We start from the raw sequence: 243,793 nt of genomic DNA, 5'->3' as shown, positions 1-243,793 counted from the left end.
AAGATGCTCAGCTTTAGTTGGGGGGTGCTCTTTGTGGATGCTGGGGGGGTGAACTTTTTGCTAACAATGAAAGTTTACACTCTTGTTCCCTCAGTATCCTTTTTAATGCAGTAGTGTAGCATCTGTTCACACATTAAAATGTTACAGATCTACAGGTCGTGATAAAAGTAGATTAATACCTAACTGGAAATAGTTCTTGACAGGTCAAATCATGTGTTTACATATAATTTACTTCCAACTTTGGCTGTGAAGATTTGGGCATTGCAGCATCTCAAGTCAAAGTGAATTCGGGGGTTGAGGGATGGGTGTTCGAGCGCCTCAACTCAGTTTCGGTTAGGTTAGTCAAGGTTATGGTCGTTGCCTATGTCAGCACCTGGATATGTCCTTGTTAATGCTGGATTTGAAGCACCTAAGCAACAGGTTATCGACCCATCCTCCTGGTGCTTGTCAAAGCTGTTGTCGTTTTCTTGAGAGGTAGGAGAGAGAATTTTGCAAACTCTATATTCTGAAGAATTATTCATGACTGAATGAAGTTGACAAGTTTCGAAGGTAGTGACGAATTCAAAATCTGAAATTTCTGAATATCAGTTTATACAGATTTTTTTTCTCAGGCTGCTACCCTTTATTTTTCTGTCAGCATTATTTTTTTGGTTGCTCACCATTGTCTCCCTTTTCGGTTTCTTCATGTACTACACATAGAACTAGTTTTTGTACCAAGCACCAAATAAATGCTTTTACATGAGTATGATAATGTGCTTTATAAACATTCCTTTATCTTTAAGCAGCAAACTTAAATTTACTTCGTAAGGTGAGATTTTGTCAGCCTCTTTTAAGTTTTTCTTCCCCCCTTTTTGGGGGGGGAGGAAAAAGCTCTCATAAGCAGGTAGCTTACATTTGTAGTCTCTTGTTTGTAGTCTCTCTTCATTCACATTAAAATACTTGATTACTCACCAAAAATATTACAAAGCATCCTGCTTTCCTTATTGTTTACTTAATGTAGTCTATTTTTTTTTCTTCTTCATATTAACACGCAGGCCAGCCTGCCTTCAATAAGTGCGGAGCATTTTGCAAGTTCAGTACAAAAGGGTCCTTACAGCGAGATCTACAAATACAGCTTTCACAATGCAAATCCCACACTGACAAACAAGCAAGCCTTTGTAAGTAATGGTGTTCACATTTATTGCTCAACTTATTTCTTGGTGGCCTCCTGTGCTTTAAGCACCCTGACAACAATCTTCTGTTCTTCAATAAGGAAAGCACGCACAATTCTGAAACACACCAACAGGTCATCCTACTTTGTAATCACAGTAAATGTAAAAATGCAATTTGTGGAGAAACAAGTATCATCCCATCTTATAACTGGTTTAAATTAAGACTAATACTAAGAAAATACAAACTGAGCAGGCTAAAACAGCTTTCTTTGCCTGGTACATCTCCCTGAAAATAGGCCATAGGTCACTTTGCCAGAAGCCCAAAAAAGGCAATTAATCACTGATATACATTGTTCGAACTATCGATACGCAAGCTCAGCTGCCTATTTTAAACAGAGCCATGTGAATAAATTTAGCGACAATTTCACTTAATTAGTTTCACAACTGACGACACTGGTTTCGGTGCACTAATATAGCATTATGTGCTTTGAGTTAAATGCGTACCCGATCAGCGAAGCTCTGCATATAATAATAATAAGCAAAACAAAAAAAAAGTCAAAATACAAGTTCACAACAAAATCTTTAATTTAAAAAACTGTTTAAATAGGAATCAGTTTATTTGCCATTGTTAAAAATACATTTTCTGCATGCGTCTTGCCAAGTGGCCATTTTTGTTTAGCAGGATGGTGGCTAAACATTTCGCATTTTTCTGCTTAAAATAAGCAACTGAGCTTGCATATCTAGAATGTTTGAACATGTCTCTTTTGGAAATATTTGATGTTGATAGCTACTTGTTTTATCGATTGCCTTTTGGGCTTGGGACGAACTGGACCTTTGGTGGGATGAAATGACCGCCCCCCCCCCCCCCCCCCAAGCTATAATACCTTGTTTGGAGCAAAAATCAATTGAAGACTATAATTTACTTAAGGGAAACATGGGAGTTATGCAGCAGTAAAACAAAATATTTACACCAGAGCACTAATTTCGGCATGCCATGACTTTCTACAATATTTATTTTGTTGTAACTTGATCAACAGTTTACAAGACAGTAAATTTTTCCAGAAGCTGAAGATAGATTTCAAAAAAAAAAGCACAATAGATGTGTCATTAGACATAAAAAAGAGCCACATACCTGCTTCGTACACATGTATGGCAAAGTGATCCACCATAAGTTCTTGTGACATGCTTGTGGCGTTTTGACATGGCAGAAAGCTCCAGGGGGCGTGCTGCAGTCAGCTAAAGTCAAAACAGCAACCAAAATTATCAACCATTTACAGTCAAAAGCTAACTGCAACAATTAAGTGGTTATCAGCACCGAAATGCCCAACTAATCAACAAGATGGCAGACTTTGAAGCCCGCTTCGAGTTATGTACATTCATCAACATGTGTGGTAGTAATAACTGGGTGGTGAACTAACCGTTGCGTCACCGGACCGCTATAGGTTTGGGCGGGAGGAGAGTTTGACAAGTAAAAGAAAACAAAAAAACCAAAAAAAACAGCTACTACAAAAATGGCAACTCCTTGCTTCATTGTGTCTCGTGAGACATGCATTTTAGGATTTTGACAATTCCCAGTTAATCAAATCTCATTGCTAAGCATGTTTTAAACACGGACTGAATAATTCATCCAGTTATATCAAATTAATCCTTACGCAGTGGTTATATTTTTCACACTTTACGAGCTAGAACTAAAACAACCAAAAACCCATGTAAGACACTAAAACAGAAATACTCATACGAAGTAAATATGCACATTAGGCACGCTTATGGTCAGGAGAGGGTCTCAGTAAAGTCATTAGGTATTTATCTGAGCCGGATTCTAGTTTTTAAAAACCCTTCTGTCTTCACTAATTAAAAGTGGCTTTAAAATCATTAGTCAATGCTTATGGACCTGTAACCACAACCATGGCCTAATTTCTAATGTGTAATTTGGAGCAATTCTAGTCAAACAATGTACTGAACTAAACTGATAAAGGTTTCCATAAGGTGACATCAGACCAATGATTTTGTATGAATTATGGTTGCCACCTCATAGAACACCAGGAACCCCTGCTACCACCCTGCTCTTTCCCCATTAAATGAGGCATTCTTTTATTTGACCAAATCTTATTGACTCTACTAACATTTTAATGACAGAAAATCCCATCTCTATTAAACTCATGCTGGTTTGCAAAAACTATGATAAAAAAAGGGGGGGAGAGAGGTAGTTTTACTTACACCTCGTAACTTCAACTTGCAGTCTCCACATCTAGGTGTATTACCCAACTTCTTAGTATACAGGTACACAAGTTTACCTCCTGAAACACAAAGTTATCATGTATAAACTCATGTGTAATGCCAAAATTTACATCTTTAACGAACTTTAATCACATTTTCAATTTATAAAATTCTAAGTTCTGCAATAAAGAATCTCCCTAGCTATATATACTTTTTAAAAGCTCTCATGGGTTTTGCTATACAGCATCCATAAGAAGAAATTTATGGCAACTTTCTAACAATAACGTTGCTCACAATAAGATTAAAAATATTGTACCTGGAGTCTTTGACCTGAATCCCAGGAATCACCAATGAAACAGAAAACAAGATTTTATCATTTCGAGTGGCAGATTTATAAACTTTCTATATGAAATTTATATCAGGTAATAAAGAGCAATGTAATAAGAAACAATATATGATCTGGATATTTTATATTTTAATGGGGTTGTAACTCAATAGCCATTGTCAACATCTATGATGTGACCATAGGTACAAATCACTCTGGATAGTCTTTCAGTAAAGGCCAATGCAAATGAAAACACGGGTCTCCCACTACCAACTTCCGTGTGTTTGATGAGTACTAACTTTAAAGTGAACTGACAAAACTTATCCTTTCTCTTTTAAAAAAAAAAAAAAGTAACAAATTTTCTTTTAATCCAGATCCTTGATATGACTTTATTACTATAACTAGATAAGATATAGATAGTACTGCAATTTCTTCACTAAAAAGCATTTAATATATATTGATAGCATGATTGATCAGTGTAGTATTTAAAGCTTAATATACCAACTTACACTCGTCTGCGGTTTGACTTTGTGTTGTAAGAAAGGCGTCTACGAAGCGTCAACCGTTGTGCCATCTGAAAGTAGAAACAGAACACACTTCATGAAGTGCAAAAATACATGCGATTTCACGACCATGTAAACACTAGTGTACTATAACATTTTGCCAAAATATATACTTTGTTGAACTTACCATATATCTAAATGCTATCTAATTCAATAAAAGCATAAAGATGAAGAAATTTAACGTGATTAAACGTGATTAGAGAATATTCTAAGACAGCCCTGAGCTTACCTTCTTAGTTTACCGGAAACGAAAAGACTGCCCGGAAGTCAACGCGCTGAGTTTGCGCAGATCAATACACGATGGCAAGTCTGCTACAAAATTTTGAACAACAGTATTCCACTGTTACCGCCGATATAACATTTCATATCGGAAAAATATCAAATTCAAGTGGTGGTGAGCGATATTTATTTTATAAGAGTACTGTTCTAAGATATGTGTTATTTCGATCTTGACCGAGAACAACCACCCAACGAATTATCCATGTACAAACTAATGAACTTCGCTTGAGATGAATACTCCGGTAATAGTACTATTAGCACTCGATTGATAGACTTTGTTGTGTTAATCCTAATGAGTTCGAACTCTTATGATTAGTTGCCGTTTGCCTTTGACTGGATGTGCGAATGCAGCCTGTTTTATTGAGCAGATTTGCAGCTCTACACACTCAAGTATTTATCACTATTAGTTGTGACTAAAATAGTGAATAAACAACATAATGCAAGGAATTGTAGAGCGAAGATGTAGAAATGTCTCATTACAGTTCTCGATTATCATTGTAATAATCTATATCCTAGTTTAAATACTAACTGCTAGTTACTAGTTATACTAGTAGTTACAAATTCAATAATACAGTTTTGTTTTCACTTGTTTCGACTGGTACTAAATAATAGTGGATAGTAGCAGGGACTGGCAATCATCGCCTAAGCCTCGCGGCCTGTTTAATGCCCTAATAAATTCACTTTAATTTGCATATTTCATTATCTATCAAAACTGTAAAATAGATCTATCAATTTTGGAATGTTAACCTAGAAAGCATTTATAACTATTCTGATTTTGTGCATGCTTAATGTTAGCCAGAAGTAAGTTCCAATTAGTAGCAACTCTTTGCAAAAAATAATATCTGTGGTAAATAGTAATACGTATGATAAAAACTTTTTCCTTCTGAATTTGTCATAACGATAGTTTGTGGCAATTAAAGGTCTCCCCTTCCCTGTTCAGTGAGTGGAGTCTTAAGTTCTATTGGAATAAGACAGTGATGCCCAACCTTTTTCGGCCTGCGGGCCATACACTTTTCCGACATGTGCGTCACGGGCCGCTTCACCGCAAAAATACAAAAAAAAAAAAAGAAACAAAATAGAGCAGATACCATTTTTATTAGAAACAAGTGGTACTTACCATTAATTATGTAGTAATTAGTGGGATATTTGAAGTTGTTTACCCGAAACCAACCTCTGAATGTCCGGCTGCATCGTAGAGACGGAGTCGGAGCACTGAATCGAAATGTTCGTCCATTGAAAAAAAGATTGAGAGACGCCACTACGTAGGCATAAATACTTCTTCTTCCCTTTTTTTCGTTTTTTTTAGGTCTTTTTTTATTACTAACATGCTGGTTTCCTGCACTGTGGGCAGAAGTTTTGCAGGCCGGATATGGCCTGCAGGCCGTAGGTTGGGCATCATTGGAATAAGACATTCTACTGGTAGCATGTCTTTGTACACTTTCCACAGATATTGATTATCTTTTTAGGAACAGACACCAGATCATATTGGCCTATGCCAAATGTGGACATGCAAGTGCTTTGTACAAATGTTAAAATGTTTCCCTATCAAAATATTTAAATGTCCTCTTTAAATGCCACCCACTTGACTTGTCTTGGCTGCCAGTCTTTGGAAGTGCAAGTCAATACCCAGGTCTTTCTCTTCAGTACACGTTTCTATTACTGGAACATTTTCATTAATTTTTATTTTGTACATGCATCTTGAATTGTTTTTACTTACATGCATAAATCTGCTCTTTGATATATTAAATTATAATTTCCATTTTTCACACCACTTGCAGTTTATTAGTATAACTTTGAATCATTGTACTCTTTAAATTTGTATCATATATTTTTCTATCATCTGCAAAGAACTTACAAGCATTGAACAATGTATCTTCTAAATCATTGATAAACACAGTGAACAATACTGGACCTAAAATACTTCCCTTAGAAGTTCCACTCACAATTTTGTTTTACCTAATTTTACAGATCCTACCCTAACATGAAAATACCAGAAATACAACTATCATCCATGTTTTTAGCACTAAACAATATTTTGAATTTAAAAATTAAACCTTATTTTATGCACCTTTTTTTGTTTTAAGCCGAAAAGCAAAACCATGTCCGGCAGGCAGAAAAGTTGTTTGAAGAGGCGTCAGAGCTGGTAAGTAAAGAAAAAGTATTGCACATTAAAAAGTAATTAGTTAAGTTCTAACATGTCTTATAAATTATTTTACACAGCTTTATTTACTGCAATCAATACATTTTACTTGTTATTCAAAATCACCTCTTATTCTTGACACACAGGCATTCAACACGTGGGAAGAGGCACGAGTGGACAAAAGAAATAGCAGGTGGGAGAAAAGAGAGTAAAAGGGAGATAAAAATAGTGAGCATCCCAACTTTTACTATTTGCCAGAAGTTTACATTATTGCTTGTCATGCTATGACATCTTTTTAAATTGGGGACTAACAAACTGATAATGCCATAACAAATGAATTATCATCTACTTCAATATGAAACATTTGGGAAACTAACACTCTTTTTTATAACTGTTAGATGGTAAAGTCCTAAAAAAAGAATTCTTAATTGAAACCATTTTAATTGTTTGTTGTTGTCTTTGGAATTTGTTAAATACAAGTTTCCATAGTATCATAGTATTTTTTAAAAACTAGAAATCCGCTTAGTAATCCTTAAAAAGCCAGAGAATCAAGTCTTCAAGCGTTAATTGTACAAATTTATTCCTCTTACAGTTTATCTTTATGATTTTAATTTGTTTTTTATTTTGATACTGTTTGACTGCGTTTAAGTCCTCCAAAGTGTAGAAACTTAGTGACAAGTTGGGAAAGTTTAGCTGAAATTTTTGGTATATGAAGTGATCACCAGTATCTGTCAATCTATTTTGATAAATACCTTCTATCAGCCAATCACTTAATCATATGGTTCCCAATTACAATATTTGTGTTGTAGAAGAGATATTCTTTAAATTCATCAATAGTACACATTTTATGAATAATCCTTCAAAATGTTTCAAAGCATCATACTTGAAAGGGTTATAGATTCTTTCAATCAATGAATTTATGACTTAGAAAATATAACATGTAACAAGAATTACTACACTCTTTTTTTAGTATTATCAGCAACTTAGAAACATAGTCATAACTCCAGCATTTATTTATTTATGAAGTTCTCAGAACTGTTTGTCTCTTGCATATATGAAACTTCTGTTTTCAAGAATAATCAAATACATCTTTGCATTTCGTGTGATTCCAAAGAGTAAAACTTTTCAAACTACTGCACTGGCTTGCACATTAGTTGGCTGAATGTTTCTATATTATTTTTGCAGCTGGAGCAAATGGAACTGGAAATTAAGGAGCAAGACCAAAAAGAAAGACAAAAATATCAAACTCGCATTCGTAGCTACAAAGTTGAACTCAATAAGCAACAGACAGATATGGTAGATATTTGCATAGCTTTACATATTTTAAATAGTTTGTTATTTAAAGGCTAATATTGATTCACATACTACATATACTATGTGTATATGTACATTTTATAGAAGCACTGCACTCTCATCATGATTGTGTTAAAGAAAATTCATGTCACTTTTTTACTTGAAAAACCTTTTAATGTATTTTAATATGTAATTTTTACAAAAGATACATTGAAAATTGCTATCATATTTTGCAGAAACGGGCGCGCTTGGGTATTGATGCAAACCGTGATGAGTTACTGGGAGATGATACTCATGATTCAGAAGACCAGGTGTGTTTAGTCCTTTCAAAAACTGCCTAATGTTTAGTACAATACATCTTTTCTTCTAAATCTCATAGTTAGCATGTCTTTAACAGGTTGCACCTTATGAAAAGTGCTTTTTTTATCAAAAGCATTGTAACAGTTATAACAGAACGTGCCATTTGTGTTTTTATATATCTTAAGGTTTTGGTCATTTGCTGTTCTAGGGAACTTAAAAAGTGATTTTAAAATTCTCAGTTAGGTAGCAGGACTCGGTGGCTTAGCCTAGAATCCACACATGAGCGGTTACTGTTTGCAAATGCCTTTTCTGTGAGATTTGTGAAGTTGGGTGAGTTGGTGATTTAGTTTATTCTATCAATGAAGCGTACAAGGCTGCTTGACAACACTGAAAGATTAGACAGGAGTACACGCAAGTTGGAGCAAGGATATCGTATTGCTGTAGAAACGGGTATGTTCCTATTATGTGGTTTTGTGTGTGTGTGTGTGTTTTTGTTGGGTTTTTTTTGTTTCTTTTTTGTACCACTGATAGTAATGTTGGGTTATTAGTCACAAAAGAGCTGATTCTTCCTGTTGTAGGTAAACTTTCAACTTGATTCTTATAGAAAGCTGAAAGTTGAGGTCACTTAGCAGAGTTAAGAAAATTCTGCTACACGAGAGAAGCAAAGATCAGTGTACAGATAGAAGTAGATTAAGTGTATGTCTCCTTTTCTTTTTATAAAATTATGTGTAAATTTTCAGTTTAGTCCAAAATTTAAAAGGATAATTACTAACAAATGAAGTCAAGCATAGACTAGTGAAGTCAAGCCTGGCGATCTACCAAAATATTTCATAACAATATTTTTGCATGCATATTTTTGTGATTTTTGTCAGCATTTCATTTCTGTCAATATGCACCATGGCCTTAAATGAATTTATTGCTTCCTTTTTTTCATCCCCTTTCTCAGAACAAATAGGAGGTCAGATCATGGAGGACCTTCATAACCAGAGGCAGACAATCCAAAGATCAAGAGGCAGGGTGAGAAATATTTCAGTTGTGGAGCTGTATGATAGTCATAAGTAGTACAGTGTTTAATGTTGATATGCTTTTAATATAGGCCTTTTTCTTGGTACTGCATGTAGTTGCATGCATATTTTCAAGATGCTATGCATAGATCTCTTGGGTGGATGCATTAAAACTGATTCCCAATGGTCTCAGTGTTAAATGCTGTTTGGCTAGGCTGAAATGATGAGCTGAAGATAGCATCTATGCTGATGGTATACCTCTCCTTTTCAGCCCGACTAGCCCCACTAACCAGGCTTTCAGTGCAAGCTTTGCTCTAATAACCAGCTCTGTGTGTGTGTTTTTTGTAAAGCACTTTGAGTCTGCCTTTGATTGTGGGTTAAAGTGCTGTATAAATCAACTTTATTCTTATTATTAATGTGTATGTTTGTCTGCATCTTTTATTCTGACCTATTTCTGTCTCTTGATAATAATATCTGCTGTTATGTTTTATCTGTTTAAATGTGAGCTATAAGCTTTTTAAATCTGTAATAAAAAAATATTTGTAAAGCGCATTGAATCTACTGTACATGCCTTCAAATCTGAAATTAAAACATCTTTTGGAAACACCTACTTTAACTTGTCCATCCTGTTGTCCTCCCCCCCCCCACTCTCCTATCTCTGCATTCCTTCATGTTCTGTATGGGGAAAAGAGCTATACCAGTGGTACCCAACCTTTTCTCGCCTGAGGGCCACACTCGACATGATATAAAATCTCACGGGCCAGAACATAGGAGTTTTGCCAGAATCACGACATAAAAAATGAAATTATGTTGTGTCTGCTTAAAATGAGCGGGCCACATGAGACACCTTCGCGGGCAGGATGTGGTCGATGGGCCTTAGGTTGGGCACCCCTGGTCTGTACAAATCCTATTATCATTAACTGTACAGTAGAGAAATGCACTATATAAATTCTCACAATTATTATTATTAAAAGTTGCCTATGGTTACCCTAATGATTGTATTGTACAGTTTGTAGAGTGAGAGTGTGATCAGTTATTTGTTGTCTGATGAGCCTACAAGTTACTGGTCTGTTATCACTCGTGGTTTTGAGTGGCTGAATCATTAGAGACATTTATATGGGTTCTATTAATGAGTATTAGTGGTGTATAATTTCCACTGAGATGAATGAAGTATTGTCACTGCATGGTCCATTGGTGCTCATTTTATGTAAAATGTCCATCACTGATGTCCAGAACAATGTTATGTCTATTGACTGTTTCCTTCTTATCAGCATGATACTTTGTTCCTGTGCTCTTCATTTTTCTGCTCCCTTATTTTCAGTTACATGATATGGACACAACTCTTGGCAAAAGTTCACGAGTATTATCAGGCATGATGAAGAGGTTAGTTCTCATTACTTTTTACAACTGTTGCTATTAGTAAAAACTAAAGCTACTTACACTGAGCTTAAATTTATTTCTATCTATTCCTCTTCGTGCATCAGGTTGCACATAAGGCCTCAACCAGAGTCCGCCACTGGCTGAAACCCGCTCTAGGTGACCCCATGTCCAGCCCTATCCTTTCATCTCCCTTTCCACTGTTTTAAATTTATTTAAATATTCAATAATAGTGAACTTAATAAATTAAATATTTGTATTATAAATTGAAATTCTTTAAATATATAGACATTATTGTCCATAATATGGTTTCTGACATTTTACAGTATATTGTTTGTTAAGTTTGTTTAGAAAAGTAGTTTGTAGGGAGTTTGGGTTAGTCAACATCAACATGTCATTAAAGGCAAAATTGATTCAGTTTATAATTTAAATTCTTTTAAATTTTTTCACAGTTTTACTTTTAGTTAAATAGTTCTTTTTTTTTTTATCATGAGTACATTGTGCCATTGTAGTGTTTTTATACGTCAGTACTTGAATTACATATGTGTGTGTGTATATATATAATTGAATGCTTCTGTATTATGGTATTTGTTTCAGGATAATACAGAACCGCATAATGCTGTTAGGAATTGGTGTCATCATTATCATAACCGTCTGTGTTGCTGTTTATTTTATGGTTCGCCGGAGCTGACCTAAACAGTATATAATGAAAGATTATAAGATAAAAAATCTTTAAAAAGAATAGGAAAGGGCTTTGAGACACTAAAGTCTGTGCTGAAAGGAAAAGAACAAAATCCAGCATAAACAACTCTGGATAAGTGTCTAAAAAAAAAATCAGCTGAGATGACTGTCATTTCTGTTTTGGTTTTCAAGTTCAAAAGATTAGATGACAATACAGAGTTTTGTAATAATGAAGAAGAGGGACGGCTGTGATTGAGGTTGAGAGGGAAATGGGGCTTGTTTGGGTTTAAATCATTTTTCTAGGTGGAGAGAAAACATTGTTTTTAAAAGATATGATCACTGCTTTTTTTTTCCCCGATATCAAAATTAAAAAAGAACATTCCATAAATGTGCAATATTTTGTAAATGTGCATGACTTTAGCGCTTATACTTAACTGTTATTTAAATTCATTACAAATATATTATTGGTATTAGCAGGTGATTGCTTTGTGGCATACAGTGTCAGCTCATCGTTGACATTTTTTTGTCAATGTTTTTGCTGTACTGTGTCTTTGAAAATGCATCAGAATAAGAATGTCTTGTTTAAAAGCTCTTAAATGCATTATATAGAGATCTTTCAACAATTAGCTGCTTCTTCCCACACATCAGATCACCCTGAAAGTCAAAGCACTACACACACTGAAAAGGAAAAAATGGATGTCATCATTTCATTCAGCATCGTATGTGTGTGATTTGCAATTTATATGCCACAGATGCTTCCCAAAAGGACCTCAACTAATTTATAGATCTGCATGAAGTGATAACATCCTTTGCCAGCATTCTTCTTGTTCCTAGTCACCCTCAGTGGAGCATAGGGCCACAGTTGTATTTGTGGTTTCTGTAGCAGGGGTTCTTTTACAGGGATTCTTTTGCTAACCCCACGCATAACCCTCCTTCATCCAGGCTTGGGACTGGCAGGTTACCGGGGGAAGGGGGTTTCCAGGTGGAGTTTCTTTGACAGCATAAACACTTCATTTTTCAGCACTATCATGCTCAAACCAAGTTTTTCTTCTCCGTATTGACTGTTGACTCACTGTTCTCATATGGAGTAAGCACATCCAGTCTTTGTTTTGTATAGACTTTAGAGTGTGTTTTTGGGTTAGCTGAACCACTTGCATCTCTGGTTACTTTAACATGGGTGCAGGGTGTAGCAAACACTTAAAACTCATTAGTGAGGACAAAAGCAGACCGACAAACAATTACAAGTAGATGTCCACTTCTTTTTAGAGCTTATTTTGTTAGCTTGACCTTAGTGCTGAGATATTGCCAGAAATCACTTGTGACTACAAATACTAAGATAGCATGAACCACGCTTCTTCCAGAATAAGGAAAAATGATAAAATCAATCAATATCTTGTTCTTTGATTGCTTGTTTTTAGAAATTATTCTTTATGAATCTGAAAATATGTTTGGCAGTAATACCCTGTATCAGATCGCCCATCATTCATGATTTTCCCAGATATTACATTCTTGTACGATACTAAAGAATTTTCTTCTTTGTTTGAAGTGGAGGATTGTATTGCATGCTCAATTTTTCCACTGATGATTGTCCTACATTTGAATGTACTATTTAATCATGTTCATCTTTTGTCTGTGATACTGGCATTAATAGTCTTAGTTTTCAGGATTGTAATGCTGTGAACTTAATGTTGGCAGTTATTTGTGTGTTTGATATATTGCTGATGGGTGTAAATTGGAAAAGACATTGAAGTTATATCAATCAAAAGTTAACCAAAACTATATTCTTTGTTGATATTTATTGAAAAAATGACTACTTGGGGTAGGTTGAGCCGCAGAAGTGATGTGGGAATGGAATGTAGTATTAATGCTAACATTTTAGAATTTCTGTTGCTGCATTATGGTAACATAATGGTGATTTTGTTTTTTTTGTGTGCATTATTATTGCATAACAAATTGAAGGAAGGGCTTCATAGCTGGTTAGTATTTTTTTTTTACTTTTGAGGAGGTCACTGGCTTAAGGCCTGCTTGGGCTTGTGGCTGGAGAAATTTCCTTTGCCCACCCAAACAGCTGTACAGTAGAAATGGGTACATACCACATCCTCAGTGTGGTGAACCACCTGCTTTCACTGCCCTACATACACTAGCCTGTGGGATTCTTTACCTGTACTTTAACAACTCTACCTGACTGTAACCTGCAGAAAGTTGACAGCATCCACATTAGTAAGTTGGTAGTAGGCTTCTTTTGTGTTTTGTCTTCCCACTGTTTTTGTCTGAGTAATTAATAAGGAGGATGACATTATTTCTGTTTCTATTTTTATGATCTGATTATCGTCAAGCTAGAAAGGTATACTTGTAAGTGTATGTGTGCATGTACAAATACAAAGTTATGTAATTATCAGGTGAATGTCTAAACATTGTAGTGAATTGTATAGTAGCTGATTCGGAACACTGTCTTGTAATGCATGTAGTCTATGTAAACAGAAGGTGTATTTAAATGTTACTCTTTTTTCTGGAGAGTTGTGACACTTGAGCACACCTGGCTTTTATGCTTAGGTTGTTTATTCTAAAGAGGGAAAGTGAACAATAGGCGTCAGACTGGGTCCGTGTCTGAAATTCATGGTGTGTCTGATGATAATGCCTAGGGATGAGAAAAAATTTTACTTCAATCTGTTGGTGCATGCTTTTAATGGTGTAATAAAGCAAAATGAAAAAAAACAGATTTATTACTAGTGATACACCAGTATTGCATTTTCATAATCTAGATCTTACTGAAAAGGCATATAGCTGAAATTTTTAGTGAAATGTTAGATTGTATTGCATCACACAATTTAGGAGATGCCTTGAAAGTATCTGTTCATTGCTTGACAGGGAGACCTTGAGAAGTTTCCCATCTCTGTGAATTAATCATGTCAGAAGTTCCAAAAGTCTTTGAAGCAAGCTGAGTACACCACTTTGTTGACACGGCACCTCATGGTAACCCAGGCATTATATAGCAGAACTGTTATGCTCCCTGTTTTCAATCATTTCAGATTTCAACTTCCATCTGCACAATTTACAGTCAAATAGGTTTGTGATTAAGAAACGTAAACACTTTTTACTGTTGCATGATGCCATCATAAGTCATGCATGTGTGCACACACAAACACAATCCCAGAGACAAAAACAGTTGAAGTTTTGTGTGGGTGATGCTTCCACAAGTCATTCATCTATTAAAGACCAACCTGAACTGTTTGTATTTTTTTTTTTCAGACGTCAGTAGATAAAGGTGATGTAAAACTAACTGTAAATTTCAGCCTCCAAAATCCATCCATTAAATATCCACTACGATTCCAAACTGACTGTTGCTCATTCTCTGTTTGGTGTTGACTGCTGGCAACTTTGTGAATGGAGCACTAGCGTAACATAATACACTGTTACCGCGCAGGTGTGAATCACATACTTTGCTAGCAAATAATTAATGAATGGGTTTTGGAAGGTGAGATTTATAGGTTAGGTTTATATTACCTATAGCTACCGATATCTGCAAAAAATGCAAACCATTCAGGTTGATCTTTAAATGTCAATATTGGAATAAATTTTCCCCTCCTCCACCTAGTTCTATAGTTAAGGATTCTCTTATGCAGGGAGAGAGGGAAAACATTAACAAAACAGACTAATCTTTGCCGACTGGCAGATACAACAAAATACAGATCAATTTGAATGCAAGCCCTTAGGATTAACGCATTCGCTTTTAAGCAGTCCAACAAAAAGATGATGTTTTAGTTGTTGGTTGAATGAAATACACTGCAGTTTTACTTCTTAAATGACCTCTCCTTAAAAGCAGACAATGCAGAACCAAATACAGTCATGTGCCACACGTAAAATTGCAGTCTATAGATATTTGTAGTGAAAGGTTTGTGGGCCGGTCCTGTAAAGAAGGAAGCTGGTTTATAGGGATGAAAAAAAAAACCCTTGAACCTCACTGTAGCTTAGATTGATTCTTCAACAATTGGATTTTCAATCCTGGGTTTGTTTGGGTTGTTTGTCAACAGCCAGTCTGCTAGCCAAATCTGAAAAAAAAATATGTTTCATTACGTATTTAAGTGCGGCCCTATGCTCCTCAAGGGAGCATCAAAGAATAAACTAAATTAAACTAATGTATTTAAGGCTGCAAACCACAATAAAAGATCTAAATATGTTGCAGATATGGGCATTATTAAGGAAAGGGAATATACATTGTATAATTTTAATTTTGCTATTCTTTCAGGTAATTATTTTATCTTATAATTCTCTGCCTAGGCTCACCACAGCATCCTTAGGTTTCTGTTTGCACAGTTCTGTAAGGCCTTTGAGCAATGTGGGATTCACAGCTCTACACAGATAATCTTTGGCTGCCTGACCTGTTGTAATCGGCTCAACAATGCCTGAGAGAAAATTCAAAACGTCTGTGACAAGTGCTACAGTAAAATATTTTCTGAAAATCTGAAGCTTGGAACAGTCTCCATGTGCATTATATTTTTTTTTCCATGCCTGTTTAACATATAAACATAGTCATGTCTTATGCACAAAAAATAACATTGACGTTGCATAGAAAGTCCATTAAAGACTTAATAATATGAAATGCCTACTGTCTGGGAAAAAGAAGCGAATTTCTCTTTGGGCACTAGCCAATCCGTCACTTCCATGAAGGGCATTTCTTTGGTCATCAGTTCCATAGATCGCTCTCAAGCTGTTGAAAAAATTCTTTCCATTACTGAAAACTTGGTTTATCTTAGAGTTTTGATACAGCAGCAGAAAGTATCTGAAATGAACACTACATAAGACTGGAAAATTTTTGGAAGAATTATAAGGTTGTAGAAATTCAAATAGTGTGATGATAGTGAGTTAAAACAAGCTATTTCACACTATGTAGATTTAGAAATATTATATTCATGTGTAATAAATACACATTAATATTTAGCATCAAGTTTTTATCTTTCAAATCATGACAGACATTAAAATTTCTCACCAGTCAGGGTGCGTTTGGCGAGCCTTAATGGTATTTGTAGGCCCAATAAGTTCTCGCCAGTATGTAATGGCTTGATGACGAGCAATGACCATTGGTATGATTGGCCCACTGCTCATGTAAGCCACAAGGCTAGGGAAGAAAAGCTTGCCATAGTGCTCTGCATAAAAGTCGCTAGCTTGCTCAGGAGTAAGGTGCACTCGTCTCCTCTGTAACACATTTAGCCAGTCCAACTCATTTCTCTAAAATCCAGACCAGTAATTCATGTACAATGTTTGAATGTTACAGCTACTGATCAATAAACTACAATATTTAAGTCACATAGCTTTTGCACAAAAAAATCTCTAACATATGGAAAGGTGGCATATATTACCTGTATGATACAATTAAATCATGGATTATGTGCTGCTGAAAAAAAATTCATGAGACAGTAATGAGCGCATTTATACAAACTATTGAACCTACTGTGAATGATTGGAACAGTAAATTTAGTTTAAGTTAAATTTTTTTTCAATCTCAAAAGGCGTATCGGTCTAAGTGAAGCAAAACAGCGTTTGGTGCAGGAAAATATACGTTTATTTATATAATTGCGAAAAAAAAGTCCACATTAATGCGCTGCACACCGAAAGGTCAGCTCTGACAATTTAAACAGTTCTGATTGTTGTATAATTTTCTGTCTCAAATCTCTGAAAAAAAAGTATTAATATAACCTAACGATGAAAACTTCTGACAAACATTGAAACAGACCTGTAAGATGGCAAATCCTGATCTCAGTATAATATCTTCAATTTCCTCTGCTTTGTGTACAGCATCTGGTTTTATAATTGCTAGAGTTCTTTCTACGTAGATATGTGGAGGTGGCATACTATCCGGTATTTCTGAGTCACCCGTCATTTTTAACAGTTATGGAGAGAACTTCGGCTTACGAAAATCTCTAGGCGCAATGGAGCCTGTTACCAAGATACGATATTTACATCTCGCTGAACTCTCGCCGGAAGTTTTCAACGAGATTTTGTTTAAAATATGGCGGCGTTTGCCAAACATCTCTAGACACGATTTAAATGTCAGAATTTGTGACTTTGTGATGGAGTCAGTTATATCTTAATTCAGTTCCAACTTATGAAGGCCAGACATGTCTATGGTATTTATTTATTAATGTTTTAATATTAAGAATATATTGATAAAGTCAGTTAATATACTTGATAACAACTCAAACGTGTTATTGAAAACGGCTGCTAAAGCGTCTATGGAAACGGCGTGATGAATCACTATATCTGAAAAAAAAAACGCTATTCCGGAAGATCGTCTAAACAGAGAATATTTGGTTAGTGTTTCTTACCCTACCTCTTTCACCTCTTTTCACCATTGCTCAGTCCTGCATGTCTAAAGCTGCTCCTGACTATTTGCAAGAGATAGTTCCTCCTTACCAGCCGTCACGTAGCCTGCGCTCAGGCTCCCAGTCACGCTTCTGTCTCCCTGCAGTGGAAGACACCAACAAGAAGCGCACTGGAGTCAGGGCCTTCAAAAATGCGGCACCTAAGCTGTGGAATGCTCTGCCATCGTCACTCTCCACCATCACCTCACCAACCACGTTTCGAAAAAGACTGAAGACCCATCTGTTTATTTAAGACAGACTTAAACAACCAAGCAACACTTCTGTCTTTATTTTTTACTTTTCTGGTGTTTTATATATTTGTTCACTTTATCTTTTTCTTCTTTTTTATTTTTTTGTTTTTTGCTGCGCAATGAGCATTCTTCTGAATGGATACCTGCGCATTACAAATAGACATCATCATCACCTGAACCTTTTAGATATATATATATACGCTATTATAAAATCTGCACAGCGATGTCAATGCCATACAAAATACAGTAACCACTGATTATGATAAGATCACATTGCTCACCAGCGGGAAGGACATGGGCAGATGCAAAAGGTGCAGTCACTATGCTAGGATCATAGGGGAACTTTCCTCCAAACAAAAGCATCATGTGCCTGATGGGATAAGTACCATAGTTGCCACACTTTCTGCCTTAATTTGTCGATTTTACCGTTACTCTTATGCATGGAGATCTGGCACGCAAAATGATGCCATTTAGACTGCCATACATCCATAAGTACACAAAAAGTCATTCAGTTTGTTGGCTATTACCATATTTGTTTGCATTATTTGCTAAAGAAAACAAAGTGGCCTGAAATAACAGATTAGGATCTTTAAAAAAAAAATACTGCACTTTATAACAAGAAATCAGATAGCATGGGTGTAGGAAAAGAGGTTCTACTGCGCATTTGTTTCACAAGTGTGTGTGAAGCCACACAACTTACTACTTAATTAAATTGTTCAGATTAAATTTAAGGTCATAATTTAAGCTATAAGTTACAAATGGCATGGTAATTATTAAAAATTATGGTAGTTCTTTTAGTGAAATTAGTCTATATCAGCTCTTATTTAATACTAATGTAGGTTATGATGACAAAAATATCAACAATTGTTTTTATTCATGTCTCGCTGATTTGTATTCAAGTATAATTTTGAGTGCCATAAGAATGACTCTGTAGCAGTTGAGCTGAAGGAATAAGTGTAAGAGTAAAATCTGAGAATTAAATTAATAATGTCTTTGTATCAGTTTCTGAATGTATTAACCTGTTTCAGCTAAGCACAAGCAAGAAAAAATCAAACAGTGAGTATATTCAGTGATTATTTTTTTTACCCTTTATCTACAATTGCATAGTCACCTTCATTCAGCTACTGAAATAATTAAATATACACATAATATAAGACGATAGGAAGGCTTCCTAGCTTAAAGGTTAATGGGCCTGGCTGTGAAACAGAAGTTTGCCAATGCAAGGTCTGCTGGAAAATTCACTCATACCACCATGCAGCTGTCTAGCAAAGATTGGATACCTGCTTTATAAGGTATTAAGGAGAGGAGTGAGTTCCTCTTTCCACATTATACCCAAGACACAATGTTTTATGGTAACCTTTGTAGCATTCTGAGTACAGTATACACCATCTGGTGAACAACAAATGTTGACCACCATCTGGTGAACAATATATGTTGACACTGCCTACATCCCCAAGCATAAAATGAGTTCCTTTTATATGGATATTATAAAATCTCTTGGTAGCTCTTTTTTCTCTCTCAGTTTTGATTACTGAAATTCATTTCTCCTTAATTAAGTATAATATCTTGACAGTTCACTTTCAGAAATCACAATGACATAATTCAAAAATCAACTGTGTCTTTACTATTTACTATATTATTACTATTTCTAACCTCAATTTATAATTGAAGATTGTAAAAGTGATGAACTGATACTGTATTATGCACAAAACCATTTGTCCATATGGTCTCTGTTTTTTTATGTTTGACAGTTTCACCCACTGAAATGCTATCATGTGCATTTAAATTTTTCAGCTCATCTGGTTATTTAGATAGTGGCTAATGTTTGTCATCAAAACTAATTTAAGTCCTTTACATCATACAGACTATGCTTCAAATTTCACAACATGATTCATGATTTAATTGACATCAAGATGAATTAAAAAATTTGTAACATAAATTGTGTGTGCATCCTGTGCAAGTGCAAACATTTCACATGTGGGACAAAGGTACACCTATACACTAGTAGTAGTGTTGTTTAGAAATACAATGGCAGTAGATTGCACATTATATATTAATATATACACTTGATAGACAAACCAAAGTAATTTGTTTTGAAACATTTTTTTCTTTTTTGCTGCTTTATAAAATACTATATATATATACACACACAATAAGGTATATTCATATCATGTAAATGTATTTGCTTGAAACTGATGCAATGTTAACTTATATGGTTAAAAATCAGTCGGTCTTTCTACACTGACACGCAAACATCTGTAAAGGTTGTAATCCCCACCTGTTGTAGGAGAAAATTCACACCTGCACCATATATCATCCTTGTTTGTTTGCTGTAACGACTAATCTTGGCAAGCTGTTGCTTTTTTGTACAACAATGGATAAGAAGGTAGTAGAAGCCCCACAAATATTGATTTCTTGCTGCACTTTTTCCCCCCTTATCCCTTTCATGTCTATCATGGTTTCATGAGAAACAATGTTATCTCTGCTCAAGCAATTCACCATTATCAGTTAGGCATTTTTTTATGTATGCCTAAAATTGTTCATAAAATATTGTTTCTTTAGTATTATTTCTGAAATCTTTTGCTATTTTGTCATAATTAAATTTTCTAGTGAAGAAAACAGAAACACTCAAGAGTGGTAGTAAAATTCTTGCATTATAGCAATTAATGAACATGATTTTTAATGCTGATGAATTAAGTAACTTAAGCCAGATGGATTCTTTCATAAATTACACAATTCTAGCGGAGATTTTTTTATCACAGTTTGTTCATTGTGTGGAATGTTATTATGGTGTTTAAAATTGTTCTGGGATTTTTTTTTTTTTTGGCAGAAAAAGATCAAGATAACTTGGATGATCTTCTTGGAGATCTTCTAGAAGCAGGTGACAATGGCTAGTCTGTTGCAGCAAAGTTACACCTTCTACAATTATGATGCCTAAAAACTGCCTAAAATATCTTTCCCTTAAACTGCGAAAAAAAAATTCTTCTGCTTGATTCTCTCCAGAATTGCACAGACATTTATTCTTCCTTTTGTTATAAGTTTCTCCTTTTGTCATGTTCTATTTTCTGTTTTCAGTTACCTGGAAATAGCTATTCTTGATGCTGTGGAATATAGCTAAAGGTAGCATTTTTCTGTCTGTTTTCAGATAAAACTCCTAAGAAGACGACAGGAAAGGTTCAGTAATCACATTTAAATTTAGCAACTAAATGTATCATATGTCCTTTAATGGGATGCTGCACGTTTTCAGTTCATACTCACATTAACTATAAGATGCTGCATATTGCTAGTTCATGGTCCCATCAACTAGGAAATTGCTGAGCTGTTTATTTGTCCTTACTGCTTTGATCGAATTGGTGACATCTTATCAACTCAGTTTTATTTATAAATAATAGCTTCACTTAAGCATGTTGCATGCTTAAAATACGTTTAAAATTATTCATAGTTCAATGTTATGATGTGATTGTTTTTACCATCATTACTGACATGAGAAACTAGTTGTTTTCTTTCACATTGTGTTATAAATGGTTGTGAGAGCAAGAGTGTGTGAGATGAGTGACAGTGACCATGACAGATCTTAAAATAGCTAAACTGAACAGACTGTAAACAGATGAAATTTTAATATTCTTCTTGTTTGTATACTTCAGAATCAAACTCATGCAGCATTCAGAAGCGGGTATGTTGCAAGTTAACATTTTTTTTTTAATAAGAAGTGAACCTTCAAATATTTGAACAAAGGAAAAATAAATTTTGTCTGTGTTTTGTGGGAGAAAATCATTGCAATTCATTGCTTGATTAACTTTTGAGAAAAGATATTTTAATCTTGGAAGAGTTATTCATCTATGACTGCTCTACGTGTATGGAGCTGATTCTACAATCTTTTTTTAAAAAAAGGAAATTAGAAATGGATTAGCTATCAGCAAACATTCAGTTTTAGAAAATCATTAGCAACAGCACAACCTTTTACCCAAATCTTGATCCTTCAATTTTTTTTTTTATTTCTGGCAGTGGAAAGGATGATGATTTCTACAGCAGTTTGGCAGCTATGGCAGAGAATGGTGAAGATTCAGATGTGTCAGAGGCAGATGTTAACACTTTGGCTAAATCTATTGCTGTGAGTTAAAGGGTGGGCATGCGTATGCGTCTGTGGGCATGCATGTGAAAGAGAGAGAGAACAGGAGTAATATAGAAGTGTTCATATAAAAGATCTTCCTAGATTGATAAACTGAATGTCTTTTCATCTGTTCAAAATTTCAGGGTCTAGATGACATGGATGCTGATCTGTTTGGCAGTGGCCTGAAGAAAAGAGGCAGCCCTTAAAAGCAGTGGCAGCAAACAGAACAGACAGGGAGGTAATGTTCCCCTTTCACAAAGTACCCCACCACCTCTTGCTGCTACCAACAATGGCTCACCACAAAGAGTAGCTTCTCCTAATCAAGCTCTAAGTCCTCCAAACAGTGCTCGGGGAATGGGGCTCAAAAAGAAGCCAGTCAAACCTTCAGCTACCACTCAGTCTCCACCACCACATGTCCAAGCAGAGCACAAGCCCGGTACAGCACCAGGAAAAATGTCTGGCAAGTTTCTCATTTGAAACACTTTTTAGTGAATATCTCTTTGGCAGGGCAACCTTGCTTGAAAGCTTTATAGTTTGTTAGCAAGTTTATTCCAGCTTAGACAAATACTGATGAAGGCTTGAATGTCATGGATATATTAATATTCTATCCCAAACATGGGAGATTTCAGCTAGATGCATTAATTAGTACAGATGCCTTTTGCCATTAAATTCAAAGACATTTATTCACTTCTCTCATTTATTCAAATCAAGAGGCTGTAGACACTGGTCAGTCTGTCAGTCTGTCAGTCTATATCATATTGTGTCGCATTTAAAAGGTCATTCCTATGGTTCGTCATCAGATAACTCAGATAAATGACATGGACATGATAATTTAGATGGAACAGAGTAATAATCAAGAATGTGTGCCTTTTGTATCCTAAAATAATAGATATCAGGGGAACTGGTGCAAATCTAAAACCAGGCCAACCTAAGGAAGAACAGCGACCCAGCACAACCCCAAAAGCCAAACAGAAATATGATTTTGGAGGTAAGTGATAGGCTGATGAAAACAGATGGACTTTTTATCTGTAACAGTACCTGATATATATATATATATAAAATACCTGTACATATCTGCTCAAAGTTAAACGGTCATGTAACACATTGCAAGAAGTGATTTCCAGTTTATTGTATAGTGTGAGGAATAAATGAAAAAATTTGACCAGTGCAGAATGTTTTGATCCAAGGAGATTGGTTGTAAGGTGAGATATTCTAATGTATTTTGATTTGACATATTTTGTTGACCAGACTTTGATGAGGATGACCCACTAGCAGGTTTATTGCTGGATGAAGACAGTGTGTCAGAAGCAGCCAGAAAGCCCATAGACAGCAGTGGTGCGAGGAAGAAGACTGTGGTTGGCCAGCAAGCGCCACAAGAGGAAGAGCCAAAATCACTACAGCCACGTACGGTTTTTAACTGATGTGACTTTCCTTAGAGGCATTTATGAAAGACTGTAAAGTAGATTTTGTACCAAGGGTAAATTCAATACCCAGCATGAAAAAAGTATGGTTCCCATACATTCAGTCTTACAGAGTCTGAAATACTGATTGTAAAATCAAAACGTCTAGTTAAATATGTCAAAGTTTACAATGCCATGCTATTTGTCTCCATGGATTTGAAGCTTCTTTAGAAGTTCGACTATTTTTTTTTTGGAATTGACAGAATCTCCTCGGAAGCCTAGTCTTCTCGAAAGACCTCCTACTCGTAGTGGCAGTGGAAATTTAAAGTCCCCAGATGCTCCTAAGACACAACGTATGTTGCTCATGAAAAAAATGTCATAAATATCAATAATTCTGGTTATAGTTATTTTAGATAATGTTATTTTTCCAGTTTTTTGAAGTTTAGCTCACATCAAGTTTTTTTTAAGATAAATCCTTATGGTTATTTTATTTAAGCTTAATAACGCCTTGGACAGCACTATAGATTTCCCTATTTTTGACACACGAGAATGTGTGGTTTAAAAATAATTCTGAGTAAAATCAATCTTTGTATTAAAGAACATGCATCAGGAAGTGACCCATATTTCAGTAAAGAAAGTGGTCTTAAAGTACACAGATGAAGTCAGAAAAGTATTTCTCTGTAGCGTCTCCACCAGTTACCAAGCATAAGGAAGAAATGGTGTTCAGTGATGACGATCAATTTTTGGATGGATTGGGGCTGGATGTTGGTGAATCAGTGCCTTCCACTGCCAGATCCAGATTGAGTCAGTCTGTAGATGAAGAGAGCAGACCAGCTCGCTCCATGCTGGACAGTCTTCTGGGTCGCGGAGAAAGTTCTGCTGCTAGTCATCTAGAGACCAAAGAAAGACCAAAGCAGTTTGTACTGGATAAGAAATACACACAGTCAAAAGGAGGTGGGTTTCATGAATGTTCTTAGTCTAGCCTATTAGAGACATTTTGTTTATTCATACTTTCTGAACTATTTGAAACACATAAAGCAGTAGTTTCATGTAGAATCATGTCTGATGGTAAAGTTTGTATCTGTTGTGGCATTTCTGAGATGTTATTTCTTAAAGGTTTAGGCAGGAGAAGTGGTACCGAGTTTCTTCCTGGTAGTAGACTTGTTATAAAGATGCCCATTGGACAGAAAACACTAGTCATCATAAAAGGACTTCATGCATATTTGGGTTTTCTTTTCTTTTTTTAGTCACTGTTTTGAAACTTTGGTATGTATTTATAAAAGACTGTACTTATGTCGTTTATATTACATTTATATATTACTAGAGCTTCTGGTAATTTTGTAAAGGATTAATAACTGTCCTATGGTTACTGTGAAGAAAAAGCAGAGCAAGATGAGGATGACCTTCTTTTTGGCAACTACCAGCCCTCAGCTGCATCTGGCTCTCGACCCAGCTCTAGGCGCTCTGTCAGGTCTGTAATAGGGATTTTTATAGTCTCTGTTCTGTGCGTGCGTGCGTGCATGCATGCATAAAGTAAATCCAACCATAGGAAAAAGAATACTCAGTGGGGTAAGCCTTTAAGAATGTTGAGAGTACGAGAGATCAGTTTAGCATCTCTGCTTCTTCTTCTTTGTTTCTCTAAGCCGTTGCTGTCTTTTATGTGCAGGTTTCAGGATGATGATGATATATTTGGCAAAGACCCACCAAGTAGCATTCAGCGGCAGCATAGTGGAGGTCATTTTCCAGGTGACATGGGATGGTTAGAGGAATTAAGTAGGGAAGAAAAGTCAGCACAACCTTCTAGAGTTGTACCCCCATCAACATCCTCAACTGGCACACCTACATCAGCAGCTGCAAAACCTTCACAAGCTCAGTCTTCAGGAACCAAAGCAGCTCAGATAGTTTCTAAGACTCTTAGCAGTTTATTAAAAGCTGAGGAGGCAGTGCCTCAAGCTTTTCCAACTGCTAATGAGGATCATCCCAAACAGAATGCAGAGCCACCTTCTGTAGAGCAGGTAACTGACAAAGGGTTGAAGAAACCAAATCCAAAAGACTGGCTTGGGTTGGGGAGTTCAGATTCAGACGAGGAGTATTTCAAGCCAAAGCGAGTGCCTTCACGATCACCAGGCATTGTTCAGATCCAACCTAAAATACTGTCTCCCAGTCACATCGCAAGAAATGTTACAAAGCCTGAAGCCTTGGCACAGCCCAGAGATGATGATGATAATGATGAAGAAGACTCCTTAATGGAACGAGTTCGAGCAAGACGTGAGCAATCCAAAGCCAATCAAGCCACACTCCCTTCAGCAGTTTCCTTGTATGGTGCAGTGGACCCTAAGGCATTGGCGTCAGTACACCTCTACTGCATTTCTCAACCATGTTTTTATGTTCATTTGTGACATTGATCTTGTGATTTCCTTTCCATATTTTATGCTGAACAAATTTTTGCAATTTCACAACATGTTGTGTTAAGTAATGTCAGTATAAATATGTTTTTGCTAGAGTGAGATGACTTTTCATGTAAATCGTGTAAGTTCCTGCAGTTAGGAGAGGGTAAAAGAGAGAGTGTGGGGGGGTGAAGAGACTTGACTCTCATAAAGTGACAATGTTGATTTACCAAGTCATCCTAAAAAGGCAATTCTAAGTGACATGGACTTTCCAAGGCATGCAGCTAAGACAGACAACTCCATTTTTCAGCACTTGCAAAAATTGCAGTTCCTCCAATGCTTAGAATTTTTTTGCTTGGCTATAATAACTTTTTATCCAAAGAAAGTCATTTTGCTACGAGAAATGATTTATCTATGTACTTTACAGAAAGCCACCTGTGCAAGCATCAGTAACTCAGACAAACTCAAATGGCTTTCTTCCAGGTGTAGGAGAATCTTACGATGAAGGTAACTTACATTAGATTTAGAAAGACTTCTTACAGATATGGTGATTTGCATGATGATAATATTAAGTAGTATTAGCAACTTTAGCAACATGTATAGAATAGTCTTAGTCAACATTTACAGTCTAGCGTCTATCTCATTTAGTTATATAATAATAATAAGAGACCGTCTTTAGTTTAGGTGAAGAAGAGAGTGAGAGAAGAAGATTTTGATACAGATTTAGCATTGCTATTATCACATATAAAGACTCCTTTTCCACCACACATCAAATTTGAGGCAAATTATCTAGGAATATTTTTGGGCTTTCTGTTACGTGTTGCATGAGTAAGATGCAGCAGTCATGATGCAATGGGCTGAGAGACCAATATTTATAATACATGACATTATTACCTGGAAAACATTGCAATATATCACAGTAAGAGCTTTGAGACTTAAAAGGCATTAATGCTGAGTGATGTGAAGCAGTACATTGTGACATGGTGGCCATGGAAACAATGCTGAGCATGAAAGTATAGCAGAGCTTAATTCTTCAAGTGTACTTGAACATGTATAGTCAAAAACAAAATTATCAAGAAACTATAAACTGTAAAGAGTTAATACCAACAGGAGACAATGCAATTATTAAATAGTGTAGGGTAGCACTGCGCCATTAAACAATGTTTTATGATATTTGTGCAGTCTATACAAGAGGGCCATCTGCATTAGTTTCTCTGCCTGATGCAGATTTAATGCCAGCCACCACCATTGGCACAGCTCCCCTTTATTTGTCTGCACCTGCCAGTTTAGAATTAAATGTGAGTTGTTGCTGCATTATTATTCTTGCTATTAAATCTCTGACTGTCTTTTATCTCATATCACTCACTTAAGTCTGTCTCCCTGCATCTATCTCTATATCCTAGCCTGTCTCTCTTTCTCTCCTCATCCACTTGTCTGTCCTTCCTCCCTTGTTCTTTTCCCTCTTTGTTCATATATGTGTGTGCGTGCGCATATGTTTGCATGAGTAGATGCCTATGTGGTTTTGTATGTGCTTGTACTTGAGTACAGTTGAATTTCATTTTGATATTTTGCAGGAAAATGATGCTTCATCAAAACAACAGCAACACCAACAGCAACAAAAACTGTTACCAAACCAGAAACAACAAATACAACTGACTTCACATGTTTCGCCACCATTACCACAGACATTTAAAGCAGACATACCTGGACGTAGCTACTTGCCTGTGGTTAGTTTACTTTTAGTTTTTCTCTTCTCTCTCTTTTACAAGCACACACACACATATACAGCACACACATACACACATAGAGCACACATGCACACACACACACACACAAATACACACATACTTTCATGTGCTTTTTAGGAAGGAATAACATACTGTCATGACACTTAAACTCAAATTTTTTTTATTGTGATTTATACTCAGTAAATCAACACTAAAAAATAAAGGCCAATTAAGCAGACTGAAGTCTACGGGCAAAAAAGCAGTGAATTGTAGTATGGGGCAGATAGTCTTTTCCCTTCACTGCCTTATATCTTTCGTGATAAATCAGTAGCCTTCTGCATGCTGCATAGAGAGGGTAGTTTTCCAGTCATGTGTGTACAAGTGTTGAATTGGCAGCATTTTTTATTACAAGTCCAGCACACTAAGTGCCTGACACCGTGACTGACACCTTTAGTGTGTTAAGATAACAGTTTTATCATTAATAAAACAATTTCATAAAATGCATTTATTTGTAGAGTGGTCTTAACTTGGATGCTCAAACTTTGCCCTCAAGTCTTCCCAGCACTGGTACTACCAATGGCTGGCTGCCAAGCACCCTGGAAGAAGCTGCAGCAAGGGTGAGTGAATATATGGTATCTTTTTAAGAAGGTCAGTCGAATTATTTAAGAAAATATAGTTTCATATGTATCCCTGGCTAATGGTTTAATTAAATGACTGTTTAATAACACAAAATCTCTCATAGATCTGTTCAGTCATTTCTTGCCTTCAGTTACTAGAAATTATTTTCTGCATTTTGTCCAGATCTGTAAACTTGAAATAGAAAAACAATACTTAGATTCTACCCTGGAAAGTGCAAGACGCAGATATGAAGAGGAAGTAGTTGCCGTAGAAAAATCATACAAGTAAGTGTATGTATGGTTGGAAATGCTGGAGGCTACATTTTGTCATGTCATGCTTGCTGTAACAGCTTCAGATAAACCTGAACCAGACAGTAGTACACTATAAGTTAAGCATTTTCTAGCTGTTATTTATCACACATTCAAAATACTTACATTCTGTGCTAATGTTTATTTTTAGACTTATGTTAATGCATGTTTCAAGTCTTGTTTTATCTGTTAAAGAATTTATCCCCCAAAATTTTTAGCTTCAGTGAAAGATCTTGCAGATAATGCACGTTTCAAAAAAGATTCAGATAGCAGTGATCGCAGAAGTAATTCCTATTTTTCCTAGTGTGTTTGAATCAACTAATGGTGTCGTTATGGATCAAAATCTGGTTGCTAGTTTTTTCCTTTATTTACAGAAACAGAATACAGATTCTAGAGGATGCCAACCAGAAAATAGAAGCAAGGTGAACTATTACATGTAGAAACATATCTGCTTTTGATAAGGGATTTATCTTTTTGATAAGGAATTAAACACAGAGGTTTAACTACAGGTGAAAAAAAGAGTGGAACAGCGTAGTGAACAATTTGCTTTGTAGACATAGTTCCAATACTTTTCAGGTTTTATAGGAATTTGAATTGATTGTACTTTTTTTCCATCTTACATATTCTGGCTAACATTGGGGTCTGAGGACAGAGCTTCCCTCTTTCTTACCAATCAGAGATAAAATAGCCTTGTTGATATATATAGGAAATTATTTTTGATGAAAGGTGTTATTTTTGTATTCTATGTGTAGACTTCGAGGGGAAATAGAACAGCTCATGGGACAGCACCTCATACGTGTCAAGAAAATGGAACAAGAAAAGGCTGACCTGGTAGCAGAAAATTATCGACGTCTTGAGGAACAGGAGCGAAACTCAGCACAAGAAACCGAAAAACTGAAAGAGAAACATAGGTACTTTTTTTGTAAAAATGATATCACATACTTTTACATAATGACATATTATGCTTTTTAGCACTGTCAGAAGTCAAAGGTCACATACTTGATGCACATGCTGGTCCACCTTCCTGTGATTAATTAAATCAGCCAAATTAAAGATAATTTTTCATGTATAGTATGCTTTAAACACAGTGTTCTCACATCTGATAACAGCAAATGGTTTTATGTATGAACCTAAGCCATTTTGTAGGTGGTTTGGTGCCTTTTTAGAGGGTTTAAATAAGTGTGGTTGACTATCTGTGTATTTGTTTGGTCTGAGGTGTACTTTCTGCATTTGCTTTTTAAAAGTTGTTTGCTTTTGAGGTTTCTGTGGTCAGTTGTTGTTGGAGCTTGTTTGGGGTTAGGATGTTAATGTTGTTGTGCATAGTAGTCTTATGAGTGAAGCAAGTGTTCAAAGTAATCACTATGCTGTGTGTGGGATGGTTACAAGTGAAGCAAATGCTTGAAGTAATCACTACGCAGCTTAACGTTGATTTGAGGGTTTGCAACTATATCAGGTCCAACTCATCAGTACACTACTCTTACATGCACTGACTTAATTTGTGTAATAGTTTTCACACATCACTGTAAAAAACTCCACAAAAAAAGCAGATCAAAAGTTGTTAAATCTGAGCTGTTATTCAGTTCATCCTCACAGTGCAAGTGTAAATAGGTACTGACAATATTAAGAATAAATTTATCAAAATGAATTTTGTACAATGTAAAAATACCATATAACAGGCAGGTTCTGGCGAGCCTAAAACAAGAACATGAGGAAACAATTAAACTCCTGGCTGACGCAAAGAACAAAGAAATTGAAAAAGTAGCATCAGCCCATGACACATCCAGGTAAGCATATTAAAGTTTGTTCTAAAAGAATGTTTAAAGAGATGAAATTTACTGCACTCAGAAAACACCATCTTTCTCCATTCTGTTAATTTCCCTCTTTTTTTAGCGTTTTGTCTCCAGTTTAGAAAAGAATGGATTGGATAAGTAGATGTGTCATATGGTGTTTTTAAACTTGGCATCTTTCATGATAAAGTATTGTTGTCTTAGGAGCCTGTCAGTGGTTGTGGAGCAAATTCAAAACAATGCGAGGGATCTGGGACATCTGCAGCTGAAGATGGACAGCTGGAGTCGAGCTGGGCTAGATGAGCGAGAGATTGGACTGCGTGCCAAAGATGAGCAGCTAAAAAGTGAGTTTTGCTATACAAGATCAATATGAGATGAAATGTCTACCAAAGAAACAGGTGAAAAGTGAAGAATCCTTTAAAGTTTCTACATTTTCATACAGTTTTTGTGTAATGTGGCTGCTTCTGTGTAGTTTTGTTCAGTTATGTTTTAATGTTTATTTATATGCTGCCTTACATACTCCAGCAGCAAACACAGACTAAAGATGCTTTACTTACAAATAAAGAATCACACATGAAGGTTGACAAAAACACACTGCCAGGCATCAACTGCATATTACAGTCACTATTATTCAGACAGGTATGCACACACCTGTTTCACCTCCTGAACATACCAGATAGCTAACAACACATTACAGCACAAAGACCTGGGAATTGTTCTGACATGTGAACAGAATATCAGAATAACTGTTTTCAATAAAGTCAAAACTTCACCATTTTCACAATTCAAGATTTTATGAGCTATGGCTTAGGTATGTAGCTCATACAGTCCATTATTTGGTCTATGGGAATAAAAAATAATAAATATTTAGGATAATCCTTAGATCAGATTTCTATAATCCCCATGGTCACCAGGCAGAGTGAAAAAACCACAATGCATTAAAATGCAAATCATATGATTGGTGCTGATTTTGAAAGTGACTTGCACGAGTGAGGGAAAGGGATAACTGAGGAGATCATCAATTAATGGGAAAGTTGAAAGCTATAAAGAAAGCAAATCACAGATAAGGAAAAAAATTTACATGTTCATGGCTCCTCTAAAGGTGTCCCAGTCCCATCCACTGTCTGTACTTATGTACTATATGGTGCTACTATCAGCCATCCACATTCACATGCACACAACATCCACTTAACTCTTGCTGTCATCATTGCCATCTTTGTGCTGCAAGTTCATTCTTCCTTAAAGTCTCAACCATGACATGGATCTTACATGTGCCCATCTCTGTTTGTTTTTTTTTTTTTGTTTTTTTTTTTTGTGGTTGGTGTTGCGGGGACTGACAAGCCCCAGTCCACAGGGATGGACAGCAAGTTTCAGTGGGGAACAGTCATGACACATGGGTGCGAACTTCGCACAACTGTTTGTGTGCGAGACCTCAGTGACAAAATACCCTCAGATGCATCAGTCTGACAACTTCATCAAACAATTAAAAGTTTTGCCCAACTGTTTTGTTACATGCCACTGCCATCTACCTTATATCACACATTCGTGAAGTGATTCTTCAGTTACACAAGTCTGACCCTAGCTGTAAATGTCCGGTCATTTAGCCTATTTCCTACGTGTGGGAGATTTCCCATTTCTTATTTGCATAGCCAATACATAACAACATAGAGAGCTCATATTATTTGTGCATGTTGAAGCAAATTTCTTGTTTTATTATGTGGGGTTTTTGTGTGTGTCTGCTTGCCAGTCTTGCAAGAACGGCTTACCAAGCAAGAACAAGACAATGAAAAAGAGAGGCGTCGTCTGGAAGACCTTATAGCTCGTATGGAGATGCAAAATCGTGAACAGCTGCGGCAGCTGGAGGAGGCAAGTTGGGTTTTTTCCAAGTTGGGGAAAAGTTGAGTTGATGGTAATGAAGCACCATGCAATCATTAATCATGAGAATATAATATCCCAAACATTTTTTTACCCATTCTGTCCTTCATACAGATATCAACAGAATTATAAATCTTTTTAATTAAATTTCTAAAACATTAAAATAATTCAGTGAATTTATAATTCAGGAATAGTAATGCACATGTTGATCACCTGGAGTGGGTTTCAGCCGATCGACATCAGTGGCGGACTCTGGTTGAGGCCTCATGTGCAACCTAATGCACAAAGAGGAATAGCTAGAATGCACATGTTAATTATTCATAATTATAGTTATGTTAATTGTTAGTATGCTAATTATGGTGTTAATTATGTAATTAATAATTATTCTATTACTGTTTTATGCCAGGAACGTTGGAAGGTCAAGCAGGAACAGAGTCGGTTGGAAGCCCAGCAGACAGCGCTTGACAACGATCGGCGGGCCTGGTCAGAGCAGCAGGCCAGGGAGCGCCTGACTTTAGAGAAGGCGAGGGTGAGCAAGGGCTGGGGGCTTGTGCAGGACCAGCAGCATCAACCTGCACTACTTGGCACTAGCTTTTTTTCACAGAAGATTTCTGGTTTTGTTTTATTTCATTGAGTACACTCCATGATAAGAATGATAGGAGTATATTGATGACAACAGTTAGTGTTCTTCTGCCTTTCCCAGAAGTGGTCTTTCAGAACATCAAGCTGTTCTGTCTAAAATCATTAGGTGCAAGGAAGATACCATTGTAAGGATTGTCAAAATTGTCATTAGTTGTCATTGTTACCACATCCTCCTCATCTTAGCAGCTGTTCACACAAGGAAAATGTAGACATTTTCTATCAAGACATTATAAGTGAGCGTGATTGGTATATTTTTGCTCAAGATGTATTGGCTAGATGAAAAAGGGCTATTCTTGACTTTATAAAATTATTTTCAGGAAATCTTCCTGGAAGAACAGAGGTCTGGTTTGTCTCACTTGACTGATGAACGACGCAGCCTAGCTGAGGAACGAAGTAAGCTTAACATGGAGCAGAAGCTGTACCGAGAAAAACTCCAGCAAGATGCCATCCGTAATGCTCAGGTTGTTTCTTTAATTTCTGTAATCAAACCTTTCCCAAAATCAAAATCTATCTTGTTTAGGATACTACAGTGAGATACCAGCAGTTAAACTTTTAAGAAAATGTGAAACTGTACTTCATGTAATGAAAAGTTTTAGAATTGATAACTTTACAGGGAGGAGTTTCACTGCTTTTCATCATGGTTCTCTTAAATTATTAACCCTGAAGATTTTTATTCAGGCAGAGACAGAGTATCAAGTTTTGATGAAAACAATTGAAGAGGAGAGAAAGAGGGCTGCAGAAAGAATGCGCAACCTTCAAAAAGAAGAAGATCGTGTTCTTGCTGAGCGGGACAATCTTAATCAAAGCATGGCAGGCTTGGAACATGAAAAACGACAGCTAGAACAACTGGCTCTCAATCTGAAACAGCGATCAACAGAACTTGAGGCCATGAGTGAAGTAAAATGACTAGCATTTCATTTGATGATCTCAAATTAAAAAGTAAGACTGAAAAGACAAAATTTACTGCACCCTGTGAGGAAAGATTTGAGTTATATTGAGAATATGAAATTGCTCCTAATAAGCAAAATTCTGAGTCTCTGAGTGTAATCTGATTATCACAGCTTATGCTGCTATTCATGCATAGTTTTTAACAGATGGTTAGTGTTAGCGTAAAACCTCAGTAGGCCCAAGGCTTTATAAAAGGAAATATCTGTTTACCTATCATATACAGGAGGCAAATTATCGACACATGGAAGGTGAGAAAGCTCTAGCTGAGGCACGGAAACTTCATTCAGCATACAGCCAACAGAATCATGAGGTTGAAGCACAGTTGTCTCGTGTCAAAGTCATGGAAGAACACATTACTCAGGTGAGCAGGCAACTATTTTCCATGTTTGTGAGTCCAGATAATAATGGCCAGAACATATTAGCCTGTGATAAACTTTGTTTTAAGACATCTGAGTTGGCTATTAATGTGCATTAAGGATTTTATTTGTTTGTTTGTAATTTGGGAGGCAAAAGTTAGCTATATTTTTCCCAAGCTCATCTCAGCCTTCACTGCACAGACTACAACAAATTTGAACATTTGGTACCTTTGAAACTTTGCCAGAGGATGCAGAAATGTTGTATTTCACAAAAATATCTTACATACTGCTCAATTCATATAACAGTGAAAAAAATATGGTTTGTGAAATCATGGAGTCAAGCAAACAGTATATGTTGTTAATTTTGGATTTATAAAAATTAAATCTTCATCCTTTCTTACCACCAAATTTCATCACCTCACCAGGATTACAAAGCTTGCCTCAAACTTGTCCATCAACTTTTGCCAGCTCTTCATAGATCAAGAGATTGTAAAAAGCTAATAAGAAGTGAAGCAAATCTTTATGCACGAGAAACTATAGATGAGGCAGAGAAATTTAGAAATCTGCTGCTGCCTAATTCCAAACTGAACAGATGGAAGATCTGTGACCAAACAATAAATGATGTCTTTTGGTGTATGAGTTAAAAAATGAAATTTAGGAAAGTAACTTTTTTTTTTTTTTGGATGAGAGACAATGACAGGAACTGTTAGTTTCTGCCTAGCTTGAACTACAGTTATAGCTTTTGATTTGTTTCACTATTTTTTTTTAATGCTTGAATTTTGTCTATACCTGGGTATATCTAAATGACAAAGATGGTGACAATGTGCTGTTCATAGGAGAAGCTGAGAGTAGCTAAGGAGAAGAAGGAGCTGGAGAGCCTGAAGCAAGCAGTGCTGTGTGCCAGCTGCAGGAACAGCCTCCAAGCAAGCAGTGTTCCGGTTGCCAGATACAGTGAGTGGGAAAAGAATGGGCACAAGCTTTATCACCTGCTGTCACTGTCACTTTTCATATCATAATATTGTATTGAGTATCGTGGAGTTGATAAGAACATTTTCTGGTACCTAAGTGTACAGTTCATCGTGATGGTTTATCTCTTGAAGATGGTAGAGGAATTTTTCCTTGGTTTTATCTTTCAGTAGCCATTTGATTTTCAGCAAAATAGTTGCTGACTTGGTGACTTCTTACTTATCATTTTGAGAATTTGTTGGCCTTGTGATGCCCATTTTAAGGCATTTTTTCCATTTCTCTTAAAGCAGGTGGAAATGCTTTTATAGGAAGTGCCTCAACAGACAACATTCTGGCAGGGTTCACACCTTCTCAAGTGATTGGGCAAGCAAATTATTTACCGTCACTTGCCAGGTCAATGTTAGGAATGATGCCTCCACAGATTGAGACTATAGCTTCATCCATTGCTAATGACAGGGCTGTTCGCTTGTGGAAAATACAGGGTTTAAAGGTAAGCATCAGAATTAAATGTTAAGTATGTGCATTTGGATAGGTGCAGTTTTAAACACTTCATTTGTAAAGCTGAAATTACTCAAATTTTATGTATTCATTTACTTTTTAACAATTTTTTTCGAAGCATAAATAGGCTGATATAACTAAAGTGATTCTTTAGATGAAGTTTTCCACAGGTGTCATGATATTTAATATTTTGTAAATAAACAAACAAAAAAGGTCTCTTTCAGGATCAAGAGTATTTGGAAGATGAGAGCTTGTTTCTAGAAGGACTTCGACATTCTCCCTATCACTCAGTATCCAAAGCTTAGTTTTATTTTAATGCAGGAGCATAGTAACCAGATGGCATGCTGCATTGATACTCAAGATCTAAAAGACACCATGAAAAACTGATATGTTATGAGCAAACAAATGTAGAGATGACTTTTCATAATTCTTTGCTGACTTATTTTGTGTTTCTCTGAGACTTTGAGGGACAATTCGGTTGAAATTCTTTTCAATGCTGGTTTTAATTCTTTTGCAGCAGTATTTTAGTTAGATCATACTCATCATAGCTTCTATAAAGCAGTTGTTTTCTTTTTAACAATAACCACATGAATCAGGATATTAACATCTGTAGTTTTAGGAATATGGGCTTCTTCCTGTTAAGCAATGACAGCTGGCTTGGAAATCCCAAAATTTATCTGCATAATTATTTTGATCTTACATCTATTTTCATATGGTTTACCTTTATTGACTTGCTGATAGTCTTACTTTGATGGGAGAATCAAATGCAGGATGGCATTAAAAAGAGAATGAGGTGAAAAATTAACCTGGGGCCATTGTTAGGAAGCATGAATAAGACATTTCCCCAGGGCAAAAGGGGGGGGGGCTCAAGGAAAAGTGGTTATAAAATGGGATCCAGACCCCATGGACACTACCATGTTTCAGAGCACCTTTGCCATTGCTTTATAACTATGGCTTCAGGGGTAAAACATCTTTGGGATCTGGACACTGCTTTATAATTTTGGAGAGGAGTTCTTGTCCTTGAGTTCCACATGTTGCAAATATGTACCCTGATTTTATCACTATGTCTTGCTTCTATTGCTACAATATTTTTATCACAAGGTCCATTATCATAACAGTGTACAAATATCCTTTCCTCATTCTCTACCCCAACCACCACCAATTCTGCCACCATCCAAAATGTTAATGCATTATCTTCACTGCCTCACACACTCCTACTTGCATACAATGAATTACAAAAACAAGACCTTGACAAGCTCTTGCAGACAAAGAAGGAAAGTGAAGGCGGTTGACGTTTGACAGCAGTCAGAATGGTGGAAGTCAGGTGAAAGTACACTGTTAAAGATGAAAGAAGACAATGATGACACAGCTCGTACACCAGATGGTAGAAACATAATTTTGTTATTTGTAGGTGGTTGTCCACAGCTCAACACGGACATAATCCAGCTACCTCTCTGTGATTTTTTTTAAAAATGACATCCAAATGATGTTAGCACTCAAAAGACACGAAACATTAACATTAACGAAACAATACAAGACTTACCACAGCTCATCACAATGTAAACACATATTTTCTCTTAGCATAAATTGTGAAAGTTTTTCATCTCTTCAATATAATATTAGGCACATAATGCTATTGTGCATTTTCACATCACAAATGATCAAAGCTGCTAATTCATTCCAAGTACTTCATTACTGTGGGACTTCTCGACAGAGCTTATTAAGGAGCAAGGTGGTAGTCAGCTATCTATGAAATGTGTGTATAGACATTATAGCCAAGGTGTTAGTGGTCACGCTGTAATTAAACAGTAGTCATGTGTACTCCCCATTCCAGTACGGTAGATATCTTTACTGTATGATGAGTAGTTCTTGAAACCATGGTTTTCATTTTCAAGGTCACATTAAATTGCATGCCAAACAAAGGATTCATATTAAAAGTGCTTTAGCATGGATAATTTCTGAAGTTCTTTATGAAAATCTGCATTCATAATAAACTGCACAGCATGCTTTCTTATTGACAAAGACATTTTCTGGATTCTTTGTACTTTGGGTGAAGCCAATGTTGAAAGTGCATGAGTGCATGAGATGATGATCAATTGGAGAAAAACTGTTAGAATTTGTGGTTCAAGATCTAACAATTGTGCTAATGGTGTCATATCACTTAGCTTGTGAGCACACACAGAGGTGTATATGCTGTATCCTTTCACTATGATTAGAACCCACTTTTTCTCATCCGAATCTAGTAGACCTATGACAAGAAGTTGGTTTTGATTAGTTAAGGGCTGGGAAAAAAGAGATGAGTAACAGTAGGGAAGATCGTGATGCCAAAGTTCATAACTAGCTTACACTCATCAGTGTTGATTCATTTTCTCTGTAGAAGCAATCCACTACAAGACTCTATAGCAGTCAAAATATCTTGAAGGCACAGTTTGCATGACTCATGGATGTTATATTTGTTTACCATTACAGTTAGTGTGGTTTCTCTCACCAACTATACAATTTTAAAAAATCCACACTGCACAGCAATCTGCTTGTCAAGCTTCAATGTTTAGTGATACACCAGTTAAGGCTGTTTATGCAAATTAAAAATACCACATCATAAGACTACCTGTTTTGGGCCACACTGGTGTCTGCTGTTCTTTCTGAACATAATACTTTTATTTGCAAACACAATATCAAACATGTCAAAGACCTTTATTGTTCGAAAAACGCAAAATAATTAAAGAAATTTTTTAATTGATCTACATGCAACTGTTCACATACTGTTTGTATGCAGTTATACAAAATGCAATGTTCTTGAGAGCAATTTAGTTTACATATAAAAGGTCTCCAAACCCTTCTCTCCAAAGGCAATAGAATTGTATAGATTTTCAAAACTTTACAGATATTGTTTCCCCCAAAATCAAGAAATTGGAACTCTGGAAGTGGGTGCATTGGCAAATTTCACAGAGTAAAGCTTTTTACAGTAATCTTTTCTAGTCTCACAGACAACCAGTTTTTCTTTACCATACCACTCAGAGGAACCTTGCAGGGTTTTGGGAAGATGGCCAAAATGGGAGTGTATCAACAGTCCTTTATTCCTGTGGTTTTAGTTTTGCTGTTTGACATGTCAGTACAATCCGAGTCATCGTTGAATTTCAGTAGCCAAACTCAGAATTCGAGTGTATCACCCAGCAGTGTGCGAAACTAGCTGAAAAAACAGCTTGGGAAAACCAGCATTCAAAAGGAAAAGAAAAAAAAAGGTAGCTGTCATAGCATCTTCGAGAAGCGTCAAATTTCATAATTAAGAATAATCACAATCTCTCCTCTATGCTTGATAAATGTAACAAGACTTAAGATATTGAATAAAGAACTCTTCAGACAATGTACTTTCAATTTGAGAGGCAACTGTGTTGCAAACACTTTATTAACTGTGATATGTTTCTTTCCAACTACCAAAATTCAGCTTTTTAAAGCATGTTCAACTGTCACATAGTACACACAAGCTGCATAAGACATGGCTATAAAACAGGTTCAAGTTAATTTGTAAAAAAAAGGTTGGTGGTCCTACCTGTATATGTATGCTTAAAAAAGCCCACAATTTTATTTCTGATAAGCAGCTACCAACAACTGTTATTCTATCTTGCAACAGTAAACAGCAAATAAAGCAGGGAGATCAACATAACACTAGGTGTTAAATGTGCTAACAGCAGTTTACAAATTTAAGGTGGGTATGCATCTTTCACTGAACATAGCTTCACTCACATCCAACTGTTAAACAGCTCAATTTAGCTTCACATAATCTTTCTACTACTACAATTAATATGACAGGCGATGGCATGGGAATGTTGGGCAGTTGTATTTTTTTTTTTAACTTATGACATGCCTGTGGTGCAGGCTTAAATATCTGAAAGGAGCTATGGAATGCCTGTCTCTTATATTTGAATAAATAAAAATACAACATTTAACTTAAGGTTCTAAGGCCTATGCTTGATAATTAAATGCTGATTACTTTAACTGTCATTTTAAATCAATACCTTAAAATGAATATCAAACGCCTCGAAATAAGAAACAATACACACATTTTACAATGAGAATAAATCAGTCTTGAAAAAAAAAGTCTTTTTAGCTTCAAAAAGAGTTTGAACATAAGAAGACAAAAACATGCCCCAGTTGTCTTTCCATCAACATCAAAGAGCAGTTATTTCCCTAGGGTGCATAAAGACAATCATGCACTCTGTTGAAAGAGGCACAAGTGGACAAAGCAAACTGCAATGAATCAAAGACACCTTCCTCGTGTCTCTTCAAATGATATAACAGAAAAGACGCATCAAATATCAAAATATCTAAATAGAATGAGTCAAAAAAGACAACAAAGATGTGCTTCCACAACAGGGATGGGATAAATTTAAAACAATAAAACATTTAGAATGAGAAATACCTGATTCAAAGATCAGGTCTAGACCATAAAGCACCCTTAAGATAAACTTTTACAAACTGCAAATTTTCAATGTATCTATTCTTGGATCATGGTAAAATTTATTTAAATTAATAATAATAAAAAAAACTATATATGTAACCTCTTTTATCTCAATTTCACAAATCATTCTTCACATATATTTTTAAATGGGCAAGAAGAGAATAAAATAATATAAACAATCAAGAATATGTATCATCAATCTCTTAGCATATTAATGTGCTGTTTAGCAAACATTAACTACACATTCATAACCAAATCATTTAAGGCTTGAAAACAATGCATCCACTGTTCATCTACCTTTTTTTGGTTTAGAAATATTTTGGTTTTTTTTTTTTTGCCTCCACACTTTCAAACTGGATTATAATCCCGACAATAACTATACAAAAAATTTTTTCTAATTCTACAATGCCAGTCATTTGACCAAACAATGGCATTTCGCCACTTAATTTTTATGATACCAGCATTCAATTGTTTTGGTGAACATTTCTTAATACTGAAATGGTGGTATAGGATGTAGTACAGACCATTCATTCCCTTTTACAACTGCACTACAGTAGCATCAACATAATCTACAAACTCATAGTTGATCTTTAAGATAATCTCTGGTATTAATCTTGAAACTGGTTCCTTTTGCCTCATCACCAGCTCCCACAAGATGGAATTTAAAAAAATGTTGAGACATAATGTGGATGTACAGCTCTCAAAGCACTGCAGAGCTTATATTAGCTCATGGAAATTTTGTGCCTTAACAATGATCACTAAACATGGACATTAAAGAGTTATTTTCTGAAAGTTCATGCCTACTGAAACAACCTGCACTTGCAAGACTCATATGAACTGAAAAAAACTTTCTGGTTGAGTAAATCTTCCACAACTTAGCTTATAAAATGCTCTTATATAAATGATCATTTGTAATATGCAATAAGCAGCCATCTAAAGCACTTTTTTAAATTGTGTATTAAATTCTATACTATACAAGGCTTGTTGAAAGAGGTGAAGCAGCTAATGACATTTACAATTTCAAATTTTTTAAAACAATATTTGATTAAGATCAAGTAGTTCAGCGTTTCAATTTACTTTTTTTTTTTTTTGTGGAGACATGCCTAAAGCTTTCCCTACTCACCGATTCATCGATGGGCAAGCTCTTTCATACATGTCCTAAACATATCCACTAGTCCTCAGAATGCAGACATTTATAATCCATGGGTAAACAATGAACAATTTATAAATCCAGAGGGGATGGGAGGTGTCAAAGATTTGAATGAATTAAGTTCCTACCACAAAGATGTAAGTGCCATCATTTTTATTGAAATTGCACGTGTCTTTAAAAATACTCAAATTTACTTACCATGAGCTTGAGTATTAATGGTAGAACCATTTAAGTGTTCTCTTCTAAATTTCTGGGCATTTTGTTCCATTTTTTCATGATTTAAATGAGAGATTTTGCATTTGTAAAGTGGCCACCCTTTAATATCAAAATGTTTGTGCAATAGAAATAAATTATTACACCTGCAAGAAGCAAGGATGTGAAAAAATGTAGCTTTAAACAAGCTAAGTACAGCTTTGCAACACTGTTGTTGTCCACTATTGACTTTTACATGAAACAAAACAAATACTAAATCTAAAGCATGCTGTTAAGATAGAATAGAAAGATTCTGAATTGTTGCACATCATTCACAAACTTATCTTGTACCAAAACAATCTTTAATCACTTCTTAAATATTTTTCAAACTCTTACTTTGGACATTGTTTTAAAATACCCAAAAAGAATACCCATCCAGATTAGTCCTGCACAATGCATCAGACCGAAAATACAAATTTTAATTAGTACCATCACCTGTGCGGGCTTTGCGCTGTACCACAACTTTGGTGGGAATACGGCGACGATCATATGCCTGACCAAATAATGACATAAAGTCAATAAACATTGTTGTGATGTTGAAATGCCATCCATACTCACTGGTAGAATAATCGTGTGGGAAGACATGATGATAGTTGTGGAAGCCTTCACCCACAGCGCTGAATGCAACCATTAGGTTCTGAGCTGGATTGATATTCTTATCATATGGCTTATTCCCCCACATGTGTGCAGCACTGTTTACGAGCCAGGTTGCATTCAGGACAAGGGCATAGCGCAGAACAGCCGGCAGGTAGAATGCAACGGACAAGCTCTCTCCCCAGAAGTAGACAGGTACAAATGTAGGCAATATAAAGCAGCACAAAAGCACCGACGTCTTGTAGTACCTGTAAATATGAGTTAGGTAAGTTCTTTTCTATAAATATTAATTTTTTTAAATCTTAATTTCGAAATGAGTGTTCAAAATAATTTAACTTTTTAAAGAAAATGCAAGGGTGACGGTGAATGATATTTTAAAGAGATTTTTCAATCGCTTTAAGTTATCTTTTCAAGCAGCTTTTAGGCATAAGAAGTAAAATACTTGAGCTCCCACACATTTTTGCTTATAGCAGAAATCAACACAGTAGATAATAATAAAACCCATAATAAAAGAGTTACTTTGAAAAATATACTTACTATATTTACTATATCTTCAAATCAGTATATTGTTTGCCATTTTACTGTCTGTGAAATAATCTTTCACCAAGTAAGAAGTTCAAAGATTATAATGAAAAGCTAGTTACCTTGGACTTCTATTATATAGTGCTACATATGCAGTAAAATTACCGTGGACAATGAAAATCATAATTTTGTCTTGTGCTCATAACACAATCTATATGCCTAATGCTACAAAATTGTCCTTTAAAAACACATCCTGGCCTTTTGTGTTGGACACAACACAGATTTTAAAATCATAATTCAAAAAAAAGACATGCAGCTTATAGTTTACATTTAAGCTCCAGTTTGCTTTCAGGAATAAAATGATAAAATGTGCTTACTTCCGCTGAAACATGACCACGGGGTCAGCATACAAATCTGAAAGATCAAGGCTTCTTCCTTTTTCTCTAACGTCAGGATGCTTTCGAAGAAGCAGCCACCCCATGTGGGCAAAGAAAAATCCTCGTTTTGCATTATGTGGATCAGCATCCGTCTCAGAATACTTGTGGTGAGCTCGGTGGTCTCTCGCCCATTCAAAGACATCATTCTGAGAAAAACACATATACATGATGCCGTAAGTTGCTATATTTCAGTTTAAGAATCCCACTAAACATGTAATCTTTGCATCATATTTTGTTGAGATAAATGTGTATATAATTCTTAATAATTTAAATACTTACTCTTAACAAACAACCCCAAAAAACCCCAAAGAAATATAAAGAGTTTTTCACCTGAAAAGCCATAGAGTTAAAAATGGCCAAAATCATTCTCATGGGAAGCTTGGCTTTGTAGGAACGATGTGACCATAGCCTGTGAGCTCCAGCTGTAATGCCCAGTCCTGACATTACATACATCACACAAGCTGCAAGCAACCAAATGTGATCATATGCAATCAAAGAGCTGAGTTGAATCAATGGCTGAATAGTCAGATAACAAATTTGGTTACTCAGCACAAGACAGATTTTATAATGTTGTTTGCTTTATTCCCTCCTTACTGAAAAAAAAATCCATCTGTTTAAAGCAGTTGCATCTTGAAATGAGACAAATCACTGCTTTTGTTTAAAACAACTTAAGGCATAACAGAATTTATTTGCAATGGTCTTCAGTCTGTAAGGACTGAGAAATAATAACTGAATTTGTAGGGCCCCTTTCTCTTGTGTGAAGACAAAAAATATTTTAATCTTTACAGCATATTTTAAGTGAATGTTTATAGAATAGTTCTGCTTCCAAGAGTTACACATATCCCACCATAAATCTCACAGAGATCATTACCTTAAAACAAGCACTGTACCACTCACAAAAATAAAACAATGAGCTGTTTAATATTGCATAAAACCAAGAATACCTATTTTGCTCTTCTTTTTGTAGGCCAGGGTCACAGTTTACATAGATGGCAATTTTTAAATTTACAATACCAAAAAGGGAAAAAGGCAAACTAATTAAAATGTCTCCACTGTTATTGACTCTCCTTAAATGATAAGCAAATGTCAAATCATAGCAAAAATTTCTGGTACCAATGTGAACTTACTCCACAGCCATGTAAGTGGATGCGCCTGGGGAATAACATAAATCCCATAAAGAGCACCTAGATGAAGAAACATAAACAGAATGACATTGCGCCAAACAATGACACGAGGAGGGCGTTTCTGAGTCTGTGTTTCTTCAGTGATGACTGGTTCTACCTCATCTTCCAACCCTTCTGGTGATGCCACATCCACAACTGGCGTCTTTGGTGCCATAATTATTCAGTTCTTTGTCCACCTGCCATTAAACAAATATAATTTTTTGCCATTTAAACAATTTTGACAAATTCCTTTTTACCTAATATCATATTCAACCACTTTATTATCCACTTACCTATCGTAATTAGAGCTACAGTCACACTGGTTTGTAGAAGGAAGTATACCCTACAATAACTAGTAAAATTTAAACCTGTCATAAAAGCTGGTATGGTGACTGCTAATTTCAAAAGGCAATCAATACTATTTTATATATATATGGATACCTGCGCATTACAAATAGACATCATCATCATCATATACTGGAGCTGCATTCCTCAACTCAATAGGCCTCTTAAAGTGGTTGGTAGAACAAAGACTTCTACATCAGACTCTTATCTGCAGATGACCTGATTCGCACTGACAAATTTGTAATATTTTTCATGCCTTGATAAGCCATTCACCCGGTCTGTTTTATTTAAGCTGAACTCTTTCTAGTGCCTTTATCTTTCCAAAACAAAACCGCATTGTTTGTTTGAAGCTGTACTCATGCTATGTTCTTCATTTTTAATTATGCAAAGTGCGTTGTACTGGTGAAACATAATTTATCCCCTTTAAGTAATGTATGTAGGGTCTTTTCTTACCAACTTCTTTTTATTTGTGATCATTGTCTCTACATCGAAGTCGATAAAAAAATCAAACTCAAACTGTTTAGTTCGTGGACTTCTGGCATATTGTCACGCATCATTAAAAAAATCGATGTCTGGATTTTGGATGTGTTATGTTCATAAGCAAAAGCTCTTAACATTAACAATGAATTTACAATGGATTAACGGATATGAAAATATGCGGACATGCCACCAAATGCTTCAATTGCCTGTTTAAACAGAATATCTTCACACGAAGCCAGTGGCGGTCTGGTAATGTGTGACAGGTCGTCTGTATTTAATAACCTTGAACCACAACTTAAAAACTACACCATTCAGTAATATTTAAATTATTAATTACTCAGTGTAATGTTACAATCTGAAGCCATTAAATTTGCTTTTGCCAAAACTACAAAAACAAATAATATTTTTTTAAAAACACGTCTTCAAGGATAATTGACGAGAATTATTAGTATCAGAAGATGCTGATTAGATCAGCTTCCCACATTCTCGAAATAGGCACACATGCACAACAAAACATGCTTCACGGTGTTACCTTTCTCTAGCCGAAATGCTTATAATCCAGACGTGTCCTTTCGCGAACTGAATAATGCCGGTAAACACGTACCCTTCAGAGCAGACGACGCTGAGCTGATGAGTGAAGCAGGCTATTTGCTGATTTGCTGGTGGCGTGATAACTGGGCCATATGACGTGTTTGCGCTGGAGCCCCGAATGGAAGAGGCGGGCTGTGTACGTGACATACATTAACATAATTTCTATCATCAACAAAATCACGTATATTTATTATAACTGATGTTATAAATAACATTTTAATACTCTTATTTTACTGTTTTATAGAAAAGAACATTTAAAACTTTATTTTATAATGATAGCAGACCACCAAACGTAAACCCTTTCGAACCCCAGCCATACCGGTAAACCCTACCACGTGGTAAATGCAAAGTCGGGGGAAGAACGCGACTGAAAGTTGAAAAGCTGTCATTGTTTCATTTAAATTGACTTTATTAGGTCACGTGAAATGTTCGCGAACTTAGCGCTACGGATAACTTTATTTTAAAACAAATCAGTCAAAATATTTCTTGTGACCACGGTATGTCCTTGAGATTCTCCGCACTGACTGAACAGAGAAATTATATAAATTGTTAAAAATGCGTACTTTCGGATGGCGATACATAGATGCATATTTTTTTTTATTTTGACGCGTTTTGAATATATAAGAATAAAACTGTAGAGAACTGCTCAGAAAAAAACCTTTTTTTAAAATTTGGGTGCAGTCCTAAAATCTTACGGTCAGTGCTCTACGACCTTATGACCTCTAGCCATCCACTCTGTCCAAAACAATGGTGCACATAACGCTTCAACTAGCTAGCAAGCTCTAAGAGTTTTACATGATTACTTTAAAGATAAAAAAGCAAAACGGTTGCAGAAGTAACGAAATCGACTCACACCCGACCTTATAAGCATGAAGACATTTGCTGTACTCTTAGTAAGGTCCGTTTTGTCTCACCGGCACAAACACGTACAAACATAAAATACACATTTTTACTGTTGTTTTATCACTAATATATGCTGCAGCATGTCTTATTTGACACGGCAAGCCACACACGAGTAAAAAAATGTTTTTGAAACACCAAAATAAACGCAGTTTGGATCTGTGGAACACGTAGACAACAAAAAATTGAGTTGTCAAGATGTTCAGGAAGAATATATTAATTGAGTTAAAGTGTGAAAAAAGCTGACACTTATTAGGAGAGAAAAAGACCGAAGAAGTGTATAGGTTTTCTTACCTCGAAAACCAATCTTGATACTTTCTGTTATTTATCTAAAATACGAATCGAACTGTGAAATATGACTTATACCCAGGGTTGTCCGTGGGACATATTTTTCTATCCCATCCCATCCCATGGCAATTTATGCCTGTCCCATCGCATCCCATTCGATGGGACGTTTCCCATGGTAATAACATTCCTATGGACAACACTGCGCATTGCACACATGTTAACAAAGTCATGGCATAATGAAACTGGAATAAAAAAAAGTATTTTTCCTGTGCTTAAAAAGTCCGACAATGCAAATTTCATCGTAAATTTATTTTACAATATCAAGTATCAACTACCATGGGAAATACAAATGTGTGCTGTCCCATCTCATCCCATCCCATGGGACGTTTCCCATGGGATTCCCATGGGATTCCCATTCCTATGGACAACACTGCTTATACCAGACTACCCATGGTACAGTTTTTTTCAGGTTGCTTTCTGTCACTTAATCCAGCTGTACTTTTATTTTCAAGACGAATTGATAACCGATGACACAAGTAGCTATTAATGTCAGATATTACCAAAGAAGCCGTACGTTGTTCGAACACTATAGAAATGCGAGCTCAGCTGCCTATTTCAAACAGAGCCATGGTCATCCAGAGAACATATATATGAATATCACATGGCAATTAATACACATCCAGAGAATATGTCATAACGGTGCGAGCACGTGATTTTCACTTTAAGCAATTTTTTTTCAAACAACAGTTTTATTTCATTATTTATTCTTTAGTTTGGAGGTTCATATTAAATGTAGTACTTTTTTGCTTCTGTTTCTGTCTGTTGCTATGTGTTATAATATATTTAGTCTGTGTTTGAGGATGTGCTATATTTAATTTGTATTTTGACTTTTTCTGCGCATTGAGTCTACTCGGAAGCTTTACAAATCCTCTTTATTATTATTATATGCAGAGATGTTGATGTTCGAATATTCATTTAGCATGTTGCACATCTCACTACAGCAGTGTACACAGTGGTCGGGCATTAGACATTATATAGACATTAATTTTATTCATTCACCCCTTGGGTGTAATCCCCAAGTGTAAAGAATCATGATGTTTAGTATTCACAACGTGGGTGATTTACCTGCGTACAGACCTCTCCTCAGCCGTATATATATATATGTTCGTCAGTGTTTGGCCTGGAGCGATTCGTGTTTTGGTGTTTGGACGATGCATCGTGGTCTTACTTGGGACGATTTGATCATGCTGGGTCGATTTGACTTACGCTGTGGGGCGAAATGACTACCCACCCTTCTACTTCGCGTAATCAAAACGAATATTCCTGCCAATTTTTGTAGGGATCGGATAAACAATTGGGCGTGATCAAAGGTCAAACACCACATCAACCTCCATATATATATATAGTCTCGTTATTTAAATACTACTTTACTCATCAAAACTGGTGCAAAACAGCATGATTATCAATAAACGGACAAACTGGTCTAATGGTTCTGATTATATATTCCAGCAGTTGTGGTTCAAGAGTGAATCTCCAAAGAGAGACACTCCGATGGAATTAGGGCTGAAGAATTAAATAGAACTGTTTTGCTAACAACGTAACAAATGGTCGTGTAACATGGAGCTCTAGTGTAAACTTGTTCCAAAGCTAGCAAGATCCAGAGTACACAGTTAGTGGATGTGGCGTTGACAGAATGGTCAGCTAGGACGGTCTTAGGGTCACAGACTATCAAAGTTTAGTAACAACTTTATTTATACCCCAAACTCTCGCTTCTAGCAAGGAAGAAAATTTCTTCTGCTGCTTTTAACTCTCAGCGATGAATCGGGTGCCCACTTCTGCTGGACAGCTACTGGGTGAGGGGAAGGAGTTTGGTGCGGAAAACAATGAAGAAGAGGCTCCCGTTATCGCAATCGAACGAGTTTCTGGAACTTGCTACATTCCAACTTGAGGCTCAACTTACAATATGACTTATTGAAGTACTTGTACGGACAGAGATCTGTTTTCCCTTCCATGCCCGGTCAACTTGGAACAAAACATCCGCCAGCTTTTGTCACTCAGACTATTTGACCTTTGAATCGAAACAAAACTTATGTCTTCAAAACCGATGACTTCCTCCTACCACGTCCGGACTGCTTGTGTAACGTGTGTGTGCGTTTCTCCTATTTCCGAAACGTCCTGATGATCTATTTCGGAAATATGCTACATAAATAATAAATATTATTATTGTGATGTTTAAGAGTGTATGAAAGACTTGCCACATAAAGCCGCAAAGCAATTATCAGCATCATTATCGATATTGTTGTTATTTTCTTCTGCTGCCACTAAACATTTCCCCCCTCTTCAATCCTGATGTTATCTGACTCTGTAGTGTAGGACTGTAGGAGACATACAGCGAGCTAAGGGTCAGATCCCATGACAGCTGTTCTGTACTTTGTTCTCGTGCAGTGCCATGAGTCACTTCATGTCTAGGTCCACACGAGTTAAAATTCAGAACTGTTGCCATATAGTATCGCACAGGCAGACAAGTAAAATACACTACAATATTATATGGGCAAAGCTTTTGTCATCCATCAGATTGTGCGTACTATAGACTCTGGACTCTGGGGTCATTAGTCAGGCACAAACAAGAAACATATTGCAGTAAACAATTTTTACGCAGTCAAATGCGCACGTGCACTAGTCTTTGGGGCTATGAGAGTTGGAGTAAAGGGAAGGAAAGTAGTGGGGGAAAGAGAGGAGGGGGAAGAGGAGAGAATGCTCAGAAGGTAAATCCAAATGGTGGTGAGCCCCTTGTACCGTCCTCTTATATCATGCTTTGTCACTTTCATGAAGTGCAATGTTCATAAGATTTCGCAATGGAAGTACGTTAGGCCAGCTAGATCATGCCAAGTTTTTTGTTTGTTGTTGATTTTGTTTTGTAGTTTTATTTTTAAACTTTTGCATCGTTGCTGTCATCCTCGGTGAACCTTTACTCCCTTCATCCGGTTTCCCAGGACACGCTTAAAGGTCATATCTATATAGCTTGTGTGTAGTGCTTGCCAAATTTCCTCTGCCCCATCGTTATCTGTCACGTGAAGGCATTTAACAAATAAAAATAATAATAAAAAATGTGAAGTGATTTCGTCGGGTCTTCCGACGGCAACATGATGCAGATGTGCAGTGCGGTCATAAGCAGTCGACTAACGCAGATGAAATACTGTTCTCACGGCCTTGCAACATCAGCGACCTGTCACAATGACAGGCGCAATAGCGCTTTCCACAGATGACGTCACGATCTAGCCGCGCAAGGGCTTCTGGGAATGCAAAGCGGACAACTATATTCCCCGCATGTACTACACTAGCGTTTGCAGCGAGTGCGTTGCTGTGCAGTTTATTGTTCCAAAACAAAAACAAAAACGTGAGCGTGTAAAAAATACAGTTTCAAATTGGAAAAATGCAAATGGAGGCGGTGGTTTTAACGGAGAAAGATGTACCTGGAGCCTTCCTTGTCGGCGATCCCTCTGCATTGGTGTGCTGTTCAACTGGGTGGAGTGTTTCAACACCTCTTTCAACACTCTCTTGACTCAGAGCACATTCCTCTGGAAATTCTGTGATGTGATGTTAGTGTGCATGGAATGATTTTTTTTTATTGGAAAGAGAGCACACCTCCCATTTAAATTGCATTGGGACTAATAAAGTTGGTTGTTATATTATGTGTTATTTTTATTTTGAAATATCGGTTACAATTCAAGACCCTTTGCAAATCAGATGCAGTTTTATTTTTTATTTTTCACTTTGTTTCCTATGAAGCAGAACAGTACTTGTAACCTATAATATTAATTACTATACAGATTATTTACAATGCTTTTCTGTCATATGCCCCTGAATGAATTGATAGGTTGACCATCATTTAACACCAAAATTCTTTCAGTCTGTTTTTGGTAAAAATACTCCCACATTTCTGTCTTGACCAATACATGTGGTACATTAGCATTTCACTTGCTTTAAATACATAAGCTACTCTGAAAATTTACCAAACAGCATCCAACAAAACCATTTGGGAGGCAACACAACTGAGACTTTAGGGGGATAGTTCTACTGAGAAGCATGAAACTTTTTCAGTCTTTCAATTAAAGCGTTCTACATGAATTCTTGCTTGGCTACCCTCCTTGTATCCATCTCCTCTCTGCAGACAGGCTAGCTCGCTTACCTAGAAACGCAGGGATTTTTATAGTAGCCTGTCTTGACAAAAGCAAATCCTGCACTTTAAACCCTTTGTCCACAAGCAAAACATCTCCTGGTTCAATGTGTTGTAGAATGCCACATTTCTCAAATATATCAACATCACTAACACTTCCCTCATACAGATCTGAGACAAAACATGCAGCACCTTTAGGGTGACTGCAATCAGTCCTTTCATTGTGGTGTGGTGCTTGTAAGAGGAATACACATTGCCTTGCTGCCCATAATCCCTGGGTGTTTGACAAAAGAATTCTGTGCAGTCTACAGAGCATCTGACATTTTTAAACTGTCTAAACACTCTTGGCAAAGATGTTTTAACTATATCTTTTTGGGAACATAGGACATTCATAGACTTGAAGTGTAGGAACAGAAACTGAATCCATGTGATAAAAATTTTGCTTACTAACGATTTAGATGTGTCAAACATGTAGCAATCATTTTCAGTGAAAGTCCTCTTCGCAGTCTCAGAAGTGTAATGAAAAGTTCCTCTTTTGGGGTAAAACGCCTAGATGGACCAGTTTTCTTCTCATTTGTCCCACTGGTTTCTCTGGTATTTCCCTTGGAGTCCCAGTATTGAAGGTTGTATTTTGCTGGACCAAGAAATGTGTACAAAACGTCAAACTGCTCTGGAAATAGTCCAACTAAAAACTTTGTATTCTTCCTGTCTTTCAAAAAAAGCTTGGGTCCATCCTGTTGGTAACTTCAGGTTCACTTCGATCATTTTTCACTGCAGCAGCGTTTCTCATGATCATAGTTTCGATTTTAGCTCCAAGCATGTACTGATCATAAGATGTTTGTGTAGCTTTGTGGTTTGGGCTAGCCGACTTACATTCAGCAGATGCACTCTCAGCCACGGCTTCGCCTGTGTCTTCAAATGTTATGTTGTCACTTTGTTCTGTGGATTCTGGAAATGATGAGTTTTCTTTGCGAAGCTTTTTTCTCCTACGTTCACGTTGACAATGTGCAGTTTGGTCGCCACGTTGCGCTGGAGCCTTCCTTTTACGTCTCTGTCGCTTTTGTGTTTCCTCGTCTGTAAGCGTCGCTAATATTGGTTCGTCGCTCTCAGATGTTGGGCCTTTTCCACCAAGAAAATGCAGAGAGCAGATATATGTGTTCCTGGTTATTTTCTCCACATTTTGGAAATCAGATCGCCCACATAAAAACTGCCAGCGCTTTGCTTTCTCAGTCTTTAACTTGGCCTGTTCTCTTTCCCACTGGGTCATTTTGTCACTGGTCTTACCAGGCTTTGGAAATGGAATAAAAACGTCCCCTCCGTAATCGCTCTGGATATCTGGAGTCCGATTTACATAAACCCAACAGCAGTGCTTGGTTCCTCCAGTTTTCAGCATTGTTTCAGAGATTAATAGCATAAATGTCGCTTTTCGTCAGTCGCCGTAGCGTAGAATAAACAGAACAACGTGCAGCGTTTGTCCGGGAAGCAATCCCATGAAGCTCTGCTGCGTGACGTCACAATCTATTTTTAGTAACCCGAGACAACGCTATTGAGGGTGATGATGTAAATGCACCCACATTTGTACAACTCCCAGATGAGGTCAGGATGAGTGTAAGGAAAGCGACTTTCACTTTGTTTTAGGCCTTGTTACGTTGTGTAGAAATTCCATCAAGGACATTATTATTGGTTCTTATCCTTTCCCTCTGGTTGTATAAGTTAACACTAACAATTCAGATGATTATCACACGGAAACTGACAATCACGTTTATCAGAATATTATTAAAACATTTTCAAAGATTTATATGAACAAGGGATTAAAACTGTAGAGCAGCGTAGCTATATAACGTTATGTCTATCATCTTCACCGATTCCATGATTTTATTTTTTACAAATGACAGCGCAACTTCTCAAGACTCGTGTGAAAGAAACTGCAGTAAAACTACATGTATATTGGAAATATTGTTACAACTTTTCTCTCTTTTTTGACATGATCAGGCCCCGGACTTGGACTAGACATTATGTTATAGGAGTGGAGAAGAAATATGTGTACGTGTGGAAAGGGAGAGGGGTACACTCACAGCTTTTTTCGAGAAGCTATAGTTTTGTTGAATGTGTACTGTACACAGTTAAATAATTCCTAACACATTTATATTTATTGCAGCTTACCCCTTATTTCTTTTATCACAATCTCAACCCAGGTAGCTGTTTGTGATGTATTTACTAAAATAAGCAGATTGCGCGTTCATGTTTAAATACTTTCCAACTATAATACTATCTAGAATTCATTAGTGAACGAATTTTCGTCATTATTGTTATTATTTTTTGCCTTCAAAATGGTTATAAAAGCATACAGATATAAGCATATATAGTTACAGAGAAAGTTTCGTTTTTCGTCTGTTTTTCGTCCCACGAAGCTATCATATTCCGTGTTTATTACCACAATTATAAGCTCACGTCCTTTACTGAAAAATGTGGTATAAAAATTATAAAACTTATAAGCAAGGAAGTAATAAAGTCTATATACATTCGCACTTTCGATATTGATTCGACGTTCCCACTCTTCTGAATGTGAAACTGCTTTTCAACACCCCTTCTAATTCTAAAGCTTCTGGAAAATCAAGCCAAAGCCATCTATTCTGTATGCAGTGCAGAAGTATACTGGATAAAGACAGCTCGGCCCACATAACTCAATCACGTACTAACAACTTTTTTGGGTGCCAAATCAGGTCACGGTATCAAAGCATGCTGACAGCACGTACGAAGGGTCGCTGAACGCCGACAAGCAAAACTGTCAACACGCGGTCAAGGTAAGATAACGCGGGGGTGAGGTCACAGCGTACATTCCGCAAGCGTTATCGGCAGGGTACTCGATCCACGTCTCTGATAGTGGCGATAAGAAGAAACTGACCTTGCTTCCTTACCACGTGCACGTGTTGGCCCCCTTTCCACATCATACATGGGATGACTGAAAAATGGCCGGGTTAGCTCGCAACAAGGTCAAGTCAATGATAGCTATAGGTGTTGTTATATCAGCAAGTTCAGATTATTATCATTTTTCTGACCTTGATTGTTTTCATGTTTCTGCATTTTTCTTGTCATCGCTTCGCGTGTTCAAAGCCCGTGATTCAACTGTCTGCCCTTTCTATAATACGTATCTGTGTACTTCTCACTTTGTTTATCTCCGTGGGCACGCACGTGCGGACCTGCGTCGTATTTGCGGACTGAAGGTGAAGGTCAGAGGATTCATAAATACCCAACAGCCAAAACTTGCAACTACGAAAGAAGAGTGCGTATTTGAGAGAGGAGGGATGGCAGAACACAATAAAAATCTTCTTCCTCTCCTTTTCGCTTCTCTGGGATTAAAAACAGTCCTTTTATTGTTTGCTTCCATCCCTTTTCTGGAGCCTGACCTCACCTTGACCATGGAAGTGAACGGAGGATGGGGTGTCACGAGGCACGTGCATGGAAGGCGTGTGGGTGGTCACGTACAATCTGATGTACAGTTTACTCATTCGAAGGCGACATTCACGTTAAAAGATCGAATTTGCACGCTCACTGTGGATTAAACGGTACGAACCGCACGAAAGCCGATCAAGTGACGACTGAATCACTTTAAAAAACGAAGTAAAAAAAATTAAGCAGTTACTCGGTACGTCATAAAAAAAAGTCTAAAATCTGAATGGCCCACCGGCGTGAGGCCACATATCGCCCGATACACCATAGCAGTGAACCCACAATTTGTTGACAAAATAACGACGACATTGAGAGATTGCGTCAGGAACGATCACGCGACTCTAAATGGGGCATATACATATATCTGGCTCGGACGTGTATATAGGTGGACTGCTGTGACCAGAACAAATTCTGCCGAGACCAACGCTTAGCCTCGTGCGAAGTTCTTCGCTAGTCTCGGCGAGCCTAAACAATGAACGTGACTAAACCGGAAGCTTTTTATAACGCTGCCACGTCTGCAAGTAGTCCAGTAATACATATTACCTAGCAACTACGCAGTAAATAAACAACGTGTCCCTCATTCTAGCAAGTCAGAAAGGTGATTTAACATGTAGCACAACAATATACATAAACGCTATGTATTGTTGCAGGTCTAAAAAAAAGGAAAAGAACTTACATCGACAAAGAATGAAAATCCGCAAATTGAAACAAAGCACATAAAACATAAAGACAACAAAATCAGTAGTAAAATAAGTTTAATCAGCGAGTGTGAATTACTGAACGTACACAGAGACTCCTGCACGTACAAGTGAAATATGATGTAGGATGAGATTATCATTCCCCGCTACCCCACACCCACAAAGAAAATCGAAATCTCGAAGACATTGAAGATGTAGATACAGATTTTTCTTGTTACTGAAATGACATTGTATTCCTCATTATCAATCACCATCAGCAGTTTTAACTTGGTGTCTAAAGGTAAATTTACCAGCCCATTTATGGTACAGTTTCATTCCACTCTTCTTCGACTAACAAGCTATTTGTGAAATCCATTCTGAAATGTTTTAACTTAAGCTTGATGCGCAAATCATTATTACCTCTCAACCTCTTGTATTTATATGTGTTGTTTTACATCATAGGGATGTAGAGATTGTCCGCTGGTATATATAGCTAAGTATCTTAAAATGTCGTTAAGGGATGAGGTAGTAGAAGGGGGAATACTCTTGTTTGGTCGGTAGAACTTCCAAACGTTTACCGACCCTGATCCTGACATTCTCCATTCATTTATTTTCTTAGGCGGATTTTTTTTTCTTTCAAAAAGCGGAACTCTGCCGAAAAGCGGATGCTAACGATCCCTACAATTAAGAATAGTGACTGAAAAGGTGATATCAGTGTTAAACAATTAAGAAAGTTAACGTCGAATCAGCATAAGAACACACGTTGTTCTGACCCTGTATTTATCATAGGGGTTCTGAAGGCAAAGTCCGCCACTCCGGTGCGATGATGCCTTGATAAAGGCCAGTAACTACCCAACGAGTTCCACAGTTTAGTAGTTTCATAAATGAAATAGTGCCATTGTCTCACAGATCTATCTTGCCTGAATCGCCACAATCACAGGCCTGTTTCTGCGAGTCCCTGTACGGCTTGCATCCCAAGGCCATCACTCCCGCGTACATGCCATCTGCGAATGACTTGCAGGCTGACAAAAGGAAAAGAAAAACACCAATACGACATTATTTAGCAGAAAATACATTTCTATGAATAAAATGCGAGTTCTTATTTTAGTGTGCTTAAAATTTTGTTTTCTGCTCCCACGGGCTAAACGTAGACTAAACCGCTCAATTCCATGGACTCCGATACGAGAGAGATTTAGCGAATTACTGGGGTATGCGGAAACTTAAAAAAAAAAAGATTGCGATCTTCGAGTTTGTGCTGTGATCGATAAAGCATCCGTTTGTTCTAAAATATTTAATGAAATTGAAAGTAATGTGAAGTGAATGCTTCGTTATGGGTGTAAACGGAGGGAGGGGTTTGGAAGATATATACATATATAGTAGGTATCTTACTCAATTTATAAGTTCAAATAGTTTGACTAAAAATATTACTCTTTACTTTAGGGAGACAAAAAAATCTTATTTCCAGAAACTGGCTTATTGGGATTACTTTCCTGTGTGTTTTTTTTTTAAAGGCAGACAAGTTATTACCAATATGATAACTGTACAATAATTTAGTTATAGTTTGATAGACAAGACCGGTGCTGGGCTATATTACGCCCTCAGCAAATGACAAGTAATCTCTTCAAAGCGTCCGTCAACACAAGAATTTCTACCTTCTGGTAATCAAAAACAGACTTAAAACATCACTTTCTTGCATTTTTCCGTGAAGCTGCCAAGTCATGCTCAATGGATATGTTGGACAGACGAATTAATTTTTCTTGCAACAATGTTGACGTCTGATAATTTTAAAAGGACATTCAACTTCAGGAAACTTCGTCCTCCACTGGCAAAGTCAGTACAATTCCTGAATAACACTACATGTGGTACAGCATGCCTAATAATTTATACTGGACAATTACAATGAAAACTTCGTTACAATTTATTTTAAGGAAGCCTTTAATTCCTCTTTGTTTGTGTGCTCACTAAACAAACCACGACAATCAACACTGCTATTATGTAAGCCTAGAAACAGTATTATATCTTCAGTTGGGAAAAGACAGCAAAGTATCTTATTTTAAAATTATGCATGAAAGAGAAGCAGATGTATGTACATAACATTGTTCAAAAGTCGAGCTAGATTCGAGGATTTCAGGCAAGAAAGAATGTGTGATTGTAAACTGCGCCATTCAATGGTCTCAGTTTTGTCATGCTGAACTACATATGCAGTCAAAAGACTTTAGAAATGCAGCTTTTTTGTTCCAAGGATCCGTCCAATCAGAAACTTCATAATATTCCGCAACATGGCAAACCACTTTAGCAGACGGTGGTAAGTGTTGTGTCAAGTAATTATAACCAGTTCATATATACTGATCGTCTTCCCTCAACCTCAACTCAAGCCACTTACCATAAATAGAAAAATAAATAGAACACAGACCAGCTGCGTGTTCACATCTGAAATGCACAAGCGCCCCATTGTGGCTCCTGGTTCACTTACCGTCATTAGCTTCTTTTAATACATTCGAGTTCCTCTTACAGATCCTCCTCAGGCAGGACCGGAAATCGTCGTCGCAGGACTCTTTCATCTTGTTGCAGGTGTCGTAACACTTATCGTGCTTATCACAGCATCCCTCAACAGCAGGCAGATACTGCATATCCAGCTAAAAATATGTACAGAACAAATTGTCTGGCTTGTAAATAATAAATTTTAAAACTAAACATTCTTATTATAGCAAAAGAAGTCTGACCCAAGTAACGGCAGCTTTACATGAAGCTGTAACGTGTAATTATATACTGCATTTCCACACTTTAAAAATTGGCTCAGTGAATTTAACAAAAAACAAATGTCTGTATAATTTTTACAGACACAAAAGGCAGACAGAACGGAGAAAGCAGGCACATATACAAATAAATTTCAACAGCCAGAAATTAATTATGCAGATAAAGCTTGCCACAACATAGTACAGGGCGTGAGTGAGCATAGTGGGCAAATGTCAATAGTTGCGACATTTCTACTGTTGAGTTAACCGTTTGAAAACTAAGAATGTTCTGCATCGATCGTTAGATACAGTAAATGCAACAGGTAAGAAATGGTATGCCTAACTCCTGCTCTCTTATTCTGTCTAGAAAACTCAATTTTTATCCACACTCATGGACTGCTAAACACACACACACACGTCTCTAAAACATACACATGCATATAAATGAACCAAAATAAAGAGAGATTAGAAATATTTATGAGGAAGGAGGGAAACTATAGAAGTTAAAAGAAAGAGGGCGAGGGAGAAATGACATCAAGCTGGCACTGACATCAACGTCACATAAGTCATTTACTTTGTATCCAAATGATCCGCATCCATTGGATGATGGTATGTGGAATTCCTTTGGTTTTGGTTTTTTACCTGAGAAAAGACCGTATAAAAAAAGAAATACATGTATATAATAAATGTCAAACGAAGTCAAAGTTTCGGACACCATGATTCATAAAAAATAGCATAATGAAAGTGTAGGGCTAACAGTGTGCCACGACACCTCCACAGGGAGAGGGGATTGGTGTTTTACGCCGTGCCAGCAACTAAGGCTATATCACGGCAAGGCAGCCAGCCGTGTAAACAGATGCCAAGTGCAGAGAAAGAACAGCATGCCTGAGACGAGAGCTGAGCCCAGGACAGCCAACCCCCACTGTATCGGTGGCAGGCGCTAAGGCGTTTCGTTCTTGTTCTGAAGCGTTAAGAGCATACTCCTTAGGAGTGCGAGTATGCCCTGTACAAACTTTGCACTTATTAACCGTTTGCACACCCGGGATGCCCTCTAGTTGTAGGGGAGACAACACTGGGACGCAGCAAAGGGCCAGTCTTGCACCCGCGTGAGTTCCCCCAGTGGACAGCCTGTCCACTCTTACAGTTAAAAACAACATAGTCTACCAATTAGTATGAAGTGTTCAAATAAAAATGTATACACAAAACAGACTACAAAAAGAGCCAACTTGATCTGGGTGTGTTACTGCAGTTAGGCAGGTGCATGGAAAGCACGTGATCTAGTTAGCCAATGAGCGCTGGCCGATAATTCCACTAGTTCATCACTTGTTGCATGCTTCACAGGTGTGTTGCCAGTATTGGAACATCAAATAGCGAACAAGAACAATTTTTTTTTTTAATGAACTCACCATTTCGACACTCGTATTTACATCCATTTTTGTCTCCCATGTATTCAAATACGGTATCAAATGTAGTTTTTAATGGAGGATATGAGATCGTCGGTGTCCCATTCAGAGCCTACTGCAGTTACAGCTGAGGCCGCTAACAGCAACGAAAATAAAACAGGTGTCATGGGTTCCTCTAGCGACGCAAGTGTGCACAACATCGAACGTCCACGCGCAGTTAGTTTTTCGAATAGTGTAAAACAAACATTAAAACTGACGACGATACGGGGAAACGACGAAGCTGTACGGTCTCATCAGTCCAGAGTTGCACGCGTGTCGATAGGTGATTGGAAGGTCAGTCGGGGAGGATATATAAGTTGATTTGTAGTCGTTCGACGTTTGCAACAAATTGACCATTTTTGTTTCAAAAAAAAAAGTGTGGATTTGGCGGACTGTGTTTCAACAATCATTCCCAACTGCGCAAAGTATATCGTGTCGCATAATGCTACTTTAGGCGCATTACAGCATATGCACTTAAAATCGTAAAAAATTACCTATAGGCTATATACATCTTATAATAATTATCTACTAACAGAGCGACACTTCTGGTTAGATTCTACCATCTAGAAAACATCCGCCTGTGCAACAAACTGACATTAACTGCGAAGATATAAGTCTAAACATTGTTTTCAATGTATGTAAAGCATCAGAAGATATAGTAAACACCCAAAAATGAGGAAACAATTCAATTTTGTTCACATGATACGTTATATATGCCCGTGGGCCGTATGGATAGCCCGCGAAGCTATATTTGATCCGGCAAAGGCAACTATATGTGCCCCTTGGACAAAATATGGTTCCCCACCCCTGCTTTAAACATTGTTGGTGATTTCCTACAAAGATAGGCTCATTGACTTGACATGAAGATAGTTGGGTTTATCTGACATTAGGGGCATGGGCCTGCATGCAGTTGTGAATTGATAGTGAAGAGGAAGGCATAGGCCTGATGTATAGGCAACTAAGTGAACAGATAGAAAGTGCTGCACCCTGTGAGCGGGATGTTTAATTTTTGTTTTTAGTAGACAGACTTTTTCTGCTTCCACTTCTCCATCATTCTCAACCGCACAGGTCTACACAAAAGCTCATGCTTCTTCTGTTTTATTAAATAACATTTGACAAGCATCTCAGATTTAAAAGAAAATAATTTGTGTGAATGCGCGTGTCAGGGGAAAGAAGGAAACATGGGGAAGATGATAAACTCCTCAACCCTAATGCTGCCAATTATTCTCATTAGATTTTAGCCTTTTTGGTGAAAAGGCTTGCTTGCCTAAATATAGAGTAAAACATAGCTGGTGCAGTTTCCCTCTTCTACACTCATGACTAACATGGCTACTGCCTTTGTTCTGGTGATGTCTGTTTGCCTGATAGTCCTCTGTCAAAACTTGGTTAAAATAAGACAAAATATTTATATTTATGTACATATCCAATACCAAGTGGTTGCAATCACATTCCTTGCTCCTGTAACACACACATTGTCACTGATTTAATACAGTATAGGATCATGTTTTAAAAGTATGTAGGACATACATTTCTTATGTTTATTGTATATTATATACAGATATACTTATTTTTGCTCATCCCAGTGACTTCCTAGTTCTTACTCATATACCATCACAAGCCTTGATTGCCAAAATAAAAAGAAAAGGCGATGAGAGAAAAAGAAACAAAGATAGACTTTAAAGAATGCCACAAAGTATACTAGAGATACTGCCACCTTCAATAATTGAAGCCAAATCTATGAGAACTGCGACATCCCATATGCAGTAGGGTGAAGAATATAAATCTTGCATTATCTTTAATTTTTGTTTCTTTAATCTGTCAAGTTTTTGATGTCAACTAGTGACATTTTTCCTATAAAAGAGGTATGGCAAAATTAATCCTTTTAAGCCATTTGGCCTCAGTTACTGACCACTCACGTGTATACAACTCTGAAATCTTCATAACATGCAGTGGTGTAGATCCTAGTTTGCAGCTTTTCCTTAAGTTTTCTGCCTATATTATATTACTAAATGAAATGTATATATAAATGATAACTTGTAAGCACACTGTTATATACAGAAAAATAAATTATTACAGAGCCCATGGTGGCTTTTTGCGGCACTGCTAAAAACTTTAAGCCTAATTACTTGTTTGACAGAATGACTTTAAAAATCGTTTAAAGTGAACAATTCATGTTTACAGTTACACAACAGAGCTTAAAAAAGATGCTTTTGTCAAGAATTAGCACTGTCTGTTTTTGTGATCTCTTAAAATGTATAAGGCATTTTTTTAAAAGCTAAGAATCAAACTCTTCCAATAGTTTGTTTATAGTTTGGAAAAATAATGATCTGTTGATCCTTGACATGCCTTCTTTAGTGATAAAGTGATGCATTTGATTTTACAGTCAGTAAAGTGCCTAGCTCAATAAATAAGATGCAACAAGCAAGTGCTGCATTAGGAACTTTCTGTTAACCAAAGCTGATTTAAAAAAAAATTAGCACATGGTCAATTTATATTTATCCCAAAGTGACACTTATCTTGCTGAGACAACCAACTATGTGTTAAAATCTAGCCATGAAAGCAGCTTTTGGGTGTCTGTTGAATCTTCAGTACTAAGAAGCTTAAAAATTTACACAACCATTTTTATTTTTCTTGTAGGTATTCAGACAATGCTTCCAAGTTCACCGCTCAACACTGGCATTTAACAACAATTAAACAAAAATATAGCTATTCTTTACAATGCAACTTATTAGTACTTACGTAGAGTAGATCCTTTCACTGCAATGTGAAATGGATCTCTATTTCTGATTGAAAATATCAAGCAAATGATGATATGCGAGACATAATTCAATTCAATGCACTTCTTGCAAAGACATGATGGATTTTGAACACTGTTTTACTTGATATTTGAACTGTCAGTGACAGTCACTGCATTGTTGTAAATGTCTGCGGAATTTCATTTCACTCTCAAAGTCTGCAATGTGACAGTATGGGCACTGCCACTCCCTGCTGTAGTCTTTTTTCTTGTCATGTCTAACATTTTCCACTAGCACACCAGAAGCCTGCAATGCAGCTGCTGAACTATCTCCTCTGTTATCAAGCTTTATCTGTCTGAAAAGTGATCTGTGTTGACTTTTTTGTGGAGGCAATAGTGCACCATGCAGTCCTGGAGGAGCACATGCAGACTTTACCACAGATGCGTCAGACAGGTTTTCATGCATATCTGGTGTGCTCTTGCTCAGAGAAATTTCGAAAGGTCTTTTGTCCACAAGTGTGCCTGTACCAGAAGATTTTCCACTCTGACTACTAACTGGACTTGGCGGGGAAGACCTAGTGGAAGAGTGGACATTTGTATTGGAGGGTATTACTCTGCATGGGCTGGATTCTCTTTTCAGGTTTGCTAGTTCTCTGGCTTGTTCACTTGTAAGGTTAAGATTCTCTTTCAGTTCACTGCCTTCCAGTCTTCTTTCAAAAATCAGCACTAGGCCTTTTAAAACAGCGTTCTGAAATAAAGAAATAAGATAACCACCAATAAGTGTACTGCTCCATTTAGATATTGATTAGTTTTTAAAGTTAAAAAAGTCTTGCTTATGAATAACTTTCAACGAGAATAACTGAATCTCAGATTTATAATTGGTGCTGCAAGGAAAGCACATGAAGCTTGCTTTCCACTGTTGACTTTAAAGCATACAGTAACTATTCTCATCTCCCTCTTGCATCCCTTTAATAAAGTTAGGTGGAGTGAATTCCTTTTTAACACTAGGTTTGGCAGCTGCTACCAGTAACCTTTATAGCAACGTGTACAGTATTTCACATCGATGGGCTTTTTCTTGAAATCTGACACCAATCACCATTTGTATTGCAAAAATTCCTTTTGTATAAAAGCAATAACGATGTCAGAAGATTTAAAGATGACTAAATGGAGGTCCTGGTTGTTGTCTGCCATTGGTACTGACCGACACAAATGGAGACTACTCATTGGTTGAAAATGTAAATGTTGCAGGCTCACTAGCCCATGACATAGAAACAACATTAATTTCTGTCAACACTTGCATCAGAAAACTAACAGTAGTATCACCTTGCTGTCAAGCTTCCCGGCATGGTCTGTACTAGAATTCCTAAAAAGTTATACTTGGACAATCTGCTGGGAGGAAGTGTGATAGATTTTTTTAAAGAATTTTTTAAAGACTCTAATATAAATAATCTAAAATAGACATCACAGCTCTCCATTTTAGGCACAGGTCTGAGCAACAGAAAGCATTAACAACTACTCCCCATATTTCTGAAACATCCCATTTGTTAGTGTAACATTTTTTCGAGTACTTTACCAGATGATATGACTATGGTACAGTACAAAGGAGAAACATACTTTGGCAACACTTGCAAAATCATTGTCAACTTTACACATTTTATGTAAACATGCCTGGAAAAAAACTGCAGGGAAGCTTTGAAGGTTTATGCAATCATCACAGGCATTTTGTTTGATGATATTTTGAAAAACTGACTAAAGAATTAAGCAGAAAGTACCAGCTATAATTACTGCCATCTTTCCAAATATTTCCTCGTCTCATACACATAATAAGACTGGTACTACAATGCAACAGCACCAACTAAGCTCCGAAATGGAGAAATATAATACAATGCATATTTATTAAATAATGGAGAAGAATTATGAATTATTTTTTAATTACAACCTGCCTAAGTTGATGATCCAAGCCCTATTAATGTATATTTTCAAAGACCATTTAGAGTTCTCCAGTGAGTTCCCCATTTGTCCAGGTCATTTCAGACTAAGAACTCTCCAGATAAGGGGAGTGAAGTCTGACAAATGTTTGATATCAGCATAGAACCTCAACAGACCTAAGGGCTTTTAAGATGGCATACCTATATACCTAAACAAATAAGATAAAAAAAATGTGTCAAGATATTGCAATGTTCAATAAAATAATTTAATAAATAAAAGAGAAGAAAAAGTCTGCCAGTGGCAGACTATAAGTGTACACTTTTGTCCAATTGATCACATCGTTCAAGAAGGAGTTTCTCATCTCGAGTAAAGCGCCTGCGCTCATCTTCCATGATTCCCTCAAGACGCCGATATCTTTCTTCTGCGATTAAAGACTTCTTCTTTTCCTTATCAATCTGCAATATAAATGTAAACCAAGCAAATAAAAATGTCTGAAACCCACGGAGGTCGATTAGGTCTATATTTATTCTAAAGCACATTACAACTATCACAGAATAATCATCTGGTTTTACTAAAGAAACTGAAAAACATCTTTTAAATTACACTCTTATATTAATATATTCTATTATCATCATGTTTTATTTGAAACAGCTTTTAATATTTCTTCTTTATCTTCATTTCAAATTGGAAATTCAAACTCAGCACTGACTTTGTAGCGAACAGGATGTTGCTAAAGAATAGTCACTCACCTGATTATAATTTGTATTATTTATAATCCTATGACAAAGATGTTATTTCCCCTACCTATTCACGCCCCAAGAAAAGCAACAGTAAAATTAATATTAGACCTCATCATAACTGCCAGTTATTTCATCAGCAAGCTCTCTGCGATGATCTTCAGATTCTTTTAGTTTTTTCTGATATTGCAAAAGTTCTTCCTTGATAGATTTTAGCTGTTTCTCCAAGGCTTTCTTTTGCTCTACCTCACCATAGCTTATCTACAATACATAAAAAGGAAAAAGGAAAATTAAAAACTATCTACAATTTGTTCAATGATTTATAATGCAAATGTAACAATGCAACAAAAATAAGAAATCCAAACGTTAAAATAATAAGTTAATTATGTTAAGCTGATTGAAAATTTGTCAATTATGGCACATCATTACAAAGCTGATGACATTATTTATTAACTATTACAGTATCTGGAAGCCAAAATACATATTCTGACAACTGATCAAAACAATCTAAACACCTTGATAATTTTGAACCAGTGTTATGACCTTTACTTTTGGGGTTTTCTTGGTTAAGCTACATTACTGCAGATAATGAAAAGATGATTGTACAAAACCGAATAGTAATTAAGATTGTTTTATGCTATATAAAACAGTGTTGTATCAGGTGAGCAGCAGTGGCACAACTCAATGAGGAAAACATAAATGACAGATCTCCCTTACTAATATAAAAACAAAGACTAAACAGGAAGCAGCAGCAAAAAACAACAATATCCCCCCCCCAAAAAAAAAAAGAAAACAACAACAAAAAAGTCTTGCTGTTTATACAAAGAACTGATGTCCACAGTAAATCAACAAGATAAACTTCTCTGCTAACACAATTACTAAAATGCCTTAAATAGTGAATAATATAATTTTCAGACTACATTCATGTTTATGAGCATATTTCCATACATCCAAAGGTATGTTTCTATGAAATTAAAAGTGTCAAAAGTAATCAAACATCATCTAAGGACACTTAAACAAACCTGGCTATGGGTGTGTTTCAGATGGTCAATTTGTTTTTGCATATTCTTATTTTCTGCTCTGACATTTTCTAACTCCGCAAGCAGCATTGGTACATTCTTTTCATCTTGCTGCAAGCTTGTCTGTGTTTCTTGTGTTACACAGCGTATGCAAGGCTCCATGATAGGGGGCAAGGCCGAATAGCCAGTGTCAGAAGGTGGCTGTTGAAAATGATGATAAATAACTTTAGTGTGCCATGCAAAGGCTTTAATTTTTTTTTCCAAACACCAAAGTAATTTTTATCTTGATATTTGGTATTTGAATAAATAAAACTGCTCTAATTCTTTTGAGAATTTTGAAACATAAAAACTTAATAAACCTAATTACGCAGACTAACACTACTAAAGAATACTGAAAAAAATGAAGGCAAACAATTACATATTTGCAATACTCTAAAATATATCCTACTTCTTACACACAATCTCTCTTTTTTTCCTTCTTTCTCTCCCTCTCAGTGCTGTTGATGACATACCTGGGACTGAGGTCCTGCCTTGTTAACTAGTGAGCCAGAATGAACCTGATCCTTTAAAATCTTGTTTTCATTTTGGACAATTGCAATTTTAGTGTTGAGGATTGCCATAGCATGATCTTTCAGCTCTATATTTTTTTCCATTTTCTTAACCTGCCAAAGAAAAAGTGAATTTCAGTGGGTCTGTTTATAAAATCTTTCCCCACCTTTCCTGACAAGTTTAGTAATGTGCTATTGCAAGATGACAGATATTTTCTCAGAACTGAATGGTGTCAAGTCTGTCATCTGCAGTCAGATTTATCTGGAAAAGGCCATATGGTTGCTGGTATTCAACAAAGCAATGATCTGTGTGTTGATAAGCACATAGCACTATGGTTGAATTTATCTAAATAATGAATAAGCCTTAAGGACAATTTATAAAACAATAACAGGAACTGCTAACTCAAAGCAGTGTTGAATTCAATCTAGGTTGTTAACTGATATATACCAAACTATATACCCAATTTCCTAGCTATGTGACTGAAGCTGGTGTCATGGTTGAGATTGGGGACTATTTTTTTTTTCTTTGCTGTATTGTTAAATGGCATAAATTTCACTTTTTTCTCAAAAAGCATAAAAGTTTGTATCTTAAAATGTATTTTCCACAAAGAAGACTTTCTATAGATAATATCATATAAATGTGAAAGACCTCAATCTTACTTTTTCAACCAAAACAGCCAAATGATGTTCATGTGGTTTAACTTGTTCCATATTTGCCCCAATGAATCTGCTTTCTCTCTCTTTAAGTGCAGTATTTGCTTCCTCCAATGTTCTCACTGTCTCCTTGAGATGTTTCTAAAGGACAAAACAAAACCTATCAAGAATTTCAAAACCAATAGGAGGCATATTTAGATAGAAAGTATAAAATTACATTTCTTTTATGCAGTCAGGTACCCACCCCACAGATATATGAAGTGGAGGTAAGTATGCTACATCAGCTGGCTACTGAACTGGTGAGTAAGTATGCCTTTGGGTTTGAGAGTTACTGCTCTGATCATTAGGCTATCCATTCCCTTCAATGGTCAACGCAACCATTTACCAACTTAAAATAACCAAAATAACTTTACCACATGCAAGCTGACTAAATTACTGTCATGAGTCAATTCAACTGCCAGTGACAAAAGTTGCTAGACAAGTAAGTCATTAATTATATTACTTATACAGTCATGCTTTGCTTGAGTAAAAAGCTTAAAAAAACATTTAAAAATATTTTTATAAAAAAGAAAATGTGAATTTTGAACATGAACTAGCTTAGATTTGCTTCCTCATACTCTATATCTTTCCTGTATGGAGCTGCATGCATGAGTGTGCATGTATTGAGAAAATCAATTTTCTAGTCTTTTTTGTTTTGGCTTGCTTATCACATCTTTATCACATTAATGGTCAAGCTCTCTCAAGGTTGAATCAACTTGTACAATTTGGCAGATGGTCAAGTAAACAAATGGTTGAGTTAATAGGTGACATGTTCTTTGGCTATATAGCAGCTTGAATTAAGATTGTATGTACCACGGCTCAGTTTATAAATCACAGATTCAACCTGCTCTTTTAAGGACAAAGCTTCATCTTTTATCTCAATTGTGCTAAACACTTCTACAAGCTAGGGGATGGATCATATACTACTTCTAAGCATGTAAATAATAATGTGTAAGAAAAGCTTACATTTTCATGTAGCAGAACATGCATATATCTCTTGGACTTACAAAGTTCGTCCTGCATCAGTTCAAACTCCTCAAATGATATACCAACATTATCAACATAATCTCTTGGTCCATTTGAGGAATGCTGGAAACACTCCTGTGATCCTTCAATGAGATCCAAATCTGGAATATTAAACTGTTGTTCTGGTGATGTTGCAATCTCTGTGTTTCCACTCAAAGTCACTTTGTTATTCTCACCCTTGCCAAGTGGGTTTTCACTCTCTGGATGATCACCATCCAAGTTGAGCTGACTTGGAAGTTGCAAACTCATGCTTGTGGTGGATTCTCCATCTGTTTCAAAAGTCCCCACTTTGTAACTAGAATCTGCTGTATTATGACTTACATCTGCGTTTTGAATAATGATGGGCTTACTTTGGTCTGAAAGATCAGTTAAAGGATTATCAAATCTAAAAATTTGCCTTTCTGAGACTGTGTCTTGTATCTGCATCAATAGAGGATTTTTTGCCTCATTCATTTCTTCTTTAAACATAAAGTTTCTTTGTTTTGGCCACTTCTCTTGTACCAGCCCTTGCATGAAGTTGTATAAAGTTTGCATATAGAGAGTCTGCCTTACGATCATAGCAAGCTGTGAACGAGGTAGTTTTATTACTTCTTCCTCAGTTGATGATTTATTAATATTGAGACTTGAAATTAAACTTTCCAAAAAATGTGTATGAGGCATACTTTTGTTAGAATCACAATCTTTATCACTGGGTACAGAAACCTTTCTACCAGGTTCTAGTTCTGAGTGTGCAGGCTCCACAGAGGTTTCTAATCGATCCTGGTTGTCTTTTGTCATATTTGGCCTTGCAGACTGAGAAATGATTCCTGAGTTAAGACTTGGTAACATTTCACCAGCAGTTTCTGGGTTAGGTGTGACTTGTGAAAAAAGGTCCTCACAACTTGCATTTACTTCTGGTGAATTTACAAAACTTGGGCAAGTTTCAGACATGACAAATTAATTGCAACCTGAAAAATCAGTAAGAAAACTAATATATACTGTTATATTTAATGACATTTGACAAAGAATAACATATGATACATAAGTATATATGTTGGCAACAGCAAACAAAATCAACAAAGAAATGAATATCTCTTGTCTGATGATAATTCTGTACCGCATTGGTCCGTGGAATCAAGGATATTATACTTTTCTTTCAACGTTATCATTAACATTTACTAAAGTATAAAGAAAAGCGTAAGTAATGAAAGTAACCATCTCAACACGATTTTCGCGACACTCTAATGTGTTCAAGAGTATATGTATTTATGCATCGGAAACGTTCAAAATGAGGTAAAAACAGTCACAATTAGATATTTAAGCATATTTTTATGAATAAACAAAGTTGTGAATAGAACGAACAGGGTTTTCAATTGTGGTTATCACCTCCGGTCGCTGGTCTGTTTCTCGTAATTTAGTACAAGTGTTTTGCTCTCTCAATGGGCTTTACCGTTTCCGATTCCCAGGTCTTACTTTCACTTTAAAGTGATTTTTTTTTTTATTTTTTTATGCCAGGTATTGGATAAAGCGATTTATGAAAGTACTAAACTCAGCATGATCCCTCAGAATTTTACCAGCTGACTTTAGAGAATCGGAACGAAATGTAGTAAAATGTGATTTCCATTGATTTTAAATCTGTACGAAATCTTCGTATTCTCTTTCCTTTCGCCACGGCATCCCACCATGCACCTCTCAACAAAGCTAATACTCTTGAAACTACTGAATTAACTACTAACCCTATTAACAGTGTTTCTTTCTTATCAGACCATAACTGAAATTACGGCATCAAATAAGACATCAGCTATTTCATGTCTACACTGCTCATAGTAAAGCAGGATGGTCTTTACAACAAAACACATTTCGCTTCCTGCTCCTATGCTTAGAAAACGTAACTCTTTAACGACTGGAGGAGCAAGGGACGTAATGCTTTCTCACCATGGAGCAATGTTCCGACCAACAACATGCATTTTCAGTTTGAACAATATCACTACCAAAACAAGACTTAGAAAGGTCTGATTTTCTAAATTGCTGATAGCCATGTCAATGCCATTATTGCTGTTGTGTCTGCTTGTCGCGTGAGTCAATTTTTTGTTTAAACGCAGCATTTCAGAAATTATTTCACAGCTTGCGCAAGCTACTACTAGTGCTGTTATTATTAGTATTCGCTATTATTACCGACTCTATTAAATTACCCACTGATACCGAGTATTGATAAAATTGCAAAAGCTATTGTTACCATGACTATTAAGTAATAAGAACAGTCATGTCCAAAAAAAAAAAAAAAAGCATGACCGACAAGTTTCTTAACTTTTATTTTGAATTCCTCATCTTTATTTCGGTGTGCCGTGATTATAGTCTGAAGAGCCTGCACTCACTTTCACTTTAACAACTGCTTATTGTTTTATTTACTCATTCACACACGCACAGAGACACACACAAATTTGACAGATGTAGCTGCATACACAAACCCTTACTGTCTATGAACATGGACGCCCCATACATAAACATGGGCATTAAGAAGTAACATATTTCATTCAAATATATTTTCTCTCACGATCACTGGTACAAACATCCTTTTACATAGCTGCTAAAATTCAGAAAATATACAGCAAACGTTGTTCTATTTATGAGTAAAAAAAAAAAGTATTATATCTGTCATATTTTTTGGAGGGGGGGGGGGTGTTTTAAATTAAGAAAATAATTTGAAAAAATGACAGAGGTGGATAGGATATAAGTTTGCTTGTGTTTAACATTAATAATCTAGAGTGTAATTTTATGGCTGCCTGTTTTGTTGTTTTCTTTTTTCTCAGTTAGCCAAAATAGGAGGATCAATAACCCTGATTACCAGCAAATCCTCTGATGTTTGAAAAGGAAGAAATTTAAAATGTCAGGTGTGTTGGGTTGGGGTAAAGCTATCAGTGGACAGCTGGGACTAAAAGGCGAAGAAGTGGATAAAGTGTTAAATCCAGTCCAGATACCAAACTTACGTGGCAGTGAAGTGTTGGACATAGCCTGTGGTGAAAATCACACACTGGTCTGTCTCAAAGATGGCAGTGTCTACAGCTGTGGAAACAACGATCATGGTCAGCTGGGTCACACAAAATCTTCAAAACGCTTTGGTAAGAAGAGTAACTAAGATACATTTTTTTTGGACAATATATATAGATACACATAAAAGAATAAAGCTACACAGAAGATGCTATCTGTTTACCTGAAAGAGAGATGGCAAACATTTTCAGACCTGCCTATTATACTCTCATGCAGCTAACTGAAGATCCACAGTCTTATGTAGAAAGAAGTCTACTGATTTGCATGTAATAGAATAAAATACTATGTATTGTGTAACCTTTTTGTATTAAAAAATGTATACAAATTATGCCATTTTACTTCAGTGAGACTGTTGATATTACAATGACAGAAATCAGCTAGGTGTGGTGAAAAATAATAAAAGCAATCTCAGCAAATAATCATTTATAGAGCCATTATATATAAGACTAGCTTAACCAAATTAGTTCTTTTTTGGGTGTCGATGGGGGAATGAGGTACTTAGATTTTATATATGTGACAAGCAAAAACATGACCTAAAGAATTTCATTATTTGTGCCAGTATCTTAACAGAAGCTATAAGACAAAGACTATGTCTCATGATAAAATAGATAATGCTATAGAAGAAAAGATGGACCTGTACTGGTTAAATTTTAAATACAGATGCATTTAGTTATGAAGCTTATTGTCAGAATATTTATAAATAAATGCATTTTTATCATTAAAAGTTCCTCAGATTTTGTGACCTGCAAAAAGAAAAATTTTCTCAAATTGCTTTATCTAGGTTTTTCTAGGAAAAGTGATGAAACCTTCCCATGATTAATTGATGTTTCAACTGAAAAAAATAAAACTTGTTTGCCAGCATGAATATTGGAGCTCAAAGAGTCAAATAAATGTAACACTAAGTATTCACACATTGTATTGTCATTTTTGATAATAGACTGAAAACTGTTAGCAGTGGCTGTAGTAGTTGAGAAAATGTTTTGATTTGTGTTGCTACTGAAAAGGACTAAATGCTGCTAAAAAGCAGCATTTTGAGTGGGAATGCTACTAATGCAGAATTCTGGGATAGGCACGTCTGCTTTTTGTTAATTCTGTGAAAATGTGGACATAGTCTTTAGTGTTCAGTAGCATAAGTGGTTATTATAGCATATAATATATGTTATACAAAATTTGTTGATATTGTGATGACAATATTGTGTAAGATAATTCCAGCAATTTTTATTTAAAAATAAATATCTACCTAAAACTTGATACTGTAGTTGAGACTGGCAAATAAGCTAGGGAATGAAATATGTAAGACATGTTTGGTTAGGTGCATCTGTTAATAGGCAACAGGTTTAATTTGAAGACATTTGTATGACACTGCAGCTTTCTATTTAATTAATTCTTTTTTTTAATCTTCAATGCAAACATCTATGTCTCACAACACTGTCACCTTAGACTGCTGAGTCTTTGTTTTACTTTGTCTTTTGCAGAGTGTGTTGATAGCCTGAAATCGCAGCGTGCGCGCAAAGTATGTGCAGGAAGTGCTCACAGTGTTGTATTAACAGACGCTTATGAGGTATTCACATGGGGGAGCAATGACTCTGGGCAGCTTGGGCGCAGCAAAGTCACCGATGAAATGAGGCAAACTCCAAAGTAATATTCATTATTCAGCTTGCCTATTATAGTGCAGGCAGTTTTTCTTCTTAACAATTGATAATCAGTTTAATTTACTTACCATTCAACATTGAACGTCATAGAATGCTATAATTTTCCTTGCACTTTTTATTCTTTTGGAATAACCTTAAGCTTGAAGTGCTTGTTTGAGAAAAAAAGTGTAAATATTTCATCAAATAAGAGATGTAGAAATATTGAATATTAATGTCTTTATATTAGGTTTGTTCTCACTTTTGATATCATGAATAGCTTTAATTGAACTGTAAATGCTTAGCTTTTTATCTAAAAGTTGTTGGTATTTGCCCAGGTTGGTCAAGTCACTTGCAGTCCACAGTATTGTACAAGTCAGCTGTGGTAGCAGGCATTGCATAGTTCTTACTAATGGTATGTTTTATAACAATCCTTGCATGATAAAAAAACAGTTTTAGGAATCTGCTTTTTATCTGATTATTTTCATCAATAGCTTTTAAAACCTTGTATGTAAAGCAATTTAAGTTTGGCATGTATGTGCTTTTCCAAGTAATAAAGAATCTTCCCAAGCATTCTCAAGTTGTCACTTGCAGACTTTTTAAAGGTCCTTAACTTTTTCCTTTAGCTAAAAGAATTATGCCTCTTTTTATGTTCACTATAAATAAAATAATTGGGCTTGAACCATGAGTGTTTTGTGAGGGATAGCTTGCCATATATGAAAATAAGCCAGCAGTAATGGAAATATTTGTCTAACAAAGTGGGGTTTTATTATCCCATGTACGATAAAGTAATTGTAGATACTTTGTATGTTTTATTTAGAATCTGAATAATTAGCTGGAAATGTTCCATCATTTTAAAAAGTCTAACACTAAAATAATGGCTGATGTAAAAATATGGTGAACACATCTTACACATGAGAACTGATGGACTAAATGATGTAAGTTGCTCTGAACAAATTTTGTTATTTTTATTCTGCTTGTACTTCTTACAGCCATCAATAAGGAGTCACCTTTTTCTTGACGATATCAGAAATAACTTAAAGAAGTCCATTCTCTTTTGTTAGAAACTTGTATATTTTATGTTAAATTGCTTTCGTGTAAATTCTAGGTTTTCGAAAAGTTTATTTTCCAGTTTACTTCTGAAATAGTCACTTCCATACAGTAGTCCTAAACACAGTCATTTCATTTATTTTACCAGAGGGCCTTATAGCTACATGGGGAGCTAATGACTGTGGGCAGCTGGGAGCTGGCAATAAAGGAGGTTTTCGTGACTCACCTGAGTTTCTGTCCTGTTTAAATGGAATTCCTATTGCCCAGGTAGTGGCAGGTGGTTGCCACAACTTCACTTTGTCAATGTCAGGTGCCATTTATGGCTGGGGAAAGAACAGGTTGGTAGGTGCTTGTGGTTATAAATGTAGCATTATATAGCATACAATTAAAGTCTTTAATTTCTTCACTATTTTTTTAAGAACTTTATTTTTAACAGCTGTGGCCTTTGCTTTCTTAGTAATTTGTCATCCCATATGATGCACAGAAACAACAACAACAACAGCAACAACAACAACAACATTATTATTATTATTCAGAAGTGTTTCTAGCAAACATATGATCCTGCTTGTATAAGTTTGTCACAGAACCTCAAGGTGGCCTTCTCAGCAAAAACGGTCATAAACATTATCAGAAATTGCTTTCCATTTACACAGATAGATTACCCACACAGGAATTTTTTCTTGTTTTCAGTGCAGAGAATGCAGCCCACCAATGGATGTAGCATGTATGCTATCTGTGATTGTGTGTCTTGAGTTTTTGCATTCAAATCCTTGTGTTCATCACTTGAATTATTGATTAGGCTCAAATGTAATAGACACAAGTCTAAAAGGATCATGTTTTTGTCCTTCATAAGCATGCTTTTGTTTATAATTGGAAACTGTCCTTGACATAAAAGTCTAGCCAAATGATATATTGAGAACATAAATGGTGACTGCTAAAAACCGTGACTGCACTTTAAAAAAAAATGCAGTTACTTCATTTTGATGGCAAAGCAGCTTATGTTTTTGCTAAATATGAACAAAATAACTCTGCTGACTGTGTTACTTCACTGGAGATACTGGAGAGTAGTAAACTGATTTTTATCATCTTCATCCTGGCATTTCACACAAAATGAAGTAATCAGAGTAATTTATCTATTTTTAAAGTATTGGGCATATTTCTTTTATTGCAAATTTTACAGATTAAATTGATAGAAACATGTCTTTAAAAAATTTCAAAAACTGGAAAGCTGAGCAAAATAGGCTTTCTGAAGGGCATTCTGAACCAATGATGTCAAATATTAGACTGTGACATTAATTGACAGTCATTGGAGGAAAAAGGTTTTGGGTGAATGTGTGAAGATGTGGATGTGTTGTAGAAATACACGTCTGGTGAAAAGTCGTTTTCAGAAAACAGTAACAGCTGATTCATAATGCTTATCCTTGTAAGGTTATGTGCTACATAATATTCCAGAGTATGCTACCTTAACTATTCATCATGTTTGTATGGTGCAGGAAATCCATTGATCGATGCAATGTGTAACTTGATTTATGTTGAGTACATCAGTCTATCTCTTTTCACAGTTTTGGACAGCTTGGATTAAGTGACCAGACTCGTAAGTTGTAAATCCTTTTTTCTCTGCTGCTAGAACTAAGGAGGCCAAATAGTTACACTAAATTTTGAGAATGGGGCTATATTATTAAGTGGACTGTGGATTAAGCTATTGGTTATGGTGCTATCATATTCAGTACCCATCTCCCAAATCATGATTTGACAGTCCATACACCAAGAGACAGTCTTGGTATCATTTTAGAAATAAATTCTCTTGTCTTTTGGATCTAAAAATTTGTGTCCATAATTCAGAGCGCCTAGTACCTCATCAGTGCCGATCTCTACGCAGTCAGAAAATCAAGTATCTCTCTTGTGGAGAGGACCACACTGCTGCTTTGACCATAGTAAGTGACTTTTGGAGATGTTAGTTCAAAACATCTGTCTTAAGGAAGAACAATCATGTGCTTTGTTTTAGACTCTAAATATGTCGCCTTTTCAAAGACAATCATGCATAAAGGTACAGCCTACGGTCCAGATTGTGTTAAGCATGAGACTGAAGAGCAACATTTAGATTGAGTGGTGTGCAGGCCACATACTGTGTATGTATGTTGTGTATCCACTGCTTTTTACAAATTATTCTAGAAGTGGGGAGGGGGGGGAGGAGGAGACTTGCTGAACACCAGCCAAAGTTAGGTGCACTGCTCTTTAAAAACAAGACAAATTAAAAATTAGGTAAAAGTAATAGCAACATAAAATCCACAAAACACACGTGCACATGCATACGTGCACACGCACACACAGAGTAATATATATAAAAATTATATAAATTATATTTAATGCCAACTGAAACAGAATGATGTACATAGGTTAAGTCCCAAAAAAACTTAACACACACACGTGTACCAAACTGGTGTGTAGACAATCAAATGCCATTGAGAAAAGCTCCACCACATTAAAGAAAAAACAAAGTGTAGAATGTAATTATATGCCCTCATGATGCTTGATTTATTAAACAATGTTTCTGTGAGGAGCATGTGCAAGTGTCTACACCACACAGACAAAACACTGAGTCACTGGTTCCTTGCTCTTTCTTTCAACAAACAACTCAACATCTGCACGTGGCCTTCCCATCTGTGTTTTTGCCCTAAGCTCCCCCTTCCCGACTTGTTGTTATTCTGACTTAGGTAATTTTCTTTTCTCTGTTTTTACGTAATTTCTTTTTTTTTTTTTCATGCATGACAAAAAAATATTAATAACCAAATAATAACACATCTCCCTCTGCTCAACATGAACTTATTTCAACCTACTACAATAAATAATCCAATCTCATACAGTCACTCCTTAAACTCTAAAGAACATTCAGCACTTTGATGTCTCTCATCTATCAGGCCCGTGAACTAGGCCAAAAGCCTTGGTCTGTTATATATATATATCAATGAACTTACAGTTTGATAGTGCATTGATCACCCAGGGCACATGTCCTCTCCCCAGGGAAGGATTAGCTCACTTTAGTCAACATTCTGACCAACCAGAATGCCACTAGCCAAGATATCAAAAAATGGCAAATGGGGCTGGATAAGACAAACCAGCTGACACCATTGCCCACCAAGGCAGGCACTTGACTGGAACTCTCAGGGGAAGAGGAGAATTGGGAGACCAAAGCAGACTTTGAAAAGAACAGTAGAGAGTGAGGCAAAGGACATTGGAACAACATGGGCCCAACTGAGAGGTGCTGCCCAAAACCAGGTCCATGGGCAAGGTGTTGTTGCAGAACTATGCTCTTCAAGGAGTAATAAGGAATAAACAAAAACAGTCAACATTCTGTTTACTCAGTGCCTTTGTTGAAAAAGAGGGGAAACGCTCTTCTTCCTGAACTTGCTCTGAATAGAATAATCCTTGCAAAAGAAAACCACTTTTTACTTTTTGCACTTTCACATATGATTGCAAGCAGATTCCCAGGACTTGGCTGGGTAGTTGTTCAGCATATACAGTTTTCAAAACTGACTCCTATTTCTTGGCCAGGTAGTTGTCACAGGTGGGGAAACACACTCCTCCCTTCCTCATTCCATGCTGATGTCATGGTGTCTGCGCCCCTTACTATCCTTTCATAATTTGGCACTAGGATAGTGCTTCCAAAATAATTCCTGAAAATTCTTTTTACGTTTAGTCTCTTTCATGCATCTTACATACTGGTTTACTATCAAGTTAATTACTGAGCATTAATTTTTCTGCTTCAGGTAAACCACGAATGTGCTTTCCATTATTAGATTTACAAATTCTCACTAGTTATTAGACCTGTAAAAAGGATACCTTGTCTGGGCAAGGAATTGCTGATTGCTGAACGCACGCTTAATCCATGTATCTGTTTCTTTCAACAGTTTTGGCAGGAATGCCAAACTATCGTTCGCTCACTAACAAACTTGATCAGGGGACAGTGGGAAGCTCCCTTGAACACTACTCGCACACGTACTCATGCTTTCTCTCTCTCGTACACTCTGCTACATGCTCTTTGACAGGCTAAAACGCCTTCCTAACAATTTCAAATACTTACATCAGAATTACAGTTACTAGTGAAAAATAAGGTAATATGCTGTTCCTCAAGTTTTCCTTTGAATGTGTATGATAGTTGGATATCTTAAACTATTCACACTTTTAAACAATTTTGTTTTAATCCTTTAACTATGTTTCAACCAGAAGTTTTTTTTGTGTTGTTTTTTAGGATGGCCGTGTGTTCACCTTTGGAGCTGGATCATATGGACAGTTGGGACATGGGTCAACAAATAACGAAATAGTTCCTCGACAGGTTTTGGAATTGTCTGGCAATGAGGTTACACAGATAGCTTGTGGAAGGTAAAGGTTTTGCAGATCTTGTCATTTATTGATAACTAGACAGTTGTAGGAATTTACAGCTTTAAAATTGTTATGAGCATGCCTAGTTAAAATTTTTGGGGGGGCTGTTGCACTTTCAATCACTTTGGATTTTATTATGTCATTGTATCAACAGTGTTCCATGCTAAGTCATCTGCCAATGTTGCCATGCTTTTCACATACGACTTGCTTTTCATGGTGCATGTGTGCAGTTGACTGTCATTCATGAAAGAATTGCAAACAAAGTTTATATGCAAAATTATATCATAATAATATCTGCAGTAACAGCATTTACTTTTTCAGGCGTCACACCTTAGCCCATGTTACAAAGACAGGTAAATTATACTCATTTGGTCTGGGAGGCAGTGGACAACTGGGCATTGGTGATGCTTCCAACAGAACCTCACCTTCCAGAGTGCAAGGTCCATTTTTGCCTGATACATTGTCGAGTGACAATCCTCTTCCAATGCAGGTAGATAATGAAGGAATGGCCATGGTGGTACAGAAAATTTTCACAGGAGGTGATCACTCCTTTCTTCTTTACAAGTACCTTGAGGTGAGCTATGTGGACATGCATATAGTTGCTACAACAGTAGACTCTTTGACATAATGTCTTGTTTGATGTGACATCTTCATTGAACAGGACATCTTGATTGACATGATGTCTTGTGTCACATGGTGTCTCTCTTGTTTGATGTGGTGCTTGACATGATGTTTGATATGGTATCTTTTTTGATGTGATATTTGATGTCTTGTTTAATATGATATCTTTGCTGTTTTTAAAGCTGCCTTACATCATTTCCATCATGGCTGTTGGCCAAGTCAAGCAACTTGAAAATCTTTTCTATTTGTAACCATAGACCTAGAAACTAATAACTCTTTATTCTTAAAAGTAATATTATAAATTTACAATTTAACTGATTACATACAGTTTTCTTTTAATTATAAATACCAATTTTCATTTTTACAGATGCAGGGAGATGTTGCAGATAACAGAGTACATGATCCTAGCACACAGATACTTACTCTGAGTGAACACCATCTGGCACATATAGAAAGATTGAAATCAGATGAAATACCATCTACAGACCTGTCAGAGTAAGTTTGTATTCTTTCAACTCAAGGTTTAAGTTTAACTACAGTTTATCATATGTTATGACTTGTAACAGTTGTAAAAAATTTAAAACAATTATTTTATGTAAAATAAATTGTTCACTTGGTCACTTTATTTGTAAAACTAGTTAGACATTTTGTTTGAACATTCTAACTTTTGTTTTCAGTGAAATCACAAAAATCTTCAGTCATGCTTCCTGCATCAATGGGTCTTTCCTTCTGCTGTAAGTATAAATCCCTCCTCTCACTGTAGGTATATCACCCCTTAGTGTTCAACCTCATTGCAGGAAAGAATAATTCAACCTGGGAAAGGATAGTGAGGAGCATACACAGTGCAGGCTTTGCTAATTGCTTCCACCTGACCGGACAAATACCCTCACCTTCCTCTTACAGGTCAAGCCATTCTTTTCTGCCAGATGGTGAAAGTTCACAGTTATCAATAGCAATAGTTCATCAAAATTTATGATGCAGTAACAGATATCAAAAACTGCTTGAAAAGCAGTTGTCTGTTCTGCATATCACAAGATACATTTTTCCTTTTCAAATTAGAAATGATGAACACTATGGCAGCAGCAGTAAAAACCATGGGGTAGATCTTGATCAAGTGAGAGATGCATTTGTCAGACTGGAGAAGTCTTCCAACATCATCATAAAACAAAAGGTTGGCAGCTTTTAGTTTGTTGCACTTATTGCTGAAACCACCAGCTTTTGTGTTTACTTGTAGGTCAAGATACATAGCACAGTTCAGAGAATGATAATAAACATATGACTTTGTCTTTACAGTTTTTAGAGGAAATGTTTTACTACCATCTGCACAAGTCTAGTACAAGATTTATATCTAGAAATATGGAACTTTCTGAAGACACTATCATCATCAGTCTCCTAAACTTCTCCTAATGTGATATAAGCTCAGTGTCTGATACTTGTATAGCAGCATCTATCATACAGCAAAATAAGAACTCAATGTATGAAACACAACATTGTGTTATTGTGCTAGGGGGTTAAACACTTATTGCTTTAAACAGTCAGTAGTCTGTTTCTCTTAAAACTGGGATATTTTACTGGGCCAGTCTCCTCCCCCTTTTATCTGTTTCTCTGTTTTGTCTGTTATCACCCCATCCTTAAAGAGATTGTCTCTAGTGAGTTTGTTAAGAGGATTGCCTATACATACAACTTGTATTTACCACTCCTTCCAGATTTGCAATAGTTTGGAGACATTAGTAAGAAGACTTCCCCATGCACCTCCTGATGTTGAGGCCATGCGGGTATACCTGGTGTTAGGGGAGTGCCACTTGTTCCATCAGCCAAAAAACTATGCATCCCTCCTGGACCCTTTTGGCCAGGCCATTATTAGACTTGACAAGACAGCTGCCAAGTTTTTAGGTCAGAAAGAATTTTCCGTTGTTTAACTCACCTCAAGGCACACACATAAATACATGAATTTAGCTAGTTATAGGAAAACTTTAAAGTTTCTTTGTTTACCAAATCAAATTTGGAGATTTGTTCATTACTGTCCTAGAGAATCTGTAAAGACAAGAGGTGCTACATGTCCCAGTTTCTCTGAGAAACTAGAAACTGGGGTGGATTTGTTTTGTCAGAAGCATCAGTCCATCCAAAATCTCTTCAACATTTGGAATTTGTTTTATTATCAAACACACCATTTATTGTGGATTAAATAAAATCCAAGGCATATATATGTATATGCATTTTCTTTGGGTTAGCGAAAAAATTAGTTAATGCAAGATCTATGCATCTCTTTTATACAGGGCAGTGGTGGGCAAAACTACAGCCATCATATTTCAATCATCTGGTTATGGTATGTTTCCACATATTTACACCACCTGCTAAGTGAGAGCAAGAAGCTGCATAAATATAGTGGCATGATTTTAATATATGTTGCTAAGTTCTATCACTGACAGCTTAAAATTTAGCAAATGTTTAGTATTTTTTTAAAATATATTATGTGCTTCTCCTTGTAACCTGGAATTCTTCATGCTGTCAGTAATTATGTTTATATAAATTAAATAATTATCCCATGGATAACCTTCCTGTCCCAAGCCCGGATGAAGGAGGAGGGTCTGGCGTGGGTCTATCAACCCCATCCTGTAAAACAACCCTACTACAGAAACCACAAATGCAACACAAGTGTGGCGTAGTTGTGACCCTATGATCTGCTGGAGATGAATAGGAACAAGAAGAAAAAAAAATTAAATAAACAGCAATTTAGAAGTAATGTGCTTGGTGAAGATTTATGGTTTAGTTCTAGTTATATGAATGTTCTTATGAAGAATGGAAGATAAAATATCCTTTTTTATCTTGAATTTCTTCAGATGTACAAACAGTGTATAGAATTCTTGCTGCAGTTGCCAGATACAGATAATGACATGGAGGTGAGAGTTGAAACTGATTGACATGGTCTGCATGACTTTTTTTAATGTTAAAAATTTTGTGAATACTTTTTTCTTAGGACTGAGTATCTTTTTATATGCTCAATCAAGGATCTAGTTGGACTTAGAATTGGTTTTATAGCATGTGGATATAACCGAATGGACATTTGGGGAATTTCTTTCATCCAATTGTCAAATGATGCAATAAATGTATTATGTGAGGCTCGTTCTGTTTTTAATTTTGTGTTGGCTATGCCTTTTCTTCCCAGGTAATGAAACGCCAGCAGGCATTGTTTGTAGCTCTGGAGGTGCTGAAGAATCTGAACACAGTGAGTGTTATTGATTCTTCATGTTATAGCATGTGACATAAAAACTAACCAGCTATGGGGTGTAATCATTGAAGAAATAGGGAAACAAGTGCAGGCTTGGAAGAGAGGGGGGTCTCTTTGGCTTCACTTGCTTGTACATTGCAGCAGCTTCAGAAAAAAGTTCTCAGAAACATGTCTATTTTCTGTCTAAATTAATAAGCAGTAATAGTAGATGTCGTCATGTGCTTGTGGAAATTATACTTTTTCTCTGACAAAGAGTTCCTTCCTTCTCATTGTTGTTAAAGGATTTCTCTGGGAGGATGTCTAAGGCATATTATTAAAAATGTTTGCAGTTTGATATTTCTTTAAAGGGATTGTAAAGGCAAAATAAAACTGCTTAGAATCTCTTAAAGAGTAGGATCAGTTAGAATCTCGTCTGTTTTCATGTCTGTTCATATGGAAAAAGTTGAGTGTTTTATAGGATGTTGTGTTTATTAAGAGAAATTACACGGGACTCTTTCATCTCTTTTGACCTCCAATGACGTCAACTTGATCCCAGTGTGAGCTGATGCAATTATATGGTTGGACATTGCTCATAGCCATTTTGATTGTTATCACTAATATATATCACTAATCCAACAAACGACACACCGCTGATCACTTGAGTTCAAATCCTAACAATGACCGACACTTCCTCTCGCTGACATCAGACTGCATGCCACAGCCTTATCACCTCTGTCATAGCCTTTACTATACCTTTAAGAAGAATCGGTCAAATAATAGCAATATTGTTGCCTGTCCTTGATAGGAACAGTTTGAACAGTATTGTCCATTTTTGTTTTAAGATAATAGATGTGAACCAGAGGGATTAGGTTTCTTTTTGTGATCATCAAGTTGTTGACGAAGCTTCAAGCATTTTGTCTATACCAGAACATGTACTCACAAGAGGATTTCCTTTGTTGAATTCTGGTAAATATTATGCTATGCCTGTATGCAGAGGTAATAACTGCTTGAAATCATTTGTACCCTTAGCATTCCAGTTGCTTGACCATAGATGAACTGTCAGTTGTGTGTGTGTGTAAGATATTACAGGAATGTCTTAGGAATGGTTTTGGACATAAGATTGCATGCTTTTATGTTTTTCTATGATGCACCACTTGCCTTATCCTTATCGCCTACATAGCACTTGCTCTTTGTTGTGGGGTGTTTTTTCTTCAGTAACTGAGCACACTTCTCTTATTATAATTGCTCACTGGGATTAATAAAGTTAGTAATTTGTCATTTTGTCTTACATTATGTTATACAAACAGGTTAATGAAGACAATAATCAGGTGATCCCATACCACAAGTTCTATGTGCCAGAACTCAAAGACAGGATCAACTTACGCAAAGATTATTTAAAGTGGTTGGAACATACGCAACTGCAAAATCAATCTGGGGTAACAGTGAAAGTTAGCATCTTAAAAATATTATTGCCTTTAAATTAGGCATGTTCATATTCCTGAACTAAGGTGATACAGAATGATATAAACAATAAAAAAAGGACTTAAAATTTTGCTCTTAAAGGACTTGTAGGGCACTCATTTTTTCAAATGATTGGGTAAAGATTTGGTAAAGATTTTACTTGCACAAATCTAGAGAATTTGCCCTTTAGTTCTCAAAATACAAGCTTTCAAACTCCACCACGCACAGAAAGAGGTCAAAATTGTTAGGTCACATTTATACACAGATACATCTCATTAACATATGGTCCCAGCTCTGTCACTGGGTGAGGCCATCGCATTGTAAACATATACAGGTGTAGTCAGGTCTGTGATGTTGACTTCTTTCTGTGCTTGATACTGGCATGTATTCTGAAAACCAAACAAAGGGTGGCGGATTCACCCAGATTTGGGGAAGTAGTATTTTGAACTAAGTTTTCCTAATTATCAGAAGAAAATTGCATCCCATTGGCCCTTTTAAATTAATTTTATGCTGTTTTAATATCTGGATGCATCTAGAGTTAAAATCATTATAAAATAATGAAATACTTTAAGATTGATGTTTTCACAAGAAATGATTCAGAAGACCATTTTAAAAAAAAAAAAATACAGGTACTCAAACTAAACTTGTGGAGATCTTTGCAGGGTTTTCAGTTCTGTAGCTACCCATTCCTATTTGATGCAGCAGCAAAAAGCATTTTGCTGCAGACAGATGCAACACTTCAGATGCAGGTGAGAAATTCCTTGAAATGGTCTACTTGTGGTGTGCAAAAAAACTCATATGGAAATGCTTCAAAAATTAATTCAGAATATTGCTTGCATTTGCTTTGGTTAAAAACTAACTTATTCAATGTTTAGATGACTGTTCAGGATTGGAAAAATGTGAAGGAAACAAATTATTTCTTAAAATCATTGGCTTTTTGTACCCTTTATCTGCGTCATCCATTAAGCATGACAAAGCAACTCTGACTATTTTGATGACCTTTCTTTTCTATCCCCTCTAACCTATATGTATTTAATTTATTGCTTACATCTGCAGTCAGCAGTAGAAGCAGCAGCAAGGCAAAACTTGATGGGTCTTCTAATGCCGATTGAGCCAACAAGTGCCATGTTAGTGCTGATGGTGAGCCGCAGCAATCTGGTTAAAGACACCATCAATCAGCTAGAGAAACACAAGCCTACAGATTTGAAAAAACCTTTAAAGGTAACTGTTTTGATAAGAAGAAGAGCAACAATAATAATAGAGTTTATGTGGAGGTGAGCTTTGCTCTCAGGGCTACAGAGGAACAGTTTTCACATTTATTAAAGACTCCAGTTTTGAAAAGAACAAAAGAGTTAAAGGTAGATGCAAGATGTTCAGCTTTTCTCAGGGTCATTTGAGAGTGCCTATACTCTCTGCTTTGCTGCCTTGCCTTCCCTAGACCTGTAAGGAACCAGGTTTTCACTGCACAGCTCAGTTAACTGGGAAAATATGACTTGTAACATGGATATTAACTGGACTGATGTGTATTCTTTCAGTTCACTGGAGAAATACGACACATAACAAGGACATCAACTGGACTAATGTGTATTCCTTCTGGCTTAAAGGCCATTGCCATAACCATTCAGCTATCCACTTCCATGCATAACTGTACATTTATTATAATAATAATGTGATTTTTATAGCGCCTCTCCCTTCCATCAAAGTGGGCTCCAAGCGCTTTGCAAAATAACGTACATTTGTTTCTTTTTGGTGCACACATAACTGTTAACAATGGCAGTGAAGAAAATGAATGAAGCAGGAGGCAGGATTGTAGGCAAAAGATCAGAGGATAAAGTCCAGGCTTGTTGACTCATGTCAATCTAGAATCTGAAGCAGCTGGGGGAGAAGAGGAAATGTTGCAAGGAAAATGGACCTTAGTGCAGAAAGTGTTGAACAAATGCAGGGAAAATCCAGTAAACAAAAAACTGGAGTCGAGATGGTATTGATATGGCGTCTGAGAGTGTAAATAATGAAAATGACAGCAGTGGGGCACAGACTCAGGAAAACATCAAAACACTGGCAGGCGAGCTAAGCTATTGGCACAAATCAACAGCATCCAGCAGACACCAAACATGAAAACCCAAGGGCACAGAAACAAAAAGCAAAAGAACAAGAAGAGCAGCCCTCCAGCCGGCAAAGCTATGAGACATCACTCTCTCCATTTAAGCAATGGCATTTGCAGCACCTTGGTGAACTTGATAGATCATAGGTAAAGATAAGGAATCAAGGAATGAGTGGAAAAGTTGGTAGTGATACAACGATTTTCTGAAAAAGGTGCATTTTGAGGCTGGACTTTAAAGCAACAAACATTATGATATTTTGAGAAGAAAAAGGCACATAATGCTAAACAAGGCTGGAGAAGAAGGAATGTCAAAGGAATTTCTTTTGTTAAACTGGTGGCATAGGTAGAAGGTCAGCACTAGGAAACCAAAAAAACAAATTCTGTTCAGGTGATCGAACTAGTAGGTGATAACACAACCAGTATTGTAAGAGGCTGTGGTAATATTGTAAATACCATGAGCATATTTATAGCAATTTTTCTCCTTAAAGAAATTGTTATTTTTCTATGGTTTTTTTTTTTTTTTGAGCCTCTTACACCAGGGTTTTTTTCCCCGGTGTTTGTGCACTTCTGTAATTGATATTTCTGTAATCTGTTTCCTTTTTTCTCATGGTATCACTGATGATTATGATGAAATATTGACCTCATAAACTAAAACTGGATAGTACCATGATCTGGGTTGGTTAATTGGGTGTGTCATATTAGGTGTGATTGCCTGTTTACTATATTAAGGTATTTTAATGGTTTGTCAAGAGATATAGTTAACTTTTTAATGAGGTTTTACAAATTATTGGTGAGTAATTATGAGAACAGAGAGCAGTGACTACAAAAAAAACTAACTTATGCTTGATTTTTAATGCAAAATCTCTTGGAGACACAATGATACGCTTTGATCAGAAGCTATTTGTTTTGGAAATGTTTCACTTTTGAGTTCCCACTGTGGCAAACTACTTTGGCAGTTAAGCTGGCTTGACAGACATCTTATTTGTATAAAGTAATGAGATATTTACATGCACAATTGGCTGTGACAATTTTCTTGATAGGTGGTGTTCTTGGGAGAGGAAGCAGTGGATGAAGGTGGTGTCAGAAAGGTCAGCAATTTTTTTAACGTAGCTTATTTTGTTTTAATATTCAATAATAATAACAATAATAAATGCATTTAAATAGCGCCTTTTCCTGCCATCGGCAAGCTTTATGCATGTTACACAGATATCTGGATTAATAATATCACTATCACACACGCACAGATGCATTTTGCATGCAAGAGTCAGTTAAGTCTGTTAAGTATTTCTGAATCAGATGAGCTTTAAGGTTTTTTTAAATTATTGTTTTGAAAGTTCCATGTGCATTGGCAAGAATTCCAAAGTGGGAAATACTACAGAAGTTTGCTTTCCAGAGGTGAAAAGAGAGAACTTTAATTTTGGGGCAGATCCTGAGATCTCAGCACCCATGATGATTTATATTAGAATTATTTGTGAATAAGATAGACAGGTAGTCAGGAAAACCATGACAGTGCAGTAATGTTTACACGATGTCTATGTGTGTACATATACATGTGTGGATATATACATGTCCCTGAACTTACAGGAGTTTTTTATGTTGCTGCTGAGGGATGTCATGGACCCCAAGTATGGAATGTTTCTCTACTATGAAGAGTCTCGACTCCAGTGGTTTAATGCACAGGTCTGAATTTTGAATCTTTTTATGTTCATTTTAATATTACGGAGTTTTTAACTTATTTAATACAGCTGAATCGATGCAGTTTAGCTATAACCATGAAGACGTTTGAATCTGTAAGTGTGAACTGGATAGGAAGATCAGCCTGCTATAAAATTTTCAGGTTTAAGTAATTTGAGAGTAATGAAATGTTCTGATATCGATCATATGGTCGCAGAGTATTGACAAATGTTTATTTTCAATCACCTGAGAGTAATGTTTTATATTTTAGTCGTTTGAGGGCAATGAAATGTTTCATCTGATTGGTACCCTGTGTGGTCTTGCCATCTACAACTTCACCATCATTGATCTTCACTTTCCCCTTGCTCTCTTTAAAAAACTACTCAAAAGGTAGGGCAGATTATTCAAAGTTTTTCTTTGCAGTTTTAGTGTGCTTAAAGATGAACATTAAACTTGCAAGATTAAAATTTTTCAAAAGTAATTTCAGATCTTAAAAAGGAAATTTGATATTAGAAGAACAAAGCTAAAAGTACATTGACACATAATTCAGAGAACAGTTTTTTGTGAAACATTACATAGGATGAAAAAAAACATGACTTTACGGTAATGTGAGTTTTCATTTGCTATTCCACAGACCTGTAACACTGGATGATTTGAAAGAATTAATGCCAACTGTTGGAAGGTAAATGAATAATTAACAATAGGGTAAAACTGACAAGGGATGAAGAGGAGAAAATATAGTTGACAAGCTGCATGCTATGTGTACAAGAGTTGAGCTTATTGACAGTTATGTGTTGTGTGTACAGTAGTCCAATGTCAGGACAGTTAACATTGTGCAAGTGTTGAGCTTCATGACAATTACATGTGTGTACAGAAGTTGAGCTTAATGACATGTACATGTGTGTACAGGAGTCTGCAGGATTTACTGGATCATGAGGGAGGGGATGAGGAGGATGTTTTTTGTCTCAACTTTGTGGTAAGCTGACTTTGTGGTCAAGAATGTCATTAATTCTTTTAGGTCTTTGCGGTTTAGTTTTTGTTGTTGTTGAGAAACCTTTTTTTATACTCCACACTTTTCTGGCACTGTTGTGGCCGTTCAGTACGGTGCAACAGGCCACCTCCTGCTTCTCAGGTAGTTGTTTTTTTTTCTTTCCACTTGATCTTTATTCTCCTATGGTCATGTCATCTGGTACAGTCAAAGGAGAAATTAAATTTTGAGAGTAAATTCTCTTTCTCCAAGACTTGTCAAGACCCTCCCAACCTCCCCTGTTTGAGTAAAGTGTTGTTTAAAAAAAACCCCAAAAAACAAAGCTGGTGTATTGTCCTTGTGTTTGGCCTTTTACGCTGTTATAGGGCAGTTGCCCATAGGACTAGTGGAGTTGTCTGTATGTCAGGCATGTACTAGCTCACTGTCGGGGAGACAACTTTTTGATGCTTAAAAAACTAGTGTAATCCTTTACCTCCTATGGTCATGTCATCTGGTAAGTCTCGAAGAAAGAGAATTTACTCTCAAAATTTCATTCCTTGTCTGTCTACAAATCCAGATATCTTGAGTTGTAGCATCTAGGCCACCCTAACTGCAGAATGCCAAGCTTTCCAATCTCCTTCCCATGCTGCATGGGCAGTGTAATGGTTAGCGTCTGTCACCAATACAGTGAAAGTTGGCTGTCCTGGTTCAGCTGTTCTTTCTCTGCATAAGGCATCTTTTTCGTGGCTGGTTGCTTTGCCATGATTTAATTGCTGCCTCAGCGTAAAACACCAATTTTCCCCCTTCCCATACTGCATGATAGTTTGCTGCAACAGACACTAACTTTGACAATGCTTTATGTTATCACTATCCATGCTCTTTCAGACACAAAGCCCATCCAGATAGCATTGACCATTATGGTACTGTTATCTTTCCCCTGTGTGGTTCTTGTGCCTAGGCCTTCCCATATAAGAAGTAGCCTCCAATTTGTGATTGTCAGTTTTCAGATAACTTGATAGTAAATGATATATGAATCTGAACAAAGCTAGTAGTTATAATGTAGAGCTCTTCTAAAATTTGTTTTTAAGGCACATAAGCATAATGCACTAGTCAATTTCAAATATTTTGTCAAGATATATATATATAATATAATAATAAATAATGTGTTCATAAACATATAAACACTTTTAGATAGTACAAAATAAAAAAAAGAGTCAGTGGAAGAACACTGGTCAACACTCAAGAGCATTTGGAAGACAACCTGCACAAGTGTTCTAGGGAAGAGGGAAAGAAAACACAAGGAATGGATGACTCCAGAGACCTGAGCAAAGATTGAATTAAGAAAGGGACTGAAACAGAAGCTTAACCAGTGCCAAGATCAACAAGAGAAGGAAGGTCTCAGAGCTGAATATTGTGAAGCTAACCGCCAAGTGAATAGATATGTCAGAGAGGAAAAAATATGCTTCACCCATGAGGAAGCGGAGACAGCAACTATACAGGGAAACATGAAGCGACTATATGAAATAACACAAACCCTGTCAGGCAGGAACATTAACCCAAACAAGCAGTGAAAGACAAAGATGGCAAGACCATAACAAACAATGCAGGACAAAGAGACCGCTGGATGGAACACTTTGACAACTTGACGTCAACACCAGCCCTCCTACTAAGACAGAAATCATCAAAGCTATCAAAAGCATGAAAAGTGGCAAAACATCAGGCCTGGATGGCATACCCCCAGAAACATTAAAGGCAGACCCAAAAACAACAGCAACAATTTTACAGCCCTTCTACACAAGATCTAGGAACAAGAGCTTGTACTAACAGACTGAAAGCTAAGCCACTTGGTCAAGTGACTGAAGAAATGAGACCTCGCTGAGTGCAACAGTTGGCGGGGGATCATGCTATTGTCCATCCCCAGTAAAGTCCAATCAAGGATAATTCTAGAGAGACTGAAGAAGGCCTCAAGAGACTGAGACCAGAATAAGCAGGGTTTTGCAAGGAACGGTCATGCACTGACCACATTGCCACCGTATGTATCATCATTGAACAGTCTATTGAGTGCCAGTCCTCCCTCTATATGACTTTTGTGAACTTTGAGAAGGCATTCAACAGTGTAGACAGGAACATCATCTGGAGGCTAATGATCCACTGCGGCATTCCACCTAAGCTCATAAACATTATTCACAGGTTGTACGAAGACTCATCCTGCCAAGCTGTTCACAACAGCAAACTCACTAAACCTTTCATAATGAAGGCCGGCATGAGACAGGGTTGCATGCTATCTCCAACAATCTTCCTGATGGTCATAGGCTGGATTATGTGCAAGTAAACCCAAGACAACAACACCTTCACCAAACTGCTAGACTAGAGGACCTGGACTTTGCAGATGATATTAGTCTCCTATCTCATGGGCAGCAACATGCACAAACCGAACTGAGTAAGCTAGCAGAGAAGACTGGCTTAAAGGTCAACAGAGAGAAGACCTAAGTGATGAGAACAACAAGCAAGAACTCCCAATCCAACTTCAAGGAGAGAACATCCTGGAAACAGACTGCTTCATGTATCTGGGGAGCATTGTCAACAAGGATGGTGGAGCAGACAATGACATCAAAAGCCACATCAACTAGGCCAGGCATGCTTTCAAAATCTGGAACTCCTGAACATTATCCTTCGGCAGTAAGACCTGCATCTTCAACACCAATGTAGCTAAGACATCAAAAAGTGCAAATGGGGCTGGATAGGACAAACCCTGTGCAAACTAGCTGACACAATTGCCAGGCAGGCACTTGACTGGAACCTTCAGGGGAAGACGAGAGTTGGGAGACCAAAGCAGACTTTGAAAAGAACAGTTGAGAGTGAGGCAAAGGATGATGGAACCACATGGGCCCAACTGAGGGGTGCTGCCCAAAACCTGGTCTGCTGGCAAGGTGTTGTTTCCTCGAGGAGTAACAAAGACTAAACTAAACTATCTCAGTATTTGTCTCATAAATGCTTTAATTATTAACTGTATTATTAACTAATTATTAAATGATAAAGTGTTTGTGATGTTAGCTTAGTGTCCTCTGGCTCAAAGTTTCTAATTTAAAAGAAAAATTGAGTTTGAAACTGCCTACTTAATGGCAGAACCAGGCTTGGGTCTATATTTAGGTGATAAGAATTAACTCCATGATTGTGACAAGAATGCAAGTTCACTTTGAATTGAAGTGATTCATTGGGCATCATCATTATCATCATAACTATTCTAATAAGTTTTTAAAATTAACATACTGATTTAGTGAACTGCAACATTTCAGATCAATCAGGAGATGTTTGGAGAAATTAAAACAGTTGCACTGTGTCCAGATGGAGAGACAAAGACAGTCACTCATGAAAATAAGTAGGTACCTTTAGCAAAATTCTCATGGTTGAGTATTGTGTTGAAAATTCTTTCAAATTTTCATGTAACAGTCCATGTTTTAAAGCATATGGTTTTGAGTTTTCAGATATTTCGTTTCTGTACTTTTAACTGTGTATATATCATTTTGGGTTTAGAGGATCTGGTTGTTAAGGTATTTAAATAAGGAGGACTAGATATATATATTTGTTTGTGATATGATCTCCATGAATTGTCTGTAAAAGTTAAAAATGAAAGAATTTTGATGCACTGTCTTCTGTTGGCAATGAGTCATTTTTTCCTGTTGTATTCATGTCACAGGAATGAATATGTGGACTTGTACGTTGACTGCATATTGAATCGCTCAGTTCACTCCCAGTTCACTGCTTTTAATGATGGCTTTCACAAAGTCTGTGGAGGGCATATTCTGGTATGTGTGATAGTTTCTCATTTCTTCATAAATATCAATTGCCGCTTATGCAATGTGCTTTTTGTTTGTGTTTTGTGTGTGCATGCATTTATTTACATGTGCCTACATCTCAATCGGCATGCATACACCAGTGACAAAATTTATTCAGTTTGCAGCTGAGTAGTAATAAAAACATTTTATTTGCTACACTGTGAAAGAACTAAAAATTTAGATGGTTTATGCTTGCTTGACCATTCTGAGATCCACACCAAATTTGCACTGTTTCAGGAACTCTTTCATCCCCAGGAGCTACAGGCATTGGTTATTGGCAATGAAGATTATGACTTCCATGAGTTGGAAAAGGTAGCCTACGTATAGCTGCTTTTTATAAATCAGTAGTTTATAGGAAGCATTAGACTTATTATTTTTACTGTTTTTATTTTTATAATAATAACAATATGTATACTTGTATTGCGCAGCATCACGACCAAGATGAGTCACACTCTCTGCACTGACCAGTAATGATAAATGAACGCTAGATAGCAATAGGAATTTAAGATAGTAATTTAGAGATAATATTTAATGAACAGATATGTTTTCAGAGAACATTTGAACGTAGCCTTTAAGTCAGAGTGGCGGATGTGATGTGGAAGAGAGTTCCAGTGCTTAGAAGTGCAGAAAGTGAATGTCTGTTGTCTGTATGTGACTGTCTTTGTGGGAAGGATGGATAAAATTTTTGTTGTGGTGAAGATTATCAGAACAATATCACAGGCACTTTTATAATGGTGTTGATAAATACTAAATGTTCTAGTCAGCAGAAGAGATTTAGCAATGTGTTTGTGTATGTGTGAGATATGATCAAGCAAAGGAAATGTATCCTTTAACATATTTGCATTTTGCAGAATGCAGAGTACAAAGGAGAATATCATCGCTACCATCCAACTATCAAGCTGTTCTGGGAAGTGTTTTATGATCTTAGCATACAGAACAAAAAGAAGTTCTTGCGTAAGTCATCTGCTGTTGAATGTGATTTGCATGTTTTATGTAATGTACAAAGTGCAAAGAACATATTCTTGCATAAGAATAATCTTAGATTAAAATAATACGATGTAAGCAGCACTACAGTAAAACCTCCCTGTGAAGACTCGCTAAAATCCACTAAAATAAGATTGTAGTAGGAAGATCATCCAGTCAGCTTTCATTCCAGGAACCATGTCTTCAGGCATCATATGCTTTTCTTTCATAATGCATTCGTTTTCACTTTTGTGTGGTCATGCTTATTCTGCCATTGTGCTTGACTGAATATTTATAGGGGAACTAACTCTCCAGGTAAGAGCTGCAAATCAATACACATGTGCCATGGTAGACAAATGAACTTTTAATATTTTGAACGTCATTTCTGTAAAATGTTGTAATAAGGCACAAACAGCGGTCACAAGAATTTTATTTTTATAAACACCTGACCTCATTGTCTCAACACCAAAAGTCAAATTGACCCCGGCTAAGGCTGTTTTATATTAACTGAACATCTGCATGTACATTTAATAAGAACATCTAAAGAATAATGACGACAAAGGCTTTTTTTTTTTTAAAAAAGATTGATTTAAGAGAAAATCATGTTTATGCGTCATTGTGAGATTTAACTGGATGTCTGCATATGGACTCGAAATGAAAGAGTAACAAAGATAAAGTTGTTAGTAGTAAGTCTGTAAACCATAACATTGAGGATGTAGACAATGATAGAGATAACGCTTATATAGCGAAATACATCAGTGAAAAATATTTGGGTCATAACTAAGAAGGGGTTGTAATAGGGAAGATATTTATAAGGAGGCTTTATGGTAGAATACCAAAATCAAACAGTATGAAACAACAGAATTTACTGTTGGTAACCAAAATGTGTACATATTCTACCTATGTCAAATTGTCATAAATTTGATTTTGATTTAATGTTTTTATGCCATCTGTGAGAAGAGGTATTTTGGATCCATGCATGAGAGGAAGTTTGTCAAATGTGGATGAGATAAAATATAAATATAAAGTGTCCCCATTAATGTTATGATTTTATATTGTCTTTGATGACCTGTTATAAATCTGTTTAAGGTTAATAAACTTGACATTTTCCTTTTTTCCAGTGTTTTTGACAGGCAGTGATAGAATACCTGTACTTGGGATGAAATATGTGAAGGTCAGTGAATGACAGCATGAAATGATCTACACATATGAAAGCATGCAGTCATCTTACACACACACACACATGCACGCATACAACATTTTCACACATTTACTCAGAGGTGTACTCACACACGCAGTCTTTTTCTTTACTTTAAAGACAAATGTGATGGTTGGAGGTTTCTTTTTAAATTATATGTTCACAAACATTTTTAGTCCTATGCACTGTATAAAATTTTGAAGTAATTTTGTTGTGCAGATTGTAATACAGCCCACAGGGGGAGGTGAGAATTTTCTGCCTGTCGCTCACACCTGTTTTAACCTGCTAGACCTGCCAAAATATGCATCACGTCAGAGTCTTGAAGAAAAACTTCTCCTAGCTATTCAACATACAGAGGGTTTCGGCATCGTCTAGTGACAGAGTATCTTAGTTTGTGCCGCATCAGAACCAAATGCAACAAAAACTGCATCTTGTTCAATAGTGATCTGTCAAGTTACATCATGTTCAGTTTATGGCTAAATGTCTTTTCAGTACAGACCCAAATTGTGGACTCAGTGGGGCAAGTCCCTGTCATCTTTGTAAATGAAAGAAAATGTTTATATGAAATGAAGCAACAAGGTTATCACTCTTTTGGGAGATTATCTTTGGTGCTTCACAGCCAGCCATTTCTGATGGAGTTTGATTTGTCAGTATTCAGAGTGTGTGATTAGCAGTGTGCCGTGTGAACCAGCTGATGTGGAACATTTAATCTAAAAACTTAGCTTACAAAAATTTAAAAACCTATTTTTATTTTAACTTGGACTTTACCAGGCCTAGATGACATTGCAAGCTGATTTTACGATGGTAAAGGTATTCATGGGAAAGCCTGTTTTTAAAGTGTGAAAATTATGCTGATTGTTTGATGTGTGAATACAAGTGTTTTATAACAAATTCTTACTGACTAAATTTTTGCTCCTAAGTCATGCTTGTGGGTTTTGCTTTATTTGCAGAACATTGAGTGATGTACTTTGGAAGAATTTTTTTTTTTTTGGTTAGGGGTGGTCTAAAACATTATTGCTGATTGCCTATGTTGAAGTTTCTGAATTTTTTTTTTTTTTTGGTCTGCTTTATTGTATACAGACTCTGTGTGTGGGAGAGAGATTCACATTTATATGTGTGTAAGCATGCTTTTCCTATAATTGTGTTTTTAAAGAAGTTACATCCTTTGATTCTTTACAGTTAATTTTCAGAAATATGCAGTGACTTGGGAAATCTCCATGCTGGAGATTGACTATGGAGATTTAGTTGTGAATTTGCTATAGGCTGGTGATAGACATGTCATTGAGTATTAGACAAGACATTTGATATGGTGAGACACAATCTTGATGCTACTGGGAATAAAATAAAAAGCACAGCTGATAGGAGATCCATCAGGGGATGTTTGGAGAAAAAAAAGCATATAGAAGTTAACAGAGGACTTTTCTTTTAACATGAAGCTTTTTTTAAAAAAAAAAAACATGCGTATTTAGATGAAAAAACTGTAACAAACTGTTTGTGTGGCTATCACCTGGCTGCTTGCTTATGACTTGTTTTTTTAATCATCAGCATGATAATAATCATCAATGACAGTTCCCAGTCTTTATATTCTCAGACCACTAGAATTATTGCCATGAGTTTTCTTGTGCACAACCATGTTTTTTTGTGAATTGTGCACATTGCTGTTTAGAGAACCCCACCTGGTGATACTAAGATATACAAATACTGGATTACAGATTTCAAATAAGGCAGTGGACTGTTCTGGATTTTTTAAAACTATTCCACAAATGGATAAGTGTTATTAATGTGACTTTGTAGAGTATGCTTCATCTTATGATCCATGAATAAAGAGCTTGTGATATGTGGGTTGTGAGAACATTGTGGTCACAAACTTAAAGCTACTTTTGATCATGTTTCATTTTGCACACACTCCTGTAGTGGTAATGCTTGAATAAAAATCACTGGCAATAAGGTGATGGTGGTGTCTAAAGCCAGCTACCAAAATTCTTTACATCTGTTTTTCAGTCTTATGTCCATGGTGGAATCGGGTTCACCTTGGTCTGTGGTTGCTTAGCAGATTGTTTTGTTATTCAACAATCCAAGTATGAACGCATTGTTTCAGAGGTGGGTTGCATATTTTCTTCTACCTTTTCCATTATTGACTCCCTTACAAAATGCCTGCTTGTGCTACCAAATTTTTGAGTGCTTGATTCACTGCTTACGGTACTGAACACAAACTTCTGCAACAAGTCATCAAGATTTAGTCCTTGCTCATCTTTTGTGGAGTCGGACTGGAGAGACCCAAGTCTTAACAGACACTTTGTTGATTTGTTTTCGTGCTTCTGCCGTTTTGTGGAGACCCATGTGCACATTTTGGGTTTGCCCATTTTGCTGTTCATTGAAGATTAAATGGATAAAACTTAAGATTACTCTCACTCTTGTGGCTTTAGTTTTTGTCAAGGAGATTTAGTGTTGTATTATTTTTCTGATCAGAAAATCTGCACTTGGAGATAACATGTAGTGTCCATTCTCTCGGCATTTTACAAGCTCAAACTACAAAGCCACTATTTTTTTTTTTTTAAAAAAAGCTTTGTGCTTTTGACAAGGAAAGTAATGTTACATGACAGAAAGTATTTGCTCATAATACTCCTATTTTCTGTCAGCAGCTATTTACTTCAGTATATTTCTTACCTTCACTATTAACATTGAAAATGATGAAAGTAGGTTGAAATTTGAGATAAAGATGCACATCACTTTAGCCATATTTTTGTTATTTTGAGAATGGAACTTATAATATCTTCATGCAAGTAAAGTTTTTGTCCAGATGTGCTTTATTTATAGGATGTATCAAGTGAATGTAATCAGGTGGAGTATTTTATAGAATAAACCTCTCATACTGTCACCAACTGATGCATGGTGTCTAATGATCTATCTTGTGGAGTGGAATGTTTTTTATGTGGCATACAACAAAAATGTATGTTAATGCTGAATTATCAAATTATTTGAAATAACGCACTTCCAGTAGTTTTTATTTTCAATGATTAACTTTGAAATTTCACCTTGAGTACAAACGATTGATTTGCTACCAAGCCTTTCTGGCATGCATTAAAAAAACAGGCTTGCACTGCTGGAAATGTACATGTCAGAATAATCTGACCATCTCCCACTTTTCATAAATGCAGTCTACAGTTCAAAGTTACATTAAAAGATAGCTTTTAGGAGAGTGAATTGTGTAATATTCAATTTTTCTATATAACAGTTTATCTTTAGGCTGTGTGCAACGTTTGCATTTATCTGGGTATTGATGTGCTACTCCTAGCATTTCTAATACTAGCACTGTACTTGAGTGTATATCCTTCATATCAACATTGTTCTCCATGTCAGACAGGCAATCACCAATACTTTGCATCATTTATAGTTTCTGGTGATTAAATCAGACATTGTCATCTTTCTTTGATGCTTATGTTGATCAGCAGACAAAATGTAAACTGATTTTAAGAGTGCACCTGAATACTCCTGATTCATGATGGTCCCTTTGATGAAGACAGTTATGAGTTTTACGTCTGCTGAAGTAGACGTAAGTAGAGTGTTAATATTATTGATCTACTTGGGACATCCCTTTTAATTTTTATTAATTTTTGAGATTAAATTATTTATACATTACAATTTTTTCCATTAATTCCACAAATCCCAGTGATTTATGAGGGCTCTTTGCTTGGATTTGGCAGCTTTGCTTGCTGTGATAAAAACCAGGTTTTTCATCTTTACTTCAAAAATAACTGACATGCTAGCATACATAGCTTTATGGTTTAGTATCACTTCATTGTAAAATTTGTTTTAAATGTGTTCACTAGAATTAATATATCTGATGTCTCTAGTGTATTTAAAGATAGCAGAGTATCTTTTATCATTCAATAAAATATGGAATGCACATGAGAAATATATAAAATTATGGAGAGTGACCTACACACACCCAAAAGCCCTAGCTCTCCATGGTGTACAGCCAGCACTGGGCTAATGTGATGGTTTGTGCTGCCAAATCTTGCTGACATGACTGCACTAATGCTGAAATTAAGGCTTTTTTAGGGGAAAGCGGGGTGATTACATTATTAGAATACATAAAATGCACCAATATCAGCAGCATGTTACCTTCAAACTTTATAATGCTTTTGAGTTCAAAACACATCTTAGTACTTGTACATAAAATCCACAAAATTATCAAAGCATGTGATTTTGTTTGGGGGGTGGGTGGGTTTGGGAGAGCCTCTCTAATTCCCAGGTTATGGCTTTAAATGCATTGCCAGTCAATGAAGACAACTTACAACTGCTAACTAGTGCACTACATAATATGTGCATAACTTGTGCACTGCACAGATGACTCTCCTCATTAAATGGAGGAAAAAGCTAAAAGCCAAACGTAATTATGATAAACTATTGATACAAATAATTTTTTTTAAAAAAGCACTCAATTTATTTCAAGATAAACAGAAAATTGTCACATGATTTCACTGGTATAAGCTTGATTGGTTGGAAATTAAAATATCTTTTTTCTCTCCCCCCTCCCTTCCATTCTGAGTGAATGCATGTGTCATATTCTTAACATACTTCAGTGGCTAACCATGTCACAAAAAAATTAACTTGACACGACAAAGATGCATAGCCTGAATAGAACTAATACCTCTACATAGATTCATGTTAAACATGGATATATAAGTCTTTTACTGTTAATGCCCATCCATAGTTTACAATTATTGCAAAGAAGGGATAAATGTAACATTTCTAGCTATTCACATTCTGCTACAGAATTAACCCTGTAGAAAAATATGTTGGTTGCCATAAACAATGATTTACAAAAGCCAGAGCTGAATAAGAACACAAGTCATATCAAGAAACCCCCACTGCCATTAAAAAAAAAAAAAAAAAAGCCAGCAGCTTTCATTTCTCATAAATGCTCAGTTAAAAATGTCCCTCAGGTATAGCTTTAAAAAAAAGTAACCTTTTTAAAAAACATTTAGGGCAGATTGAAAAGTAGATCAGCAGGTGGTGTTGCATCATTGCTGCAAGCTGCAACAGATTCTGGATGCTTTTGGTTTAAACTTAACAATGGTAGGTCAACAGGTCTTGTTCTTCTCCTGTGACCTATGAAAAGCTGCTTTGGCCTATAGGTGTCACATTTTCTAGATATGGCACTGTTCGAAATCTAAAAAAAAAATGACCTTGTAATATATTATTCTGCATAAAAATTCATTTTCATAGCAAGATTTAGAATTGTTCACACAAAAGTTTTATTTAGGGACTTTAACAATGAGTTCATTCTATACTCAACAGTCTAATTTACAGTAACCTGAAAAGTTTTGGGGAAAAAAAAGATAGCTACTGACTTCAATTTTTCCAAAAAAAAAATGTTTTTCATCTCTTAACACTTGATTGCACTTCTTGGTAACTTAATTATCAAGAGGAGACAACAAATTGGATGAAACCGTATTATGCTTGGACACTTTAAGAACTTTAGTTTGCAAATGCAATACAAAAAAAAAAAGTCTTGGTCTGTTTTACACTTTAGGATTTACGTTTTGTGCTAAACACAGACTTGTGATTACCACAAAAAAGGAGGGAGGGGAGGACAAGGAAAACGTGTAATAAAATGCACCATAGAAAAGAATGCTAAATAGAAACAAGCTGTTTGATTATCACGCAACATCTACCAATGAAAGCTTCGCTCCCACGGAAGTGTTGTAAATAGCATTGGCTAAGGAAAATGCATATTGGCTATGGGTTGTTAAGAACACCATAATGTACACACTTGTGTAGCAACAAAAACATGAATTGCACAATAATATTTATTCCCATCTATCAAAATACTTTTTTCATATTTATACTTTCCTCGTGGCCACTCCCATGAACAAAATGACAAACGCCACTTTATAAACAAGTGTTTGCCCACAAAAATCACTTAACCAATTTGCATAGGCATGTTAGTTAATATTTTGGATCTTTCACGTTGAATCACCAAGACCTTAAAATGAAAGCATAACTGAGAACTCCACCCATCTATCCCCACCCTCTCAAGTGAAAAACGACATAAAAGTCTAAGCACACTTAAGTCCTCTAGACTTCCCCCCCATGCACTTCAAAGCTCTTAATCAAGTGGCATAAAACAGCTCCCATGTGAACTATATTTCATTACAATGTTACAAGAGTTTCTTTAAAATGTTAAATGTAACATTTCAAAATTACCAGACTCAGTGCTAAATGCAAGTACCTATTGCAAATATGACAAATGCTATGGCAAGTACAGATTGTAAACTTGCCCTTTTGCTATGTGACAAGCAACTGTCATATTTGCAACAGGTACTTCCAGCCCTCCTTGAAAGGAGGTGCAGTCTTGCAACAATTTTCTTCCCATGCCATCTTCATACCGAATGCATTTTAATATTTTACATTATGCAGTTTCCCCTTCTCAGCACTAAGGACAGAGATGAAGAATGGCAATAAAAGTTGCCATTAACTTTTTAAAAAAAAAATCCCTACAAACATCACAGTTGTCCAATGGCAGCAGCTGTTTTAACTCTGTGGACCCAGACTATCTATAGCATAATTTTGACTGCTATTGTGGAGTGACCAGAGGCTGCATGGAAACCATAGTCTCAATCTGGACCTTAACAGTCAACAGACGTCTGAGTACCAATGTATGGACATTTCACAACAGAAAACAAGACTTTTGACTGATCAGATTATAAATTTGTATACTTCATTAAACTTCTGGACAATGACTTTTTCTGAATGCTCATCACCCTCCCATCAGCAACACAATAGTTTGTTTACAGACACCAGACACATTACTGTTACAAGAACCCAATCTGCAACATCTCCATCTGCAGCCACAAACAAAAAAATTATCCATCAACAGGGATTTCTTCAACTTATTCAAGGATTCAAAACTCATCTGCTAAACCTCAAATTAAAAAAAAATAAATTTAAACCTATTTGTACATATAGGCATAACAGCTGCTGCTTGCATTTTTATGAAACTGCTTTCTAAAAGTTGCTTAATAAAACAATTTCATCAAGGTTTTAGCACCGTAAAAATCATAAAAGAAAACAGGCACTCAGGAGCACAATTTGAGCAATGCCAGTAGTGAAGTTTTAATCAATCTGCTGAGAAATTAGCAAAAACAAATACAGTTCGGAAAAAAATAACCATCACCAATGTTTATTTAATCTCCCTTCATGAGTTAAACATTCCTTTTTAATAATTTCAATGATAAAATATTCAAAAGCCAAAGACCACAACTAAAAATGTTGGCACTAAATAGTTTTAAAAAGAAAAACTGCCACCACTGCTAACATCGTTCTTTGGTGTGTAGTCCACAGACAAGTGTTACAGCTAGTTTAAAACAGTGTGCAATGCAACTGTGGAGGCCAATCTATAAGACTGTTCAGCATATGTACATGGAAATACAAATACTCTTTACTAAATAGTCTAAGATTATCAGTATCACTGTCAGTTACTTCAATTTCACTGGAGGTCACAGAGCACAAACAGCAGCAGAAGTCAGCCACAGATCAGTATTATTAACCAATTTGCATGGATCTGACAACTGCAAAACAAAATCCACTGTTACTGATCTCTGTGCTGTCATTGCTTTGAACATCCTGAGATATATGGCAAAATAATTCACACAATAAAACCTTGAGCCATTAAACACAGCAGTTCCAACAAGTGACTGGCTACCACCACACCAAAGTCTTGGGAGTCCAGAAAGGTCAAATGTCCATCTGGAACTGTGCATCTTCTGCAGACACTTTCTCTGAAAGCAGATGTAATAAAAGTCTTCATATTATTAATTATGCCTGTTAATTCAGCTTACTAACCCACAAACTATTCTACACATATTTATGTGCATAAACAGTTCAAATATAAATGTAAAAAATTATAAGACAATATAAATAAAATAATTGAATTTATAATAAATAATAGGTAGCAGCAGTTGAAATTTTGTTTCCTGTATATAATAATAAAAAATGCAAAATTTGTACATCACTTTGAAATGTGTGATGCTATGATGTAAAGGAAAATATAAGAAGAAGAAAAAAAATCACCTCTAATTCTTAGATTCTTGCTGTTACAATCTTATAATTATAATAACCACCCTCCTCTGAAAGATGGGTATTGGTTCAAGTTGATGTTCAAATGTAAAAGTTTCTTCAGAACTTTCAGTATTAATCATCCTTTCTTCTCAGAAGTTCACAACAATATTAATTATGAATAAAAAGCTATTCTCTGTTCATGTTTTTTTTTAAAAAAAAAAAAATTAAGTTAGTTTGAAAAAACATGGAATGCATTTTACATGATAAAATTGCTTTTCTGTGATGTTTCTGGCACTGAACAGTAAGATAAAACACACTACTTGAACACGACAGCGAGAATCCAAACCTTATTTAACTGACTAGCAAACTTCCACTGCTTTTGTTTCTATGACCACATGTTTACGTATAACTAAAACAATGCTAGAATGAAGACTAGCACTATAGCCTATACCTGCAACAGTCATTAAAACAATTTAGTTTCTTTCAAAGAAATTGATGTTACCATCTTTATCACGCTCTTCATGAATGTGTATGGCATCACCATTTTCCCGCACCAGCTCTGAGAGTACTGGGCTTGTCACACCAGGAATACGTAACATATTGGCAGGGGGGCTCTTTGCAAGTGGAGAATTGCGACATTGCATTAAGAATGCTCGCTCATAAACAATACGAGTACCTGCAGAAAGAAGTATTCTTAGTATATTATGTAATATGGTATAATATTGGTAAATAAATCTCAGTCTGGCACTGCTTAGTGTTTTATTTGAAGTGCAACAGTTAGTGATGATGCTGTGCTCAAATATCTTGTTATCTAACATAAAGAAATGTCTGCCATATGATTGCAAACTTTCGTCATGGAGTAAAAATTAATTATAGTAGACATCCACTAGCATAATCTGCCCATCACCCAGACCTTGCTCTACTTCTGGTTTAGGCAACATCAACCAAGATCCATTACAATTGTTTCTTACATTTATTGTAAATGCATTTGGAAAATTCTGCTTTACACCACTGTACACTGGTTTATGTCTGCTAGAATACTGCAAACAGTTTGTACACAGTTTGTACCACCGTTTAAGCGGAAGTCTATTTTTGTTGGGGAAAAGAGAGAAAGAAACTGAGTCAGTACTCAAATCATGACCGTGTGACCCTTCTTCTGTTGGGTCAAGGCCACAACAATAAACAGAGTAAGATTGTGCTGACGTCAGCGACATCAAACTCGTTTTTTCTGCTCAACCTCCCCTCTTATTTTCGTCGGTTAAACTTATTGCTCTAAGCAATAACTTACAACCGTTTAAGTCTACTGACAACATAGATTGTTCAAACACTGGAACTAGGTTAATCGGTAATCGCCGATTCAGTACTATTAACTGCTGACTGTTCCACGTTCAAGATATCTCGCAAATATTGTGAAGATTTAAAAACCTTAAATTAGGCAGAAGAAAGTAAAGTATTTGATAATATATTCAAAGTTAAATATATGAGATGCATGATGCAAACATGCAGCCGACAAAGTTCCCGCTTGAAATGTTGCCAAACAGAAGTCACATGGTTGGAGATGCGCCATATTGAAAAATCCACAAAGGTATCCCGTCTTTTGAACGCACCTTATGCAAGCACCATACAATAGTAAAGAAGTATAATATCCACATGTGACAGCTGTATAAGAAAAGTATAAAATGCACAGAACGACATGCATCATACCTCCTGGGGTTGTGGAGAAAAATGTTCCTCCGGGAGTTGAAGAATAATCTGTTGGTAGTTGCGAAATATCATTCAGTACCATTCGTCTTGTTGGAATATCTTTGCCAGTGATAAGCTTTTTTTCAGACTCGGGTTTCGACATGATGAAAACAAAATATCGAATGTACAATTATCACACCTCAATATCACCTTTAAAGCTAACTTGAAACCACGTTTTCACACACAACCACTTACACTCCACATACATAAACACACCAACTAGGACTAGTCATGCCATTTCAGGATTTGAACCGTTCGCAAACTGCTGAGACAACACGGGATCGAGTCAAATCCACCAGACACTATAAATAACATATATTTTTATATATTATTATCTGATTCGACAACAGCCCAAAGTCGAGTCAACCACTGACAAATGTCCGTCGCGCAGCTGTGTACGGTTATCGACTAGATAACTAGATAACAAAGAACAAAAAGAAGCAGGCTTTCAGAGGCGAGGATAGGGAGACACCAAAAGCAATGCAGATAAAGAACTCAAGATCGAGGGCCATCAAGGAGGGAAAGGATAAATAAAAGCAGAAGATAGAGGAAATTTTTCAAAAGCACAATGTGAAGAAAGTCTGGGACAGATTAAGGTAATTAATGAGTCGGCACCAGGGTAAACGGTGATAAAAGTCGGGTCATAAAACAGACTACGCTAAGCTGAAAACTTTCTTTTGTCGCTTTGACTGCCATGATTTTACAGAGAATATAAATAAGCCGAGAGACTGAAAGAAGCTCTTAATGATGTTTTGAAAGTGGAGAAGAGGATGATAATAATGTCTTTACAGAAGAGGAAGTGCGCTGACAATTTCTTAAAGTGCACATTCAAAAGGCAGCCGGACTTGATAAAGTTATAGACCTACTATCGTAATTGTGCTGACCAATTTGCTTGCCAAATCTTATTTATATTTAACTTGTCTCTTTCGAGTAGTTCAGTTCCGTTATGTTGGAAAACTTTTTCGTGTCAGTACCAAAGAAAAGCCCATGTAGTTTACTAGATCTTGTTCTGGACTCATTAGACCTACTGCAGTTCCCATTCAGAAACAAAAGGAGTATAGAAGATGCTGTTTTATATGTCCTAAATAGAATTAACGCGCATCTGGAGTGCATTAAATTCGTCTTTTTTTACTTCTCTATACACAATATATCATTTAATTGCTTAATTTGTTCAAAAACTAATTTGGATGAATGTAATTGATACCAGAACCTCCGTGGATCTTGACTATCTGACCAACATACATCGGTTTATAAGAATTTCTAGTGATATTATTTCTGATACTCTGTACACCCACTTGGTACACCAATACTCTCTCATTGTTTGCCCTGTACACAGAGTGTAGACACAGGAACGATAGTTACAGGACTGATTTCCAACGATGATGAATCCTGCTACACACAGGAGGTGGAACATTTTGTTACATGGTGTGTCAATTATCAATTTATTTAGAGTTAAACGTCAAGAAAGCAAAAGAAATGATTGCAGATTTCAGGAAAGAGAAGGCTGATTTCGATGACATATACTCATTAAAAGTACGTAAGGTCTTAACAAGAGTAGACAGTTACAAATATTTAGGAATATAACTATCGACGATAAACTCGCATGGAAAGCTCGTGTAAGACGTGTTGATAGCGTTGTCAAGAAAATGCATTATTCGCCTTTACTGTTTGAAAAAAATTATGTGTTTTAACGTGCGCCCTGAACTCTTGCAACTCTATTTTACACTTCTGTAATATGCAGCACCGACGTGACCTTTGGCATATACGTGTGCTAGGGAGGGAGCATAACACAGCAGGATAGGGACAAGCTGAACAGAAACAGTAAAAAAGCAGGAGGGGTGATTGGGAGGGAGCAGAATTACTAAGAGACACTATATATCGCAAAAACTCCGCCTGGAAACCACTCGGGTAACCTGCCGGTCCCAAGCCCGGATGAAGAGGAGGGTTGGGCGTGGGGCTAGCAACCATCCTGTAAAGAATAAAACGCTACAGAGACCGCAAACAATCGTACAACGAGAGCCTCGACGGGAAGATCCCTCATCAAAAGGGCTTATGACACGTGCTGGTGAAAGCCCTAGAGAAGACGTGGAGGAGATCAGTCCACAGAGAGGCGGAGACAGCTGGTATGACATGGTCCCAACTGGAAAAGGACGTCTAGAAGCGGGTCCGATGGTGGGGTGCTGTTGCGGCCCTATGCTCCACTGGGGGCGAATAGGAACAAGAAGAAACTATATCGCAAACTTAAATTCTGTATAACTGACTACTCTTATCTACTTTGACAAAAATTTGACAACAGACGCATAGACAGAAGTGGTAGGTTTTAGAGTTCCCGGCGAACTTCTTGATCCGAGCCCGAACCGAACAATATCTGCACACTTTTATTCATAATACAACCAAATCATGGCTTTGACAAGTCTTTGAGTGAAGGTTCTCACGCAGAAATGATTAAAGAGAACGGTCACTGTATAGGCTTTGATTAACCTAACATTTATTTGCCTACCCTTCTCTTGATTTTCGCACTTCATTTTGGTTTAGTCAAGATAGGTATTGGATCAAGACTAGTTAACTGGGCTCGCACCAGTCTAAAACAAAGAACTGAGCGGTGTGAAGGTTTTCATTAATACATATGAAGCAAATATATTTCTCACGTTTAAAATATTTTAGTTGAGATATTGCTCACAGTTAAACGTCATCATAGTTTCCATATATTCTCGTGTCATTAGAAAACGGTAATTGGTTGTTGTGACCGTTCGTGTTTTGACGGGAAAGTGCTCCAACCGAGAGTACGTGATTTAGGAGGAGGAAACCAGAGTACCTGTAGAAAACCCCCGACATCAAGCCCTCCGAACAGGTGTCACAGAGAAGTGTTCCTGGACGAGATCTGAGCCCAGAGCCTCTCACTGCAGCGGTGACAAGCAAGTCTTTCTTTTACCAACTTACTACTGGATTACAAAATTTGTGTTAACAGCATATATAACTATATAGGTTGTCCCAAAGCATACAAATTAACTTTAATTAGAATTACAAGCAACTGTTGGCTCTTTTCTGTGGGAGAGTGCTGTTCTATATGTAAATGTTTTATTTAATGCTTTTTTTGTGTGAAATAATTGGGAACCTACTGCTTTGCTATATAAAATGTCCGCCACAGACCTTCAGTAAATGAAGGTCCGTGATGTCTGCTTACGGTGATTCACGTGACTCCATCGTTTGGGGTCATTCAAGGTGCACATCAGCAGACTGTTCCCAAAACAAAAACAGCCAACAGGAGAACTCATTTACTTCATGCCAAATGCACAACATAACATGCAGTTTCTAGTGCAGTTGAGATATGTTTCCAATAAACAATTATTATTTCAGTATTTACACAAAGATATCTACAGTAAGCAAACCTTCTTATACATTCACTCAGCCCAAAGCAGTACAAGTCAAGAAACTAATTAAAATTATATTTTATTAGATTTACATGTATCTGAAACTAATGTAAGTGGAATGAATATAATCATTCTGGTCTCAATATTTACAGGAATGATCCATGTTAAATAAAAAATAAACTGTTGTCTTTGTACAAGTGCATAGCCCAAGTGATAAAGTTAGACTGTCAGTAGCAACAAGGAATCCACAGTGATGCTTCTCCCTGTGAGTTTGCTTACTGAACAGTCAGCTTGAATGTAATGCTACCTATTATTAAGCTTTACAAATAACCTTTGCTGAAACTACACGACGATTTTATACAAACAGGTGGTAACAATTTAAACAAATATTTTTAGTATACTTGGTGGAATTTAGTGTGCTTAAAAATAAGAGTAACAAGAAAAACATTTTTAAGGCCACCCTGGATGTAGTTATAGCAAAGGCTGCTGTCGACTTGAAATAGATCTGATCTAAACATTGTCAAAGACTTTAATGGAGTCAAAGATTCTTAATAAACTATGCAGTTCTTTGTATCTGAGTTGAAGATATGCAGTTTATATTACTAGTCCAATTAATAAATAAAGAATTAATACTAAACATCAGCATTTGCAAACCATGAAGCCAGCCTGCAAGGATCAGAATATAAACCTCAACACCAAGTACTTTAGAAGATCAAATTCATGGTCTCCACAAGTCCTAAACAAAACAGTAAAAGAGAGAAAGAGAGAGAGTGCGTGAATGCATGTGTGTGTATTTTTAACTATTATTTTCGGCATTTAACAAAAACAATCGCTCTTATAATCCTTTTCATAACATACTTTTTTTACTCCAAAAAAGTGTAAAATGTGGAATGTAAAAGGCAGTTAAAAATTAACACATTACAAAAATGTCATTAAATATTTGAAGGTATTTTGTCAAGAGTATTTCATGTCAAGAGAATATTTTTTTCATTTATATATATACTGTAGGTTTAAACAGTAACAGCCTTATTTTAAAGTCTCATGTTATCTATATAGGCAATCATAGAGATTTGCTTAGATCACTGTGACTTAAATGGGATACTTCAAAAGCAGGAAAAAGTATTTTAAAAATGTTGCTATTCTTAAAAAATTAGAGATGTTTCTATTGTTTCTAAAAAGAATAGGTTTGTTGCAAATTCAACCAGGTTGTAATTTGAGAAATGGTAACCATGATGTCTACTTTCAGAGAAAGAACTATTACCAGCTTAACATCACCTCTCCATTCCCAGTTTACCACTTCCACAACCATGTACAGAAGAATAGACACCCAAATACGTTCCAATTCCACTTCCACTACTATGTAAAGTAGCATAGAAATCCATGTATTCACACAAACACACAGGCAGGAGGGAGGGGTAAGTGAGTGTCAGTGAACTAAATATATCACATTTTAACTTAAAGATTTTTCAAGTCCTTTTTGTTTTTCAAATCAGAACTCTTTTAACTCAATTCTAGATATGTCTGTATAAAAAGATCTCAGTGAGCTGCACTAGCACTTCAAAGCATTGCTGAGTGCACAGTTGAAACTATCATGAGCACTTCCACAAGCAAATAGCCATGTTGCCACCAAAGAACATGTACAGAAGATTCTTGACCTCATGTGTGATCTCAAAACCATAGCCCTCTCCTACTACTACATGCCAGGAAGCTCCAAATTTCTTGTCCATTGTGTCCTTTATCATTTTGGCAGCATTCTGTCAAAATATGAACATTAAAAATCATTTTTATGGGCTTATTTTCCTATATGTTAAAATACTGAGCACAAATAAATGAAAAGTTGCAAATATTTTTCTGTACACGTAAGTTTTGCAGATATTTCAAGGTTAGACTCAAGTACCTGCTTCAGGCATTTTTTGGTTCTTTAAATCTATTCTTACCTCATTGTTGTTGACAAATTTTTCACATGCTGTGACACACAACTCCATGGCCTCAGTTCTCATTTCATCATTCATATCAGAGTGCTGCAATGATTAAAAATTAAACAATATTTACACACAAACATATATATAGATGCTGTGCAGTACAAACTCATGCATGTATGATAAAACCTTTAGGCCTGAAATAAAAAAAATATTCCTATATTATTAAAAGACTGGCAATGTACTACTTATGCAATAATTTGTTCAGACACTGAAATAGTGTCTGCATTAGACACATTTCTAATAATGCAGCAAGAAATATGGCATCAAGGCAAATTATAGCATCTCGTAAGCTTTTTAAAGTATCAGTATGACAACCAAATATATTTATTATATAAAAGAAATGGAGGCCATGAGATAAAATATAACAACATTAACCTCCAGGTCACCAACTCTTTCACTTCTCTAAAGATTGTGAATCATAATTTGATCTGAAAAACTATGTGAACTCGTCAAAGTTAAAGCCATGACAAAAAATTTTTTTAATGCAGAAAATTCTAATCATTCGGTTGTTTGAATAAGACACAGATCAAAGAAATACTCCGCGTCGGAACAATTTATTCCATTCTTTTGTTTTAGTTATGGTCTCATAATGTCCAAGGGAAGTCACAAGAATAAGAACAATGCCCACACCAACTTAACGGCAACACCGAGAAGTTATGTAATCTTTGGTAATTGTAATGGACAAAACTTGCATATGAACCTCATCAGAGATGTCCAAAAATAAAAGGCTTACACCTGCATTCCTTAATTCTTTTGAGTTGTAGGCCTGAAGTTGAAATTGATAGACCTCTTTTCCACATAAGAACTGACAATGGCAAAAACTTGGCATTTACAATCACTGCTATTTGTACAGAGCTAGCTAAGACAATCAAACATCTGTCGACAGGAAAGTTTTTCAAGCAGACTTCAGATATTTATTGTAACCAAACATTTTTGGTGACCTGTGAAATATTAATTTTTACTGGCATGATCATCAAACATTGATAAAAAAAACAAAAATCCTGACAGTCTGGATCACATCACTAGTTAACACTTAACTAGCTCTCAAAGAGACTATACATGCCTAATAAAACAATATAAAAAATTTGTGAAGCATATTTCTCCATGTGAACACAAGCTCAATGGACTGCACATGAAAAACAGCATATGAACTAACAGTTCACCATACAGAAACATGAGCATCGGCAAACATGTAACACCATAATCGGATGAAGAATTGAGGAATAGGTAGAAATATACTCCTGATTATGCAAGAATTAAAAAAAAAAAAAAAAAAAAAAGATTCTGAGGCCAGATCTGAAGGCTTCAAAAGTAGACACAGACCAAAGAGAAACAGGGAGAGAATTCCAAACAATTAGGACAGAAGGAAATAAAGCATCTGTTAAATTTCTCGCATGCCACAGTAAGTATATCTGAAATTGTAAGTGCTCATCAATTAGAATAATACAGGAGGTCCTCGGGTTACGTCAGTCCCGAGTTACAATATTTCGTGGTTACGACACATCTCCCATTTACTGTATAAAGGCTTGTTTCAACTTAAGTGGTTTTGCATCGTAAACGTCATAACGCGAACTTCGTGTTTGGTGTGTGCGGTGGAAGAATACAAGGTTACGCGGCTCGGGACTGGGGAGGACCTCTTCTGCAGCTTCCTCCTCCCATTAAGCCAGTATGTTATTTACATACAGTGTGTACGTATGTTCCGACTTACAGCGAAAATCAGTTTAGGACGCGACTTAGGAACGGAACAATGTTGTAAGTCGAGGACCTCCTGTATATTGTACATATAACAATTATATATATATACACCCACATCAAGCCATTATTTTTGTAAGGCTCTTGTTTACATTAACCCATCGCTTTATCAATAATGAAGGTTGGCTAACGAATGGGCTCCATAAAAACGTACAGCACTGTCGTGTGGCCTATTAACGGGCAAAATTATTGCATAACCGAACTGAATGGGGCTATATGTGGTTTGCTAGGATAGCTACAATGGATAATAGAACCTTCTACATAGCCATAATGACCACTGCAATTTTCAATTCAACTATAATGTGGCAAAAAGCTAAAATATCCTTAATCTTCTTATAAGGGGACAAAATTATGGTAAAAATTTGGAATATTTTGGTCAGCAACAAAGGTTTAACAGATAAAAGCTAAACCAGCACCTTTACTGAGGAAAGTGTTTCAGGCTGGAAACTTAATACATGTATATTACATTACATAATGCAGTCACGTTTTAATTTACTGATACACTCAATCACAGAATTCAGAATGTTATGTCATGTGCAATTACAATTAAAGCAATTCACCGCAATCCTCAATTTATTAACTAAAAAAATAAACAACTGTAAAGTACAAAATGTTAAAATATATATTTTCCATATAGAAGCAATGCATAAAATAGTTGTTAACATCAATAAGATGAACTGGAGATTCCGCAGGAACTGATTTAAGACGTCGATCACTAGGTTGGATTGCTAACCCCTTAATAACAATATTATTCATTAATTTTATCGCACTGGCAAATTCGAATAAAAAGATTCAAAAAGACCCACAGAAATGCTATTCAAAATAATGGGACAAAGTAAAATTACTTGAAAATAAAATAGCAAAAGACAAAAAGAAATGACGCACGCATGGCTACAAACATCACTTTGCACAGTAGTCAGTCGTCGCATGGCGAATCTTGCTGTAGGAAGATGAGTCCTAACGAAATTTAATAGTTGTTTAAACAAGCTTACCCGTATTAATGGATAAGTGTGCACCCTTTTTGCTTCTGGGGCGTCTTTCTTCTCCTCTTGCCCTTCCATATTTTTAATGGCAAAATGTCTTTAAGTTTCTGATAAACAATGTCACCTAACCTCAAATCAAAAAATGGTTACTATGTGCTCATGCGCATGCTCAAATTATGTTCAAATTTCTAGTTCCGGTGTTTCGTTTTCTCGTTCACGAGTTCTCAGCGAATACTTCAATCGTCTCTGTGAAGTGTGGTTTTCAGTTTCGGCACGAACTTTCAACACTCATATTTAAATATCTCTAAAATCCCTTGCAGTCTGCCCTTCTCTAAATCAAGAATGGCAGTTTAACATAACATTCTTTTGAGTTTTAGTTCTGATACTTGGGTTTTCAAATATTCATATCCCCAAATTGTCATAAACCTATACGGTCGGAACCTGAGTAACGTCGCAAAAGCGGTAGTGATTTGGCAACATGATGGCGTCGAGGCTAGTGTTATTGAGATTCGTCGGTTATGTCTTCGTCTGTTCATTTGTTGCAGTCATTTGGGCTACGCCATAGGTTCCCCCAACAGATATACTTATTTTGATATGATAGCATATTGGTCGAACCATTCGTGTGTTTTCCCGCCCATCACTACATTTCAACGAGATGCTCTTTCGACTGACAGTCTTGTCTTACAACCTTGCATCTCTGGAGAACAGGACGACAGAAGACAAACTGATGATTTTACTGGTCAGTTATGTGACGCGCTGTACATGGTGTCTAAAGCTTTGTGTGTGAATACTGTTTCACAAATGATATCACACCAGACAAAGTTAATCCTTATGTGGAAGATGAACGCTGGGATGTATGTAAAGACGCCCAAACTGCAGGCAAAAAAATTCTGTTTTCATGACAAGAGATCGAGAACTTTGTGAACGGAGTACTGTTTGAGCAGCACAACCCTGGGGCCGGTATGCAGGCTTTTGGTGGCCGGCGTTGTCAGCTACATGCGTTCAAGTAAGGATTTCAGACTAGAAAAAACTAACTTTTAATATTTAAGAAAAGTCCAGACTCCACAGGTTTTTCTCACCTGTTCATGAACACTAATTAATTCATAAATGGTGCTTTAACCATTCTTTTTCATGAAAAAATGTACACTCTATTGAAGAAAGCTTAAAACAATTTGCTATTTTTTTATTCACTGTTTATTGACACTAACAGAAAAAAATGTTTTCTTGATTCATTAGTATTAACATTAAAAATAAGCTTATTAATGTCACTGTGCAGTTGAGGTAAACCCACATGCACACAGACATATAAATATAGCATCAAAATCCTCTCTCTCACCAAGTAATATTAGTAATAGTAATATTCAAAACAATTAATCATGGAGCATAAGAAAACATGAAAGACTCCACAAGTTAATGAAAATACTGACAAAAGGTGTGTGTTTTCAGGAAGTTGTGGTAGGAGAATATATGAAGCATAATCGTACAATGAAGCTAAAAAAAAAATTCCCTAGATATTTACTGTTTTTATTAACTCATATGACAAAGTTCAAGGGCTACTGGCATTACTGTTGTCAGATTTGATTGTTATACTAATGGCAATGGTTCTGAATGTTTTGTAAAGGCTTGTCAGGATTTTCATTGCATAGAAATGTGCATAAGGCACACAGAAATCTGTCACTGTGGTTTGACATTCTATCAAAGATAAGGCTTGCTTGATGAGAGCGATTAAGATTGCCAGCAAGATTATTGGCCTTCCACAAAGAGCACTAAATGACCTATAAGCCAGCGCTGTCAACATTATCACCGACCCCTCTCACCCACTTTATCACCATTTCCAAAAGCTACCCTCTAGCAATAAAAAGAAGCAACTGGTTGCCAAGAAGAGTGCTTTTTTCCCAAGTCCTTTAAACCAACTGCAATATTACTTTTGAGTGGGACTAACAAATGTACTTAGTGTGTTTGTGTGTGTACCTCTGATAATTATTGCTAGGAGGGGGGTTTAAGAGTGTAGTAATTGTATGGGACTGTGGGATGCAACTGCATGTTTAGTTTATTGCTTATGTTAGCAAACAGCAAACAGAAATTTCCATCACTGTTGTAAACAGGAGTAGATGATAAAGATGTTTTGTATTTGGAAAAAAGCTCCAAATCATGAAAGGAAAATTAATCATATATTATATGATTTGGCAATGAAAGTCTGAAAAATGTTATAATGTGTTATTCAGAACCTTGAGTCTCCTAACAAATTAAAAACATTTACGCCAATTTGAGCTCTTTTAGCGGATTGAACTTTTGTATTATTATTAGGTACTGGCACAAAAAATTAAGTGTTTTAAAAGGAGTAATTTTTTATGTTCACGTGAATGTATAAAAAATATAAAAACTATTAGTTTTCAAGATATTGCTGTTTGAAGTTCCTGAGTTGTATCACAACTGTAACTATTTTATTTTGGATGATAAGCTCATATAGAGCAGCTTGAGACTTTAGAAGTGCCTTATGTGAGATATATAACTGGGTTTTCATCAGTTTTCTTGATTTCTTTGTTACAGATGGTGAATGGAAGGCAAATGAAGGTAGAAGTGTGATAGCAATACAAGATAGGACACAGACAGGTACTGAGAAAGGATTATCTAACACAAAAAGGGTTCAGAATCCAAAATCCAGAGAAGACATTTTAACGACGAGAGACCATCTTAATGTAGAACCAGGGGCTAGTAGTGGGGTAAATAAGCCAAGACCCATGACAAGTAAAACACAGGAAGATGCTAGTAATGGAGATAAAGGGCCTATCAGTAGGGTAACTCAGTTAGTACCCATGGAAGGTCAAACAGAGAAAGATGATGGTAATGGAACAGAGCCTGTTGTAGATCAGCCAGAACCCGGAGAAGGTTACAAGCAGAAAGATGCTAGTAATGGCGATAAAGGGCCTATCAGTAGGGTAAATCAGCTAGGATCCACGGAAGGTCAAACAGAGAACGATGATGGTAAAGTAAAAGGGCCTGTTGTAAATCAGCCAGAACCCATGGAAGGTCAACCAGAGAAAGATGATGATAATGGAAAAGGGCCTGTTGTAAATCAGCCAGAACCCGGGGAAGGACAAACAGATAAAGATACTGGTAATAGGGAAGGGTCTATCAGTGGGGTAAATCAGCTAGGATCCAGGACAGATTACACACAAGAATATGGTGATGAGTTAGAACCAGAGGCAAGCAGTAGAGCAACTCAGCCAGTAGAGCAATCAACTGTTGAAGGGATAACTAATGTAAGCAGTTCACAGGGTGGCACTGATAAAGTATTATCAAGAGTTGATGTAGATATGTCACGAACAAACTCCAAGGCAGACAATGCAGAGGAGAGGAATATTGGTGAAGGGGGGTCTGACAAATACCATAGCATAGAGACCAATAAAGAAGCAATAGTAAGAGGAGGCACCGTGAGAGAAGGAACAGATAATCACACAAAAGCAAGTGAACCAAAAAACAAAGATGCAGCAGAAAACAAGGAAGCAGCTACAGGCAGCAGTGTACATCCCCTTGGACCTGTTGAAGACAGTGATTATCCATCATTTGGTATGTTATTGGAATATGACTGATGCTGTTAAATGTAAACAGTATAAAGATTTCCTTACTACTTTATCCTTTGGTCATTTTCACCTTTAAAATTTTGTGGTCTAAGTGACGTGCTATTTAAAAAAGTTTTTGCATATATATATGACTAATGTCACTATGCAGACTAAGTACTGAGAGCATGTAAATATAAGAGTGTGATGCTGCATGCTACACTCTTCCCCTTATATATGGGGTGGTCTGATGGTGCAACGTTTAGCGCAGACCTGGGCAAAGGCCAGCCCGCGGGCCGTATCCAGCCCGCCTCCTGTCTCTGACTGGTCTGGTCCGCCCGCTGGCCCACCCGCCAGTATATATACTATATATACAGTATTGGATAAAACTGAGTTAACTATATTAGACCGGCCCTCTAAAACCATCCCAATTTCTCATGTGGCCCCTTGGGAAAATTAATTGCCCACCCATGGGTTAGCGTCTGTCACCAATACAGTGAAGATTGGCTTTCTGGGGTTCAGCTTTCATCTCAGGAACGCTGTTCTTTCTCTGTATGTGGCATCTGTTTTACAGGGCTGGCTGCCTTGCCATGATATAGCCTTAGTTGCTGGCTCCAGTAAAGCACCAATCTCCCCACTTCCAACCTCCCCTTATGTATCTACAGAGCTGTCAGTCGCAACCCTCAATACCCTCTCTTTTCTTTTTAAGCTCTTCTTCTTTCTTATTTTCTTATGCTCTCATTTTGGATTATGCCATTTCTCCTGGTGAACATGTTTGTGAATCATCATCATCATCAAACCATTAAATATGATAATAATAAAAAAAGTTATATGATGCCATGTCTTAGCCCTATGGACAAGTTTATGATGCTGTATAAGAATGACGTGTGCACACACACACAGACACATACGAACATGTCTATAGAATGCCATATGAGTGGGCTCAAGAGACCGACTGAGCTAGGCCAAATATTCCAATAATGTCAAGCACTTTTTTGCATAGAAATGTGTTGGCTAGTCAAAATGAAGTCTATAGTCACTAACATTAAGAAGGGATCCCCTCAAACTGTTGTGTTCTCCAGCAAATCAGGAAACTCCTTGATGAAAAGTATGTTGGTGAAGTGATTCTTTTTGGTTGGAGGTAGGTGGCACAGGCAAAAGTGTCAAGATGGGATCAGTGAAACATAGTTGACAGCTATGCCAGCTTGAGTGATTTGTGATTGAAGGGAAAGTTATCAGTGAAGGTAATGCATGTTAGCAGCTACTCACATACAGCAAAAGCAATACCCCTGCAGATTGATGTAACACATGGAAAAGAAGTAGCATTGTAATCTGGTGGAGCCAAATCATGATATTTTGCCTCATCACCATCATTATAAAGCCATTTTTCAGTGACACAGAGAACATTGATACCATTATCAAGAAAGTAATCATTTATAGCTGACCGTTTCACATTTGCTTTTGTGACAGCAATAAATTTTGTTAAGTAGCGTTTAATTTTTGGGGTTTCGTCTTCTGGTACACTTCATTCCAGTGTAGAATTGCCTTGTTCAAGAAAATTCAGATATGCTGGAATTATTGTTTATGGTCCAGAGAGCTTGTTGTTTTAATCTTAAATGATAATTATTAGGAGAACTTTATCCTTTCTGAGGGTTTGTGTTATATGATTTCTTGTGTTTCAGATGAAGATGAAGATGAAGATCCTGATAATATTGATAATGAATATGAAGATCATAAATTTGCTGCTGATGATGAGAATGACAATAGAGATTTTGAAATATCATCAGATACAAAAAAAGTAAAACAGCAGGTGAGAGTTCTTTAGCAAAATGCTGCTATTGTTCATCTCTTGCTGTGTGTGTCTGTGTAGGAAGTGCTATTATTTATCTCTTGCTGTATGTGTCTTTGTGGGAAGTGCTATTATTTATCTCTTGCTGTATGTGTCTGTGTAGGAAGTGCTATTATTTATCTCTTGCTGTATGTGTCTAGGTTTTAGGGGGGGATGGATGGCAGCAGAGGAGGAGTTGGGGGGGGGGAAAGAGTGAGGAATTGCAAATGTGCAAAAAAAAAAAAGTTAATTACCAAACAGCCTGACATTCCCAAGGATGGTGTGGTGAAGATTCCCAAACAAATGGATGCATTTGAAGAAGAAGAATCCTCTGGTCACTTCATGGCCTATTTTGTGACTGCAGTGGTGCTGTGTATTGCTGGCTATGTACTCTATCACAACAAACAGAAGGTTAGTGACCCACAAATCTTTAAAGATCATATTCAAAAACTTGAGTAGAGGAAAATTATTTTTTATGTATTCCTCTTTCATGTTTGAGAGACACCTCATTTATTCTTCAACAGCTTAGGTTTCAGCCATTGTTTTTGGAACCTTTTTTGTGTGTGTGTGTGTTCCATTTTGCTATGCATTCACACACTGTCAGCAAGGTAGTTGCAATGAAAAATGTGGTCGTCCTCAGGAAATCTCAGTATCCCCAGAACTTCTCCCTTAGTTCCACTGCCCCTGGCTAGGAAGCATCTTCTTGTAGTTTGTCAAAGCTTAGGCATGTCTGCAGGATGTGCTCTGGGTGTTGGGTATAAAGGTATTGGCTAGTGTGCAACATTCCTAGCTTCTGAAGGTATGCCAAGAGTTGGCATTAGCCATTTTGTAGTCTGAAGATGGTGACCTACTCCTGCCTTCCAAGCCACAGGAGGCCATCAGTATTCAGACTAATTTTCAGTCGTTCCTTCCAGGCAGGGTGGAATCTGCTTTGGACGACAGGTTTTGCCTCAGCATATTAAACTGGTTACTCTACTTGTTTAAAATTGTTGCTCTCCTTGGACAGCCTGTCTATTCCAAGGGGAAGGTATCTGCTGTAAATGTTCTGGAGCTGAGGGTGGTTATCATGCAAAATCCTAAAATTAGCTAGGCCATAGACTTTAAAATATTTTTCCTTTGACTTATTTTGCTTTTGAGCAAATGTTAGTAAACATTGTTGTACTTAATCAAACTTCGCAAAATCAAGCTTTATGCTACACAAAGTTTTTTCTTTGTTTTCTTGTCTTCAGTCTGAGTGAAAGGGGATAAGGAATAAGAAAAGAGATAAAGGTCATGAAAATGGGTTGTAGATTTCAAAGTTGATTTGTTACTGTAAACAAATTTAATATATAATATACCTCAATACACTTGAGTAGTTGCTACAAGGAGAAAATGTTTGCAGAATAATCTCATAATGGACCCAGGTCCTTTTATTTAGTTATTCATTCTCACATGGTGCAGTCTATTCCAACACCAGGCATTCTGTGTACATACACGCAAAATAAGCAGTAACATAAAATTTAAACAACTTCAGAACTATGTAGCAATTCCTCTTTTAGAAAGATTTTCAAGATTTACTTTCTAAGTGTCATTCAAAATGAGAAATCCAGTTGATTTTTTAAATTTTTGGCAGATAATAGCTTTTGTCTTAGAAGGACGACGTGATGCACAGCGTCGACGAACAACTTCAAGTGGAACTGCCAAATACACCAAACTTCAGCCATCTGTGGAAGAAGTGATGCCTTCTCTTGATAAGTCTGCTGCCACCAAGAACTTTATTTACTAATCATTTTTAACTTACATATTTGATTTATTTTTTTTTTACTTACTTTGTAGTATTTTTTTTAACTGCACAATTTCAAAAGAATTAAAGCTTTAAAGCATTTTTTTTTTAGTTGCTTCTGATTGCTGAGTTGAGGGCTAATGTATATGACTGGGGTTAGAAAAACAATTTATTAAACTATTTGTACTTAACATACATAATCATTTCATTACCTTTTGGGAAATTTGACACATAGGTTGGACCAGTATTTTGTATTTGTGCATGGTAAGATACTTAACATTAACTTATACAAAAATGACTTTTGTATAATCTTAAAATAATCACGGCATGTATAAAGATGTAGATATCACAGGGTTGTTCAGAAAAGGAACATGCTATTGTGCTGCACTTATAAAACATATTTAGTTTATGATTTGGGAAAACATTTTTGTGCCTAAACAATTTTTCTTCAACTGATCAGTTAACTATATATTATGGGTGATTACAGTTCATCCTAAGCCATAGTTGCGATAATTTATCTCTTTCAGCAGTATTGTTCATTAACTGTCAGAAATGTATCAGATGAGTGCTTAATGGTGCACATGATCAATGCAATCTATCTGCATGCTGTTACAGTATCTTCAGGGTGTTTGTCATTTTGGTGTTGGAAGTATTTTGCATCTGTACTTAAAGAAGTAATCTAAGATTTTTTGGTCCTATTTTCACCATGAGTATGCAAGCATGCTTTTGACTTGTTTTAGACCATTACACAATTTACTAGCACTTTTTCCTATTGTTTAATGGTTGGGCAGACATAAGATGTATCTGTCAGTTGCTTCCATTGTTTATTGCCTTTTAATGTTTTTTGTTGTTTTTCACTTGCTGCATCAGAAGTTGTGATATCTGATTGCATCTATTAGATTATCAGACTGGTGCAGGACTGTGCAGCGAAATTTTTTTTAATTTGACCCAAATTCCATTTTTTAATTTTTTTTAAAAGGTAGTTTGCATTTTAAGCAAACCATTTCAACAAATAATCATTTGAAGTTCATGTGAGCCTTGTAACAAAACATGACATAGTATCTCCGTTGGCTGATAGGTTGAAGTCTTTCAGGGCTAAGAACTGTGTTGCCAAACTTGCCTTGGTTGCTTGCTTATCAGATCTTGGACTGGGTGGTAAGAACATCTGTATCTTCTTTCCATACATAAAGTGCTTATTAAAGAAGAAAACAACATTTTTAGTGGAGCAAAAGAGAAAAAGCAATGCTATTCAGCCATTGAGTTAACAACCTATAAAAAAAATTAAACATAAAACCTTATGCCATCCTTGACTTTGGAGGATCTTATCAAATCAAAAGACGAGCACGTATATGCAGTCACTCAAAAGCTGGTGCATACACGTGCTCACAAACTCAAAGATGCAAGCACCAAGTCTCCAAATTCGGCTTGAGATTGATACAAAGCTGTTTAAAAAGACATAGGCTTCAGGGTGCTAATCAGGGTGTTTCAAAATCTGATTACCAGTAGTATAGGACAGCTGTTTCTGGTTAATAATAATAATGCTAATTTGTAAAGCACATATTCACACTCCTAAAGATTATGCTCTAATCTCTTAAGAACAAGAACAAAACATGATCAGCATACAAGGGACAGGAAAACAAGTAACATATGAGCTATAAAAGAATAAACAACCTTACTAAACAAAGAATAAAATCAAATACAGAAAAACACAAAGAGGAACCAAATAATAAAAACAAGAGCTGAGAGTAAGATGATATTGCAAAAGGAAGGATGTGAAAAAGGACTAGCATTATGGGAAAGGTAGTTGGAAGTAATGTTTACGAAAGAGGTGTGTTTTTAGTGTACATTTAAAGGATTCAATAGTGGGTAGGTGGTGAATATGGAAAGGGAGAGAGTTCTGTTGTTTGGCTGCACAATAAAATCCTGTGGCCATCTGTTGTTTTGGTGACAGGAAGATTTGCTAGTTCTCATAGCAAGCTTTTTGATTTTACCAATTTTGCAATCCTAAAACTTCGTTTGTATGTTGTCCATGTGAAAAAAAAATTGCACTCCTGAATCCAAAAAACAGAATAAGAACATTGGAGGTGAAAAATTAAATCCCTAAATATTACTCCATTTTGTGCAGGCAATGAGAAAGTGTGTGTGTGTGTGCATGTGTGAGAGAGAGAGTTAAATATGAAACAGGATTCACTTATGCATAGATGCTGGAATAGTTTCTATTCAAAAGGCTACCTGTTTTGTAATAGACCACAGTTTTGACTGTACAATTTTTCTTCTCAGTCATGAATAGTCATTACCATTGCTGTTCTTTTTTATTTCTCTAATACTTTATATTTCTCCTTGTTCCTTTTCCCGTGTGTTCTTCATGAATTATTCTTCAAGTTTAGTTGATTTCTTTTGTGCAAATTGATAATCTTGATTTCAAATCATACTTGAAGAATATTTCTTTTGTGGCTTTTTTTTCACTTTTGAATTGCATTCATTTTCTTGATTTAATGGTTACATGTCAATATAAAAAAATTGTGAAATACTTGGTATGGCTGTGTTTCATGCTATATATTTTGTGTTCTCAGTATTTTGTTTCAAAGTGTATGATTTAACACATGGAGAAGAAAGATTGTATGTACAGTAAGAAAATTGTTATTTTAATGATAGATTTGTTAAAATTATGAACAAGTTTGGAATTGAGTTTAAATGTTGTGGCTCTTTTCAGGTTACTGATATTTTGGAAATTTGTCATGGTTTGGTTTGTGTCCCTCATTAATGCTATTTTTTTCTTGTAGTATTCCTAGAGAGGTAGTATTCCTAGAGAGCTCAATGAGTAAAGATCCTTGCGACCGTGGACACAAAGACCAGTGAGATGATGTAAGGTCTACATCCATGATGTAGTATACAATGGTGTTTGAGTTGAGAAAAGAGAAATAGATCAGAGACATTTTACCTGTTGGATATAGATATATTGCTTAGCAAATTCACTCTTTGAAATGTTTTGAGTTTATGGGGTTAAAAAAATTAAAAGTCCACTGCTTGAGGTTTTGTCCTCATTCCTGCATCCTTTGGAGACCATTTAATCTCAGACCATTTCTTTTGTTTCACATGTGAGCACTGTGGCCAAAGGTATCTGTGAGTTTTTTTGTCATTTTTTAAATACTGTTGGGATTATTTTCAATAAATGTAAACACTGGTACATCTCAGTGTGTGTTTGTGCGCACATGGGTATGAGGACATGTTTGTATAAATACCTTTGCTTATTATTGAATGTGTCTTGAAAGATATTAATAAGAGTAACAAATGATTGCAAGGGCAGAGTAAGGATGGTAGCTACACTTGTGATGATGCTGGAATGTAAAGTGCATAGCATCAACAGAGTGACCTCCATGTCCTTATTTTCATCATCAGTGTTAGTTTCAAGGTCTACTAGATAGCAAGTTTTTTTTTTCTTTTTTTACATCACTGGACTTAAGTCAATACTACATCCTAGTGGTGATGCGAGCTGTATTTGGACAATTTTTCTTGCATCGAGCTTATGCCAGTCACTTGAGACAAATGTTACACTGTGGCCGACCTTTAAAATTGCAAATAATTTTATGCTTACAGGCAGATGCTACATGCTGCCTATGAGAAGCTTTACCTTGGGGAAAGTTCACATAAGACATACAGGATTAATGTACCAGCAGGGTCTTAGTTATGAAGCAAAGGGAAATGTTCCAGAGGAATGCGGGGAAACCAATGAAAAGCATCTTGTTGCCAAAGATGTGAATCGGTGTGCAGACCCCACAATTATTGCTTTACATTACTTTACCTTATGGCATCCTTGTCACAGCCCCAAGACACTTGCCCTTGAGTTCCCCATGCTTAACTTATCCTCATCACTACGGCCCCAGGTCACTTTAAGCATGAGAGCATTGCTGAGTATGGCAGTTGCTTTTTACCCCTGTATGAATAAGATTTTGTGCCCTCTGGAAAAAAAAGCCATTTAAATGTGGCTGAAAAGAGATTCCTAAACTGTTCTCACATGTTGACAGAAATGCTCACAAAAGACTTATGTTAAAAAAAATACTGTACTTAATTTAGTCTTAGGTATTGCAACAGCATACTTTATCAGTAACAACTTTCAGGATTCAAATTGAGTTTCTCACTATTCTTATTTTTTGACTTCTTGTGTATTTCTTTTCAACTTGTTATTACATGTTTTGTAGCTAAGTGTATTTTGTGCATAGCATCTCATTTCTAGCTAGGAGTTTTTTTTATATAATGTTTATTTTCTTGCATTTTTATTCTCTTTTGATCATTATTGTAATACACAAACATGCTAGATAGCACAGAAACGCAGCAAATTCCACGAAATTTTATGCGTGAAGGAAACGGTAGTCACTTGGGTCTTTAATAATCATAATAACATTTTCAAAGTGCCTCTAAGGCAAGGTCCGTGCGCTTGACAGAAATACTGTCACAATCTGAAATGAGTAAAAGTCAAACAGGAAGACGAGGACAGTAGTGACCTGAATCAAGAGTATCATGTGTATGCTGGATATCAAAAAGTTCTCAGGAAGGAAAAATGAAATGAAAGTAGATGAAAACGATCGACACAAAGGGGAGATAGGGAGGGAGTAGGGTCTGTTTGCTGTTTTTACCATTACCTGGCTACAGTCGTTTCCTCATTAAAGACACCCGGTTTTTTTTGGTTAGGCAGAACTTTGCAGACTCTACAGTTATAATTATAGCCCCCTTTCCTAGCACCAGCCAAGTGCTTTACAATATATCAGAAGGAACACGAGTACATACTTTTTCAGGGTAGGCATCAAATGTAATTTCAAATATAAACACGCAGGCACACAAAACGCACTCCTGCATGCGCGTACACACGGTAGAGGAAAACGAGAGTGGGGTGGAGAGATTGTTCTACGCTGAGCCAGTAACTAAGGCAGGCAGTCCTCGGAGAAAGTACAGCGTGGCCCGAGACGAGAGCTGAACCCAGGACAGCCAACCCTCACTGTATTGGTGACAGGCGCTAACCGTTAAGCGGGAAAACGGATTATTTGGAGAAACCACCAACTGTCAGCCCTGTAATGCTGTAAATGTGTCACATCCAGAGAGTTCTGTCTATACCTAGTTACCCATGACGCCCACTTCTCATTATGGTGGTGACAGGTGCTTTAACCTCTGCGCAACGAATTCAACGTGTAAAGACGGAAAAAGACATGGTTGGTTGGTTTATTTAGTAGGAAAGTGCTTCCACCTTGAGGTGATTTTACTCTATAGTGGGAGAGAAAAAAAAACTCCCTGCACACAAAGTGTCGCATATAGAGTGTCCCGAGACGAGATCTGAACCCTGAGTTTCTCACCAGTGGTGACAAGCGTGTGATCCAATCAGTAAGTAGAAAGGCGAAGAAAAGCTGGAAGAAAGGCGAAGTGATAATCAGTTTATAGCACTGGCCTGCGAAGAACCTTCACCTCCAAAACTAAAACCAAGCCAAGACCTTTGATGTTCCAGTCAAATGATAGCCACAATTATAAAGGGGGGAAAATGGATAGGAAGCGGTTAGATGGGAAGAGGAGAGGATAAATCTACAGTAGGAACAACTTCTTTTCTGGACGCGACGGCAAAAGGAAGGAGGACTTAAACATACCGACGAACGACCGGGAAGCAGTGGGAGTTACGTACATTGGGAGTTTAGAAAAGAGAAACAAAGAAAGACAAGAGTGGGAGACTTGTTGCTGCCCTACATGCCAGAAAGAGCGCAGGACCAAATGAATGAATGCGTGATATCATCTGTTGAACACGACCTTACAAACGTGGGACATAATCCAGTTGTGTTCAGGCAGTTGGTATCAATGACCCTTTCACCCGCATCCCTCTGAAGTATTTTTGCATGGACATTCATACGAAGATTTTAAGAGCACGAAAAGCTGCATAAAATCCTTTTCTTCTCCATAATCTATTTGCTTACCTACTTAATATTACCTCCTCTGCCACAGAAAAAAACAGTCGGGATTCATATTGGGTATACACACATTTTTCACTTTGCGTTCTCATTTCATACAAAGGTTTTTCCACTGTCCCACATGCCCCGTTGTAAAGAGGTGAATCGAATTGTTTTCATCATATTTCAAAATGTTCCGCTATGTATCATTTTAATGTTTTTTTTAAAATTAAGCTTTTTTGGACCAAGTCGTATTCGTCATTCATACTTAATACTAATACCGCCTTACAAAATTTCTCAAATTACAGCAGTCTTGATAGCCTCTGAAGTCTTGATATCTACTGCGCTCGACAAAACACTTTAAAACATATCCTATTCATACGTCTGTCCAAGAAGGATGTTCGGGCACGTTATTCGTTTTTACGATTTGTTGCACATGATGAACAACATGTCCTTACAGTGGTGTAGGGAGGGATATGGAGACTCCCATGGACCTGCAGCCCTGACGATTGGTTTTAAACTATTCTTAACGGATCCGGGTTGAGCAGTCACGGTCTGATGGCGTGAAAATAGTAAGAAAGTTCCGGCTGTGGATCATCTGTGCACTGTATACCCAGAATACTACTGGCAAGTACAGATTCAAACCTACTTTGCTACAAGTGTTTGAAGTTTACAAAAACGTGTGGAAACAGAACGAGTACACATTTCTACATACGGCAAAAGTAAGACATACTTTCTGCAACATGGACAGCTTTCGGTACAGAATCTTTTGCCCAACCCCAGACGTATTGCGGAGCCCGTGTCCCGACAACACTCTCATCCTGAATTCCCCTCATCTATCTCCGGAACAGTTCTTTCCCGTCAAAATATCCCTAACGGTTTTCGAACTGTCGGCCGATTTATGCAAGACAAAGAGGTGGAGCAGTTGCCACAGAAATGCCAAGCAAAGGCTGTGTGCGTTTCCCTACAAACTCCGGATACGTGCCACCCGCCATGTGAAGAAAAGACTGGACCCATATCCGGACTCCTTATTACCGCGCTGAGGACAGATAAGTCAGCGGCCTGATGTGGTGTCATCTCTGGGTGCTTGGAATACCAACAACGAGGATGATAGATACCCGATGAAGTTAATGATAGGCTGACCAATTAAGATTTATTGCTGCTGTCACTCTAATTGTGAAGTCACTCAAGTTTGTTGATGGAGACTACTCGGACGATTGGTTAACCAGGTATAACAGTGTACTTAATTACTTAAAACGATTTTACTTGTTAGGCTCGAAGCCGCCAAGTCTTAGACTATGGTATTATGATGGTTTCCGTAAAATACCAAACCGGCCTATTCCCCGTTATCCTGTTTTCTTGATTGCAATTTGTTGATGATTGGTTAAGGATCAGTGTCAGATACTATTCCCCAGTTTCTTCTGCGGTTCTCGATACGAACAGCCATCATCATGCACAGATAAAAGTAAAAACAAATGTGCACACATATACGCCTAAGTAACATATGGTCCTAACTCTCTCATTGGCTGAGGTCTTCTCAACGTAAACGTGTCGCGCGTGCGGCAAGACATGCCAACAAATGGAGTTGGAAGGGATGAATTTTCTAACTACCAAAGGGCTTGGAAAGTTGACTTAGTGGGTGCATGCGGTGGGGTTGGGGTCAAGTTTGAGAGGTGTGTAAGCATGCATCGCAATACAGGATGCCGCTTGGAAATAGCTGTTTTTATTTTGACCTTAATACATGTACACATATCCTTTATTCGCCCTCAAGCAGTTTGTCGTCTTGGATCCGGTTTGGACAAGCGACGCTGCATTCTGATTGCAGGACGTCGAGCAGGAAACAGCGAGACAGACCTCCGTGTGCTTCACCGTCAAACAAAACTCGCACAAAATGTCGTGGAAGTTGTTGTGGGTGTTTTGCGCTATTAGCAGCCAGACTACACGACTAGAAGGGTCAGATTCTCAAAAGACTCTGCTCCAGTTGTTCCAAAAGTACAAAGATACCTGGAAAGAACGGAACTGCACATTTCCAGATCCATCAACGTACACAACATCGACAGCTTTCAGCAAGCTGAGAAACATAAAGCTGTCATACGACGATCCCTCACCCACTGGGCAAACAGACAGTGAAATACCACTTACGCCTTGTCAGGACCCGAATGTCATCCTGAGTTCTCCAAATAAAACAATCCAGCAGAACTCCACTGTTAACATATGTGTCGCATTTTTCGAGGTTTCTCTTCAGTTCTGCAACATATCAAGTCTGGATGAGGCACTGAAGAAAGACAATCTCGATCGACTAACCGAAGAGTTTCGATCAAGTTCTGTATGCAGTATACTAGTCAGCAAATTCAACTTTCCCTTCTTGAACTTCCTAACGACCTCTGTGGAAACCTGTCAAAATCAGTGTGAGAAAAATAGCATCCTTGCTCCTCTCTGCAGACTTCTTACTGCTACTTTGAAAGCATCAGACCCAGGTATGAAAGGCTACCTCTTGCACATTTTTCATTTTGGATACTTACCATCCTTCCAGGTTATACTTCAATAATATCAAACATTAATTCGCGTTGACCCAGAAGATCAGAAACATCGTAACTTTAAAACACACATTTAAACGCTTCATGTCTTTGAACAGATGACGAATCACACCCATGTTTGTGCACTCATACATCCTGTGCAGTGTCCAGGCCTCAGACTCATCTTAGCCAATACCCCAAAACCCCTACAAGTAATTGATGCAGGTGTTTTGGTCCATAACCAGATCGACTTCATCCTGCTGCCTAAACACTTCAAATCCAGCATCAGCCATACCAGAACCAGGACATATATAGACGCTGACATAGCGACTATGACATTGTGTTAACGAGTCTTAAAGCGAGAGGAGAGGCGAATCTTACCCGGGCCCGCGGCTGTGAAGGGGGCCCGGCCTTGGTCAATGGATTTTCTTTTAAAGAAAAGTTTTCCTCACTCTGGGTTTTTTCCTATGGAGTGGGGTTCTACAGGTTTGATCCTTTAATGTCAGTTTTCCTTATTTACTAATCGCTCACATGTAAACAACTCTATAATGATGTATAGATTCTAGTGCACTTGTTCTAATGTTTGCGGTCTATATTACCTTACTGAATGAAATGTAGATATTGATAATCGAATTGTAAGCAAATTATAGTATACTCGGAAAACAATTGATGATTACAATTGCAATGTGCCCGGAAAGATCGTCTCTTGGCGGAACTGAGTACACGAAACAAAACCAATGACGGTAACGTGGGAAAAGCTTGAGGGACAATGTGGGATACCTATATATATAGGAAGTATCCAAAGATATATTAATAATTATGAGAACATAGCGCGCAGCGTCACCACCAAGATAGATCGCACTCTCTGCGCAGACCTTTAATGATAAAAGAAGATAACAGCCAGTGGACAGTGAGATATGTATAGAGACACTGAACAACATAAAGATGAGATACAATAGTAGAATGTAAAGCAATAAAGGTATGTAGAGACTATAAACAGTGTAAGATGGAGTCGTTACATGATGGTTAATATGACAGACAGCATTGCCCGGGAGTTAATTAGAATAGTAATTCAGGGATAGTACTTTGTGAACAGAGATGTTTTCAGAGAGTGAATGTAGCCTTGGAGTCCGAGTGGCGAATGTGATGTGGAAGAGAGTTCCACTGCTTAGCAGCACAGAGGGAGGACGTCCGTTGTCCGCGTCTTTGTGGGAGGGAGGACAGAATGCGCGAGTCTGATGAAGAGCTAAGGTTTCGGGAAGACTTGTGGACAGACAAGATTTAGTAGTTCGGGGAGGGTGTAGAGGACTGGAGGAGCATTGAAAGAATCTATAGCATAGAGTTGAGAGCTTGTAGTCTTTTGTAACTTTAACTGGTAGCCAATAAAGAGAGTGAAGAAGTGGTGTGACATGTTCACATTTGCGAGTCTGGAAAACGGGACGAGCAGCTGAGTTGTGGACTCTCTGAAATATGTGGATGAGGTACTGTGGACAACCAGTAAGAAAAGAGTTGCAGTAGTCTAGTTTAGACAGAACAAACGAGTAAATGAGAATTTTGGTGGTTGAGATGGTCAGAGTATGGTGAATGGAGCTGATCTTCCAGATCTCATAGTATGCAGAACAACAAATGTGAGAAACATATATATTTTCATCAAGAGACATATCAGCAGACATTAGGTAACCGAAGTTATGTGTTGAAGTAACAACAGGAACATCAGCATTGCCTACCCGAACAGAGACAGGCAGGGAATGGTAAACTCTGGCTATCCTATTTGAAAACATCAAAGTTTGTTTTTTTTCCTCATTTAGTTTTTACTTGTTGTGGGTCATCCACAGTTTAATATCAGAAATACAGTTTTGAATAGTTAGTATGGATATTCATTCACATCACCATTAGTATATGCAACCTAGAGCTTTTACATTTAGACAATCCAGTTACTGTACAATCTCACAAATTAATGTTTTGCTTGATCTCCAGCTTTTTTATACTTGTTGTTATGAATAATCATTAGCAAATTATCAGAATTTTCACATCAGACTTGTTTTTGATTTCTCACTTATTATTACAACAATCATAATTTGCTTTGGAGAAAATTTGCATTTCTTGTTTCTTTTATTCTAACACCCATAAAATGTGCTGATTACTGATAACATTGCATAAAAGACTGGAAATTTGCTTCAAGAACATCTTGCATGTTGTGCTTACACTCTTATGTCTAGTACATGTTGATTTCTTTCCATGTCTGTGCATGCTTTACTTAAACTTATGTTCAGATTATGCACTAAAATATTTCAGGCAATGATGCAGACAAACACAGCAGGCTAGAAACTACAAGTACTGCAATGTCAACAGAAAGAGCAACTGCTAGGTCAGATGTTACACAGCCAAGTAAACCCCCACCAAATAGTGCAGTAAAAAGTACTGGAACCATACCACCCAAAAGAAACGTAACTGAAGTCAAGACGAAAAATGAAAGTTCAAGTCCTGAGCCAGATGTTGACAATTCCAAGATCAGCAGCACACAGTCTAATGTTACAGCTCTTAAAACATCTTCCATAGAAAACAAAGGATCTCCTGAAACTAGTACTGAAAAAATAACGATGAGCACAGAACAAAGTGAGACAGAATCTTCACCAGAAAGCACAGCTGGTGAAGTAGGCAAAGGAGCTAAAACTATGGATTCTTTGTCACAAAATACCACTCTAGAAAAAAAAATTTCTAAAGATGACAAGAACCAAGTTACCAGTGGGGCACCTACAGCATCTGAAAACAGCACAGCTAAAAATGCACAATCCAATAAAAAAGAACCTTCTGAAATGACAGAAGGAGCTAAAACTATGGATTCTTTGTCACAAAATACCACTCTAGAACCAAAAATTTCTAAAGATGACAAGAACCAAGTTACCAGTGGGACACCTACAGCCTCTGAAAACAGTGCAGCTAAAAATGTTCAATCCAATAAAAAAGAACCTTCTGAAATGACAAAAGATGCTTCAGACAAAAATTTTGATCAAGATGAAATCAAAGAGGTATGTTCTCTAGGATAGTCTAACACATTTTCAGCTGTCTAAGGTTAGTTTTCTGACTTAATTTGATGGTTAATGATTTTTTTTCTGGCATGGCTTTACACAAGCTGTATAAGATACTTTACCAGTCCTTGGCAATTCGAGGAGTTATCACTACATACCCCACTTTCTCTGATTTGCACAGATTTAACATCACTTCCCTATAAAGGAAACATAGAAGCAAAATGTTTGAATAAATTCCACAGTGATGGCAACTTAAAAAAATCATATATAATTGTAGCCATGTTTCTTTGTCTCCCATTCCAGATATTCCACCCCACCCCCAACCCAATCCTACAAAGAAAACAAAATTATGGACCATCTGAATGATAATGTAAATTATATTTTATCTTCAGAACATGGCAGACAAAGATGGATCCACCGTTGAGGTCCTGCTCTGGATATGTAGTATTTTGGTTGTTGGTATGGTGGTTTTGCTCCTGTACAAGAAGAGGCAAACGGTGAGATGTTAATCAAATACATAACTACAAAAACAAGAAAATGAATGGAACTGAGAAAAGGATTTGAGTTGAAAAGTAGAAAATGGAGCGCAATTTTTAGCCTCCTGAAAATATTTTGTCATATGCACAAACCTGAGCTAGCTTTTAAATGCTTTCCACTTCTTTTGCAGATCCAGAACTATGCTATGAAGTGCAAGATAGTATCAAGGAACTTGTGGCAAGAGTCTGGTAGCAAGGTGAAGTATGCTAAGCTTACGTCGGTGGAGGATGCAATACCTACTGTGAAGAAATCAGTCCAGGCTAAGAACCATATTTACTGACAGCTATCACAAGAATGCATAATGCATCTTGTCTACTATATAAGACTTTTTCTGTTGGCTCCAGCTACAAATCAGTTGCTTTGTCAGGAGAATGCCTTCCAAAATTTACTGGAATATGCCTTCTACCTGCATTAATATCACCCATGACAGGAATTTACCAAAACATCAGAACTTTTGAAAATGTTAACATTTGGTGCTATTAATAAATTAAGAAAAAGTACTTCAGAGTTTATATTACCATTAGAGTTTTTTCTCGTTAAGTAGACATAGGTATTTGGTAGATGTTTTTGATCCTCATCATATTTAGTACAGATCAGCCATCAGCCATATCAAGTCACATTTGAATTAGACTTGTCTACATAGGATAGTCAAAGGGTCTACAGACTACATAGTCATAAAAGTAGTGTCAATAGACTGTACGGTTTTATGCCAACAGACAGCAATCAGTGTCAACAGAGTGCACATAGGTTATAGGGTCAACAGACAACATAGTCATAACAAGTAACTTTTACTGTTTGATTATCCCTCCCTTTGTATCCAAGAAAGGTTCACTGACTCATTTCTGCCTTGCAATTTCAAAAGCTGTGGTCAATTGATTTTGGCAACAGGCTGCACCTCCTAACTTATTTCTTCCCCACTCACACCTGCCTTTTCTTGAAATGACAGTGGACTGGCCATTTTATCCCCCTCACTGGGTTTGACAATGTCCACGTAAACAGGACTAAAAAATGTGTCAGATGCTAAAGACTCCAAGATGTGTGTGGCACTGCATGACTTATGTCATACAGAATCTCCACATTATTATAGTGTATTTTGTTTGTTGCATGAGTGGTGTCCTGTGTCCTATATCTTTGACCATTAGTGCCATTTGGACGATGACGTTTTCATTAAAAATAAACATCATTGAGAGAAAGTTAAACATATCTGTGTGGAGCTGCTAAAAGAAAACCAGTTAAAAACTACCTGCGAATAACGAAAGAATAACATTTGGGTTCTACCATCTGATGAACGATCTGTGTTGTTGACATCTTCAGCTCCTTAAACAGTGTACTTTCATCTGACTTACCCGTTTCTGACTTCTGTCCAACATCAACTGGCTTCACTTTCCATCTCTGAGATTATGGCTGGAAGTCAAACATTTCCATTGTTCAGCTTAACTACAACTGAAGATCAACTGTCACCTCTTTCCTTCTCCTTCGTCTATGGGGGCTTGGCAAGCTGTTGTGTGTTTGTAATTCATCGTATGCTTGCCAGAGCAAGTGTGTATATGAGATTACAATAAACAATTTTACTTTCTTACCTGTATCATACTTTCTTGGGTTACTTTATTCTTTTGAAATAGTAGAACAGGTAGTGTTAGTGTTATTGTAAACAGATGCTTGTGTAAACTTGAATCTACATCATATTGGTGCAGATACGTTCTATCCATGAGATTCCCTCAGTTTTAAATGCAGTTTATTCCTTCAACCAGATACTTTAGCCTGTTAGCATGTAGTTAATGACATGGGCTTTGATGTGTGCTTTTGTCCCAGTGAGAAAAATTTGAAAGAAAACACATTCATTCACTGGCATTGATGTTAAATTTTTTTCTAAACCAAAGGACAAGGAAGGCTTTCTATATATATTAATGGCTCATTCACTCTGTCTACTTTGGAATAAATAATAACAAATGAACTGATGTAGACATAAATGATAGCTTTGCAAAAAATAAAAATACATAGAATAACACATAATACATTGCACATAGATTTAAAACTTTGTATTTTCCTTAAAGTATTCTGTAAGCATGCCCTAAAACACATCATCAGGCATTTATGAGTATCTTGTTCCTTTTTAATCTAGTTAAATATATCTGCATGATTGTGATTTTCCTGTCATGGCAATATGATTAATTTGCAAGTGACCAATGATGTATTTTAACAAGGCCCAATCAAATTGGGTAGAATAAAAATAAGAATAAATATAATTTGTACCAGCAATTTTTTTTTTTAGATGTCATAATAAATAAGGTTTTAACTGGGTTTATAAAATCCAATCACACTTTCAAACTTTTGCCAAGTCACCAGTTCAACGTTTTACATGTCTGAGCATATGTCCAAAGTATACAAATATTTAAGGTATGCATGATCACAAACTAATAGCTAATCTTATTTGAGCAAGATGCTGCAACAACGAAAAAACAATCAACAAGTCAGAAATAGGCAATTAACCTAACTTCCATTAAGAAAATTAACATGAACTTTAAAAGCTTTTCACAGAAAGATGGAAATCTGTGCTAAGTATACTTCACAAGCATTATGACAAAGATCTCAGCCACCACAATGATGTAGTGAAAATACATTCGATCACTCCCTTTCCATCTGATACACAGTAGGTCAGGTCTTTAAAAAAAAAAATCTCCATCCTATAAATGGTGTTTCAGCTTTACAATATAGTACCAGAAAAAATATAACGTAACAAAAAAACATTACTTTGACAACATAAAATGTAACTCTGTGACTCTTAGGTGATTTTTGATCAATGGGTTTGATTTCATAAATGTTAACTCTTCCCAACAGTGTTTTCTAATCTTAGCTGCTGAGTATAGACATACATTTTGTTTGAAGCTGCAAAGAGTTAATGGGCTCATGGCATGATGTGTTACAGAAAATCAGAAAAATATTAAGCATCAATTTTTTCCCACAATTTAAATAACCTCTTCAAAATCTTAAGGACTTCAAAATTGAAAAATATGCTAAAGACCACATAACTTCCACCCACTTATCATCAAAATTTGTTTGCAAAGATGATTTGTATTAATGTATCTTTTTCTTATTTTATCACAAGATGCTCCAGTCTTTAGATGTATACTTTAAAAAATAACCTGCACTGACATTTACTTTCGTGGCTTGCTTACTCTGATTTCAAGAACCAACAAGTCACAACACTAACAAGTGTGCCTGTATGGAATATGTAATGCTGGTCTGTCTTATGTCTATTAAATTCTAGGTGCACATTTTCTTTTGACATTGTCTACTATAAAATTTCTGTTGAAAAGGAGGTGTGCACTTGCTGCTAGAACCTGGTCAATTTTGAAGACAGATTATCAAAAACAAACCTTTCATTGTTTGACAACAAGCGATGTCTGAATAAGAACAAAGAGAGAGCACAGGGCAGGTCAGTTATCCACCTCTGGCTATATATTAATGAAAACTGTATCAAGTCACCATATTTCAAGACAACCATTGAATCAAAATATTTGTCAGATATATTTTTTCCTTGAGTTAGCAATGCACAATCAATCAGGAGGCAGAAGAGTAAAATTATAAAAGATAATGCCATCTCCCTCATTTAAAAGATGAACAGTGTTGTCATGTACAATGTAAAAAGCTCTTCTCTTGGACAAAATAAGAAAATAAAATGTCATCTGGCTTAGCTGTTATTGAAAATGATATAAAGCAAGTTCTTCATTTTAAAAATATCTCCTAAAATAGAAATTTTCATTAAATCCTCACAGAAAAAGCAAACTCCAGGTAGGAAATTAGATCAAATTAACTTTTCTGGTCTTTATCTTGTGGTGAGATGATAATGCTGTAAAAATAAAGAATCCACTCAGCAGAACTCATTTAAAAAAATATTTCATGGTCTGATCAACAATGTCAGGAATCCAGGCAACTAAGCTCTGTTTGAATTACTGTCTCCTCTTCTTCTTATGCATCACCTGCTTGCACATGCACCTCCTTCCACATGCACACCTACTGTTGCTGACAACCTACTTTATAATTAAATACACAATGTTCACTCCAAAACTGAGTTCCTTTCAGGGAGCCAAACAGCACTAAGAGGGGAGAAACTCACAGCCCAAGGCTTGAAAATACAACCTACAAGAGTATACATTTCTGAAGTATGAGGGCTTCTCCAGAATGACAGCCTTATATATATGTAAAAAGTCTCTAAACATTCCAGTTTGTACACCATCTCAATCCAATGTAATGTATGGAGATTTTGGCAAACTGCTACTTAAAAACTTTACATTTTGGCTCCTGGTACTGATAGACATGTACTTCAATATGCATACCTTTCACTCTTCAACAGATGTTGAAGGCAAAATAAACTGATAAAAGTATAAGTATCTTTGAAATCCATGGGCTTTAAACAGGTGTGGTTAAAGCAAGGAGTTAATTTTTTTTTCAGTCAACAAACCTAACCCTAACATCAAGTGGTCAGCATTGTTCAGCAAGTGTGGTCCTCTAACATAAGGCTCAGTAAAATAGTTTTAACTCAATATTTCCTACAAATGTACTTTGTGCCACAGTTACATTTTTAGCTAGCAAAGAACAAATGTTTAAGGGATCTCTAGTTTGTTTTGTACAGGGAGTGACCTTAATACTCACAGGCATTGTTTTGACTAAAATGATACCCTAGACCAGGGGTGGGCAATTGATTTTCCCAAGGGGCCGCATGAGAAATTGGGATGGTTTTAGAGGGCCGAACTAATATAGTTAACTCAGTTTTACCCAATACTGTATATATAGTATATATACTGGCAGGCGGACCAGCGGGCGGGCCGGTCAGAGAAGGAGGCGGGGCGGATCCGGGCCGCGGGCCCGCCTTTGCCCAGGTCTGCCCTAGACATAAATGATTGTCCCTTTTGCATTCAGTCCATTAAGGACACACACACACACACAAAAAAAGAGTTATACTGTCACCATTCATCATCTCTCTGGATTTGTAAACACTGTTAGTCATAATGTGACATAATTATTGTCTCATGGTAAATGTAGGAATATATTCTTGAATTTATATTCTTTATAAATATATGTTTATATGTGTATGTATGTGTACATGTATGTGTGTATGCATGTCTTATGTGTTAAAATAAAACTGACCCCATGACTGTAATGGTCAGATGTAAAAAAAAAAAGAAAAAAAAAGAGTTCACTCATATGCAAAGGTATCTACACATCCAGTACCTTCTCATTCGCATCAAAATTAAAAACCATAATCTTTTAGTCCCTCTATTAATTTCGGCAAGTGCAATAACAAAAGCCCCAAAACTCCCAAAAAACCCCAAAGGCTAGAAAAGGGGAAAAATGTACCATAACGACAGCAAAGCTATCTTCAGCAGTTAGTTGTACAAAGCTGCAACAGTTCCACCTCTTAAAAAATATATAAATGTGCACACTAATAACCAGGAAGTAAACATAACATAAAGTGAAGTGAGGACAACAAAGCACTGTGTATGGGTTAACAACACCAGTTTTTCAGTCTGAGCACAAATGGCATCACCAACAAAAATGACCTTTTTATAGATATCTTGAAAGGAGTTAAACTGATATGTAGATTTTCTTGAAGTCCAAGTAGTATGCTACAATAACCCAGAAAAATGTGCCCCATATGTTCATGGCAAGCTGTGCTGCATGTGTTTGAGGAACATCAAATGCCACAGGAAACTGGCCACTGAGCAGTTCATGACCCACGTAGAGAACAATGGAGTTCATTCCTGCAGCAGATACAAAGGCAGTCAATCTCTTTTCACCATTGAACAGGGTGTAGGTTATGTTACAGTTAGTTCAAATTCCTGGGTTCTAAGCACAACAATAATCATCAAAATCATATTCAAAATGGAGGTTAGTCAAAATGCAAACTGTTTGTCTTTTCATGTGCTTAGTGAGCCATTTCCCTTTAATAGAGCGCACATTATTACAATTTTTTTAAACAAAGAGATTTATTAATCTAGACTGATTTAGAGTGGGTATATGAGTCTCCCACTGGTGGAAATGAAGGTGTGATGGTCATGAAGAGTTTCTCACGATACTCTCCAAAAAAGATTTTAAGCAGTACAGGTAGTAAGGGCATCCTTGACAGATGTCTGCTAATGTGTGAAAAAAAAGCTCCCATTTGATTATCCTCACTGAGCTTTGATGACTTGAACAAAGTTCTTTTTGATGTTGAATTTTTGCATCTTACACCAGTGTACAGTGCCTTGTGACAAGCTCTTTCAAAATGCCATTGTGAAGTTGTGGAAGAAATTCCATTAGAGCTCTAGATGTTTTTCTATCAAGATGTGATCACTGAAGATCTGTTCAACTGAGCTCCTGCCTGGTCTGAAACCAGCCTGTTATTCTGCTAGCCGTTCTTCAAAGCGTTGATGAGATTTTGGATTACTCTCAGTATGACTTTGCTTGAAAGGCTAGTTAGACTTATGGGTCTGTAGTTTTGCCATTGCATACTGTCTTCTTATTTTGTAAGGGGTATTACTAGTGATTGCATACATTTCTTTGCAATTTTTGTTATGTTATACATAAATACAGCTTGAAAAATGATCATGCTGTAATCTAATGTATGTTTACTCTTGAGGAAAAACTATTATGCTTGGTGACAGTATCGATCAATACCTATTAAAAAAAGTGAACCATGGTCAGTCTATACCAGTGATGTCCAACATTTTCTAGCCCAAGGGCCGCACTGGACATGATATAAAATCTCGCGGGCCAAAGCATGACAGTTTGGCCACAATCATGATGTAAAAATTAAATTATGTTGTGTCTGGTTAAAATGATTGGTCAGGATGAGGCACCTTCATGGGCTGGATGCAGCCCATGGGCCATAGGTTGGCCACCCCTGGTCTATACCAATTCCAAAGAGAAGTTATACATAGAAAAAAATGCTCTCACTAATACAGATAGTTAGAAACTTTTTAAGAAAAAAAACTTACAAACTCTCACCTGGATAATAAAAAGGAGCACCACTCCAAACCTTGTACACATCCACCAGAAGATAGCAAGCTAACAGCAGTATGAAGCCCATACCTGCTAGTGTTAGCACAAATGACAATGACCTGCAGAGACAGAGATGGAGACAGACAACAATTATGGTGATGCTAGAAGGAACTGTCTACAATTCCAGGAGATACTTAAGCAAAGATTTAATGTTCTTTCAACTTGACCATTTCCTAGCTGGACCAAGTCAATTAGACCACTCACTGCCACAATAAGTCAATTTGACCACTACCATAAGGCGATGTCAAGATGCCAGGATCATTACATATAAGAGGTGCTCCTCAGTTTGTTAATGTACTCTGCTAGCGAAGAAATTAACCTGCTGTGAGAAAAAGCCTTAATGGGATGGGGGGGGGGGGGACCCCACACATAACAGTAGTCAAGTTGGCAAATAGTCAAGTTATGAATTGGTTGATGAAGTCCACAAATTCTTTCTATAAGGATTCAGATGTCTTGCGAAGGACATGTTAAGATTCCAGTCTACGAATATTTTGTAGTAGGAAAAATATCACAGCATAGACAGAGTAATTTTATCATAGCTATAATTTTATTTTACAGATACAAGCACTGTCCTATACAACTTTATTCATCCGGAAGGCCAATTACAGGAAAAATGTATGGTTGCTTATGTGCTAGAAATATATATATACACATGTATATGAATCATCTGAAAAAAATTATGAAAACAATAACCAAAAAAATATTAAAACCAAGGGTGTGATTTCATGGGTAATGTTTAATAAAACGAAAATCATGCAGTGCTAAATGGAAGGAGTGTTTACAATTGTTACTTATGTCTGACAAACTGGAATGTGAACACCAAGGTGAAGGACTGCCATTGGGACTACAGACTAGAGAACTACAGACTAGAGAGCAATATTGCAGAAGTGGACATTACCAGTATTAAGTCAAACATTTTAGTGCAATGAAGGTAAACAAATGGCTTAGGCAAGCAAAAAGAAAGAACTTGTGGTACCATAGGTTTTTGTTGATAGGTATCCAGCCATCGTCTTTTGAAAATTTGCATAGTATTCCTCCAAGCAAACACTTAAAAAAAAAAAAAGAGAGAGAGAGCTTTCAATTTCAAAACAAATGTCTCGCAGATGATTATATTCACATACTAGATGATTTCTCATAAAGAAATCTATCTGCTTTATGCATATGAATTAGTAAGCAAAACTTGCCTTTGGGAACAACTGTAAGAGAACAGTATATGTAAGCAATTTGTATTGGCCCCTCCCCCACTTCTGATTCACTTAGACCTTATAAAAAATCAATTTAAAAAAAAAACAAAACTACAATTTAATTCCTATGACTTTTCAGAAATATTATTATATTATTCTCCATCTGGATATTTAGAAATACTGCTTTGCATCTGTCAAAATGTAAATGTTTGATGAGAAAAGTTAAATCAATTTGAAGGTTACTTATGTACATGTATGTAGAAATATGAACAATATACACACGACCCCATCCTCACACACACTAACAGAGCAATTGTATATTAGAGCAACACTAGTAAACATGAACAATATGCACACAACCACACCTTCACATACAATAACTTGCTCTAACACTAGCAAACATAAATAATATACACACAACCACACCCTCAATGCACTAACTTGTTTTAACACAGCCAAATGAATATCTGATATTCATATTTCCTGAATTCTTGCATGTGAACTTTCTCTTACTTACCAAAAGGAGACCCCATGTGAAAAATCGCCAGCACCTCTGAATCCAGTCTTTGTAGACAAACAATATTTTTCCAGCCTTAAAAAAAATATGCAGCACCTTATCAATCATTATTTACAATAATTACTTCTTATTTATGTTGCAACTTGCTTGTTTTCACATTGTCTCTTTCTTACACATCCACATCCTTCCTGCACTCAAAGACCCATGTGTTTGCACCCATGCTCAGGTGCACAAACATATCAACACAGCTAAAGATACTAAAACTACACAACATGCACAAGCATATCAACACAGCTGAAGATTCTATTTGATGCCCCCCTTCCACACACACGCACACATACAACCCCCTTTACCCCTAATTGACAAACATACCTGTAATCCTAGGAAACATAAAAAACATGAAGTCAGTATGCCCAGTAACCCCTCTGGGTCATATGGGACAGTTGTTCTGTATATTTCCTGAAAGGTGTTCAGACAACAAACTCTCATTAATGCTTAACTGATCACAAAGGTGTTCAGACAACAAACTCTCATACATATGTAAGATCTTGTAATTGTAATAAGTATCTTAAGCTAAAAACTGGTGCTTATCAATTAAAATTTACTAACAAGTGATCCTGATGTTGTCAATATTATATATATGTCCTGCACAATATGAAGTTTTATAAGGCTTACTTTGCAGGTTGGTGACTGGTAGATGTGACTGTCTCCAAAAACCTTTCTGTCAATGTAACCTGCAGCTCCTCCAGTACAGTTGGCATATAACCCATGACTATCATCACCTCCAGGACCAATATAACCTCTGTGTGAAGAGAACAAATATATGACATATAGCCGGAAAAAACAGATTTCACAAATAATAGTACAATACATCAAATCAAATGGATATTTTTTCCATTAAAATATGTAGGTAGCTTTAACCATCAAAAAAAAATTGACAGTTTGTTCTTGGTTGAGTCAGGCTTATTCTGCTTCCATACTAAAGATCCTTCAAATCCTTAATCACCTAATTCCTTCTTAACAGGTTTCCTACTGGGGATTGTTGCGACTTTGATAATTTCAGTATTAAATGGACACAAACATGATTATATTTATGACAGATAATGTAAATATTTTTTAGATCTTGCTTTACTTTTCAGACTGCCTCATAATCCTTGAGTTTAATGGATGCAGGAAAACTGAATTACAATTAAAAGTATCTAAATTACCTGTGAGCACTGAAAACTAATACCTGTAACTTTGCAACCACAGATGTAAAGGCACAATATAAATATGCTTATATTAAATATGCATACCTTGGACAGTTAGGGACTGGCAAGAGGAAAGTGATGCAAGTGTGGACCATCACAAAACCCACATGTGTAAGCCCCTCTGGCCAAAACACCACTATGTCCCACACCACTGCAAACCTGCCATACTCCTAGACAGAAACCAGGGAAAGGACTGATGCAGTCAAATGCATATTTAAAATATGAAGAGACCGGTTGGTATGACCATCAACTAGTTAAGCAGGTGAATTTTAGGCCAGTTTAGTAACAAAGGCAAATAAGTTTTTTTCCTGTCATACATATGCTTATGTGCACAGTCATATGCAATGTATACATGCATCCCCAACACACAGTTTACATACACACATATATATACCCGATAAACTCACAAACACACTTATACACCCAATAAACTGTCACACATACAGACACACTAATATAAACACATGCATATATGAGCATATGCATCTCCATTACCAGAAGCCTTTACTTAATCAACAGGTAGCCCATATACAGGAAGATGTAACAAGCAGCATACAAATGATGAATAAAAATGTAGTCAAAACATTTAACCATTTACCTGTGAATTGTTCAATGAACTTGAAAATAAAAGATGAATGCTTGCAACTATCAGGTATGTTAGTGCAAACCGCTGAAGAACACCTGGTATTCGGAACTGTGACATGTCCACACCTGTCCAAGAAGTTCAGAAGAAGTAGAGAACCAATTTTTTGCTGCGTCAAAGATACATTACTAATGTTTACTAATTGGTTTCACCTTATTTTAAGCAAAGATGAGCGAAGGAAACAACTGAGTACAGGCATTAACTGAAAATAACTTCATTTTAAAGGGAAAAGAATCTTGGGACCTTATGGTTCTTTAGGAGTAAGATTTTAAAGATCACACTTCTCTTGGGGGCAGCTTTTTTGCAAGGGCAGTAGCACTCTCCTCTACCCTACCTTACCCAACCCTCTACACGGTCAAGCACTCATTCCACAGGTAGATGAAATGGGGGATGTATGCTGCATCACATGTATTGAACTGATTAGAGTCTTTTGGTTGTCTGTCCTGTCAAGTAATTTCAATAATACATGCATTACAATAGGTACTGCTATATCATATTAGTATTAAGCTGATGCATGCCCCTGTATGCATGCATGTGTGATCCGTGAAGACAAGTTACAAGCTGACTGAAATAATCATCAGTATACATCATTTTTTTGTTGAAGGAAGTTCTTAAGTCAATAAGAAACAATAACCTTACCATCACCGCAGCCATGAGAGTTTATCAGTAGTCCCAGTGCAAAAAGGATTAAAGAACGCCGCAAAATTTTCCAGAGCATTGTTTTTTTGGGCGCACCAAAGCGAAGTTGTGACTGAAAGCTCAGTATTAAGGCTGTGCCCATGATAAACACAAACCTGAAAAGTTTAAATATGCAAAAGGTGAAATGTTTGAGAAATGGGTTTTTTGTGGTTTAAAACAGTTATTTGTTAATACTTAAAGATTTTACACAAGAATTAATATTATTAGAAATACATTCTCTAATATGAATAAACATTAATACAGAAATATAATATTAATAATATGCACATAAACAGTCACATCTTTCAACTTGCTTTGAAGTGTTTTTACTGCAAGATTAATTAACTCAAACGATTGTTACTGTTAGGTGCTTTAAACTCTCAATGCTATCTTTTAATTTCAGCCACCTTTGGTTTCACGACACTTTATTACTTCGTAATAAAAGAACTGGATATTTTTTTCTTATCAAAGCTAAATAAATAAACAGGATGCTCTTTTCTCTCGCAGAACCCCTGTAGTATGTTCTAAAACAGGACTATCTTCCAAAACCATTATGAAAGAAAAAAACCACTGCTAACTACCAATAAAAGCCACACCAAAAAAAACAATGAAAGCACAAAGCTTTAAAGCAAACTTTAAATAAAAGGATCAATATGTACATTTTAATAAATTACACAATGGACATTCTAAAAATGATCAATATAATTTTTAATTAAATGCAGTACAGTTTAACTAAAATCCAAGGCAAGGCATTGTGATGGGAGTAAATCCGAGTTTTAATTTAATTTTTTTCTCATGGTCACACTTTATGTTACTTTATCATCAATAAAGACAACTGTAAATTAGGTGACTATCAATCAAGCTGACACCAAAAATCTAGCTTTTGCTACAACAATGCATACAGAAATGCATAACAACAAATGCATTAAAACTGACAAGACAGCTTGACAATTTTCATAGAAAATACTTGAAAAAAAAATTCTTGTCTTCCAATTTTGGTTAGAAGCCCTGGAAAAGCCATTTTGAGAGAACTAAGCCTCTTAGATCCTTCACATACAAATTGAACAAAATAAGTTCACTTACTAAAATAGGAACTTAAACATACCATGGGAAGACAAGGTCAGCCACTGTCAGACCATTCCATGAGGAGTGATTGAACTCCCAGTAGCCCCCTCCCCCATAATTGACAAAAATCATGATTGTCAAGCTCAGTCTGTGACAAGCAGCATGCAGTTAGTTAAGACCACAGCCCATCAAGAACAAAACCAAAAGCACTGCATTAATGTTGCTTGCAGATGCCCAGTCTTTTGCTGGAGAGTAAAAGCTGAGCCACAGATGCTGACAGCAGCAAACATTATTAGTGGAGTAATCAAAACAAATTGCAAAGATCTGAATCAGCAGTACATCTTTTAAAGACTATGTGAAAAACATTTTCAGTGTGAAAATGACTGTGAAAACGGGACTCAAAATTAGAAGCATTATAGTTTGTAATAAATATATTCTTTAAATGAAGTGCTGCTGATTGCAGAAACAAATTAATTTTTTCAACAAACAGCAGAATTCAGGCGGTGCAAGGCACTGATGCACCACTCACCATGGGAACACAAGATCAGCAACTGTCAAACCGTTCCACTTGGAATGTCTAAAGAACCAGTAGTATCCCCCTCGGTAGTTCACAAAGATCATGATGACAATTGAAATCCTTAGGAAGAAACTTAGGTTACTCATTTATTTTTAATATACTATGGCAGTTTGCATGGACTGGCACTGGTCACAGTCTGTATTTTTAAATGGCATTTTTCTTATTCATAGATCATTTCATGTTCAAAGGCAATCTTTAAATTTCTTAATATGCAATGCAGTCCCAAGAAACATGCAGATTACACAAACAATGCACACTTCACTGGCTTTGCTGTGAAAACAGTGACCACTTTAGTGACATCTTTTAAAGTGAAGTCTTTGCAACTGTTTTTTTTTCAGTGTCAAAAGAAAAGAGAATGCTATTTGTTAGTCCCATCATAAACATTTAATACTGTATACAAAGGAAAAATAAAAGTCATGTGTCTAGGCTGTTCATTGTTTACCAATTATATCTTGTTAGTTCATGTTGTTTTTGAAAGCACTCACAAATACAGGACTGTACGATATGAATCTTTGTATTTTACAGTTAAAACTCTACTACTGCTTCCAAAGACTTACCCTCGAAAAGTGTCTAATGATCTAAGTCTTTCTTTCATGATCTTTTTGTTTCTGTCCACCAGTGTTGCTTGTTTCTTCAGTTGGATTGATACTTATAGGTGGCCCAAAATCCTACATGCATACATGCAACAAAAATTAAAATATGGACAAAATGTGATATGTTGAAAATAAATATCATACAAAGAAAAGTCTCAATATCTCTCTACAACACATACATAGTTATTCAGATGTATGGTATTTGAAAAACTGGGAACAAGAATATAAATTATCTTTGACAAATTAAAAAATATGATGCTTAAAAGTGTCATTTGAGATTCTGATAAAAATAGTGTGTTTATATTTACAGTATATACATGTGATGAGATTGCACATAATTGCTGGCTTCACTCATAAAAGATTTTTGACCATTTGAAAACAGGTGATTTTTTTCTCGTACATGAGACAAATGAATCCAATTTATCAATAACCTTTTAATGGCAACAATTCTATGGAATCTCACTTTGCAAATGAACAAAGAATGCTGGCTATAAAAACTATTCCACTTTACCAGTTTTTGAGAATGTCACATTAAATAACAATTGCATTAATACCACTTATGAGATTAAATATTGACAATCATGGCTGAAATGTTCATAGGCCCAGTGCATATGTGTTTTTTGTACTGCTTTACAATGTTTGAGACAGATGTGCAACCCTCACAAGAAAATTAAGAAGAAAGAAAGAAAGAAAGAAAGAGTACTGACAGCTAGAGTTTACAGAGACCAGCGAAAAAGCATTAACAAACTCACAGACATAACACTTTCTGTTGTCCAGAAGCAGAGAAATTTGTGCAGATAGCCACGCCTAAAGGGATTGAAAACAAAATGTCATTATTTCTCTCTTGTTTTTTTAAATTTTTTTAACAATCATTTATCTGATAAAAATGCAAACAAGTTGTCATTTTGTCTGGTAATGAAAAAGCAAGCATTACCTATAAAGACTCTTGAGGGATGCCCACAGTAAGCTCAGAAAGACAGCTATTCCCAATGCTACAAATATTGCTGGAAAAAACAGATTAATATAGTTAAGGGTTTAAGGTTCTTAGAGAAGGAATTATTCTTTTCTTTTATAAGCAAGTGTATTGTGACTAAATAACTATGGTAAGCAGAATTGTGCAAGAGACAACTTGCACTGAGATTTGGTAAACTGTCTTTTCTTATAAGATAATTATAATTTACCCAATCTTGTTAACAACAAGACAGCTTTCTCAATTAAAGATGATCTTGAAAAATACAAGACTGTTTTTTTTTTTTTTATAAACTACCAACTTGGACACTATGTAAAGTATGTATAGGTATGTATTTTGTTTGTGTGTGTTTTCCAAAGACATAATAATGCTTGACCATGGAGACTGACAGGTCAAGTAGTTTTAATGCAACATATTGAAACTATATACCTTTAAAAATATTTTATAGAACTGCCCAAATAATGAACGAGAACTTACGAATGTTTGAGTCTGTGGGGTTGTTCAATGGCACTAAATTACATTCCATATCTTCATTATTAGGCACCTGGACAAAGACTGCATAGCTTCCTCCTTCTTGGAAATGGTATGTGTTTCTTGCTTCGCTGTAAGGTTAAATCCAATAAAAATAGTAATATTAAAAAGAATACTTTTAAAAGGTTGCATAAAAGAAACAATATTTTTTTAACTTGCTGTCCAAGGAGGCACAAAAAGCCATAGATGCAAATTTTGATAAATAATGTTCACTTAAAATAGTAAAAAAATCTCTGCTCAACTTTCAGATTCTGGTAAACTAACTTTACATTTAATTATTCTTGGTCAAACCTGCAGTTTGCTGATGCATTCAGAAAATGAGATCCATTGAATAAACGGACTTCCAATCTTGTTGGCCATCTTGTGTCTACCAATACAGTGCAGTTTCTTTGAACTTGAGCTGTCACAAGTGGAGCTCACACTGATAAAAGAACACAGACTTCAGTGACTTCTTGGCAATGTAGATTTAATTGACAACACAATGAAACACATTTAAAATGTATTAATGCTGGTAGAGTCACATGGCTTTTTGCAAGATATGTACAAAGATATAAATCTTTTTCACCTATACAGGTTACTTATATCTGACCTGAAAAGTCTATTCATATAGTGACAGTTCCAACAATTATGGTTTATAACATTACCAGCTTACCTCATGACACTCCTCACTCTGAGTGAAAAGACCCAATGAAGAGTCTAGACGGCGATCATTAACCAAAGTCAGCCGGGCTTTGTCGATTGCAAGCTGAGGAATATGATCTGGATTGCAGTATGCCATTTGTATTTGTGTCCCATGGATCTGCACAGCTGTATTTTGCATACAGTAAACCTGCCAAAAAAGTGAATGTATGACAGAAAAGATTTCTTGGATGTCAGAGATATGAGACAACTACTGAGAAACCTGAATATATGTATGTGCATGTGAATAATTGTATATGAATGAATAAATGCATGGATATTTTGTGTGCACATGTATGTGAAAGTAGGCGTATGTATACCGGTGTATAGTTCTGTTTGTGAATACAATCAGGAAAATAAATATTTTTCCCACTTAAACGTGTGCTCACTTCCATCAGTCACCCAGTTCTACTACACAACAATTAATAGTGTACAATAAATTGTCTCACACCTATGAGCAGACAGTATGTTGTGTATGAATACTGTCTCCCAGTCGCCGCCATTTTGTGTGGAGCTGGTCATGAGAAAGTCATGTGACCTTTAAGCGGCTTGTAAACTTTGAACTCGGCTGTGAAGGTATCTTGAGCATCATGTCGCAGACCGAAGAAATTGTTGAGCAATGCCTTAAGAACTACACATATGTGTTCCAAAAAGATATTCTCAAGTAAATTACTTTTGATGCATTTCTGGGTACGCGTAGGTGGAGTGCGACGTGGATGTTGGTGTATGTGTGCGCGTCACTGTACATGCATGTAGTGTATGCATAAACTTGTATTACATGTGCTTGTGTGTGTGTGGGGTGGTGGTGGTGGGTACAGGAGTGCGACGGAGGGCGAGCGAGAAGGCTAAAATCTGAAACAATGATGCAAGGGTTGAAAGCATGTTTATTTTCACTCTATATCTATTTTTTTAAACAATTTTTTCAATAGTCAAAATTAATTGGCAGACTGCTGATCGATGAACTCATTCAATGATTCCTGAAAAAGTGATATAGTTCAAAAGCGAATGTTGTGCAGATCGAATCACTATAAATACGTTATGTATTCCCGAAACAAAATGAACTGCACAAGAAATTTTACTCTTAAAATTTCAGTAATATTGTTGACATTAAAAGTTCCAGTGCCAATGAAACAATTAATAAACAATAATTATTTAAGTTTAAAAAATCTGTTATAATCATTTAATTTTGTACTTTGAAAAAATATAGATTGACATGGTTACCGAATAGTGTCATACTATGAATTTTGTAATATTACAAGAGGATAATATTTGTAATTGTAGGGATAAGGTGGCATTCATCACTGGTGGAGGTTCAGGGATATGCTTCACCATTGCAGAAATCTTTATGAGGTATTGTTCTACACTTATAATGTATTTCACAGCATTTCATGAATTCTAATTCATTTGTAGTATAGCTTTTTGTGCTGACTTAATATATACAATTAATTCCCCTCAAATGTATTTATAAAGTCTTTGTGAAAAGAACAAGTGCATGTCAAGATGCAAATGGTAATGAGTAAAAAAAAAGAAATGTGACTGGTTGAAAAAACTCTAAAACAGAAAATGATAATGTACCTGGTATTTTCAATTATGCTGTAGGACACTTTTTATGATTCATAGGCCTGCATGTTTTAAAGAATTATTTTGTTTGTAGGCTGAAGCAGAAAGTATGCCTTGTTGCTGAGATAATATAAATAAAAAAAAAAAATTGTAATGTGAAAATTCCATAGGAGATAAAAAAAAATTCATAAGAAATTTGTACCATATTGTAATATTGGAATAAAAGGAAAAAAGTTTGTAAAATATGCAAAATGCATAATACTTGATATGTATATGTATATAATTTATATAAAATTAGCCTTGTACGAATGTCAGAGACAGACTATATCTTGTATCCTTCAAACAGAAGCTCATACATGTGTATCTGAATGGAAAGTTGGAGCTTTTTTGAAAGGTTGTTTTCAACATTTTATAATCTGAAAAGGCTACATAATGACTTTCATAGATTATATTATTTTGTCATAAAAAATAACTTCTAAATTACTGAGGCCTTTTTGTACATCGATGGTAGGTAAGGGATCCACTTGATTCTCATCAAAAGCTGTCCTTAAAATACAGAAAATGCTTGTAGTGTCAAACAATAAAGAAGCTGCCCTTACCTCAAAGAGAAGATAGAAACAAGCCATATTAGACCTTAATATTGATTTATTTTACACAGGCATGGCTGTAACACAGTGATAGCCAGTAGAAACTTCAGCAGGCTTCAAAAGTCTGCTAAGACACTTTCTTATGTGACAGGTCAACGTTGTCTGCCTGTCCAAATGGATGTTAGACAGGTTTGATATGAATTTATAATGTCAAAAAAGTGTTGTGTGTGTGTGTGCAAGCACACAAGCATTAATTTTAAACATTTATATAGCACAGCATGACAACCAAAACAGGTTGCACTCTCTGCAATGACCAACAAAGTAAAAGTAAATTAAATAATGAAGTGGGAGAAACATTTTAAATAACAATAACATGCTGTAATTAATTGTTTTAAGCATCTGTAGTGTTTCATATTTTTTTATGATTATCTCAACAGTCACAGACCATCTTGAGTGCCGTGGACGCAGCTTTAAAAGAGTTTGGAAAGATTGACTATCTAATTAATGGTAATGCTCACAGTGTTTAATGAAAAATATAATTAATTTTAATTTGATCAAGTTTGTATCTGAACACAGTGCTTCTTTCTTGTACCTAATTTACACACAGTCATCTAGTATATTATCTTTTGACACGATCGACATTATTACTACAGCCATTATTAGTATCGCCATCATCATTAGTCTTGCCTGGTTTTGTTGTTGAAGGCTTGGTACAAATAGGAATATAGCTCCGCCTTATGTCGGAAATACTGCAAAGAACAGCTTTGGCATTTTTCGTGAGCGAAAGTGGGACCACGAATTTGTATTACTGGACTGCTGGCAGACGATTTTTTTCTTTCCAGTTAACTGCTACAACAAGGCATGAGACTACAAAGCTTCCGGTTTATTCACATTTCGGATTAACTACTAAAACGAGGCCTGTTTGTACAAAGCTTCCGGCTTAGTCACATTCTTTGTTGATGCTCGCCAAGACTAACAGCGGAGAACCTCGCAAGAGGCTAAGCGTTGGTCTCGGCAGACAGACTGCAATCCACCTATACACATCCATGGTGGGACGCCTGTCGATCATGGTGTCGTCACCGACAAAGAACGCCGAAACAAGCGGAAAGCCGGGGGTGGGAGTGGGGGTTGGGGAGGGGTGGAACGCCGAAGGCAGTAAACTAGGACACAAATTTGAAAGTTTTAATCAAACGGTGAAAGGCAAAAGCCAAAATCAAAGGCATGAATGTGAACCAATGTACGGTAATCAGATTTTTAAATACAAGCGGGACATTGATCGACCCTGTAGATCAGTGATGCCCAACCTTTTTCGGCCTGGGGTCCATATACACCTCCGACATGCGTGTCACGGGCCGCTTCACCCCAAAAATACAAAAAAGACAAAAATAGTGTAGATACCATTTGTATTAGAAACAAGTTGTACTTACCATTAATTATGTAGTCATTAGTGGGATATTTGAAGTTGTTTTCCCGAAACCAACTTCTGAATGTCTGGCTGCATCGTACTTTAGAGACACCAAGTCGGAGCACTGAATCGAAATGTTCGTCCATCGAAAAAAAGATTGAGAGACGCCCATACGTAGGAATAAACGTAAAAGAACTGTCCATGGTTTTTAATTATTGAACACTTTAATTTTATTTTAGGGAAATGGGTCATAGAGTATGTTCACGTGAACAAACCTGCTTATAAAACAGACTGCAGCAATCAGACTTTACTAATTAACTTTATGCAGCTTTCTGTAGACTGTGTTGCTGGTCTCATTGCAGGTGCTGCAGGGAATTTTTTGTGTGCTCTGGATCGAATGTCATTCAATGCATTCAAGACTGTCATGGATATTGATGCACTTGGCACTTTCAATGTTAGCAAAGTTGTTTTTGATAACTATTTCAAGGTATGGAACCAGTTTGTATTTATATTTATAGCATATCGATAAATCGGGACTCAGCAATGTTTCAGTGCATACAAATTGAGGTGTATACATTCAAGCTGGAGAAAATTAAATTAGGCTTTCTTGGTGGCAGATTTTCAGTTTTGCTCTTAGTCTTAGGTACACTTGTCTCACATGAAAGCTGGTTGTCTAAATGCTTAACAGTCTAAGTATGGTAGTTAGAATGCACGGTCCTACATCATACAGATTCTTGCCACCTCGAGAGCTCAGTAGCTGAAGTATAGCAATAATGTTATAAAGTGAAGGTGTTATTTTAATAAACATTCTTTAATAATTTCACAAGAAAACTGTGAAAATAACACTGCCATATTCAGAAAATAGTACGATTTTGTCATCAAACTTTACTTATGAAAATCCAGTTGCAGAGAGACATAAATGTGAGTCAGCTGACACTGGCATACATGAATACAGAATTTTAGTGACATTATACCCCTTAGTCTTCTCCAGTTAATTTCCTTGTACAAAGTAGCAAGTATAGCCCAACTTGATTACTTCCCAAGCGCTTCCTTTCAAAATAAAGATCTAAATAATAATACATAGAGCAATGAATGGTGAGACAATAACTGGCTGGTAAAGGAAAATGCTATTTTTGAATAAACATCACAAAATGTAGTTGTTGTTGATTGGTATTCTGTATATTTTTGCTTCAGGAACATGGTGGAGTGATCATTAATATTACGGCAACATTACACTTCAGAGGACAAGCCCTTCAAGGTCATGCTGGTCCTGCCAAAGCAGCTATAGGTAAATTGGGGTTAAGTGGGTTTCTGAGCATAAGAATATCTGGACAAAAGGGACAAAAACCTGATTTATATTGTGAAATCGAATTTCGTTCCTTTCATAGGTTTTCCCTTTCAAAAATGATCTTAAATAATTAGGATTATCCCAAGAATAAACAAATATGTATTATTCTTGATTTTTTTTAGCTTTTATAAATTCATATTGATTTATTGTTACAGAGGCAATGACACGACACATGGCAGTTGAGTGGGGGCAACATGGTATTCGTGTTATGTGTGTTGCACCTGGACCAATTGCCGATACAGAGGGGTTGCGCAAACTGGGTAATCTTCCTGTGTATATTTCTCGTTTTTTCACGTCCATTCTCTCTCAAACACACTTTGTAAGAAAAAACACTTTGTCAGCCGAAGTGAAGGAATATTCTGGATATAACAAACAACATTTGTTCTACAATACAACTTTATTGACCCCAGGGGCAATTCAAGATACTCATACTAGCAATAATATGAAAGAGATAAATGTACATGTTGAAATAGCTGTCTCTGTCACACACACATTCTCTCTCTCCCCAATACACACACATTCCCAACAACAGCAGATACATTTGATGACCCAGGCCACACCAGGCTAGTACAAGATCACGGCCAGTCGAGTTTATCAAGTGAATGGCACGTGGAATGAATGAGTTGCGGTGACGATTGGTTCTGCATACAAGCATCGCGTATCTACAGCCAGGCGGCAAGAGTGAAATCTCACATGCCTGCACATGATCAGAAATAGGATGAGGGATGCCTTCCTGAGGATTTGTTGATTACAAAAGGCTTCCAAATCCTTCTGAATGGTTCCAGTGATCTTGGAACAGATATTAACAAGAGAGACGAGGATAATTGATAGTGACTAGAGGTAGCAGAGAGCTTTATCAATCATTCCTGTCAATGTTTGGCACATGGTGGTGCAAGAAAAGATGTCATCAAGAACATCCCAGTACAATGTCTGGGATAAAGAGAAGTCATAATTCTTGTGTGTATCTTTGAAGTAACCCATGGTGCCAAGCTGCTTAGTAGGACGACAATCATGGGCGATCGTGGAAACTATTATCAGCAGCAACATCCTGCACAGAATTGTAGTCTTAAAGTCTTATAAACTCAAATATGCACTGCAAATGTAGGGTATTTATTGTCAAGGCTGCAAAACTTTTTTTAAAACATTACAAAGAAGTAAATGTGCAATATGTTTTAAGGTGCAGTCAAAACTAGAGCCTCTGTGAAGAATGAAATATGTGCATAGAGGTCGTATCATTATATTATCATTACTGTCATATTTAAGCTAATTATACTCTTTATTATCATAAAGCTATTATATCTCTATATTTGTGTGGTTCTTTTTATTTAGGCGGAGGTTTATTTCCTGAGCGTTTGAAATTTATTGAAGAGAATATTCCCATACAACGAATCGGTGAGCGAGTGGACATAGCAGACATCTGCCTCTTCTTAGTAACTCCAGCTGCAGCATTGCTGACTGGAACCGTGGTGGTTGCTGATGGAGGCTGCTGGCTTACTGATGACAATGGTCTGGCAAGAATGAAACTGGTGAAGTCAGTGCTGTAAAAGCCATGTTCATTACATTTGTGGCAATGAGAAAATGTAATGTTTTATTTTCATCTCATCAATATGAGAATGTATGCAGGTCTGATGAGAGGGGAGGGATGGGAGGGTCTGGTGTAACATGGCCCACGGCTGTTATGAGGGCCTGACCTTGGTCAGTGGATTTTTTCCTTCATTTCCTTTTCTTTCTCTTTTAAAGAAAGGTTGACGTAACATTCCTCACTCAGGGGATTTTTTCTGTGGAGCTGGGTACTACAACTTTGATCCTTTAATGTCATTTTTCCTCATTTACTAACCACTCACGTGTAAACAGCTCTATGTTCAAGAAGTGATGTAGATCCTAGTGCACTTGTCCTAATGTTTGCAGTGTACATTACGTTACTGAATGAAATGTAGATATTGACAAATCGAATTGTAAAGCATATTATATACTGGGAAAATAATTTACGATCACAATTACAAGGGGCCTGGAGAGATCGTCTACCTCGAGGCCCGAGCTGTCTCTTGGCTGCTCTGGATGTAAATATATTCCAAATAATTCTTTCAAATGAAATATTGTTCAAGAATGTTTTTATATCCACTGTGTGTGTCTGATTTGAAAACAAGTATGCAGAATTATTTATAATCAGGGACAGTTATGTGATTTTAATGAATATGACATTGATTTTCATGAATAGGTGTGTTTATTTGTCAAAGATTAATCAGTACGTACTGTATTTCTGTGAAAAAAGGTTTGAAGAACAGCATTTAATGGATTTCTTGTCCTTAAGTAGAAGGAGCTTTTCATTTTTTTCTTCTGTGTCTGATCAGATGAATTTTATATTAAAAAGTGAAGCAGAAAAGAAAGAGTAGTTGTTACTTCTGTTCTGCAATAATAATGATACATGTGTTTTTATCGTAATGTTCAAATGCCGGAAATGTTTGAGCAAGCTTTTTTTTTCCAGAGGAAATAAGATTGACATCTACGACTTTCTTGTTAGTACCTTTCTAATGAAACATTGCATGCTATTCTTGCCTGTGCCTTTCATATCAGTATTTTACTATCAAAACATTGCATGCCAGTCCTTGCCTGTGACTTTTTTTTTAATCAGCATCTTTCTGTCAAACAGCGTTACCATTAGCTCGAGCGGTAGCCAGACTAATTAAAAGACAAAACCTTTTTCCCTCATAAATTGGAGTGCCTTCAGTTCCGTCTTGGACCGGAGCTTCCTGCTCATCAGAGGCGGAGCGCGCAGGGACTCGATGCTGCTGATGACGGCGCACAGGTCGCGGTGGCCTTGCTGCGGTGCGGATGGAGCCAGAGAGCTCTCCAGTTTGGCGTAGCGCGGGTCCCTGGTCACAGCCCCGCGTGGAGCCTCTGATCTACCCCACAGGAAGGCTGCTTTCTGCATGGCCGCCGCCGTCCATGCAGCTGTGTCTGCTAAGCTGCAGGGATCCGAGTTGCAGCAGGATGCGGCAGACATTCGCCGCGCGGCGTTAACCCCAAAGGTCGAGAGGCTAGCGCTGGCAGCGTCACGTCCTTCGTGCTTCTGTTGTCGTCTGCCCACCATGATGAGTGATGACTATTCGTAGGCCTGCTTATGGCTGCTGGCTCACATTCAATGTCCGTCACAGATGCTTTCTTAAATCGGGCGTGGGGCATGTGTGGGGGAACTTGCTTTGGCAGCAGTCGCAGACTCGATCTTGACTCTTCTTTACCTGCTGATTTGAGTCTGTCGAGCTCTACCAGAGGTGTCGGCAGACGCTCGTTCATCTCTGTTCGCGCCACTGTCCCTTGAACCTCTGCGGCAGTCAGCGACGACTCGGTTGACTTGTCAGAGACTCCGAGAGTGGAACTCTTCACGCTCACGCTGGTTCTATTGGCTACATCTGCCCCGAAAGACATCTTTGTCTTCTTTTCTTTGCATTTTTCGTCAGCGAACAAAATAGCGAAGTAGTTCTGGCATTCCGCCATTGTTTTTGAGGTGGTTTGTCGACATTTAAATCCAACGCGCATGCGTAGTCACCACGACCGGCGCTGTGCACGGCGAACTTTCGAACCAGAGCAGCCGACCTGCGCCTCATTCGGTCTTGGAATATCTTCTTTTCATAGTCGCTTTTGCTGAGAAACTGCAAAGATAGGACAAGAAGGTATAGACAGTTCCAGGCATTCTTTTGGTACTAGTTTTCGTGCATGGGCCAGTTTGTTGACAAACATTTTTAGCCAGTACAACCATCAGAACAGAACAGAACAGATGTCAAGAACAAGGGAAACAATAAGAATAAGAACGACCTGCATGATCGTGTAGTCTGTTTATCCATCATTCACCCTCAGGTCACCCGTCAGCATGCACGCACGCACCTGTACCTTGTACCGTTCTTAGGACAACGTAAGCACACACGCACGCATGAGTACTTTGTGACTTTCTTTGCACAACACACGTCAGCATTGTACCGCACTGCATCGCGAGCTTGCACACACACACACAGTTACACATGGGACGTTATAGGCTCAATTTACACATACACTCGGGTACCTTGTAGCGTTCTTTGGATAACTCCCACAGCTTCGCACGCAACATCCGGTCCTCAGTAACGTTTTCTGTCAGCTGACCAGCCACGCGAATGGCTTCATGAGAAATCAAGGGGTCGTCGTCCTTCTTGACCCAGGCCTCTATCTCCTTCATGGCATCCGTCTTGTTTTTGACGAATCTGGACTCTACAGTTTGGGCTGGTGCGCTTTTGGGTTTGAGAGCCATGACGGCGGTCCGGCAACACGTGACGTTTATTAGCGAGCTTCAGGGAGGGATTCAGTTCTGGTTTGTAGCAACGTCCCTATAGAGCGTGCGACCCTGGAATTGTCAAATGCTTTGTCTTATCATTCACTGGCAGTCAGCACAAGACGTCACGGCTGAAGGAGTATTCTAAGCCGTGTAACGTGTCGTGATGGCGGGGGTCAAGCTTCTCGTTCAAAGGGCAAAGATGGCGATGGCCGCGTCTCGCAGATGACAAGTCACTCTCCGTAATAACGTGGTGTCTGAAAGAAGAACCGAATGACTGAAAACAATTAAGAGTGAGAATATATTAGTCCTAATGTTTAACGAAGTCTGAACGTTCTGCTGGGGCTCTCATTCTACCATCTGCACAATGAGTTTATTTACCGACTTGTTACATTTACACACAATGAACAGGACAAGAAAGTCGCTGAAATTTAGCTGCTCATGCTTTTATGAGTTTATCTATTTGGCTGCATCTGTAAAAAGACGCACCTCACTTAACAAACACACAACATGTTATATACATACATCTTGGTGTCATTTCCTCGTGTGAGTGAGTCTGATGTCTTGTATGCAAATCCCACTCCTGCTATGAGCAAGATTACGTCACACAGGTGAAGGGAATGTGTTGTTTATTCCTTGTTACTCCTCGAGAATCATAGGACCGCAACAACAATGTACTGGAATGTACTGGTTGTATATCTCTGGAAAACAATGGATCAGTCCTGACACACGAAATGAGATAGGGTGCACATGCCTGCAGGAGCATGTTGCCTGCGCGTCCCCCAGTGACGTACGCCACAGCTTTGCGGTGTTGCCAGCGGCAGTCAGACCCTCTTCACAGTCCACCAGCTCTCATTGGAGGTCGCGAACCTCCTGCAGAGGTGTCATGGGGATCTTTTATCGAGCGAGCGATCAGCATAGGTGTCTACAGTTTCAAATGCGTGAATTTGGAATGAAAGAAATGTGGTCACCGACCCCCTGCATTAAGTATAGTCAGACCGACATAGTGTCAGCTCCATTCATCAGCGATGACAATACAATACTGTAGGGCGTCCCTGCTGTGCTGCTTGTGTACTATCGCAACATTGGGCCTTCTTTAAGGGCTGTAGGCTGCCACGTGGAAAATAAGAATGTAGTGTAACAACACAGACCGCTAATTAAAAGGAGAAAAAAAAGTTGTGCTCATTAAAGTTTACACACAATTAAGGCACAAGGACTGCTGCTGTCAGAAACGGCACTAAGGTTTATTCAACCGGATGCTGAAATGCTTTATGACTTGCTCTATGTAATGGACTCCTGTAAACTATGTAAAGTGTGGATGTTCGGACATTCCATACTGCTTACTTCAGTTTACAGGACGTTCTAGTACAAACGATCATGCAGTGTACGTATTGTTCTCTTGCAAGTGTAACATGAAACCCACTAACCCTATCTTCTAGGGTCCCACATAACAAACCGAAATAACGACAAGAATAGCTGACTGGAATTACGGAAAATTTATTCGTGTGTTTGCGTTTGTTGTGTGTGTGTGTGATTGAAAATATCTTATTTCAAATGCCATGATATTGCTATTAACCTGTATGTGAACAGGTTTATTATCTGTACCAATATTGAGTAGTAAGATTACTACAGCTTCAAAATTCCTTTCCAGTTCCCCCCCCCCCCAGTTATATGTTTACAAGGCTACCTGCCTCAGTTGATGGTGTAAACCTCAAATCTCCCATCCCCCCACCAAACATTTCTAGAAAGCAGGTAATAACTGACTTGGCCTGACGATCATAACAAAGCCCTAGCACCATCGTGTAAAGAGTGTCCCACTGCATGTGCACCCCGCTCTTTATTTCAAAGCTCTTGAACATCTTCAGTTGAAACAGAAAACGTTTTTTTAAAATGTGGAAGTAATCTAGATTTATCTTTGTAGGGTTGCTCTGGGATATCACATTCACTCCGAGGAGTTATGGGTAATTCTGGGAGTTACAAAATAGTCTACCCCTGTTTTTGCTGTGCATTCTGTTTGTTTCAGACTGTTGTAGTCTTATCTACTTAATCTAGGACGGAAAGATCAGAGAGAAGTATTACATGTATATGGTTAGAAAAGATATGCTCGCAGAAACACACGCACACACACACATGTAGACATGCAATAGACAGATAGCAAGAAAAAAGGCTTGAGGCTCAAATTACAAAACTGGAAGAATGTATGAGAAGGACAGTAATGGTTGTGTGTGTAAGAGTGATATCACTGAGAGAGTGTATACACTGGAGTGTATAGGATGTGACTATAAGTTGTTTTTTTTTAATAATTTTGATGTGCGAACACGAAGCATTACATTTAAAAGTGGTTGGATGGGGAGAGGTCAAGCAGAAAAAGAATGCACAGTGATTTCGCACAACAGTCACACAAAAACATACATCAGCCAATGTTGACATGTGAAGCAAGAGTCGGTGAGAATCCCATTTCTGACCAATGTCCAGACAAAAGAAAATCATTCTTGTGAAGTAAGTCGCACTTAGCGCTTTAATCGTCAATAAGACTGAACAGATTATTAATGTTTTGTGAGGCGCTTGCCATCTAGACTTGTGAGCACGTGCACGTCACCTCGCCGTTGATGTTAGTCAGGGTGATTCTGGCGTTGGCAGCGTGACAACAGAACGTCCTGCCTTCAGATGTAGCTGTCTCGGCAGCATGCTGGCACTCGGTGGCACCCTGAGAGCAGGGAGACCCTACACACACATACAGGTGCAGCTGTCATATCAGCGTCTGTCGATCCGGGTTACAGCCTTCTAACCAAATGTTATCTAGTATAACTAGGCAAACGCATGGAGACATTCAGTTTTACCATTCTCTTTCATCAACCATCACCACTTGTATTATCATCTTAAAATATTTCAGCGTGAGAAGAAGGAACAATGAACCAAACGAAAGAAACAGAATTATAGACAACTCCTTTACCTTGGGAGTAAGCGAAGAGTGCAAGAAGAACCAGAATGGCTACAGTCTTCATGGTGTCGGGGATCTGAACAAAATAAGCATAAGAACAATAAGAATTATTGAGGGAATAGACAGTGAAAAATATGCACAGAAATGAGTTGTTATGTAAGTCTCAGAGTAGCATAAATTTGCAGAGTCAAGAACTGTGCTGAAATGTTACATAAATGTATCAACGAATAAAATTATGGATAAAATGGATTTAATAAAGAGGATTAAGGAATTGAGAACGATACATTTTACCCTCTATAAAGGGTCTCTCGCTCTCATCCAGAGGGTACATTCAGACATCTGGTCAGAAGACATAAAATGCATCAAGCTTTACAGTTTTTGACATAGTTTATCAGAGACAGAACATTAAAGAGTGGAAGAAATACCTGCAGTAGGTGTCTTGCTCTGGAGAACGTGGGAGAAGAGCGGTACTGATGAAGCACACGGCCGCCACACTCAGGTTATATACTCTGCCTGTCGTGATGCGACCTCTACTTTGTGTCAGATAAGGCTGTTCTTTGGTCTTTAAGAAACCTCAAAACTGGAGCCTCATATAACTAACCTTCCCTTTTGCACGAGACACACCAACATAGAGAGAAAACCAGAGAGAGAGAGAATGTGTGGACGGGAGAGCAAATGTGTGTTATTTGCTTCAATCAAGTACGCAAGTGAGTATTGGTTCAAGGATAAATAAATTTAAAAAAAAAAAAACAAACAAGAAAAAGCAACTACTGTCTTAAAATTTTGTTCCCTGGAATCTATGTAGCCCACAGCACAGTGCACTCCAACAGTTCCAACACAAGAAAACCATTCGAAACCGGACTAAAGATCACTCAAGAAACACTTGGCCATATTTTTCTGTTTTGCAGACCTCGACTGTAACGTGACTAAACTCAACTCACTGTATCCATCATGCTTCGAAAATGCTGCAAAATAACAGTACACAGCCAGCTACACGAACTGATGATTTTTATCAGATTAAACTTTAATGTAATTAGCTGTTTCCTAATCGACAGTGACAGTAAGATACTTTTTTTCATAACCTGGGTGAATTACTCCAGTCTGTTTTCAAAAACACGCCTTCCAGTGTCACCATGCGAAGAAAGAGGTCGCAATCGTAACAAAAACGTCTAATTAACGCATGGTACCGGCTCTTCCGTTGGCTGAATCCTTAACATCGTAAACGTATCCATGTACAATGCTGACGTCTGTGTTGCTGACCTCTTTCTTTTTCGTGGAGATGTTTGTAGGCGTGTATCTCAAGAATATAAGAACCCACCCCCCCCCCAGACTTTAGAAAACATGTCTTACATTGATATTTACCTACTTGGTACTTACGGTATGTTTTTCTAATAAGTACCACACTAAACCTTTAAGGATCTCTGGATAACAATGGCATTGCCTAAAGTACCAAAAAAAAAAAAAAAAAAAAAAAAAAAAAAAACGTATACCCATAAACACGCTAATGTACAGACAGATCCACCTAAAGGCAAATCAGTTAGGGAGAGTTGACAGCACTTTCAACCACTTGTTTATATTTCTTCTAAAACTTTGAAGCCTTCTGGTATTTTAGGCGAACCATAAATATTTTTATGAGGTTATCTGCGTTCGCCAAAGTGTTATCTGAAACCTTACGGAGGAGAGATCACGAAGCATTCCGCGGTGCAGGTAAGGCGGCTTTAGTAGGGTCACGAAAGCAGGTGCTAGCTGATGGCTAAGATAAATACCGTACGAAATTTTAACATCAATAACATTCAGCTAGCAGCTAGCAGCTTTCTGTTCAGCTAACAATTTTCAAAAGACTGACTGCCTCAGTCGATATACTAGGAAAGTCCTCTTGAATATATAGTCTCTGCATTAAAGCGTGAGGACCACAGCAAAGGAACATTCAGTCAGGGTTAATTCATTTAAAGTGATTTGTCTAAACTCGGTACAAAATACTATTTCTCAATACAAACGTCACCATGCACACAGACAAGAGGTCACACCTGTAAGTCACGAATAAGCAGGGTGACACATGGTCCCAGCTGTACCATTGGTTATACCCTTGACAACATAAACGTGTCTATGTAATATTCTGAGGTCTGTCTTGTTGACCTCTTTCTGTACCTAAAAAAGTGGTGTCTGTAGGCTTTGTACCGAGTGTAACTCTGTCTCTTGAAAAAAGATTTCCCCTACTATAGACCTTGAAATCTCCCGTGTTTTGCGAAACTTCGACGAGATTTTAACGCGAAAGGGCCAAACAAGCCACAAGTTGGACTTTAATGGTAGGAATTGACGTTCTAAATTATTTCCGCTAAAAATAGCGATTTGCAAAACCTTTCGCGTCTAAAATACAGGTTGAGGCGGCTCGGTGAGGCCGCCATGTTGTTGTCAAGTGACGTCAAGGGACCGTTGGCATGCAAGAATGAAAGTTCAGCAATAATAATAAAGTTAATTTGTATAGCGCTTTTCCCCACCGTTAAAGGCGGGCTCAAAGCGCTATTACTAAAAAGAAAACACACAAACATAAGAATAATGGATGCTGGACTTAAGAAACAATAAGTTTCAGTGTCCTTATCATTACTGAAGAAAAATCCACAACAGAGGCGAACGGCGCAACAAACATCAGGATGAGTAGGAGAAACCAAAACTCAATGTAGATTCACGCAGACGAGACAAAACAAATTTACTGTCTTGTGTTAGCTAGGCGAAGGGACATCACTCTCACCGCAGTAGTTTCAGTCGTCAGTACGAGTTGTCGCAAACGCTGGCCTCACGGATCTGGGAATCGTCTTAAAGAACGTCAAGCATGGGTTTATCGAGGAGGAATTTGAGCGAAGTGAAGAAAACTAACGTGGCAGAAGATGAACTAACGAACAGTCACATAGAGCAGTGGTTCTCAAAGTGTGGTCCGCGGACCTCTAGTGGGCATGAGTCACGTGGTCTGCGGCTGACAGTCGTCATATGTCAGCAAAGTGATGTTTAAAGTGATGCATTCCTCGCATTAACATTTTAATTACAAAGAACGAGGTAGTTTTATGTCAACTTATTACTATACTACTGTCACAGAAGGACATTTAATTTTGAATTGTAATGAAACAAATGAGGCAATTTAAACTTTGAAATTCATAGTACAGATTTTTAGGCCTTGGTGGTCCGCCATATTTTTTACTGAAGTAAAGTGGTCCGCGGTCCGAAATACTTTGAGAACCACTGACATAGAGAGCCATGGTCGATGTGGAAATCGCTGATAAAGAGTAAAGTCGAGCCAACGATCTCCTTTTAACAAAAGAAAAGAAAAACATTCCATAGTTCTTCCACAAAATCGAACATGTTCTCTAATTTTTCTTTTGTGCAAAAGTGTACGTGTACCTACCTGATTTGCTACAGTTCTCTTTGAGAATTTTCCATTGCAATTCTAGCTCTTACTTGTCGAGAGTGTTATCGAGTCTATACCTCTCTTCGTTTATTTTTTCCTTCCATATCTCAGTAGAGAAGCATATGAACACACGAACGCACACACATACAGAGTCCATGATACGGGCCGAACCCCAGACAAAACAACATCATGAATACTAAAAGAGTGCTGAATTCTGTGTAGAAGTATAGAATGATCCACAGTATCAAATACAGTTGATAAACCTAACAACTCCAGAAATGACACTTTGTCATCGTCAGCACTATAACGAGAAGATCGTTTGCAGTTTCTTAAATGCAGATTCAGTACTATGGCTTTTTCTCAAATTTTTTCATTAATATTTCTTTATTAAAGTTTCGAGAAATTGTTGTGAGATCAGTGTTACGAAGTCGTGCCAATATTCTGACACTTGCAGCTGCCGCTAACACTGAACATCGCGATGCCGTAGCTGCTTCCACTGACGTAGACGCCTGTGGTAAGGACGGGGATGATCTTGCACGTGCATATAATGCAGCTGGTAATTTGCCTGACACAACGACAGAGAAACATGCTGTGTGTTACAGCAGGACATTGCAGCACACCGACACACACACAAACACCCTCCACACACACACACCTTTGCACACCAAATAATCCCCACGCGTGAAGTGGATTATTACAGACACGCACACACAAACTTACATGGATAAACTTCTACAGGTAGAAAACATGCAGACAAGCACATAAATACAGACTGGCTTACAGAATGGAAGGTCAACAGATAAGTATACAGACAGTGACAAGTACTCAATACACTTCCATGCTCTAAATCAACAGGCATATGAATAGTACACAGGTAGTAAGTACATACTACACAGGTAAAAGTAACACATACAGAAACACGAAAAGCACACACTACACACATTTGAAAATAACACAGGCATATACGAGAGAAAGGCCGCTAAAGCAGACATACTGGCAGGTCTCTTGAAAGAAGAGCTGTCGTTTATTTTGAAAGGTTGCTAGCGTGCGGTTGACACCATCGATATCCACAAGCCAGTTTGGACTGATGTACCCGGTCTGTCTGGAAAAGACACCGCATTTACAGACGACATAACCATTGACTGTCTCGGTTTTAACTCGGCTATTCAGGCTAATACATTTCAAACTCAGCAACTGCGACGACAGCATCCTTGAGAGTGTTGTGCTAAACAATGCTGAGAGCGACAACAAAACTACTTACGAAAAGCAGCAGCAGCTGTAGAGACGGTCGGCAGGTCTGATGGGATAGAAAGGAATAGGTGGCGCCTGCTCAGTAAAATTCGAGATGGGGGCGACACCATTAGAGCTGCACGTGTCTGACGAGTTTATCATTTGAGTTACAGGAATGTGCGCGCTCAGGTATGCCATCCGTACTTTTATTTCTTCGTCTGTCAAGAAGTGGCCGGGGAAACGCACGTCGAGTGGCAGCAACTCCGCCAGCTGTGAGCTCGACAATGGAGTGGCACTGAAAACATTACACATCGTTTTATCCAGGGTTTTCTTGTTGTCAAAGGGCGTTCTTAACTAAACAAATAAAGACACACATTTGACCAGCTTTAGGAAAGTTTTGATATTGCTTATGTAGTTTATTCCTTTGTTAACAACGGTCTGGAGGCAAGACATTTTGACCAGAATGTCAGTGACACTTCACTATGGAAGAGAGAGAAAACCGGGTTAAGCCTATGATCAAATATTTGTTCCCCAAATTAGGTTTAGTCCATGACAATACACTCATTATCAAAACTGGTTTTAGCCTCTCAGGAAATACTCGTTATTTAAACGAGGTTTAGCCCTGACTTGTTCTCTGATATATACTGGCGCTTACGGCATTGCCTCGTTAGCATGTGCTGAGGTCTTCAGTGAGGTCAAAAGCTAGTATGTAAAGGTATCCACAGAGTATGTGTTTCTCTACATTCCCTTCTAAAAAATTTAAAAAAAGTAAAAAAAAAAATTTGCGCATTTTTGTGGTACGTTGGTGGTAGACCGCTGTTTGATTAACTTGTCAACAAGGTTGGACTGATGACACTACTAGTTACCATTTCTTATATCAGTCGAGGAACTAAGCCATTGAAGACAAGAATAAAGCTAAGTATACTATGGTAAGTTGGTTACACCTATAACGATATCTACTCACTATTTTCTCTCAACTCTTAATTCATCATCGTCATGTTGACTTACCTCGCAGTGCCCTCGCTCTCGCTCAGTCTATAGTGTGTGCTTCCTACGATCCCCAGAATCACGACGAGCAGTACACAGCTGAGACAGCTCTGTCAAAACCACCAAAAGTTTATGAATGACACTGTCACACAATTGCGAGCCGTATACAGCTTAACACTGTACAAATAAGGAGGTGACTACAGTGTTCACTCTGTTCACATCACGAGTAGTCCACAGCTTGGATTACTATACACAGACACTGACAAGTCCTGTAGCAAGTCAGTCCACGGTATATATATATATTGTGTCTATACGTTTATATATGTGGATATGTATCTGTATGTAATGTGTGACAATAATTTACCCTAACAAGAACTAAAGCTGGGGTCATACCAGTGTGCCTATGACAAGCACGCTCCTGGAGACCGGGGATGGCTTGCCTCTTTCCTGAATTTCCATGATTCTGTTCCTCAGTCAACTGAAAGATGTGAGAATGAATAGATTCGCTGTCATCAGACAAAAAAAAAAAAAAAACAAAACAAAAAACAAACAAACAACAAAATGCAAATTACACTTTCGGACAGAGTTGGGCTAACAATTAGGTGAGAGCATGAACGTAAATACACGTTCATGGGTGAGAGAGCATGAGTTAGACTGTGTGAGCACAACTCACTCTCTATTCTTGATATTGGTTTATCAATGTTCTAGTTTGTCAAAACAAAACATCGTTACTGTTTTTTTATTCAAACATTTCCCTCATAACACGAATAATATTCGAAATTCAATTTACTTTCGTCCGGTTTATGTCACTTTAATATCTGTGTTTATCAGTTTAAACGTGTTTGTTAGTACAAGGAAGTGAGAAGGAGAAAAACATCACAAACAACAAAACGTCAGGCGCTATCAAAAAAAAAAAAAAAAAAAAAAGAAAAGAAAAAAGAAAAAGAAAAAAAGCTGCAATTACACTTACAGCATTATTCTATGTTTAGAATCACAATTGAGATGTATCATCATCGTAGAGCAGCGTGTGTTGGGGAAGGTAAGGCAGTCAGGGGGAGGAGATGGACACCCTCTCACAAAAGTCTGGTGCAAGAGACGCGAGGGCTCTAACGCCTCGTTCCCAGACAACCGTAAGAGAAGACCTTTACCCATCCCACATTATTTACCCCGAAGCTGTGTTTATGTGGAAGTTAAATCCTGGTTGTTTTGAATTTAGCAAATGCTGTCTGTAGCCGTGACATGTCTAATACACAGTACACAATTTTCGCCAGCTGTAAAGCAACAGTTTGTAGTGACAGACCGCGCATGACTGGAATGTTGTGTGTCACAGCAAGGTAGAAGTAAAAGTAAGATTGCCTGCAGTTGCTGTACTTACATTTACAGAGGTCAACAGGTAATCGCCAGGCCAGGTGTAAGACAAGAGATGCCTGTCTACGTAGGTGTAGGTGACTGTAGCTTCGCTGGGACTTCAGAACCTGACGGTCGCCTCCTCTTTGATGGCTCGTCTGTGAGTATTAGAGCTAAATACCTCCCAGCATGCCGGATACACCTACCAACGGCCCTCACTTTGTGTCTCACTTCCCAGGCCGCCGTCAAGGGACGAGAAATTTAGGAAAAACACACACAGGGTGGGCGTGGTCACCACAGACACCTCCCAGCCTCAGGCTTTACTCGTTGGTTTCTTCTTTTTTAAAATTCTATCATTTGTTTGTTTTCACGAGAAGTTTGACTCGGTACTGCTCTGTGTGTGTTTGTGTGTATGCGTGCGTGTGTAAGGCATATGTCTTAGTCACACTGAGACAAAATCCTTGTATCGCTTGGGAAAAAGATCATCTTATAAACGTAAGTGACCAAGTGGGATTCAGGAAGCAGAGAGCCAGGGACCTATAGTTTAAGGCCGAAAATAAATAACAATGAGTTAAAGGTAAAACAATCCTGTAGCAGACATCCTCATCCAAAAATAAACCCCGTGAAGTACATTCAAACCTGCAGCATTCATCAGCAACACAGGATAGACCACGGCGATGTCAAAGGATGTCACCAAGTGTTCTGTCGCGTGTCGTCAAGGTTTTAAGGTCATGGCAAAAGAGTCAAGCTTTTCCCCGAATGTAGAACTAGGATGTGATGCCAGCCCGCGGTGTTCATAGGAAATAGGGGAAGGCCGAAGAGGATGTGCTGCATGAGAGAACTGCTCCATCATTGGTTACAGACGAGTAGCTGCCCGGCCTGCAAGAGAGGTGGAAAGGTCTAAGGTCAAGTGAGGTGAGCAGGCGGAGGACGTGGATCGCGATCCTAAAAATAATGAAAGTTCGACTTCGCTGGTAAGCTGAAGTACATTAAAACCTGCAGCCTCCAGCAGTACAGCATACTGGCCACGGACATGTCATGAAGAATGTCACCAAGTGTTTTGTCACGTGTCGTCAAGCGTTTCAAGGCCATTGGAAGTGGGTCAAACTTTCCCTGAATGTAGAACTAGGATATGTGATGTGAGCCGCGGTGTTTATGGGAAATATGAGGAGGAAGATGCGCTGCGTGAGAGAGCTGCTCCATTGGCTACAGACAGGCTACGGGTTGTTTATTGCTGTCAAATATCAAGTTTACTGTCGCGTTCAAGGAGGTAAACAATGCATTTTTTCAAGAAAAAAATTGGAGATGCTTGTAACTATCTCTCTGAGGGAGTCCCTCAATCGTTGGTCGCGATTTTTATTTGGGTTGTCGACCTTTGATGTATTCTTCTTTATAGAAATAAATGATTGCAGAATATTTAGTCAGTAACATATTTTATGGTCGTTTCTTTTTTTTTCATTGTCGCCTCGCCATAATACATTCATAACACTGTACATGGTAGATTAAGCACGGTACGCTAGAGTGCGAGTGCAGTTCATAATGTTGTATTATTTTTCACAGAAAAATGGAATAAAGAGAAGAATGCATTTTCTTTAAAAACGTGTTTAAATCTTTGTATGTTGCTATGTCAAACTCCATTCGGTAGCACGTTGGCAAGGTCATTGTCTGGTTGAGATATGTATGTGATAGGACTTTGCTCTTCAGGTGTTCTAGATTAAGTGTATTTTACACAAGAAAATGATTAAGGTGATAAATGTTGACACAATGGAGTGGATTACCACGTCGAGCATAATAACGCTTCGTCAACTTTAAAAATAATTTATTGATAATTTTGTTCATCTTGACAGGACTTGAAATGCAGAGTCACTCATTTTTTAATGTTTAGATTACCGCAATTTTAAATAATTTGGCTGATGATAAAGTTGAACAATCTAAAGAAAATCCAGAAGCATGTGCCTTAATTGTTCTCACCATGTCAATTCTCAGTAATATGGAATTCCCTGCCACTTAATTTTAATTTCAGAAATCTCTTGTTCTCAAATAATTTCTTGCTTGACTTTTTTTTCATCTGAGTTATTATAATTGTCGCGTGTCCGGCGATTGTTTTGCTGTTCGTGTTGTGCTTCCCGTGCTTTGCTGGCCTGTCGTTGGGTGTGCGCGCGCGGAGGGGGGCAATCAAGCGACCTTTCACCTCGTCCTTGTGTGACCCTATCCGTCTCGCGAGCCCCAGAGCCATGACCCGCGGCGCTTGTCGTCACGCATCAGCTGCTCGCAGGGCCTTCCCAAGGTCTCTTCTTTTCCGGACCTGACAGCAACCCCCTCCCTTTTACCTTTCCTCCCCTTTTCTCACATTTTTCTTCTCACTCGCGCTGTTCTTGGCGAGTTTTTCTGCCGATTCTGGACAGTCGTCCTCCAGCATGTAATAACTAGAACTTTGCATTTGCTAAAGGTTATGTACTTTTTTGTAAGGCACTACGGATTAACCTGTTGGTATCCTACTGTTTTGTTCACTAGGACCCACTGTTTTTCAATGTTTGTTTCACCCCTCCCCACGAAGGTGTAGACACGCTGCAGCTGTCGGTGTCGTCACGAGGAGCCTGGGCGATGGGAAACACCTTTGACGCACCACTGGACTCGACCGCAGGGGTCCGGGACGCTGTACTGGTTCCACAGCGGAGACTGGCAGGACATCCACGGCTTCCGCTGGCCGTTCCAGTGAATGAGTTTAGCGGTCAAGTTTAACTTCTTGTTCTTGTAGGTTCCTGACACTGATGTTAACATAGAGATGACAAACAGTATCATAATCTCTGTAGACAACTACCTACCAAACTTTGAGCACGTGCTCTCACTCACTACTCTTTTGCGCACTCACGCAGAGGAGGAGGAGGAGGAGGAGGAGGAGGAAACTAAAAGCATATGAAATATGTATACAGCTACTTACGCATGTTCCACTCAGGGGGAAGAGGGGTGTTTCTGTTATGGAAGACCATGTTCATGGGAGCCTGTGAACCACTCCCTACATCGCCTGCGCGGAAGATGGCTGATCTGTTTTAACATCAGAGAACATCGGCTATTTGATGCACCGTAACACAATTCTTTAAGTGCTCACTTCTTCGTCAACTTATGTCAACGAAGGAATATGATCTAATCGAAATATCACAAGACGAAGAAACGCTGGCTGCAAGCGGACGAACAGTACAGCTCACAACTTCTACAATAATTTTATTTCTAATATTTTTCTTTAACCTCAAGGTTAATCAAAACCTAATCAAAGTATCAGTCTGTCGGTGAAAAGCTTAACTCCGAACGTAAAACATAAAAGCATAAAGAACAGGTAGGTGTGGGCTCGACAGCATGGCGACTACAAGCACTGGATGCTGTACCTGGTGTTGAGGTCATCCAGTACTCCAGCTGTTGAGAGATGTTCAGTTGATCCCAAGCAATGAGATCAGCGACAAAGACCCATTGTTGAGGATGCAGCGTCTGAGGAAATGGAGGCTTTGATGACATCAGGGTTGCTGAAGTTGAGCAGATTCTTGATATCCGAAAACTGATTGAAAAAAGCAGAGAATAAAGGATCATAAATACAAGCCAGTGTTTGATATTCTTAAAGGATACTACTAGCACTTTCATTACTATGTTAATCTCTTTCTCTGAGTGAGTGAGTGAAAATAGTGAGCAGAGAAAGAACTGAGGTTCGCACACATGGTTTATTCTCAATTTTATCTTTATATATTTCAGTTGTTGTGAATTCTAAGGATGTTTGAATGGTCATGACCATTTTTCAGACGCCTTACCCAGACTATCCACCACTCGGGATGACAATGAAACATTCAAGAAAAAGTGTAACCACCCATGTATGAATCACAAACCTAGCTAAATACTTTAGCAGTAAATATAAGAGAACATTCATTGTACACAGACAACAGCAGAAGGAAGTCAAGTACCTTCTGTACATCACTTACCTTATCTCTTCTTAAGTCGCATATACGCAAAAGAGACACCGGATGGTCACTGCTCAGTTGGATGTTGTACAGTTCTTTGATATTCCCTAGATTTTTTATGCGAGTTCCCCCAGAAAAAAAGAAGAGTTATACATTAGGTAGGCTGCACGATAGACAAAAATGTATAAACACCTTGAGTGATCGACTTTCCTGTAATTTTCATCAGCAATGAAGCTTTTGTGACAACATCCTAACTCATTAGAAAGTCTTCTAATTGGGTCTTAAGTCACCAGACATTTTACTGTAACTTAGAAAACGATCACCTCAAAAATAGGTTATCTCGATATTAAATCCAATTACCTGATGTATAAATATCTCGAAATCATCGTCAAAGGAAATCCTTTGCTTCAGGAGGAGGCGGGGAACTAGCGACAGATTTGTCTTGCCTGTTAGTTTTGGCGAAGTTAATCTTTTCAGATTTGTGTAAGAAGACCCCAAAATGAGACCACGTGAAACAAATCTTTTCTTGAAATAGTGTTGTCTGTCTACATTGCTGGCTCTTTAACTACAATAGTGCTGTCTTTCCCACAAATAATTAAAAATTCCTTGGAGTAAACTAGTTTCCTGTCATGATAATCGTGTTTCCACTGAGTATTTTTATCGAGCTTAGTCTATTTATTTTTTTTCTGACTTTTGATGGAAAATGAGAACAAGGAATGAGTTTGTCGTGATTGTTGTGAATGTTAACCGGGTTGATGACAATTAGACAAGAACCACACCTGTCATAGTGCGACAATGAATGTGGTGAGGCAAGAATTTAATTTTTTTGTGGCAAAATAGATGAGCCACAGAAACTGGTAACAACAGCAATGAGTTCCCTCAAACTCAAAAGTGTTTTTCTTTGGCATCAAGCGATGACGATAAGAGAGAGGAAAGAGAGAAAAAAGAATGTTTAGGGCAACCTCACCTAGCACCAGGCAGTCGGAGTCGATGTAGATGATTTTTCCGACAGTGGGAAAAAGACTTTGCAGGTAAAACCGAGCAAAATTAAGCTGCAACAAAATAAACATAATTATGTTTACTAATAGCTTGACACATTACAGCATATCTTAAGTCGACGTGTGAAGCATGGACCACTTTGCCGTTTGTAGTGCAACGGTGCGAGACTTACCAAGACTCGGGAATACTGAGCTACATAGAAATGGAAACTACAGTTAAATAAATTATATGTTGCAGTAAAAAATTACTTCTCCAAAGTCTCCCTCCCACTCTTCCCACACACACCCGAAAATGATCTACAACAAAGTCGACGTGTGCGACGTGCGTAACAACGACAAAGAAGACATAAATCAACACTCAACACTCATTTCTTGGCGCCGAATTATCGTATGAACGATGATAGGTCGATTCGGCAAACGGTCGAGTCCGCCGGCCCAGTAAACCTCGTCACGAGCGGCGACATCTCTACTCCTGAGTCAGGTCGTTCAGCTCACCTTTGCTGTAACTCATGTATCTTCGTACCATTGTTTTGTGGGAGTTAGAGCGGTTGCCATGCCAAAAAACATATTTTCCCGTGTCAGCGTTAGTTCAAGTGGGTGGCCTCTTCTGTAGTCAACGAGAGCGGGGTGGTCTCCACTGACAAAATAGTTCGCTGAAAGTCGAGTGTTGTCATGTCTCTCTACACGTCAAGCGTGGCCAGAAAAAGGTAAACGTCGGCCTATGACCTTTGTCGGGGTCAGCTTTACGTGACAGCTGGGACATCTTCTCTCCCTTGTCTCATACCCTATTATTGGAGTCAGGTACCCATTCCCGTCAAGACACAAATTGTTTTATTCGCTAACTTGACCCAAAATTTCATTTCATATCAGGTTTGCATATAATCGCAACCAAGCTCTTCTGAGAAGGAATATTTGTAGTGTGGGTGTATGTGTGACAGCTTGTCCTAACATACACACTTACAGGACTGCTCAGCTCCTTGCGAGGGCTGCGAGAGCGGTATTTACCCTCCAGAGCGTTGATGGGAAGCTCGACGATTTCAAAAGTAATGTTTCTGAGCTTGCTTCCGGTGATCCACAACCTAGGTAACAAACGATTACAAAACTCGCAGACAGTAGTTATGTGAACAATATGTTTATATCGTATTGATAGCAACGTTCAGACTGTTGACACACACACACACACAATTTGTCTGATAAATGAGTATTCCAGAATATATTTCGGTCAAGTACAAGTCTTGAAAGGCAAACCACCACAGTCATGAGTATTGTCGATCTTCCCCAAGCAACATCTGACATTCGTTATGTTTCATCTCTCTACTGTTTACTTAGTCGTCATGTCCATGAGATCTGTCAGTCTGCAGACAATTTATATCTCTCCTCAGTACTTCAAGAACTCACTCGAGCGCCCCAGATTCCCTCAAAGCACTTGTCCGGACATTTGTCTGTGTATCAAAGACAACCTACACCTGTCTCCCGCAGACAATGTCTTCTTATATTTATAGAGCGCGTACACACACACGCACATTCACAAAGAGTATATATATATATTCCAGAATGTGTGATGCGTGCATATATACATATTGAAATATATAAAACACAGATCATGGGAATAAAAAAAATGTTAAAAGGTCCCTTATTGTAATTACAAATCACAAAGAATAAATTAATAAATACAATGATTATTAACATTGTAATTAGTCTACAGTTCCGACTTTAAGCGTAAATGGTAACAGCCACTCACTCAACACGTGAGTTTCTTTGACCACAATATGGCAAGGCTCTGTCATCTAAAGCATATTTCCCATAATCCTTTCTACAGAACTCATCAAATACTTGTGTATGTTATTCAATAATCTGTAATGTGTAATGAATTCAAGCTAATAACATCGCAAGCTTTGTTATATCGGCGATCTCACCTGAGGCGTGTAGCGTTTGACGGAAAGGTGACAAAGTGAAAGGTGACGGGCGAGGCAGTGTTGGAGACGATGCTGTTGGTCAGTGTGACAACGCCAGGAAACAACTTCTCATCAGCAAAGATGGCGACATGCACCGTGTCCAGGTCCACCAGACGTCTGTAGGTGCTGTCCATACCTTGTGGTGTGGACACAGTTCTGGTGCATTGTGGCTTTTCTGTAATCCAAGCGATGGGGTGAATCAAGTGTCTTTCAAGCCGCTACATTTCTTGTTTGGAAACAAAAACTTTCAATGTGGAGATAACACAGCTTATATCACCAACATTACAATTAGTTGTTGCCATTCCTTTCTCTCATTGGTATTTTTTTTCTCGTTTTATTCTATCCTCCCCTCCTCTCTCTCTCACACACACGCGCACGCGCGTACGCATGCACGCTTGCAAGCGCAGACACACGTACATACTAACATGCGAATATTTTAATAAACAAGATATACTTTTCTAATAAATCTTTTCACTTGCCTCTGTATATATGGACTGTCAATAACACACAGAAAGCGGTAGCCACTGAAAAGAAAAACCAGAGGTTTGTCATTAACAAACCCTTATTCCCACTCCCAAAAACAAAAAAAAAAAAAAAAAGGACTTGAATTCTTGATTTATTTAATCTACCTGAGCCCCATTTCTTCTTTCCTACATCATTTTATTTCTACTTCCACGTCAGCGCCATCTTTCATTTCACATCTGTGCATCAGTAGTGTGAACTTCAGACTGATTCATTGTCTACAATTGCTAAAGTTTTGATGGTGAGCTGTCCCACCAAGCTTGGTGCACAGTAAACGTAGGTGTGATAGACTAACACTGTGCATCTCTCTAAAACTAGCTTGTGACCGTTAGTGTGATGCTCTAATCAGAGATGTCATTATGGAGCAAATTTCTGTCTGCAAAAGTTAAGCCGCTCCACCAAAGAATAACAGTCGAGCTTCCATAATTAACATCGTACTAACTCTCAGATACTTTTAAAAGCAGACCTTTGTTGACTTACTGAAGATTCTATGCCATGGCAAGGACACAGACCACATATGTACTGATGGCGATATTTAACATGAATGGCCACACTATGTGGACACGCAATAATCTTGTTTTTGAGATCAATGTTTATTGTTAATGTCTGTGTTTTTCTTTATTTACTTTCTTAATGTCTTTGTAAAGCTCTTTGACCTGAATTTGGTGCTGTGGACAGCCAGCAAGAAGACAGTTGCACTAATATAATTTAGATAGAACTAAAGAAGAAATAAGAATCTTGGTAGTTTGTATTGTTAGAGGATGGCGAATGAAGCTGCTGTTGCAAGGTTGGTAGTAAGCAGTACCACGCAGGTTAGAGAGCTGATGGTCAAGAGACAACACACACTACACGTTCTAATACACAATTCTGTCTTCTTGTACAAAATATTAAAATACGGTTGCACAAAACATTCCCGAGCTTCTGTTAAAAATAATAATGCTTAAGAATACAAAAGTTAATGATTGCAGAAAAAGTTAATTGAAAAATAGGCATGAAAGTACAAATGATATTGCACTCTGTAAAGAAGACTTGAATGCCAAAGAAATACGGCATTTCTTTGAGATAAGACAGCTCAAATCACACATCAAAAAGTGAAAGAAAGACAAAAGTAGATACAAGACAGAAAATAATAGGTGGAATCTTCAGAAATATCTTTCCTGTATTTTATGCAAGTATTGATGGCGAGGCGACTACTTACAGACGAGAATCCATCGTACTGTCCTCATCCTGGAGTACATGTTCCCAGGGTTACTCAGGTGGTAAAAAGTACACTGTACCTTGAAGGGCGGGGAAGTGGTATGAATGTTCTTGCAGTTATCTGCCAGTATTGGAGGGACTGAGCTGATGGGATTGTGCATACTGACATACCTACATAACATGAGCAATCAGCGACATGTGGACACAACTCTCCAGTATCCGAGCTTGCGGTGCTAGGGGACTGCACTACTCGCTCGTTTCCTACCCTCAGTCATAACTACGTGCGTGTGAGTGTGAGTGAGTGTCTGTGAGTGCGTGTCTGACAGCCTGGAGTGAGTGAATGACTCTTCACCGCTTTTTGCTGTCACGAACTCTGCAGCGAGTTTTAAACATGCAAGCAAATCATGGCTTTTACAAGACGAAACATTACATAAAACTTCTTCTTTATAGACATTTTTATAAGTTTAAAATAAATTAGAATATATTTGACCAGCGGACCTGGTGGCGAGTGAGTGTAGCTGCCAGTCAGCCATGAATGCTTAGAAGCGGTTTTACTTTGGTTGCCCAGTTTCCTGCTCCCTCTCTCTCTGTGTGTTTTACTTAATGTTTATCATCAAATAAATCATTTAAACACATTTTTGTGATCCCATTATTTTAATACTATATTTGATGTGTGCTTAACTTTTATTGAAATTTCCAGTGCTGTAAACTTTGACAGTGCTGGTATTTGCAATGCCATGTCTTCAAGCTGGGCAAGCCATGACAGAAAACGAAGTTTTGTTTTATATTACACATACATTTAGACAAAAATATGTCAAATATGTTAATAGTAATAGTAATTATGTCCTTGGAAAGATAGCATAAATGAATAGGGGCTGGTGTTTTTTGAAAAAATATTTGTTGATGATAAAGGCCACAGACTGTCTTACAATAAATCTTAACTTTAGAAAATAGATAAACATCCATTTTATGTATGGCCTTCAGTCTACAATCTACAGTTATAACCAAGGCTTTTTAAACATTGCTAGTTCTCCTAATACTAAAAATGACAATTTAGTCACATAATTCAACTTAAAAATGACTATTTTTAACACATTCTAAAGTTGTAGCAAGGAGTCCTTAATTAATGTACATTGCCGAAACAAGTCTTAAACAGTTTTATTCTCTTGTCCACAAAACCTACAAAAATCTATGTTTAGCTTACATTTAAAGATGAACTTGTTTGTAGGTAGGATCCGATGTAACATTCTCACTTGAAACCATCTTAGTTGGGTGTCTATGGTAGCAAGGAAGGGCTCATGAAATATTACAGCCCAACTCCAATTGTCCCAGTGCAAACACCACCACTTTGTTAACTTGAAGGATTTCCTCTTTGTTTTCTTTTCTTAAAATACCCTATCCTATATTAATAGTTCAACTCTGAAAGACTGAAGGGCATTTGCATTTACTTTGATATTTTGTAATGACTGTATCAGACCAATGTAAGTCAAAAAGTCTAGTGCTAGCTAGTGCAAGATCTTTAATGTAGAATTGACCGAGAAACATAAATGCAATACCAGTATTAATGAAATTCCCTACTTTTATCGCCTTCCCATTTAAGCATTCGTTAATATATATAAGTTTCAGTCTCTAATAGCCTTACCATTAACATTAATGTGCTCTTCAAGAAATTCTTTTCACAACATGCCAGAGTGTACTTGCGAAGAACTTTTTATAATGTCTCCAGAATGGTTTTAATTGTTTTCATGATCACATTTACATATTCACTACATGAAACAATAGTCTTCATTAACTCCGGAGAAATAATAGACATTAAGCGAGTTAAATTATGGCTATATGATTTATTGTGCCTTCACTTGCTGATTTTGAGTGTTGCTATACAAGAATTAAGACTCAGCATATTCCTCCATCTTGATATAACTCACAACACACAGCTTCACTCATTCAAGCAGGATTTCCTTTTCAAACAAAAGAAATTCCTTATCAATTCTTTTTAGCAGCTCCAGTGAGTAGGGTCAGGTAAAGTAATAAGTTGGTGAACTATCTTGGGTATGACAAGGGTTTTCACTACTGTTATTTTTCCAAATGGTATTAAATGTCTTTTTCCAACTTCCCATTCTTTTCATTTCATGTTTTGTTAACATACTGCGATTCAGGAAATGTAACTACTTCTAGCCTATAATTTATGCAGTTTACAAAAGCAATTACATGAATTCATATCAACTCTATGGTCAAGTATTTGGGGGGAATCCTTTGTTCTACGGGATTTTGCGTTTGATAGAAAAAATCAAAGCCTATCTGTACATCTGCACAGTTCAAAAGACAACGAGTACTCGGAGCATGGAGTCATTTTCAGATTACAGAAGTATCGTGATATTTCATATAGTCCTGAAATGTTTTAGCACAGATGCTTTTTGATTTTGTTGTGCAGTACATAAACAGGTCAGTGGGGAGTAAAGACATAGTATTTGTCTCGAGGCCCTTTTATTGTTAGAGCCATACTCTTCTTGTCCTGGGCGTCTGAAACTTCTCCACGCTCCAGAGTCAGTGCTCCATTCCACAACAAGCTCAACTGAGGGGCACGTGCGTCACGTGGCAATCATGTACGCCTTGGTGTTTGTACACTGTTGCTCTAATCACTTTATATTAGTTTAGTCTACTTCCCCACCACATCTATCAAGGCATCTGAGACACAAATGCGAAGAGTTTATAAAGAATCTCGAAATATATTTGTCACACAATTTTCTATTATATTTCCTTTGCGTTAATATTGAAGGGTCACAGCTTCATCTCACAAGGATACAAAACGTACTTACATACACCAGGACAGGTACATGTACAATACTCTCACTTTCACATATCATCGGGTAGAATATATCCTAAAACTATGTATAACATTACACGATAACCGTTTGAACTTTTGTCCACTGTAGTTGTGAGTGGATGGGTGGGTTTTAGTGGGTGGCTTTGAGTGACTTACCAATCTCTGTACTCTCAATGTCAACTCATGCCTATGATAGCAACCCTGGCGGGAAATGTAAAGTGCACTCTGTACGATATAGTGCACCTGACACTTGACACCCTTCCACAGACCCTCAGAGTCTCTTACAGAAGAAGGGTACCATCGCGAAGCAACGGATGACTGTCAACATCAACTCACTCAGGTTCCCACGTGACTGCGGTGAGCCTGCCTAGAATCCCTGGATACCATCTTGGGTGAGACCAGTGAATAATACTCACCTCTCCCACAGACAACTGGGAAGTGGTTTAAACGCAGTTTTCAGGCATTGCGTGCAATCAGTTCTCGTGTAAACAGAAGGAATCGCACAGAAATGCACTCATTCACATCTCACAGTCATCCAAACCGTCTGGTAACTCCTCCTCCGTCATGACAGTGTCTTGATGTGATCGAGGTGCCTTCCACATTCAAACATTCTTTCCACGCTACATCTGTAAATTTGATTATGAAGAGAGAGAGAGAGAGAGAGGAATACCAAACCCTACACAAACAGACAAGGAGTCAACTTAATAAAGGAATGAGTAATATATATATTTTTTTCATCCCTGTGATGCTCAGAACTTTGTTTTTGGTGTATGTTTCAAATGTATTTTTAATGTAAAGTTCTCCTTTTACCAAATTTAGATTATGGGCCTTTGCTATAAACATTACCAAAATTTTAACAAGCAGCACCCAAACTGTCCTTAGGGTGTAAAGTAAGGGTGGAAAGCATGAGCTCGTAGACATATCTAACATTTATGCAGTGTTGCAGAGGTAGGTTTTGTTTTCAACAGTTTCTGTATTTTGACTGATTTTGACTGTCGTCGATTAACGGTACCTGTAAAGGCTGATGGTGTCAAATTAAATTGCTTGAGTTCGAATGGATAGAATGGGACACAATACAACACAAGGAATAGCTTTGTAGATTTGACTTGCCAATATGAAAACTATTTCCATTTCACTTTATATCGTATTTGTAAAGGGAGTGAATGGTCCAGGGAAAAGCCTGATGACAGTGGAAAGCTCAGACAACCCATCTATAAGGCTGTGCAGTCTTTAACTGGACGGCTGGCCCTTAACAAAGGTTATTTCCCCTGACTGTGTTAGGGTAAGCATGAGTTGTTCCCCTTGATTGTAGAAAGGCATGATGGAAAAGGCTTGAGAGTTAAATAACAGAGTGAGTGAGCGAAGTCCCAGCTATTTTTAGTGAATTGAGTTTGGGCATTCACAAATAAGACATCTAAGGAGTGAGACTCAGAGAAGACTTGTTGTGTGAGGGAATTCATTGCCAAGGTATTAAACATGTTCTTTTTTTATTACCACTCATGTAATAGGGTAACCGCAGGTGAAAGAGGTGTGTAAAGTTTGAGTAGAAATGTGAGAGTGTAAATAATGTATTTTTGTGTAAGAAAGAGTTTATGTGCCTTTAAATAGAATACTCATTAAGTCATGAGAATTGCAGGAATGACATGGGGAGGCGGGAGTTAGAACTCAGAGGAGAACAACCTGTCTACAGACCATCACTTCCAAGGGAACCCAGGTGTTTACACCCCTACAGTGGACGTAGCCGCATCTAAAGAAAAATCCGAGGTTTTAATGTATACCTGGAACCCAGTGAAGTTCACAGAAGTTACCTGTGGAGTTTTGGATCTTCCTCAAGATGGACTAGGAGACCTCACCACGTGGTGCAGCGGGAAGCTACATTATCACCTAGCGACTGACGACAGTATATCTTGAATGAACCCTCCATGCCGTGACTGCGCACAGATCGTGCTCTCTCCCAGTCTCAATTGAAATAAGGGACAACCAAACAACCATCCTACTTTTCCCTGTAACATTTATGATCACACTCACTAAACGCGTTTAGCGATAACCATGTAGAGTCCAGTCAAGAGGTCACGTGACACACCTGTAGCTCATGTTCTCTCCGCGTTTCGCGTTAACCATCTTGCACCTAGCGACACCTTGTGTGGTACTGGGAGAAACACTTCTGCACACACCTGCTCACACTCGTAAATCAGCTTTTACTTCATGTCGTCTATCAATTTATTTTTTATTTAATAAACAGTTGAATGGGCTAAATGATATGTCAGTAAAACATTTATGTGTAGTGCGCACGCACACACACACACTCTCCGATTTCTTTGCTTTATCAAAATCCAGGGTGTAAGATTCAATACAAAGAAGCTGATAAACTTGAATCTAGATGTGTCTAAAAAGAGAAAAGTTTCCCTTTATAGGGCTCAACAGGGTGTAAAATATATTTTTAAATATATAAAACATTATATTACAAAAAATTAATTAGGTAAAGAAAGTTATGACGATGATGACAGGAAGATGGAAGCTAAGCTGCGGGACCTGACTCGCACGACTTGACTCGGCCAGAAGGGTCCGGGACACTGTACTGGTTCCACAGCAAAGACTTGCAGGACATCCACGGCTTCCGCCGGCCGTTCCAGTGAATGAGTTTAGCGGTCAAGTTTAACTTGTGCCTTCCTGACACTGGTGTTAACATAGAGACGGCAAACAGTATCAGAATCTCTTTAGATACCACTCATCTGAATACATATCATATCCACTCTGTCTCACACACACATATCAAGAGAGAGAGAGGAGTGGAAGATCGCTGGAGTCCGGGATAATGCGAAATAATCCAATTTTTTTCAAAAACGTTGAAGAAATAATGTGATAAGTATTAAATAATCGCACAGCTACTTACGCATGTTCCACTCTGGAGGAAGAGGAATGTTTCTGTTGTGGAAGACCATGTTCATGGGAGCCTGTGAACCTGCCCCTGCATCACCTTCACGGTAGATAGGTGATCTGGTTTTATAAAGAATGGAGATAACCTCGATCATTTGATTACCTGTAAATGTTGAAGCTAAAAATCATGCACCTGTAGCTGCTTACTTCTATGGCAGGAAATGATGCAAAAAGTAGACAGAGCAGCGACCACAAGCACTGGATGCTGTACCTGGTGTTGAGGGTCATCCAGTACTCCAGCTGTTGAGAGATGTTAAGTTGATCCCAAGCAATGAGATCAGCGACGAAGACTCCATTGTTGAGGATGCAAGCGTCTGAGGAAATGGAGGCTTTGATGACATCAGGGTTGCTGAAGTTGAGCAGATTCTTGATATCCGAGAACTCATTTTAAAAACATCACTACACTCATCATATATTGCCTCCTCTTCATGAAGCACAATAAACAAAAAATTAATGCAGCAATATGTTTCTTTTCTCTCTTATAAATTCAAATATTTTTTTGGTACTTGTGTATGTGTGTGTGTGCGTGTGTGTTGGGGGGGGGATGGTTTGTTTACGCGAGTGGTTAATTTGCATGGATTTTTTTTGTTTGTGTTCTTCCTGTGTGCACGTTTGTTAATGATATGGGTGGTTAGGTGGGTGGGTGTGTCGGCCGATGCATTTTCCTGAATCACTATGGTTTCTTCGTCACGACTGACTGACTTCACGATGAGTGCTCTTCACAGACCAGTAATCGACGCGCTGTCTGTTTTTCTGTCTTTACTGGAAGTTCAGACACCTTGGGTTCCACGGAAACGTCCACAAGACAACTACAAATATTTTAGAACCTAGTTTTAATACTTAAAATGTAAATCTAATCAGACACCTTGTAAATAAATACCACAAAAAGCAGTATTATGTAAATCACTTACAAAGTCTTCTTCTAAGTCGCACATGCGCAGTAAAGATACTGGATGATGGCTGTCAAGCTGGATGTTGTACAGTTCTTTGATGTTTCCTGATGTTGAAGTGTAAATTTTCCCCCCAAAAAAAACAAAGACCATTATAAATCTGTATGAAATGTATTTCATAAAATATGAATATCGTGAAATAATTTCTTATGGACCACTGCAGGTTTCGACAGAAAGAAGACCTTCAGTGATACCCTGATTAATGTGTTCTGTGTTTTATTGGTGCTTGAGATTTCAATGAGCATGCGTGGAGAGAGCTAGTCCCTGGTCAGTGGGGCGTGATCTTCGTAATGGCGAGTTGACAGTGGGCTGAAGGATGTTGATTCTGTGTTTGTCCAAGGGCATTAATGATTTTATGTGATGTTTGTGAGTGTATGAAGTTAACGTAACAAGACCATTATAGCCACATCCCGGCAAGTCGTCATTGCCAACGAAACACTTGGTCAACGGTCAACTCTTCCTTTTCTTTTTTTTCTTTTTTTTTTTTTTTTAAAACATAAATGGGTTTTTCAAGACGGAGACTAGCCAGGAGGGCAAAAAATCAAGAGAAAGTCGGAACGCTTGGTTTAGACAACCTTCAGCTGCTGTACAGCAGTTTCTGTGGTGAACAAGCAGTCGTCGAAGCAACCATGGATGGGCGACGCTCCGTAACCGTGTCTCCGAGGGAACAGTGCCGTTCTCTGACGTGATTGCTGACTAAGTGGGGAAGTGACGATGTGTAGTGGGGTGGGGTACTACTGTAGAGAGTTACCGGCCTGCCGCGACTGATGTTTTCAGACCTGCTACTCGCCTCATCACCAGCATGGACTCGCAACGTGGAGAGACTGAGACGTGGGAAGGACTCGCAGTACAAGGGCATCATTAACAACTACCAGAGCTAAGATGGTGTGCGTATGAGCGTGAAAGCCGATGGTGATAACAGCACCGATAATGGGTGATAACAGTACTGTAGCGTGGAGGTACGGATAGTACTGGGACATTTTTAGAAGAGCCAGATTGTTGTATTATTTTTTTTACACAATTTGTTTTATTGTGTACTAACACAGGTGTCACGAGTTCCGTCTACCACGTGCCCAGCGTTTTGAGTTCCATGGAAAAATTCAGGAACATTGTAACAGATCTGTTAAACTGCTAAAGAAAACTAGGGCATGCACATTCCTGTCGTCCAAATGGACATTTGATTCGGAGGACCGTGCATGACTACTGTTGCTGTAATTTCCCTTGTGAGGAGGCAGGTGAGTGAGCGTGTCGTGGGTTTCAAAAAAACATTTCCCCTGGCGACAGGACCCTTGTGGACTGTCTATACGACTCCTGCCATGTTCGTCCTCTTGATTAGAGAGGAATTCTAGGTCATGTACGAGAACAAAGTTCTTTGATCGCGACTTCTCAACTTTCATCTTTGGGGTCATCTCAGCGAAGCTCAGAGAGATTTGAAGCATTTATGTAAGCGTGTATACGAGTTAAGTGGATAAATCTCTTTCATAAGCGGAGGGTTGCCGATGTATATGTTGTCTTATTCACACAGTGTATGTGTGCATGTGTGAACCATGCAGTCGACAACATCATCAGAAAAGACAGGGTGACGAGCGAAAACGAAAGCCTGAAATAACGATGACCTACTCCTCACCTAACACCAGACAATCGCAGTCCATGTAGATGATTTTCCCGACTTTGGGAAAAAGAGTCTGCAGGTAGAACCGAGCGAAGTTAAGCTGCAACAAAATAAACATGGATTTACTGCACGCAGATAGCTACTCTGCCACCTCTCATATTTGTTGAATAATAAGAAATAACAAGCAGCCAGCAGTGAAACAAATGTCCGCCGCGATAACAACTAACACGACGTGAGAAAAAAAGAAAGCCAGTGGAGAACGGCCATGAAGGAGAGTTCTCCCTTGAAAGAGTTGGCAGCAACATTTTAATGGAGGTTTTCGTTTCGCTTCTTCAAAAAGAATTAAAATGCGAGGACAGACAAAGAAATTGATTACGATGACAATGATAATGGCGATGAAAAGGACGATGATGATGACTGTAGTGGTAGTAGTCGACGTGTGGGACGTGAAGGTGCTATGAGGATGACGTCATGTAAGTCTAGGCAAAGCTAGAACACAACCCCAGAGGTCCGTTATTGTTGGTGCTCACTGACTCGTACTCAGGTGCACGTGCATTGGTGAGCTCGTGTTGGCTGCCGATACAAATCTCATCTTGAGTTTATTTAAATAAATAAAAAAAACAAACAAACCAGATAACAGGGTCTCAGTAAAAGGAGTTTGCAGAATGGTGTCTGTGTAAACGAGAGGAGACAGTCGTGATGTAGATGTGTGTATGTTTGTGCGTGTGTATGTGTGTCTGTGTTAACACTAACAAGATTGCACACTTACAGGATTGCTAAGTTCCTTGCGAGAGGAGCTGGATCGGTATTTGCCATTCAGAATGCTGACAGGAAACTCGACGATTTCAAAAGTAATATTTCTCAGTTTACTTCCGGTGATCCACGACCTAGGTAACAAATGAAGCAGCTTAGGAGAGTACTGACGTGGAGAAAGTATTTGTATTTCACTGACAGCATCCAGTATTCAGGAGACAGATTATTATATATATATACAACTTTCAGCTGTAGCCTGTTTTTAAAGGTAACTATGTCTATGTCAGGTATGGCAGCTGTCTAATATATCAAATGTATTAATTTTACAAAGAGAACCTTCGGTTATGCTTACTTCTTACTCAGACCCTGAACAATGTGCTTCTCTTTATTTGTACATATACAGCGAAAACTAATATTAATGATTGAATTAGATTGGGATCAACTTCCCATATTGTGGGGGAATAAACTCCTTTTAATACAGATCTTCAACGTTTTCCTCCGAGGACATGTTCCAATGTGACATGTCACAGTTGTTACATGTGACCTGGTGGTACACAAGAGTCCCCGAGCCATCAACTAAATACATATCACCTGGTAAATAAACACAAACAGCAAGCTTTGTCACGACGTCATCAATATTTATCTTGTTCTGGCACTTTCCTAAACTTAGTGACAACTATCTCACAGGACGGGGCCACGTGCGCGATCTCACCTGAGGAGTGTAGCGTTTGACGGAAAGGTGACAAAGTGAAAGGTGACGGGCGAGGCAGTGTTGGAGACGATGCTGTTGGTCAGTGTGACAACGCCAGGAAACAACTTCTCATCAGCAAAGATGGCGACATGCACCGTGTCCAGGTCCACCAGACGTCTGGAGGTCTTGTCCATACCTAGTGGTGTGGACACAGTTCTGTTAACTCGTTGTTCCAGTGTATTTATCAGGTGTGGAAGCAGGATGACAGGTCCTCCTAAAGAAAACAGGTTACAGAAAACGCGCCATCCTTCAGTGTGTATTAGGTTTAAGAAAAACACAGCTGCCTTCAAATTGCGAGAAAAGCCCGAGTTTGTAGAGGGTTAGATAATATACCAGCATATTGTTTTCGCTGCTCTCCTTCTCTCTTTTCTCTCTCTATTCCTGTCTTGTAAATTTGTTTGTGACCCCCACACTGACAGCCGCTCACAAACTCACTTTGAGAGTAAAGGGTAGGAACTTACCTTTCAGTGACACGAGCATCAGAAACACACACAAAGCAGCAGCCGCTGAAAATAAAGAAAAATGGGAATTGTCGTTTAAACAAAAATTGAACAGATGGAATAAAGAGAAACAAACACAGAAAAAGCTTCCGATATTTTCATTCACAAATAACACACGTTACCTTGAGACACGCATACATACAACTTACTCAGGGCTTTTGCTTACTTACCCATAAAATTATGCAATATCTAGAGATATTAATATTTCTATTGAAAGAACGAGGATGAACAGGTATACGATTTTGTTTGGTGTTTTCCATTTTTCTTCTAGCAAAGAATAGTGATCCAAATAAATGTCTAGGTTTCTACTGACACACAATAACCCACTGACTTGTTTTCCTCCTCCGGATGACTCCCATCCTCAGGCTTCGACAGCGTCTGACACAGGTCAGAGGTGAACTAGCGGTCTGTACGATCTGGAGTTGGTTTATGTTCTCTTGAAAGAGATCGATGGGAAAGAATCATCAGGTGATGCAAACTCCTTTCCAGCCGGCGTCTTGATAATCTCAGCTTGACATCCCGCGGCTTGTTATCGGCGACAGCTCCATCAAGCACATCATCGAACAGCTGTTTGTTGACAACTCAACTGTGAACTGTGAACTGTGACTGACTTTGTCAGGCTGGTAAAATATGTAACAAACAGGCAGCGCATCCACTTTGTACATGCAGTGGTGAGAGTCCGCGGCCGGTCTCAAGACATTGCTATGGAAACAAAGTTACAAATCATGACGTCATTGTTACGTCAGCCTAGACTGTTCTGGAACCTTCTACTTTTTCTACGAGTGTAGTCAGCACGTGTTGTGTGACAGTGAGGTCGTACTACTGACTGTAGGGATGTTGTGACTAGTGATACATTAGTGCTAGTGACTAGTGATACAGTCTACTAGTGATACAGTGACTAGTGATACATTAGTGCACTAGTGACTACTGATACAGTCTACTAGTGAGGATGTAGAGAGCCGGATGCCATTTGGGAAGCTCCTTGAGCAAATGACATAAGGTGTGACGTCAAAATAAGGTGACGACAAATGGAGGACGTCAAAGAAAAAGGAAGAGAGCAGACGACAGTGGATCGAGGAAGGAAGACAGACATGCGAGAGTGAGAGAGGAAAAGGGAGACAAGTGGCTTAGCATAAAGAAAATTGAAAAACACTGTGTAATGATTGGTGAACCCGGATCTTTCTATCTGTGCCATTTAACACTGGAACGAGGCACAGGTTCTGCTGTTGCTGACAGCCCTGAAAGTGAAAGTGAAGAAATGAGAATGACAGACAAGATGATGGCAGCTGGATCCTACAGTACAACTGTGAACACTGGACACTGCGGTGAGACAACATATGTATTGAAAGGAAAGACACAAAGAAAACAAGCGATCGGTTAAGATTCTGGTGTTCACATGGAACCTTTTCTCCTCCAGTCTTTAAAGCTCTCGTTTGGACAGGTCTGCAAAAGGAAGAAAGGCAGAACGACCGCTATTAATTTCAAGCAATATAAAGCGGTTGAATATCATTTTATGCTTAAAGTTTTAACCTTACCACCCCTACCCCCTACAGCAAACATGTACACACACGGTCACGTGTCATCACAAATAGGTATTTTCATGAGCCTCAAAATAAAGGTTATGACATGCACAAGGAACCTCTCACCTGCTCATCCCCAACCCCCACAGCGCATTTTGCAAATGTTAAGATCTACTTCTCCCAACCCAACCCATCACCACGGAAAAATATGAGTTTATAGACGAAAGAACATATTAACAAGAACAAATTGTCATTAGAGGGAACTCCAGCATCCGATATCATCTGAGCCTCTCTAGAGGTAATCGTCAAGCGAGGTCAGGCGTAACCTTCACTTGCAGCACAAAGACTAAGACAAGATGATGTTCTTCCTCACTTCTAATGCAATATTAAATAACCATAGCACACAAGATATGTCATTACAGAATATGTATGCCACGTCCGCCTGCACTTTATGGACGGGGAGGGGGATGATTGTAGAGAAAGGTGTGGATGTCGACAGTCTTCTCGAACTCGACCTCGACCCTCCGAAAGCAACATGGAATGCTTCCTGTTTACTATATGAAGCATTCCGGTTCTCAGTTTTGCTTTCTTTGTCTATTGTTGTGAATACCAGCATCCGTAAATAAAATTGATAAATTAATAAAGAAGAAGAAGAAAGAATCATTAAAACTCTATCGGCACTACCCCTCAACCACAAGCCCTAAGAACAAAAAATTCCGCAACAAAATGGAGATGTGAGGGAGGAAGCTGTAGTTAAGTGAGAAACAGACTCGGGAATAAATTTGATATTGGGGATTGGGGGAGCAATAGTCGACGCTCTGTTTAATTAATGTGCCACACCAAAACTGCATGGATATTCTAATTTAGTCAAGAGGCTTTAAAAAGGCGTAGTTTCATTTTAACCGATGCAAATAAATAAATGTTTAATATAAAAAATGTAAAAGCCTGAAATATCACCTGGTTTATTAAAAGCACGATTAAAGGCAGATAACTCCACGCCCACCCCCACCCCTCTGTTCGCCCTGCGCGTCTCTCTGTGCTCAATGGACTTGTACCCGACACCTCTGTTCCTGAAACTAATTTCTATGATTCAACTTTCCTGCAATGCCAGAACCACACAAGTCACGTGTTGCTGTTTTAAATCAAATAATCCATTCAACGACTGCTCTTAATCAACGAACGTCACGAAGAACCTCAGGACCCACAATACAAGAATAAATGACCTTTCTAAACTAAATTCTTTACAAGGTAACACATCACTCAAAGAATTCACCTTTTTGCGATGTACTAAAATAGCTTGTATGCAGTTCGACAAGAGAAGTAGACTTTATTTTATCCAATAAAAATAAAACAAGTGAACCTAATAAAAACAACAACATTACAACAGAAAATATTTGACATGCAAATACAAAAGTCTCATTTCCGTTGCTTAGCTCATCATTGCTACCCTGATGTAACACTCCGCTGCTTTCTCCTCCACCCCACCCCATCCTTATCATATTCGATCCTTTCAGTTGGTTTTTTTTCTTAAACGATGCCTAAATGACACTTGTAAGCTGCTTCAATTGAATTAAATCCAAGACTATGTTCACATGGGCCTGAAGCAGTAATTTTTCTGTATATTGAATGGTCTCCCTTAGAGAAAAGGTCTTTGATAGTAACAGGAAGCTCATGTCATGGGAAGCAGGGTCGTGCAGACTTCCTAGAAATCCAGACCTTGTTTGTGAGCACCGCATCTGTCAGGTGAGAGGGTCAACACCCTGCTTCCTTCTTTCTGTTGACCTCGCTTTCATTCTGCTTGATTTTTTAACATACGAAACCCAAAGTTGATATTTTATCATACGGTGCTGTATTTAATCATACTTTGTCACACTTGACCACTTACTCATGGAATAGTATGTGGGGTTTGTCCTGTAAACGTTCAGTGAACTGTGGTCACATTGTCAAGCGAGAAGAGCACCTGACATTGAGTCACATGCAGCGTCCAGTCACTGGTCACAGAACCACATACAACCATCTTCTCTCTGTCTCGCAAAACATCTTTCTCTGTCTCGCAAAACATCTCTCGCTTCCATAACAAAAAAAGAAGTCAGTTAACTGTGTCAATAAAATTGTTTACTTCCTCTTCTGCAAGAATCACGATCACACACAACACGCACGAACTTTTCATGGCCAAGGTCTGAGCAGTTTAGAGAGTTCAAACAACAAACATATTGTAGTCAGTCTACTCCCCACACACCGAGTACATCAGGGAGGTGTTCACTCATCACGATGTTCACAGTACTGGCGGTACACAAGCTCATTATAATGAGCAAGCATTGCAATCAGCTTTATTAGCACAATCTGTTTGAGTGACATCGTGATTATCAAGTACAACGGTATTCCATGTTTACTTTTGCTGACAGTTACCTCAAGGTTCTCATACTGTTTGTCAGCCATCAGCTTGATCGAGTCTTTGAGATGAGCTCTAACTAGCATCATTGTCAACCAGAGGTTGTTTTGATTGTCATGCAAACGTTATTTTACAGAAGGCTTAGTTAATTACACGCTTGACTGCCCTTCATCTCCTTCCATCTTTGTTGTGGGTAGCAGAATCAACAACGCTGTTCGGCACGTGCTTATGATTATCGTTATCGAGTGGCCACGATGATTAATTAATGACTTCTTCTGATTCTTATTAATTATTTATATTGTTTACAGTCACACGTTCTTTCATGTCATATGTAAAGAGTCGTTCTGTAAACCATTTTCTTCTAATCATTTTCCAGGGGCCGTAAAAATGAAACAGAAAAAAGTCGTTTCCCCGAGCAAACATCGGGATTCAAAGAAAGTCGTCTTGTGTTTGTAAATACAGTGTGATGCCTAGTCCTCTCACACACTACTTCATGTTTCTTTATGCCAGAGCATCTTTGCCACCGCTTTATAACTGCGGGTCCAGAGGTAAAACATCTACAGGTTGTGGACACCGCTTATAACGACTGAAGCAAGTTGCTTGCCCTTGAGTTTCCCACGTTGGCCCAGGGTTCAACTTGCCCTTGCTTCATAACTACGGCCATAGGAGAGTACATGTAAAGATACTTGACAGTTGACTCCACGAAATGTCCTTTGATATAATAATAAATAATTTGTATATTTATATAATTCATAATTTAAGATTTATATAATTGTATAGACTGTAGAACTTATATGCCATATGACTCATAATTATATGACTGTGAAGTTCACACATCATGTGACTATTGTGATTAGAAGTGTCTTGCTATGTGTACCATGGTGGCTGCATCTTAAAGTGGCCTTATCATAACTCTAGTTTGTTATGTGTGTTGACCAGCGTAGAGCGAAGTTGTGTTATAAGTGTTGTATACTGTAGGCCCATTACAACTACTTACATGCACTGTACTACTGTAAACAAACAAACCTTGGGAGTTGTGTCTGTACACTATTGAAAGCCCTTTGTGTGAGTATGGGTGAGCAGTTGGTGACATCTTCTGTCACTTTACAGCAAATGTGACAGAACTTCGGCGAGACGTCCATCTAAATACTTGATATTTACTGAAGATACTTGGTTTCCACCTCACATACTTATATCTGTTCCCTCACATTCTTGATTGTCGGAGCTCGTCATGTGTATGTAAAGGTGTGGAACATTTTATTTGAATCTGCGGTCAGAATTTCTCTGTTGTTTTGTCTAAATCGCTCGTTTTCTTCTTTCTTTCCGAGTTATCATCGCTTTTTTGTTGCTGCCAGTCCTCTCACTCACTGACCAGAGTGGCAGAGGATGTGAGACAACAAAGAAGAACAAAGACTGCAGTCAGTGCGGAAAAAAGTCCGCGAGGCTGTGTACAAACCTCTTTTCTCGCTCTTGTGTTCTCGTCTTTGGGGTTAGAGTTCAGTCCTCAGGTAGCTACACTGTGTTGGCCGCAAGGCGCTGTTTGTGTTCTGTGCACAGATATCTCGGAATCTTACATCTACTGCTTGGAGGTACAGTTACCTCGGGGGTATTACAGGGTCCACAGCAACATGGTGCAGCTTCATCAGTTCCTCCTCTGTTGTAGTTCAGATTGAGGGATCTGTGTTTGTCATGCACGAGATCATTTTACGTACTAGAAGTACAAGTGACTCTGAGATGTGGAGTTTATAAAGTGTTGTGTGTGGTATTCAGGAAGTTAGGGTCGGTGACTGTGTGTTCACGACGATTCTTAAGGATGGTATCTCCAAAACAGTGAGTAACGTACACAACGATTGCTAAAACTGGTTCAGGAGAGATAATTGAACCGGAACATTAGAACTGTAACCGTATTGCAAAACAGTATGAGAAAGTGTAAGGAGTGCAAAATCTCCGTACTTCTATCCCATTGTTTGACTATGCTGAGGTTGATTGTGGGGAGTGGCCCGGATGTTCACATTGATTATGTCGTTTAGATTGTCGTCGCCTTTAGAACGCTGTGTTGAGCCTAATAAGTATTTGTGTTGTAGTCTGTAAAGTTCTGAGCCCCTCGATAACAAAATTAACCTGACTTGGGCAGCCTCATGCAATCAACTGAAATACGGGACAACCAAACAACCATCCTACTTTTCCCTGTAACATTTATGATCACACTCACTAAACGCGTTTAGCGATAACCATGTAGAGTCCAGTCAAGAGGTCACGTGACACACCTGTAGCTCATGTTCTCTCCGCGTTTCGCGTTAACCATCTTGCACCTAGCGACACCTTGTGTGGTACTGGGAGAAACACTTCTGCACACACCTGCTCACACTCGTAAATCAGCTTTTACTTCATGTCGTCTATCAATTTATTTTTTATTTAATAAACAGTTAAATGGGCTAAATGATATGTCAGTAAAACATTTATGTGTAGTGCGCACGCACACACACACTCTCCGATTTCTTTGCTTTATCAAAATCCAGGGTGTAAGATTCAATACAAAGAAGCTGATAAACTTGAATCTAGATGTGCTTAAAAAGAGAAACGTTTCCCCTTATAGAGCTCAGAAGGGTGTAAAATATATTTTAAAATATATAAAACATTATATTACTAATAATTAATTGGGTAAAGAAATTTATGACGATGATGACAGGAAGATGTAGACACTTGGAAGCTAAGCTGCTGGCAGGATCTGACTCGCATGACTTGACTTTCCCAGAAGGGTCCGGGACGCTGTACTGGTTCCACAGATAATACTGGCAGGACATCCACGGCTTCCACTGGCCGCTCCAGTGAATGAGTTTAGGGGACAAGTTTAAGTTGATCCTCATGTAGGCTTTTGACACTGATGTTAACATAGAGACGGCAAACAGTATCATAATATCTTTAGATACCAGTCATCTGAACACATATCATATCCTCTCTGTCTCACACACACATATCAAGAGAGAGAGGAGTGGAAGATCGCTGGAGTCCGGGATAATGCGAAATAATCCAATTTTTTCAAAAACGTCGAAGAAATAATGTGGTAAGTATTAAATAATCGCACAGCTACTTACGCATGTTCCACTCTGGAGGAAGAGGAATGTTTCTGTTGTGGAAGACCATGTTCATGGGAGCCTGTGAACCTGCCCCTGCCTCACCTTCAAGGTAGATAGGTGATCTGGTTTTATGAAGAATAGAGATAACATCGATCATTTGATTACCTGTAAATGTTGAAGCTAACAATCATGCACCTGTAGCTGCTTACTTCTATGGCAGGAAATGATGCAAAAAGTAGACAAAGCAGCGACCACAAGCGGTGGATGCTATACCTGGTGTTGAGGGTCATCCAGTACTCAAGCTGTTGAGAGATGTTCAGTTGATCCCAAGCAATGAGATCAGCGACAAAGACCCCATTGTTGAGGATGCAAGCGTCTGAAGAAATGGAGGCTTTGATGACATCAGGGTTGCTGAAGTTGAGCAGATTCTTGATATCCGAGAACTCCTTGAAAAAAACATCACCACACTCATCATATATTGCCTCCTCTTCATGAAGCACAATAAACAAAAATTAATGCAGCAATATGTTTCTTTTCTCTCTTATAAATTCAAATTTTTTTTGGTACTTGTGTATGTGTGTGTGTGTTTGATGTGACGTGTGTGATGGTTTGTTTACGCGAGTGGTGAATTTGCATGGATTTTTTTGGTTTGTGTTCTTCCTGTGTGCACGTTTGTTTATGATATGGGCGGTTAGGTGGGTGGGTGTGTCGGCCCATGCATTTTCCTGAATCACTATGGTTTCTTCGTCACGACTGACTGACTTCACGATGAGTGCTCTTCACAGACTTCATCATTGTCCGAGCGCTGTCTTTTTTTCTAATGTCTGTACTGTAAAGTTCAGACACCTTGGGTTCCACGAAAACGTTCACAAGAAAACTAGAAATATTTTAGAACCTAGTTTTAATACTTAAAATGTAAATCTAATCAGACACCTTGTAAATAAATCCAATAAAATGCAGTATTATGTAAATCACTTACAACTTCTATTTTTAAGTCGCACATGCGCAGTAAAGATACTGGATGGTTGATGTCAAGCTGGATGCTGTACAGTTCTTTGATGTTTCCTGATGTTGAAGTGTAAATTTTCCCGAAAAAAAAAACCAAAAACCATTATAAATCTGTATGAAATGTATTTCATAAAATATAAATACCGTGAAATAATTTCTTATGGACCACTGCAGGTTTCGACAGAAAGAAGACCTTCAGTGATACCCTGATTAATGTGTTCTGTGTTTTATTGGTGCTTGAGATTTCAATGAGCTTGCGTGGAGAGTGTCCCTGGTCAGTGGGGCGTGGTCTTCGTAATGGCGACAGGGCGAAGAGCGACAACGAAAGCCTTGAAATACACCACTCACCAAAGACTAGATGATTTTAACGGGAAAAAGAGTCTGCAGGTAGAACCGAGCGAAGTTAAGCTGCAACAAAATAAACATGGATTTACTGCACGCAGATAGCTACTCTGCCACCTCTCATATTTGGTGAATAATAAGAAATATCAAGCAGCGAGCAGTGAAACAAATGTCCGCCGCGATAACAACTTAACACGACGAGAAAAAAAGAAAGCCAGTGGAGAACGGCCATGAAGGAGAGTTCTCCCTTGAAAGAGTTGGCAGCAACATTTTAATGGAGGTTTTCGTTTCGCTTCTTCAAAAAGAATTAAAATGCGAGCACAGACAAAGAAATTGATTATGATGACAATGATAATGGCGATGAAAAGGACGATGATGATGATGATGACGACTGTAGTGGTAGTAGTCAACGTGTGGGATGTGAAGGTGATGTGAGGATGACGTCATGTAAGTCTAGGCAAAGCTAGAACACAACCCCAGAGGTCCGTTATTGTTGGTGCTCACTGACTCGTACTCAGGTGCACGTGAATTGGTGAGCTCGTGTTGGCTGCCGATACAAATCCCACCATGCGTTTATTTAAATAAATAAAAAAAAACCACCAGGTAACAGGGTCTCAGTAAAAGGAGTTTGCAGAATGGTGTCTGTGTAAACGAGAGGAGACAGTCGTGATGTAGATGTGTGTATGTTTGTGTGTGTATGTGTGTGTGTATGTGTGTGTGTGTGTGTTAACACTAACAAGATTGCACACTTACAGGATTGCTGAGTTCCTTGCGAGAGGAGCTGCATCGGTATTTGCCATTCAGAATGCTGACAGGAAACTCGACGATTTCAAAAGTAATATTTCTCAGTTTACTTCCGGTGATCCACAACCTAAGTAACAAATGAAGCAGCTTAGGAGAGTACTGACCTGGAGAAAGTATTTGTATTTCACTGACAGCAGCTCAGCGTGTAGTATTCAGGACAAATTGGACACTGATTATTATCGTGTCATATATACAACTTTCAGCTGTAGCCTGTTTTTAAAGGTAACTATGTCTATGTCAGGTATGGCAGCTGTCTAATATATCAAATGTATTCATTTTACAAAGAGAACATTCGGTTATGCTTACTTCTTACTCAGACCCTGAACAATGTGCTTCTCTTTATTTGTACATATACAGCGAAAACTAATATTAATGATTGAATTAGATTGGGATCAACTTCCCATATTGTGGGGGAATAAACTCCTTTTAATACAGATCTTCAACGTTTTCCTTCCGAGGACATGTTGCAATGTGACATGTCACAGTTGTCACATGTGACCTGGTGGTACACAAGAGTCCCCGAGCCATCAACTAAATACATATCACGCGGTAATAAACACAAACAGCAAGCTTTGTCACGACGTCATCAATATTTATCTTGTTCTGGCACTTTCCTAAACTTAGTGACAACTATCTCACAGGACGGGGCTCACCTGAGGCGTGTAGCGTTTGACGGAAAGGTGACAAAGTGAAAGGTGACGGGCGAGGCAGTGTTGGAGACGATGCTGTTGGTCAGTGTGACAACGCCAGGAAACAACTTCTCATCAGCAAAGATGGCGACATGCACCGTGTCCAGGTCCACCAGACGTCTGGAGGTCTTGTCCATACCTAGTGGTGTGGACACAGCTCTGTTAACTCGTTGTTCCAGTGTATTTACGTGTCGAAGCAGGATGACAGGTCCTCCTAAAGAAAACAGGTTACAGAAAACACGCCATCCTTCAGTGTGTATTAGGTTTGGAGAAACACAGCTGCCTTCAAATTGCGAGAAAAGCCCGAGTTTGTAGAGGGTTAGATAATATACCAGCATATTGTTTTCGCTGCTCGCCTTCTCTCTTTTCTCTCTCTATTCCTGTCTTGTAAACTTGTTTGTGACCCCCACACTGACAGCCGTTCACAAACTCACTTTGAGAGTAAAGTGTAGGAACTTACCTTTCACTGACACGAGTATCAGAAACGCACACAAAGCAGCAGCCACTGAAAATAAAGAAAATGGGTATAGTCGTTTAAACAAAAATGGAACATATAGAATGAAGAGAAAAATGAAAAAAGCAGCGGATGGTTTCATTGACAAAGAGCACACGTTACCTTGAGACACGCATACATACAACTTGCCCATAAATTTAGGCAATATCTAGAGATATTAATATTTCTATTGAAAGAACGATGATGGACAGGTATAAAATTGTGTTTCTTGATTGTTTCCCATTTTTCTTCTAGCAAAAGAATAGTGTTCCAAATAAATGTCTAGGTTTCTACTGACACACAATAACCCGCTGCCTTGTTTTCCTCCCCCAGGGGACTCCTATCCTCAGGCTTCGACAGCGTCTGACGCAGGTCAGAGGTGAACTAGCGGTCTGTACGACCTGGAGTAGATTCATGTTCTCTTGAAAGAGATCGATGGGAAAGAATCATCAGGTGATGCAAACTCCTTTCCAGACGGCGTCTTGATAATCTCAGTTTGACATCCCGCGGCTTGTTATCGGCGACAGCTCCATCAAGCACATCATCGAACAGCTGTTTGTTCACAACTCAACTGTGAACTGTGAACTGTGACTGACTTTGTCAGGCTGGTAAAATATGTAACAAACAGGCAGCGCATCCACTTTGTACATGCAGTGGTGAGAGTCCGCGGCCGGTCTAAAGACATTGCTATGGAAACAAAGTTACAAATCATGACGTCATTGTTACGTCAGCCTAGACTGTTCTGGAACCTTCTACTTTTTCTGCGAGTGTAGTCAGCACGTGGGAAAATCACCTGAAAGGTGAGAAAACAGCTAGATTGAGGCAATACTGTAATAAGCGCTCGGACAACACCAAGTCTTGTAACAACTGGCTTACTGAAATCAATCAAAGTATATTTCGATGACGACATCGCTTTGAGACGACAAGAAGAAAAGGATTTCTCGCATGTCATAGTCACAAACATTCCCGCCATCGCTAAAGACTCGATGACAATGGTGCAGATCATTGTGGCTGTTTTAGCATGACAGTGTCAGTGCCGAGCTCCAACTTCTCGACATGTTGCATGCGACTAGGCTCTGATTTCGAAAAAAAATATGATATTGGGGGATTGGGGGAGCAACAGTCGACGCTCTCTTTAATTAATGAGCCGCACCAAAACTGCATGGAAATTCTAATTTAGTCACGTGGCTTTAAAAAGGCGTAGTTTCGTTTTAACCGATGCAAATAAATAAATGTTTAATATAAAAAAAATTTAAAAGCACGATTAAAGGCAGATAACCACGCCCCACCCCACCCCTCTGTTCGGCCTGCGCGTCTCTCCTGTGCTCGATATACTTGTACCCGACACCTCTGTTCCTGAAACTAATTTCTATGATTCTACTTTCCTGCAATGGCAGAACCACACAAGTCACGTGTTGCTGCTTTAAATCAAATAATCAATGCAACGACTGCTCTTAATCAACGAACGTCACGAAGAACCTCAGGGACCATAATACAAGAATACATGACCTTTCTAAACTAAATTCTTTACAAGGTAACACATCACTCAAAGAATTCACCTTTTTGCGATATACTAAAATAGCTTGTATGCAATTCGACAAGAGTAGTAGACTTTATTTTATCCAATAAAAATAAAACAAGTGAACCTATTAAAAACACTACAACAGGAAATATTCGACATGCAAATACAAAAGTCTCATTTCCGTTCCTAGCTCATCATTGTTACCCTGATGTAACACTCCGCTGCTTTCTCCTCCATCCCACCCCATCCTTATCATATTCGAGTCTTTAAGTTGGTTTTTTTTTTTTTTTTTTATCTTAAACGAGTCCTAAATGACACTTGTAAGCTGCTTCAATTAAATTAAATCAAGACTGATAGGTCCACAGGGGTCTGAAGCGGTAACTTTTCTGTTTATTGAAGTGCTGTCCCTAGAACCACATACAACCATCTTCTCTCTGTCTTGCAAACCATCTCTCGCTTCCGTAACAAAACAAAAACAAACAAAAAAAGAAGTCAGTTAAGTGCGTCAATAAAATTGTTTACTTCCTCTTCTGCAAGAACCACGATCACACACAACACACACGAACTTTTCATGGCCAAGGTCTGAGCAGTGTAGAGAGTTCAAACAGCAAACATATTTATTGTAGTCAGTCTACTCCCCACACACCGAGTACATCAGGGAGGTGTTCACTCATCACGATGTTCACAGTACTGGCGGTACACAAGCTCATTATAGTGCGCCAGCATTGCAATCAGCTTTATTAGCACGATCTGTTTGCGTGACATCAAGTGATTATCAAGTACAACCGTATTCCATGTTTACTTTTGCTGACAGTTACCTCAAGGTTCTCATACTGTTTGTCAGCCATCAGCTTGATTGAGTTATCAGTCGTTTAGATGAGCTATAAATAGCATCATTGTCAACCAGAGGTTGTTTTGATTGTCATGCAAATGTTATTTTACAGAAGGCTTAGTTAATTACACGCTTGACTGCCCTTCATCTCCTTTCCTCTTTGTTGTGGGTAGCAGACGCAGTAACGCTGTTGACTCCACAAAATGTCCTTTGATATAATAATAAATAATTTATATATTTATATAATTCATAATTGAAGATTTATATAATTGTATAGACTGTAACGCTTATTTGCCATATGACTCATAATTATATTATACTGTGAAGTTCACACATCATGTGACTATTGTGATTAGAAGTGTCTTGCTATGTGTACCTTGTGCTTGCATCGTAAAGTGGCCTTATCATAACTCTAGTTTGTTATGTGTGTTGACCCAGCGTGGAGCGAAGTTGTGTTATAAGTGTTGTACTACTGTAGGCCCATTACAACTACTTACATGCACTGTACTACTGTAAACAAACAAACCTTGGGAGTTGTGTCTGTACACTATTGAAAGCCCTCTGTGTGAGTATGGGTGAGCAGTTGGTGACATCTTCCTGTCACTTTACAGCCAATGTGACAGCACTTCGGCGATTTGTCCATCTAAATACTTGGTATTTACTGAAGATACTTGGTTTCCACCTCACATACTTATATCTGTCCGTCACATTCTTGATTGTCGGAGCTCGTCATGTGTATGTAAAGGTGTGGAACATTTTATTTTAATCTGCGGTCAGAACTTCTCTTTTGTTTTGTCTAAATCGCTCGTTTTCTTCTTTCTTTCCGCGTTATCGTTGCTTTTTTGTTGCTGCCAGCCCTCTCACTCACTGACCAGAGTGGCAGAGGATGTGAGACAAAGAACAAAGACTGCAGTCAGTGCGGAAAAAAGTCCGCGAGGCTGTGTACAAACCTCTTTTCTCGCTCTTGTTTTCTTGGGGTCAGAGTTCAGTCCTCAGGTAGTTGCACTGTTTTGGCCGCAGGCGCTGTTTGTGGTCTGTGCAAACATGTCCCAAGTTCACAGATATCTGGCAATCTTACAGCTGCTGCTTGGAGGTACAGTTACCTCGGGGGTATTACAGGGTCCATAGTAACATTGTGCAGCTTCATCAGTTCCTCGTCTGTTATAGTTTAGACTGAGAGATGTGTGTTTGTCATGCACGAGATCATCATCACGTACTAGAAGTACAAGTGACTATAACAACCTCCCGTTGACAGGCACAGGGAGGACAACTCCGCCAAGACAGCGAGCAAAACAAAAGCACGCAGTAAATGTAACATTCGCCAGCACAATAATCGGTTACCTCCCTTACCGCTCTTGCTCTTTGTTATTCCTGCGACTGCAGTTACGCGGTTACCTCCCTTACCTCAGAACTCTCTCGCTTCCAGCGGTAGACACGCAAAACACGTGGCGTGGCAGGTTATCGTTCATAGCTGTAACAGTTTATTACGGGTTGTCGTCCCTGGAACTGACGTTGGTATCAGTGTCAGGACTTGTGGGACTGCCACAAGCTTCGCTGGTCTTGCAGCTGGTTCTGGTCACTGCGGGGCCGTCGACAGAAAGCAGCTGCGAGGCGGGGCGCTTGAGCCCCATGTTGTGCTCCCACTTCATCTGCGCCTCCACCACCTCCTCCGCCGGCCGCTCGTGCAGGCGCGCGCGCTTGTGCACGTGTGGGGAGCGGGGCTTGCCGCTACTCCGCCACTGCTGCTGCTGCTGCTGCAGTTGCTGGCCACCGTTCCGGAGACGTCTTTGGAGGGCAGGGCCGGCAGACGGCGCTGCTCCCCTTCTCCTCCGCCCGATGGCGAACGCTGATTCTCCACCTCAACCTGCACGGCGCAGTCCCTCCCGTCCCTCCCGGGGGAAGAGTTTGTGGCGGAGCGCTGCACCTGCGGCGAGGAGTGTCCGCGACAGGCGCATGGTCAGCAGTGACGTCAGGGACTCCCGCAAGGCGTGGCGGGAAACCATGTTCTGCTGACTCTCCTCGCTGACGTCGTATCGGCGCCCGCCTCTGCCCTGCAGCGTCATGCGGATGCCGCCGTACTGACGTTCCTTCCGGCGCCCCAGCAGCGCCACCATCCTGATGCCGCGCGGCTCCGTGGCTGACGGGGTGGGGGACGGAGTGACGTAGTGGGCGGGGTTGCGAGAGCGCGTGCAGGGGGCGCAGCAGTGCGGTCGGCGGCGGCAGCAAGGCACCAGGTGACGCAGCAGGTTGCCGGAGAAGGCCAGGTATATCCAGGGGTTGCAGCAGCTGTTCAGCGACCCCAGCAGAGCCATGATCACCACAGCTTTGTCTGCAGACACACGTACACACCATCAACATCCAGTTATCAAGGCCATCATGTCATCATTAAGGTCATCATTAATGTCGTCGTTATGGTCGTTATTGTCGTCAACGTGGTAATCATTAGTGTATAAGTCACAGTCATCGCCATCGCTGCACATAAACGTCTGTAAACGTTGGTGTCTTGGCTCAGACACCTTTATAAACAATCTTGTTATTTTTAATGACAGAAAGTCGAGACTGATTTCATTCAAAGGACATCAAGGGTTCACTGTCAGATATCCATTTGATATAATATTACGTGCCATAAAGTAATTTGTGAAACTATTGTGATTGTGATTTACGTAAAAGTATTTGCTAGCTTGAGTGGGCTGACGAAGTAATGTGAAATAATGTAATGAGTAATGTGAAATTGTGTTAACCGTGTTTGTGTTTACCAAAGTCTTTTGTCCTTCCTCTTCACGACGATTTATGTTCTTTCATTGAACCCAATCCACTTTCTATTTTTCTTACAATTTTTGCTTTCCTGGACAAGTCTAAAACTCTAACAATTAAAAGGAGGGAAGGGGATGGCTCTAATACTCGTTTTGTGATGCGACCGTCGGTGTCTGCTGGTGGTGGTGATGTCGGCTAATGGTGAACTGTTTGTGATGGACTTTGTTTACTTTGTCATCATATTTGTATAGTTCTTGAATTTGCTGGAATCCTAATGGAAATGAAAGCGAATCTCGAACGCCTGGCAGTGAAACTGGCTAAACTAGATGTGTGCCTGTCACCTGTAGCAACACATCCACCTTCCAATTCTAACCCGTCTCTCAGTAAACCATCAGCTTGAGATCAGCAAAAATACTGACATCATTTAGTGTGAACGATATTTTAAAATATATCTCCTCCTTGCGACTAGACTACAAAACATTTTTCGTTTTCATCTTGAGTAGATACAGGTTGACAATGCCATAGAACTCGTGTCTCTTGCTCTTTCGAAGTGCTGTCGCGGGTACCTGACTCCTCAAAGCGAGAGAGAAGAGGTAGGCACCTAACCCCCGGGATGTGAGGTCTCGAGCACCTCCCTCGACATCGATTGCATTTGTCCTTGCTATTTCCTTCTTTGCTTTTTTTTTTTTTTTACTGTGGAGGCTTTCTAGTGTGTTGAATTCAATCCAAGAAGCGGAACAAGAGATCAGTGTGTTCTTGTTCCAACAAAAAGAGAGCAAATTACTGCAAAGCGCTGTTCTCATCTCCGAACAGTAAATAAAAGTAAAAGCCTTATTCTTATATTGAATAAATGAAGCACCTCGTGCAGCAACATGATAAAGATCAAAGATGTGAAAAAAATGTCTACAATTATTTTGTGTGATTACGGCAGGAAGAAGTGGAATCCGATTGCGAGTGCTCCCATTTAACGTGTTGTTATCAACGCATCGAAGAAATGATCGATGAAAGTGAGCCTGGAACTGTGAGCTCTCTGGAGTTAGGAATACTTTGTGGTAAAAGTGGAAATAATAATGATGATGATGATGATGATGATGATGATGATGATCTGTGAATGCAATTACAGAGGGATTTATGGAGTGTTTACTTATTTACATATTAATGAATTATTTAGCATTGTGAAGTAAGGTGAACCAACATAGGGCGATAGTTTTGTAAGTAGTGACAGGTTTGTAATGTGTGATACTGTTTTTAATGTGCGACTGTTGTTTACTGGATACTACACGAGGGACCCGAGGGCTCGTCTCTCTACTTACTGTCCTCCTGCGAGGGGTCGTACATCCACCAGAGCTGCGAGATGAAGTAGGGCGACCAGCAGAAGAGGTAGGCGACGATGACCACGAAGGTGAGTTTGACGGTCTTGAGCTTGGCACGCGAGAAACCTCGCATAGAGTGAGCGCGTGGGCGCACGAAGCCGTTGCGTGGCCTCCCCCTCACGCTGTTGTTGCTGTTGCTGTTGTGGCTCAGGTGGCCCCCGCGCCCACCCGGCGTCGTCGGCAGGGACAGGAGAGGCGAACCCCGGGTATCTACGTGGTTATGCACGCCGTGACCGTCCGCGGACTTGAGGTGTGCGGTCTCCTCCTGCCTACACCCAGCATCCTCCTCCGCTGCCGAGCGTGGCTGCTTGGCCCAGATGGTGAAGCAGATGGAGCCGTAGGCAAAGACGAGAATGAAGAACGGGATGATGTAGACTGCCAGGGTGAAGGACAGGATGTAGAACTTGAGCAGCCAGGGTGGGTTGAAGTCGGCCCAGCAGTCGTAGTGGTCGTACCCCGGCACCACCTGGTACTTGAAGAGCAGGGGCTGCGGCAGGCTGAGCACGGCGGACAGGAAGTAGATGGCGCCAATCAGTAGGTTGATGGTCCGCTGACTCCAGTTGTAGTTGGACAACGGGTGGCAGATGGCGCGGTATCGGTCCACCGCCGTCATCACCAACACGTAGGTGGACAGGTACATGACAAACACCTGCCGGAGCATGGGAGAGGGCAAAGTACTGAGTGTAAGAACGCTTTGAAACACCAGACATTGTTAACATTCACAAAGACACAGGTGGACAGGTGTAGACCGGAAGAGTGTTGGTATGCAAACATGTAAAGACATAGAGTGAACATCGATAAAAGTTATCATTATCTTCCGCTGAATGTATGATTTAGTCATCGGTCAGCGTGTGGCTGGACATTCTACGTATCTGTCTTTCTTTCTTCCTCCCTCCCTTAATTTATTTTTTTTCGGTTTTTCTTCATTTCTATTTGTTGATCTATTGTTAGATTGTTGCTATTTTCTGTTATCTAAGTGTGCTTATTAAATCCTCCTTCTCCAAAGTTGCTAACATACGCACACAAAAGACGATAACGAGTGGTGCTCCCTCACCTGGAGAAACGTAACGAGGCGACACAAGAAGTCGCCGCCGTGAAAGGTGCCGGAGATGTCCCACAGCAACTGCGGGAGGATGTTGAAGAAGGCAACCAGAAGGTCAGCCACGCTCAGGTGCAGGATAAACATGTGCATACGGGAGGCAATCTTCCGCCGCCGTGCCAACGCCACCAAGACACAGGAATTACCTCCCACTGCCTGCAAGGCAAGATAAATGACAGTTCTCTCATTCTGGGACCTTCTGCCTCTAATTCACAAGCCAGCAGCAAATTAAAAAGCATATTTCAAATTTGGTATAATTTTAAAATAGTAAATTCTACTGCTAAATGTTGTCATCGTCAGTCCCTTAGCCGTAGGGCAAATGACGAATCTTTTTTCTTTTTACAATTTCACTATCATGTCATCACCATTAAAATCAGAGCTGCCGTTGCACTACACAACTTTATGAAGAAAAAAACAAAAAAAAAACAAAAAAACAAAAAACAAAAAAAAAACAATTTAATTTAAAAGAAGACGATTGGTGGAAGCAAATTAGGACGGCAGGGATAAAAGAATAATTAAAAAAAAAGTCCTGAGAAGCCGTCAACCGACCAGCGTCAATATGGTTGCCAGAATGGCCACTTCAACCTGCGCCAGCGCCTCGTCACGCCCTCCAGGTAGGAGCGAATCTTGTGACGTGTTGTGTAGAGCCAGTGACGTGTTGTATGGAGCCAGTGACGTGTTAATGACGTCAACAAGTTTTGCCATTTTGTTAGCGGTCCAGTGGTAGGGAACAGAAGGAGGGTGACCAGGGGGAAATTGCGGGTCCAGGTCGTCTGCATCTGACGCAGCGCCGTCCTCTTTGATCTTCATGATTACGCCGAGATCTGAAGAGGAGCATCACGACACTGAGTGAACAGGAAAAACAACTTCTGAGAACTGAACAAATGCATGAAGACACTCAGGACCTCTGTGAAAGTGCATTGACAGGCGCGTGCTTGTAATCGCGAAATGGTGGAGATATTGCGATATTATTTTTTGTGGGGGGGTGTGAGAATGGACACTAGGCAATGTGGGACATCGCAGTAGGTCGTCACAACAATCTGTCGTCTTACAATGAGAACTTTAAGACACTCCACAGTCTCAAAAAGGTAAACTGAGAACTAATTTACTTTGACATAACTAGGCATAACACATTACACGATACCAAAAACCAGTCTGATCGAATGCTTCTATTTATGATAACCTTTGATCGATGGAATTGTCACGTGATTTTTATGGAGGGGTCACTTGCATCTCTAATTGTTAGAAGCACTCATATAGTGCATCAGTCACGTAACCTTTTGACCTTAAGTCAACCCAAGCGCACTTTTTTGATGAAAGGCATCTGAACAAAATCAAAGCACTTTCTTACAAGCTTAGGACAGCGATGTGTGATATACATTTACTTTTATTGAACTCGACTTCGCATTCAAAAGATCGCCCTTCAGCATTATGATGCTTGTCGTTAATATCGTTTTATAGATAAAATGACTTCACGACATACTTAATGAACTTTGTCATGACCTGTAACAACAACAACAACAACAACAACAACAACAACAACAACAACAACAACAACAACAACAACAACAACAACTACTACTACTACTACAAATATTACTACAAATAAAATACAATTCTCCAGACGTGCAGCTGGCAGGCCGCATGAGGTCACAAGAGGTGCGCTACTTCTGAAGACCTACCTCAGCAAGTTATTAATAGCACCGGAGGTCAAGTAGTCCGGGTGCTAAGATGCTGAGATAACGCACTACCCGGATCACTTCAGGATTGTGTGTTATGATCATACACCAAGCATGTTGGAGAGAGAAATCTTGGCTACAGTTGGCCGCGATATTCCTTTGACTGATAACAAGAGCGATGAACTCTGGGACTACATCATTCACCTTCATCCCTCGTGCGAGGCTGAGAGGAGTCTGTTGGTCCCTCCGTCTAACTAAGACCTAAACATACTCACAGCGTTTGGCTGGCTGCAAACTTTCAAAAGCGTGGCGCCCCCACACGTGTACTCATGTCGACAAAAAGAAACTGTCAAAGGTGGGCGTCACTAGGCGACATCTGCCTGATGCAGTAACGGCTGCTGCAGTGCACTGCGCTTGCGTCCTTTGCAGCCAGTGTCCCCCATTAGCGCGTGCGTCACCTAAGTGCACGCGCGAGAGGCTGGCAGGAGACAGAGAGCTAACTCCTACAGGAGACACGCGGGGTGCGGGGTACAGGTGAGGGGTGGGGGTGAGAGTTATCAAGAAATGTGTGTGTGTGTGTGGGGGGGGGGTCGTCTTTTTTTATACTTCAGCTGCTGCAAAAATAAACCAAACCCAGGCACTTTCAATGTCTACATTTCCAGATTTTGCTGCGGATCTCTCCCCAAGATATACAGATCTCTCCTTTCCAGATATACGGATCTCTCTCCCAAGATATACGGATCTCTTCCTAAGACCTCTCCCGTAGCACCAATCCCTCCAGAAAGTACTGAGCAGTCTTTCCAGATATACGGATCTCTCCTTTCCAGATATACGGATCTCTCCTTTCCAGATATACGGATCTCTCCTTTCCAGATATACGGATCTCTCCTTTCCAGATATACGGATCTCTCCTTTCCAGATATACGGATCTCTCTCGTATCACCCATCCCTCCAGAAAGTACTGAGGAGTTCTCAGCATGTAGACCGCCTATCCCACTCCAGTGCCATGGATCTGGTGTCTGGTTTTCGGAACATCAGCATCAGAAAAAGTGCCATTGCATGCTTGCTCGAAGAATGTTGATTTATATATATACATGTAGTTATTTGTAAATCATATGAAAATAGGTTGGTGCGTGTCACATGTCCGGTGAGGCCAGAGGTCACTCACCGTGCTGGTTGGGTGTGGGAGGGCTTTGTGTGCGTCACATGTGTAGAAAGAGCGACTTTTACACTGACATTTGTATCTTGTAAAACGCATTGAGCTCACCTCCGAGTGAAGAAATGTTTTATATACATAATCATTATTTATTGCAACAGATACAAGGGCACATGTCAGTGCAAAAGTCGCTCCACTGGTCATGTGTGTTTTCATAACGACACTCCAAATACCCGTGAAGTAGGCTACTGAAGTGTGTCTAGATGGATGATGACGAAATGAAGTAGTAGATAAATAGATTTTTGTATTGATTCTGTAGATATGTGTAACAACAACACACTTGTAAGTATGCACACACATTTTGAGCGGGCGAGATTCCTTGTACAGGTGAAAGTAACAGTAATACACAGGTGTAGGCTTAGCATCAGACACTTGCTCACATCACAACATCAGATAACACACCAGAGGACACCCTCAGTCGCAAAAAATAAGCGAGCTTACAAGTAGACACTAACCACGCGGGGTTTGTGATCTCCCCTGGGATGCCCTGAAGCCTCGTGCCCACAGCCGAGGAAGGAGGAATCTCATTATCACCTCCTAGAGAGCGCCGCAGCTAGGGGAGACAACCCCAGATTTGTGCACAGGCCGTTTCTCCGCATCTGCACTAAGGATAAGGACATCTCAGGGGGGACTCCGCCAGCTCCAGGCTGACCATGTGTCCGCTATCAGTGGCTGGCAGTTATAGGAATTAGATCGACATCAAGAAAGACCCTTTCCCCTCTTCCTTCCAGGCAGATGACCGGATTCTCCCGCTGTGTGTCGCTAATAGTATTGGGCGAGTAGTTTTCCGCTGTCGTGGACAAACGTTTCAAACTCCTTGCAGCACCCTTAGCTTTCCATAGTCGTAAATGAGGAGAACACTCCGACTGAACCTATCCTACCCCTCCCCCTCCTACCCCAACCTCGCAATCGTGCCTGCTCACTTCACCTGTCTTTCTTTCCCTCCTTCTGCCCCTAAACATGTTTGCCTCCCTTCGCAAAATGGGTTAGTGTCCCTTGCTGCATGTTGATGGTGTTACTCGTGAAACGGGAACATAACTTCTTTGTGATAAAGGACGAACCCAGTCCAATTCCACCTCTCAGCTCCGGTCCTCGCCCCCAGCTCTCTCTCTGCCAGCACACTGATGCTGTGATGATGTCGAGGCTGGGAAGTGCTAAAAGGTTTAAAGAGATATGTACAGATTCCATCAAAGTTTTAACAATCACGGTTCAGCACGGCTCAACTCCCGGGATACTAAGTTTCAAAAGGTAAATGAGTTGGCTGAGAGTTTCATCACTCCGGCCAGCGAGAGCACTAACAACATGAAATCCTCCCTCCTGTGACAGGTGTGCTGGGGGAATATTCCCCATTGTTAGGCGCCTGGCGAAATCGCTGCTCTCTGAGTTCTTCGCAAATTTACCCGACAGAGAAAAAGCAAGAATAAACAGGTTCCCCAGGTAGTCTAAATGCCTTAATGCCTTGACATTAAGTGAAATACGAACAAGTGCAAGGCAGTCAGGTACGCACATTTTGTTTTAACGGAAATAAACTCTGCGGTCTCTCAACGATAACAAGGAGAAACAGTTCAGCGGTGATGTCGCGATGTCAGTGAAAATATTTGTGGGAATGACGCTGACGGAAGTGGACACCACGTCCAAGAATCGCCGACGATCTATTAATTGTTTGTATGAAGGCTTTACATAGCATCCTGTTATCCCAGAAGCGCACACACGCGCACACACGCGCACACACACGCACACACACGCGCATGGCCTCGCGATGCACGCGCTCACGTGCGGCTCCACAGAGTAAAGCTCTGGCTCACGAACTGTATTAGTCGGGATTGTTGCCGCAGCTCATCACACCTTAATTATACAAAGCATGGCTATCAGACATGAACTCAACAACAACATTGACATGTTTTCATCACACTTCTTTTATCGTGACTGTAATTATAATTCATTTGATGCTGATCTGGTACTGGTGGATGCGACATGCATCTCTCGTTCACCCCAGACCAGAAAGTGCCAACGGTTATTTTTTTGTTTTGTTGTTGTTGTTATTTGTTTTTTTTATTATTATTGCGCGCACTCATCCCGGACAGAGAAAGGAGGGTATGTACTCTTCTGTGCAGCTCTCGAAACATTTAGAAAGTTGAAATGAGTGCTTGCTAAAGTCCCGTGACCATGTAAGTAAAGGGCGGGTGCGGCGCAACCTGCTAAAGGGTCATTAGCCATTTGTCACAAACCACATCAGACCACGTGACCGCTTCTAAAGGATGGGACTGGCATGCGCTGAAGCTGGTAAGAATGTTTGAAGGACCATAGAAGAAGGAGGGGCAAGCAAAAGCATGAAAATCAAAGATTTGCTGTCTCAAATTATATCAGTCAAGGTAGACATTCCAAGGCAGAACTATCAGAACCGTTTAACACACAAAATCGCTCAGTTCAATGATGTAGCCTTTCTCTCCCTCCACCGTTGTATTTATTTACTTTCTAGCAAGCGAAGCTGTTACTGGACTCGCCATTTAGTGACACTTTAGCAGATCCAAAGGACAGCGATGCTTTATTGTGTTTGTTGGTGTTCTTGCATTTCTTGGTTCTAGGAGCCATCTGAAGGATGAACGTGGATCTGTCTGTCTTCCAACTAAACTCGTTTTTGTCTCCAGTGCGCTCGGCCAATCAGAAAATGCAGTTAAGTGCATGGCCAACGTTGACGTGGCACCAACTTGTAGCAGGAAGCTTCCTTTCACTTCGTTCCTCGTGTCACTTCATGCAGTTCCACATTCACGCACGCAACAACGGGCAAGCAAATCAAAGGAAAACAAGAAGAGCTGTCATAATTGCAGGCAAGAAATTCATTCATCCAAATTCGTGTTCGAATAACTCGCGAACCCTTGGACATCCTCTACAAAGACCTGGAGAAACAGAGACCTGGCGATGGAAGCAAGAATCGTCGCAGTCCACTGTTTGCCTACCTGCCACAGGAGTTTGAAATCCCGTATGGCGTCCAGCGGCTCCAACCTCGCGATTCGCGAGGTTGGAGCCGCTGGACGCCATACGGGAGGAGCCAACAATGGTAGCGAAAGTTGCATGTTGTCAAGAGTTCCTTAAATGTCTTGCCTCCACTGTTGCCTCGGGAGCCATTACTTTAATGATCTCGCCCCACGTCTTGACCTGCCTGGCGTTGCCAACGGCGCCCAGGACAATGCGTCCGCAGTTTCACGTAGTCGTCAGATGAGGTTCCTGCAGTTTCACGTAGTCGTGAGATGGGGTTCTCGGGAAACATTTTTTGCCAATTAAAGAAGGATAGAAGTCCTCAATGAGGCTGTTAGCGCACAAGTAGAGGTACATTTCAACCCTCCTGCCAGCTGTGAACTATTAATATCAACTAAAGGGTGGAAGGTAAAATCCTGTTTAGTCTGTGGAGACTGTCATGACATGAGTTATTGCTCCTTGTGAACTACTTCAACAACTAACATCAACAGGTGTAGGCGGTACAACTTTCGGTCGGGGATTAAAATATCAGAGAAAGAGAGAGGAGAAAGTATTGAGAGAGAGCAAGGGGCAATAAAGTCTTTATTTTAAAAAATAATCTTTTCAAGGTTCTTTAATGTTTCATGTGAAATTTAACCTTTTGTTCGTGTCTCATCTTATTTTTATCAGTCGTTATCTTTTTTATCTGCCTGCCTGTCTGTCTAAGATGGTAAAATAGGATTTCCTCCCCACCATCTACCTCTCCCCGTGGTTTTTCTTCTTCGTCAAATATTTGTATCCTTCTCTTTCTATATCGAAGAAAGAGACAACACGTTTGTCTGTACACAATGCTGTTATTGAAAATTTTATTTAAGACATTTCTGCTCCCATTCCCAGATTTTTTCTGGTCGTTGTTTTTCACAACTGTTTTCTCAGTTCCAGATATAAATCTCTTTTCTTACACCGCTTCCGCAAACTTTGGCATTTGATTGACATTATATTTTTCCCTTCTTGGTGTAATTAAGGACTTTGGCTTAAAGAGTGAGGTCCATGTCACAGGGGCTCATTCAAGCTCTAAGTAATCCAGAGGCCAGTCACTAGTTTTCCATGTGATCAGATGTACATTACACTGACATATGATACACTAGCTGAGGTACATGTGGTCATTGCCATGAGAGACTCACATAGAAAGCCACTGACAAATGACAATAGTCTTTTATTCTCGATAGAAGATACTTTTGTGGGCTATAGTCTTGCTCATGACGACGACGACGACGACGACGACGATGATGAGGATGATGATGATGATGAATGCAAAATTTGTAAGGAGCATACTCACACTCCTATGGAGCATGCTCTTAGTACTTAAGAAAAAGAACGAAACATTGACAGCATACAAGGGACAGGAAAACAAACAAATAACATATGATCTATAAAAGAATAAACAACCGTACTAAACGAAGAATAAAATCAAATGCATAAAACACAAAGAAGAACCAAATACCAAGAACAAGAGCTGAGATTAACATGATATTGCAGAAAGAAAGGATGTGAAAAAGGACTAGCATTATGGGAAAGGTTATTAGGAGTCATGTTTACGGAAGAGGTGAGTTTTCAGTGAACGTGTAAAGGATTCAGTAGTGGGTAGGTGGCGAATATGGAAGGGAGAGATTTCCATTGTTTTGCTGCACAGAAACTAAACATCCTGTGGCCATATGTTGTTGTTTTGGTGACAGGATATGTTGGGACCGAGACACTTTATTGTTATCAATAGCTGTCTGAACTTCTGTTAGTGGTTGAGCATTGAAATGGATTTTTGGAAGTGAGGCAGTTAGGTTTTGTCTCTCCGCCTGAGTGTTACACGGATAACTTCTGTGTGCTGAGGCTGAGCGCCTAATGGTTTACAGGGAGGAAGGGAAAGGAGATATGGAGATGGAGCGGAGGAGAAGACAGATATCGCCTACAGCGGGCAAATGTAGGAGCGGAATTGGATTTTGTTCTGGTCTCGTTTCTTGTTGACTAGCATCTCCGACGAGAAGAGGCAAGTGAGAAGTGAACTCTAGCTTTGTAGACTCATTAAGGTTTCCCATCTCTTTTCCTTTTCTTGTTCACCGGGTGAACTGGGTGAACTGGGCTGTATGGCCAGACCTGTATGGCAGTCAGGGTTCTGCTCCACAAGCAAGGACTGCTACAGTGTTAAGTATTATGGGACTAAGTGAGTGGTATGAGTGGGTGTACGAGCAATTAGTAGAGAGGAGTGGGGTAGTCGTAGTGGATTGTATAGGTGGAGTGAGTGGTATTATTAATATTATTATTACACTTGCTGGGAAAGAGGTGGACTGGAGGACTGACTGTTGTAGTAACATTACCATGGGGCTGGGTGACGGTGTAATAATAACATTTAATTGCAAGCAGTGAAGAACTTATTCCTTTCTGAATGACACCTGATGTACTAAGTACCCCAACAATGGACTTTATAATACAGCCAAGTTACAAAATACCATCAAAGAATCCGTTGCAACTGTTCATAGGTTTACACTTTACTTACAACATAGATAGTAGATATAAATAGATGTGTTCATAAAATTGATACAAAACAACAGCCTGCAATCTACAGCTGTACAATGACCTGTACACAACAGATGTACAGCTGTATACAGTGATTTGTACACATCAGACGGCAGCTGCACATCGTGACTTGTATACAACAGATTGCATCTGTACACAGTGACTTGTAAACAACAGGCTACATCTGTACACAGTGACTTGTAAACAACAGGCTACAGCTGTACACAGTAACTTGTAAACAACAGGCTACATCTGTACACAGTAACTTGTAAACAACAGGCTACAGCTGTACACAGTAACTTGTAAACAACAGGCTACAGCTGTACACAGTAACTTGTAAACAACAGGCTACAGCTGTACACAGTGACTTGTAAACAACAGGCTACAGCTCTACAGAGGGCCAATTGAACCGAACGATTTTGCTGGCTCTCCAGCTCTTTGTCTGTCTGTACATTTGTCAGGAGGCTGTGCTAACTGCAGTATTTAAACCATTAAACCACTTTTTATTTGACCTGTATAAACTAAATTTGTAAACAACATTGATGTGCTTCTTTCCAAATGAACACACCTCTTGGCTGATATTTTTAACATCAATGGTCACAAATTACACAGTTGAGCAATCCATTGTTCACCTCAAGCACATTAATGATTCTGCTACACTAATTACATAACAAAATACACTGTGTACATTGTCTGTATTAAATATAGAGGCAGGGTTGTTACACTACATTAGCTCTGAGTTGGTTTTAAAGACTGAAAATTATAAAAGTAAAGAAAAGAGTTTAGGGTTTGCAGTTATAAGCAGACAATAATAGATATTATTTTGATCCACGTGTGTAGCAAAATTTTGATCCTTCAAGGTTAGGAAGCAATGGAATGATATTTCGCCCGTAAGAATTTTATTATGTAATTGTCCAACTGTTAATAAATTTCTGTAGTTATATTTTCCTTCATCTAAATATCTTACATTTATTAAAAAAATATTAAATATTTGCAGATTTCTGATGGATTAGTTATTGAGAAATAATTTATAACTAATAATTTATAATTTATGTTTAATATTAAATAAACATAATTAATGTTTCAAGGAAAGATCTGGATGCAAAATTGAATTTTTACTCTCTCTGCTGTCAGCACTTATAGAACTTTCAGCCTTATTCGTTAAACAATAAAAGGGCTGAGGAGACGACATTGGCAAGATGTGCTTGGAGCATAGTGTGGGCCTGCATGCGCCTGACACTGGATATGACATTACGTGACATTACGTGACGTTACGTGACATTACGTGACAGCGCCTGTGCACAAAGGGAGACCAGCGCTATTTTTCGAGATGTTTTTGGGGTGTTTTGTGGAAGACGGTGCATTATTCATTGCTGTGTCTTCGGCGCATGCCCACACGCTGACAGGAAGTTGAAGAAGCTTTGCAAACACGTCCTGCAGGTGGCACAGCACGTCTGGCGATGTGACGTCATTGCGCTTTAGCGGGAGATAATTCACTTCCTCAAAACTTGAATGGCGCGGAAGAACACAAAAGCCCAGAGCGTAAAAACAAGGGCATTCATCGCGAGGTTCGCTGGAGCTCTTCTGCGCCGATTCCGTAAATCAAGCTGCCGATCTTGTCTCAACACCCATAAATCAATGCAGTCAACTTGTTCACAACCCGTCAAACCAATATGACGAACTTGGAAATAAAAACTTTGGAATAAATGGATTTGAAGGTGCTTTCATTCAACATGGAATCCCCAAGAGCAGTACAATGAAACGGAGCAGCCAGGCTGTTAAAAAAACTTATTTTAAAAGAAAAAAAAACAGGCAGGAAGGGGAGGGGCGAGACTTTATGTTTCATGCTGAGGCTCTGTTACGTCAAAGGATGGAGTCACGTGATGATAGACAATCTCATAGCAGGCACGGTGCATGAAAGAGACAGAGACACACAGAGGAAGAAAAAGTAAACCGATGACTTTCCAAATGCTACTTTTCTAGACAGCAGGCAAGAAAAATGATAAAGGAAGTAGGTGGCGCTGCATGCAAGAAGAGGACGAGTAACGGCTGCTGCGTTTGTTGCGTGTAAACGTGTTCATCCCAGCGGGCTATTTCTGTCTGTCTCGATGAAGTAAAGATGTACTCACATCATGACACTTGTATCATGCTTCCTGCAGTCTCCCCTCGTCAGTCCATTTTGTTTGTTGCAGACAGAACACCTGAGCGTGCAGCCCTCGTCTTGTCTGCACCCTGACCTGCACAAGTGACATTTAATCGTTGGCTGGGTGGCGCATCCTCATCTTGCTTACTTTCTTCTTTACTCGTTCCATCGTTCAGCCAGCCACGAGCTGTGTGGCTAGATTCTGCTTGCCACCAGTTCCTCTTTACGACCTGTTCTATCTTCTGACACAATGGCAAACTAATTGACATTTCGTGGAAGAGAGAGTTATCGACGAAGATGTAAATAGCTGACAGATAATGATGTAGCTGAACGGCAGAGGAAACAAAAACATTTGCTTGACACCAGCATGCTCGTATTGGAATCTCTCTTTTTTTGAATATCTTCCATTCGGTATTTTAAACCAGGATCGGCCTTGGCAACAGCTGAGATTTTTGTGATCGTTGATAATTTTCAAGGCATGAAAATGAAAAACATTTGTGATGAAATTACAAAAACATTTAAAAGTTGACAATCCCTTCACGGCACTGAGGGAAGCAAAGGAAAGTTATTGAAGTGAAGAGTAACGGATAATGTATTTGTCAAAAAATTTCTGGTTTCCCCGGAATTATCAGCCACTAAATAACAAATATTAAAGCCACTCACACCTTCACAAATGCATCTCCGCTTTTGTGCTCTTTCATGTAGCACTGACAAGTGTCTATCAATCTCATGTAGCACTGGCAAGTGTCTATCAATCTCATGTAGCACTGACAAGTGTCTATCAATCTTATGTAGCACTGGCAAGTGTCTATCAATCTCATGTAGCACTGACAAGTGTCTATCAATCTCATGTAGCACTGACAAGTGTCTATCAATCTCATGTAGCACTGACAAGTGTCTATCAATCTCATGTAGCACTGACAAGTGTCTATCAATCTCATGTAGCACTGACAAGTGTCTATCAATCTCATGTAGCACTGACAAGTGTCTATCAATCTCATGTAGCACTGACAAGTGTCTATCAATCTCATGTAGCACTGACAAGTGTCTATCAATCTCATGTAGCACTGACAAGTGTCTATCACTCTTATGTAGCACTGACAAGTGTCTATCAATCTCATGTAGCACTGACAAGTGTCTATCACTCTTACATAGTGTCTAACAAGAGTATCAATCTCATGTTTAAAAAAAGGGAACCAAGTGCAGCTGTTACATGCACCTGACAGAAAGGTCAACACGGAGGTTAGGGTCGTGCTGGCATCTCCGGGGTCTGGGGCTGGCCACTCACTGGCAGCTGCGCGCAGCTGCGGCTGTCATGACGTCACGCATCATGGCGGCCCACGTTGCTGTTGACAGGCTTCCGCTGTCCGCTGCTCTAACACTGTAAAGCGATTACTGTGGGGCGGGTAAGTGTCCTTCTACCTCCACCAGCGCTCGCCCCACACGTCGTAAATATTACTTACGAGGAGGCCGAGGCAGGAGGCGGGTGGGGAGCAGTCGTTGGCAAGGAGCAGGAATGGATGCACGGGTGGGGCAGGGAGCCACCATGCTGTCAACTCTTTTTACGCTATTCACGGTGAGAGATCGAAATTAATTTTTTAGTTTGATCGGCTGAAAGGCTGCTCACGTGATAGATTTCTGGTTGAGTGGCGACATCTAGGCCGACATTTCGATAATATCTCAGCAGCGGCACTGGCTTTCATCAATTTCGGTCATCTCTCCCCAGCTTGTGAGTTTTAAAGTCTGCAGCATTGCAACATATTTTATGTCAGGGCTGTCAGTCAGCATCGGAGATGCTATACCTGTCTTCTGCATTACATTTCTGGAAACTTCCTTTTAGAGGTGGAAGTCTCAGCTTATTTTTTATGCTCCTCTACTTACAAAATGTTTCTTAAAGAAAAAACCCTTAGAGGTGAAAGGACATATTTTTGGAAAACAGCAGTAACTCAAGATTTTGCGAAGCCAAAGAGTTATGGCCCACGTTACCTTCTACGCCATCTTGTGATTTGTCTTTTGCTGCCTCGCAACAGGGGGGTGGCTGGGCACACAAGATGGAGTGTTCCTCCTCAACATGCAGCATACAGCACCATCCCCACCACAAACACTCTTTGGTCAGCTTCGGAGACTGGCAAGCATGATGTTGGCTGAGTAGGTGGGAGATGTCTAGTGGATTGGGATCGTTCCGTGTACTTTTAGAAGATAGTGGGAGTTTAGTTGATATTAGTGGGCAGTTTAGTGGACTGTTAGGAGAAGAGCTTTCCGCAGCAACATGCCTCTTTGCTGGATCACAAGCAGTCTGTGCACTCAGGGTCTAGAAAGGAAACCTGTCCTCTCCTTTCTCGAGACATTTTTGAGACCTTAACTTTGGGGGAGGTAGTGGGGACTGTGCTCTCAAAAGAAAAATCTGTAGCTCTAGACGATGAGGCTAAATTTTGTCAACTGGACCACTGTGAAAGAGGATGTGTGAATGATAGCATGGCAAGCAGTGAAACTAAGCAGCTGTGTGATGCTTTGCAGCTTCACCATCATCCAGTTTATTACAACTAACACATTTATATTTCTGCTGTGCGTGTGTGTGCGTGTTTGTGCGTGTTTGTGTGTGTGTGTATATGCTTCCCGCCTTATGATACATTTCTCTGTGTGTTAGAGCAGTCTTTCGCCAGGTTCGGAATGAAACCTTTCTCCGTCTTCCCACTTCACTCCGAAAGCATTATCACTGTCTGACAGGAGGCTCAGTAGCATACACTGGATGTCATTCCAGTGACAGTAGATACACACACGAGATAAAAACATTTTGATTACATTTTCCACAAATTGATTTGTAAGTGGCTGCTAAAAAATGGAATTTTCTCTGAGAAGCACTTTTCCCGAACTTGGAGCTCTGCTTTTTACAATGTTGGAAGTCTGTCCAGGCCTTTAGATTGTTGTTATTTGTAACTGTAGAACGGAGACATGTAGACTGCAAACTGTAAATATACCAGGAGGATTGTAGACTGTAATGCCTGTACCGTGTATACTAGGCTATACAAGGTCTAGTGCCCTAAACCTATACCACTTACACTATATAGTCTGTAGGAGGGCTAGTATGTGTCAATCCAGTACCACGTGCAGTATATAGACTAAACAGGGCTAGTATCTGTCAATCCAGTGCCATGTACAGTATATATACTATACAGGGCTAGTATGCTGTATATCCAGTACCAAGTACAGTATATAGACTATACAGGGCTAGCATCTGTCAATCCAGTACCACTTATAGTATATAGACTATACAGGGCTAGCATCTGTCAATCCAGTACCATGTACAGGGTTACAGGGGATAAGCTATAAAAGATCCAGTGATGGCCTCATTATTGTAAAACGCAGATAAGGAAATTCGACGATTTCTGGTGTCCTGCTTTTTACGACTTCAATCAGCTTACAATATTTCTAATCAATTCTGAGATAGATATAAAAGCACTTCATCTGAGCGCATCAAAGTCTTTCTACATTGAGCAATCCTTGTCATTCGATTCACATGATTCATCTCATGCACAGAGGCACAGCTCCTTTCGGAAGCCATCATTTCTCATGAAGATCTTGTTATTAGTGTCAAAAAAGCATTAACCTGCTGGAGAATAAACTATTGGTCTTCGATGTCGGCGAATGGTGCTTTACAGAAGAGGACTTTAGTTGGTGACTTTTCAGAAGCGGTTTGAGGTCAAAACCGTTCCTTTGGTGCACAAACCTGTGTGGTGCAGGCCCTGACAGCCCCGAGCATCATCTGCCAATTGTTCCAAGCACCAAGAGACACATACACAATTGTGTGCTGTATGGCTGCAGGAAAACCTGTAAAGACAACTGCAATTTAATTCCCTCCTCTTAACTCACCGAGGCTGAAATAAGATCGCCATTGCGGGTCTGCGACTGGAGGCCGCACGCAGCTGTCAGCGCCACGTAACGCATCCCACCTTCACGCTGCTGCAAGTCACGTGACCTCACCTCTTCAAAGGTTTCCCTTTACAATTGCCTCCAGAGCTGTGCGTAGGAGTCGGTGTTAACTTCTAGAGAAGCAGCTTCAACAAATGTGTATTTTATTTTTGAGTGCATTTGGTTTTGTTCAAACCTGTATTGGCCATCTTGGATGAGGTTTATAAGGCATCCTCTTTCGGCCATCGTGCATGCTCGTCAACAATTTCTCTCACCCAGACTACTTTTTGGGAAGTAATTTTACGGTACATTGGGTCTGTGTTCCCGTACTCGCATATTTCACGTGCTTCCGCATACGTGACCAGTATTTCATCGTAAGCTGTTGTCGCTGTTCCCCATTTTCACACTGGCTAGCAATGTGATTCCTCCCCAAAACACACACACACACAGTTGTGGAGAGCTTGGAGGATAATTTTTTCAAGCGAATTCTTACGGTAAATGTTCTTTGTTCACAAGAAATCGCGTGGTATGTGGGATAGAAAGAAAGAAATAAAAAGTAAAAGAAAAATTTGGTGAAGAACGGCTATAAACATGTATCTGTTGCATGAGAACCGAAGAAAAAGATGTTTTTAATCTTGTCACACCATAGCTGAGTGGCAAGAATACGATTTCTCGTCTGTTTTTTTTTTTGTTTTTTTTTTTTTTTTTTGTTGTTGTTTTTTGAACAAGTAAACACATTAGGAAACCTGTACAGACATACGCCCTTCCGCTCACAGACACACGTTCCTCGTCCTACAGACACACCTTTATTCTTTCACAGACACACGCACACATCAGCTCTCAAAAAGAGAAAATAGAAGTCTTGTATTGTTGAGGGAAGGACTACCCGGGTGAATGAAAAACGTGTAAGGAAAAAAAAACCCATCTAAGAATATTAAACAAGGTCGGGGGCAGGGTGCAGTAATGCAATTTAACCCTATTCATGTGGCTGTTACACACTGATGAGCTATTCACCATCAGGAACCGGGCCTTCCTTGCAGCCATGCCTGTCAGGTTTGCCACCAGCCTGACAACAAGAGGCCGGCGAGCGTTTAAAGACTTCATTATCATTACCCCCGGTGGGTCCCCCCGTTAGTACCGCCCGCCCCGTGGCTCTACTTGTCTACCTCCGCACCCGGAGACTTCTCCGTCAACCGACTGTCGCGTGCCTCGCCGTCAGTGTACCCCACAGGTTAATGACAGGACATCTGCAATTTCCCTTCGCTCGTCAAAACGCAAAAATATCATTTGTGGCGCATTTGGAGGTAGACACACTATCTTGGCCCTGTGGTTGCTGTGCCGTGGGGACTTAATGAAGCTGTCGCCGACTCTGCGAATGGACCAACTGCGTCACCAGGGTGGGGAGGCCTCGTGGCTCGAGGGGAAATAACCTCTTCACTAATGCATAACGAGTGTTGGAAATAACGGATTCATCTAGACTTTGGTCAATCCATTGGAAACAGATGAAAACGGAGACAGATCAGACACCTTTCTTTCTCTTTTCGTTAGGTGCAGCCTCGCTACGGACCACGCCCACTACAAGGAGGAAACGGCGAGTGCGAGACAGTGATGAGCAGTTCATCTTTGACGAGAGTAGGCCGAGTAACAAGAGTCTTTCCATCCCTAACGCAGACAGAAAAAAAGACAGAGAAAGAGATGACACAATACATGTCAAAAGAATTCGCCTGCTAATGGGCAAACAAGGTGATTAACCACATCAAGACCAATATCTAACTGCTCTCTTGAATCTGACAAAACGGGAAACAGTATTTTTATTGAGGGGAGGGTGTGACAAATAGGGAGTGCCAAATGATTTTCACAAGCGCTGATATCAAACATATCAATTCTCAGTAAAAACTGTTTTTAGAAGAGTTTGATTGAGCATGATACACTCATTTTTAAAATATGATAGAAAACACTCTTCCGTTCACGACAGAAGCCGCTGAACATGACAGCTCTCAACCTATTTCCTGGACAAGAAACGAAACTTATTCACATTACACAAAAGTGTTTATATTTTCAATGCTTCTTGTGCAAGTGTGTAACCACTGATCTATTAAGATGAAAAATGTACTAGTCTAGCCGCGTGCATGTGGTAAACATGTTCCATTTGTCATAATACATTTTTTGTGTTCTTAGGACAGTCTTTCAATGAGTTTGGAACGAAATCTTTCTCCACCTTCTCACTTAGCTCCGAAAGCATTATGGTAATGAGCTTGGCGCTGGACATCACTTTACTTTCATACATCGGTTGTCTGATCCCTCATTTGTCCAGTACACAAACAACTATGAACACAAAGTCTCAAACGTCTTTTGAGCGAGTACAAAAACCTCGCCTAACGGGCAGCCTCTGTGAAAAAGCGAGCGTGAACACTAATCATTCTCCCGAGTTGTCTACCTTAACTCCGCAATTCTTATCTCCCTTGCTGCCGATGCCGCTTTGAGTGCTCGTTTCCGAGCGGAGAGAGGTCCATCAGTGCTTCTTCGGTCCTTGGCCTATTTTCGGGCTTCATTAATCTCCCCCTATTAAAGGCAGGCAAGAGTCGTTAATACGGGAACCACATCGACTAAGAAGCTCCTTACGTATCGTCTGGATGCTCGACAGCTCACCTAGCATCGCCTAGACAGGCAGCATCCACCCTTCGGAAAGCCCGTTTCTTTTCCCCGGATTTTTTAATTAACCTGCTGTATCTCTGTGTGTAGTTTCATCAACGCCGCAAGCAACGAAAATATCACTTGAATCAGACGAGCGTGTCAACAAAATACTTTACCGAAACAAAAAAAAAAAAAAAAATCCATTGGATAGAAATTTCACGGCTGATCAGAATGCTTGTCTCGAAATGTTTTCTGCATTTTTCACAATGAGCAATTTTCTTTTTTTTTTTTTTTTGGTTTATTTGTTTTTGTTCTGTTGTTTTTTGTTTTTGTTTGTTTTTGTTTTTTTTATCAGTGTATTGGGAGAGGTATTTGCTGGGCAGCTGTCAAAGAAAAGTGAAACCCTCGCTTGTGGTGCCAGCAGCAGGCGTTGAGAGCCAGTCTCATGGAGCTGGAGGACCCGGGGCCACCCATTGCCGCACATTTGCCGCCTAATCTCGCGGCACCAACAGTGCTCAGGCCATGGAGCAGCTTGTGATGCTGGGTGATACAAGCCCCCCGGCGACTGAGGGCTGAGTGCAGTTCATATGACCGCAGTTCTGCGCAAGCAGCAAAGAAGGAAACAGTTACCTGGAAACTATAGAGGCATTAAAATACTATTCACAAAGAGAAAGTCCAGAGACCAATGAATATATTTACCGGTGAAAGAAAATGCCTAAATATATAACAGCCAGTGGTGTGGAAAAGCCCAAGTACATTTCAAGGTGCACCAGCAAGATAAATGTAAAGGTAAATGGATGTGCAAGCATTCGCGAACCGGACGGCATGTCGTGAAGGCGGCATCAGTCTTGTCGAGAGATAAAGCAGCTCTTGGCCATCGTCTGCCCACGTCTGTCTGAACAGTTCAGAGGAGTAACACGTGAAAGGTAGTTAGACTAATGGGTGACGAAGACCAAATAGACAGAAGGAAAAAAACCCTAACTGAAATAGAAACCCAACAGGCCGAAGGCAGGAGGAAATCAATCTCATTGTACCCGCCTTGCCTTGAGCCTTTGTCGTCTTGGAGACCAGGAGAAGAGAGGCTCATTTCTGTGATTCCCGTGTCTAAAACCGGAAACACACTCAGGGAGACAGAGGAGAGGCATGCACAGGAGGGACCCTAGACTGTGGACTTGCTGCTGTACAGTGTGGGACAATCTGTCTCTCACACACACACACACATGAACGTACACACACACGCACACACATGCACGCTTTCCAACCCTACTGAACATAATGATCTACCGCCAATTTCATTCAAAGATAATGAAGTTTGCAAAGTACATCCCCGAATAGCTACCCGCTTTAAGAACTAGTCTGTTAGTCTTGAAGTCTTTCGCGCACAGGCCGCCTTCGCAAGGAAAAAAAAACTCTACCAGTTCGAATATCAACATCGTCGTCGTCGTCCTCCTTCTCCTCATCATCATCATCATCGCCTTCACTACCATGACAACTTGCTATTAAAACTATATAATCTATAACAGAAATAATTTTGAGAAATTCGTTGTGATTAAAATGTTCAACCACTCTATTACTGGTCAAGGAGTTTGAGCGAAGTCCCACCAGTGCCATCTGACGGTCAGTTCCATCAGCTCTTACCATCCGGCTCGCCTGAAAATGTTGCATTCATTGCCTGGAGCTGATCCTCCGACAGCAAAACATATTACTTACCTATTACCATTTTTCTTGTCATTACTTGTAAGCCCTAATGGATTCTAGAATGAGTTAATTTGTTTTAATTTTTGTGTTTATTGCATATTGGAATATCTTGACGATGCCTGTAGTGCCGGGTATCAGATAATTGATGCTTCATACCGCCATTCCCTTCTGAACATGGCCATTACAAGGTCCAGCGCTGTACATAATTAAGGCAATTCTAGTTTTCTGGGATTTTTTGTTTTGTTTATTTGTAATGATGGATGGATGTGTTTTGAGTCTAGACTTAGCTTATAACAAAGCTATGTAGCTAATCGTCGCAACATGCCTACAGCACACTGCCTTAAAAAATGAGACTTTTATATAAAAACCTCAAAGTGGGGTGGGAAGACATGGAATATTTTGGCCTCTTTCTAGCTATACTATGGTTTACTCAGCCTTTATAAAAAACAATTCATAGTAGTGAAAAATAATCATTAAAAATAAAGGAAATGTCAGTAATATCCCCACATACACAGACACCAAACATGGCTACCTCACATCTGTACACAGAAAGGTTTGCTCGCCACCAGTCCTGTAAACATCAACGAGACAAGAGACACATCATGGGGCCTCATCCGAATCTTCTCCACTTTACCTTCAAGAAACACTTGAGTCCGGCTCTTCATTTGATCCTAAGAGTGTTCACAAAGCTGCATAAAAATGAAAGGATAGCTGTGCTCGTGTACAGTGTCATCGCCATGTTATCGATAAGGTGCTCAGCTCAACTTTCTGCAGTAAGTGCAGTGACAAGCAAAACTAATGAAAGTTTCAAACCAATGTTTGGATTTATCCCTGTCTTAATAACGCATTAAATATTTACATCCTCCATTAGCAAAGAATCTCATTTGTTTATCCCTGTCCTCTTCACTGGCAGACGGCGGGGGAGGAGAGCGGGAGGGTGAGTGTAAGTCTCCACGTTTTTATTTTTACGCTGGTCGGCAATTTTTTTTTTTCACATCTGAAAGGATAATGAAATTGATCCCGTATATCCTGAATGTCACAGAGTCTACAGAAGTTTCATTTCTAGGGACCTCCGTTAGTCTAATAGACAGGTACCAGAACTGTGGAGCGCCGACAGAAGTCGTTAGCCCGGTGTGTCGGTGAATCCAGGTAATCCTGCAGCCAGGTCCTGAGCTCAAACGGTGCCAGTCACACGAGACAGAAAAAAGTAAAATAAAATAATAAAATAAATAAAAAGCTGGACGAAGGAGGAGCGGCTAAATGCGATTCACGTGCTGCGACAAACTGAGAGACACGCCCCCGGGCATGCGCGTCACGCTTGAGCTGCACATCGACCCCCCTCCCACCCGCCCTTTGTAGTCACGCCTCACTGAGTTCCCTCCCTTCGCCGCTTCTCCTCGCATCCGGGTAACCTACAGACCACGTGACTGTTCCCGTCAGTTCTGGCTTTGCAGAGGACAGAATTTCAATTTCCTCCCAATCGCCGCCCTCCTTGGTGGACTTTCCAGATATGAGTGTCGCTGGACGTGTAGTGCCGCTCCGCTGCCAGCAAGTAGTTCTGTTGTGCTGCTAACTGGACAACGGCCTCTACCTTCCTAGTGCCTACCCACTGCGTGTAGACATGTGTAGACACGTGTAGACGTGTGTGGATGTGTTAAAGGTAGAACTCATTCATCTGTGACATCCCGACATCAGCAGCTGACAAAGTGACCGTAATGAAAACAAACCACCTTCCGATGTCAGCCGTTGATTCATCAAACTTTATTTAGAATACAAAAGCACACTCTCCTGGGAAGTCATAAGTCTTCCTGACTTGTTTAAATAATGTCAAGAGACTAGCGAGCTGACAACGCGAGGAGGAGGAATTACTTCCCGTGTTTTTATTACCAAGAAATCCTCACGGGGGCGCTTCTGTCGTCAATGGAGAAAATACGCACGACAGAGAGAGAACTGATTACACCTTGCTTGTTATTGTACATGATGTACACTTGCTCACAAATTATTTGTCATATTCCTTCGCCGGCATTTAAAATTTATCTCTTTACATGACTTCTTATTACTTGTTGTGGGTTTTAAGCTTTAGGCTTCCACAAACTTTACGGTTTCACGATTTCTTCAAAAGCTTACATTTTTAAAGCAAACTTCGAACGCTCTACAGAAATTTTTTTATTGAAGAAAATGTCATTTGTGTGACAAGGCTCAACATAAAAGCTCAAGTGTAATAACCAGCACGCAAACATATTTGTTCCTTTTAAAAAAAATCTGTTTCTGTCAACATTCGTGAATGACATTTGTAAATATTTTGTCGGAGTATTGATGCACTACAGTATTGTCGACAGCATTATCTTTTGGATTTCGATAAACTTGTAGAGATGCAAAAATAAACTTGTAGAGATAGCAAAAAATCTCTAAAGCAACAACAGTGCTTCCACACAGATCAGTTGTGGTACATCTGTACATCTCCCGCCATTGATGTATCGATGTATTCAGCGGAACTGCGACCTGTTCATAGAAATGTCGATACACTCCTCTACCTACAACGATACGTTTGTAAATATGTCGATACACTCCTTTAACAACAGCAATACCTGTGTGCTGATCTCGATACATCCCTTTAAGGACAACGATAAGTTTGTAGACATGACATGACATCCCTTGTATCGACAAGACACTTTAGAATAAATCACGATATGTCTCCATAGCAACAGTAGCTGTAGCCCTAGAGCTGTGCGAATGAAGGGAGCAGACGATCGTACGATGGTAAGTGAGGCTTGTACATCGTTTGTACTGAAGATTCCGAGCCCCCCTGGACCATGCAGCAGTCGGGAGACTGGGCCTGAGACTGATGTCCGTGGACTGGAGACGAACTCTAATTGAAATGTGATGTTAGGCACGGGGTGGAGTGGAGGGCGATGTCCTGATGACTTGTCCTGGCAGCTGAGTCACTCCAGATGCCCGCAGCTGCATGTCCGTGGGACTTCCAGACGAAGCTCAGTCCTCTCTACACTCCATTTCCCCTGCACACCTTGATGGCCGACCAAATGTCATCGTGAGATGTTTCTTTTTGCTGTCAGTGACAAGTACTCAGCACTTTCACGCCCTTTGAAAGTCGGACACAGGCTAGCTGATGTCATCGGGTGCACGGGTGTGGGGTACAGAACTGATGGCATGGCAAGAGGGAGGCAAGAGGGAGGAAGTCTGGCAAGTCTGTGAAAACTTCATGATTCAAAGCAAAGCCGTGTGAGGATTTAAAACTCTGTGCATTTGCACTCCAAATAATTAGCATCCTCGGTGTCCCAAATACATATCCACAGTCATCAAAGTAAGCTTTCGCTTTTGGTTTAGGTAAGAGCAGAATTGTAAACTCTCCTGCCTCATCCTGTCACACAATGCACATGCACTGACCTTTGCCTTAACAAAGAATATTTCGTTTTAAAAAAAATAAAATTGCAAGACTTTAAATAATAAGGAAGTATTAAAGTTAATCCTGCTTCATTCATGGGACCAGACGAGGTCATAACACGCCATCTAGCGATAAATACCAGCAAACAGTATCTCAGCACGGTATGTATGGCGACTGGAGACTGATGGAGAGCTCTCATCCCTCACTCAGCTAAAGCATCGATGGCGGGATGGATCCCATTCCATCCACCCAAAAACCAAACAAGCATGATCAAGCGACCAACCTACCGATTTATCTCCCAATGATTTACTGTGTAAAAAATTGAAAGATACTTTAAAGTTTCCATGAGCAGTTGTTGTTTTACCTAGAATGTACTATATTTAAGAAGCTTCTTACACTATAAAACAATGCTTTTCAGAATCAGTTCTTCAATCACCGGAAATTACAACGGGTGAAGATGACGAGCGCCACACTTGTTGGCTGAGTGGACAGAACCTACCCAAAGAGCAAAACTGTTGAGAAGGATAGTGTATCAAGAGGATTGCAAGCAAGTAAACAAATAAACAAACTGTTATATTCTTCTGATCACAACACCTCTTACAGTTGTTAGTATGGTAGTACAGACATAACACATGTGGCATGTGCAGAGCTTTGATAGGTACGAGCATTTAATCTTCTTCCTAACTTACGGGTATCTTTGGCAACGGATGATATTCTGGGCCATCAGAAGTAACAGTTGATGGAAACAGCTCACATCAGGTACATTTCCCCGGTATTGGGATTTACAGAAGAAACAAGAGACATCGGGTTAAAGAAGCCGAGGGAGAATACCGATGAAATATTTATTTCCTCCGCATCTCCGACGTGAGCCTGTCGTTTGTTTGTTGTGTTTAGAATTAAAGACCTGGTGCAGAGCAAAGCTGTCTTTTGTCCCTTTGCTAATCCTTTCTAGAACATGCTCACTCTTTCCATCATTTCACCGTATTGTCTTGCTGTGATGCCATAGAGGTGCAGCCAATCAACATCCGCTAGTATTGACTGCACACTCGCCATTTGCAGCAGTAAACAGCAGCTAATGAGCAGCCGCCTCCCTGTCACAAAAGTTAGCGGCCATTACTCACTCCGAAGCTGTTCCTGACAGCACTCAAGTGCTCCCTTAATTAACGAGGAAGTCCATTGCAGCTTTGACCACACGACCTTCTGCAAGTAGCGTGTCTTCAGAAATAAAAAAGAAAGAAAAAGACAATCCCACATTGTCCTCATCTACTTCTCTCTCTCTCTGCCCTCTCTGTTTCCCGATGCTATCCATCCTCTATTTTCTTACCTACCAGCTGGGACAGACTGTCATGCGGCTGGGTAGTTTTATGAATCCTCTTTAAATCTTCTTTAGTTAGAGTTTAAAATTTTACAAAATCATTAAAAGTCCTCGAACCAAAAACCAAGAAAGGAAAAAATAGGAAGTATAATAAAGTGTAGTAAATGTGGTGACCCCGACGGATTGTGCATAAAAACGGAAAGGGCATAGGGTAGGTAGTCCAAGGTGTGAGGGCAATGACCTCAGCCACCACACCACTGTGATGTCACAGGAAATATGGCCTTGACCTCCTTACAAACCTCGACGAGAGCCGGGAAGTTCAAAAGTTGTCTGTGGCCGAGGAAGAAGTTGTTTGCTTGAGTTGAAAAGCCATGGTTACATGTTAAACAACTTGTTTGCGACATGTTTTTCCATTTGCGTTGGCTTTAATGAACCAGTCGTCCACCATGTTTTCCCCTCATGGTCTTGGAGTGTTTTTCCTGATTCCTGTCCGCACATCTATGTCCTGAAGTCGTTGTCATCTTTAATTCACAGCATCAGACCTGTTTAGAAATGCAGTGAGCGCATCTCGCCGACCATTATGTTATCTTCTTATTCCACATTTCCTGGCTTTTCCTTACTTGACTCTCCTCCTCTCTATCAAAGTTGTTTTCACATCGACTGGATGTTTGTTTGTCATGCACACAGTCAACATTTCTTCTGTGAATAAAAACAGCTTCGTCTGGCGGAGCATTCAATAGACGGGAATGTGTTTGCTGGGTTCAGGGCGTGCTACTGTGTTTGTTCGTTCATACACCAACTTCTGACCATCTCCAGACACGAATTGATTCTCAAAGCTCTCGCTGGTTGCTTTCCGGCAATTATAAATAATTCAGAGTAGATAGTTTGGGATAGCTCCGAATTTTATTTCAAACCTTATTTGCATGTTTACAATAAATTACTTCGTGGGATATCCAAATGTGTATTTAAATGACTCAATGTATTTATTGTCGATCAGAGAAATAGTTGTAACGATTTAAAAGAGTTTCTCAGTAGTAGATAAATGTGTGAGAAAAATGTGCAACCGGGCGAACGGGGATCGTGAAAACATAAATATTTAAGGAGAAACAAAAGGTCAGCATCACACCGCACTCACCTGCTCCTCCTTCACTCAATCGATGGTAGAGGAGGCGCGGGTGTGGGTCGACTGGTCACTGATGGGCGAGATGGCTGGCTGCGTGTCCGGCTCTCGTGCTCGTAGTCGACCTCTCCACTCCAGGCCAGGAGGTACTCGTGTGGAGGGCTGGGGGCGGAGGACAGCCCATTAAGCGTTTACGACAGGCTCCAGTGGCGCCGCTCGCACCTCGTCCTCGCCGTAAGAACAGCCGCGCGGCGGAAGTGCTTCAGACAAGTCGCAATCCTGCTTCTGGAACTTTCTTAATTGCTTGGCCAACTAAGTCGGAGCAGAAGCCAGTCGCAGGCGTCAGTCAGATGCGCACGTCAACGCTCGCAGATTTGCGTGAAGATCACTGTCATCACCTCGGCGATAAGAAAGAAATTAAGATCTTTCTTTTTTCTGGAAAGCACAACATATTGGCCTTTCAGGTGCCGTACCCGACACCGGTGTCAGAGCAGGGCTGATGTCATCAGTGGGTGGTCTTCAAGGTGTAGGATTTTCAAAGGAAGCAAACTACACCGCCCCAGGTGATCTTTGGAGTTAAATGTCGAGCCACTAGCTTCCACTTATTGGTTGTTTTTTTTTCTATCATTGATAGCTCACCTGAACAGAAAATAAAGTCAGGTGAGAAGGTGCCAGACTGAATCAGTTACATTCTACAGAAAAACCTGAACAATAAATACGAATTTAATTTTAAATTAAGTATCATTTATGTTCTCATTTTTTTAAGTGAAAACATTTAAAACAAATTACGATACAATAGTTAAACAAATATCAATCGAAGATAAGTTTAAGAAATGTTTTAAAGAAATTTTATTAATTCTGTTAATAATATGTGCGATGGGTTGCTTTAAAATAAAAGGTCAGTGCAAATCACGCGAAACGCTGCCGTGAACTTGCTGAGACTGCACGAGATTTCCGTGGCGGTGGCACGTGCACCGAGTCTGTGAGATTGAAGTATCGATCACAATATTTTCCCGTTTGACAATACTTCTAGTGATGCCTCGCGTGGCAGATAATGGAGTCAGGTCTGCCAGTCTTTTTTGTCGGCTGTCTTAATGACACCGCTCACATTTACTCTCAGGCGTTTGCTCGTTACCAACTGCTCTCGTCACGAGCACCTCTCCCCCCGACGTCAAGCGGGTGTTTAAGGATGACGTCAGCGTTCACGTCGACTGAAACGTTGTGGGGGGTGGGGGGCAGGGGGACAAAAATAGCGCAAGCGGCAGTTGAACGATTTCGATGACCTGGAATCGAACATGAGTGATCTTTCTTCCTGCACGCGCGTCATCCCTGACGTCACATGTGACGTCCACCCCGCTGTGTTTCGGGAGCGCGTTGGACGCCATGTCAATCACGTGACATACAAAAAAAGGTCGCTTGCTAAGCTGTTGACGGCCGGAAATGAGCTTAGAGCAACGAGAGAAAAAAAAAAAGTCCGGTCACAGAAATTAACTTCTGCGAAAAGCTGCTGGATGTGAAGAGTGACAGACCTGAACAGCAACAATGTGATCTTATTGCAGTTTGCTGTACTTGATGAATTGCTTTGATGTCGACAGGTGTAAAGGTAACAAAGATATTACACGATGAAAGCTTAGCAAATATTTTTGTATTGTGACGATACTCTGTTAAACATCTGATCCCCATTACTTGACAAGCAGCAACGAGAAGTAAAGTGATCACTTGTTTTATCGTTAGATAACACCGACAACCATTACAGCTGTCGACATGCCTGTGTGTCTCAGTGTAAAGACAGAGCCACCTGTCTGCATGCGACATTATCCCGACTTGCTGCCTGATAGGTTTATACCAATTGTTTATCTACCTCATGGTTGCATCACCTGTTGTCTATCTAAGGGTTTATCGGTTTCCTGTCTACTTGAAGATTGTATGAATTGTTTGTCTACCTAAAAATTTGTCTCATTATTATATTAGTTGTCTGTCAAAAGTTAATAATCAAACATTGAACATCTTTCTAAAGTCGCCATCTAATGTCTACATCAAATGTTTGTTCACCATTGTTTACCCTTAGTCAGCGCCTCTTTGTACCTGTTTGAGTTTCTCCGTCTCAAGTTATTAGCAAAGCCCTATCTGTAACAACAGCAACACCGCCATTTCTCCACTTACTGTCAGGAACAGTATCATCTTTAATAAAATGGTATCTTAAATCTTTGCAACTCTATCGTATTTACATCTTGTTCAGCGGCAAGGTCTTAACTTCATTAACAATGTAATGTCTACCTAGTGTGCTTACCTACTTCGCTGAAGAGTAAGGTAGCTTTAGCAACAACATATCATTTTAATTAAATAAAACCTGCTAACTTCAATAACAATGTCTTGTATCTACCTGGCGGAGGCAGCGATGTCCTCTTTGTCTTCAGAAGTTCATCAACAATACCGTACTAACCAAGCGCGATAACTTTAATAACAAAACTGTTTCACCTAAAGTCAGTGACCTAACTTCACTGACAATATCACATTTCACCCAGAGTCAGTAACAATGTCATCTTTACCTAGCTTCAGTGACGCTTAAGAAGGTGCTTCCAGACAAGGACCTGTCCTGTCGCCTGTCCGTACAGAAGTCACCAAAGCAGGCCTGGGGGAGACACGGACGGCCACCCAGATGTTCAGCTCCAGAGGGCAGACAGAGAGTGAGTCTGCGGACAAACAGCTCTGGTACCACGAGGCGGAGACCTGATGTCTGCTGCGTGCCACGCGCCATCGCTGGACCCGATGACTGGCTGCGGACAGCGGGGTGAGAGGTCACATCATCTCGTGACAGCACGCTCTCGTAGGTAGACAGGTAGACAGAATTCTTTCATCGCCAGACTCTTGTTGCTGTCTGTCTGTCTGTCTGTCGTCCGTCCGTCCGTCTGTCTGTCTGTCATACCTTCCTTTTCTTTCCTTCGTGATGAGGGCAACCTGTCCTGCACGATATGAAATTATTGGAATTTTCTATTAATTTGTGGAAATCAGTACAATTCGCGAAGTGGTACGGACCACATCAGTGGTTCTCCGACTCCCAGTTTTTATTGTGCCATAAATGAGCTGGATAATGACTGTTGTCCCAGAACCACTCGACTGGATCTCAGCTGAGGTCCACTCAACTAAAGAACCTCTGCACGCCAGAGTGTAGACGGCGAATAGGAAATGGAGAAAGAGCGGTAATCCGAGATTTGATAAAGATAGTTATTCGAGGACATCTCTGGCACCAGATGTGAAAAAGGATCTGAAGGCTTTCCTCTGTAAGGCTGAGGATGGCCAAGCGGCGGACTTTCGTTGCCGGAGTCAGACTACATACTCTAACCTGGAGTAAACTTGGAGTCTCTTCCCGTGATGCTCTTCGTCCTCTCACCTGACACGGGATCTGTGCTGGCCCACGTGACTCATCTTTCCGTGGCCGACACTGTCTCCTACAGTCTGGCTGATTGCTCTTGATTATTCCATAAGAAGCAGGCCCATGCTTATCTGTCTCCAACTGAACAACTTCCGACTGTGTACTCAAGATTTGTTTCCTTCTTCCTCGGAGCGCATCTTGGTGTCCTTCCGTAGGTCCACCTGCCTTTCTTTTTCTTTTCTTGCAGTTTCTTTAACCTTATATGTCACGCTGTTTACCGGTCTTTTTCCTTTCTCCTCTCTCTCTCTGTTTATCTTTCTTCCCCAGTCTGTATACGCTGTGCAAAAAAAAAAAAAAAAAAAAATGTAAACGAAGTGTACCCAAAGGCAATAATTAAGACATAGTTGTCTGACAGAGTCTGATGTCTGGTTGGTTGCAGGAGGCAAACGTCCTTTCCCTTCTGGTCGATGGGTGGCCAGCAGCAAAAAATAAATGTTCATGGCGGAAATGTCGCAGGCAACTTTGGCGTAGACAATTTGCTTTCTCATTTTTCACAAAACTTAACAAAGACATTGCTTTTTATTCCTTTCATTCCGATAAAGTCACTTCCCCACCATGGCAAACACAACGTAGAGCCCAGCAGCACCAGCTAATGGTCATCCCCTTCACCAGGATTGTCGACATTGTTTACTGCATCAACATCAAAGCGAAAAGAAAACTCCAAACAAAACAAAGCAACCGTCAGTCCAGAAGCTGTCAGGTGCGATGTATTTCTACATTTAAAGGCTACCCCTTACTGAACTGAACTGAACTGAACTGAAAAAAAAACAAGTGAGGTGATACAGTTAACACAAAAACAAACACAAAATGTCGTTTCCTACATTCCCATCCCCAAAACTCATTTTTACCCGACTCAGACCAGCAACGAGGACTTCTACTTGTGGTGCTCCAGAATTTTAATTCGTGTTAGTATTTATGGGAATAGAGACGATTATACACAAAAACACAGACAAGCTGACAGAAAAGCAGGAAACAAACAAAAACACAAGGGAGGACAGCTAGACAAACATTTCGATAGATGGTCGTATGACCACCTGCAGAAAGTGGATATAGAGAAGTTTGTCTTTCCATCGGCTTCTAGGGTGTTCTATCAGTCCAGGTACAGACTGGGGAAAACGCTTTTTTCTTCGGAAAATCTGCAGACACACGAAAGTCTGGAACTAAGACCTAAAAGGGAAAGAAATCGACCAAAATGTCTTAAGTTCTTAACTCAATCAGACAGTCGCACTGTGCAAGAAATGGAAATTTTTTTCGATAAGCTTAGAAAAAAAGAAAAAAGGTGTCATTGCGTTTATTACGTATCCACGTGTGAATTTTGTGTGTTGTATGTGTGTGTACATAATTATTACAGAAGTGTTTGACCTTCGTGGAAACAACAGCCAGTGACTTCATTATAAACCCTCCTTGCCTCTTTCCATTCCTCTTATCTCTCTACTTGTCTGTAATCTGTCTGTAACAAGGTGTGTGCTTGTAACAACGGTAACATTTATTTTTCTTATATTTGCCAGGGATTGTTCTTCTGTTGCTTGATTTGGCTGTTCATTCAGTCGGACAGAATGTCTCTCAATATAGTCTCTCATGCTTTTTAAACAAAAGCACTCGATAAAGACCAGTCGTTCGTGATAACAAGCATCGTGACATGTTGTCCACAACCTGAAGCACCTGCAGATTACCTGTCTCTTCTCTTTCTTTCTCTCTTTCTCTCTCTCTCTCTTTCTCTCTCTTTCTCTCTCACACACACAGGAGGGAGGAGACCCAGTGACCACAAACTCCCTTCACCAGTATTTCACGCTCAGTTCTGGGGAGAGTAAACATTTATAGCAGTGAACTGTGTTCACAATCATGTCTGTATACAAGATAGTTGCAGTCTTTTGGGGCCGCACGAAAAGGAAACCTCTCTCCTTATTTTCATTTTATTTTATTGGCTATAAACCCAGGTGGACCCCAAGGAGGGTTCCGTGGAGGACTTGCTCACCATCGCTCCACAGACCTGAGTTGCGGGCATCGTCAGCTGCCTCCACATAGTGATGCCAGTGAAGGAACAAACCAATGAATGTATGAAGGAGCTAATTGCAGTGGGAGGTTAGCACTGCTACACAAATACAAATTGTTTCTAAAATAGCTGGAGTAGTTTCAAAAGTTTCGATTAAAGTTGTGGAATTCAACTTAAAGAGGTGGTTTCCGGTCATTGCATTCATTACATTCATCCTTCCTATAATTGGGTTGCTTGACGATTCACAGCTATTTTAGTGGTTATTTTGCGATGTGGTCTTTAGCTTGACATAAATGACGGTTGTTTGTGAGAATGTTTTTTTTTAAACTTATAACTCGTTATATAAGACAAAACAAGCTGTAGAGAAAGGTGTAAATGTATAAAACTGACAAAGAAGCGGAGGATGTTGTAATCCACTCAGTATGTACTCGTGTAGTCAACATATCGTATTTTACTCAGTATGCAGTATTATACTCAGTTTGTTGTATTATTCTCATCAAGATAAACACTAGGTATGTTGAAAGGGTGATGCTGCATCATCTTGAAACTGTCACCTCACCCCGCTACCCTCAGGTAAATTATTTCACATTTCTTATTCTTGAAAAAGACGGATGTGCTATGTTCAAGCTAAACAAGTATATCTACAGAAAAAATGTTGTTTTGCTGAGAAAAGGCTGCTTTCTCAAGAAGAGTCGTAAATATCTGGTGTACAGCGAATGGCTCAAACATTTTCTCAACTTAAAGTTACTAAATAATTTTTCTTAAAAAAAAGAAAATAGCTAATGGATTCAGGTGGGTTTTGTTTCCACAGAGTTGATGGCCTAGGGAAAGTGTTGATATATTAAAGGTCAGAACTTTGGTTCCAGAAGCATTGTCAGTCAATCGTTAGCTTGCGGAGGTTACAAAATAGCTCCGCGCATGCGCAGTGTGATGTCACCAGGGGCCAACAGTGCGCACAGCGCGCTCAGGCTTCGCTCTTCTGAACGGAAACATTGTTTTCTGATTGTCTTGTGAGATAATGGTAGGACCGCGGACCTCAACAAGTTAACATTCTCTTGTTTTTGTTGACAGGATCGAGCGGTCATTAGTCATTTCATAAAATGTGAACAAACTCCGTGATTCTTTTTTAATTTGCTTTTTCTTAGGTGTGTTCATGTCGTACGATAAAGTCGATTGTTTCTATTGGAAAAAATGTTAAAACTGGAATTCCCTATCCATCTTCGATTGTCAGAGCAAACTCGACATGAAAATTCTTCCAGTAATTATGATTAATGAGGGAGAGAGGGAAAAAAATAATTTAACTTGATTTTCTCTGGTGATGGCTTTGTATAAACTCTATTCCAGTTTATTGATGTTTCTTTCTTGATGAGGTACGGCTTACACTGAAAAGTAAGAATTTATCCACGCCCTCTGGTGAGTTTTCTGTTATAAAAATATATTTGACAAATATGAAAAATTGCAATCGCTACAAGAACCATCTCAGAATGCAATGATCATTACTTCCTAGCCGCTTGATCATAAGAACTTTTTCTGCAGGTGGAGCTAGGGAGGAGAAAGCAGCCCCTGATATCGACGGAAAATCTCTCAAGCGTGAATTCATAGCCAATCGAGAATGTTCATCCATGTGCATCTCCGCCCTGGGTCCATAACACGACTTAAAACTCCATTCAAACTCCATTGCATTCTCATGGCTCGGCTGTCTTTATTCTGTCTCACAAATCCCGTTGTAATCGCGCCTTTTCCGTTACAAGAAGAGATTTAAACATCACCACAGACCCTTTCACTCCTCTGTAAACATGCTGGCAAACCCTGTAAGATACAAAAGGGACTTACAGTACTTTAATTAATCTTTGCAGTCCCTGCTTCATCAAAGAGAACATCTCTAGTGAAAGATTGAACCTGGAAGTATTTCTTTCATGTTTTAATGAGCGTTTACGTGTAATTAAGTTAAAACTGTTCCCCAATCACCATTTTTAGCCATAAAACCGTGTCTTGTTTGATCTTTGAATTACCTAATCAGTTGTTTCTTGATGAACACTCACACACATACACCGACTCACTCATCCAGCCAGCCTGCCAACCACACACGCACGCACGCACACAGGCGGTCACAACGACATGCATCAGCAGGTCTGTACACTAAAACTCAAACACCAGTGCGGACTCGCATCCAGAAGGAAATGAGTTGTTTAAAAATCACATCATGTTGATGTCTTTTTCTAAACAGTTTCTCCTTTCACGGCTTAACAGAACGAATGAGAGCTTAGGCCTCACAAACAAAGGAAGAGAAGTGTTTTTCCATTTTGCTCATGACAAAATTTCAACCTTTCTTCTCGGGACTAAACTCCAACACTTCCCTGCTCCTGGCAACAACGGATGTTTGTCATAATTAACTCTTTCAACATCAGCATGTTTTTGTAAATTGTTTGGTCGGGATGAGGCCATGCAGTGTAAAAGAGTTAGAGTAAACTGAAGCTTCATCAGCTTATGGGAATAGCTTGGAATAATTTTGAAAAATTAGAAGAAATAATCACCAGTAGACATGCTCTGCATGCAGCAGTCCAGGTAAATGAAGTGGCGTGCCCTGCAGCACGAATATTCTGTCGAACTGCGCAGGTCATCTAATGGCTATTTATTTAATTATTTATTTCTAACGCTGACGTCCACTCATTGTCAGTCATCGTCATTTACTGTGTCATCTTATTCTCTCTTCTTCGCCTTTCACTCGTCTGGACAAAAAAAAGAATGTGTAACATCTGATTGTGTCCCCGCTGTTTGGGGGAGCTACAGCGTGACCCCACTCTCTGACCTTCGCACGTGACGTCACAAGGTCTGCGCCACATCTAGCTTTCACCTGTACAGCTCGGCCCACCTGTCACACCTACAGAAGCTTTCTGTCAATCACAAGCAATGGCCATTCCTTTCTTTTTTTAAAACAGCTGACACGGACTGGTCCTTGACACTCTCCGACATAGCCTCGTCCTTCACCCATCTCTCTTTATTCCTCTTTTCGTTTTTACTGTCACCGCTGTCACATGCACGCAGGCAACTGTTTTGTCCACAATAATGGTAGTTGTCATTACCCGGGTAACTTTGAAACCTGGCGCAGATTTTCATAGATTGGTTAAATGATGTATGCAATTAATTTGTAATATGTATCAGCAGTAGATTTTTTCTATTGTGAATTTTCTATTTCTTTTCAACACCCTTTGCGGGAAACTCTTAACTGATCTTGACTGCAGCGGCGCTGAGGGCCACGTGATTGATACTGGCGACTGGTCAGTCCATGTCTGACGAGACCAGATGGGATTTGCTTGTTGGATGTGTCCTATACCCTCGTGTGCTGTTCTTCGGCGACAACTGATAAAACACACACACCCTCGACATTTTCTGACAATTGAATCACGAGTTGATGGCCTCGCCTTTCTCGTCGTTGGTTTGATGCACGAGACAAATTAAGTTGAATCCAAGCGGAATAACTATGTTATGTGTGGATGCTGGGGCGTCTCGTGAACAAAGCCTACAGTGGTTAAACCAGACTTGATGTAATGCCTAAAGTTTAAATGTAAAACTGTTAATATACTCTATTGTTTCATTGAATACACTTTATCGAAATTAAGCTGTCAGGAAGAACTCTCTAGGTATATAATGTAAAAAATGCGGACAGAGACCATGCAGGAATTTTTATTCTAGTTTCTTCTTCAAATCACCTCTCGGTGGAAGCACTTTCCTGCCAGAGCAACGAAACTGATACAAAAAGATGAAAGTATTTTACAGACACTTAAGAACCATAATTCCACCTTAAAGATAAAAAAAAAAATCTTTTCGTTATAGTCACTTCAATAGTTGGAGTAAAATATTGAGGAAGTAGGATTGTTAATATGTTATTAAATGGTGACAGCTTGATGGGTCTTACGTGCTGTTGCTAGAAGGGACTGGATGCTGGTCTTGCCCCCAGTGAACGTTCACTTCGCCCAGTGTGGGACGAGTGCACTGTGAGGTCAGTGGGGATGGCGGAGCACTAGTGTCACAACACCAGGAGACGGAGACTCACACAAATGCCGCAGCTGTGAGTAAACAACAGTTTCTCGTGCCATCAACTATTCAGAAGACACAACACGTGTCAAAACAAAGATTCAGTGACACGTTCTAGCCAGCCATAGTGGACTGAGTGTGCTTCGGTGCAATGCTCTCCAATTAAAGCCAAAGCCTCAACAAAACCTGCTTGATGTTCACAAAGTGTAGTAAGAGAGAAAGAAAGAAAAAGAGGGATTATGAATGTATTAATGTAGACACGGTGAATGATGAGAACTATTTTTACATTCTGGATGCCCATTGACGGTGGTGGAAGACTAACATATCTTGAATTTTAAAAATCTATGCTCCAGGGGCCCGATGCACAACATGTGGTTAGGTGTGAGCTAGACGCTCGCTAAAGTTAGCGTAAAATTAAGAGCAACTTAGCAACTGTTGCACGAGGTGTGCATCCGGCCCCAGGCTGCTCGTGCCGCTCGTGTCGCTGTAACTGTGTGGGAGCGTGAAGCCAGTTCAATTAGCAGAAATGACTGAGCATCTCTCAGAGAAAGTGTTCCAGGATGTAACTTTTTTTTAAAAAAATGACATCTGAGACGCCTGCGCCGAGACCAGCATTCCCGTTGGCTGGCGCCGGTGAAGCCAAGTTGATTGCAGCGCCACCACACTGTCCACAGGTGGCGCCGGGTAACCTTTGATCCTTCGTTCAAATCAGATCTCGAACGGTCTGCACTATCCTCGGGGACTGTCATGTCGAACTACAGGGGCTGAGAGAGATGAGGCAGACAGTTAGCTAGACACCTTTTTGGGAAGTGGCGCCGCGCGTGTGTTGCTAACAGCGACTCCTGCTGGAGTGTGGAGACCTCGGTAAGATGGCGGCTCTTAGCCTCGGCGCCTGCATCCTCTTGTCTGCGATATCAAGTGTCACCGAAGTCTCTCATCACCCCTTTCAGGAGTAAGACAGGTGGAAACTTACAGACGATCGCGGCTTCTACTGTCAGAGTAAAATGGTCTTAGAAGCCAGTCTGTTACATCATTACTTGCGAGTTGTGAGGATGTGTGACATTAGCGGGTGGCAATGGCTTGTAGAAAGATTAATGATGGAAGGTTTGGCAAGAATTAGGCACTCGACTAGTGGTAGACTCTCCCTTTCTTAGCACCAGTCGCTGGGTGTGACGCAAGATGTTGGTCGTTTGAGTTGTTCATTGAGAGTTAGTGCATCCTGGTTCACAACTCCAACGAGTGGGACAGATGCCCAGTCACCGGCAACCCGGGCAAAGCTCCATTAAGGCGGTCTGCACCCAAGAGTTGATTCAATTCACCGCAGAGTTTCCTTCGTGAGCTCTGCTCACTTCTACCAGGGGAAAATATTCGACTTCGGTTTCGATCGAAAATAAATTTTTTTGTTATAGACGGCCGTACTGCCTGCTTCAATCGAAGCTGCTCAACCAATCGAGGTGGAGTGAACAAGTACTGGCAGTCGTTGCATGGAGTGAACCTAATAGTCTGATGTGCAGGTTCCTCAACATGTCTTTGCGTGTGGTAAGGACATGGTCTCAAAGTCCTACAAATGTCTTGTAACTGCGCCATTATCAGCTTTATCTGCTGATTGGACAGCTAGGGGTCACTCGCATTGCAATCATCTGCAGTTTGCGAGGTTTGCGAGTGGTTTGCAAGGAGGACAAAGGAGGTTTGGAGCGAGGTAGGCAAGGTTAGAACGCAGTAGTCTCCTTGCCAGGCATAACCTCAACTGCAATAGATGTAGTTAATGAGAATGTTGGGATAGTGTAGGCTGGCTTTGACCTCCAAATGGCATCTTGCTTAGAGGAAATATGTTTTTGAACTAATATCCATGTTGGGAAAATTACCGATTATTTTTATCAAGCCCATTCTGATTACTTGAGTAGGGAGAAGGCCAAAGATATATTTATTAAAATTGCTCATTTGCTGCACACCGTCTTGTCTGTGAATCGCAGAGTCGATCACTTTAGAAAAGTTCCGTAAAATGTCGCATGAGACACAGGCAGGAAGGCGCTGCTCTGTCTGGAATCTTTGGATGACATTTCTTGCAAAAGCCTCGCATGTCTTGGTGCCATCCACTGCCTCCCCCACAGCTTTCTCTGAACTCCTTCTGCTTCTTGTAAAGTGACTGTGGTGGTAGTAGTGGCTACCACAAGGTTTTGTCTGCTTTACCCCCATCATCGTCTGCACGGACCTTCTCATGACGACATGCTGCACGTCAGCTGTGAGTGGTCGTTGTTGTGTGAGAGAAGTGCTGCACGTGCAACCCTTGAAAAACATCCAAACCCTCGCTCTCCCTTCATCACTCACACGCTCGCTGGGCTGTGAGGTGGAATAGCTGATCCTGCCATACTTACACCGGGGCAGTTCATCTGCCACCTAAACAAACCTTGTTTTTACAGACAAAGTGACGTGTGCAACATGGCATCGCTCAAACAAATGAATTCGCTACAAACCTTGCACGGAAGCGAATAATTATGTTCTATGCGAGCTGATAAAATAGAAGAAACATTAAGCCCATCATCCATCTATTTCCATGTTTGTTTTGTCGTCCAGTTTGCCGCACGCTGGCTGTCCCTGTGATGTTTATTTGGTCGGTCCAGTGAGCCCGAGTGACCGAATGATCCTCCTGTAGTTGCTGGAGACCCGGTCTTTGATAGGAAGCCGCACTGTGCTGGTTTTAGAAAATTAAACGGGTCAGTAAATCAAGTAAATGGCTCATTCCGGGGGCCAGCAATTGCGCCATTCTCGGGATCAAACACAGTCTTGTGACCAGAATGCATTTTCATGTACTTCAGTTCGCATGCAATCATATCATCATGGCGGTGCTGTAGGCTGTCTTTGAAAATTCATAAGAGACCAAAGAGACTCAGAAACGAGACAAATAACAAATAAAAGAAGGATGAAGATGAAGAAAAGCAAGAAAAAAAACAACAAAAGGTAATATAACAAAACAACAACAAATATCAGGGCAACAAAAACAACTCAACAACGACACAATAGGAATAAAACAACAAACTCGACACCACAGCAACAATAACACAACAAAGCAACACCACAGCAACCAAAAATACAATAACACAGAGCAAAAATTAACTCATTCGCTACGCAGCTGCGGTAGCCCGTTCGACCCCGGTGTACGCAGCAGAGAATGACCGCGAATGAAATCTCGACTGGTACTTTTAAAAAAATTATATTTAATATCCTACATTAACAACAACTATGTGTGATACTCCGTTTTAAAGATCATTTAAAATAGATTTACGTGGTGTACATTTTAACAAATATAGTTTTGTTGTTTTGTAGTAAAATCAACTGAAAGACTGTAACTGTATCGGACCGAGAACTCACAAAATGGGGCCGTAGGTCAAAAGTTCGACAATCAGAAAAAATATTTATAAAATATATACACACACAAAAAAGAAGATAAAGCGATGAAAAAGCACAAAAGTTCTTCACAGATAGTAGTAGCTCAATGGAAGCAGGAACAGAAGTGGGAACAGAACTGGGAGCTGGAGGTGTGTTTGTCGGTGGGGCGGGGAGGAATTGGTGTTTTACACCGAGTCAGCAACTATGGCTATATCACTGCAAGGCAGTCAGCCCTGTAAACAGATGTCATGTGCAGAGAAAGAACAGCGTGCCCGAGACGAAAAGTGAACCCAGGACAGCCAATCCTCACTGTTGGTGACAGGTGCCAACCGTTGCACCACCGGGCCGCCCACTGGGAGCTTGACCAGGAGGACAAGCAAGGAGCTGGTGTAACAACCTACTCGCCAACACTTGTACACTCGGAATCTCTGTCTCGCCTTTTCCAGAAGAACACACGGCAGCACTTTGATGTGGTTCCCCAGACCATGTTGATTGTTATCTACAACTCTAGCTTGTCATCCAACTGTAGCAGTCTAGCCACGGGGATAATGGGTGCATGGGTGAGTGATGTCACCGTGTGGAGTGTTCTGGATGTTGTCGGTCTTCCTGCTTCGTGATGGTCCGTCAACACGGCACAGAGAGTGGTGGAGTCAGGAGCAGTTTCATGTCTCGTCGATGAGACAGATAAAGGAGGACACGAAGGTTTGCTTTGTACCAGTGGACCAGTCGCCAGTGTGGTCACTGCACGTGTGTATCGCCGGCAACATCTGCAATATGGCCGCTATCGCAGAGAGGCTCTCATCGGCTATCGACGAGACAGATAAAATAGGATCACGAAAATTTGCTGTTATTTTCACCGAGTGTCGCCAGTTGCACGCTCTGTCGCTGTCGAGGTTCTCCGTGTGCTCGGGGTTAACCGTAACTCACTGATGACCTTTTCGGTGTGGTCGGCACCAACTTTTACCGCTGCTGTATTTTCCACGCATGCGCAGACCGTCTTTTAGCTTGTCCTCTTGTGGTTAGCAGTCAAAATGCAGTTCTTCAAGTAGAGTAAGTCTACTGTGTCTACTCTGGCACAAGCTACTACAGCGGAGGCCGATTCGACCGAGGCACAAGTCGATTCGACCACAACCATAGCTGTAAGTCATTTGACTACAGATGTAAACTGATTGGACTACTACCTGTAGTAGATTCGATCACATCATGTATGTGATCATTTCGGGGGGCGGGGGTGTGAAAGAGAGAGAGAGAGAGAATGCTGCTGCTTAACGAAGTAATGTTTGTAGAACAATATACTTACATGTACCTTGCATTTGTATCTAGAGCCCAAGAATGTTTTTGAAGGCTTGCACAATATACTCGGTCAGAAAGCAGCCAGAGGCGTATCTTCACACATTACAGTGAAATAGCTTTTAATCCACTAAAGCCCCCGGTTTTCAAATTTTTCCAGACGAGTACCACTTTCGAAAATTCAAATTGACTGAGTACCAAGGAATATACACTTGTCTAGGACTTAGTGCGAATGAAAGGACCACCTCTCAAAATTAATTAAACTGATAAGGTGGTATGCTATATTACCAGTTTTAGACTAGACTTTTCTACACACAGCAAACGAAAATGTGGCGACTAATGGGGACTCGACACGCGCCTCCTGTGTCAGCGAAGCGAGATAATAATTCGGCATCAACATTCATTCCACTTTCAGACATCTTTATTCTACAATGTGTAAATGCGCAAATACTTGATCATTCTGCTATTAAATATTCAAATGTCATTGGTTTTGTTGGCCTTCTTACAGCTGAGGGCGCGAGAACTCTCCAAGTCTTGTGTTGAATGAGTTACTGAGAACACGTCCGAGCTGAGAAATACTGTTTTGTCGGAAGCAGACATTACAGCTGGAAATGTTCGTTGGCAAAACAAAAGATCAGTATTACATTCCTTTAAGAAAAAGTTGCCCCGTTCTTAAACACTATATATATATCCCTGCTTTATTAATGAAAATAGCGAGAAGGAAAGAAAAGCAAGAAACCGGTCAAATAAGTTCCACGTCCATCAAAAAACAGGGCAAAGTGTTGTCACCTAGCGGTGACCTCGTGTCTGACGTGGGTCGTGTTACTATTTCAGATTCTGTCAAATACTAAGTGTTGTGGAACTGTTTGATATGTTTTCGATTGTGAAACTGTAGTGTATCAAAATGTAACACTTCCATGACTAGTGGCCCTCGTGATTTGAGACTGGGGTCAGGTCAAAAAGCGGGGCGTGTAAAGTGCGCCTCATGCCCTCGTGAGTTCTCATTGTGCCAGTCGCTCCGTGACCTTCCAGGGTGTGTGGATGCAATTCCTTGCACATCTCAGGCGTCGCTAAACGCGGTGGTCGCCGTCAGCTGACAACCTCCACTAACTGCAGCATGTCTCACCCTCTCATAGCTTATACTCCATCATTTCTCCTCTTTCTCTGTTATCCCTTCATTCACGCTTGCGTGTGTGTGTGTCACTGATGAGACGATACGAGCTGGACATCAGCTGGACCTGACACCTTGACACTTGACGAGATGAGGAGTTGATGTGAGTTTGTATATTGACATTGTTGATTTATTAAAAGCAAGAGGTGACTGAGGTCATCTAAAATGTCAACAGCAAAACAAATATCTTACCTTAATACCTACTCTAGTACCAGCTTCGGTGGTGTGACAAAGAAATGTTCACGATGATGTGAGCATGAGTGGAAGTCAACGACCTCAATGTGCTATTGTAACAACATTCACATGAACATAACCCTGAACCGGTAGCAGACTATAGTAGACATGGTTACTAGCTGGTTGTTGCAGACAGGGAAAGACACTGAAAAGACGGGATTCGCACGAATTCTCAAGCTAATAACATACCATGTACATATATTCGTAGACACACGCAGGCTCTCTCTCTCACACACACACAGTCACTCACCCTGAGGGAGAAGATCTTGAGAAAAAAATGGAGGAGGAGAAAAAATTGCGACAAGTGCAAGGAACCAGGAAGGAATGTTTAAAACGAAAAAGAAAGAAGGAAATACGAAAAACATGTGAGAACCTGCGAAGATTAACAAGCTGTACAGACTGAAAAAATAAGTAATGAATGACTGCACAGAGAAAGAGAGAGAATTAAGGTAAAGGCATAATTTATAGCTGCTAAATATAGTAACCCATCTCTCCCCTCTCTCTCACAAATACACACACAGACACTCTCTCCCTCATTCTTTTTTCTCTCACACACTCTCTTTTCTCAAAAACACAAACACACACTGCCTATAAAAAATATTCACGCTATCTCTCTCTCACACACACACACAAACACACAAACAAGCACACGCGTGCCCACACACACACTTGAAAGTAAACTCTTTTATCGTTTACAAACAACAAACCATGAAAAGATATCCCAAAGGCCCGGGTTACAGAAACTGACATATGTTACATCCCATCAGATAAGACCTGACAATATATAAAGTGTTGTTAAACACCTTTCACAAATAATTTCAAAGAAAAAATCCAAAATTGTTTGCTTGCCG

The 243,793-nt window shown here is 38.8% G+C and overlaps 18 protein-coding genes and 2 long non-coding RNA genes across 34 annotated transcripts; 6 read left to right on the top strand and 14 right to left on the bottom strand.

Moving 5' to 3' along the window:
- Positions 1-1,162: 1,162 nt before the first annotated feature.
- LOC112554362 (60S ribosomal protein L34-like) lies at positions 1,163-4,557 on the bottom strand. The gene is made up of 6 exons (XM_025222516.1): positions 4,486-4,557; positions 4,203-4,267; positions 3,685-3,698; positions 3,369-3,448; positions 2,284-2,387; positions 1,163-1,268 (listed from the first exon to the last, which is right to left on the bottom strand). The coding sequence occupies exons 2-6, from the start codon at positions 4,265-4,267 to the stop codon at positions 1,190-1,192; spliced, it is 342 nt and encodes a 113-aa protein (XP_025078301.1). The 5' UTR covers positions 4,486-4,557; the 3' UTR covers positions 1,163-1,189.
- LOC112553121 (vesicle transport through interaction with t-SNAREs homolog 1A-like) lies at positions 4,504-14,039 on the top strand. Of its 2 annotated transcripts, none has more exons than XM_025220542.1 (8): positions 4,504-4,650; positions 6,620-6,678; positions 7,861-7,971; positions 8,205-8,279; positions 8,634-8,718; positions 9,215-9,285; positions 10,594-10,655; positions 11,247-14,039. In XM_025220542.1, the coding sequence occupies exons 1-8, from the start codon at positions 4,557-4,559 to the stop codon at positions 11,338-11,340; spliced, it is 651 nt and encodes a 216-aa protein (XP_025076327.1). In that variant the 5' UTR covers positions 4,504-4,556; the 3' UTR covers positions 11,341-14,039. The 2 variants fall into 2 exon arrangements, with proteins under 2 accessions (XP_025076327.1, XP_025077121.1); XM_025221336.1 differs by lacking the exon at positions 11,247-14,039 and adding an exon at positions 10,859-11,221 and having other exon boundaries at positions 10,594-10,723.
- Positions 13,999-17,295, bottom strand: LOC112576220 (nucleoside diphosphate kinase homolog 5-like). 2 transcript variants are annotated; one of them, XM_025259755.1, is made up of 6 exons: positions 17,062-17,295; positions 16,318-16,523; positions 15,938-16,038; positions 15,615-15,733; positions 15,293-15,379; positions 13,999-14,373 (listed from the first exon to the last, which is right to left on the bottom strand). In XM_025259755.1, exons 1-5 carry the CDS (start codon positions 17,206-17,208, stop codon positions 15,299-15,301), a joined length of 654 nt encoding a protein of 217 aa, XP_025115540.1. In that variant the 5' UTR covers positions 17,209-17,295; the 3' UTR covers positions 13,999-14,373; positions 15,293-15,298. The 2 variants fall into 2 exon arrangements, with proteins under 2 accessions (XP_025115540.1, XP_025114690.1); XM_025258905.1 differs by lacking the exon at positions 13,999-14,373 and having other exon boundaries at positions 14,398-15,379.
- Positions 17,296-17,320: 25 nt separating this feature from the next.
- On the top strand, positions 17,321-37,585 carry LOC112555103 (fas-binding factor 1-like). Its single transcript, XM_025223709.1, is given in 31 exon segments — positions 17,321-17,455; positions 18,969-18,996; positions 20,771-20,821; positions 21,086-21,114; positions 21,585-21,613; positions 21,946-22,051; positions 22,195-22,251; positions 22,253-22,511; positions 22,941-23,039; positions 23,300-23,455; positions 23,715-23,804; positions 24,136-24,405; positions 24,829-24,922; positions 25,118-25,798; positions 26,266-26,345; positions 27,021-27,136; positions 27,413-27,565; positions 28,081-28,182; positions 28,367-28,467; positions 28,866-28,913; positions 29,244-29,402; positions 30,168-30,275; positions 30,483-30,622; positions 32,026-32,144; positions 32,560-32,682; positions 33,113-33,256; positions 33,474-33,692; positions 33,967-34,104; positions 34,936-35,050; positions 35,353-35,555; positions 35,788-37,585. Coding segments are annotated over 31 exon segments (4,107 nt in total). The 5' UTR covers positions 17,321-17,446; the 3' UTR covers positions 35,869-37,585.
- A 656-nt stretch (positions 37,586-38,241) lies between these two features.
- Positions 38,242-45,700, bottom strand: LOC112575010 (acyl-CoA desaturase-like). 2 transcript variants are annotated; one of them, XM_025257713.1, is made up of 5 exons: positions 45,570-45,700; positions 44,105-44,337; positions 43,308-43,438; positions 42,918-43,123; positions 38,242-42,266 (listed from the first exon to the last, which is right to left on the bottom strand). In XM_025257713.1, exons 2-5 carry the CDS (start codon positions 44,313-44,315, stop codon positions 41,843-41,845), a joined length of 972 nt encoding a protein of 323 aa, XP_025113498.1. In that variant the 5' UTR covers positions 44,316-44,337; positions 45,570-45,700; the 3' UTR covers positions 38,242-41,842. The 2 variants fall into 2 exon arrangements, with proteins under 2 accessions (XP_025113498.1, XP_025112701.1); XM_025256916.1 differs by having other exon boundaries at positions 45,498-45,652.
- Positions 45,701-55,108: 9,408 nt separating this feature from the next.
- On the bottom strand, positions 55,109-59,325 carry LOC112573387 (group XIIA secretory phospholipase A2-like). The gene is made up of 4 exons (XM_025253703.1): positions 59,190-59,325; positions 58,358-58,425; positions 57,522-57,684; positions 55,109-56,070 (listed from the first exon to the last, which is right to left on the bottom strand). Exons 1-4 carry the CDS (start codon positions 59,227-59,229, stop codon positions 55,952-55,954), a joined length of 390 nt encoding a protein of 129 aa, XP_025109488.1. The 5' UTR covers positions 59,230-59,325; the 3' UTR covers positions 55,109-55,951.
- LOC112573363 lies at positions 59,188-69,760 on the bottom strand. 5 transcript variants are annotated; one of them, XM_025253677.1, is made up of 8 exons: positions 69,627-69,760; positions 67,852-68,858; positions 66,853-66,987; positions 66,157-66,306; positions 65,648-65,845; positions 64,737-64,886; positions 64,206-64,343; positions 59,188-62,707 (listed from the first exon to the last, which is right to left on the bottom strand). In XM_025253677.1, exons 2-8 carry the CDS (start codon positions 68,839-68,841, stop codon positions 62,120-62,122), a joined length of 2,349 nt encoding a protein of 782 aa, XP_025109462.1. In that variant the 5' UTR covers positions 68,842-68,858; positions 69,627-69,760; the 3' UTR covers positions 59,188-62,119. The 5 variants fall into 5 exon arrangements, 4 of the variants coding, with proteins under 4 accessions (XP_025109462.1, XP_025109456.1, XP_025109449.1 ...); XM_025253671.1 differs by lacking the exon at positions 69,627-69,760 and adding an exon at positions 69,277-69,412; XM_025253664.1 differs by lacking the exon at positions 69,627-69,760 and adding an exon at positions 69,253-69,391.
- Position 69,761: 1 nt separating this feature from the next.
- Positions 69,762-98,925, top strand: LOC112573347 (probable E3 ubiquitin-protein ligase HERC4). Of its 3 annotated transcripts, none has more exons than XM_025253643.1 (30): positions 69,762-69,900; positions 70,701-71,009; positions 72,414-72,576; positions 72,905-72,981; positions 73,765-73,954; positions 75,179-75,210; positions 75,459-75,550; positions 77,866-77,996; positions 78,318-78,570; positions 78,985-79,112; positions 79,295-79,351; positions 79,677-79,788; positions 80,324-80,510; positions 80,894-80,943; positions 81,458-81,517; positions 81,784-81,843; positions 83,133-83,273; positions 83,949-84,035; positions 84,343-84,507; positions 86,428-86,475; positions 86,972-87,067; positions 87,333-87,451; positions 87,696-87,743; positions 87,971-88,037; positions 91,325-91,407; positions 91,726-91,834; positions 92,102-92,176; positions 92,716-92,818; positions 93,949-94,001; positions 94,245-98,925. In XM_025253643.1, exons 2-30 carry the CDS (start codon positions 70,775-70,777, stop codon positions 94,398-94,400), a joined length of 3,177 nt encoding a protein of 1,058 aa, XP_025109428.1. In that variant the 5' UTR covers positions 69,762-69,900; positions 70,701-70,774; the 3' UTR covers positions 94,401-98,925. The 3 variants fall into 3 exon arrangements, with proteins under 3 accessions (XP_025109428.1, XP_025109418.1, XP_025109436.1); XM_025253633.1 differs by having other exon boundaries at positions 69,817-69,965; XM_025253651.1 differs by having other exon boundaries at positions 69,818-69,965; positions 83,133-83,261.
- Positions 98,449-104,079, bottom strand: LOC112573394 (eukaryotic translation initiation factor 4E-binding protein 1-like). The gene is made up of 3 exons (XM_025253717.1): positions 103,797-104,079; positions 102,595-102,768; positions 98,449-101,812 (listed from the first exon to the last, which is right to left on the bottom strand). Exons 1-3 carry the CDS (start codon positions 103,936-103,938, stop codon positions 101,769-101,771), a joined length of 360 nt encoding a protein of 119 aa, XP_025109502.1. The 5' UTR covers positions 103,939-104,079; the 3' UTR covers positions 98,449-101,768.
- A 3,017-nt stretch (positions 104,080-107,096) lies between these two features.
- Positions 107,097-112,223, bottom strand: LOC112559638 (dynein light chain 4, axonemal-like). Its single transcript, XM_025230976.1, has 3 exons — positions 111,933-112,223; positions 109,144-109,227; positions 107,097-108,960 (listed from the first exon to the last, which is right to left on the bottom strand). The coding sequence occupies exons 1-3, from the start codon at positions 111,999-112,001 to the stop codon at positions 108,796-108,798; spliced, it is 318 nt and encodes a 105-aa protein (XP_025086761.1). The 5' UTR covers positions 112,002-112,223; the 3' UTR covers positions 107,097-108,795.
- Positions 112,224-112,380: 157 nt separating this feature from the next.
- LOC112559621 (trans-Golgi network integral membrane protein 1-like) lies at positions 112,381-120,727 on the top strand. Of its 2 annotated transcripts, none has more exons than XM_025230966.1 (5): positions 112,381-112,929; positions 114,474-115,493; positions 117,166-117,293; positions 117,588-117,722; positions 118,924-120,727. In XM_025230966.1, the coding sequence occupies exons 1-5, from the start codon at positions 112,920-112,922 to the stop codon at positions 119,074-119,076; spliced, it is 1,446 nt and encodes a 481-aa protein (XP_025086751.1). In that variant the 5' UTR covers positions 112,381-112,919; the 3' UTR covers positions 119,077-120,727. The 2 variants fall into 2 exon arrangements, with proteins under 2 accessions (XP_025086751.1, XP_025086745.1); XM_025230960.1 differs by having other exon boundaries at positions 112,382-112,929; positions 117,573-117,722.
- A 5,706-nt stretch (positions 120,728-126,433) lies between these two features.
- LOC112563023 lies at positions 126,434-131,579 on the top strand. 2 transcript variants are annotated; one of them, XM_025236714.1, is made up of 4 exons: positions 126,434-127,474; positions 129,809-130,542; positions 130,935-131,039; positions 131,210-131,579. In XM_025236714.1, the coding sequence occupies exons 1-4, from the start codon at positions 126,889-126,891 to the stop codon at positions 131,357-131,359; spliced, it is 1,575 nt and encodes a 524-aa protein (XP_025092499.1). In that variant the 5' UTR covers positions 126,434-126,888; the 3' UTR covers positions 131,360-131,579. The 2 variants fall into 2 exon arrangements, with proteins under 2 accessions (XP_025092499.1, XP_025092506.1); XM_025236721.1 differs by lacking the exon at positions 126,434-127,474 and adding an exon at positions 127,562-127,999.
- Positions 131,580-133,103: 1,524 nt separating this feature from the next.
- On the bottom strand, positions 133,104-147,402 carry LOC112563038 (heparan-alpha-glucosaminide N-acetyltransferase-like). 2 transcript variants are annotated; one of them, XM_025236734.1, is made up of 17 exons: positions 147,258-147,402; positions 146,781-146,957; positions 146,420-146,549; positions 146,075-146,199; positions 145,562-145,631; positions 145,380-145,434; positions 144,592-144,702; positions 143,987-144,094; positions 142,354-142,508; positions 141,670-141,782; positions 141,117-141,241; positions 140,497-140,623; positions 140,194-140,280; positions 139,822-139,896; positions 139,097-139,167; positions 138,067-138,179; positions 133,104-136,841 (listed from the first exon to the last, which is right to left on the bottom strand). In XM_025236734.1, the coding sequence occupies exons 7-17, from the start codon at positions 144,627-144,629 to the stop codon at positions 136,666-136,668; spliced, it is 1,188 nt and encodes a 395-aa protein (XP_025092519.1). In that variant the 5' UTR covers positions 144,630-144,702; positions 145,380-145,434; positions 145,562-145,631; positions 146,075-146,199; positions 146,420-146,549; positions 146,781-146,957; positions 147,258-147,402; the 3' UTR covers positions 133,104-136,665. The 2 variants fall into 2 exon arrangements, with proteins under 2 accessions (XP_025092519.1, XP_025092526.1); XM_025236741.1 differs by lacking the exon at positions 143,987-144,094 and adding an exon at positions 143,498-143,605.
- LOC112563050 (peroxisomal 2,4-dienoyl-CoA reductase-like) lies at positions 147,320-154,089 on the top strand. The gene is made up of 8 exons (XM_025236754.1): positions 147,320-147,470; positions 148,088-148,156; positions 149,025-149,142; positions 149,391-149,460; positions 150,721-150,845; positions 151,553-151,646; positions 151,862-151,966; positions 153,036-154,089. Exons 1-8 carry the CDS (start codon positions 147,397-147,399, stop codon positions 153,248-153,250), a joined length of 870 nt encoding a protein of 289 aa, XP_025092539.1. The 5' UTR covers positions 147,320-147,396; the 3' UTR covers positions 153,251-154,089.
- Positions 154,090-154,209: 120 nt separating this feature from the next.
- On the bottom strand, positions 154,210-157,228 carry LOC112563057. Its single transcript, XR_003098955.1, has 3 exons — positions 156,532-157,228; positions 155,764-156,263; positions 154,210-155,356 (listed from the first exon to the last, which is right to left on the bottom strand). It is a non-coding gene; the product is annotated as an uncharacterized LOC112563057 (long non-coding RNA).
- Positions 157,229-158,498: 1,270 nt separating this feature from the next.
- LOC112565989 lies at positions 158,499-159,522 on the bottom strand. Its single transcript, XR_003099523.1, has 3 exons — positions 159,373-159,522; positions 158,960-159,023; positions 158,499-158,730 (listed from the first exon to the last, which is right to left on the bottom strand). It is a non-coding gene; the product is annotated as an uncharacterized LOC112565989 (long non-coding RNA).
- Positions 159,523-162,237: 2,715 nt separating this feature from the next.
- On the bottom strand, positions 162,238-195,856 carry LOC112570717 (glycosyltransferase 8 domain-containing protein 2-like). Of its 2 annotated transcripts, XM_025249301.1 has the most exons (14): positions 195,478-195,856; positions 195,147-195,191; positions 194,651-194,900; positions 193,947-194,064; positions 182,866-182,950; positions 181,200-181,285; positions 180,500-180,669; positions 168,853-168,956; positions 165,940-168,679; positions 164,958-165,042; positions 164,586-164,674; positions 163,609-163,872; positions 163,342-163,449; positions 162,238-162,912 (listed from the first exon to the last, which is right to left on the bottom strand). In XM_025249301.1, exons 1-9 carry the CDS (start codon positions 195,593-195,595, stop codon positions 168,498-168,500), a joined length of 1,158 nt encoding a protein of 385 aa, XP_025105086.1. In that variant the 5' UTR covers positions 195,596-195,856; the 3' UTR covers positions 162,238-162,912; positions 163,342-163,449; positions 163,609-163,872; positions 164,586-164,674; positions 164,958-165,042; positions 165,940-168,497. The 2 variants fall into 2 exon arrangements, with proteins under 2 accessions (XP_025105086.1, XP_025105093.1); XM_025249308.1 differs by lacking the exons at positions 162,238-162,912; positions 163,342-163,449; positions 163,609-163,872; ... (5 more) ...; positions 194,651-194,900; positions 195,147-195,191 and adding exons at positions 179,548-180,027; positions 180,245-180,348; positions 183,620-183,737; positions 184,316-184,568; positions 184,816-184,860.
- Positions 168,856-174,837, bottom strand: LOC112570731 (glycosyltransferase 8 domain-containing protein 2-like). The gene is made up of 7 exons (XM_025249321.1): positions 174,529-174,837; positions 173,288-173,332; positions 172,770-172,983; positions 171,815-171,932; positions 170,823-170,907; positions 169,877-169,962; positions 168,856-169,461 (listed from the first exon to the last, which is right to left on the bottom strand). The coding sequence occupies exons 1-7, from the start codon at positions 174,707-174,709 to the stop codon at positions 169,360-169,362; spliced, it is 831 nt and encodes a 276-aa protein (XP_025105106.1). The 5' UTR covers positions 174,710-174,837; the 3' UTR covers positions 168,856-169,359.
- Positions 191,156-193,164, bottom strand: LOC112570738 (glycosyltransferase 8 domain-containing protein 1-like). The gene is made up of 4 exons (XM_025249334.1): positions 192,823-193,164; positions 192,117-192,289; positions 191,862-191,965; positions 191,156-191,647 (listed from the first exon to the last, which is right to left on the bottom strand). The coding sequence occupies exons 1-4, from the start codon at positions 192,844-192,846 to the stop codon at positions 191,388-191,390; spliced, it is 561 nt and encodes a 186-aa protein (XP_025105119.1). The 5' UTR covers positions 192,847-193,164; the 3' UTR covers positions 191,156-191,387.
- A 1,355-nt stretch (positions 195,857-197,211) lies between the features above and the next one.
- Positions 197,212-228,026, bottom strand: LOC112576131 (cephalotocin receptor 2-like). 2 transcript variants are annotated; one of them, XM_025258404.1, is made up of 5 exons: positions 227,415-228,026; positions 203,309-203,583; positions 202,715-202,915; positions 201,601-202,309; positions 197,212-199,862 (listed from the first exon to the last, which is right to left on the bottom strand). In XM_025258404.1, the coding sequence occupies exons 2-5, from the start codon at positions 203,567-203,569 to the stop codon at positions 199,393-199,395; spliced, it is 1,641 nt and encodes a 546-aa protein (XP_025114189.1). In that variant the 5' UTR covers positions 203,570-203,583; positions 227,415-228,026; the 3' UTR covers positions 197,212-199,392. The 2 variants fall into 2 exon arrangements, with proteins under 2 accessions (XP_025114189.1, XP_025114179.1); XM_025258394.1 differs by lacking the exon at positions 227,415-228,026 and adding an exon at positions 204,714-204,781.
- Between the last annotated feature and the right edge of the window lie 15,767 nt (positions 228,027-243,793).

The sequence above is a fragment of the Pomacea canaliculata genome, linkage group LG1 (assembly GCF_003073045.1).
Source record: "Pomacea canaliculata isolate SZHN2017 linkage group LG1, ASM307304v1, whole genome shotgun sequence".
NCBI classification, from domain to species: Eukaryota; Metazoa; Mollusca; class Gastropoda; order Architaenioglossa; family Ampullariidae; genus Pomacea; species Pomacea canaliculata.
This window is presented reverse-complemented; position numbering and strand designations above follow the sequence as displayed.

Coding starts and splice junctions, on each gene's coding strand:
- LOC112554362 (XM_025222516.1), bottom strand. CDS start 4,267: ATGGCACAACGGTTGACGCTTCGTAGACGCCTTTCTTACAACACAAAG. Junction 2,388..3,368: donor GCAAGTTGAAGTTACGAGGT/GTAAGTAAAACT, acceptor TTTTGACTTTAG/CTGACTGCAGCACGCCCCCT. Junction 1,269..2,283: donor CATACATGTGTACGAAGCAG/GTATGTGGCTCT, acceptor GGTGTGTTTCAG/AATTGTGCGTGCTTTCCTTA.
- LOC112553121 (XM_025220542.1), top strand. CDS start 4,557: ATGGCAAGTCTGCTACAAAATTTTGAACAACAGTATTCCACTGTTACC. Junction 8,280..8,633: donor CTCATGATTCAGAAGACCAG/GTGTGTTTAGTC, acceptor CTATCAATGAAG/CGTACAAGGCTGCTTGACAA. Junction 9,286..10,593: donor TCCAAAGATCAAGAGGCAGG/GTGAGAAATATT, acceptor CCTTATTTTCAG/TTACATGATATGGACACAAC.
- LOC112576220 (XM_025259755.1), bottom strand. CDS start 17,208: ATGACGGGTGACTCAGAAATACCGGATAGTATGCCACCTCCACATATC. Junction 15,734..15,937: donor TCGCTTCTTTTTCCCAGACA/GTAGGCATTTCA, acceptor ATTTTCTCTCAG/GCATTGTTGAGCCGATTACA. Junction 15,380..15,614: donor AGAAACCTAAGGATGCTGTG/GTGAGCCTAGGC, acceptor TTTTTTTTTCAG/ATTTGGCTAGCAGACTGGCT.
- LOC112575010 (XM_025257713.1), bottom strand. CDS start 44,315: ATGGCACCAAAGACGCCAGTTGTGGATGTGGCATCACCAGAAGGGTTG. Junction 43,439..44,104: donor TCCACTTACATGGCTGTGGA/GTAAGTTCACAT, acceptor GGTTGCTTGCAG/CTTGTGTGATGTATGTAATG. Junction 42,267..42,917: donor GTGGTCATGTTTCAGCGGAA/GTAAGCACATTT, acceptor TCATATTTACAG/GTACTACAAGACGTCGGTGC.
- LOC112573387 (XM_025253703.1), bottom strand. CDS start 59,229: ATGGGAGACAAAAATGGATGTAAATACGAGTGTCGAAATG. Junction 58,426..59,189: donor TAAATACGAGTGTCGAAATG/GTGAGTTCATTA, acceptor GTCTTTTCTCAG/GTAAAAAACCAAAACCAAAG. Junction 57,685..58,357: donor GCGGATCATTTGGATACAAA/GTAAATGACTTA, acceptor ACATATTTTTAG/CTGGATATGCAGTATCTGCC.
- LOC112573363 (XM_025253677.1), bottom strand. CDS start 68,841: ATGTCTGAAACTTGCCCAAGTTTTGTAAATTCACCAGAAGTAAATGCA. Junction 64,887..65,647: donor TGAAACACACCCATAGCCAG/GTTTGTTTAAGT, acceptor TATGTATTGTAG/ATAAGCTATGGTGAGGTAGA. Junction 64,344..64,736: donor TAACTGGCAGTTATGATGAG/GTCTAATATTAA, acceptor TTTATATTGCAG/ATTGATAAGGAAAAGAAGAA.
- LOC112573347 (XM_025253643.1), top strand. CDS start 70,775: ATGTCAGGTGTGTTGGGTTGGGGTAAAGCTATCAGTGGACAGCTGGGA. Junction 86,476..86,971: donor ATGAAGGTGGTGTCAGAAAG/GTCAGCAATTTT, acceptor CTGAACTTACAG/GAGTTTTTTATGTTGCTGCT. Junction 94,002..94,244: donor TTGGGATGAAATATGTGAAG/GTCAGTGAATGA, acceptor TTTGTTGTGCAG/ATTGTAATACAGCCCACAGG.
- LOC112573394 (XM_025253717.1), bottom strand. CDS start 103,938: ATGTCGAAACCCGAGTCTGAAAAAAAGCTTATCACTGGCAAAGATATT. Junction 102,769..103,796: donor TTTCTCCACAACCCCAGGAG/GTATGATGCATG, acceptor TTCTTTCTGCAG/GTACTCGTATTGTTTATGAG. Junction 101,813..102,594: donor TGAAGAGCGTGATAAAGATG/GTAACATCAATT, acceptor ATCTGCTTTCAG/AGAAAGTGTCTGCAGAAGAT.
- LOC112559638 (XM_025230976.1), bottom strand. CDS start 112,001: ATGGAAGGGCAAGAGGAGAAGAAAGACGCCCCAGAAGCAAAAAGGGTG. Junction 109,228..111,932: donor ACACTTATCCATTAATACGG/GTAAGCTTGTTT, acceptor TAATCATTGCAG/CACTCTGATATGAATGATGA. Junction 108,961..109,143: donor AATTTGTCAACAACAATGAG/GTAAGAATAGAT, acceptor ATATTTTGACAG/AATGCTGCCAAAATGATAAA.
- LOC112559621 (XM_025230960.1), top strand. Junction 115,494..117,165: donor CAGTGATTATCCATCATTTG/GTATGTTATTGG, acceptor CTTGTGTTTCAG/ATGAAGATGAAGATGAAGAT. Junction 117,723..118,923: donor TCTATCACAACAAACAGAAG/GTTAGTGACCCA, acceptor AATTTTTGGCAG/ATAATAGCTTTTGTCTTAGA.
- LOC112563023 (XM_025236714.1), top strand. CDS start 126,889: ATGTCGTGGAAGTTGTTGTGGGTGTTTTGCGCTATTAGCAGCCAGACT. Junction 130,543..130,934: donor ATCAAGATGAAATCAAAGAG/GTATGTTCTCTA, acceptor TTTTATCTTCAG/AACATGGCAGACAAAGATGG. Junction 131,040..131,209: donor TGTACAAGAAGAGGCAAACG/GTGAGATGTTAA, acceptor CTTCTTTTGCAG/ATCCAGAACTATGCTATGAA.
- LOC112563038 (XM_025236734.1), bottom strand. CDS start 144,629: ATGAAAGAAAGACTTAGATCATTAGACACTTTTCGAGG. Junction 141,783..142,353: donor CTCTCATGGCTGCGGTGATG/GTAAGGTTATTG, acceptor CTTCTTGGACAG/GTGTGGACATGTCACAGTTC. Junction 136,842..138,066: donor TGCTCCTTTTTATTATCCAG/GTGAGAGTTTGT, acceptor TATCTGCTGCAG/GAATGAACTCCATTGTTCTC.
- LOC112563050 (XM_025236754.1), top strand. CDS start 147,397: ATGTCGCAGACCGAAGAAATTGTTGAGCAATGCCTTAAGAACTACACA. Junction 148,157..149,024: donor ATTGCAGAAATCTTTATGAG/GTATTGTTCTAC, acceptor TATTTTACACAG/GCATGGCTGTAACACAGTGA. Junction 149,461..150,720: donor GATTGACTATCTAATTAATG/GTAATGCTCACA, acceptor GTCTCATTGCAG/GTGCTGCAGGGAATTTTTTG.
- LOC112570731 (XM_025249321.1), bottom strand. CDS start 174,709: ATGTTATGTAGGTATGTCAGTATGCACAATCCCATCAGCTCAGTCCCT. Junction 173,333..174,528: donor AGTACGATGGATTCTCGTCT/GTAAGTAGTCGC, acceptor TTTTCTTTTCAG/TGGCTACCGCTTTCTGTGTG. Junction 169,462..169,876: donor GCGACTTAAGAAGAGATAAG/GTAAGTGATGTA, acceptor TTTTTCAATCAG/TTTTCGGATATCAAGAATCT.
- LOC112570738 (XM_025249334.1), bottom strand. CDS start 192,846: ATGTGCGACTTAAAAATAGAAGTT. Junction 192,290..192,822: donor GCGACTTAAAAATAGAAGTT/GTAAGTGATTTA, acceptor GTTTTTTTCAAG/GAGTTCTCGGATATCAAGAA. Junction 191,966..192,116: donor TGGATGACCCTCAACACCAG/GTATAGCATCCA, acceptor TCATAAAACCAG/ATCACCTATCTACCTTGAAG.
- LOC112570717 (XM_025249301.1), bottom strand. CDS start 195,595: ATGAATCTACTCCAGGTCGTACAGACCGCTAGTTCACCTCTGACCTGC. Junction 195,192..195,477: donor AAGGCAGCGGGTTATTGTGT/GTCAGTAGAAAC, acceptor CTTTATTTTCAG/TGGCTGCTGCTTTGTGTGCG. Junction 181,286..182,865: donor CTGCGATTGTCTGGTGTTAG/GTGAGGAGTAGG, acceptor CTTCAACATCAG/GAAACATCAAAGAACTGTAC.
- LOC112576131 (XM_025258404.1), bottom strand. CDS start 203,569: ATGAAGATCAAAGAGGACGGCGCTGCGTCAGATGCAGACGACCTGGAC. Junction 202,916..203,308: donor TGGCAACCATATTGACGCTG/GTCGGTTGACGG, acceptor CTTGCCTTGCAG/GCAGTGGGAGGTAATTCCTG. Junction 199,863..201,600: donor CGACCCCTCGCAGGAGGACA/GTAAGTAGAGAG, acceptor GTGTGTCTGCAG/ACAAAGCTGTGGTGATCATG.